Here is a 235825-nt window from a genome sequence, read left to right as displayed (position 1 = left end):
AAATATGGTAATATTTCTTCAGGGAGTGCAGTTAGTTACGGTGTGGGCTCCATGCTTGGCTTGTCAGACCATCACAAAGGGGCGGGGCTTAGTGAAAGGTCAATTTGGCGGCTCTCTTAGACTTTCAAATTGTTGTTGGACCGAATGGATGAAATCTTGATAGTGAGACGAGTCATTTTGCAGGGGTTGTGACACTACAAAAAACTCTACTGATTTACAGATGTTTCTTTTGCCATGTAAGTCAATGCGAAAACATCTATTTTTGGGTCATATGGCATCACCTGACAGTGTATTTATACTGTTATGCCATTACGAAAATTGGCTTCAAAGCCCGGCGCACTTCCTGGTGGCCTGGTCTAACGGCATTTCAAGAGCAGTGATTGACAGCTGCATTAGAGACTCCTCAACTCTGACTGATTGTTTTTTCTTAACATGGAGCAATGGAGTAGGCAGAGGATTATATTTTTTTTTTCTCCACAGATTATCTGCTTGATTTAGGGCTGTGTGAATGTAGTGACAGTTTCAGCAAATGCTTTCATAAAAGTTACCAAGTACAGGACCAGTATCAAATACCAACACTACAAGTGCCTTGTAAAATTAAAAAATGCACATTGCAAGTGCCCAGAACAGTGTTATCTATCATCTCAGAGAAATTCTAATCATGTGCAGACACTGTAATAAGCAGCCAGGAAAGCCTTACTGTGAGTTAGAGAAACATCAGTGTGATTTCATAAGTGGGAGGAAGAGAAGTTGACACATTGTGTAGCTTTGAGGATTTGTCAAGAGCAATATCCTGCTCTGGTGTGATGTACACAAGCCAAAAAGACTTAACTGGAGAGCAGCATCATTAGTGGAGCTTTGTTTCTTTGTGTCCAATAACAACAATCGCAACAAAGAAGTATCAACGCCCTGCCCTATCATTCATGAGAAATACTGCCAGAAATGTTTGATGTGATTACAAAGACAATATCTGACAGTGAAAAACAAAACTGGACAGTTTCTTTCCAAGTGGTTAGCTTTTACAGAGGTCCTTTCTTCAGGAGGGTAGAGGTCTCAGTTAACATGTTGCAACTCTGGACACTGCTTCAAACTCAACTTCAGTCTGTACTCTGTTCAGACAGTGGCGCTTAGTCTGTTCTCAAAAGGAAACTACTTAGTTTCCTGCAGCTTTTTTCAGACCTGCAACTGTGACAAAGTGTAAACCATCACAAACAAATGTGGTAAGCTAAGGGCTGGTCAAAAAAGACACCACAGAGGAGACAAAGACATCTTGGTTCCATCTCTTGATTCATATGGCTATTGTCTTAATAATTGTGTGTCACTGTAAGACATGGGTAGGTAATGAGATAATGGGCCCTGGGGCACAAATATGCAAAGGGCCCCACCAACTTTCTTATACAGGAGCAAGATACACAGACATTGTGAAGGTTTTTTTGTTGTTACTGTTTTGCCTCTCTTTGCAGTTGTTATGCATCTTTTTGTTGCGTTGTTTCTCTTTGTAGTTGCTTTGTGACTCTTTGAGGTCATTTAATGTTTTTTTGTAGATATTTTGTATCTCTGAGGTCATTTTTTGCATCTTGTAGTCTTTTTGTGTCTCTTTGAGGTCATTTTATGTCTTTGTAGTTGCTTTGTGATTCTTTCTTTTTTTTGTAGATATTTTGTGTCTCTGAGGTCATTTTATGTCTCTTTGTAGTTGCTTTGTGTCTCTGAGGTCATTTTATGTCTCTTTGTAGTTGCTTTGTGACTCTTTGAGGTCATTTTATGTCTTTTTGTAGTTGCTTTGTGATTCTTTCTTTTTTTGTAGCTATCTTGTGTCTCTGAGGTCATTTTATGTCTCTTTGTAGTTGCTTTGTGACTCTTTGAGGTCATTTTATGTCTTTTTGTAGTCTTTTTGTGTCTCTTTGAGGTCATTTTATGTCTTTTTGTAGTTGCTTTGTGATTCTTTCTTTTTTTGTAGATATTTTGTGTCTCTGAGGTCATTTTATGTCTCTTTGTAGTTGCTATGTGTCTCTGAGGTCATTTTATGTCTCTTTGTAGTTGCTTTGTGACTCTTTGAAGTCATTTTATGTCTTTTTGTAGTCTTTTTGTGTCTCTTTGAGGTCATTTTATGTCTTTTTGTAGTTGCTTTGTGATTCTTTCTTTTTTTGTAGATATCTTGTGTCTCTGAGGTCATTTTATGTCTCTTTGTAGTTGCTTTGTGACTCTTTGAGGTCATTTTATGTCTTTTTGTAGTCTTTTTGTGTCTCTTTGAGGTCATTTTATGTCTTTTTGTAGTTGCTTTGTGATTCTTTCTTTTTTTGTAGATATTTTGTGTCTCTGAGGTCATTTTATGTCTCTTTGTAGTTGCTTTGTGACTCTGAGGTCATTTTATGTCTTTTTGTAGTCTTTTTGTGTCTCTGAAGTCATTTTATGTCTTTTTGTAGTCTTTTTGTATATATTTGAGGTCATTTTATGTCTTTTATAGTCTTTTTGTGTCTCTTTGAGGTCATTTAGTTGCATTGTGACACTTTGAGGTCATTTTATGTCTTTTTGTAGTCTTTTTGTGTCTCTTTGAGGTCATTTTATGTCTTTCTGTAGTCTTTTTTTTTTTATTTTAATTTTTTTTTAATTTAATTTAATTTTTTTAATTTTATATGCTTTATTAATCCCCGAGGGGAAATTCAATTTTTGTGTCTCTTTGAGGTCATTTAGTTACTTCGTGACACTTTGAGGTCATTTTATGTTTTCTTGTAGATATTTTGTGTCTCTTTGATGTCATTTTATGTCTTTTTGTAGTCTTTTTGTGTATCTTTGTAGTCATTTTGTGTCCCTTTGTGGTTGTTTTGTCTCTTTTCGTAGTTATAGTGTATCTCTTTGCAATGCCTTTGCATCTCTTTGTGGTTATTCTGAGTCTCTCCCTGGCCAGTACCTGTTAATATGTGTGATATATTGCAGGTGAAGGCTAAGGGGCCCCTGACAGTTTGGGCCTATGGGCCTGTGCCTGGTAGGCCTATTCAGTAATCCATCCATGCATTAGAGGTCATGTTCATTCATTTATATGTGGCTGTGTGCGGACCACATTGCAAATGAAAGGACCACTTACTCAACATCTGAGCCAGGAGGATTGCTCCTATTAAAATTTCTGCATATAATGTTAAAATTATTCAATTTGTAGATTTATCACTGCACTGATCATAGATCTCTATCAAATGTACATGAAGATGGATCAATCAATATCAAGTGATGGCCGTAGAGGTCAGATAAATTGCTCAACTGACTAATTAAACGCATTAAACACTCTGCATTTTGTTCCCACTGTTTTTGCCTGTTGACCTAAAACACTCACTTCTAGTGCTCACATCATATGACGACTGCCACACAATCTCTACCTCTTCCTTTAAACACATGCAAACTGGCGTCTCACTTCACGCTCATTCCTCTCACTTCCTGTCTCTCTGTCACACATGATCACTGTTACCAAACAAGCTTTAACCCTCACCTTGTTCTTGCAGCACTGAAATTATAGCACGTAACAATGTGAATTCTTCCTGCTCGTAAACATATACTGTAAGTACGTGAGGACACTGGTGCTGAAAGGGGGCATTTAGGTTTTCAAGCTCACAGCTGGTGAGCCACTGAGCTCACCAGGGTGACTCTTGCAGCTGAAAGGTTGCATGCACATGTCACATCGTATCACACTACACTGCGTCTCCGTCAGTGCACTCAGGACACATCTGCCTCACTAACCAGATTGCAAAAAAAGTAGTTCAGCAAGCCAAAGAAGCTCTTCCTCCATGGAATTTGGTAGCTTTTGTGTAACTAACCCTGTAACCTTTCTTACTTCCTTGTATGGTTTTTATTCTCTAGCTGATGCTTTACAGGAAGAACTTGTTTTTCTGAAATAGGAAATTAATACGTGTGAATAATTTATTTAAACATTTATTTCCGGAGCTGCATACCTTGCAGTGTAGAGGAAGCTTTGAAGCAACATCTACAACACATTTAAGGGAGATAAAAACAGTTAAAGTCATAAATAATGTTGTAATGTTTATGTATACTCAGAAGTGTCTTGGATAGATGGGGTTGTGTTTGAGGAATATGGCCTCATGGCGTCGGTTTTTCTAAAATCCAGACGACTTGACTGCCTGCAGGCTAGTTTCAACTTCACCTTGTTCCTCTTTTTCAGTTCAGTTTGTTTGTGTTTTGCACACACTGTCATGGTTTTCAAGACTGTTGGTGTGTACGATCAGTTGTTTTGCAGTTTTTGTGACCAATACACATTTGGCTGGAGATGACTGCTGATTGCCAGACTATTTTTGTTGTTTGCTTGTTGTCTTTCTAATCAGGTGTTTGTGATTGTGATGGAGATATCTGGGTTTAAATGTTCCTGCGTGGAGAATTTACATTATTTTGTCAGCTTCCTGTTTATTTTTTTGCTATCCATCTAATGCTGTTCTTGTTATATCACTTAGTAAACGGTCATCCGCCTGATGCTTTTTAACTGTTCTCAGAATTTTTTCAGTGCATCCAGTCTTTCCTCAATCTGTTTTATCTACTTCTGCTTTCGTCAGGGAGTACTGTGTTTCGCATAATTACCCACAATCCCTTGTGGCTGCCACCCTTGCCCTGTAATTTTGTAGAGCTGACACCATAAATGCAAGGTGCATTCTCTACTAAGTTGGGGTTTGCTGTTCATAACTCTAACTAAAGGTTAACAGCCCTCAGAGAATACGAAACAGGTCAGGTAACTCTTTGTATTTACTCTGCTTTTGTATTTGCTCTGTTGATGAGGTCTCAAATAGCTTTTCCACAGATTCCTATGAAAATCTGCACACAGATAAATATTTGTGTGACTCTGTTAAGTGATCAGATTTTTAGCCACATAGATGGATACCCCCCCCCCCCCCCCCAAGCCACAAATCTCAAGTATAGCACAAGGCACGTTTCTGGGAGTTTCTTTGTCACACATAGCAACCATTATGGTGTGTCGCTGGATTGGCCGGCTCACACCCTCAGCTTTTGTGTCTACCTATCACACAATAGCAGCACTGCTTTTTTCCCACCGTGGGCATGATAATGAAGACAAAGATGAATTGTCCCTTTCTGGGTTCAGTCTGAAATAGGAACATAAAGACGCTGAACCTCCCTATACACATGAATGAACATTTTTTTCGTCCCAGCTTCAGCTTTTCAGCACACCTACGGTGAATTGTGAAAAAGGAGTACGCTTCCTCATATAAATTGATACACATCTTTACTATAACTGAGCTGTGTTTATTATAATTTTAGATATATTTTGGCAGTATAAGATGTTTTTGTTTATTGTCTGTAACATTCAATATTGTTCATCTTCCTTTGTGATTACTGCCAGTGACAAAACAGCACACACCCATATGGTTTCATTAGGATTTGTCTTAAATGGACACTTAAACAAACATTTTAATTATTTATATTAAGTCTTACTTTATATTTTCTGGAAATAGAAGTATCCCTATGGCCACAAATGTAACAAAAAACAACAAAAATCAACATAACAGTAACTAAAAAGTCAAGCAGTGCTCAATGTAAGCTTTTTCTTAAAGATATGCTATGCAGGGTTTCCTAAAAGGACAATGTAAAGACACATTTAGATGAAATCCCTCTCAGTCATCACTTGGTACCCATTAGAAGTTTGTATATGCCTCTGCGGAGACTCTGCCGTCTGCCTGTATTTTCTTATTTTCCTCCTTATTTATGGGCGTGTATCCCCACAGTGATCAGGTGCCAGACCGTAAGCATCAGGCATCCAAGAGACACAGCGCTGATAAAAAAAACAAATATGGCAAGGCAAATGCCAAATGTGACTGAATCTGGGGTCCGCTTTTAACTTCAGTTTTGCTGGCAAGCATACGTAGAAACAGTTCTCGACAATCCTGCAGAGTATACCTTTAAAGAATCTCTTAAATAATTCAGGAAATGTTTTTGCCATTTTAACTGGTGGCATACACAACCGTGAACTTCTGGCCGGCTGTAACGAGCGAGCTGGGACCGTGATTTATTTACTATAATGCATTAAGTGTTCCATTAAACCACAACATATTGGCTAAGGTAAACATTGCTCAACCTTTACAATGAGCAGCATGCTTCAGCTTCAACTTCATACTTCCTGAAAAAAGGCAAAGCTATGTCTAAACATTAAAAACATGCTTGGGCAGGTAGACATTTTCCTCAGATAGTGTCAAGAATGTTTCACTTCAGGTAACAGCTATTTCCAAATAGTAAATCTACAACACTTTATTTTGATAGATGAAAATGTCTCAACAACAACATTCCATCTTAATTGATAACACATCGAGATAAAACCCTTAGGACTGCTGGGCTTTTTTTAGATCAGTGTAAAGAGATGGAAGAACACAATGTTTTGCCAAAAGACGTAAATAAATGAAATGCTCTACAGTATGTAGTAGAAACGGAGGCTCAAACTCTGAAATCACTACTACTTGCACAGATTTAGTGATCCTAGTAAACAATTGCTCACTTAATCGAATGAATTTAGACCTCTGAACAACACTGCAGTCTCTCTGATCATGTGTAAACGTGTGGAAAGCTAAAATCTCCTGTCTGCTACCATGGAAACAGAGCGCAAGAAAGATGGACTGGGCATGCAGGTTTTAGGCTGAACATAAGGAAGGAGCAGAGACACAGAGACAAGTTTCATTGTGCTGCAGCTGTGAGATCCTGTCACGTCTTCCTGCATGTGGAAACAATAACATGTAGGAACAAGCATTGTTTTTGCCCCTAAAGCATTTCCTGTTAAAAAAAAAAAAAAGACAATGTGAGGGAATTTGCTGCTGTTATCTAAGCGTCAACCTCCGGGGCTAAAAAATGAAGTCAACGCTCAAGTGGCTAAAACTGCAGTTCCTCGAACAGCAACTTGAGGCTGGCTCCAGAAGCCAGTCAATCCTCATAGACCCCCATGTTAAAATGCCCGAATGCTCCATCACAGTAGCTATTTTATACGGTCTATGCTAATATCAAGAGGTGTCTTTGTGGGTTGTAAATTACAAGTTTAATCATGATAGAAAATTGTATCGCATCTTTGAACATTCAGTCATTCATTTTCTGTAACCACTCATCCTGTTGGGGTCGCAGGGGGCCTGGAGCCTCTCTCAGCTAACATTGGGTGAGAGGCAGAGTACACCCTGGACAGATCGTCCAACACGTAGAGACAGACAACCATTCACACTCACATTCACACCTACAGTCACTTTAGAGTCACCAGTTAACCCACACTGCATGTCTTTGGACTGTGGGAGGAAGCCGGAGTACCCAGGGAGAACATTCAAACTCCGCACAGGGACTCCAGGAACCCTCTTGCTGTGAGGCAACAATGCTAACCACTGCGCCACCAATGACAATATATGCTGATATCACAAAGTCTGATGCGATTTCAGTTTGGTTTAACTCAGGTCATATCCACACAAAGATGGAGCCGATTTCGTTTTTTAAAAGTTTTCCATAAACACGGAATCATCTCAAGATATGTGTACGTAAACATGAAACCACTGAAAACGCTGTAGTATATTTGCAAGGCCTGTAAGTGACGCTGCAATGCTGCCACAAAGTACACCAAAAACAGAGAATAAGAAATTGAGCATGCGCATAAAACTCGTGTGATGTAAATAAACACGAAGAAGAAGATGGTGGAAAATACAAATGCCAGAGGAGCCCACTTTGTATGGACTGACGACGAGGGAGAGCTGCTACTTAGGGTCACACTTGATTACAAAACTAGCACAAACACAACCACTGCATAGTCAGCCATTGTGGTTGTGGCGCGTTTACACCTAGCGCATACGGGTTAAGGGAGAGGTGGGGTTATGGCGTCATCGCTTCAGAAAAGAGGTGTACTGTGTTGTAAATACGGAAATGCGAAGGTGGTGTCTTCAGATTTTTTCACTCTGGGACCCAGTTTCAAAAGTTGGCGTATTTGGGCTCCTAAAACGCTGGTTCCGTGTTTACGAAAGGTCTATACGATAAAAAAAACCCTTTGTGGATACACCTAATCTTGTCTCCGTGTGGACATGGCCTCAGGGACCTGTGATCAATATGAGATGATATCAGTAAATATCCTTATTGTCTTTTTCTCACTAGGCTGCTAGCACTGAAAGTTTCGGAGGGAGGTGTGCTTGGACGAGAATGGTAACACAGATGTGCCATGGAAATATCAAAATAAAGGCAATATGGATCAGTGTTTTCACTTTGCATGAATACTGTTGGATTATTGATCACTAAATTGATACTGTATTTGTTTTAAAAATTAGATACTGATTGCAGTACGCCAAATTTCCAGTAACCAAACTTGTGAAAATGTCTTTAAATGTGAGAAGGACTTGACCATCCTTTCTTCTCACATTCTGACTCATTTCTTATAACTTTAAAGGATTGTTTGAATACTTCTCGAAACAGACCCAGCTTCGTCACACACAAAAATAGAAAATTAAAACACTGTATTCAACCCAGACTGTACAGATTAACATCAGTCACATGCAGTGCATTACGTCTAATTTGAAACATAGCAACAGTCTTTCATAAATGTCCGACCAAAACATGAGGTGAAGTGGTAAAGGGGTTTACCATCAAACCTTCCTTATACTATGTTTTACAGCCATTAAGATACATTGTGATGTAGGATCCTGAAATATAGCTGCACTTAATAGTACATTTGTTTTTACGCTTTACCATCCTGCATGTCACACTACAAATCAATTAAGCTATTTCTCAGCCACTCAGGCAAAAATAACACTACAGCATGGTTGTTAATATATACTGTATAAAGCCCCTTGGGGAGCAGCATTCCCAGTGCTGTTTCAGTCTCAAAGCACATTACGCATGTAGCCATAGGCAGTCTCAGAGGCATCTGTGTTCTTCGTAATGGGCTGCAGTCAGTCCGCGCCACAGCCGGTCCAGAGGGTGCCCGTCACAACACTGGCAGATGGCCTCTTGGTGCCTCAAGCCAAGTTCACCACAATCAGCCCTTAGTGTCATTTCACTGTCATTTGCATCCCTTTTTCACGGACAGTTATCAGGTCTTGACGGAGGAGACCTACATAAGCAGCATCAGTAAAAACAGGGTTACTCAATACAGCACGTGTACATATTTATGCTCTGGGATCACGTTTGATCTTTCCAACATGTCTTCCCTTGTAGTGTCCATGGGCAAATGACGCTGAACCCTTTAGCTGCATTTACGTAGCAATGTTGTCACATTAAATCATCCTAAGGCTATATAATTCTATCATTTATCAGTTTAACAAAGTGTGGACAGAGTGTAACAGGAGATAGCAGTGTCTTGTAATGTGTATTATTGGCTACTGTTTTCCCCAAAGCACACATTGTTATAGGACACTGAGGAGCTGTTGTGTGGCAAAACTGCACATAAGAATGGGAGAGGACTTGAGGGGGAGGGGGCGGCACTGGCATCACAGATGTGTGTAAGAGTATAAATAAATTTTGTGGCCTTTTGCTGTTTCTTAAAAGGGCAAAGCGAAAAAAACTACCATGACCTTTTTCCCATAATAAAAATGACCTTGGAAATGCGACCTTACGGGAAAGAGGATGAATTTGTGCCAGTCCCTCGGCAGAGCCTATTGTTGTTGTTACAGCACAGCTGTTATAGTCTATGGACATTAGTGTTACGTAATCTCACCCCCCTCGTGAAATACAGCTGTTTCCCTGTGCAGCAGAATGAGGTAGAACAGGTTCTCTTTTTTTCCCGTCTTCTGTAAATAGATGGTTAATTATACTTTTTTTCAGTGACAGCCTCCAAACAGTGCAGCCTCGTCACTGCAGTAGTTTACACATTCAGTGAGGTCACCAAGGGCTGAGGCACTTACTAAGTGTTTCTCACTCCACACTGCAGTATGTTATGATCACAGTGGGCACATTTGTTTTAATCTAGTTATTAAAAATCCTTTTCTTTTTTCTTTTCTTTTTTTTTTACATTTACTCAACTTTTTCTCGTCTGCATTTTTTAATATAAACTTCACATCAAAAAGCAGAGGCTGTACTCATGTACTCAAAACATCTGTCCGATCACCCAGCAGCTAAAGCTACAGTGCTTTCAACAATCAGCCTCAACGTAGCTCAGGATCAGTGTGTACATGTCGTCTGTGATTACAGCATAGGGCAATAGGGGACCCACACTTGTCAGCAGACAGGTAAACCTCACTGTAATGCATTTTTTCTAACATAACCTACCATAACTTTATGCTGTGTTATTCCCAACATTTATTTTAAAGCAATTCTGAATTCGGCAGCTATTGATCTATTACAGCAACATAGTCAAACTGTGAAATTGAGACACAACACTAATCCAAAATCCAACACCTTAGGCTCATTTGACGAGATGGGACTTGCCTAGTCGGGCAGGGGAGATTCTCACAGCTGCTGTGGCTACAGCTGGAGGCAGAGTGGGGAGGATGTAGTCCCCCTCAGGCTTGGTTGTGCAGCTGCAGGGAAGGAACTTTTGCGTGCACCGTACAGGTTTAGACAGGACTGCAAGGGTGGTCCTTTTAAGGTAAGGGTGGGTTGCGGAACCTTTACGAATTTTGATATTTTCCCTAAGCATGTTGCATGGATAGCTTTGCCTCTGGAATCAAAATAGAAGCTTCGTGAAGCAGCCCTAAGATTTGATCAGTCATTCCAGGATGGGAAAGACAGTAGCTACAAAAGCTTAACTTTGTATGTAATGAAAATGTTAGTTGTTCTGAAAGAATTTTACCTTACATAGGGAATTACAGTTGGTACATCCTTTGTTCTGAAGCCTGGATTTTCTCTCTTAACTCTTACGTGCACAAGCACCTGAGACCAGAACTTAAAATTCTTTCAGGATACATGCCATTTTAACTCAAATATTCCACTGCCTTAGCTGTGGGAGTGCAGTTTGGGAAAAAAAAATGGAGTGAGCTGTTCATGCATTAGCAGCAGAGTGTCAGTGCTTTTTAGGTCAGTTGGTAACTTCACTGTGCTGGCACTAAAGACAGATGCAACGCCTACAAAGTGCTCCCATGCTGTCGCAGCTAGCTGAGATTAAAAGACAAATTCATTATCAGTTTGTGACTCAAAAGTGGTTGAAAACACACCAGGCAGCTATAAAAAGTGCGGCTCACCACACTAATTAGTTTTCTGCAGCCAGGAAATGTGTACACGTGTTCAGGCGGAAGAACTATGCAACTTTTAGTTTGGCTACACTTTGCCGCAAAATTAAATGGCCTCTCTCCATGACATTGCCACTGCTTAGTGTGTTTTGGCGCTATAGCCCAGGATGGGTAGTATAAAAAAAAAGAAAAATCCCATAGTGTAAAACCACACAAGGACATATTCACATCAGTTTACATTTTTTATTTTGCATATTTAACAAACTTGTGCATTCCAGATTTTGATACAAAACACACTGCTTGCCACGTGGACATTCACAAGTGGCCAGAGTAGGGTTACAAATCAACGTGCAAGTCCCTCGGCTGTTTCATGACACGTCTGCTCTTAAAGACACCACACTGGAGATGCTTCCACAGCAACAGATGACCAGGAACCCACGCTGACATCAGGCCGCACTCTTACTGTACAGGGGGTGGGGGCGGGGCATCAAAGCGAGTGAGGGGTGCAGTGATTTTTACAGTCATCGTTTTGTCAATTAGTAAGTACCTCAACTTTGAGTACATGTTGGAATAGGCTGAATAAAAAGGCAAGACTTGTGGAATGTACAGTGCACAGAAGGACCGCTCTTCATTTGTCCGACTTCTCCTGTTCGATGGCTGCAACAGAAGGAAAAGTTTGCAACATTAGCTCCAAATATTAACAGCAACTAAATGTTCAGGATCAAGGTCATTAGGTAGAGCACATACTTTCTTTGGTTGGCAGTGTGTTCTTCTCCTGGGTTTCAGTCTTCTTCAGCTTGGACTTGTCAAAGGCTGTGACCTCTGAGATGTCAGGTTTGTCAGCCATGTCTGCGAAGGCTCTAAAAACAGGAGACCATGAATTTCATTCAATTGGGTTCAATCAGAACACACCTGGGCATGTAGACAGCTAGTTAGGGTCAGAATTAAAAAGATCTTGAAGGGCCATTTACACGATCTGCCGCATGTAGAGACAATTGTGGTTAATGACAATGCAGTTCAGTCACAATACAGTCGCATGTGCTTGTGATGAACAGCGGCTGACTTGAGAAATGCTTTGTGTCAGTTGGTGAGCGTGTGCAGCTGAGGGGCCACCGCCCTCTAATGCAATCTACATGAGCAGACTGGTTGCCTCCAACCACAGCAAACCCCCTCTGACCAATGAAGCAGAGAAAAAAGAAGAAAAAGAAGAAAAAAAAAAAAAAGGGCAGAGCACATGCACTGAACCTAACACACATTATCCAGCTTACTGACACAGCATGCAGTATTTGTTTGGCCTTGTAGACTACATATCAGAAAGCATGTTATGTTATAGCATGTCCTTTAGTTATTCTGTGACATTTCCTTTGATTAAACATGCAACGCTGTATTTTCCGATTAATCCCAGCAGGTTTTAAACACCCCGTGCGCAGCTGACAGTCTGATAATGAGCCAGGACAATGTGAGGCGACGAGGGGAAACCCCACAAACTAATTAAAACACTTAATCGGTAAATCTTGAATAAAACCAGGCTTAAAACAAACATGATGAAATAAACACGCAGACACACTCACCTGTGTTTCAGGCAGAGGATCTGGCAAGATGCACGTCTCGATGGCGCAGGAGCAGAGTGATGGCTGCAGCGTCAATCACACCATAAATACTGCGCAGTATGCAAATATTCCTCTGACGTCACGCCCACTGCTTCCAAAGATTACTTCTGTACAAATATATTGTTTTTCTGCTATAAGACTTAAAAGTATAAAACGCTGGATGTGCTCTAACTGTATTTTACATTCAACCACGTCTGCGCATTTACTTGAAACTAACAGAGACCACCTGAATATGCGAGTGACGTCACTGTATCGGGTTTCTCTTGTCTTTAAAGAAGGATTGTATATCATCACAGCGGTTCCAGGTGTTAGTTCGTGACAAATAGCCGACAAAAATGTGCAGGCTTCAGAGTGATTTACGACTGAGACATGAGTTGACTGGTTTAGGATCAACTTGCACAAAGCGCCATATTGAAACTGTGTCAGGGGGCGACACCTTGTGGTCAAACAACGTCATAACCAGAAAGTGTAAATGGGGAACTGCAGGTGAGAGAGAGAGAGAGAGAGAGAGAGAGAGTTTTTGTTTTGATTCTTTGGTAATTTAGTCTAGAAAAAATAGCAGTGAATACATAAAACGAAGGAGGGTGCATCATATTTTATTCTGACCTTGAATATATTGTCTGGGTTAGATGGAGACCAGATAACAAACTTAAACATTTACATCAAAAATTTACATATTGTAAGGTTTAAAAAATAATTCAATTCAATATCATTCAATATCATTGTTACTCTGTGTAGGCATTATGATGCCAGTTGGTAAAAAATAAAATAAAACACAATAAAATAAAAAATAAAAAAGTTCTTCCCCCCATGCAATAGACCAAATAAACATGATTTCAATAAATTAAGACTTTGGGGTACATTATGTTAAAGCAACAAAATGGTTTAAATTTCAATACACTTATCCAGTACTCATGGAAAATATTCAAAAACCTTTAAGATTAAAATTGCAGGATTAATGCTGGATTCACGCCATTTAAAATGAAAGAGAAATAATTTTTAAAAAATTACTCTTTTCATAAGTTTGTTTGTCTGAGACGACACTGTGGAGCAACCCATAGGAATGAATGTATTAAAGAGTGTCATCAAACTTCACATAAACCAGACTATGACAACTCTCCTCAAATCAAGATAGTGAGTTATATTTCAGTGTCTGATTATTTGTTTTTCATTTAAATGCTTCTTCACTGGTGTGTGTCTTTCCTGACATACTGTGCCTTGCCGCCATTTGTTATGTAGCTGCTGAGCTGATGGCAGCTTGTTTATTTTCTCACTTTAAATTCCTAATTCATCCTCACTCACATCAACTGGGAGCATGTTTTTTACCTTCTTCTTCGTCAAAATAATATTGAATTTATTCTGTCAATGGAAGAAAAGTATGTGTAAAATACAAGCAAACAGTATGCTCTGCAGAGAGGACTCACAGAATGCACTGTTAACTACACAGTTTCATAGCCTGAACTTTATTGAAACTAGTTATGATGATTATTATGCATTTGAACAATATATAAACTTACATACACAATAACAGAAAAATGTCATGGTGGGAATCCATAAACATATGGTGTTACTTCAAGGCAACATATGCATTTTAAGAATTTTCTATAACTTAATTATCAAATAAAGCACATTAAACAATCAAAAATTAAACCACTCATTTATTATTGTGAATCCAGTTGTTTTCAGATTGTAAAATAACAGAAAAAGATGTTTTCAGACCATTTCTGTGGAGAGAGATGCTGGAGCTAAACCATGTGAGGAACGCCCCCCAAAAAGGGAACTTAACATGGCCTTCAGAGAGTCATGTGATAGTGACAATGCAATTAGTTTCCCCGGGGGGGCAACTTTTTAGAGCATTGCAGCATAACTGAGGAAGTATTGTGTGAGTGTAAACAGACAACAATGGGTATGTTACCAAGAGGCAATACGGCACCATAGAGGGTTAATGTCTTTATTTGTCCTCTATTTAGCCCCAGGCAAAGTGATAAAACTGGTCATGGAGCAAAGCAGTGTTGATGTAGAACAATAGTTTTAAAAACAGATATTATTTTCCACGTGTTAAAATCCACAGTTTGAAGTCAGGGTCGGGTTCACTTGCTGCTGAAGTACTTTGAATACGTCTTGTTGTACATCACCTGGTTGTCCACTCTGACCACATTCCTCAAGTTTTGCCAAAACCAGGGCTCTGCGGCAGCTGTTCTGGGCCACTCCACAACACTCTCCCCGCACAGCCTCCTCCTCAGGCGCAGGAAGTGAGAGTGCTGCAGGACGGGCTCCAGCATCAGCAGCACGATCACATCCACGTTTTCATCAAGCAGTCTTTGGTGGGCGAGATATATCGCCAGTTTAAACACCCCAGTCTTAACGTAGCCCTCTGTTAAGACGAACAGGGTCTTGCGACTGTATCGGATGCTCTGAGCAAGGTTTTCCACCAGAGGGACACCAGGGGGCCAGTCCCTCTCCTCCAAACACAGAGGAAGATGCTTCTCTCCTTCTTCTTCTAGTTTCACACGCAGATTCCTCATCACCCACTCAGAGACGTGTGGATCTCTGGTGTCGTAAGTCACAAAGACATCATAAACACCGTCTGATGAGTTCAAGGATCTGTATCCCTTTAGCTTAGCTTTCATATAGTGTAGGACATAGGAGGCATCCCAGTAAAATAAGTGAGAAACTGTTGCCACAAACATAAAAGCAATAATGAAGAGATTTGTTAGAATGTAGCTCAAGAATGCCTCACTGTCATTTACACACTGGTTGATGTCGAAGTAGATCAGAACTTTGTCCTTCTGGTTCGCTGGTGTAGCGCACGTCACCTCTGTGGTCAGTCTAGGAATCTTTAAGTCACTGTTTTCAATCCACAGAATGAATTCTAATGAATCGCAGGTACACTGGAATGGATTTTTCTGCAAGAACAAAGTCTGAAGCTGAGATTCAGGTCTTGGTAGGAAGGTGGATTGATTGATGATGGTCAGTTTGTTGTGGTTAAGGCTAAGGGTCGTAAGGCTCTTTGCACCCTTAAGAAACCCACTGTCCAAGCGGGAAATGTGATTGTGACTCAGGTCAAGAAAAGTCAAAGTGAGGGTGACGTTTGAGTTTATACCTGTCACGTTAGATAAGGAATTGAAGCTCAGGTCTAACATTTGAAGTTGATGGAAAAGCTGGAGTTTGTCCCATTTGAAATCACTAAGCTTGTTGTGACTTATGCGTAGTTTGGTGAGGTTACGTGGCAAATGTTCATAAACCTTGTCTGGAATCTTTGAAATTCTGTTCTGGGATATATCTAAGATTGTCAAATTAGTAAGATGAGTAAAAAGCATTGTATATGAACCATCCCTTTCTTTCCAAAGAGTCCCAAGATAGTTATTTGTAAACTGAAGTTCTGTTAATGATTTGCTGTACATCTGTTTTGTCGTTAACGTGTCAATGGAGTTATGACTCATATTCAGCACCCTCAGAGCAGGCAGATTTCTTGTAAAATTTAAGTTATGCGTTACCCCGAACGCTTTAAAGTAGTGAGGGTTGTTACTGAGGTCTAGCACTTGTAGTTTCTGTAGTTCTTTGAAAGCGTTGCCATAGGCCAGATCAATCTTATTGAATGACAGGTCCAGGTATGTCAGATTAGGCAGCGAGGAGAACTCTGTTCCATTAAGTGCCGCTGAAAATCCATTTCCTGACAGGTTGAGACATGCAATATTTCCATAGCCCTCGAATTGCTTTGGAGAAATGAAGAACAGATTATTCGAGCTGAGGATTAGCACTCGTCCAGATTCAAAGCACTCCTCCTTGATAAGGCCGTGTGACAGCTCATAAACTAAATCTTTCGGATGGGGTCTTATGAGCGGTGCAAAGGAAAGGTCCGACCTCTGATTGTATCCATCACTTTGAAATGGGGGACTTATCCCTGGAATGGGATACAGCCTGTTTTCTGCGAGGTATATCGTTTTCAGGTTCAGGAATTTGCTGAATATGGTGGAATCAGAGTGAATAATGAAATTAGTCCCTAAGTTCAGGGTAGTCAGATTTTTGAGCTTATACAGAGGTTCAAGCGTGCCTGGTCCAATATTCTGGAAGACCAACGCCTCCATATGCAAAGTTCTGAGTGACTCAAGATTTGAAAACTCTTTTGAGAGATTTACTGTCGTAGGGTAGTACTTGAGAGCAAAGTTGAACGAGAGATCCATTCTCTCTAACTTTGGAAGATATTTTAGGTATGTTGACTCTTGAGTGATTTCTTTTAGCAAGAAGTTAAATGACAGGAACAATTGTTTAAGCTTGTTCAGACTCACAAACCAGGAGGGATTCAGGTAGTCCAGTGAGTTTCCTCCCAGGTTCAGTGTCTCGAGCTGTGTTAGATTGTGAAATGCTTCAGGATGGATCGTAAGAGAACCATTTTGGCAAGGAACACAGGGATAGGGAGCATTATGACATCTTTGACAGTTCCCTTGTATTTTTAGGGCTTTTAAATTTTGTAGTCCAAGGAAATCATATTTAGATATGTGCTGTATCATGTTAGAAGCCAGAATTAACACGCTCAGTGATTGGGGTAATCCTTTGGGAACGTGAGTTAAGTTGTTAAAGGACAAGTCCAGAGTGTCCAGTTCGGTCATGACTGCAAAACTGTCCTTCATAATTGTAACAGATCTCCCACAAGGATTCCACGTGTAGCAGTTTCTGGATAACAATAACTTTGTCACGTTTGTTAAGCCAACAAGGCTACTGTTATCCAAAAACATAATCTGGTTATAGCTCAGATCGAGGATTTCCAAGCTAAGAGGGAGGTTGCCGGGAATTTCATTCAGACGGTTGCCGGTCAGACTCAGTTCGTGCAGTTTGGTCAGATTTTTGAAAGTGTTCGCAGCAATGATCACTGCTTTGTTCTTGTTCGCCCAGCTGAGATCGAGTCGAGTCAGACTCGGCAGGGTGGAAAATGAATCAGCTGAAATATTCTTGATTAAATTTTCTGATAAGTCGAGCTCAGTTGCATTGCTGGTTATCCCCAGAGGGACTGCGTTCAGACGACGTCCTCTGCAGTCAAACAGGACCTGAGAGGTATTGTAGGATGTGACATCACAAGGGAACTGTTGAGACATCCATAGAGGTTTGCATGCAGCAGACTGGGTCTCATGGTGGCAACACAGACAGAGCAGCAGCAAGTGCATCCAACATGTGACAGTCTGTAGACAAACAATAGAGTTAGTTAAATGCAGCAACTTTAACTTATAGTCAGTGTCATGTTGTCATGGATAAATGGTGCATCATACAATACATAATGAATTCTGTGTTATATTAACAGAATAAGTTTGGTATTTTTCAACCTGGACTCTTTTTTTTAACCATGTTTTTGTGTCTGAGTGACTAATGGTGATGGCAATTTTTAAAATTGGTCCAGTTTTGAGTGAGAGTGCTACCGGCAAAACAGGCTGCAATGTAATCACTCAAGGCGTGTTTGCACTCTCAGTTGATGTCTAGTCAAAGTGCTTGTTTTTGCCACCAACAAATTCAGATTATTATTCTGAGTGTCTGACAGCATCGTGGACAGGACCCTTCAGAGGTCAATCAGAGGTTGATTGACCAGAAACAACCCTGAAATGGCTGTTGGCAAACTCACCCGACTCCATTTAAATAAACAGTAATTTTATCATTATAAAATGCACATCATTCAAAGTCAGCAGAAACAAATGAAACTCGCAAAAAACATTTTGGTTCATCTTTCCGCTGTTCCATCAATCAACAGCTCTGGTTTCCAGCCCTTAATTCACCCAGGTAAAGTATGTGGGCTCTATACCAGGGTGTCTGCAGGTCCTTAAAAAGTCTTAAAAAGTCTAAATGTATAAATATTAAGCCTTAAAGGGCTTTAAAAAGTCTTTGATTTAAATTTGTGAGATTTTTACTTTATTTGCACTCACCTACTGGCAACATGTAGATGAATCTAATTCACTCAAGTGACCATATTCTTACATAAAACCTTCCTCTGCACTATAAGTACCTTTAAACTCACAATGCTTAAACAAGACAAAGATGATTTGTCCAAAAATCAGTCTTAAATTTGGTTGAAAATGAACTTGAAATGGTCTCAATAAAGTATTTAATGTAAGTGTCTGATATCTGTAGACACCCTGTATAAATGCTAATATTACTGTGAACATAAATTGATGGTGCAAACATGCCTCAAGTGTCTACAGTGTAGCCTGTTTTGCTGGTGCTGGTGCTGAAGCTGGTGCTGGCTGCAGGACAGAAAAATGTGGGGAGATTGGGGCCAAATTGGAGAAAAACAAACTTACCCTTTAAAACACAATCAGAATGGACAATTACAGCAACCAAAATCTGTTCCAGTGTTCACATGTGCACCTAAGGTTTATGTTTAATTGCTGTTCAGAGTGGTACCACTTGTATCCAGAGGGTGGCAGCGTTCTGCAGGTTAAATATCACTCAACTGGAATAACCACCCTGGGTATTTTGAATTATGAATTCTGTTATCTCCTTACAGCCAGGCTATGTAACAGTTGCTCAACAATGGCTATTGAATATTTAAAGGGGAACACCACCTGAATTAAGAATTCAAATGTGTTATTTCCATGGCCTAGGAAAGTTCAATCAGTATTTGTGAACATGAGTTACTATCTCTCAAAGCCAAGTACGTCTCAAACTTTTAATGTCATCAGACAAAGTCTGGAGCTGCTCCACAGACAATGAATGGGAGCCTGATTTTATAGACTCAAAGAATATTTGGTGTCTTTTTTATACCCAAATGAGCTTCATTCAATTGTAGTCTTAGTTCTGAAACAGAAAATGTACCCATACACTCAGAACACTCCCCTGGGTGCTCTCAGTGTCATCTGTAACATATTTCCCAATTAATTGTCACTGGAGCAGCTCTAGACTTTACATCTATGACATCATAAATGTGAGTTTTAGCACACTAGTTTTTGACTTTGGGAGAGAGTTGTTCATGTGTGCTAATATTGTTAAAGGCCAGTGTCTTAGACCATAGGAATAACGAATGAATTTTAAATTATGGGTGTAGTTCCCCTTTGAAGCGACTGCAACAGAAGCACGGGTATAGGGAAAAGTCATAAAGTCATAAAGTGAATTGACTCAGTAATGTCAGAAACGCAACAATATGTGTCTAAACATTATTAACCGCTATAAGCTACTGGTCATACCAGACCAAATACAGCTGTAGCCACAATCCCCCTGAGTATATTGAACTAAACAAAGATGTGTTTTATTGCATATCATTTTTTTTTTAAGTAAGTTATTTCTACCTCCAAAAATTTCCCTTTATTTACATATAGGTAGCTACATGCTCATCAAATGGAAATATTTTTAATGTCTTATGAATTGTTGTAGACAGTTTTAACAAGATGCTAGCCTGACAAGCATGGTATATTTGGAATTTAAAATAAGGTTTTGTGGGTTTGAGCAATGTTTGGCTGCACACTCACAGCACAAGTTTGTAATCACTTGCCCACAGACAGGTCGCTGCTGTTATTCTATAAAAATGAAAGCAAGTACTGATTCTTTGTGCTGATACTGATACTGTTTCTTTGTGAGTAAACCAAGGTTATTATAGTTAACTAAAACTAAACTAAAACTAGGTGTGAAAAAACATTTTAACTAAACTACAAGTAAAATGTTAGAATAAAGCAAAATCTAACAATATTGTGTACTTACAAAACTAACAGAAATGAAAGGAAAATACACAGGAAATGTCTTTAATTTTAGTCTTCGTCAATTTGGTCAAATTTGTCAACTCACAAGCAAGAGGAGGCATTGGTACTCATGTGTTTTAAGACTGGGATGTCTACATGACTGTGAATCAATTACCTTCACAGAGTGTTGTGTTTGTATTGTAACACCTAAACTTCTTAAATCTTGCGCCAGACATATACCCATCATATTATAATAATTAAAACCTAGTGAATCTAATCAAATCAAATCTAAAACTTAACATTTTTAAACAATAACAACTAAACTGAAACAAGCAAACCCACTCTGGAAACTTACTGAAACTTAACTGAACTTAAAACGAAAATTAAAGACAAAATTAAAAATGAAAATTAATGAAAAAATACAAAACTATAGTAACTCTGGAGTAAACTTTAATGCACTGTATTTACTAAAGAACACTACATTATCAAAAATGCACAACAGTTTTCAATGAGTTTTCAGAGTCAAATAAATGTATGTGTATACACAGTTACACCAAGTAGCACTAGTGCCGCAAAGTTCATCAAGGAAGCACAAAATCATTACAGATTATATTACAAATACATCCAGTCAAAAAGCACATGCAGAAATCTGACGAGTAAAACATCTGACTTCCAGCAGATAAATGTAATCTCTGTCGTACATTGAGCAAAAAAATTAAAATATACAGAAAAACTTGTATCAATAAAACTCACCATTGTGCAAGCACTGTTGATTCTTCAATGACAACCTTGAAAAAAGAGATGACTTTTATGGCACTTTGCCTTTGAGTAAAACTGAAAATGGAGTATATGTAAAAAACTGTCTGTGTCTTGAGTGTCAACAAGTCTCCACAAGTCAAAATATCCCCCCACTCAATCTCTGTTTTCTTAATCTTGAAAATACAGCAAACTTTTTTAAAAATCCCCCCCGTTACTGAAGTCCAACGAAAGCAACAAACTGCAACAAACTTCTCAGAACAAGGCTCTGGGACAGAAGTAGCATGTGAATTGAAGAAGTGCATTTCTTTCATTTCCCCTTTTCATATGATGGCAGTTTTGTTGCCATCTCAGACAAAGTGAAAATTAGAATTATCTGTGGAGATGGCAAAGAGTGGCAGCCAGTTCCCCTTTGAGTGACAGTAAACAGGGAATCTAAAATTAGCACACAATAAGCCATTGAAATTACAGTAATATTCTTTTTCTTACATTTAAATGGGTTGCTCAAAGTTCACACATTGTTATTCACATACAGAAGTACATTTAGAGCAGTGCTAAAGGAAGGAGGAACTAAGTATGACAATTCATTGTCATTACAGTGTTTCTTTGAAGAGGTTGTTGTATTGTTTGTGACTCTCAGTTGCTAATACACTTCTTAGGCTGAACCAGAAGTACAACTGGGCTTGAGGGTTTGTTGGCCAATCCAGCACAGAGCGCTTGTACAGTCTCTTCCGTAATCTCAGGTACTTTGAATTGCAAGGTACTTTCTCCAAGAAGATCAATATGATAACGTCATCTTTTTCATCCATTAGCCTCTGGTGGGCCATGTAGAAAGCCGTCTTGAAGTTGCCGCTTTTGAGATACCTGTTGGTGAGAATGAACACGGTCCTCTTGCTGTTGTTGATGCTCCTGGAGAGGTTGTCTATCAGGGGGCATCCGGGAATCCAGTCCCGTTCCTCTAGACACAATGTGAGCTGACGGTCTCCGCTGTCCTCAAGATGAGGGCACATTTCCTTCATCACCCACTCTGACACCGCAGCATCCTCCTTGTCGTATATCACAAAGGCATCATAGGCTGAGCTTTGGGAGTACAGGCGGCCGTAACCTTTGAGCTTTGCCCTGCAGAAGTGGTAGATGTACCAGACGTCCCACAGGAAGAGATGGCTGGAGATTGATAGGGTGAGGAAGCTGAGGACGAGGGTAGTCATGAGGGTGTAGAGGATGATTGACAGGTAGTTGTACTGGCAGGCCAACAGGTCCACCGAGATCACAAGATGACCTTTTTGCGCCTCTGGACTAGCGCAAGTAACATCCGTGGCCAGTTTAGGGATGGTGACTGTGGTGCTGTTGAGCCACTTGATAAACCAAGTGGCGTTGCAAGTGCACAGGAATGGGTTGTTGTGCAGAAGCAGCATGTCCATCTGATCCATGACATCATCTGGAAAGCTAGATTTGACAATGTGTTGTATGTGATTAAAACTAAGATCAAGATATTTTAAGTGGAAAGCATCCTTAAGGAAATCTGGGGTGAGTTCCGCAATCTGGTTTTTCTGTAAAAGAAGCTTTTTGAGAGATTTGGGACAGGTTGTTGACAGCATGGCTGGAACAGTAGTTAAGATGTTGCCACTGAGATCTAAGACCTCCAAAGACTGTATAAGTTGTAGTTTCTTCCAATCAAAGGATCCATCTTTTAGTTTGTTGTTTTTGATGTAGAGCTCAGACAGTTTGTCCGGCAGACCGCTGAACACTCCCGGCGGAATAAAATTGAGGTTGTTATGAGAGATGTCAAGGACAGACAGATTAATTAATTTCTTAAAATAATTGATATACCTGGTGTCCCCGTCTCTCCACAACATATCTAACCGGTTATCTCTGAACTCTAACCTCTCTAGAGATTGACTCTCCAGCTCTGTATTGGTGGAAGTAGAGATCTTGTTGTGGTTCATGCGCAATATCTTGAGCTTTTTCAAATTGCTAGTGAAGTTAAGCATGTGAGTCAAGCCCTCGGACTCAAAGTAATGGTTGTTGTTACTTATATCCAAGACAACTAGATTTTTCAGCTCTTGAAACGCAGTTGAGTAGAGCAGGTCCAGCCGATTCCAGGAGAAGTCTAAATATTTTAAATTAGTCAGATAAGTAAATTCAGAGCCATTAAGGCTTTGGCTCATTGCATTTCCAGACAGATTGAGGCATCTCAGCTCTGTTAGATTTAAAAATCTCGAATGCAAGAAGAATATGTTGTTCCTGCTCACATCCAGGGTTTTTCCAAACTCACTGCATTTCTTGTTGACAAAGGATGTGACAGTTCCAAGTTCTTTGTATTTGTACTTGCAGCTGCGTGCATATTCATCATATCTGAAGTAGTGAATCTCTCTCACTTCCTTATTTCCGTACTGAGCTGCAGCCGACATGGGAGACCAGTGCAAGGGCTCTCCCCCAGAGAAACCAACAGCATCTTGGCTGTCAGAGGGGGAGGATATTTTGTTGTCAGACAGGCTGATTATTTTAAAGCTCTTTAACTCCATCAGAATACTGAGGTTTGCCATTTTAATAAAGTTTGTCCCCAGATCTACAACCTCCAGCTTTGTGAGCTTTATCAAAGGAGCAATGCTCTCTGGCTTCAGCTGCTGAAACACATAGCCCTTTAGTCTGAGAATTCGAAGGGATTTGAGTAAGGAGAAACTGCAGTTCAGCCTCAGCGTTTGAGGGTACCTTTGAAGCTCGTAGTTAAATGAAAGATCCAGTTCTTCCAGTTTGCCCAGGAATTGTGGGAAGATTGTGTATCCTATATCTGTTGCTAAAAAGTTTGACGAGAGATCGAGAACTCTCAGGTCTGACATGTTGATGAACCACTTAGGCAGCACGCATTTCAGGGAGTTGCTGTGCAGGCGGAGCGTCTTTAGTTTTGTCAACATTTTAAAAGCATCCCTGCTGATTTTCATAGGGGAATCATTTGGGCACGGGATGCATGGGAAAGGAGCGTTGTAACATCTAGGACAGTTTCCGCTAATATCTAGAATCTCAAGGTTAGTTAAGTTTTTGAAATCCTCGTCAGTAACTTCTTGGATTTTGTTGTTGTAAAGGTACAATTCCTTCAGACTTGTGGGAAGTTGATGTGGAATAAAGGATAAGTTGTTTGATTTAAGACTCAACAGTTTTAAATTGTTAAGCTGTAAAAATGCATCGTCCTCTATAGTATAGTTATTATCACATGGGTTACGGTAATAGCAGTTTTGACCGAGGTAAAGCACCTCAATATTTCTGATGTCAGAGAGGTTTGCTTTAGAAATGTTATAAATGTGATTCACTTCCAAACTCAGCAGGATCAGATTTGGAGGCAGGCCTTTAGGTATACTAGAGAGCTGATTACCATCTAGATACAGTGCTCGCAGGTTTGTCAGGCTGGTAAAGGTGTTTTCCTCTATTATCACACTCTCATTGCACATGCGGTCCTTGGGCCCAATTTTAATGGGCACACAGTTGCACCTCATGTCAATCTCAGTCAGGTTCTCCAGACCGCGAAAGGAGGTGGAGTTTAATTTAGGAATATGGTTGATGGTGAGCGTCAGGTTGGTAGTGTCTCTGGGGATGCCACGGGGGATGTCTTTGAGGCTCCTCTCTGTGCAGTCTACCGTCACCACGCTCCCGTTGTTGGCCTCGCTGACATCACATGGCAGGGTTTTGGGGTAAGAAACGCTAGCTGTTGATGTGGAGAGGCAACAACACAGGCCCAGGAGCGCCACATAAATCTATACAGAAATACAGGCAGTTCTATGAGAAATGTGTGCAGCTGGAAAGCTGATTATACAATTACTGAGAAAACACATAACACAAGAATCACATGTTAAAATCAACATTTTGAGTAAGGTATGTACAAATGCCACTTCATAATACAACTAGGAACTGATACAAGCTAGCGTTTCATTTTCCACCCCTGCATGTTGTTTACAGTCTTTTTCATCAAAGCCAACCTGCCATTTCACTACTTATAAATACAGTTCTAATGAAATTGGACCAGTTCTAATGAAATACAGTGTAGAAAACAAGATAACTGACACTCGCCTGGTGGAAGAACATCGTTCACGTGAGACGAGGTCCTGCTATGAGTCCTGTTGTCAAGCTGGTTCAGGTACTGAAAGAAGCGTAACATTGATGATCAGCTCGAAGATGATGAGACGAAAGTAACAGGTGGCAGGGTTAGCCCCTCGTCTGTATAATTAGCCAGCATCACTTCCCTATTTTCTCAAACCACACATATCTTCCATCTTTTATAATGTGTGCTTGGTAGCTGTTTACTGATTGCCTTTGTTTCACAATGGTGCAAACATATGGTTTATCCTGAAATGACTGTGAAGAAGTTTCCTTTAGAATAGAAGGGTCAAGGATAATAGTCTGTTGCTCTTATAGAAGAGTGTGACAACACAGCTGGAGGAGTTGTGGGTTATCCGGTGGCCGCTAACAGAAAGAGCTGTTTCATTTCTGATCAGCTTGCAGGGGAAAGTGAAACCGATGCTTGGGTTTTGGTCAACCAGTTTACATGTGAACATGCTATTCTGGCAACAGGCAGAATCCTCTTCCTTAAGCTTGGGCTACTTTGCGGCTCCACGGCTGAGTAACATTCACTCTAACACGTGATCTGTCTACACAGTATTTATGTTTGGTCCTTTATCTGAGAAAAACAATGCAGGAATAGACACTGCAGTTTTATAAAAAGCATCCACCTGGTCAATCCCTTTTAGTTAAACGGCAGGATGACAAAGAAGCTTTTTAGCCATGCTAGCAGCAGGACTCTTAGGATCAGTGTTGGGATTGATGTGTTACTGTAATTCCACCACTTTTTGCAGGAACTAGACATGCAACTAAATACTTTTTCAAATAAATAACGCAATTGAAATGACTGAAATTTATATGGGCTTATTACTTATTACTATTTACTGGACTTTTTTCCCCAGTTAGGATCTAATGTCACCCATAGTGATGAGGGGATCAGGTGAGCAGCGTTCATTCCCTTCCTCGTGTGTGTGTGTGTGTGTTTGATAGCCACAGAGAGAGAAACAGAGGTAGGGAAAGAGAAGGTGGAAGGTGGAAGGTGGACTATTGCACACAATGATTCTGTATGTCATTAGTAATGTTTGCGTTCTGTTATTCAGAATGCTACGGTAGCCACCAGTTGACCAGTGCAGTGCTAGTCACTCAACTTTGCAATGGCTCAGTAAATGGTGGGAATCAATCAGTCAATCAGCATTAAACTGTAACCATAACTGTACACAATAGCCAACAGTACAGGCAATTTGAGTGTGCTTTCCTGGAATTTTCCCTCCTTGAGATCAAGAACAAATTATGTCTGTAGTGATGAGTTGTAGCCTTTGTGCAGGATTTAAAACAGTTAATACCCTCGTGAATTCTGTAGCTTTTGTGTCTTAAAAATGGTGTTGCTAAAAAGTGGCTAAACATCATCACACTGAACACAACTTTGCAGCCTCGTTGGGGTAGGGATGTTAAGTCATGTAGTAGTGTAGTTTGTGCATAGCCTAATGTTAGCTTTTTACTTATAGCGATTGCATTTAGCCTTCACATATCATAAAAGTGGTGTTCATTTGTGGAGATTATCTTGCTGAACAAAATGTGTGAATATCATAAACGTTTGTTTGCCACAGAGCTTATTTTCTGCAATAATCCAAAATGCTTTTTGATGAGGGAACCACAGCGATGCTAACTTCCGCGCCGGCCTCCAAAAACGTCATCACTGGAGCACTCTAAAAGATGGATTGCACTGATGAATAATAATAACTTTGGTGATCATCATTGGACATTTCCATCAGCCTCAGCTGTAGTTTGTGTTCTGTGCTCATTAGCGTAGCATAAGTGTTAGCATGCTAACAAACTGAACTAAGATGGTGAACATGGCAAACAATACCTGCTAAACAGCAACACATTAGCAAACTAATGTTAGCATTTAGCTCAAAGTACAGCCTCACAGAGCTGCTAGCACGGGTGTAGGCTCTCAGATGCATGAGCATCACGCAACATGTGCTTGACTACTCACGCATAACAGTATGCAAACACTCTCTCCTGCCCCCTTAGTGAAATGGGCCATCATCATCATTAATGCAAAAAGCATTACCACCACTCAGGCTTGAGTAAATGGTGAAATCGTGAAATATTAAACACAGTTATAAAACTAAACATGGGTCAAGCAACTTTCCTGTATGAATAATGCAATTTGAGGAGCAAACTTGTGAAATTTAAAAAAGTCCTTCTGTTATTCTGTTTTTAATGCTTCAGAGATCAACTGGAAAGAGTATTAATGATCACGTATTTGCATATACCACAGCAAAATGAAATAAACAATATATCTCGTAGGCTAGTAAATGAGAGGATGGTCATAAACAGAACCACATTTGTGATTATTAAAACACAGACACAAATAATTTGAGAAGAATCTTTAAAAGTTTTAATCTTTTTAATGATGCTGACAAAAAAGAACAGGAAAGTACTCAGTGTTCATGTGTAAAGTATTCATTAAATTAAGGTGAAACCAGCAAATGAAAAAGTCATATGAGTTACTTGTTTGATCACGTCTTGTCCTGTGCAATGATTTGTCTAGAGCGTGTAGTATAGTGTATGCATTTCTCCAACATAATATATATTCGTACAATTTATAAACAAGGTACTAATAAGGTTGTAATAATCTACATGTTAAACCTCTAATATAACCAATAAATCATTAAAATAATCCCTATAATATAATATTAGATAATATACTTCAGAGGAGGGTCATATGCTTCCTTATAGAGGCCTTAATAATCTATTTAAAACTTTATTGATTCATATTTTATTTTTACTTTACATAATAAAATATTGTATACACAAGGCAAGTTTTTTTTCACAGCAGTTCACATTGGTTGTTAAACCCATGTCTCTTATGTATGGCTTTAAAATCAATAATCAGGACAAAATAACAACAGTTTATTTGTTGAGCAGTGTTTTCAGTGAGTGAGTTAGTGCGTTTATAATAGCAGACATGGTGGCAGAGTGATGTGTCAATGCATTCACACTTTGGTCACTGGGGGAGCTTCCTGAAGCTGCCTCCGCAGCTTTCAGCAGACACACATAGTTCATGACGACCTCATCCACCTTGGCTACCACCTCGCGCCGCTCTCTCTCGGTGCTCAGGCCTTCCACGAGTGACATGCAGGCTTGCGTCAGGCAGCAGAGTGTGTGGAAGCTGTGCGTCAGAGTGAGCAGTAACTCCTCTGGGCTGCTGTACTCTGCACTCATCTGACTGCAGGCCCTGCCCAGCACTTTGGCCTGCATGAAAAGCAGCTGGGAGAACGTATCCATGTCAGCCTCATTGACCTCACGATTCTCACCTCTGGACAAGTGGCCGACGCTGGAACGCAACACGCCGACCATCTCTAAGGCATCCTTGCGTGCAAGTGCGAACCCTGTATGAAGGCTGTAGGTTTTTCCCTTCATTGAATTTACACGAGCTAGCCTCGCTTTGAGGCTCATGTCATTCGTAGCTGCAGCCGTGTTGCTCTGCTCAGATTTATGAGCAGCTTTCAAGACTGTGTTTTCCCCGCGACTGAAAGAAACCGAGCTGATAGAGAACAGAGCACGTGAGGGCAACTCTCTATCTTCCTCAACACCATCAGCATTTTTCTTTCTCCGCAGAAAGCAGTGACTGAACGGCCCACGACACCTCCACGTACCCACATCCGGTCTTGGTGCTGTTGACTCTGGCAGCAACAAGGCGGCTCCTTTTTGCAGCCTTCCATCAGATGAATGAGAGGCGACTGAACCCTGGGACAAACTCTTGGGCAGGGTTTTGGCAGAGAATATCCTCTGCACTTTAAGGGGATCTTGAGACTGGAAATTCTGACCACCACTCTTCCTTGTAAGTGTGGCTTTGGTCTTCTCTAACAGTGCTTCTAAGCTCCTGGAACCTGGCATTATGGTGCTCCAGCTCCTCCTGAGCATCCGATCCCTGCGTGGCTTCCTGAGGCTGCTTGTTTTAGGGTCACATGAAGATCCGCTTGAGGGGAAAGCCAGGGCATGTGGGTCGGGCTCGGGTCTGGCCTGTGTTAGCCCGCTGGGCTCTGTGCTACTTCTTAATGATGATGGTGACGTGGTTGTGGTGGTGGTACTGGTCTCATTACAGAGAGCTAAAGATGACTCTTCCCCAACCTTCTTCAGCTGTGTGCAAGCTACACTAGGGGTAGTAGGAAAACAAAGAGAACTGTTAAGCATCTCTCCAACACTACATATTCATCTCAGTGGTTTCACATTTGTAAGTAACAACACTTATATTGTACTTAAATGCACTGTATATACTGCACTGACGATATGCATCTTTGCCTGATTTTTCATTCTTATTAAAAATATCTCTGGATTCCTAATGGGTCAAATAGATGGACAAAAAACAAAAGTGACACAAAGCTGCAGGACTTTTAGACATAAATGAAAGTCTGTTACATTCAAGCCCTTGCCAAATGAGTTCACACAATGCTAATTAAGCCTATTACTGCCAGGAGAAGCTCTCTGTATTACGCAGTATACTGGAGTTGTGGTGTCTGTGGCAACTTTCCCTTGATGGCGCAGTGGAAACGATGCATTTTACATCAACCAGTCAGGGCTAAATGGGGCAAGAATGGGGGAAGAGACCATAGCGACAGAGCTAAGGAGTGATGGGAGCCGTAGCAGAGGAGCGATTAAAGGCAAAATGTTTGCACGGGAGGACTTGAAAGAGCGATGTGGCAAGCTCACCCGCAGGCATACATCATAGACATGCATCAACAGCATTTATGAAATTACTCTCAAAACAAAACTTCCACAAAGCAGGTTTGAGAAATCTCCTAAAATAAGGGCAGGAATGGATTTAAAAGTAGTGGTGCTCAACAAAGTATAAATATATTTTACATGCTAAAGTTGAATGGTCAACATGTTAATAATTACACCTGCTTAACCCATAGACTGTAAAAATGATGGTGGACATGACAGCTCCCTTAAAGTGAAGCCAAAACATCTTGATTCCCCCCTGGTGGCTGGCTGCAGTATAGGTCATAAACCCCGTCCCCTCCATGTCAGTGGATGAGACATGGGCCTTACATCACGCTGATGTATGTTCATGTGTTTGTTTTTTTAACACTGGTTTTAATTGTGCCAGTCAGTGTGCTCGCAATCAGTTGGTCGGATGGATGTATGGGTGGGAACTCAGTGCAGTCGGGATTGTTATTGTGCACACTCTGGCTCCAAATGACATCACCAGCACAATGTCAGCGGCTATAACTGGGTTTGGCTACATTTTTGTACAGTGGGAGTAAGTGGAGATGTGTTGTCCATCTTTTTATACAACCTATGGCTTAACCTCAGAATATTAGCGTCGGCATTGGTATTGAGTCTAAAGCACTGCTGTGCCAAAGTACAGCCTCACAGAGCTGGTACAATAGCATGACTGTAGACTCATGATTTCAAGTAAGACATATTGATGACTAAGTACCACAAGTAAGTGAGAAAATGAACCGACCATTTAAAATATATTCTTAACCTTATTTGCCTGCAATGTTTGACTTTGTTTCATGCTCTCACACAGACACAGATAAGAGAGAGCACCTTTCTGTTTGGTTTTACCTGTGGTTTCTTTTATCTTGGGCATTCGGTGACTGCCATCCCGGGTAATCCCGAACCCGGGTTCGGCACTAGTAGCTGCATGGATCTTCCTCAGCAGGGTGGGGTCCATGGGATGGCCAACCCTCCCCTGACCTTGGGGCCCATAAGCTTTCTCCTCGGCAGTAACATAACTCAGCCCCTTGAGCGAGGACTCTGACAGTACATGCATATTGTCTGTGGCACAAAGGGGAGAATCCATGGGAGTGACGCAGCTGCTGCTGCCTGTGCTACAACCGGCATCTATAGAGGAACACTGTGAGCTCTGCAGAGAATGAACGCCTTCACTCTGTATCGATGACATGCGCTTGCTCACGTGGCATTCGTATAACCTTGTGACGTCTTGCTCTGATGGCGGAATCTTAATTTGCTGCTGCTCATTGTCCTGTGAAGCGCCATCTCCTTCTGCAAGGACGGACCCTTTGGATGGAGATTGGAGATGGGCATTTAACTGTTGACTCCTTTCATCTGAGTCCTGTTTCTCTCCCTTGACTGTCAACCTGTCTGCGTGGGAAGCCTGTGAGTCATTCACACATTCTGGAGAGAGATTTTCTGCCATTTTGTTTGCGGGCACTCTCTGCTGCCATTTTTGATGCCTATCTTTAAAGTGAGTTCGCCCCAGATCAAGTTGATTCATGTAGTAGGAATCTCTCACAGTGAAAGCGTTATACTTCCCAACAAGATGAGGGGGCTCCTCTCTAGCTGGGTCGTGAGAAGTCATGTGAGATCTGTCAGAGGATTCACAGGTCTCTCCCTGGATTCTGCTCTCTGCCTCCCTCTGTTTCCCTCTCTGCCTGCTCATTACCGAGCCTATGTGCATCTTAGTGAAGTATTCACTGACTGATTTAATTTCCATTGTCTCTGGCTCCATCTCACCGCCATCTGAGTGAAAAATCTGGGAGGAGGCGACAGCAGATGACTTTGCCTCCTCATCCTGATGCTCCTGGGGGTTGTACTGCATAGCTCCCGCGCCGCCATCAGTAGACGTACTGGCCTCTGTCTTTTCCTCGTTCACAGTGTGGTACCCTTCTGTCATGGTTGCGTGCATCCTCAGGTGGCTCTCTGAGTGTCTTTGAGCAGTGGCCAGCTCGGAGCTCTCTGTCATCTCAGAGGAATTTGTCTCGTTGCCAGAATCTGAGGACTCAGGACTAAATGCTCGTGATATTTCTACACCTGTGTGCCACAGAAAGACAAACACTTCATTAACAACTTCATCTGAGGCACATGAGTAATATCACAGGTGAGGTAATGAGTCAAATATAGTTCATGGTAATGAGAATGTAATGCAGTGTGTAGGGGAGAAAACGAGTGAATGATTACTGAAGAAAAACACAGACGATAATGAAAATTAGGGCTTTTATAAAATATTGATAAACTTTCAAAGACTTAAAATTAGCATAATATGGATAACTATTAATAATTATTTTTGTCTATATAAGCAACATTTGACATTTTGCAGTGTGCAATCGTGAAAACAAACAAAATGATCCACAAAACAACAACAAATCTCGCCAAACTGAATGTAATGAACACATATGCTGAAATGAATGAAAAAATACTCACACAAATGGAAACATAGAACAAAATGGGCTTTATTGAAAAAAAATCAACAACAACAAATCAAAAGTGAATGGCTGGAACATGTGTGGTGTTAATGAATGAATGTTACAATAGTGTAAGGAGAACCTGTGCTACTCTCTGACTGCGCTGGACTCTGTTCCTCAGATGCAGCGAGGGCCTCGAGTGCCTGTAAGGTGGACACCACTGCATCGTTTAGAGGCTCCCCATGGCCCTCCGCGCCGAGGGTGGGCACTGAATCTATGAGAGACACTGGGATATCATTGCAAGCCCCCTGGGCCCGAGTCCCAGCCCCTTGCTGCTCGTCCTCGTCTGAGCTGTCCCTGAAGCCGGGAGGAGGAGCAGCGATGGCCAGGTTAAGAGAGTGCAGCAGTACGTCATTGTCCTCCTCGTCGTTACCCTCCGGCGGGGGAGGGAGGGAGGTCAAGTCGATGATGTCATCGCTGGACCCTGAGAGTGAGAGTAACATGGGCTTGTCAATGTCACTCATCACCATGTCCTCCTCACAGCTGATGTCGTCCTCGTCCTCTGCGTCATCTGTTGTCTCTGCGTAGCAAATATCGTGCAGCAGCGGCTCCTCGATGCATTCACCAGGACCGAAAATTTTGGTGGAGTACGGATACTCGTCCCCGTCCTCTATGGCATCCATCATCTTATAGTCTTCTTCGAGACGCCTATACATGTGGCTGTGATTGTCTAGAATCTCTGGGCCCTCGTCCATCAGTCTCTGGTAGCCCAGATTTTGGGGGTTTACACTGTCTAAGGGAGGATCTCCAAATATGAAGGAGACCTTTGCACTCCTGGAGGAGTCTTGGGGTTTGGGCCTGGGGAGGTTGAGGTAAGTTTGGGTGCAAGGGATTCTGCAGCACTCTGCTCTCTCTGACATGTGCATTGTGTGCTGGGGCTGGTGGATCTCGGTTATGTAGACTGGCTGGCCTTCCAATCTCCCATGGTCGAGGTATTCGCATTCCTGGTCAGAATACTCTTGGCTGCACCTCTGGTTGTTTCTGTCTTCATATCCTTTATGGGGTGTGCTGTATGTACACTCGATGGCCTGGTAGGTCTGCTTCACTCTTGCTGCATGGCCTGCAAAGAGGAACCAAAAGATGAAAGTGGTTTATTTAAACACAGCACATTCTGATGAGTCATCTTGTGATCATTCCGGACATACTTGTTTCTGTGTTTTTGGCCACGTTGAAGATGGAGCGCCGAGAGTCCACCAGTAATCTGTAGTAGCCAGCAGTCAAACAGGCCAGATTCATTGCATCAACAGACTCCATTAAGAGAGTGATGGGCTGTGAAAGAGGCAGATAAGCAAATGACAATGAGCACGAAATAAATGGGAAAGCAGGGCTGCAGAACGAAGTTAAAATGACTGCGTAGCAGACTTTCTGTTATTTGGGGAAAATTATAGAAAGTCAACAGATGCCTTTATTTTGTAAAAATCTGAGGGTTTGTTAACCTTTACGTCCAGAACGTGTAGTTCCACTCTAACCCTGTTCTCATCTTCTGTGTACATCTCAATGCGGTTGACGTGGCTAAAATCGGCCAGAAGTGCAACCAGGTTTGTTTTGGTGTTAATCACATGGCTGATGCCATATTTGGGCCCCACCAGCAATGTCACTTCCGTGTGCTTCTCGCCTTGCTGTAAAAGGGAAGAGAGAAATAAAACTTTCTGCATGCAAATGAACACTGTGTGAAACGTTATGTTCTTGTGTCACACACTGGCTGCATTTAATGTGAGAGATGGTTTGACTCACAATTAGTGTGGATTTAAACACCCGTCCTCCATACAGCCTCAAATCACTGAGATACTTCAGATAATGGACCTTTGCCTGCAGGGCAGTCAGCTGGAACGGGGAGGGAAAAAGACACATAGGATGAAATATACGATGGAACTATTTAAATAAAGGTATTAACAACAGAATGTAATGTTCAACTGAGTCTTATAAAAAGAGTGCAACATTATCCATTAAAGCAGCCACCACCCAGCATCATTATTTTGGATTACTTCACCAACTTCTCCACTAGGTGGTGGTAAGGAGTCTTTTCAGATTTAGTGAAAGGCAAAGAGAGACAGAGAGATGAAAAGAGGCAAAGGAAAAAAGGTGGCTCACTCTACCTTTTTTCCAGGCGGCACCAGGTTCTGGTTGGTTTTGAGGATGTGAGTGAGAGCTTTTTTGATGTTCTTCTCTTTCATGCTAGACAGCACCGCAGGAGGCAGGAACAACGCCAGACCCCACTCCTTCCTGCGGAGCCACAATTCATAAAGATTAGAGACGGTCACTCGATCACTATGACAAACAGTCAAGTCATCACTCTTGAGCGGTGATCGATATACTTCACCCAGAGGTGGTACATTGATTAACTGACAGGGCACAATCAGAATCATTAACTAACCAGCAGGGATGTATCTTCTGTTACTGCAGTAGAACAATGCTAGCGAGATCATTATTGTTTTATTGTTTGAGAGCATTCTGGACTTATTAATAAAACAACAAATAACTTCACAGTTAGATTTCAGCCTGCATGGCGCAGTGTGAAATCCAATCTTACTTACTCAATATACTTGAGGGAAACTTTCTGGGACTGCTTGGTATTGATGGTTAGAATATACATTTGCAGGGCAGCCAGATGAAGCGCCGTGTCGTATTTCAGCTCTGACCCAAATCTCTCCAATACCACATCATTACAGCTCTGGAGGAGTTGGAGAGGGAGGGCACAGGAGGAGGTTACACTTCAGTTGCACTTCTTATCACGAAATGCAAGACAACAACACACCTACTGCTACCATGTGTTAACTGAGGCCATTAACACAGACTAAAGTCTCAAATAGGCCCTAGGTCTGAGATGTTTTCAGATTAGCATACTGTGATTCTTTAAACTTTCACCATAAATAAAACTGCATATGTTAAAGGGACAGTTCATCCCAGAAACAAAAATACATAGTCTTCCTCTTACTTGTAGTGCTACTTATTACTCCAGATTGTTTTTGTGTGAGCTGCCACGTGTTGGAGATATCAGCTGCAAAAATGTCTGCCTTCTCTCGAATATAATGCAACTCAATGGCACTCAGCTTGTAGTGCTCAAAGTGCCAAAAATATACATTTGAAAAGCTTAACAGCAATGTCTCTTTCCAGAAGGAACTATTTCCTTTCTACCAAACTACATCCACCAATTGTATTACTGCATAGAAGGAGGCGTGCATCTACTGCTAGCACCTAGCCTCACTGAGCTAGCTAATGTTACAGCTCATCTGAGGAGGACGCCATTAATGTTTACATCTTGTGCTGCTCAAAACAAGGTCTGTGGATTATCTTGAGTAAGCGGGTCATGATTCCTGGAAAGAGACATTGCTGTTGAGTTTTTCAAATGTATTTTTTTTGGCACCACAAGCCGAGCACCATCTAGTTCAGTTCAAAGAGAAGGCAGACATCTATACAGCCGATATCTCCAACACTCTGTAACTCGCACCAAAGCAATCTAGACTGATAAACAGCACTACAGGTAAGAGATAAAATATGTTTTTTGATCTGGGGATAAACCGTCCCTTCAAGTGTTATCGGTACCTTCTGATAATCACCTGAACATAGAGGTACTCAAATGCTACTGCGTCTCTCCTAAGCAGGTCCACGGGATCCTTTGGGACAAACGTGATGCGGAAAAAGCACTTCATCTTGTGTGACCCTGGCCTCTGTGTCACCTAGAGCACAAAGTCAGAGGATAACGAGGGTCCCATTAGTGAAGTGTTTGCGTCTGCAAATAGGAACAGTGCATTATGCAACATTTGACATTCACTAACATCATGGAGTCAGTCAGGATTAATACACAATTTGGACAGGGATTCAAGGAATAGTTAGACATTCAGGGACATAAGCTTATTCGGTTTCTTGCCTAGAGTTAGATGGGATGATCGATTCCACTCTCTATCTGTATGTTACAGACATAGCTGGAGCCAGGAGACTCTTAAAGACTGGAAACGGGTAAACAGTTGGCCTGGCTCCATCCAAAGGTAAAGAAATCCACCTACTAGCCCCTCTAAGAATCACTGATTAATATGCTTTATCTCTTCCTTTTAGTTTATATACAAACCAAAATGTAACTACAAGAGCTAGTGGTTTTTTTGATGGACTATTAGAGATGTATTGATCTTCTTTAACCTTGAATCAGTATGTTTCCCAAAATGTCGAACTATTTCTTTAGACATTTTCAAACTAATTTAATTTCCTTTCTCCTATTAAGTAGCGCCAAAGAGAGCCGTGTTACCTGAGTTAGCATCTCCTGCTCATGCAGGAGCATGAGTTTGCTGGCAGACCCCTCAGCTCTTTGCTCCAGCATCAGAGAGAAGTGCTCGATGCTCTTAATGGATAGCTTCTCTTGCAGGGTCAAGATGACGTCCTTTCACACAGACAAAGTCATAGTTAATACAAAATGAGAACCGTGCAGATTCAGCAGCCTGCTCATGCACAGCTCAGTGCCAAACCCATAAATCATTTTCACTGCTCAACACACGCAAAAACACGAACTGAACATACAGCATCAACTGGAACAGGGAAAAAAAAGGAAATGTGAATTGCTGACCAAAAACTCCCTGCTACAGTAGTATTAGGTTCAAAATGCTTTTTGTTTGAATCATTATTTTAGTTCAGATGAGGTCCCGGAGGCCATAATGAAGAGAGGACTTTGCACTTCATAATGCGCGGTGCAACTGTGAATAACATTCAACATTTAAACTGAGCATCACTTCAGATAACGCTACTGAATTTCATAGTGAAGCGAGGTTCTTTCCGGCACCTACCTTAATGGATGTGCTGCTGTCAAATTTAAATGATTTAGTTTGCCCGTTCTCCAGGTACACCTTCAGAACATTTGGCATAAAGAGAAGGGAGTTGTCCTTCACTGTTTCCTGAGGATGGAATAAGAATCTTTTGATTAACAACTCTTGCTTTTTTTAAATTGTAAGATGTTTATACACTGTAGTTAAAGTTTGTGGGGGGGGGGATTCTGTAATTGGAAGACCCCTGGGAGAAAATTATTGCACATTCAAGAACTCAATATGGAAGTAACTCTGAGGGAAATGAAAGAACGAGTTTCCACATTTTGGAGAAATACACTTATTTGCTTTCGTGCTGGAATGAGAGGACTGATACACCCTTTTATCTGTATGGTAATAATGAAGCAACGACCAGGAGACACTGAGCTTATCTCAGCATAGGAACTTGTAGCAGAGCTCTGTGTGTGACAGAATACGCCTACCTGCACCTTTAATGCTCACTAATTGACACATCATATCTCAGGGAAGTTAATACATCCAGACAAGAAATAGTTAGGCACATGTCCCCCTGTTAAACCACAATGTGTCTTTTTTATACACTTATGTACAGGTTTAATTAATCATATAGTTAGTGAGCTTTAAAAGGTGCTCTTAGGCTGATTTTTGTTTTACCGTTGGACAGATCCAGGCAAGCTGTTTCCCCTGCTTCTAGGTTTAAATGCTAAGATAATCTCCTGATTGCAGCCTTGTATTCAGATACAGTACTGTATGAGACTTGCCTCGATACAGACCTTTGAATTCGCTCACTCCACCGAATTGACAGATTGGTCTGGCATGGTGACATGAAACAGCACTATTTGAGTTGAAAAAGCGATCGACCCATTGAACGCCGCAGGGGGAATCAGTACTACAGGCAGGGCTAACACTGTTGTCAAGTTGTGGTTAACGCTTCTTTACCATATCTTCCATCACTGTGTTTTTACTTTACTCATTTTGCTCCATTCTTTAAACCTAACAAAACCAGTATGTTGGCCACACTGGCATACTGTGTCAGTGTGGACATAAGGGGCTGCTCCATTTATTTATTTGAGGTTTTATATCATTCTTTTGCTGTCCAATTGTGTTCCTGAAGTATTCAAACCCGAAATCCGAAAGCTTGTCCTGACAGATTTCTTTCTATTTTTTTTTTTTTTTTGCTACTTAAACCCTTGTAATGCTGTGGACACTATGTTTGTTCGGCTCTGAAAGTCACACAACAACACAAACAAACTAAGCAATCAGGTCGGCGATAGACCAGCAACTCCCATGTGCTGTGAGGTAAAATTACTGTTTCTGTCAATGGAGTCTGGTGGCTTTGAAGAGGGCCATGTAATGGTTTCAGTTCCCCCCATCCACAGCCAACAGACTCCTTTCACAGAAACAGTAATTTTACAGCGCAGAACACACAAGTTACTGGTTACTGCTGCCTTTGATCAGTTAATTAGGTGGTGTTATCGTGTTACTTGTGGAACCAACTAACACAGTGTCCACAGCAGTAGGCTACACTGCTTAATGGCTGTGCCCTAGTACTCCTGTCAGCGCTGTCACCTGTGTCATCGCTTTTTGATAATGGCCATGTGAGAGTTTTCATTTGAAAAACAGAATGGTGGACCTGCCCTTCAAAGAGACATTAGATTGATGCGCAGATGTTAGTCTCTAGTGATTGGTTAGCATAAATCGAGTTCCCCTCTCCCATGGAAATTGGTTAGTTGACAGTCCTCTCAGATATGAGGCAAGTATGAGAGTATGAGATTTTCTCATGGAAAGCAAATTAGCATATTTACCAAAATGCCAGACATGTATGTTTTCACATTTGATTTGATTTCCATGACATTAAAATGGTAGTGAAGGTAATACAAAGTAACACACTGATGCATCTTCTTTAGTAATTGCTCTCTGGTTTTATGTATGATGCTGTCCTTTTCGCTAAGAGGATATGGCTGCCTAATAGTCTCCTTACTTTATGGTTGCTCTTTAGAAAACAAATCAGGGAAGCTCTCAGTAAGAGTGACTCCCCTTCCTCTGTCAGTCATATCCCCATCCTCTTTATTTCATTCCAGAGATGAAAAGAAAAAAAGAGGAGGTCTAGTTCTTGCTCACGCATGTCTCCATTTTGCCATCAGTGATTTCTGATATTTTCCCTCTGCTCTACGCCTGCTTTTAGAGTTCAAGTCGGTCGCTGTCGTCCCGTGTTCAGACCCTTGATGTGCACAGAATGAATCAGTGTCTAGTGTGACTTACGGGGACCTGGCCATTGATGATGACCTCTTCAGCGAAGCGAACTTTAACAGGATTAGTCTTTAACTTGGCCTTTTTGGCTGCGCTGATGAATGCCGATTTGGGTGACTTTTAGAGGGAAAGAAGAAGAAGAAGAAGAAGAAGAAGAAGAAAAAACACAGAGATTTAAAGGACAATCAGTTCCTTTAGAGATGAGTCATGTATTTTCTCAGCTCCACACAATTCAAAGGCATGTTCCCTTCTTGAAACATGACAACCTCCCATTTCGCTGCTCAGTGCTGATACAATAAGGGAGGCTCTGTGAGAGGACACCCTCACCTGCCTCTGTGTTAATGGCTCTCATTTGTGATACGAACATACGACACAAACGTGGGTGTGCGGTCATTTCCACGCAAAGCTCAGCATTTATCAATGTGGATGTGAGCTGTGGCTACGATCAAATCTCATGTCCGGTCTCAGATCATGTACAAAAGTTTGAGTCAGTGTGAACTTCAGCGTAGTGAAGTGAATCTGGCTGAGGTGGAGAATTGTTATTAGACCGTATTCTAACATTTAATTATTTGCGGCCACATATTCAATAACTTAAAAATGTCTAATCGCCATATGGAAGTGCGCCCTCTATCACAAGTTGCCAGTTGCCTGGCTCTGTCGGACTGACTCCAGGCTGACCGAAGGATGGACACCACCAGTGCCTGGCTCTATCTGAAACTTTTCTTTTTTTAAAAATAGCATGAAAAGAAATAAATAAACCCTGCAACAGCGTAATTATTTTAATAGTAGTCTCCTAGGTGATTACATTTTTATCAGTGTCCAGCTCAGACGCATGTCTCCTCAGCCACATCTTATGCCCAAAAATGGAAGCACACCTGATCATGTGAGGCCACGTGCTCCTCTGTCTGGGTCAATTACAAGCTTTTATATGCTCATTATAACAATATCAATATTATATAATATATACACTACACTATTACTATATGTAGGCTTTAGGTTAGTAGATATTATGGATGTTTATATTAAACATTCCAACCTCGAGGGTGATTTTCTACTGCGACGCTGTTGACCGCAGCAGTGATTTCTGTCTATACTGTGTTTTTCTGACTTCCTTTGACGCCACTTTTCAGGCTAAGTAAAAACAAATAAATCCGCACACCAAGTAGCCCAACTAGCTACTTGGTGTGCGGACTTATTTGTTTTTTACTTAGCCAGACATTTCTTTGGTCCTGCACCCACTCCGGTGGACATTGGGATGTGCGTGCCTTTTATACTGTTTTAGCCACATTTCAAGCTGCCAAATAAAACCTCTTGGTTAAATTGGATCTTGGATGTCAGTATTTCCATTTCTAGTTTCTCCTTTTGGCTGTATTATGTGTCTCTATGTTGTAAACCCAGATTATACTGGGGGCATATATGTAAATGGCGTCTGTTTTCAGCTGCCACATTTATCAACATCTGATCATTCCTACGCTTTAATTGGCAAGATAAGAACGTTTCATGAATCACACGCAAACCCTAACACAGATGATTTCTGCGTTTTAACGTACATTGCTTTGTAAGATGGATTGATAAATGAGGGCCATTGACACTGCAGAGTAGCGCCTAGTAAACTAACAAAATGATTAATTGAAATGCACAATGAATTAATTTATTTCAACAGTACATCTTTCAAACACCATAATTACTGTCAAGGGTGTATAGAGAATTATCAGATGGCATTATATATTTTGGAGTAGGTAGGTTTCTGTGCACTCGCACTCATGATGTTGATCTATTTCTGGAATGAATTCAAGCATAATTCACATTTCCACTGACTTATTACTTGAACTGTAAACAAAGGCCGAATATATGCTCCTGGCACTGTGTGTTCACAACCATCTGGCACTCCGTGACTCTAGTAAATGTTGATGTGGCAGGTTCGTCTGAGGTCTTGAGAGGATCTGACGCTACAACATGAGAAGACTTGGAAAGACTGCAGTGATTGGTCTCCCTTTGAGTTAGCGGGGCTGTAACACTCAGCTCAGGCATTACTGATACAGTGCCAGCACAAACATATGGCATGATTAATGACTTGCTTTCATGGAGTCAACAAAATAATCAGCTCCAAACACACAAACAGCCTAATGGAATGTACTCTGTTTCATTCATAGAGGACGGAGAGACTTACTGGGTACGGCTGAACAACGCTCAACAATATGGACTCCTTGCAGCTCCTGTAAGACACACACATGCACACACAAAAAAAAAAAAAAATTTTGATAAAAGATTGGAAAAAAAACCAAAATAACCAATGAAACGTGGTTAAGGGAGATCTGGAAATATTTCAGTTTTCTTCCAGTTATCGTTATTTTTAGGCGGACAGTAGCACGAGGAACATTGTGTCCCGGTGATGCTCCTGGCAGCCCTGTCTTGCCTCCACAGTGCAGACTTTTACTGCAGAGACCGAGCCCATTCAAGGCCACAGGAGCAGTGAAGGAGTGGCCACAGGGGCACTTTTCCCCCCGTGCTAATGTACTGTTTACAGACTGCCGCACAGGTCGTATGAGGACCAAACGCTCACAGCCAGCCACTCAGCTGTGTCAGTGATATTAATTTAATGAGATGCATGAAAAAACATCAACACCAGCATACAGCTAAATTGTGGCGAATGGAGCAGGTGGCCACAATAATATATTTTATCTGTCCAGATGAAATATTTGTTTTTACAGCATTTCAAAATAAAAATACTGGAAAAAAAAGTTGAGAATTTTTTTTTTTGCAAAAATGTCTACAATATGTCCATAAATAGTAAGCTGAGGGAGGGAGTTAAGTTATTTAAATTGTTTGTTAAAATGAAGTAAAGTATTAACCTCCCGTGGAAGTTTCATGTATTATTGTTTTACAGCACTGAATCACAGGTGATTTAATGTGTCTTTTTGACACTAAAATGCATCTCCTGATTTGTGCTTTTCAATCACCTGCTGATTGAGTTGCTTAGATTGGCCCTTTGTCATCATGGTGCACTTCACAATTCTGTATATATTTACAATACATTTGATTGAAACCCTATGACTGCATAGATTTAATTAATAATGTCACTTCAAAAGCCAATTGGCTGCACCATTGATTATTTATATATTCTCACTTTGACATTAAAGTCAAGATGAAATTAAAAAAAAAGGTCTTTTTAGTCTTTTAGGTCACCTCCCCGGACATTTTGTGCACCAATTGACCCTTATTGACCTAATTCCCGCCCCTGGACGCAGACTAACTCAGACTAGGGTCCGACAACAACACAGCTGTGCTCCATTGACTCTAATGCAATCGTTTCAGTTTTCCTCCATTTTCAGGCTGGTTTTGTGGATTTGGAGCTAAATGTTGTGCCTGGGGCACGCCGTGTATTAATGATGCTCATTACCTGGAGAGGTTGGAAAAGATATACGTTTCTTCCCTGTTCCAAAACCAAAATCAAACCCTGAAAAGTGTAGGGTTAGCTAGCTAGCTCCTGAAGATATAGCCTACTGAATGTATACACATGCTGCTTTTGCTCTTTAATGGTTATAACAGTGGAAAAAAGACCAACCCTGCTGTACAGGAACCAGTGAAGGGAAGCAGGGAAACTTTGCTGATATTCAACCAGCTGTGTGTCAACGCAGTGTGTGCAGATGAACGTTGTTTGACTTCCCCTGGAAATCCCTGCTGTCCACCGTTCATCTGCACACACTGTGATGCCACACAGCTGGTTCAATACCAGCAAAGTTTCCCTTTATATTCATTATCTTGTGGGGCAATCAGCAGTGATGTGGTGGTTCACTTTTACACTGTGATCTGTAGCCTATAGTTCGGCTTTAGCTTCTAACTTTCTTTGTCTGTTTAACCTGTTGTTGCTGCTGAGTCAGTTTGACATCCTGGATATATCAAACACAGACTGTAGACCCCTCTGTCTGCTTCTCTCAAAAACATAATATTTTCTCAGGGAGTGCAGTTAGTTACAGTGTGGGCTTCATGCTTACTCCAGCAGCTTGACGATCCATCACATAGGGATGGAGCTTAGCGAAAGGTCAATTAAACAATATGCACCTAAAAAAATTGTTTTTTTACATCTTTTTTTTTCTTATTTTAATGTCTATTTTCTTTCTGTAAAACAAAATATGGCACATGCTTATGTAAGCTAATACCATCCAGTTTCAACCAATAATATGACATCCAACTGTCATTCAATCTGCAACTTTTATCCACAAAGAGCTAAGATTAAGTTAGCTAGCTAGTAACAACATGGTACATCAGTGTGTCATTGTTTCCCCAAAATGCCGTGGTTACAAGCCTACTGGCTAGAATTTAATTACTTGAAGAAAATGGTATCTGTGTCAACTACAGACTATGTGCAAGGCATTTCACACTAAACTACTTTAGCAACTAACTTTACATGGAGCATACAATGTGCTTCGTCTCTCTTCCTGATGGATACAGTAATCCTGTCAGCTAATGCCATCAGGGCCTCACTGTTATAACACACCCACTTTCTTTTCATTTCCAAATCAATGTATCTGAGGTCTAATTCATTCATTCATTAATCTAATTAACTCATTCATTCATCTCTCCCTCATCATCCTCCTGATTCAGAGCTACAGCAGTCAACTGCAGCTCCATATTGCACTAAACTAAGCCCGCCCACGTTTAGCTGTCAAGTCAAATGTGAAGGATTCGATTTAAATCTCTCTTTTAACTGTGCACCAATTAAATATTCCATCTCACTGGGAAACACTTCACTTTACAGAAGCTAAAGATGCTGTAACTGTGACATCTTTTTTCTGTTGATCAGTGTAAAAGAAACCCCATCAAACTCTGCTTTGAATGTTGTGAGTCAATAACACACGAAAACTTCCAAAGAGAGTGAATACTTTTATAAGCACTGTACATTTATCAACAACAGGTTCAACAGCAGGCAAATGGCATCTCACCTGAGTGTGTTGTCATACCTGACAAGGTCAATAACCCTCTCCCTGGGTGCCGAACTGACTGGCTCATCATTTATCATGATGATCTCGTCTCCTGGGATCAGCTTGCCTTCTGATGGACCCCCTGCCAGCACACACCAAACAAGAGTTAAAGTATGAAAAATACTCTGCTATGGTTAAGATTTTGTTTAACATGGTTTTCCCACACAAAAAGTAAATAAATAAATAAATACAATTAAAAAGGAGCCAGATCTACTCTTTCTCCCTCACTGAGAAAATCTGGACCTGGCCTCTGGTTTCTCTGGCACAGCACCACTAGCTCTAGGCTGACCAGTTAAAGAGCAGCGCACATCAAGATGGCTAGTGTTAGCGTTAAAGGAGCTATATGTAAGAAATCTATAGCAAATAGTCATAAAATCATCCTAATATGTCACAGAGACTAAGGAATAATGTTCATATAACATACTGATCTCACCGACAACAATAATATTCGCATTTAATAAAAAAAATTTACACTCCGCAAATCATGTTTATGTTTTGAATTTGTGTTTTGGCCTGTTGCGCCACCCACCGCTGTCTACCAGTCACGCAGTCAGTAGAGTCTCAGCATCAGTTACAGTTACAACTGAGCTACAATGGCTGATGGTGCGACTAAACCCAAACGACCTCGTTATGATTCCCAAAAACGCCAAGACAAAACTCGAGGCAAAGTGAGGGTCTCTATAGGAGATGCCTTTGAACGGTGGAGACGGTTGAAAGCAGAGAAGAATTTGAAATCGGATGTCGAAGTGGCTACTCTTCTCCTCGACAGGTAAGCTTTAGCCAAACTTGGCTAACTAGCATCATAGCTACTGTAGACGAGGATGGACATTTCGAATACTTTCAACTGTTATTCATTTTCGATCATACACTGTAGCCCATGTGCAGGTGGGTTATCGACCTGACTGATTTTTTTGAGAAACAAACGTTAGTAGCACGGCAAGCAGCATTAGCAGTGTCCCGGTACATAGCATTAGCAGCTGGCTCCTCCTCCGCTGTATGCCGCCAGCAGCGTTAGCAGCAGAGAAGCCGGACTTGCTCGAACAGTCCGCTGGAAAACCGAAGATCAAGGATGCGGTAGTCTGAGTGGGCGGAAGTTCGCTGCATAGATCAGCCTCTCATTGGGCGGAACGAGCCACCAGCTGAAGTCCCGTCCTACCACCTCCGGTTGCAGATTTCAACACGTCCTTTGCTAACTTTTGCAGTGTTTGATCTTGCGGGGATGTGGCCATTTTTCTGCCATGGTTCGCGTCCTGTAGGCGATATTTTTGTGGGCGTGTTATACCAAAACCTGTCTCCCCCCGGCAATATTTTTGCAAGCGCACCGTTGCTGTGGCACCGCCCAGAACGATTGTGGTTGGTTGAAAGAAATACAAGCAGCCGGGGCGTTTTTTCTCCAATCTTAAAATGAGAGTCAGCCCAGCCAGACCTTTCTTTTCTTGAGAAAGGTCTGGTGAGCGAGACTAAGGACACGGCGACGCGGCCCTGCCACGGCAGCCGCCCGTGGGCAAACAAATCAGTCTCCAGCGTGCCGCTGTCCAGCAACCTCGAATCTGTAGGGGAGGGGGGGTGGACATGACTCCCGGCAGTATTTTGAATTTGAGTGCAGTAACCGTTTTGGCCACATTCTTACATACGGTGCCTTTAAAGGAAACATCGGTGAGATTCAGCCTAAATGTTTGCAGTGTTTCCTCCTGGATCAGCTATCTTAGAGTGGTGATGAGGATACAGTGCTGGTATGGTTACTTTTAAATTGTAATAGGGTACAGATTACTAGCTACCCTGTTGAAAATGTAAGAAGTAATGTAACTATTTTAATTACTTCATCAGAATAGTCTAACTTATTACATCTGATCACTTACTGATTACTTTACTAACAAATGTTTTAAACTGGGAAATAAAGCTGAAAATATCTGGAAATAGGCTATGCCAAAAATAGACATTCCTGCACGGTGAAAAGATGCAAAGCAACACAATGAACGTTATATTTTACATATTAAATCTTTACTAAAGGAATATATTTGGGTACAACCCCTTTGTAATCACCACCATTTTGATTAGTAACTGGAATTTAATTGCATATTTTTCCCTCAGTAACTGTAACTTATGACACTCACATTTATTTTGTAATTTAATTACACATAACTAGATGCATGTAAGTAGCATATAATGGCTAACAGCTAAGAAATATTAGAACTTTTGCTGATGTTCTTTGACTTAAGTTAAGTCTTAGATACATGCAATGTTAACAACACCTCAAGTTTTAAGAAATGTAACTGTTTCAAGGTACAAATGTGGGACTTAATAGGCAAGTTTTTTGACTGAGTTTTATCAGTTATTGTCAGATTTTTTTCTCGCAACTAAAAAAGTTATTTCCCTCACAATTCAGAAGGATTTCTTTTTTTCTGATTGATAAGAAATCAGGGCCATCTCAATGCATTTACAAGAATCAGAATCAGAAATACTTTATTGATCCCAGAGGGGAAATTGTGATTCGTAACAGTCACTCCTATGTAAAGAATAATTATAAAAAGTAAGAATAAGAGTATGAAGAGTATGAAATAGAAGGATGTAAATACAGAATAATAAAATTCAATAAAATAGAAATAAAAATGTGCATCACGCTACAATGTTAACACTAGCACTGAGACAGTAGGAATAAGATATCTTCACTGTGCTGAGCATGTAAGTGTGTGCATTGTGCTACCTTACACTGTATAAACTAGTGTTACATTCAAAAATCTAAAAAAAGTATTGTGCTATAATGGTTACTACAATATATACATCAATAGAATAAAGGCAGGAATAAGACTTAACATGAGAAGTTTACTTACATCTATGTGCTTTTTATGTTGAATAATTATATACATTCAAGAGGTGTTAGGAATATTGCACAGATGAATAATTGCACCAATTATTGCACGTTAAAAAAAAGTAATAATAATTATATGGTTTGATGTGGAGATGCAAGTGACGGCTAGCTTGACCACAGTCTTTAACTTGGTCCGATCCTGTGCTTCTCGTGGTGTCTGTCGTGCACTGAAATCGGCGAACAGCACATATAATTTTGTTTTTTGTTAGCTTGTTAGCTTGTAGGCTAACTGGCAATGGCTGACACAGCATTAGGTGCTGTGAAACATACGATAATATCTGCTACAGTGGGGTATTTAGTAGACAGTGGATTGAAGTTTTAAGGTTTGGTTTGCATCCAAAAACTGCACACTCTACCATGTTTGCTTTCAAAGCTTTCACTATGCTAATGCTAATGCTCTCTGTACTGAGAAGTCCGCTCTGCACCGGAGGTTTAAGGTTTCTTCACTGGTGTTGTGTTGAAATCTGCTCCCCTGTCAATGTGTATTTCCCATATTATTAGTATATTCCCATAGGCTGTCAAATTTGAAATGTACCTAATGTGGCTTGCTGGCGATTTTAGGGAAGAGCGCAGACATCGCCCCCCTTAGTAGAGAAATGTGAAACACCTCTCTGGTAACAAACTTTGCATAGATACAAGTCAGTTTAGTCAAGGTCAGACAATTTAGGAGACATAAACATAAGAAAAAACACATTTTTTAGTGGAGGGGATCTTTAAGTGGTACAAACTGTCCTCAGCCGTGCCATTAGTCTTGATTTTCTTGCTTTCCTGTCTTGTGGCTCGAGGCTCTAATGAATGCTTACTCATTGAGCACTGTTAAAATCAATGAATCATCAACGTAAACTACAGGCTGACTGGCTCGTCCTCTCTCCTTCCTGGCTACTTTTAAGGAGGATTTCATCTGCTTCGGGGGAATGTGTTGATAATGGCCATGGATCGGATGAGTCACTGTTGTATCAGAGCTCGCTGTACAGCTGGGGCTCCTTACCTGGTGTGACTGAGCGGACCACCACAGGTTTCTCACTGCCTGCCACAAATCCAAAGCCAAGCACTGGGTCTCGTCTCATCTCCACCTTCCGGGGCGCTGGTGGCACAAACTTGTCCCCGTCCAAACGAACCTCCTCCAGGGAGCTGCTCTGGGAGACGTGGCTGTGGTAGGAATAAAAAGGATATTTCCTGTTTTAGTCTGTTATACTGTAAAGCACTGTCTTTTGTATGCAGTTTTGTGTATCAGGGAAAACAGAACATTTTTCACCTTCAAAATATTTTACATCAAAAGAATTTGAAAATGGCATTGCCAATATTTGCTGTATTGCACAGAATATTCCGTTTTTTGCATTTATTCCAAACCCCCCCCCCCCCCAAAACTCAACATTCCTATGAAGCTGTTCAAATGAATAATGTAATTGAATATTCTGCTAATATTCCTGTTTACATGCAGCTATGCATACTGTGATTAACGTGCCCTAACATGTCGTTTATCATTTCAAAATATGGAAAAGTGGAATGGCAGTCGCTTGTGCCAGGATGTTGTCAAATTCCTCCATCTTTCATTTCCTAACCCACCTTCTTGAAAAGATTGGTGTTGTGATATTTGCATATGAATAACTCGTTAGTATCCAAGTCTTTCATAATGTTTAAAAGTAGGTGTGCTTCTCCTTCTGATCAGATGTGGGATTTTCTTTCAGACATGCACCTCTACCTAACAGCCTTGCAAACTGATGGAGAGCTGGTCTTTGTACAATGCAAACTGCATCAAAACCAACAGCTGTGTGACACATATTCCAAATGTGCTGTGTACATGTCCAAAGAATGCTCCTAAAACCCAAATAACAGCGACATATCCCACGTCTTAATCGGAGAACACTTAATTTGGAAAAAGGCCTAATTCAGAATGCTGTTAACATGACCTGTATCAAATTCAGAATATTTTCATACTCCAAATAAACTGGCTTTGGACTGTTGGTTGAACAAATTAAGACATTTGAAGATGTCACCCTATGCTCTGGGCACTTTTGATAGATATTTCTGACAGTTTTCTGACATTTGAAAGACCAAATAATTCATCGTTTAACCAAGAAAATGATGGCACAATGAATTTATAATGAAAATAATTGATAGTTGCAGGTCTAATTTCAAAACATGCATGCTGGTTTAATATAACTAATAAAATAATCATGTTCAAGAGTAAATCTTCTAAAACAAAATGCAAGATATTGTCTTGAAATAAAGATCTAGTGCAATGCTGCAAAAATAGAACACGTAGGTGATGGTAATGAAGCTCCAATGTTTGTATTCTCACATTGCAGATATCAACTGTGTGATTTACCAAGGAGCAGTTACAGGTTTTTGTAGTACTCACACTGTTAGCTGTTATAGAATAGGTGATGAATCTTGGCTTGGCACACCACAGGTATATGATGTGGAGGGTCGTGCTGTTGAAACCTCCCGACTCCCTGAATTTGAGATTTGCTATCTGGATGACTGTGAGAGTCCTGCCATCAATAGCTGGCTGCAAACCAACTGTACAGTTTGTACCATTCTTGATTTTCTTCAGATACCCCGATCAGTGCATTTTTCTTCGTCCTTGGAACACAGTTATTATTCCTTCCCGAGCTCAAAAGACGACGCACAAACTGTATGTAGCTTTTACATATTCTGTGAGCTGAGTTCTTACAGTGTTCCTTCACTTTCTCTGGCTGCTAAAGCAGCAGCAGCAGCTCCGTATGGTGCCAACAATGTTGGTTAATTAAAGCCGTGGGCAGACAGTGTGTAATTCACAGTTATTCTTGACACGTGTACTATTCACCACTAAATACTGACAATTAATCTTTCATGGCAAAAAGACACAGAGAGATCTGTCAATCGCAATCCCAATACTACAAAAAAACATGTTCTACAAGATGTTCAGAGCCGAGTGATTGTCAACTGAGATTTTCAAAGGGGATTCAACAATTCTCTCCCGGAGTCACGAACCAGAAAAAAAAACTTGAGCATGTGATCTGGCATTAGGATGTCAAATGCAGCTGCTTAACAGATAACGAAGAACAACAGGAAGTGGGAAGAACGCTTACACCAGTTTTTTCAACCTTTATTTTCTCTGTGACAATACCAGTCCTGAACTAGAACTGAACCCGACGTCTTTGATGCTTCACCTTCACAGAGAACTAAGACTTAAAATAAAAGACATGTTTCATGTATAAATCAAAAGCTCAGCCCTTAAGTGACCCTATATCCAAAAGAATATGAGACAAAGTAAGATACATATTACAGCCTGTCTGTAATCATTGACTTTACTAGCCAGTTCTAGTAAAATGGGGACTTTATTGTTTGGAGTGGGGTTAAGAGGTCTACAGCACTCAGCGGGGAACAGACTTTCCTGAGCCTTAAAATTAACCACCTAAATCTTATTCTACGGCTTATGTCAAACAGTAAAAACCTAAGCCACTGTCTATTCAAGCTGAGCAAGAGTCTGATGTTTGATAGGCTGACATAATAGGAGGTACAGTAATCTATAGAAGGTAGAACAATAACATCATTTTCCATCTTCCATCAGCTGAAGATACAAATTTTCCTTAGAGCTGTTGCAATGTTTTACCATGAGTATACCAGGGTATTTTCAATACTGTCATCATCATTCACTTCAACCTCTCATACTGAGAGGCTATATTCAGGATGTATTGTATGTAGTGCACAACATTCACCACCAGAGGTCAGTCTGGTGGAACAGGCAGCTGAGCTGAGAAACTACTGCTAGTGGTGGCGATGACGTTACAGGACTGTAAACAGCCAGCCAGTGACAGTAGAGAGAGACCAAAGGGAAAAAACAGAGCATTTTCATATCTTTTTTTTTTTCTTTTTTTGATATTTTTTGGGCATTTTTGCCTTTATAGATAGGACAGTTAGGCGTGAAGGGGAGAGAGAGAGAGAGAGAGAGAGGTGATGACATGCAGCAAAGGGCCACAGACTGGAGTCGAACCCGGGCCGCTGCGGCAACAGCCTTGTACATGGGGCGCCTGCTCTACCACTAATCCACCGATGCCCTGCATTTTCATATCTAACTCAGTAAATTAAGGTTTAATTTCGACCAAAATAGAGCTGGTTATTGCTGGAACAAGGGACTAACAAATTTAACAACTAAGTAGACCAAGTAGTGAGTTTTATTTTGTTTTGTAAAGTCTGAATGAAGTGTTTCTTCTACAATGAGTTAAAAAGGTAATTAAGCCAATAGTTTGGTGAAAGGGGTGAGTTAAGAGGGTGTGGCTAATACCCCTTTACCACCAAATTAACACGTGTGCCTGGGTCAGGTAAACACGGGAATACCCACCAAAAACAGGCAATGGACTCCTTTCCCATTGCTAATAGACCAGAGCTGTGCACATAGCTCTACAGCAGACGAGTATGCCTTTCTGTATGTGCTGTTTTATTTTTTGGTGTGCCACGTTCGACGTCACGGACAGGCTGGAAAACAGGTTAATAAATGATAGAAAGCAGCATGTGGTTAGTCTCAGGCTAATTTGGAGTGATATATAAGTGCTGCTTGGGTAGAGACGGACCGTATTGCGCGGTGGCTCATCATTGCATCTCGCTGGTAAAGGAGCTTAGATTAATTCGTTCATCCAGGTGTTGTGTTTCCATCAATACTGAATGGAGCTGAAGCCGATGAAGTGTGAATTCCTATTACATTAAAAGCCAAATGTTAGCAGGTTTCTGTGCGGTGTGAAAGGGGCTTAAGAGAGTTTGTGTGAATGTAGCGAAGTCGCCGGTCGGGAGGGGTGGTGGTGCCACACAGCAACACTGTCATATACCATACACCCTGGTAACAGGTTAGGTATTAAGGTAGGTATTATCCATATAGAAATAGATGCTTTTCTGATTCTTTGTCTGTTCCGACAGTCACTATGTCAGATATGGCGATTGTGGAGTCATAAAAGCGTGCCGCAACTTGGTGGGTTGCTTAAGTGCCTCTTTCACGCCATCATTTTTCCCTTTTTTTCTCTGTGTGGTAGCATCCCTAAAGGAAATATCTAAAAGGCTGGGGTGCTGTTGTCATCGTTTTTCCACGGCAGCAGATCGCTCTGTGTTTCTACTGGTCCAAGTGATGGTTGTGACAGGAGAAATCGTGACCGACAAAAAGAAAATCAAACATGCCAGACTGTCAGGGTGTCGTGAGGTGTCACAGACGTGGTGTCAGTGGTCTTTAACTATGACACTCTATACGAGACGAAACGATGGATTATCGCATGACACTCATTGTCGTTCACGATCCTCGCCAACACCATACGACACTGCCTTGGGCATAGGCTTAGTGGCCAGACCCTCGACCACAACAACATAAAGAGATGTTCACATTATAGTGAAGTGAAGTGAGTGTGACTTAATTCTTGCTCAGGACGCCTTTATAACACTTTATCTTTAGGCTACATAGCAAATAGTTGTTTGCTGCTATATTTATGTTCTGAATACCCTACTTTTAAAAAGTAACACAAACATCTCAATGAAAAAGCGCATCTGTTTTAACAATACAAAATGTGTCTTTGTGTTCTAAAAGAATCCAGCAGATATTGTGCAAAATCTGACCCGCTGGCACATGGATGGTGGCAGGCGCAGCCAATCTTAATTTAATGGTAATTAAACAAATGCCTCAAAAGTAATGTGCTACTGATTCAATTTAAACGATAGTGCATACGAGCTAACATAATAAGTGCTGCTTGAGTATTATACAGAGGTCACAATACATGTATTTGCAATTAAGATACTATCCTCTTTGTTTCAATTAAAAATTAAACAGCCCCAAGTCTTTCATCGGTGAGTTTGGTAACACATCTGCAATGAGGTGTAATTACAAGATAAAACAGCATCTTCTCTCTGTCCTGAATACAAATGTTGAAATGAGATGCAGTGTTTGAGTTTTTTTTGCAGTTATGTTTGAATTTATAGTGTTGATATACAGTGTTTTTGGACTCACTATTCTTCAAAAGCTTTTATATATTGTAATTAAAAGAGATAAGATTGAAAAACAAACAAATGAACAAACAAATTTTAGTCTTACATAATAAAACGCTGACACTCGGCACACTTAGTCATCCAGCAATTCTACAAAAACATAAAACAGTCTTTGTGCTTTTGTCTGTTGTAGACATCTGTAAAGGAGGCTTTTAAAAGTGGCTACCAAAAAGCTAAAGGTAAAACACATTAACCTTATCACTAGATTCTTTCAAGTGTTTTAACCACTGAATCAAATGTCGGAAATTTGCCACAATAACTCACACATCTCATTCTCACCTCCAACACATACACCAGTGCTGGAATACAACTAAGTACATTTTCTCAAGTACTGCACTTTGCTTGACTCTTTTCTTTTTATGCCATTTCTCTACTTCTACTCCATTACATTTCAGAGGAAAATATTGTACCTTTAACTATGCTGCATTTTTTCTGACAGCTTTAGTTACTAGTTACTTAAATAATTAAGATATTTATATAGAAAACAAACTATCCTATGCTCACTATTTACAAATTAAACAATCACTCAATTAGTATAGAAAATAATTTGCAGATGAATCCATAATTAGAATAGTCAAAGTCTTAATGAGCTCAACCTCAGCCGACTACACCAGTAAAATCCTGCTTTTACATTAATGCATGAGTAATAATGATATAATATAATATAGTATAACAGTCATACCAGCCATTTTTCTGTATTGAGTAATTTTCGTTTTAATAGTTAGAAATACATTTTCCTAATACATACATTATACTTTTTCTCAAGGAACATTTTCAATGCAGACTGATATTAGTACTAGGATCTAAATTCTTCCTCCACCACTCACACACACAGTCATTGCAGAGCAGTATCCTGAAAGCATGGACATGGAAATATAAGGTAAATCAAAATTTCAAAGCTGTTTAAAAACAATTTTCATCCATTTCAGCATCCATTTAAAAATGAATTGATTAATTCATCAAACGAACACAGAAGCCTCTGGTTTCACGGTTGTGTGGTACTGCAGTATGGGCAGGCAGTAGCACGACTAAAAAGGTGGAGCTAATTGAAAATAATGAGCTGAGTTGGCTGTCCCTGAGGTCATCCAGGGAGAAAACACTCACTCAATCATCCTAAAAATAAGAAAACTGGTTTGTGTCAAATAAGTTCGAATATGATAAGTTTCCCTCGGCGGCTTATTTAGAAATTCCCATGGGTAAAAATAACAATTAGCCCTGCGATGTGTCATTATTCCTGTGACATGAAAGCGGCAGATGATTTGTTGTGTCATTAAACAGGGCTGCCTAAAAACACGAGGGTGGGGAAGCACTATTAACATGTACAGACTCAATACATAAATAGATAAATAAACAAATGAAAACTAGGCCTAAGCACAACTTAATTAACTAACAGGCCTGTATATAACATGAATGACATGAATGGCTGATGTGCAATACTGTTATGTGTAGTATGTGTTTTCATGTTGTTATGGTGTATGCTGCATTTCTTCGGGACTATTATTGTAAGGCAGGAATACTTGTGCAGCTCCTGAGTCCAAGATGAATTTCCCAACGTATCGTATCGACTGCATCACATCGTATCGTATCATATCGTATTGTATCGTAATATTCCAAAATTACTGCTTTTGACTTTACTAATGGATATTTTTCCTCACATCATGTCAGTATCATATTATAGGGACCCAGAGGATTTCCACATTATAATGGAGTGTGGGCAAATAGTCATGACACACCTGCATCAGTATTTTCACACCCAGCCTGGCAACATGGCGGCTAGGGATGCACGATTTATCGGCCACACATCAGTATCGGCTGATAATCACTTTTTTTGACAGTTACCAGCCTATTGGCAAATAACATAACAGTGGCCGATGTTTTTTTCTCGGCCGTCACATCAATTTTGCACAGGCTAAAAAGCAGGGCTCAAAACTCCTGAGGACAACAGAGAACGTGTTGCGACAAACGGAGATCTTCCCTGGGATACCTTCAGGATGAAAGGAGGCAATAATCCCTTATTTTTCCCCTGATAATGCTACATTATAAAGAACAAACCTGTGTTGACAGCTGCAGGAGGAGAGCTAGTTAATGTTAGCTGTTAGCAGCCGGTGGCCACAACTAACAGCTGATGGACATTATATATTACTACATTATTACATTATGATGCATTCAAGCTCCCATCGATAAAATGGGCAAAAGTATAACGTTGTCATGATATCATATGTAATCATGTAACATACAGTTGTTTGAATGAGGAATTTGTAGATGTTTTCACAGCAATGTGAAATAAGCCTAGAGAGTAAAGAGGGAATTATGATATTTAAAGTAAAAAGGCTTTTGAAGGAGCTGCTTAAAAAATGTTTTTCATGTGAAAAAAGGTTTTTATTAATGCCTGTATCAAAAATCAGTATGGTTGAATTTGTGTTCATTCAAAGATGATGATAATGAAGGACTAAAACAGTTATTTTTTCTTTGTTTCCCTGGCACAAAAGGGGGAATAAATAACAATGATAACAAAATAACACCAACAACAAAACACTGATATCAGCCAAATTGTTATTTTAAACATTGGTTTCAGCATCGGTTGTTATGCCAGTTGAAGCGAGAGGCCAGCATATCAAACAGATTATTAATTGTTGCATTTAGTAACCGTTTTTACATATTGCTTTTTAATTGTATTATTTAAATGCAACAGGCATTTTCAAAATGAGTTAAATATCTGTTTATAATTAAATATTCAAGTGCATTATTACTTCAGTGGCATAGTGAGGCCTTCATATACAGACACAGACAGCCTTTATCTTTTCTCTGTTTCCCCCTCTCAGTTTTGTTAAATATAATTTATTCTAATTCCTCTTAAAATGACGCACATTGTCCCCATCCTTGTCACCCCAGCATTAAAATTTGTGTCAGTGTTTTGACAGTCATCCTACAACAACTCACAACAGCAATTACTGCGCAGTGAACTCCATCATTTAACGTTTCTGAGGGTCCTCCTAAGACATGTTCAGTTTGGATTTATGTGTCAGTTTTATCTCTTTAAAATGACAAACTCAACAGATTGTGCACAAATCTAAACCATATGGACCTGTGCATTCAGGAAGAGTACTGTCTCCTCCCCTGCACGGCCACCTGCTAAACATGGCTGGATTCCCATTGTGCAGACAGCCATGCATCTAATGGTCCCTAATCATACTCATTAGCTGTAGCTGCACAACGCTCTATACAGCAGTCAGAAGTCAAACTGTGAGCTATACAGTTAACAAGATGAACAAAAAAATGAGTCGCAAGAAACACCGGCCTGACTTTCACAGTACAAAGACTATTTTTACTCCTTTTTCCTTAAAGCCTATTTTGGACAAAGTGGAGTAAGCTCATTACTCTTGTGACTCTTTTTCTGAAAGGCTGCTTTGACACGACTCACAACTTGTTGGTGCTGAGGCTGTTATATTTGTCGTGCTCGGAACGCAACCTTTTTTTTTAAATTATGCAATCACAGTCAGTTTGTATTGGCTTTTTTTTTTTTTTTTTTTGCTGTGTCACTCCTCCTTTTAGGGGAGCTGGCTTCTGTGGATTTTTCTAAACCTCCCAAATGGAAATGCTTTGTCTATTAAATGTGGTTTAATGAAGTCAATTTAAGTACTGATGGAAACACTGTTCATTTCACTTTGACATCTTTGTGTAATTTGAAAAGAACTTGCCATCCTGCTCATGCTTAAGAAGAAAAAGTCTGTCATTTTTTCCCGTGATATTCACCTACTCTGTCGAAGTCACAGCGCTCTCTAAACTACATTACATCTATGTTAAATACCGTGTCTCACAGTGTAAATATTAAATAGCTGATGCTTAATTCATGTGCTCCTGTCACACCGACGAGACATGTGTTCCTCTGAGAAATACAACAATTTGGTATCACCCCGCTCCCCGCGGAGCCTTGACAAACTCAGATGGCCACGGACACTCACAGAAACGGACATTTGATTATTCATGAGTCTTCCTCAAATTTAGAAAGCTAAAGCTGGAGCCAAAACAGCCTCCATGATCTGCCTCATGCAGACACACTCTGCATCAAGCACTTTCACTGCTCCTTACTTCTTATATAACTCCTCTGACATCACGCCTCTCATGCTATAACCCATGTGTGACAAGTGCTCACCTCCTATTCCGTACACCACGCAAACACACAGATATTCTTATGCATTAGTGGGATGCATCCAGGGCATAAATACTACTCTGCACATTGTTGCATAATAATGTTAAATGAGAAGAAGTGACAGAAAATGAAAGGAGCAAACGGTGAGCAAAAACAGAATCTAGTATGCACAGGGGTTCGTGAATGCAGCAATATTTTTAGATCTAGTATGAATGCATATTACACATCGCTGGAAAAGAGCCCAGATGAATCAACACACCAGATAAAAGAAGCAAACACCTACTTGTTACATTAGAGCATGTGCACACAAACATACAAAGAGTCCGGAATTTCTTTTTACCTGCCTGCACAGATATCCACAAGTGCCAATTACGACGGATCAATTACGCTGATGACACTATAGCCCAGCATCCTCTGGGGGAACGTGCAGACCTCTCAGATCAAAACAACTCCCCCTGCACAGGTGAACTTCTTCCTCGGCGGCAGCGTACACACACACGCACACACACACTCTCAAAAGCCCTCTTCTGCATTTGGGAGACTGCATGAGGAGTGTTGTGGGTGTGCGAGAGTGTGAGATAGAGTGAGAGTAGGCAGGGGCAGAGTGTGCGCAGCAGTGGAGGGAACAGAGAATCAGTATTCTGAACGCACAGATGGAGACAGTGTGGAGGCAGTGACGTGGCTGGAATAATCACAGGTTGGCAAAGCGTCTGAAACATCTGGGACAGAGAGAGCTCCCCCTCTGTTTCTTTAAACACAGGGCACTTACTTGATGTAGCAGTCACGCCCCTCTCTATTGGTGCCCATGTCCCATCCATTGGGGGGTCCTTGTGAAGCACTCCAGGTCCCTGAAGGGGGCGGCCAGCCTGAGGATTTGGTCCTGTGGCTGCAGAGGAAGAAAGGGATGAGAACTCAAGCATAGATCGCTAAGGTTATATGATAAATCAGTTAATCTGATTCCAGAAATATTTCAAAATAACATTCGTCGTAGAGATGCTTAACTCATAATAAAAATAAATGAGTTGTGGGCTGATTCAACCCGAGTGATAAGAGAAATGTCTGATTCCAGCGTGATAAACAATGTTCCATAGTCACAGTTCACTCAGTGAATACAAATCAAATTAATTACGTAAGCTCGACACACAGGCGGAGTTGTCATGCCTCACTCTTGTGCTTTGAGAGGCATGAAATTGGTTTTATTTCTAGATGTCAGCACATTCTTTATAAAAGAAGCCCAGGGGAATTTTCTTATAAATTGGCTATTTGATTTGCTCAATGCCAAGATGATTCGATAAACTTTATCAGAGAATAGAACCAGTTACAACCACCTTTCACAAAACAATTAATTTTAGTCTATTGTGTGAAAGATTGTGTGTATCTAAATCCAAATTTCAGCTGATTTCCTGATTCTACCCACCAAACAATTCTCCGTTGCCTTTTCTCCCCCGTGCTACAAGTTGGCAGAGGTATTCACAAGAACTGTAATTGGTTAAAATGTTTTCATGTGTCTTTTTGGCTGCACCACCCCCCCCCCCCCCCCCCCCCCCCCCCCCCCCGTCCTTGTCGTCCCTTTGTCTATGTCTTTGTGTCTGCACACTGGTGATGCTATGAAAGCGGTGGCAGTAAGTTATGTCACTTCAAAGGCTTGTCTGCCGTGTAACAGGGCTCTTCGCATTCATTATTCAAAGCTCCTCTTTCTTTCCCTCTAAATGTTTCCCCAGTTACTGTACCGATGATAATAAATTGTGTGCAGGGTGCTTGTATCTGCATGAGAGAGTGTGTGTGTTAGTTTGGGTGTGCCCATGACTGTCTGCATGGGGCGCACGTGCCCATTTCATGAGGTATGAATAAAATATCGCCAACTCATCAACACGACGTATAAGCTGAGAGAAAGTTTGCGAAATAGTGAAAGAGTTAAGCACTTAGCTGCAAAACAATGCAACCTAAGCTGAAGTGTATTCTGGGGTCACTTCGGCTAATCAACAACACACACCTAAGTGCAACTGGATGCATTAAATCATAACTAATTCATAAAAAAACATGTAGTGCTTTTCTTTTGTGCACTACATTGAACCTACAGTGGTGTGTTTGAGGGATATTAGGGTTTCCACATGGATATGGATTTATTTGACCCATAGTACATTAGCTGGGAGCAGGCCTCCATGGTGTATATTTAGAACACATTTCCTGCAGCTCAAATGATGTGTGTGCACACAACTGGATGCTGTCTGACACTTTTGGAGCCATGCTCACCCCCATTGACGAGTCCTACTTGTGTGTACCCTCCATTTTAGCCTCTGGGATAAAGCTAACAGCCATGTTAACACAAGCTGGGTTTGATGTGGCAGATTTGCACATTTAAGTCAAGAGATGTAACGCATAAAAGGTCACAGAATCGCAGCACATGAATATCATTCTATAATGTTGGTATTTCTGCAGGATTACACCTTTGGCAGTGACATTTTCTCCAAAGGTCTACAACACAATAAAGCTTATTGTACTTACAGTCTCAGACGCTGTGCCTTCGATATATGCTTCTGAACTGAAAAACTGTTCCCCAAAATCCATTTTCTGTCTCGCAGCCAAAATGTCTCTGTATTAACGGCACAGTCATAGATACTGTGATCTTTGATTTCTTTTGTCTGCAGACGGGAGGTGCATTATGCCATTGAGTCGCAGCACTCAGAGCTTACAGAGAGGCTGAAAAGGTTCACCCACTGGTGGACAGTGAAACTGATCTTCCTCGGCTAGCATTAATAAATGATGCCTGCACAGTCACATCGGACTAAGTAATCGAGCGCCAAGTGGGCAAGCCATGCTGCACAATTCATGAACAGTTACCCAAGAGTCAAAGGGAGGACGATTAGAGCAAGAAGCTGGACGCAAATGTAATTTCTCTCAGGACAAATTACACTAAAACGCATTCTTTGTGTATCTGTTTGAATTCTGCTTACTCTAATACGCACTAACGTAATCTGTAGACATAACCAACAAAAGGGAAAATGACTCTGCTACAACAGCAACAAACATCAAGGTTATATCATCTGAGTCAGAGGACTACAACGCAATTTTATCTTTTGTGCATCTATCCACTGTTAAGTTGAACAGTGGCAAGAGTTCGCCACCCAAATTTATCAGTAAGTAAACTTTGGAAGATAATGAGTTTAATTTTATTGTCTGTGAGATGGAGGAAGATCACTTTTCAGCCCTTCATAAAAATTGCATGAACAATGTGATCCTTGCTTTATCACAGTAGTTCACTTTCGCTTTCATCTCTCTGAATACAAGCTAGTTGTGGAAGAAGCTTTCTGGTGTGTTATGCAGGCTGAAATCCCGTTAATGTAGGGAGTAACTATGCATTATGGACAAGCTGCAGCTAAGAAGAGCACATTACAACACAGACACTCAAGTTAGTCTGAATAATTTACATGGACAATCTCCATGAGGGCCGGCTATACGAAACCACATTCTGCTGCCACATGCCCGCCATTACGCATATTGAGAATTAAACAAGTGTAATTTTTTATGAGTGATTCAGAAAGTTATTTCCTCTGAGAAGAGTTTGTGTCAATGGCTCCCTTCTGCACGCAGCGGCAACATTTTTAGGGACATTTACGTACTAATTGACAGAGGGACAAACTCTGCTTCTCCCTATTGGTTCTCACGGCTTTCCCAGCATGCACTGGGCGAGAGACAGGGATTAATTTCAGTTTTCCTTAACATATGCGTTCCTCAATCAAACATTATATTATTCTCTTCCAGTGCAGCCAGTTTAGTGTGTGATTGGATATAGAAACCCAGTCTTATTGGATCTAACAGGATGTCTACAGGTATCAGACCCTTAAATTTGATCTTTTCAAAATTATTGTCAATCAAGTTTAAGACTGATTTTTGGACAAATATTCGTTTAGGTAGGTTTTATGTAGAAACATGAATCTAAATTTTGCCAGCAGGGAAGTGCAAGTATAAACTGAAAAAGACAGTCATGTGTGCAGTGGTAGGGGAGAGCGGTGTACAGCCTAACACACTTTAGTTTTGGCTACATGTTATTAAAACTGTTTGAGGTAGGGATGTCCCGATCACATTTTTTTTGCATCCGATCCGATACCTAGTCCTTTATTTTGAAACCGAGTCTGATACTGAGTCCGATCCGATACTTTGCAAAGCATTAAGAAAGAAAGAAAAAAAAAGAATGCATCCAAGTCGTCCCATAAGGTTTGTTTTTTATATAAATAGTATCCAAAAAGCTTATCGGCAGTTCAGCAGCACAAAATGTAAACAAATTCAATATCTTCTTCTTGTCTTCAACAAACAAAATAGGCCTATATCTTTATACATTGGAAAGCGGAGGCAACATTGAACAACATAGATGAAAAACCTGGCCATTTTTGTTGTTTTGATTCCTCCGATCTTTTATTACCGATTCCGATTTTGTAAAACGTGATCGGAGCCGATACCCGATCCGAGGATTGGGTCGGGACATCCCTAGTTTGAGGTTAATTATTTTTTAGTTTTATTCTAACAACATGCGCATCTCTGCTACAAATGAACAGTTGTTGGTTTTTTCTAGAGCTTACCTTTCTTCTACAATTACACCGAGAAGTTATGGTAGTGAAATCTTACAAGGTACCCCATGGGTGGGGTTAATAGTAACAAGCTGGTAAAAGTCTGTTTAACACAATTAATTCAATACAATTCAATCTATATACTAAAGGTTGATACTGTGTATGGATCTGTGATAGATATCCAAACATCTATCCATCCCTCACCTAACCCCCAATGATTCATGATAGATATTATATATTTTTCTCTTTTCACCCGTGATTGATGATTGATGGATAAATGTATGTAGACACCCATCTCTCCATCTACATCAGGGGAAGGATAGGTATCCATCCATCTGTTAGTCTATCATCGATATTCAATGGTTGGACTGATAGATGTGCATAGATTGGGTAACCTAGACCCACATGTCAAAATATGAGTATTGAATGTATGAATATTGACAAATTTAAAAAAAGAAGTATATCTCATTCAAACTAAGGACATTAGTTCAAACTGAACATAGGCAACTAATAGGCCGCTTAGTTGTAATACTGCGTTACAACTAATGCTGTGTGGAAATTTTATCAAGATTAGCTAACACCTGCTGGGTGTTGGTTACATAGTTCACTATGGTGCTATGTTTTAGGTAAAAAGACAGTTATTAAGATGATATATGGTTGGATCCGGCTCAGTAATCGAAAAACAAGTATGACAAAGACATTCACTTAAATCGTCTGAACACTCTTTGCTACTGAACTCCGCTGAAACATGTCCAATATCTGCAGAATTTAATGGGTCACTGTTTGGGGATACTGTGGTCAAATGGTGGGAAGAACAAATAAATTGACCTTGTGTAACCACTTAAAAAGTTCATGTTACAATTTACCTTGTGTTAGGTTGTGCCCTGCTCTCCCCTAGGTAACATCAGAAATGTGGACTTTCCAGCAGAAGATGGATAAATGAAATTAGATAATGTTTGTAATGACCTGAAGAGACCCTGAATGATGTATTACCAAGCTATTTTGTTATATTTGAGGGACATTCAGCACAGTTTGTGCTACACAAATACACACAGAGACACACAGAGACACTTTGTTAATACAGTGGTAGTTTTAAAGAAACTCTAATTACATCTAAGGAGAAGCTGAGTCGAGCTTTGGCTGATAAAACTCAGCTGCTAGACTGTTAAAATCTTTATGAATTTCTTGAATGCCCTGCACTGCATCCTGTGGATCTAAAATCAGTGATAATCTTTTCACCTATCACTGAACATACACCTCACTCTTCACAATGTCGGATACAAAAACAAAGTATTTTCTTCCTCTCGTGTGACAGGGCGTGAAATATTTCAAGTATGACTTCAGAGACAAGGCGAGGAAGCCATGACGCTGCTTTTTTCTGTGCTCTCAAGTTTAACAGAGACATTTATGCAGAGATAGACCGCTAATGTGATTCTGTTTGGATATGAAATCTGTGGAGAGACAGCAGATGAGATGACCATCTCCTGGGAGGAGGGTGGGGAGCGGAGCGCAGCAGAGAAGTGGCTCAGACAGAGAGGAACCTATCTGATTAAAGGTCTTATTCCTCTACTCCTTTTCAGACTCCATCCTGTTGAGAGCACAAATGCGCAGCCTTTTGTTTCAGAAAACATCTGCCCTCTGCTTGACTCTTCCAACCACCAATCTTTTGGTCACTGTGGCAGCACAGTAGAACACGCTCCGAACTGCTATTTACGTTGTGCACGGCTATTTATACTTAGCTGTTAGTGGTTTAAAAAATATTGCTGACCACGTAGTTACACAAAATCGCTCAATTTCATGCTGCTGTTCTCCACCATTCTGTGCCTTATACATAAAATCAGAGACAGAAACACTGTGCCTTTTTTCCTGATATCTTCCTGATATGCAAGAAACCATTTTCACACCCAAATCACACAGCCTGAGCGACTAGAATTAGTACCAGCACTCACTTGAGAATCAGAGTGTCTATTTTCCCTATTACTCCAACTGAATATTGTATTTCTGTGTTTGTCTTTGGAAGCACTGATATTGTTGCCATGGGCAACGGCACTATCCTGAAGCAGCTCTCTAGTGCCTCTATATAGAAAGGTTTTTTGGTTAGTTAATCTCCTCTGGGTGGGAATAAAACAGCATCTGGGAAACAGGCCACCCACTATGATCCTCCTGCTATTTTACAGTGAGTAAGGGAACCTCACTGAATCTTGTTTACCTGTTAAACTGCAAAACACCATCAAAGAGCCACGACTTGAAACCTTGAAATGTAACCTGCTGCAACATGCTTGCAGAAATGAATGTGCATGATTGCATGTGTGCAAATTTCTCATTAGACGACACCACTTCCTTCAATCTGTTGACATTGAATTGATAGTTTTATTTTAATAAAATAGACACGAAACTAAAGAAAGACACTTTCATTATTATTCCATTATCACTCTGTGTTTTCCCCCGGCTTCCTTTGCTCCTCAGTGCCCTATGTAGAACATCAACCAAATATAGTGATGAACTTACCCCGTGGGCACTGAACTAGACTTGGATTCTCCTCCTTCACCTCATTGTGCTACTCGCTGCTTTTATGCTAAAAGCTCTAAAGGACAGGACAAAATAAATGGTTGCCTGAGACCTCATCCGACAGCCAGCTGGCTCCCATTTCTGACCCTGAGCCATTTCTGATCTACTCTTCCCTGAGAGCTTCTGATGTGAACAGCTAAGAATGACAGATCTTTTGGTCTCTGTGTACCCTGATGAACATTTAGGCTAATCAATCTGTGTCCAGACCAGTGATTTCCTGTGCAAAAAGTTTGCCGTCAAAACATGTCGAACAATGGCGCGCATAATAGATTTTTTTTTTTAGTACAACACAACCAAGGATGAAGTCACGCAGTCCAACTTAATTAGCTTTAACTGCTCTTCCATATTATTCATGTTGAGGCAAAAGCATTTCCACACACACATTTAATGAACACATCTATCATTTACATAAGCATGACTAAAATTAGTTGCATCACACAATACTGAATAATCTAGACCTTTTTTTGGATGCATGCAGTGCAAGCATGCTAAGCAATCACTGTACACACATTTTAGCAACCCTATTGAGTCAGGCCATCACTGTGAGTGGTAATTGTCACTTTCTACATAAATGCGTGATGTTCATGCTCATTATCTCCACAGTGCTGCTGCTGACAAACCATTTATAACACCCACAGGATGTATTAAAAGTGTAAGAGCACTTAGAGCTAAGTTAAGGCAAAGTTCCATATGGAAAGATCAAAATAAGAGCAGCTTTAACAACTTTGGTCAAACGGCTTAAACTTGCTTTTTTGGATACAAATGACAAAGGGCGAGACTTAGCCGTCTTTGAACACAAGAACATCAAACATGTGAAAATGTTTGCTTGATTTGAACACAACAAAGAGTGAAGAAAAATGAAAGCAAGAGCACGCTTTTGTTTCTGACAGCAGACACGTCTGGAGGCGTTGCGAGGCAGGAGCGAGAGACAATGAGGGAAAACGTTCCCTTTCTTGTACGTCTTTAAATACATACAGTGGGTTTCTCTGTAGCCGTAGCAAAACAGCATCCTGCTGACTTAAATACTTGCTGGCAGCTGAGAGGGAGAAAACAAAACAAAAAAATGCCAGTGTAGCAGTGGTAACTCATTATCAGGGGTAGCACTGTGTGGCATTATTAACAGTGACAGGATGCAGTGACGTTGGTGGTCCACTGGGAGCCGCATCATAAATGCTGCTGGGGAGGGATACTAACTGGGAAAACAACGGTCCTATCATCTGATGGAAAATCCCTGCTACCTGCCCGCGTTCCTGCAGTGTGATTTGCATACAGCATAAAAAAATAAACATCAAGGTGTGTTATCATGCCTCAACGCTGCAGCAAATTGCTGTATGTTTTCTTTCTTTCTGTCTTTTCAGAAGAACTAATGTGAGAAACAAAATGCCAGTGCCGTCTGGTGATGACTCATAAGTGAAATGAAATGCACTCAATGTGCATTCTTGTGGCACGTACAGTATCTGATTTGATTATTCTCATTTATGATCAGCTGTTCCCACCACCAGTGGTCTGTAGTGTTTCTGATGGAGCCAAATCCCCTAGGAGGATTACTGTCCACTGGGGCAGATCAACTCAATCTAGCAGACCCATGGGTGCATAAGGTGAGGTGTGTGCCCTGGCAATGAATGAATTCCTCGAGACTATCAGATGAATGTATACTTCACATACTTGCCATCACTTCCTGGAAGACAAACTAACCTTATTTTCAGTTTTCTCAAACTGAAATTTGTCATATAAAGAAAATAAGACTGTAGACTACAATGTGGTATATTTTTTATTTTATTGTAAAAAAAAAAAACTTGACCACTTATGTGAAATGACCATGGATATTTAATGATCCTAATGACCAAAAGCAGATCCTGCTCAGCTGTAAAGAAGGTATATTTACATTATATTACAAAAAAGATGATGGTTGAAAATGACATACAACTCTGCTGTGAATTGTTGGTCGTTACCTGTGGCCCTTTAGCTGAAGTGATTTAAAATCTGAACCCCTCTGAAATCTTTGCAATGTCTCAGAACATGTATGGTTTCATCACCACCACATAAAGCAACAAAGCATGATTACTGTCAGCAATATAAGAAATTTACGAACTTAGATACAGACAGTTTAGATACATGAACCGCAGCAGCTTCAGCATCCACCCCCCACTCCCATCTACCGCACTTGCTCATTCATTTCACATCATACATGACTGCACAACTTGCTCTCTTGAGCAATCAATAACTCAGCATTTTTAATCAGCCCCATTCCACATGTGACTCCCGTGTCACTCTCTTAATTGTGCCTATACGGACATACAAAACACCGCCTACTAGAGAACAAGCAGGCAGATACACGTACGGGCACATACACACAGCAGCATCCATCGGACTCACCCTGACAGCTTTGGCATCTTCACAAAGCTGAACACATCCATATGTGCTGCAGACTGCAGTCAAAGCTACAAATTTACCATCTACTTCACTCCGGCTCCATTGTCCCGCACTGTCTTTGGCAGCGAGGAATAAATAATTCAGAAAAAAAAGTGGAGCTTCCACAAGTCAGGTGGAGAGATTAGTCCTGTTGTCTGGGCTTCTGCATGGCTGAGTGATTGCTGTGTCCTCGCCTCAGCAGCGCAAATCCACAGCCCATGGAAAAGGATCTGGCAGAGCAGCTTCCCCCGGTTACATCCTTCAAAGCATGCCTCTGTTAGCTGCGTTAAGCCACCTTCATTTAATTTCCATCGTGGTGGAATGATGTGCGGGAGCCGCACAGTAACAACAGCTTTAGAGAGAGGCAGGGAGAGCCAGAGCCAGGAGCACAGAGAGGGAGGGAGGGACAGGGGTGGTGGTGGTGGTGATGGTGGTGGGAGATGAGAGTGGAAGCGAGAGGAATGTGAGAGGATGTTGAGTGTGTGTGTGTATGGTAGCAAGGGCCACAAGAATTACTACTAAAGGATGCAGTCAGCTTCTAAGAATTCCCCAAAGGTGAGCCTCATCAATCCTCAACCGTGTGGTGTGTTTCCAGAAAGCAGGGAAAGGTTGACAAGGATGCGAGAGGTGACATGACGGAGACTCACTGCATGATGTGCTCATAATGCGAATGCAAAAGCAGCAGAGGAGCAGCTGGAGGGACAGGAGGACCTAATGTGTCCCCCTCCCCAGCTGAGGTCTCTGCCTCACAGCTGCACATTAGGATGCCCATACTGTACACTGCATTTGTTTTGACCTTTCAGAACAGTTCAGCTGCTAAATGCTTGCTCTCAATGAGGCCATTCATGAGAGGCCTCCAAACATTTTAGCAATCCACCCAACACAAACATACACAGAGCTGATGCAGTGGTGTCAAAAGGAGATCAGGACTGTTAGGTTGCCATATGCAAGAATGGGATTTCATAGTAGATAATAAGAACAGTTTGTGTGATTAATCAAAGTCCAAAGGGGGGAAGATGAGGGCTGTTGTGATTCATAGGGCTTCAAGTAGTCAGCTGCATGTTAATGGATGCTTCAAGCAACTAATTTCTTCTTGTGATATTTTTTAGATCAAAATACATCTCCATAAATTTTCATATCTTTCTCCATCTACTCCGAGATGCAGGGCAATTTCAGTGTGCGTTTCAAAATGCCGGTAAACTGATGAATGAGCAGGAGAGCCGTAAAAATTGACATAATCCTGCACAAGGTAACTCCCCATCTCCAGATGAAGAATTATCCCAAAGACGAAGAATCCCCCGTCATAAATCAAACACCACAGACGAGGCACCTCTGTCGAAAACCACCAAGAGCCAATTAGCCTTGTCTCTGATCCACAGAGGTTTGATACTTCTTCATGTGGCTCAGACAGCTTTGATAAAAAAAAAAAAAGGGGAACATCTCACAGCGATACAGACTATTCGCTCTGTTATCCTGATCTGTGATGTGCCTACAGAAAACACTTGGCTCGACAAAGCTGTTTGAATACAGCTATTTACTGTCAATAACTGTAGCTCTAAAAGTCAATAAACGGTGGAAACAAAAGCAGTGCTCCACTTATTCATTTATGTATTACAGTATAGTCAAAATAATCCAACTTAAAGGGGTTAAGATGACATATTCCCCTGCCTATTTAAATTCAGCGTGAATCCCTGTCGGGGAGCTTGACAGAATAATAAACACTAATCAATAAAGAATGTCAGGTGGTAATGGATAAATAAATACATGGAATACAAATACTAGTTGGGGAATTTCAAGCCTACGATTTGTCACTGCTTCCACACTCAAGTAGCAACCATCCTATATTAAAATGCCACAACTTGTAAGGCTCTGCAGGGTGAGTCAGTGTGCCTTTGCTGAGAGTGATACATGCAATAAAGAATGTTGTCACTTCCACTCAGGCTCAGATTTGTTTGTTGCCGTAGAAAAGATGCAACTAGATGGGTAAAAAGGTGAAGCTCACGATTGTCTGTGACAGATTAGGATGTTTCGCTTATGATCCCTAAACCTGCGAAAAAAGAGGGGTCGGTCCAGTTGTTCCAAAAAAGAAAGTGCTGTGAATCATTGAGTTAATCACGTTCTGAAACACAACAGTTTAGCTGATGATACATCTTCGGAAGGGAACAGGCAGTCTTTTTTTTTGTGTGGAGCACAAGACATCAAGGGTGCACTGATGAGCGAGGAGAACATGTCTGACAATTTGCTTCAAATGCAGCCGCGGTGTCCTGTGGCTGGGGGATTGAGAGACTCAGCGTATTCTGGACAGTTATGTTTGTCCATTTGGGCTTGCGGCCCAGAGGCCAACATGAGTGGCAGAGGATATTAGGGTCAGACAGAAGCGTGATCTAAGGAGACTATGGCTGAAGCTTTGACCGATAAAACCCAGCTGCCCCGCTGATCCCTAACTCTCCTCTCTCGCTCTGAGTCCCTTTTAAAACAGCTGATTTCAGTCATTCTGGCACACTTGGCCACTTAAAGCCCAGCAGTGCTCAAATTTTGCACGTCCTGCCTTTTGGATCACGTTGCTTGCCTTTAAAAAGCTAAAATAAGCCAAGCAGAACCACTTTGCATAAATTGCTAACCATGCTGGATAGCAAGGGCACAAATGTGCGCTCAGTGCTATAAACCAGCAGAACAGTAGATTTTATCAGGGAGTGTGCACAGAATAGGACTGTGAGATCATGTTTTCATGTTGAGTGTTACACAGCAGATTGAGCAGCATTATAGACTTCAGCGTGCAGTACAGTAATGTGACTTTGTAGCTTTTACTGCCCTCTGATCCCAACTTAGCATTAGTGGCCCTCAACCAGATGTGTCAGCGGCCACAAGAGCAAACTACCCTCAGAAACCACACTTAACTGTGTCATCCACAGCATTTTGTTTGGGTGTGTTTGTCAACCTGCATCTGCCTGAGCCACCTCACTACCTTAACTTTGCTGATCTGTTAGTGCGACACTAATTATGCCTGCGCCGCGGCTGATTTATTCAGTGAATTAAACAGCCTTTAGTAGGGAGTTTAAAGATCTGAACGCTATTTTGCCATGAATATTCAGTGGTGTGACTAATTGGGATAAGAAATGAAGTGTTACCTGGCTGAGTTATGCTATGCTTTGAAAAGATTATGGATTTGGTTTGCCAGTTTCACTACATCTGCTGATAAAGTTCAAAGTAATACTGGGAGGCTGTAGCCTATTCTGTGTGGAGTGAATAAAGCAACATAATGGGGATGCTGCCGAGATGCTCGACACCTGCAGGTGTTGTGTGCCTGCGCAGGTTATCAGACATGTTCACGTGGGTCATTGGCAGGTCATGTTTGGTATATTCATTCATCCTCTATCCTGTTCAGAGTCGCCTCTCCCAGCATGTACTGGGCAGGAGGCAGGCTACACCATGGACATTATCCAGTCTATAAACTGTCCACATTTTGTTAAAACTAGTGGGCGTCCGTTCAAAACATGCCTGTTCGGAACAGGCCCATGCTTAAAGGACAACTTCGGTATTTTTCAACCTGGGCTCTATTTCCCCATGTGTATGTGTGCGTATGCGTATGATTCATGGGTACCACTCGTTCTAAAATTGGTTCAGTATTGAGCCGTGAAACGAGCTAAAACGGTAATGGGGGCAAATGCGTCCAGTATAAAAGTGCTTTTTTCACCACTGACCGGTTCAGATCACCAGTGCTATCTCTGTAAATAGCATATGGTAGCGGCCCTGGGGCAGTGGTGAGTGTGAATGAGTGGAGTCAGCTGTCAGTCAGTGTTGGAGCAGAAAGGCGGAAGTTGTCCCCGCTTGGTAATGTAAATGAGTATGTGTGTGTGAAGTGTGTGTTACGCTAGAAGAGTGCTACCCCCTGGAGTGTTACCGGAGTTTTTGGAGTGCTCAAATAAACGGGCCTTTTTCCCGAACGCAAGAACAGGATGTCGCGCAACACCCCGTACAGCTTTCATAGGCTGCCTTTGTCGGGCGGCGAGATGCTGAAGTTGTGGCTAGTTGTGCTACAAATGGATGCTAACACTTCTGTCCAGACACTGTGCCTTGCAGACCATCGGGTCTGCAGTGCTCACTTCTCCCAAGATGACTACTGCCAGCTGAAGAAGAGAAGACATCCAATCCCGAAACACCTCTGTCTCAAGAAAACGGCTGTCCCACGAGTAGAGAGAGCTACAGACACAGTGGAGCAGAGCTCGTGACATCACACAGCCCAGAGGTAAGGGAAAGGCTAAGTTAGCATGCTATTTACAGAGATAGCACTGGCGATCTGAACCGGTCAGTGGCAAAAAAACACACACTTCACACACACATACTTATTTACAATACCGAGCGACAACTTCCGCCTTTCTGCTCCAACACTGACTGACAGCTGACTCCACTCATTCACACTCACCACTGCCCCAGGGCCGCTACCATATGCTATTTACAGAGATAGCACTGGCGATCTGAACCGGTCAGTGGTGAAAAAAAGCACTTTTATACGGGACGCATTTGCCCCCATTACCATTTTAGCTCGTTTCGCGGCTCAATACTGAACCAATTTTAGAACAAGTGGTACCCATGAATCCAGGTTGAAAAATACCTAAGTTGTCCTTTAACCTCCTGTGTTGCTGCTTGCAGGTTTCTCAGGAACCACTCATCCAAACAACTTCACACTCAAAACTGCACTTCCTCTGGTTCTGAGCAATACAGCTGCGATGACAAAGGCACTGTTCACACCTGGTATTAACATGCAATCTTGGGTGATCAGATCATAAGTGGACAGCTCTAAGTACAGCTGTGAATGCACCCAATGCTTTCTCGATGCATCTTGAGACACGACTGCTCTTTGGTGGTAGATTGGGCAAAATTCTTTCAGCAGTGTGTACGCTTATGTGTCCTTAGCCAAGCTGAAGGACTGCCTACTAAGCTGATGTCTTTGCTTATAAACACTTAACTCAAATTCAACTCAAACCTTCTGCCCTGTTAGCATGAGCTAACACAGCAGCAGCAGTTAAAGGGTCCCAACAAACTTGCACCAACACCATAATGGCTCAACATCTAATGATACTAAGATATATTAGCCGTATGATGCTAATAGTTAGCCCTGTCACTGTGTTTGCTGTGTGGACTCTCACCAACTGTCCCTGGTGTGGTACTGGGGAGGAACACAGCAAGCAGAGCAAAAATAGGCTAAGCAAATCAATGCACTGTGCACAGCTCTGAAATTAAATACGATCTGACCCATTTTAAATGTGAATGGCTCTAAGCGTGCATACAGCACGAAAAATGTCCTGCCATTTAAAAACAACATATTTGGTCTTAACATATACTATGGGGAGGACACAGGACACAGCTGTCCATTTGTGATTGGATCACCAAAGACGCATGTTAACACCAGGTCTGAACAGGCCCATAGTTTGGCCCTCAGCAGTGCTCGAGTATACGTTTAAATTGGGTGCAAAAAGCACACGCAAACATTTTATGGCCTCAATGAAGTCAACAAAAAAAAAGACAAAATGTGTTCATTACAAATGTTACAACACATTCGATGTAAAACCTCTGGCCATCTTTATACATCTGTTCTTGAATGTACTGTAGCAAGAGACAGAGAGTGAGCTGTACCCAGCATGCTGTTTGGCGGTGTAATAATTAATAGGGGTCCCCTGTCAATACACTACACAGTGTGTACATAATGCACTACTAATAAACATGTCCTGTAGATCTCAAGAGCTCGCACTCATTACTGCACTTCCTTGGGTCCTCAAAGAATCCTTCTATTTTAGTTAGATTCTTATGAACATGAGTCATTTGACTACTAACTACACCCACGTTCTCCACAGCAGACATTTTGACTTGTCACAGCAGGATACACACAGGTGTTACTAATACTGTTATTTATTGCCCTGTTCCATTTAAGTAACCCAGTAAGCCAAGCCAGTGAGTGATAGGGCTAGGTATCATTTAAAAATCACAATATTAGTAGCAAAACCAGTGCCATTAAAATGATGCCAATACCAACAGAGTACTTATTTGGACACCAATAATGTGAATGTGGTGTGTAGTATAGCCATACTTCGGAACGTTTTGGTGACATCTCGGCAATGAGTTGCCAACTCCGTCAAACACACCATGCTCGACTTAACCACACCGTAGACTGTATGGGTTATAGCTGTTTCTGTGGAGTGTGAACTCCGCATCAGGGACAGTTGTGAGAATCTGCCCGACTGTGCACACACACACACACACACACACACACAGTGAAAGGGCTACTGTAACGCCGCATTTCCGTCAGACCTGGCAACAGAGGGCGTCTAAACACTGCCTATTTATTTCCTATCGAGAACAGGAGACGCAGTTGTGCAGTGCATGGTGGGAGTGTTGCTGCGAGTTTGGAGGGGGGTTGAGGTGTGTTCACCGGTCTTCATTTGCATAAAGCAGACTAGATTTAACTTTATGCAAATGAGTTCGTCCAGCGCGATGCACCTGGCTGACGAAATATGAACCAAGCAGTCAGAATAGGTGATGTAGTTCTGAAATAATCCAAGATTCAGCTGCAGCATTTCCTATTTCTCACCCCAAATATTTTCAGAAATAGATTTGGGTGGCTTGTTTCGACAGAACAACATAGAGTTTATGAGCAGGCAGTCAGGTTGCTCCTGTTTCAAATGGCGAGCATAGATCCAGGACCACCCAAGTCGCACATTATTCCAATCAGGTGCATTCCACGACAGGGTACGTCACCAGCGGCTGATGTTACTAAACTGTTATTAACAGGTTTAACAACAGAGTTGAGCCATTTCGGTGTTGGTTTGAGTTTGCTGGGACCATTTAACATTTTAGTGTTGAATGTTAGCTGCTGCTGCTGCTGTTAGCTTTTGCTAACCGGGCAGACACTGAACTAACCGTTCAGCTCTGTCATGGCAGCAACAGAAAGTTTGCTGATCTGGTGGGGATCAGACCCCCGATGCAAAGAGGATCAAATGCAAAAATTGTTTGACTGGATTTGTTTTGATACTTTTTGGTGCTGGGTTATTTGGGCTGACACCTCAAAGGAATCGATTTCCGATACCCAGGCCTGGTGAGTCAGCGTGCACAATAGCAGCATCCCTAAACTGACACATCTAAATGGAACACAGCCATCATCAGTTATTAATTACAGCTGTGCCTTTCCCACTATGACGTCTTTTGTGTCTGTGAAAGAAGGCCTTAACTATACATTGTTTCAAGCGTGTTGCAGTCACTCAGAAATGGGGACAAGATATAAAAGAAAGAGTTCTTGTAAAAGTTGCAAACACCAATTATTTTGAAGGGGGCTGTGAATCTCAAAGAAAAACCTTGCCAATCCCACAGGAACACACAATACATCATTACTGCGATGCAGCGGTAGAGAATAAGTTGGGTGCCGTTAGTCCGGATCACAACAACAAACACAAAGTCGATTTTCCAAAAGCATTAATTGAGTCAGTCCTTAATCCTCGTCAAAATGATGGATGTTAGGCTGAAGTGAAAAGCTAAATTGTCTCTGTTACCATCAATTACATATATGGTCTTAACAATCAAAACTTCTTGTGCAATAACAACCATCAGCGCGCTCATCCGTAGAGATATGACACTCGATCAGCTCTGACTGAATTATAAAGCAAGCACAGAACACCAATCCACAGCACACTACTCACTGAATGACAGTGAAGATGCCGACTTCATTGTCGTCTGGGTCCATTGCTGATGACAGGTCTTTTAATGCGGTACTTGTTTCTGTTTTTTCCTGTCCAGGCCTTTCAAGCCTCTCTCACTGATGTGCGTTTCCGTCCTTCCTCCTGACTCTAAACTTTCTCCCTGCTTGATTTGGACTTTCCATAGGCAACTGAGCTTGTCTGACTAAGCCGGCGTTCAGTTATGATTACATACAGTTCCCCCTGTCCAAGTGAGTGGCCGGTGCCCTGGGGGAGGAGACCGAGCTTGTCGCCTCTGCCTCGGTAATGAAATAACATCACATTCCGGGCCAGTGCATCAGAAAACACAGAGGGATCAATGCTGAACAGCTGGACTCCAATGGGTTGCTGTGCTGGTTAAGGCCGCCTCAATGAGCAAGGCCCTCGTGGAAAACGTGTTCGGTTTGGATAAAATTCACCTGTGGTGTTTTCAAATTTCATATTTCATATCGTCATGGCAGAAGAGTTAAAACATGTTTGAGTGTTTCCAGCAGCCGAAACAAACATCAGTGTTTTATCTTGATGGTTTTATTTACAACATTTCCGCACACAAATTGCAGTATCTGAAATATTAATCTGATCCCTGTGTGATGCGTTTGGAAATGCCATGTGTTTTATCATCCATGAGAGCTTAAAAATTAAGCTTCAACCATAATCCAAACTCTGCCTGCCAACTGTCACCCTTAACAGAGCCAAACCTAAATCCTATATAAACCACGGAATTAGACCTTAACCTAAATGTTATATAGTAGCATCAGGTATTATTACATTATTCATATTTTAAATGTCTGTCACAGGCATCTATTGTCACATAATGCAGCTTGTCATACTGTATTTCTAATCTAATAAATACAGTATATTTAATAATATTTTTTACAGCATTTTCCTGTAAAGCCATGACATTTCAACATCATGACTGTTCACGCTGGATTATACCATGCAGACTCTCTGATGCATGAATGGCACACACAGTCTTCCATTAGTTATGAACCGAGGCACGTGTCTTTGCCTCTGCAAGCAAATAGAACTGCTTGCATAACACATCCCATGCCATGTACACACAGCAGGCTATGACAACTGAAAGTTCAGCTTCCTATATAACAGCCAATGTTTTTTGTTGCACGATTCTTGCTATTTATAGTACGCACAGTACACATGCTGTTGTTTCAGTAATTTGTGCACCGTGCAAACTGCACACACTGTTTCTCCTCATGCATATACAGTAGCTGTACACGGCCATATGGCCACAGCTGAGCACCGTGTGGGGTTAAAGCAGACAAAAGCAGACTTTTCTGCGAGATAAATACTGCACATGAATCCATCCAATCATGTGGCCCAAAACTCGCCCCTGGGCCACAGCGCGCTGCATCAGTGGCCTGTTTTTCCGTGACACACAGGTCGCACCACTTAGAGTCGGGGACAGGGGGATGTTCTCAGTGCAGTAACCCAGCACTGTGTATGAGACCGAGAACCACATTTAGCATGTTGTCTTGGGGTCAAAACAGTGATGATTTATGATGGTGATGATAGGCGGTGTGTGTTCTGAGACTCATCTGATTTAATGTGCTGCTCACTGGGTGTGGGTGGATGGCTCATTTGTTTCTTTAGAACAATGTGATGCTGCATGCTTCTTTGCAAAATTGCTCTGACAGCCTATATGACGGCAACACGCAGCTCTGACTTTCTGATCAATTAGTAAAGCACACTTAAGGGCAAATGTAACAAAAACATCCCAACGCTCCAAAATAACCAATAAATAATGGCTGAGCCAAACAAAACAAGCCAAAGCGGAAAAATGCAGTCACTTCCACATCCAAAAGACACAAGTTCATTTTCACTCCATCAAAGCAAATATGTGCCTCACATAATAACAGGAAGGAAGTGACTTTTTCATTACTTTATGGAGCTGAACAAACAGTAGATGCAGTCATTTGCATAAAATGATGAGATTCGCTCCATGCAGAACAGGAAAACTCATATTAATATAATAAGAGCTACTGCTTGGCCCTCACAAAAGGTTACGGATGTGTTTGTAAAAGCCGTCAGCTGCATTCATTCCAATAATGTGATTTACACTATTTGGCTACAAATCTGAATTGGGATAATTATCTTTTTTTGCCATCACAGAAGAACGCCAAATAGGTCATTAATCACAATTAATTTAGCAAGCTGCGCAGGCGTTAAAGGAGCTGGACAAAGCCATTGCTCTCATTAAAGCCTGAAAGGTGTTCTTGCAGTTTAAATCAGACATTAACATGAAAGTGCACTATTTATTGAAACTTATTCCGAATATCGTTCATCTCAGTAACAATTAACTGTCAGGAAAACAGAATACTACCAACGCCGGCGGGCATGAAAACAACTCTCCTGATAAGCTGTTAAATATACTCATAGCATAGACAGGAAGTACACAGAAGTCAATTGCAGTCAATGAGATTGCAGGATATCACATTCCTCAAATCAGATAGCTACTCTCGTGTCAACACACTGCAGAAGCTCCTCCCCGCTGGCCCGAGAGGATAGATTTCACAGCATCCAGCAATTATCTGTAATGTGGGAGAAAAATCAATGTGCCCATGGAAAGCTGCTAAGGTCACCAAGCCGACGTTGTCACTTGAATCAGAAGCATTGCGTTGCCGCAGGCTGGGCTCCGAGCCCATCAGCCAGCATCTGTGAGAACACGCATCATTTGTAATGCCATGGATTACGATAATTATTAGCCTGACGATATGGAAGATAATTGGTTTTTGTATGTGATCACGGTAGAATGGAAAATTATTACAGATTTCAGCCATCTATTAATACAGAGGAAAACTATAATTTTACAAGGAAGGGAATCATTTAACAGAAGTATGTTAATTCTATTAGCTTTTATGCCCCAGTTTTAGAACATATATTTCTTTTTACCTGTATTAGTTTTTATACCTCAGTCCTATGCAAACTAAATGTCTTTTCAAATGCTTTTTCATAGCTCTAATGACACATAACCTTTTTCAGCTTGAACTTAAAGGCAGAATTTACAGTCCACAGTGCAGTTATAGATTATAGATTTGTCACATTCCTGTTGGATATAATGCAGATGGGTGGGGGACCAACTTGTTTCAATTCTAACTATTGCAAACTGCTCATCATTGAACATCTCTGCCGTCAATCATTTTGACATTTGTGGGAAAATAAAGAAGTGAAACAGCCACAGACTCACCTCTGCTGCTCTTGGTTTCTCTCCAAACTGCTGCTAACGCAAATTTCATTTTTGCCTGTTTTGTCAAATTCCATGTCTTCTCTCTCTCAGGTAGATACTCACAACTGGAGCTAATGGAGGGCAAGCATCGAGTGCGCCCTCTTTGTGGGTTAGAAGATCCGGGCAGTACTGTAAGGGGAGGGGAGGCCTCCTTGAAACATTGATAGTCTGGTGTAAATTCTATTAACAGCAAGGGGATATTGAGAAGAGTGAAAAATCAATACCTTGTGGCCAGTAATGTTTGAAGGATCAGGCTGAGTGGAAATGTGAGATGGCATGGCCTTGCCCTGACGCAGAGACTGTTTCTGTAAGTGGTTAATCAAGTGCTTGTCTGACATCTAGATTGCATTTTCCTCTCACCATTACTCCCATTTTCCTCTCACCATTACTCCCATTTTTCCCCGCCTTCAGTTTGGAGAAGATGTGCTATCAAATGTGCGATGGTAATCGGAGTAATAGAAGCAGTCACCAATCTGATAGAGCTGCACTCTACTGACGGGATTGGAAATTGTGTTTTGTCTTAACATCTCAGATTTCAAAAGACAAATGCAATGTTTTTCACTTCTGCACCGACTGCATCTCCACCGGGGAGGCACGCACATGAGCCGCAACACATGTTTGAGTCTCAGACTGTACAATCTCCTGAAAATTATGGGATGTCTGTGATGACTCATTGAGTAAATATTTTGCATCTCAGCTGCGTTAAAGTGAGGCCTACCATTTTGTTTTGTTGGGGACCTTAAATATAGAAAAGGAGACATACGGCTGAATGATGCAATCAAGTTGTATCTCCAGCCTACATCACAGCCATTTAAAAAAAAAAAAAAATCAAGTGGAGTCAGAACTCAGCCATTTACTTTGCAGCTTATTAGAGTTGTGTCTGAATATCTGCACACTAATGAAAAAGAAATAGGTGTCATAAACAGGATGGCAAACATTTCCAAAGGCGCCGGTTTGCTCTGTTTTGGTGGCCCACTAGGACAGATTTGCTCCTTAATGTGAATCATTAAAGGTTCATAACACTATGATGCCATGGGCTGCTTGCTCTAAATCTGTGCGTGACAGTTCACCAGCACAGACAAGTGACAGAAACCAGGCACTGCATTTGATCTAGCAAAGTTAAGCTAGGCTCATGATGCAATACTCCTTCATTCACTTTCTTTTTAACCATATTTGCCTATGACATGTTGTATAGTAGCTACACATGAGACTGAAATGGTTGCAGAGTGACTTGTAGAAAGAAAGATCTTTGTTCTGATGGCATTACAAGCTTCATTTTTAATATACAGTGTTGCATCATACAATAAAATGTAATTAAATATGACGCCTGTTCGGTTTTTGTCATAAAAGTGTTGATTAGATTACTATATATTGTAATTGTGGTGCAAGGTTTTTTCTTGCTGTTTCGTCCACAAAATGCAATCTAACACCACAAACCAGGGCCTCAAACATGTTGAATCACTGCATCTGTCACAGTAAGACCACTGAACACAAGTCAAGGTAATATAAGCCTCACAATGGTAGAAATTGCTGCTATTGTATTGGATTACACTGTATTGTTCGGGTATTGCTTTCATTGTGTCTTTAAATCCCGTATAAGGCCCCCAAAATCCCCAGGCGCCCAAAAAGCTGTTGGTTTGTGGCAATAGGATTAATTGTAATACTGTTTGGGAATCTGGGACTATCAGGTGCAGCACTAAACTATATTCACTCACATGAAAAGGGCCTTGAAGTGGGCCCTGCTATATTTGCTGATTTTTAGAAGCTGTCAAAATCGCACACTTTATGATGCATGCACTCACTAATTTAATTTTCGTTTAATCAAATTAACACACAGCAAACCTCGGGCTGTAATATCCTTGCATAGCAATACTGTTCACAGTGCGCAGGGGAGAGACAGGGAAGGGGTTAAACAGGGGTTAATAGGAGCCTAATTTTTTGCTCCAAGGCCCCCAAGCAGCTTAATCTGGTCATGGCAACAGCCCAGGTAAATTCTCCAGATCAGTCATTAGCTCTACATATCTGATTCAGGTGGAGCTCAAGAAGCAATGCAGGTGCACTACTGCCATCTAGTGGCTCAATGCCAAGTGGTCCGTTATTAACAAAAGGAGGATACTTTCTTTCAGCGTATGCCATGACTCACACAATCTTTCAAAGCATGTCAACCACTCACAAAATCAGAGTCAGTGTCTTTCTTTAACAAGGTTGCCATGCATTCTTGAGCATCAAATTCAAGGGCTTTTCAACGGTTTTCAAGGCCGGAATTCAAATATACGGACCCAACATGGCATAGTTTGAAACAGAGATCAAGGTTAACTGCTGTTATGACACTTATTTTTACGAGAGCTGGCTCACAGACTACTATTAAAAAGAGAGAGGCTTAAATGTGGAAACACTTCTTATTGTGCTGTGTTACAGTAAAAGCAGACAATATTAAAAGAAATTAATTTCCTGTTCTTGCCAAAATACATAACCCCAAGCACTTTCAATGACCTTTTTAATTACGCCATTTTGAAAAAACTTTCAAGGCCTTTTCACCCATGAAATTTCACACACTGTAAAGGATTTCAAGAACCCGTGGGGACCTTGCTTCCAAATAACCAATAAGCCCTAAAGCTATTGTTCATAACTGTTATGAAAATAATTTTTTTTGTCATATTTGCTGAAACTGTCACTACATCCACACAAAGTGGAATTCTCGACAGAGTGATTTAAAGGGTTGTCTAAATATTTTTAAGTTCAAGAAGATGTAAAAAAAGAAAGAACAATTAGGCTATATGAGTCGTCTTGTAGAAGCTGTTCCCATGTTGAAGGGGACATTGTGTATCTTCTCTGTTTGATTATTTATTTATTTAAGTATTGGTTAGTAACATAGATCACATGTGTTTTGAGAGAGATTGTTTTCTCCTCCCTGCTCCTTTGTCGGTCATGGAAAAATTTGTTAGAGTTGTTTTGATTGTGACTTTGATTGCATGGACATGAGCGGAACAAATAAGAATAAATGAATCAATGAAAGTATTATGTGCGATAGATAGTCTGTAAAAAAAATCATCATCATCCTCCTACTGCCTCTAATGACATTTGCTAGCATTGACTGCAAGGCACCAAAAACAACTGATGAGAGCTGAGTAGTCTCAGTCACAGCTGTCAATCATGTCAATCACTGCTCATAAACTGCTATCAAACCGTCAAACTAGCCAGCATCAAATATGAATTAAGATTCTGTTACTGCGTTGCTTATTTCTTGTCTCAGATGTCATAAACATATTTTAGTGTACTGTTTAGCTGTAAAATGAGACAGTTTGTCCGGCTGGTGGGCAGTGCTTGGTGTGACTGTTTCCAACATGGCGGCTGGGTTACGAACTTTCTCATTTACAGCATTAACATACACCTGAACAGTACACTAAAATATGTTTCTGAAAATAGGCAAGAAATCAGAAAATGTTTAGCTGTAAAATGAGAAAGTTTGTGACCCAGCAGCCATATTGGAAACAGTCGCACCAAGCACCACTCACCGGATGGACAAACTGTCTCATTTTACAGCTAAACAGTACACTAAAATATGTGTCTGAAAACATTTGGACTGCTGTGTGGATATAGTGGCAGTTACAGCAAATATGACAACAAGCAATTTTTATAAATGTTGCCGATTACAGCTTTAAGTACAATCTCTCATAAAGGACTGAAGGGTAGTTAGTACCCAGTGTTCTGAATGTTCAGAAACGATTTAACGTATTTAATATTTACATTACCTCTCCTTAAAAAACTATTTTCACCTTCTGTAAACAAACACTGTGGTCGTCATATTTTCATAACAGGTATTAGCATCACATAGAGAATCTAGTTGCTCCAGCAGAGGCTGTTTTCCTTTCATCTAATATTCGCTTCCAAATCTAATGGCACTCGAGTATTGACCTAATAAATCACTTGTAAAATTACCTCCCACATATATCCCCAGAAACCTATATGGCTCCAGTGAGACAGCTACCTTAGCAGCATCCCTGCCAGCAGACTGCACATAGTACTGCTCATTATCTTCCTACTGTAAGACTCTGCCTCTTGGAAAGCTGTTAAGATGATCAAGAGAGCAATCATCAACTACATCCAGAAATATGAGTTACATTTAACGTTCCATTAGAGGTATAAATGCAAGTATCCAAAACCAAACACTACTCTGAGAGGTATTCCAAAAGCCCACATATATGACTCTGTGTGGGCCAAATGTACTCTGAAATCCTTTACATGGTGAGTTGATGTAAAATCCCAAGGCTGCACTTACGCCACTGAGAAATGACCTAACGGGAAGTCTGATGAGAATCTGCTCGGAGTCCAACTCCAACCTCGCCACCACCAAATAAGTGGATCAAACGCAAAGCTGCCCTCTTATCACCACTTCCCCTGTCTGTTTGGTAGACTCCCGTATCTGATGAATCCTTATCGTGGCCATACAGTGCTGGTTCACATGTCATGTTATCACACAGGTCCCTTCCCCAGGGCTCCCACAGGAAGAGTCAGTTCCCAGGGCACTACATGCCAAGTATCTCAACTGCCTTACGGTGAGGAAAAAATGCAGTGTGGTCAGGACAGGACTGTGAATTTGGGCATGGTCTGTTTAATGTTTCTGTCATTATGAGGGCCTCATAAGAGTCAACACAAGTGAGCGCCAAATTAGATGGTTTAAAAGGCTAATTTTAGTAGTTTTAGTTGTTTATTTGATGCATTCCAGTCCTGAAAATGTTCTTCTTGAAATTCAGATGCTGTCATTTCTAAATTTATTTTATTTAACCCTTACTTAACCAGGTATGTCCTGTTTAGATCAACAACCTCTTTTCCAAGGGAGACCTGGCCAAGACAGCAACATACGAAAAAGTCACAGCCGAACAACAATGCAAATAAAAACATAAAAAACACACAGCAACGTGCAGAAATATTAGAACACCTGCGCACAATGACAAGACCCAACCGACTCATTCATCCCTGTACTTATGAGTGCTTTAAAGTCAGGCACAGAGATCACTTCACGTAGTTTCAGTAGTCTCTTTTTGAAGGTTATTCCATGTGAGAGGAGCAGAGCACATAAAAGCTCAACAAAACTAAGTCTTGAGATCTCAGACTACAGCTACAGTCAGATCTCTGTTCAAAGTACAAATGTATGAAGGGAGTTTGCCCAGCATGGCTTTATGAATGAACAAATACCAGTGACTGAGCCTACGAAAGCTCAAAGATGGACGACCAGCTCTGGAATAAAGCGTACAGTGATGAGTGAGGACTTGATATGCAGTATCTAACATATGCAATATACTATATGACTATTTACTACTATAAACATGTTAACATCTGTTTAAACACCGACCCAGTTATACCTTAAACCAGAGGTGTCAAACTCATTTTAGTTCAGGGGGCCACATACAGCCTAATTTGATCTCAAGTGGGCCAAACCACTGAAACCACTGCATAATAACCTACAAATATCCACCTGTTCAAATGTCTCTTTCATTCTGTAAACGTTCATCCATTTACCGAGCAAAAGAGGAAGAAAAAATATGTGAAAATCCAACAGCATGTCTCAGTTTTTCCACTTTCAGTCTACTACTACTACTACTACTCACTTTCATTACATCTGACTTTTTTTCCATTAGAGTGGAAGCTACTGAAGAAGCAGGTGAAGTCGCCCCCTGCCTTATAAACTCAAGTTTTGTCAGTGCCTCAGCTGCAGGGTTCCACTAATATTCTTTTTTAAGATAGAAGTCTGATACAGATTCTTTTGTGCTGATGCTCCTGATTGATAATATTTTGCACACTGTTCAATATCTTTAAATATGACCACAGTAATGTTATTTCAGAGAGCTGTATTCTGGTCACAGTGGAAAAGCCAGTGAGGAAGCATTTTACATGAAGTATCTGCTCATTGTTCCTCTGTGCATCAGCATTAGGTGTGCAAAGTCATATGACTGACAACTTAAACTGCTAATGCCATCTAACCAGATTGCAAAAAGCAGCAGCACCATGATATACACAGTACAGCATGCATCTTTGTCACAATATTTACTCCTTAGTGTGTGTCATTTTTAAAGTTTAAGTATTAAATCATTTATTTACAGTGATTAAGATAATGAATGTAGAAAATTATTCAATCACATTTAGATTTAAATTCAAGTTTGCAATGTCTTGTTTCAAGTGTAAATGGATTAAGAATTATGAGTGGTTAAATCTCAGTAGGCTAAATAAATAAATCCAGCCTGCAGCTGTAAACCTAATAGAAAATTTTGTTTGCTCCTAGTGAGTCATTATTTACTGCTTTTTGTTTCATAAACTGCATGAGTCATACTTGAAAGCTGAATTACCTTTGTTTTTACCCTGCCTGGTGTGCATAATAATTCACCTTTTTAATTTAACAGCAGGACTCGCGCGTAAACACGCACACACTGTGCCACACCTACGCATAAATAAAGCGCTTTTGCCCCTCAGGTCTCGGCGCATGCTTCATTGTTTGTTTTGGTGTTTGGGGGGAATTAAAGAGCATTTTGTCGTTATTAAAATCATGAAAGGAGGAAGTACTGAGTCAGAGTGTGTGGGAGGTGGGGGGGGGGGGGGGGGTGAGCAGGGACTCCGCGCGCGGGTTTCATAATCATGGTGACGCGCTGGGGACCCGCTGCAGACGGGGCTGCTCCTTCGTTCCGTTTGGACTCGCAGCAGAGATATGACTCTCTGTAACGCCTCTTTAATCACAGTTTGACCAGCTGAAGGAGATATGGCCGCTCAAGGATTGTTAAGCACTGTTTTCTCATGTTCGCTAAGCCCCAAAACTATTTCCAAGCGGAGGCTGAGGCAGACCAGGAGCTTGGACCCGGCGCTGATGAGACATTATGGCACCGAGGCTGAGGAGACATCGTATAAGGTCAGTGACAGCTTTGAGTTGCAGGTGATTGTAGTTGGTGTCAGATCTGATTGACACCCAGAAACCCCGTGTCACTAAAAAGATGTCCAAATGAACTTGCCTCCTGATTTTTTATCGGGTTACAAACGTCATTGGTGTTCAATTATTTTAATAATGCTTGGATATAATATGATTTTTCTGTCCCAAAACTTGGCTCAAGATGTGTTTAATTTATAACACGTTTCAAATGCTGATTTATTTTGCAATTGCACCTGGAGTCCTGCAATACTTGCAGGAATAAAAGAGAACAGTACTTGCAGCATTATACAAATCCTGCACCCAGATTCCGGAAGTGGCTGGAATCCCCTAAAGGATCATATTAAGTAACAAGTAAACATATTTTGAAACTTTCTACTGCACATATGGCACAAGCAATCATTCTCTTATTTTCTCAAACGGGAAAAAGGGATCAACCGGAAATCCTCGTCTCCCACTATTGCAACATCAACTCCGTGACTAGTCCATGACAAACAAACTAGCTTTATGTGCAGAGCAGTGATGCACTGTTATTTTGCAGCTGCGTCACTGGACACCAAAAATGATTCAACTCATTCCTTTTGGTGAAATGATGTCAATCGGAGCCTTTGCTTGTGCCAGCTTGCTGATGTTTAAATAGGTGTGACTGGAAAACTTTGTCACACGCGGCAAAGTGTCTCCTTACACTCAGCTCCCAAAAATGTTATTTTGTCCCATCATGGCATGACCTTGAAGGTGGAGTTGTGGAAAAGTTATGAAAGAGGCTGAGATGGGTGTCGATTTAATAATTTCCAGCCTGACAATAGCACACATGTGGAAAACAAAAATAATTGATGAAAGAATCCCAAATTATTACATTTGTGCATTTTTAATGTGTAACTAGCCCTTAGAACAGGACCATTACTTCCATATAACTCCTAAGGGGCCTGCATACACACATTTTTATGACCATTCCCCCTTAAAACTGTTTTCTTTAATACTGTTTCCATGTACTTGCCTTTTGATGTTTAAAATGTTATGGATTTATTGATGTATATGTTTCATTAGTAGCCTCAGAGGTGAACATATGACCACCACACCATGTAAATTAGCAGTGAAATAAATGCACAGTCACCTGAGTTATTCCTGCACGTTAAGGTCTGGATGAAAAAAGATTACTGGTGTTGGTCTCCATGTGGATGTGCCTTACTGTGTCATTTAATTAACATAAAGTAGAGGGAAAATACATACACATATTTAAAATCCATTACAATGGCAATTTGCATTTTTTTTTTTTTTGTTAAAGATAAAAAGACTTACAGTACTCGCACTGTCACATGTTCATAATTTGAGCCGCTCTGCACTACTGACTGCTGTGCCTAAATTGGTCCTCATGGTAACACTGTGTGTTTAGTATAATGGAAACGTATTACAGACTTGACACTATAATAGGCCTGTAATGAATACCAGGTATCTGGTCGCTCTTACGGTCCTTGACGAGAAGCCGTATCCAACAGCCAGGGCCCTTAAAAAAATGTAATCACAGTAAATCTGAATGAAGCTGATTAATACTGGAGACAGCTCCGTGTCAGAGAGGATATTTAATGTGATTTATGACTTTGGGGAGTGCTTGCGTGCTGCCTACACCATTACGCTCTGAGAGCTGCACTACTGCCTAGTTTTTGCCAAGCATTGTTAAGTTGGAAAATATTGCCTCCACTGCAGATAACAACCTCAGACACTGTGGAAATTGAGTTGTTATAGATATTCTCATTAGTCACTGATTATTTTTTTACCACTAATAGAGTGCTGCAGGGATGAAGTTTGGAATTCAGCATTGCCCTGGTTCCCTCGACGAAGGACCAATAGGTTTTCCATTTGATTTTGGATCATTGCAGAAAATACGCATTGTGGTTTTGTTCAGCAAGATTATCTTTAGAATTGGACACCACTTTTGTCATTTTTTTAAGTGTAAGTGCAATTGCCAGAGATAAAAAGCTAACACTGGGCTGTAAACAAACTACACCATGATCCCAGGACTTCAAAGTCACCACCATTAAGCTTGTTGTTCGGCATAATGATGTTTAATATCCCCAACACCTTTTATAGCCTCATTTAGTCACTTGCTTGCAACCTTTAAGACACGTCAAAGCTTCAGAATTCACGAGTGACGTATACTTATTTCAGGCATCTAACCAAAAACCCATTGACTTCATGACGAGGGAACCGAAAGTGCTAAAATGCTAACTCATTTTCAGGTTTTAAGGCTCATTCCTACACCACTCTTTGCCTTTTGGGGTCTTGGTAGACAGTACAGCTCTGCTACTTTACTCCTAGTGCGCCGACATACCAGTGAGAAGAACTCCAGCCAGCTGAGCTCAGGTCTGAGGTGTGAGATCCTTCCTGGAGACTCACATGACCAAGCTGTCGGCTTAAACCGACAGTAAGTAAGTGCCTTACTGTATGCAAACCCTCGATCCGAGCCTGTAATGAAAGTCACATTTTCTGGGTGTGCAAATAGCCAACTGGCAGTTCATTCGGGGACAAAAGTATCTAAGATACCGTCGCAACAACATTAGTGAAGTCAGTCAGACAGTGTTTCCCCCTTTGCACAAAACACTGCTGCACCTCCGCCCAATAACAGCCCCAGCTCTGCAAGACTCTCCTTTTATGAGATGTTCTATATGTCTTGTAACTCCGGCTGCCTGGGCCTCTTGTAAAAAGAAGAAGTTACTGTATTTAGTTTCTTGAATCAGAGTGTAAATCCCATCGGCAGGCTATGCCATTCTAAAAATGAGTCTGTAATCAATAGAAATCCATCACTGCAATGCATTTGTACCCTAAATCAAGGTCTGATGTCTGGCCCAGGGTGTGCTCTGTTATATGTCTGTGATGATTCAAATGATCACCGAGCGGTAACTTCTAGTGGCATGACCCTGGCACAAAAACACATCCTCTCCCTTGTTTAAAAAGGAGTGTCACTGTGGTATTTTTGATCTATGTTATACGTGACCTTGTACTTTCCATAGGTTGAACACCACTCTGTTCTATTAGAGGTGTACTCACTCGGGGTCTCGGTAGTGTGAGCTGAGATGGAAAGCAGAGACATCTGGTTTACATGAACAAAGCTTCAACTCTTATTTCTCACAGTAGAACAGCATGACCTGATCCTTGGCTACGGTCCCTCGGGCACATATTTCTTCCCACAGGAGACTGTCCGTTTGCATGGCATGGAACGGAACCTGCTGGCTTCAGACTGTAGCACCGTGGCATCAAGTTTGTACCTGATAAGAGGGCAAATAAATGGTGGGTTAGATACAAACATGGGGGGTAAATCATTGCTTTACATAAATTCAATCAAATAATAACGGACATATATGATCAGCTAAGTAAGTATGTCAAAGAGTAGTCAAAACCTCAAAAGCTATACCTGCACTGCATAACCAAATAAAGTCTTTACATGAGAACACAGTATGTGTCTCCACCCCTGTCAAAAAGTGCTGACATAATATAGAGTAAAGACATATTGCAGTCTGTATTTGTAAACATTTGTATATAATAATAGGCCTATTAATTACATAAGAAGACAATTTTTAGTTGTTTTTCAGACTATTTCTTAGGCTTTTTTTTTGGCATTACACTGCATAGGTGTAGGCTGCAATTATAACATGCATTTCGATGACCTCTATAGCCTATATTTCAACATATTTCTGTATCATGAGGTGGTTCCCTTGATGACTAGATGAATTGTTGATTTGGACAGCCCTGTGCACTCCCAGACTTCTCGGGAATGCTCCCCAAAAGTCTATGAGTCCACAAAGGTGGTGAAGTCCAGACATTCAGGATTCATTTTAACTTCCTGAGACCTGAAATTTTGTTTGGTATGCATTTTCAATTTCTCCTAGCTATTTGGGATTAGTAGGACCTGATAAGTGTAAAAAAATTCCCAATGTCCTTTAACGAGTTGAATGTTCGCAATGTTTTCAAACATCTTCAAAGGAGTTCTTTCTAATTAGCAGTGTCTTAGCTTGTTACTGTCGCTAAACTTGGACAAATTTGTATGGCATATCAAACTACAAACATTATTAATCGGATTGGCTGCAGACTGACTTGGCAGAGATGGCTGCCATCTTGTTTTTACTTATAACCACTAGACGGCACTAGTTTCTAAGTTTCTACGAATGAGGACAGCAAGCCTAGGTTAAGCAGAATGAAGAAGAAGGTCCAGTAAACCCAAATGTAATGTCGGCATATGAGGACACAGGGTCTTAGGAGGATATAAAGATGAATGGCATGAGCAAGCCCCAAAAGTGAAGCCAAAACAACTCAATCTCCCCCTAGTGGCTGGCTGCAGTATAGGTCATAATCCCGACCTCCTCAATGTAAGTGAATGGGGCATGGTCCAAACTAAAAAATCAAGGTGCGTGTCAAATAAAATATTTCCAAAGATGGTTTCTGTCATTTTAGGTAGTTCTTACTATACTGTTTGTTTTTCTCATGAGTTTGTTTCTAATTATTTATTTGATGCTATAAAAAGGTGGGTGTGACGTCATGGTTGACTGCTGTGATTGACCCAGGATACGCTGGATTAAATTTTTGTACAGTGGGAGGAAGTGGAGTCATCCATCTTTATATACAATCTATGATCACAGTCAACAATATAATTTGCTATCAAATAAGAGCCAGATGTTTAAAGGAACACATTGCTTTAGGCCCAAAATACAACAACACGCTGTGGGAGAAAGGACAGAACATTGAGCAGTAAATTTTATTTTATTAGATCGTTATGGATTCTTTTGGTTTGGAGAGAAGTTACAAACAGACATACGAGCTTCAAACTGACTTTTAAAGCAGCCTTAACAATATGCACATCAACATTAATTTTAGGCAGCTTGCAATACCTTTGATTTGCACTGATACATCTGCCACACAAATCACACTATAGAACAGATATGAAAGTGTTTTAGACGCCTCTGAATATCTTGACAGTCAGCACGACTGCCCCACTGCAAGTCAGTTACTGTTTAATATGACTGCTGGATCCTGTCTCTGATCCACATAAGTGCCTTGCATTGGTTACAGTCATGTTAAGGAGTTATTAAAGCTCATTTTATGTTTAATTTTGGGCTGTTATTGTACCTGTCTTTGGATATGAAGACCATGAGAGATATTGGAAAATATTGCCTTTTGGTAAATCCCTTATGTGAAAAAACTAACTTATTAACTGTCACTCAACTCATTTTTTTTTTTTTTTTACTCCACATGAAATCTCGTCTGTGGAACAGGGTGATTTTAAAAGAACCCCAGGCAGTGTGTGATGAAACTGCACAAGTCTTTCAAGAAATAACTTTGTAAGTCACTCTAAAATGTCAGATTAGATATGCAACTATAAAATCCATCTCCATTTGCTCAGGAAGCTGGTAAATTGCAGGAACGTCTAAAGCCTTTAGAGGGAGCCATTTGTCATTCTGTTACAGGAATGCAGTGACCAAATGAGGACATTAATCACTGGGACATAGATTAAGAGTAAATACAAGGCACTGTAGTATCCATACATGTGTGCACTCATCTTGTATCAAGCAAAAGGATGTCATTGACCACTTGCAGACATCTGCACTGGTATATTTTTATTATGATTTTTTGTATTATATGTTGTATTTGTTGCATTTTAAATGTGTTTTGATTGGCTGCTACCTCAGCCAGGTCTCTCTTGTAAAAGAGATTTTCAATCTCAGTGGAACTTCCTGGCTAAATAAAAGTTAAATGAATAAATAAAATAGATAAAAAAAATGTTTAATACTGAACTAGAAATGTTTGTTGTATTAAATTTAAAACTGATAAAACATGACGTGCCCCATGGCTCCTTGAATATATCGGTGGAATAAGTTGATGATGCGGAGAAAAAAAGTTTGAGAGTACTGTGCTGTTGGGTTGTTTAGAAGGAATGTCATCTGCATTCCTCTGAGCATCATGGAGGAGACACTGCCTGCAGGACAAAGAGCTTGGAGGAAACTGAAAACGTATCTCTCTCAAATGAAAGGAAATACACTTTGTTAAATGCAAGAGGAAGTGTATTTTAATTAAAATCCTTTTCTGGAAATGTTTGATTTGGAGACTGAGACAGTGCTGAAAGGAGGGCTCCTTCAATCAAAGTTTAGAAAGACAGACGTGACTCACCAAAATCTGTATACTCTTAAGCATTATACTTTCAGTACCTTAGAGAAGCACTGGAAACAATTTAGACAAACCTGGGACACTAAACCACTCACTTGAAACCCAAGCTTAAAAGTACCAAAATCTTTCTGCAGGCTGATGCAGCTGTTGGTCTTCTCACAAAATGATATGATAATATGATAATAGGATGCAGGCAGCACCTGCCCCAGCTGCTGTGCCAGAGGCTTCCCATGTGCTTTTGATATTTATGAAAACTAATGTAATAGCATAAGAGATAACTAATGTTGAATTTTGATTCATTTGTCTTTCCTTTTCAATTCCTGATCTGTATCACTTTCTTAGGTACACCTGTTTCACTGCTCATTAATGCAAGTAGCTTATCAGCCAATCACGTGGCAGCAACTCAGTGCATTTAGGCATGTGGACATGGTCAAGACGACCTGCTGAAGTTCAAACTGAGCATCAGAATGGGGAAGAAAGGTGATTTAAGTGACTTTGAATGTGCCATGGTTGTTGGTGCCAGACAGGCTGGTCTGAGTATTTCAGTAACTGCTGATCTACTGTCACACACAACCATCTCTAGGGTTTACAGAGGATGGTCTGAAAAAGAGAGAGTGGCAGTCCTCTGGGTGAAAATGCCTTGTTGATGCCAGAGGTCAGAGGAGAATGGCCAGACAGATGCCCTTGTTCACTTGTACCTCAGCAAATGACTAATAAAAGTCTGGGATCTTGAATCATAATCCATCTGTGTTCAATTATCTAAAACATTGAGCTATTAGTATAGGGGAGACCGGGGTTGGTTGTCACCGTGCTTATTTCAACCACACTAAAGTGTGGTGTGATGTGACATTACTATATGTAGATATCAAATAGTTGGCCTGTCATCCTGCTCATTTTTTGCACTGGTCATAGATGAGGAGATATTTTGTAATTCTTATGGGTTAGAGTATTTTTTCCTTTTGGTGTTGTTTTTGTATTAAAAGCTTGTAGGGTTAGAAGTCATTTCAAAATCAATCACCTGTTAAAAATCAAAGGTAATAGCTTTGATTTGAGTCAACTTTTAGCTGACATGTTTGTCAAGAGGTCAGCTGGGGTTGGTTGTCACATGTGTGACAGTTCAGGAAGACAGCATGGGGAACATAATATAGTCCATATGTTCTCTGGTGGTTTTGATTACACGCACGCACACAATGTTGCTTTAGTTCCTCTTTAGAAATCAATGTTGTATCCAAACAGACATAGTACTTCAACCTGGGCATTTTAACAAATGTTCCTGGTCATATTGTGATGGAGATTAAAATATTTCAGTCACACTGTTTCATTTAATGTTATATTAATAATGAATTGTGATGAAACAATGGCTTCAATAAAGACTAGATTTTTTTTTTCATAACTGTAAATTTGTTCATTTTAATTCTCGTTACAGAGGACAAATCAAACAAACAATAACCTGGTTCAAATTCATGGTAACACAAGGAGCATTAATGTGAATGCTACCATTATAGAGGTGGTATTCATTTCAAAATTTATGTCTTTAACCCTTTACAACCTGAGCAAATTGGCCTGATTCCTTTCAAGAAAACACAACAAAGGCAATGAGCAGCTTTACAAGAAATGACCCAAAAAATAGCAAAAAAAATAATTCCTGACAAATAGTTAAAAAAAAGGTGAAAAAAACAAACACAAAAACAAGGAAATGACCTGGAAAAAAAGTTTTTGGTCATTTTCTAATAATTTCCCCTCTCTCTTTCTTTTCTTTTTCAGGGTATTTTTTCCTGTCATGTTTTACTATTTTTAGCCAAGTTCCTCATTGCCTTTTGCACATTTTCGGAAGAAACCAAACCAATTCGCTCAGGTCTCAAAGATTTAAATGCTTGTGAAAGGCGTTTGAATGCAGTGCAAGAAAACTGATGTCTCTGTAGGTGTAAAGGGGTAAAAAACTACAAAGTTAGACTTTTAAAAGTCATTTCCCCCCCTGAAACCCCATTGATAACTATAGGGACATATATTGTGACAACCAACCCCGGTCTCCCCTACTAATGTAAGCTGAAACGTGTATACTGTTTCTGCATCGTCATTGTTGAACATTACTGGTTTCAAGTATTACCGAAGACCCTTTGCAGACTAAAGAGCTCTTAAAGTACATGAGGATGTCTCCACCCAACATCGCCTCCAAAATGGTTTGTGTTCTGTCAGACATGCTGCTTCCTGTTTATCATGTTGCATTCACAACCTCATTCCAGCGCACCAGGAGGCAGACGCATTCAAAGCCACTCTGAGAGAAACATCCAAACAGTTTTGTAAAGTTTCAGTCTCCCTTTCAGCATGACTGAACCCTGTGTGGATGTGATGTGTAACATTACCCAACCTGCAGGTGATAGTGTCCTGTTTACCTCCTCTGAAGGGGTTTCTGTTAACAACTTGCGCGCGGACACTGAGCGCACTGACCCGTCCCTCAACCCCTCCCAATCCATTTATCAGCGGTGTTGCGTCCGTCACCGTGATGTAAATCAGTCTCTGGACTTGTTCCCTTTTTAACTGCACGTTGTCTGAGGTCTAGAGCCAGGCTGCGAGCACGTGGACTGTATTTATGTGGGTGCGTTTTACTCCAAAGGCGAATGGCGTCGGGTAATGTGGCGTTAAGTGGTGGTCTACAAGTGTGAGGGGAGGGGAGACCTCTCGTCCGCGTCTCTGTAATGGGGGATCCCCCTAAGGAGCGGAGCATCGTCTGTCTTGTGAGTAGCTGCTGTTGTTGCAGTGTGAATTTGTTTGCTTGTTGGAGGGTTTCCAGTGTCTCTAATTGTTTACAGAAGTGTGAGAATTAGTTTCAGCCACACAGACACATGAGGACATTATTGAGCTTATTGAAACGCCCTAAAAGGCGTGTAAGAATCACATGTTTAACTTCTAAGTGTTATGCTATGAATGAATATCTGTATTTAATTCAGTGAGTCATGTCTCCCTGTTCAGCTCATCTGGTTTGCACTTTGCCAGAGCCTTCCTGTGTCCCTGCACACTAACATGCATCTTAATGTATTCCCACCTCATGTATAGGATGTGTTATCCCCACTTGCTCTTATTAACCTTGAAAGCAAAAGAAAAAATAGTAGAATACCCTGTTGTACAGTCTGGCGTGTGCTCAGTACATTAGAGCACATTTATTTATTTGGGCTACTTATTTTAAGAATCACAGGAAGTGAGTAATTGCATGACTTTTTGTGTTGTGTTGGTCACGTCCAAGCTTTCAAGGACAGCCCAATTTTATTTTGGTTTTGTCAACACTGTTACACAAATTTGTGAATAGCAACATCTGCAATCAAATGCAGTTTTCGTTAAGAAAAGAAAAAACAGAATTAAGTGTAAAACTCAAAGTGTCAAGGGGCCATGTGGAAAACTTTTCCCACTATCCCCCATTGAATGGCTTCCTGAGTACTGAGGGATATACATCACCTCACTGGACCTTGTTCAAGTGCGGTCGATTAGTGTAATCTGAGTTTTCAATCTGGCTTTATTGTATGAACCACCTTGCAAGTTTCCTCTCATTGTGTTCCAGGGAGCGCTCACAAAAGCGCTGTGTTTCAGCAAGGCCTTGAATCAAAGTTAGAGCACTGCACAACCAAGAAAAAGTGCACCTTTGTGTGTGTTTACAGGCACGGGAGAGGGTTTAGATCAATTATAATGTGATGCATTTCAGTAAGTGTGCGTACTGTATTGCTGGCTTTGTTGTAACAGTGTAGACAGATGAGTACAAACCAAAAAGGAGCATTAAAGGAACAAACATGAGGCGTCTTTCTGTTAAGTCAGATGGATTATGATGTTGTAGAGAGGCAGCCGGGACAAATCATGTATTTTCATTTTAATGTTACAAAGAACTGGCAGACAGTGACTGTTGTAATCGTGAGCTCAGTGCGATAAGAAAGTGACTTCATCCAGCTGTGACAATGACTGTTTCTGTAATCACTGGGCACAACTGTTTTGGCTTGACTTTTTTTTATATATAAAAAAAACATCCACCAGTCAAAGTTCTTCATTATTCATTATTTCTAATTATTGTAAGAAGAAGAAGAAGAAGAAATGGATGAGTGAGTCCCAATTCTGTATCTTAATGATGGCACCCAAAAGTCATGTCTAGACATGATACAATCACACTATTATAAGATAGCTAATGGGGTATTGCATCAAAATGCTGTACTCAACACTTTCAACACTTTCCACAGAAAAAAGTACGCTCACTTTCATTTGAGAACGTCACTTCACTGACAGTGAGAAACTGTGGGAACTCAGCTCACCCATCATCAGATAGGGGGGAAATTTTCCACTCCCATATAGTCACACGAGAGGAATGTCTGGACAAAATGGGTACATGAATGCAATCATGACTGTATTTTGCTGTTGCACTTGTTTCTGAATAATTTCACAGGATTGCGACACAGAGTGTGGCGTACAGTAAACGCTGGTAGTGGCACTGTACTGAATAATCTTGGCTGTAGATGGTGCTTACTGAGGCTTTTGTCCTGATCATGCGTCGCCATGCTTAAATGATGTAACTGAGGCAAAACATGAGAAATAGAGAGAAGGATAACAGAATGTGCCTACTGCTGTGACAGATTTATGCTGCGTGTGCCCTTGGATACAGTTCCCCATCTGACAGACATGTCAGTGTTTCAGTTTATTTAAAGCTGTAATAAGAAGCTGCAGGAATAGAAATAATTTACACATATAAAACGACTCAGGCTCTAAATTAGTAGGGAGTTATTATGTACATCTTTAGTATAGAGTGAGTAGTTTTTGCTTATTGTCTCATGATTAACACACTATTATAAATATATGATGCACAATAAAAGTTCAAAGTAATGTAAGAATGTTTCTGCATTTATAAAGAGTTGTTATTTGTCCAATAAAGGAAAACAGAGGGTATAGTTTTTATTTCCAGTTGTCATCAAAAATGTTCTCATGTTAATCTGAGCTGCTTTCATGGAATTAGTGTCAACACTATGGGTGGGGGAAAAATCGATATAGCCATGTATCGTGATATTTTTATGTAGCAGTATCATATCGTCACACAGTGCTAAATATTGATTATTTAATTAAATATATATATACTTTTTGTAGCCTACTAGACTAATATAATCAATTGCTTTTTAGTTCACTGGATATATTTTGCTGCTACAAAAAAATGGCTGAATTGAGATGAACAGATTTGAAAGCAGATGTTGACAAAGTTTTCATTTGGGGTCAAAAAAAAAGAAAAGAAGGTAATAAAAAAATAATATAATAATAAAAATAATAATAAAAAGGTAATAAATCACAATATATCGCAATATATTGTATCGCGATAACTCAGCATATCGCAATAATATTGTATTGTGACTGAAGTATCGTGATAATATCGTATCATGGATTCTCTGCTGATCCCCCACCTCTTGTCAGCACTGTCAGGAATGTGAAGTTGACATAATGGTGAGATACGTTTTGTGTTTTTTGACAGGGGCGCCATCTTGTTAGGATCATGCTGTGTTACCTTTGCCTGCTAAGGTGGTCAAACAGCTGTATTTGGACAAACTAATCATGATAAACACCATATGACCTGGCAACCCAAGGCTGAATTACAGACCCTGATGCACTACCTCCACTCACATACCTGGACATTGTATACTGTCTTGTTTTAGGACAGACATTTTGGTAATAGAGATAACAGAGCACGTACCTCACAAGATGGCACTCCCATATATGTTTTTTCACGTTCTCCATAAACCATCCCAACATTTCTTAAAGCAGAAGAATTTTAACAAAACGATGTATGAGTTTTTCCAGTGTTCTGATTGAAACAGGCTGTTTGCGGGTTTTGAGCTTATCATATAAAACTGACCTTCCCTGGAGCAGGTTAGCCATACAGCATGGGTTACCATGGTGATGTACCCCATGAGCCAGCTTTGTGATACAGGAAAACCCAAGTTAAACCCAAAGATAGCTGGCTTACTCGCTAATCTAGCTTTGTGGTGCAGGCCCCAGGTCTTCAGCTAAGAGGATATTGGCAGTTGAATTGTAAAAGCCACTTGTCAGTTAAAAATGTTTACTAGTTACAGCCCCTAAATTGTGAGGATTTCCTGCTTTCTTTTGTCTTACAGTGCGTGAGAATAAATTTGGTATGTGAAAGGATCCAGTGTGTAGGATTTAGTGGCGTCTCACAATGAGGTTGCAAAACTGAAACCTCTCCTGTGTGCTAAGCCTGTAAGAGAACTGTGGTGGCCGACGTGCAAAGTCAGTGTCTCTTTGTAGAGTAAGAGTTTGGTTTGTCCGTTCTGGGCTACTGTAGAACAACATGGCGTCAAGGGGTAAGGACCCAATTTGTATGTAGATATAAATGGCTCATTGTAAATTACAAAAACACAACAATTCTTATTTTCAGGTGGTCATAAACTAATGAAAGCATATTTATGGATATTATATACAATTTCTGCCAGTAGATGCTCCTAAATTCTACCCGCCGGACCTTTAAACCGGTGTTTGATTGTTGGTTAGACAAAAGAAGCAGTTTGGAATATGCCATCTTGGGCTTAAGAAAATTAGGTATTTTGAGACACTTTGCTGCCAAATGATTGATCTGTTAAACAAAAAAGTAATTGCCAGATTAATTGATAAAAAGCCTAATTGTTAAGTTAAGACCTACAGTTGAATACAATTTAACTGGACTGAAAAGTAGCCATACTGTATATTATATATTCACAAAAATAGACAAAAAATCTGCTGTAGAGTTACATTATGTATATATTGCTGTAAATTTGTGCAAACAACTTTTAATGAGCTTATTGTCTTGTCTGTAATGCATCGTGTCTGCCTCCAAATCATATTTTTGTGCAGTAATGGTTATTCTCTTGCTCACAGTCCTAATAGTAGACAGTTGTTCCCAATCTACTGCTGATTATTTCCCACTTGGTTCCCCAATACAAATGGGGTACAGGTGCCTGACCACTGCTTTTGTACAGTAAACATTTTGCCAAATATTTTGTCATATTTATACTGTACTTTGTCATACTGTATGTGTACCAGAAAATAGTATACCACTGTAGCACAGTCCTAATTCTCATTTAATGGGAGTGAGCCACTTTAGTGTAAGCCTTATCCTGATAATGAGTTACTAAGCCTCTTTAGAACATGGCTCATATGATTGGCTTGACCGTACTGGATCAAAGCACTGTAATCTCCAGCATGGAGATGCTCAAAGGTTGAGGATTTCAGATCAGATTATTTGCCCCATCATTACTACAGTACTAAATCTTCAGAATGGCTCATCTGTAGCAATGTTTGCCAATAAAGTGTTTGTGAAGAAATGTCTGGATTTAGATTGATGGTAAATTATTCATAAATCAGTGGAGTGTGCACCCAAATAATATGCATAGTCATGTGCTTTGAGTGCAGCGGGGACAGAATTAAGATGAGATATTTTACATTATGGTAAAGTGTGCTTGCATTATTTATAAGCATATATTCGCTACTAAAATAGGATAATCTGCATAATCAGTGTTCTTGCTGCTTTCCCTGGTGATACAACCAGCACAACTGTGGGACACAGAAGTCCTTCAGGCTGTATTACGAATCTTAACAAGTCACAATTATCGCTTCTACAATCAGAAAAACGCATTTTTGTTGGTTTACATACAGATGAGCAGAAGCAACGGCATCTGCCTGTTCATATGAACAGAGGGTGTGTGGAGGGTTGGTCATGAATTTAGAAGGTGACAGCAATGATAAATGTATCTGATGTGTGTGTGTGTGTGTGTGTGTGTGTGTCCTCAGGGTGACTTCACCTGGAACAGCGTGTCAGGACGTAGTGTTGGCCTGAAGCCCGTCCCTCTGCAAAGCCTCTCAGAGCTGGAGAGGGTTCATCTCCAAGAAGTGGCCTTCAGGAGATTGCTTCGGGATCGCGACCTGGGCTGCCACATCACCATCCCTAAATGTATTAAAACACACACCCACCCACACTAATCGTCCTCTTCCTTATTTTCACCAATTGGCTTATCAGTCCAAAACATAAGCATGGTCGTCTGAAACACATGCACACCGGCAAAATGGAGGACAGTGTTTTTCATTCCATCTATTTTGCATGCAAACAAATATTTTCCTTTTTGTCTAATGATTGTGAAATGCTCATTATTGATTGCCATAAACTCTTGCAGTTTGATTAATTTTATTGTCTATCTTAAAGCTGCAGTTGGTAACTTTTTTATAATGAGTAACTTTTTTGTGCTGAAACTGTCACTATTCACACAGCACTACATACGATGGATAATCTGTGTAAAAAAAAATCATATTCCTCTGCCTCCTCGTAGTGCATCTAATTGCGTTTGCAAGAATCCACCGCACATTAATGAAAACAACTTATCAGAGCCGAGGAGTCTCTAAAGTGGGATTTATACCTCTGCGTCGAATCGATACCGTACCTACAGCGTGGGCTCTAGCCTGATGTGCACTTCCCTAGAAATGTAACTGGCAGCAACACAGACCTTCTGTCTGTTTTTGTAAGCTGAAACCATTTCCTTCAGTGGAAACAAAGCTTTTATTTACTTTAATTTCACAGATAAGAAACAATAAACTGTGAAGACAATAAAGCCTCCACAAAATAGCATTTTAAGTCTTGTGTGTGATTTATCCTGGCTTCATATGAGCTGAGGAAATCTCTGCTCGTTGCTAGGCTAATTTATACAATGTAAAATGCCATAGGCTTGTGCTAATAATGTTAGCATGTTATATTTGTTTGGAAAACGTGTTTAGTATAAGACAGTTGTTTTGTCGGTGAACCCTGTGAGCTGTTACGGAGCCGAATCTTGTAACGTTGCCTTACTTTAATGTTGCTGTTGTCCTTGGCTTCATATAAGTAGAGGAAAAGTCAGCTAGCTGTTAGGCTAATTTATAATATGTAAAATACCATAGGCTTGTGCTAAAAACATTAGCATGTTGTATTTGTGGGGAAAAGACAAATGCTTTTGCTGTGAATGCTGTGAGTTATAGTGAAGCCAGTTTGTGTGCTTGTGTTTGAAATAGTCTCTATTAAGTCGTGTTTAAAGTGTGTTTTGAGTCAACTAAACTTTAAAGCACTTCACAGAAACCCCGCCACCGACTAGTGTTTTTGAGGTGTAACTGCAGAGTGACACAGACACACCACCGCACAAGTATAGATCCTCACAATGGCGTAGGCTCTGCATAGAGCTGACACACAAGTTCAGTCATGTCAGATCTGCCTAATTAGACAGTTTAACTGCAGTTTACAAGCAGTGATTGACATGGTTGAAAGCTGTGTTAGAGAAAGTTAACAACTGTAGCTTTAGACATACTGTAACAGGCTGTGTAATCGCAGACCACTGTTTTTCTAACTGGGTTATTTTAGTAGATAGTCTCTTACTTTGGTTTTGCAGTTTTTTCTAACCTTGTAGTCTACTCCTATTGGATACTTTGTTCACATCTAACACAAGTGGCACTCTCAAAGGAAATGAATGCTTGAAATATATGATGTCTATGACAGTGAAAGAGCAGTTGTACACCTGTGTAGTGGTTATGAATCAAGATCAAATTCTATACTGTGTCCTCACCAGTGTCTGAAATTTGCAAGGGCCACGGGCCATTTGACCTGCAATTTATCCAAGAATGCCCCCAAAAGCCATGTTCCGGGGGCCAAAATTGCCCCCAAGTTTTCGAAACAACTATATGTATTTATATTTTTAACAGTATTACAATCTGACATTAAAGTATAATTTTATTTTCATTCAATTAATTTACCGTCACGTCTACAACTCATTTTCCAGACATAATCAATGAGATTGCACTGATTACGTGAGAGTAATCTGACAGAGAAGGGGAGGGGGCTTTGCTGTACCATAAGTATAGATTAACCATTTCTTGGGTGATCTGTGTCTACACAATGACAAATTAATGAAAAATTAAGGTAGAATGAATGTTAAATTTTAAATTAACTTAATTCCAGGATTGCATCTAAGGAATTTATAGTAATTTGGCCTTTTTAACAGTAAAAGTAACTGTAATGTGCTGAAACATTAGTACTGCTATCAGTAGATTAATGGTTAAATCATCACATTTAAACTGGTTGAATTATAGGAAATCTGAGTGATATTTTGCAACCATAACTTTATTTTTAATTTTAATTTTTATTTAATTTTATATACTTTATTAATCCCCGAGGGGAAATTCAATTTATGTAACCCATTATTTATTTCATTTATAGTGGTTTCTACTGAAGAGTGAAGACACTATCTTAGTTGGTTTTGCTTTTCATGTGCTTATTGTTAGAACATAATTACAATTTTTTGATGGCCCCCAAACATTTTGAAAATGCCCCCATTTTTTAGACCGTGGGGGCCAAAATTGCCCCCAAAATATTTTGTTAATTTCATACCCTGGTCCTCACAGTTTATGAGCAGTTTGTGTTCGTTTATTGGCTCTTTTACTGTGTTACCATTTAGAAAATGAGCCTAAGAATATAAAGAGAAGTGAGCAAAAGCAGGAGCATATTAACCCTGGTTCCTTATTTAACTTTAACACCTCTGCCTCTTTTCAGATGGCCATAAGTACAAGAAGTCACTTCGGCGGAAGTTGGATTCATTATCTAAAGAGAAGAGTAAAGACAAAGGTAATGAGGATGTAGTGATAGTCTGTACTTTGGAGGGAGTGTTAGTGCTCTCCCTTGCAAATTGCCTTTAGATAAGAATTTCTAACTCCCTCAGTTATATTATTGTGACTCTTTCCAAACCAGTGAAGATAAACAGTTCTTTTTTAGTTCTGTGGGAGAGCCGCTGTCATTTCATTCCCTTCCAGTTTCTAATCTAGTCCGCCTCTGACACTTGAAAAGATACTCTTTGATCCTTTTGGCTGAAGCTGTATAGACTCACTGAAGCAGGCATTCTCAGCTGTTTATACCCGTGAAGCGCCGAGTGATCAGAATCTACAGTACAGTAAAGAAGTCTCAGAGGGAGCTGTGATCTTCAACCGCTGCGCCACCCCGCCTGCTGCAACAATCTGGCACCAAAGCAATGTTCTCTGTCAGTCCGGCAGTCGAAGGAAATAACAAAAACAATCTTAAGTGGTGGCTCATTCATTACAGCCTATCCTCCGGCATGGCCAGCCCCTTCTTTCCTCTTTTCCCCTTTTGTTTACAAAGGCACTTCAGAAAGTATGTGCACTCCAACTCCAATATTGAGTGCGTACTGCCGAACACTGTTCTAGGCATTTTGCTTGTCACATTTATTTCCAGCAGCCTTTATTTAAAAGATAAAATCTGAATATAAAGAATGAGTTTAAAAGCAGTTTCAGGCGCTTGCTGCAGAAAATAGAAGCTCCAAAGGTTAACATGTATGATATGTTGAAATGACTGACACATCTTAAATCGAATTCAACATCTCTTAGTTGATTTGGAGCCAGCAGCATGGACTTTAAGTCTCCCTGTCTTGCCCTTCCCCCCGCACACAGAGACGATGCCCCAGGTGTTTGGCATACCGCTGTCGCAGGTCATTTCCAACGACCGCACACACAAGCAGCGGCACGATCCCCCGCGGGAGGAGCACAGTGACCCCACTGAATTGATGCTATCCTTCCTCCACTTCAACTCCAGCTTCAAAAGGGGCAACAAGGAGCTCTCCAGCAGCAACTCGTCCCTCAGCTCCACTTCTGAGACGCCTAATGAATCACCTCTGCACAGCACGCCAGAGGCAGCCCCACGGACACGCAGGAGGGTAGGCTTGTCTGTCGATAAAGCTTACACGCTGTCATAGAGCGGAAGGAAATTTGTCTGATTGCACTTGCACACTACATTTCTCTGGGAATTTGTAACCTTTTTGGATATTCACTCAGTAGGTAGCCATTAAATAACAGCACTGTACGGTTGTCACCCGTCTGCTTGACAGGGCGGAGTATCTGTGGATTGCATCACTGATCTTGATGATAACCAGTCCCGGCTCTTGGAGGCCCTTCAGCTCTCTCTGCCAGAGGAGGCAGCTGGCAAGAGGAAGAAGTGCCACGACAAGAAGCTCAGCCTTAACCCTATCTACAGGCAGGTGCCCAGGGTAGTGGATCTCTGCTGCCAGCACCTGGAAAAATACGGTACACATAATCAAAATTGAAAGTAAAGTAACATAGTGTGTGGCATGTAGTATGTGGTATGTCTAGCTCATCCCTGTGGTGAGTTGTGAGTCAGTAACAAATCTGGTTAATAATTACCCAGTGAATCATACAATTTGAATGTCTTCAAGGCTGAATATTAGTCACAATAATCATCTTTATCTTTGCCTACAGGTCTGCAGACGGTTGGAATTTTCCGTATTGGGAGCTCCAAGAAGCGAGTTCGACAGGTACAAGTTCAGCTGGTTCAATTTAACACACCTTTACACCTTAATACAGGGTTCCCACACAGTATGGTAAAGTATTGACCTTGATTTAAGTAATTTCCAGGTCAATAAAGAGAGCATGGAAAAATATTTGCGTTTATAGACTTTTTCTGTTTTCTAAAATATAAAATTCAGAATGTCTTAAAATAAATTGATCATACAAGCAGTGTTTTTCACTGCGTTTGGAGCAGCCAGCGCAGCTACAATGTTCACCTCTGGGTGAAGGAGTGTGGGTCAAAGTTAGCTTGATGTCGTCGAAAGCAAGGCAAGAAGTATGGTGTGTGAGTGAACGCACACTTTTATGCAGATGCCTTTTAATGGCACCAAATTAGTTTGAAAGAAAATGCAGCAATAACCGCATATTAAGGTTTTGTGAACATTTCTGAGTTATGCAGTGATGTAATTATCAGAAAAGTTAACAGGCTATCGTTTATGGGTGAGGCAGGGGTCGGGCCCAGATTAGATCATGTGAAAATACCTGGGGGCCAGCTGCTTCTCGCATCATATGGGTTATTTTTTTATATATATAATCTAAGTTTTTATTGGTTTAAAAAGGCTCAGTACATGGCATACAGATATTATTTTCTGGGCATACAAGAATACAAGGCACATATTTTTTGCAATATGGAAGTGGACTCCTGTACATAAAGAAAAATTAACAAATAAGTCCAGAAGGAAAGAGAAGGGAGGTTAGTTTTTAAAACATCAAATACAACTGTTTCGCCTTTAAGTGAAAACGTAATTGACTTTCCCTTACTCCTGAAAGCGGCGACCCTTGATGTAGACTTAACGCCTCTTTGTTGTGTCCTTGTCTGCACCCCAGCAGGAAATATTTGGTATGAAGTCATTGTTCATTTGCTTGTTTGTAGTCTGTTTATGAAAGCACATTAGTTCCGCCTGCGTAGCTCCTACTTGGTGCATGTCTACAAACAGTTTGATCGTCCTGCCATCATGAGGTGAATTAAAATATTTCAAAGTGATCTTGCTTGATTAACCAATATTGTGTTAATCATATTGTATAACTTGTAAGACAAAACAGAGGGCTGTTTAAAAAGTGGTCTATGGGCTGGACTTTGGGGGTGACTGCCGTGAGGAAATCATACCTTTGGCTACATTCATCACAGTTACCATGGAGACAGTGAGACAGGGAATAAACAAGGCTGCACAGATGCTGTGAAAATGTGGGGGGAACGAGTATAGGCTGGTTAGTTGACATCCTCTTTGAGCAGAGGTGAACTCAAATACGCTCTATGCCTGAGAAGTCTGGCAATTTGAGTCTGGAAATGTATGAGTTTAAAATGTGGAATGTGCAGGAAGCCTGGGAGTAAACTGTATCATGAGCAACATTTTTGCTGTAATTAATATCCCAGTTTTTCATCCAGCTTCGCAGGGAGTTTGACCAGGGATGGGAGGTGCATTTAAACGAGGAGCACAGTATTCACGACGTAGCTGCACTGCTAAAAGAGTTCCTCAGAGGCATGCCTGACCCACTGCTAACAAAAGAACTCTACACCGCCTTCATCAACACAACATGTGAGGAGCACACACAAATATACACATGCAAAGCATAAAATAACATGTCACTAGCTTGTGGTGAGAATGGTTGGTCATATTTGGGCTTTTTTTTCCTGCAGTGCTGGATTATTCAGACCAAGAGAGCGCCATCCAGCTCCTGATATTTCTGCTTCCTCCATGTAACAGCGACACGCTGCAGCGCCTTCTCTGCTTATTGTCCACAGTGGCTGCACATGCTGAAGACAGCCTGGACAATGACGGACAGGAGGTGAAGAAACTGTACATAGGCTGTTTTGGGGCCTGACTAGATGAGATTTACACACACATGAGGTAGCAGAAGACAAGAATAGCTGCAATGATTGGTTGATTATTCTGTTAGTGGATAGACAGATATTTATTGGCATCCATTTTGATAATTGAACAATAATTTTAGTCATTTTTTAAAGAAAAGTCAAACATTGGCTAGTTTCATGCTTCTTAAATGTGAGAATTTGATGTTATTCTTTGTCATACATGATAATAAACAGAATAGCTTTGGACTTTTGGACTGTTAGTCTGATAAAACATGCCAGACAGTTGCCAGACGTCTGTGGACCAGCTCTGTTGTCAGCACGTCACACATTTTGACACTTGTTGACTCCACCCGCAAGTGCAAAAAAAGTGTTTGTAAAATGGGCAGCCGTCACCAAAAACGAGTAAATAAACTGTTCACAAGTCTAATGTGATTGTGATGAATCCCAGCTGCCATCTGAAGGCAGTCAGACAGATGTTTGTTACACCTGCAGCCTCTAATTTGAAGAAAGTGATGTGCCAAAGTGCAGCGCATTATCCGTGATGATCCATTGTGGGTATCTTGATTAAATGATGCACGACCAGCTCTATCCACATGACGCTGACGCTATGATTCCCCATTCATCATACTGTTTTTTAACATTGCAAGAAGTGTAAGTAAATTGCAGCATAGTTGGAAACATATTTGCACCTACACACCTACACATTTCCTCCTCCATGAAGTCAGCCTGAGCCCAGAGTCCCTTACAGTGTAATGATCATCTTCTCATATTAATCCTAGTTTTTCGACCACTAATTGTCCCAATAGAGATAAATTGTCTCCCAGAGATTTGAAACCTGTTATTCTTGGCCTTGGTCCTACAGCATACATACTCCAACAGTGTTCAAGAAGTCTGTTTGGTCTCTTTGAAGAAAAGAAAGCAGAGCCAGCCTTATTGATGGTGGCAGGGCTGTGTGAGGTGCACATTCCCAACATTGCCAGGGTGCCAAGGAGGGTCTGTGTATAAAAAGCGCCTTAATACCATAATTACTCTATGCATCTAAGAGTTTTCAGTCTTGTGTGGAAGCACACGGGCAGATGAAAAGAAAACCAAGGGTAATTTAGCACCATTGTTACTTTTCACATAAATCATTTCAGTCTGGAAAACATTTCTTTGAATGAAAGTCTCATATTTTATCATGTAGAAGAGCTGATGGCACTCTTACATTGTTGTTATCTTGAGGGGATCATGCCTTTGGTCATGTGTGTGTGCATGTGTGTGTATCCTTCTGTCAGCAGCTAATCTTGCAAACTACTGTACCATTCCACGTAATAATGTGTGTGCACATTTATGAATGTATCTTCAAGAACCTCTCTTGGTTGCGGTGATTCACAATAGTTGGTAAACTTGTTTTATTGACTGTTTTATATCATCATGAACTGCTGATGCCGCACTTCTTGCAACTGGCCAGCAGGGGGTGCAAGGTTGCCAGAAATCAGCTCAGCTAAAAACAATAAGCCTTACCATGTGTTGCAGGCCACATTATGTCCTTCATTGTAGCTCAAAAACTGACATCCATGGAGAAGTTTGTTCTCATTTTGAACTTGAGCATCTGCAGATTAAATCCAGTAATGAATGATATGGTATCTATATTACAAATACAAAAATGAATGGAAGACTGTCTGAAAAATTAATTCTGTCCTCTGTTTTTTGTTTCAGATGACAGGAAACAAGATGACACCACTCAATTTAGCGACCATCTTTGGACCCAACCTCTTGCACAAACAAAAAAACTCAGACAAAGAGTTTGCAGTTCAGAGTTTTGCCCGTGCAGAGGAAAGCTCAGCCATCATCAGCGTGGTCCAACGGCTGATCACTTCATATGAAACGCTATTTATGGTAAGCCATCCTTAACTGTAAACTGAAAGGCATTTAAACAGTTGAAGCCAGCCCTGGGCTTAATCAAACAATCTCAAGGTCTCAGTAAGGTCTCCTTTTGGGGGCGATTCTTCAGCTTAGTAGAGAGGAGCCACCTAATGAAATGTAAACATTAGCTTTACAGGCTCTGAGAAAGACTGAACTTTTACAGGCACCTATAAAACAAAGTAGTGTCACAGTAAAACACAAATGCATGCAATTAGGTTTTTTTTCCCTCCTGAACCTTGTGGAGAATACTCTTTTTAGTGCGTGGCAAATGAGAAGCCTCGCTGGAGGGGTTAATAAGTGTCATTTCAGCTTCTGTTTGGTTTATAGACAGCGATTGGGAGCGAGGGCAAAATGCTCATCTGTATAATGTTCCCTGCTTTTCACCAGATACTCAAGCGCAGATGCACTTAATTGGAGGATTTGAAAATGATCTGTTAAGAAAGCCAGAGGGCAAAAAAAAAAGCCCATTAGACATTTGCTCTGCATCATTAGTTCTGCTTTTCTCAACTGCCGTTAATTATTTTTGCCTCATACCATACAAACAACATGTTGTCTCTGTAGCTCTTTGCATTACAGACACTGTGTAAATACAGGCAACGTAAAAAATATTGGTGTAAAAGAGCAATTCACTGAATGGGGTATGGAGCAGTGTGCACAGTGATGTCATTGTTTGGTTATTTCAAGTGTGATTAATCGTTAAGGCAGAGTGAAATTAATGTAACAAATGCATAGTGTTATCCAACTGTTATGAGCTTCATTACAACCGTGTTTTGATTCTCGCAGGTCCCTGCAGACCTGCAGAATGAGGTGCTGATGAGCGTGCAAGAAACTGATCCTGATGTTGTGGATTACTTGCTGCGGAGGAAGGCCTCTCAGTCCTCGTAAGCTTCCCCCTTTTGTCCCATTGTTTGCGTGCGTGCTGTCCCTCAGGCCAAGCCTCCGAAGGGTCACAATGAAGAATACGTTTTCGTAGTATTTATATGCATTATCGTGTGTTCTTTGTTTCTGCAGCGAGCCAGACCTTCTCAGAGGAGGAGAGTCCTTCCCCCTGACCGACAGATGCTTATCCAATGACTCCATCAAAGTATCTAGCGGAGAGGTGTCTCCCTATGACAATAACTCCCCTGTCCTGTCAGAGCGACTACTGTGTAAATATCCAGAGGATGGCAGCCCGCCCTCAGACGGGATCACCAGACTGTCTGGGTCGTACAAACGCAGCAGCCATTCTAAAGACGGGTCTGGCAGCACCTCTCCCACACTTTCTACAGATAAAGGTGAACTAAATGCATCATTGCAACATATACTTTAGTATTATAATTAATATAATTCAAAAAGATTTTTCGACAATTTGTAAAATATTTGCTTTATTGCTGATGTTTAGATGAGAGGATTGATACCACTCACACATCTGTATGTTAAGTAAAGTTAGCTTAGCATAGCATAAAATCAAAAGTCACAAAAAAAAACGTTTATAATACATATGTATTATAAACATTTGCATATATGTACATATACATTATAATTGTTTGCATATTTTATTAACTTTGTCTACACAGACAGGCCAGCTGTTTTCCCCTCTAGCTAAGCTAAGCTAAGCTAAGCTAAGATAAGCTAAGCTAACTGGCTGCTTCATATTTACCATACAGACATGAGAGTGGTACCAGTCTCATCTAAATCTTGGCTTGAACTTTATCAAGAAAATTTCCAAAAATGTTTAACTATTTCTTGAAATTGTGTCAGTTGTGGTCTTAAAGGGACAGTGCACCCCAAAATCAAAATACATATTTTTCTTATTTTCTTATTTGTAGTCCTATTTGTTACTCTAGATTGTTTTGGTGTGAGTTGGCGAGTGTTGGTGATACCAGCCATAGAGATGTCTGCCTTCTCTCAAATATAACAAAACATTAATAGCATCCTCATGGGCTGAGCTGTAACGTCAGTTAGGAAAGTGGTACAAGGTGAGCTAGCAGAAGATGCTCGCTTCCTTGGTGCGTTGACAGGTGTAGCTCAGTAGATAGAAAATAGTTCCTACATGGAACTGCTTACAACAATATCTCTGGGTCATCTTGAATAACCAGGCCATGGTTTCTGGAAAGAAACATTGCTGTTAAGTTTTTCAAGTTTAATTCAGAGAATTTTCAGAGAAGGCAGACATGTCTGCGGGCGATATCGCTAACTCACACCAAAACAATCTAGACTGATGAACAGCTCTACAAGTAAGAGGGAAAGTATAACTGTCCCTTCAAAGACACTAAAATATCACAAGTGCAGTGTCTCTTGTTCTTGGTATAATGTGATTTTAAAAAAGATAAAAGACCCATTATTTGTCAAAACTTGAAAATCAGTAGCTCCCATGAGGCTCTAACAGTGCCTCTGTGGTTGAGACATAAGATATGATCATGATGGGTCCTAACATAACAGTGCCAAATCTAAGTCTTTAAAAATCTTTTTTATCTTTGTTAAAATGGCATGGTGCCCACATTTTACAAGTGCTAACAGTGATAGATAGTCATTCATCTTAGACTATGGTTGAAAAAAGTACAATTTAACATCATGTTATAGACTTTGAAAACAGACGAGAGAGACCTGACTGCATTAAGTCAAGAGTAGGGGAAGAGAAGCTTCCTTTAAAATGATTTTATATTGATATATTGCTTGATTAAACCAAAGTAAGTAATCCTCTTGGTGCTTCTGTTCCTGTTAGAGGCCTCCGCTGATCATTTCTGGGACACCTGGCATGAACTGTTCAACAAGGAGTTCACTGGCCACCGTATCACTGGTAATAAAACCCCCTGTACATGTTGCTGCAGATGGCCTTGAGATATGTAATGAATGCTCGATGCTAATTAGTAGTTTCTCCCAGGCTCCCTCGGAGACGTGTCGGAATGTGAGTCATATGGATCGTCGGAGGGGCTGAGCAGTCACCAAGGTAACAACAAGCTGCCCATCAGACCAACACAAACCTCATTGGGTGTGCTGGGATTCAAGCCACACCTCCCGGTGACTCGCAGCAGCAGTGGTCCTAATGACCAGAGAGGACAGAGACAGCCTCAATCATCATTACATCAGGGACTCGGCAGCCAATCAGGTGCACTTAGCTCGGACAACTTAGCAGAAAGGACAGGACACCCTGCGTGTCCGTTACTAAAGGTCAGGACAGACGATTTGTCTCCCCTTCACTACTCTGGACAGCTGAGGGAGACCCATATTTCTTACTCCACGCCCTCCCTCTTTACGTATCAGCCTGACCCCCAAACCCCACAGCAGCCCCAGCAAAGCCCCGCCCCCCAGACTGTAGATACAGCAGATGCCTCCGGGCCTGGACAAAAAAAGGACCCTGGTACACCAAACTGGCAGACGGAGAGGTGGCATATATGGAATATACTGTCAAAAGAAAATGCAGACGCACTGCCTGAAACCCTGGTGTGATGCACCCTTTCACTTTGTTGAACTGAAGACAACTTTAAGAGAAAGGGGACGTTCTCCTGTCGCATCACCAGTCACTGAAATGCTACTGTCTGTATATGCAGTAATGTGTCCCACTGATAGACTGATGGAACGTTACACCATTATCTTGAACGTGCTGTTATTTTGCAGACGTGTCTAATTGTATAGATACTAGTTTTGTTGCATATATATATATACATATATATATATATAATGTATTATAAAATATAATTTTGTACATTCTGTTTTTAATGTGTTGTAGTCATTCCCACATGAAGATTATTTGCAACACAACCATGAAAAGCTATTGTAGTATTTAGACTTGAATGGCATAATTAGACTTGAATGATATCTGCTTATTTTGAAGCCATGGATGTATTTTCGCCTTTAATTGATAGGACAGACAAGGAGTGGACTGGAGTCGAACCCGGCCGCTGCTGCAACAGCCTTGTACATGGGGCGCCTGCTCTACCACTAAGCCACCGACGCCCCAGAAGCCATGGATGTTTTCAGTGTTGAATGTAAAATGTGTGTTGTAATATTGTTTTAGTACCTTGATATCTACTGTAGCTGCAGCAACACTTTGTTTTGTTACAGGCTCCATTTATAATATACTAATTAATGCAGACGATGTCCATATTCGCACTCATGTATGTCTGCAGTGTCACCCATTACACACACATCAATCTTTGCACCTTCAGGTGGGCATTGTGTAAATGACTTTAAGTGCATTTAGATTCATTTCTACACTACTTGTTGCCATTACTTGTAGTTTTAGCAGCATTGTGTAATGATATCTATACTCTTTTGAAGTGGCCATAGCTTACAAATTTAAAATATATTACTACCAATGTAGAAAATGAATGTAAAAGTCATAGGGGTGCATATTGTACTCCTGTAAGGAGTCATGCTTTCTGGTGCTACGTCTAACTTGACCCTTTCCCTTAGGAGTTCAGTTAGGAATCAGCATGGAGTTAAAATTTAATGGTTAATTAATTATTATTAAATTAATTATTTAATTATACTTATAACTTACTTGTAGTTAATTACAAGTACGTATAAACCAGTGATTCTGTGCTTACAGCATACAGGCCAAATCTAGCCCATGATACGGTGCCAGATAGCCCACCGACCATTATCTAATTCACAATGAAAATAAATTGATTTATAATGTTTTGATTGTTTGATTTGGGTTTTTTTTTTTGTGCTTTGGAATACACATAAGGTGCCCGAGAACATCAGAACGGCAAACAAGAAGTGTTAGGGGAGGATCCCATGGACCCCTGAACCCCCTGACAGAGTTCCAGATTAATTATTTATATGTTAATTATTAATGTTTGTTTACTAACTGGTCCCTGGACTTCTGTCATTTTGCAAAAGCAGCCCCCGAGTAAAGCAAATGTCCCTGATTTGACCTGTAATCCAGAAGACAATGAAACAGTTACCCAAACTGGCCACAAGAGGGAAGCATAAGACCAGGGAATGTTTTCCTATCTCCTCTTTGAGCTGTAATCCTTGAGCACTGTGGCTACACAGTGGGTTCTAATGACTCATTACGCATTGAGCAGCTATTATCTAAGTTTCGTTCCTATTAGACACCTTTCCCCACCATGATAGGGATGCCGGTGATTATGTGTTGTGGATGATGGCTTTTTATATGTTCGTAAAGATCTAATTTTACACTCTTATCTTGTATCGCTATCCTGGAAGAGTGCATTTTCTCTTATCAGCTGCAATCTTGCTTTATGCGAATGAAAATAAGAGATCTGAGCTGAGACAATAACAGTTACATTTACCACTAAATAAACTTTCAAAGTACTGGAATTGCAAGGAGTAAGTATGTCATTATGTGGAAAATGGCTGCCGTTGAAGTCTGGTACAGATTACAGATAGTATATAAAACTCTGGGAACGCATATTTGAGGGTACAGTGGTATATTTAGTTGGCTTAAAGTGATGGAAACTATTGAGATTACTGAAATTGTGTAATTTATGTTATAAATTTGTGTTTTAAAGTGAGTAATCTCATTGTGTTGTGACAATAAACGTCCTCGCCCTGATAATAAACTCTTCCCGCGTTAAGCAAAGCCTGGGGATTTCCTCAACACCAAGATTTGTGGTTAAACTTTCTAGGCCATATCTGTCTCCACAGCTGTGTGAGCCAAGCTGCATTTGGCCACCGCACAATCCCATTCTGACGAGACCAAAGAGACAGAACAGGATGTCTGGATGTGTTTTACACAGAATCACAACCGTTTGCCTACACTTTTGCATCTGCACCACAAATGTAGCCTTAACACTATTCCATTCAATGTCCTAACCACTAACAGGCCGTGCACGGGGAAAAAAAACAGCCCGGAGATGCTTTTTCTCTTTCGTCTTCTTCATTTGTGACCTGCCTCCCCAAAGCAAACAATCCAGATCAAATATTTAATTTCACATCTTATCTTTGCAGCACTGATGGATGTAAGTTGATCCTCTGGCAGAGAGCTGCAACTGCTCCCAACAGGGGGTCCATCCTGTCTGAGTCCGTTCACTGGCATCAGGAGCAGCTGCGGGGAGGACAGAGGAAGGTCACAACCAAAACGAGGCTGAATGTCCAGAAACAAGAGAGCCCTGCCCCTGGTGTTTCAAGGTTGAGATGGATACACAAATCTCCACAAAGGAAAAATATAGAGCTCAGTGGAGCTTATTAAGGTGTTGGTTATGGCTCAAAACACGGTGAAGTCAAACAAAGCCTCGGTTAGGACTATCTTTATTTTTCAAGACTATTTGAATAAGAATTTCACTTCTGGAAAGAAAGTCTTTCCATAAAGCTCTTTTGAAATTGGTGCTTACATGACCAGAGAAAACAAAAGAAAGGGGTTGTGGCATTTTCTTTTGCTCAGGAGGAAGAAAACCTACAACTACCAGAATGCATTGCACGGTGTAATGTGATGTGATCTAATTTGAGCTTGGCTGTTTTTCTACAAGAAACAATATGGCAGCTGGCTGGTGATAAACAATCTCAAATTTTAGCAAAACTGTAAGCTAAAATATGTTTCTGAAAACATATAAGGTCAGAAACAAGCAATGCAGTAACAGAGTCTTGCTTCATATTTCATCAGCACTGCTTAGTTTTATCAGTTTGATCTCAGTTTTTTCAGCCTTCATTTTTACAATACAGGAAGCAGTATGGCATCCACTTCCTGTTCACAAACTCTTGCATTGCAAATAAACAGTGCACTAAAATGTTAAGCAACAAATGGGCAATGCAGTAACAAATCAGCACTGCCTAGTTTTACACTTTGATCAAAGTTTGGTCTGAGTTTAAGAGACACATAGACAGGGGTTGGGATCTTGATCTGCTATTCAGTGGATGTCCTTAAACAGATACAGCTTCGGAGGCAGGACCCCGTTGATTCCTATAAAAGTTGCTCAGTGGTGCATGAAGCCAAAAAAGCTCTATTTCCGCTGAATGAAAACACCCAGATGATCTGCGCTATTTTTTTGCATCATTAGACCCACAGAGTAGCGCTACTTTTTCTAGCCCAGCTGGCAACTTACAATTTAGTGCTCCACTATCTTGAATGGTGAAAAAATAATTCAGTCTTGCAGCTCTTCTAGACTTCCCAAATGTTACAGGACTGAGTGGATTCAGAAGGAGTCATTTGATGGGGGTTGTGACACTCAGAAAGTTGTATCTACTGATTCACAGATGTCTCTTTCTCACTGTAAGTCTATGGGGAAAGGTTTTTCTGGGCCCAGTGGCATCGCATGACAGACTCGGGAGTTGTAATACTACTGTTTGGTGACTACAAAAATTGGCTTCAAAGCCTGTAACACTTCTGGGGGCCTGGTGGAGATGTGCTGACCATCTTTATATACAGTTTAGGTGGTGGCGGGCACATAAAAATCTGGAAGTAAGATCTCTAGTTCAAGCAAAAGCCCTAGAGCCAGCAAGAGAGAGATGAGCAGAGAGGTCTGGGCGCTGGTAAGATGGAGGGAAGTTCACCGAAGTTTATTTACACATACTACTTGCCTTGTTATGATACAAAGCTGGTAGTATTCTTTTAATGCTGCTTTGTACTGAATGCTTTTCAGTAATTTGCTTTTAACTGAACTTTATAACACAATGAAGGAGTGCGCCTTTTAATCAAACACAATTCTTACCATCAATCACTGCTGCATCAAATTTAAGTTAATGTGCTGCATTTACATTTTAAAATGTTGAAACAAGACGCTATTCTGTGCTGATTTATGATTCCACTTGTCCCCCATTGTGTCTGAAAATGTACTACTGAAGCCTTTAGTAGTGAAGGACAGCATAGGGCAACGACAGTATGTGACAGTAATGAGTCAACACAATGCCCATCATGCCACTAATGGAAAAAATGTGCAACACAATAGTCAGCAGACTGTTAATGAATGCAAGAGTGACACAGGACCAAAATGTCAATAACCGTGGCTTATAGGAGTCATGGTCATGACTGGGTAATGAAGTTTATTTCAAGAAAAAAGTAATGTTCAAGATTAAAGGATTAGTGGTGATTGCATTAAGCCTCTCGGCTTAGTCCAGTTCAACACTTTATGAACAAAATGGGAAGTTTTAGATACCGAGTGTTTCGCTGATAAGACAAGTTTAAGCAAGTTGGTGCAATTTTTGACTGGATTTGCATTCCGAGCAACACTTCCTCTCTCGTCTTCAGAGGGGGGCGTTTGAAGTAGCGCTTTCTAGTTAGATTTCTTTAATTTTTAATTTAATTTCAAGGCTTTCCGAATCGATTTATTTATATCTGTTTGCAGATTACCAGGCCAGTATACTGAGAAACATTTGCTCCTTTCGCTTGTTTTCTATCTCAGTGAAGCAACACCAGAGCTGCCCCGAAAGCTCATTTCATTTACCCCATCTGCTCTGCCTCATGCTCCAATTGGGATAAATTTGATAAATATTTCTCATTTTGGGACAAGGCGCACATTGTACCCCAAAACACATTAAACATGTTGAACTCGTTCATTTTGATGTTTGTCTGCAGTGTACACGTAAGCTATGAGACACAGAACGTTAGTGGGTGCACATGTGGTTGTGCTGTCCTAAATACACCGTGGCTTTCGGTGCGATTATTGCCAGAAATGTTTTCCCCCCTCTCTCCTTGAGTCCACACAATACAGCGCAGCAATTCAGTTGGGATGCAGGGTGTGTATCGGAGGGGGACAGGGGATCAAGTTGGTTCAACTTTAATGTGTCAGTTCTTTGGCAGGCCGGGCTGTGAATGATTCGCTGTTTAACTTGTGTTAGCAGCACACTTCAGGGCCGTCAGCCACCAGAAGGGAGTTTTCAACAGGCACTTTGGTTCAGCCTTCAAACTTGCGCAACAGAGAATTATGTGGCTGAAAAAATGACTCCCAACACCAGGAATTAAAGAATCCAGATGTTTTCCTCCAAAGCTCGCTGATATCAAGCCTGTTTTATGGGACAGCTATGAACACATACTGATTCTATCTGATATCATCATTATCTTTTTTATCTAGCAGTCACTTAGCATATTAGATATCTGTGAAGTATGTGTTATCTGTTGTGTTTGGATTACAGTGTCAAGTTTAAGTGTGCCCATCTTGCAGCTGATAAGACAAAGCACCATCACGTGAAATGAGTTTCATATTACAGGACATATCAGACAAAAGGGTGGAGGCAAATAACATAAATATAAATGCCTGTGCTGCTCTCTGTTCTGTTTATATGTTTTCTAGCAAAATACAAGCGATCGTTAACAGAAAATATTCAAGTTCTTGGAGGGAAACTCGGCTTGCTGTAGGCTACACGTGTTAAAATTCCATGTAATTCCCCTATGTGCTCTGGTTGTGAGAGAAGCTGCTGCTCAGAAGACACGTAGCATTAAATCAAGCCTCAGACATATAATCATGTTTTTTGTGCTTCAAAGAAAGTGCCAGCAGTTAATAATTAAGCAGAGAATCGACCTGGGTAATTATCCCGGAGCAACTTCAAAAATGAAACAGTTTTAAGACTTAAGATGCAAACACACAAACACTTTGGCAATATGGCTGCGTTCCCGTGAGAGTAGAAAAGACTTTAATCAGCACCTGTAAGATTTCACACTATTGTCCTGATGGAGACAGCGAGCAGCAGTGGAGGATCTCTCTCTAAACCTTTTACCCACCGTGTCCTCCAGTTTTCTGCTGGCGCATTTTTCCTTCTAGCTGTCTTGGTTTTGACCTTTTGGTTTTATGTTTTCGGAAACAAGCTGATTTAGCAGATTCCCATAAGGTGCTGTGTCATACTTGCCATTTTTTTCAGTCTCTTTGGTTTTTATCCTGCTTTACTTACCCCACACTTTCCACACTACAAACACATATGATACAGACATGCATTGGACTGATATGAAGGTCATTAAGGAGAAATATGGCTCTGTTTACAGCCAGCAATCGTGATTGAATCTCAAGTTGAAAGCTCTAATTACAGGTGTCAGTGCACCCAAAGTGTCCCTAATGCATCTTGAGATCTGATCATAGGGAGCATATTCGGAAGTGGTCTGGGCCACATATGGCCACATTCTTTCAGCAGTGTGTAAGCTCATGTGTCCTGTGCTGCACCAAAGCACCGCTTACTCAACTGCTGGCCAGCCAGTGTTGGGGAGCAGCAAACTACACTAATACACTACTAATTAAACTAGTAGTTTAACTACATTTTGCAGTAGCCTGCTGGTCGTTCAACTACATTCATGTTTGCATATTGATTTAAGTCAATATGTGTTGTTGTATTTTTTTGCCATTTTTGTTTAGTTAACTACTGAAACTACAAACATATTTGGGCCATGAAAAATGAATGATTTTCTTTTTTTTCCCCCCAATGGCAGCCTTGCTGTACTTGAAGTAGTGCTTTCAAAGTTGCTTCCCCATCTCTGAGTTCTCTGTCCGCCCGTACCATCTGAAAGCTGGCGATGGTCACATTTGCATCCGGAATATATCAGTGCAGCCGTGTCTTCTTCGGAAATGATGCATGTGTTTATTTGTGTATAGAGTGAGTAAATAAGATTGGATCACAAGTGGTCACCCGAGACATGTGTTACTGTAAAAATGTATATTACTCATTCTTTCAAAAGTAATATTATTACTTTATTTATTACCTATCACCAACAGCAAAATTTGTAATTGTGAATCTCCTCAAAATTCAGACCTCTCATGAGTGCGTGTGTGTGAATGTCAGGGTTATTACCATAGAGCTAAAGCTAGATAACTTGCATTTTTTACTTTCTACCTGTGGTCATCTGTTGCTTGATTCTGGTACTTCCCCGAGGCTCTGTCTCAAATACTTAAAGTCAATTTGTGGAGCAACATTTCATCCAGCCACAAGGTTCATTAGCTCTTTGTAGCCTGTAGCTGTCCACGATGATCTTAACTTTGTCAGCGTGCTCATATATACACTGTGGTTTCTCACATGTAGCCTATGTAATTCACTGTATATCCCTCTGTCTCCTTTATGTCAGAACACACTGACAACACAAAAAACATTCATGCTTTTTAAAGGCAATGAAGAGCAATTGAACTCATCGTTGGAGTTAATTGAACCGTAGCTCAACAGTTTGAAGGGACAGTCAAAACCAAGCATTAGATTTTAGTTTTAAATTTAATTCTGGAGTAATAATCAACCATCCAATTTAAAAAAAAATGAATAGAAGTTCATTCCAGGTTTAAGGAGCACAGGATTTAAAAGCTGTCTTTTACTTTTATTGAGTGTAAGCTGTTAATGAACACTGACTTTCCAGTGTAACAGAGGGTTCAAGTATCAAGGCAACTTATTAATACAAAAACACATACCTCTTTTTATAGAGAAGGTCAAACTTGAGAGCAAAGCGGCGAACATTGAGACTGAGCACAGCATCAAAGGGGCTTCGCATAAATAATCACGAATCACAAAGTGTTTTGGTTTATTGATTTCATCATTATTTGAATTTGAATGGAAATCCTCATTGCATTTTTGGCACTGAAAGCATGAAATTAATTTTAACAGAATCGAGCGCATGCTTCAGATTTATAAGTGGCTTGTGAATAGTGCTGTGGCCTTCTGGGATCTTTCCAAAGCTTTCTTTCTGTCTTTTTGTTCCCAGAAGGCCAAAGTGGATGCCGACAGTCTTCTCTGTAGTCGCGGCAGCACATTTGTTGTGATCTTCAAAGCAAATGAACAGAAAATGTTCCATTGTTCCAACAATCTTGGCAGCGACAGCCTCAATTCTGTGTGTTATCTGGATAAAACAAAATGTCATATGCGAAGAAGAGATGCACAACACTGTTTGTATCTGCCTATATTGCCCTTATCTAATATTATTTCATTAGAAAAAATATTTCCCATAATTACTTTCTACTTTTTAGACTCTTGGTCCAGGATTTTACGCTGTATATTGACAGTAAATATGCCAAATCTGTGCACACCCAAACTTTCAGTCTGACTGATGAGACGTCTGCCGTCTGAGCTTGATGTTGGGGGTTAGCTTGGCTGGAAATTTGCTGAAGTCATCAAACTCCATGTAGTCAAATGAATCATGCAGTAAAGGTGTAATCATCCCGCCATAACAGGTGTGTAAAAAAGTCCCTCTAATCCCCAACTTTTCCCCCCCCTTCCTGATATGAAGTCATAGCCCAGCATCTTGAAAGCCGAGGCAAACTGGCTCTGAATAAAAAAAGAGCAGCTGCATGCGGATGCCACCTTTTCCCTTGAATAATTTAGACTGTACGAAGGCTCAAAATACAATCCAAACTACTCCTGAAGTAGATGAATGAAACATGAATCAAGGGGAAAAAGAGATGAGTTTGACATTTAATAGAGGTTGGAATCCAAATAGAGACATGGCAGTTATGTGGGAAATGTTTTAACTATTCGGCAATCACAGGGTCTAGCGACCTTAACAACCAAAAGCGCCAGTTTTGGCTGAGAAAAAATGTTTGAGCTTTGTTTTGGAAGGTAACTTAATAACCCTATCAAACCTAATAAGTCTAAAGTAGGCTTTTAATGATAATTCGATACTTTAACTTCGTGGCATTGATGGTTCAAGCAAATAAATCTATCCACGCACTTTTAAATTCTCTAGTTTCCTCTGAGACTTGTCCTTCTTTGGATTTGGAATCTATAACTAGCCTAGCTAATGAGTTTTAAGACTAGCCACTGATATTACGGTTCAGCAAAATTTATACGAAAAGGCGCCCGGCCACGCAGATTTTAGTTCAATCAGGAGAGACGGAAGAATGAAGTTAAGATAATATTTAATACAGAATATGAGCACATGGATTAACAGATGATTTGTGCTGATTAAGATTTAATATAATTCTTTGGCGCTTGGACACTAGAGGGAGATATTTGTGATTGAGGGACATCTGAGCAGCAGCAGGATAAATCCCCCCATGGAGTCCAGACACTGGTGTTGGAGGTGGCTGATGACTCTTGAGGCTGATGGCTGATGAGGCATACGAGGCTGATGAATCTGGGTTGAAATAGGGGGGTGGATGGAGCGCATGACTACAGCAGAGAACGAATCATATTTACAATAAGGAGCAGTAAGATGATAGACTGACAGAGAGGGTGTGTCACTGTGCTGTTGGTTGATTGTGAATCAGCCGATGACTCACTTGACAGACCCAGACCATGACACCTAGAAATAGTGAGTGAGCATAGGTGCGCGGAGTGAATGCTCGGCTATCAGTACACCCCCAACACTGAGGTAATGCTGACAGAAAGTGCAACACTATTTAAGGGTTTGGTTTCTCGATAAGCGGTTTTCAGCCTGGAATTTAGCTGCCTTGTATTTAGACATCTGCCATAATTGCTACCAGTGCGGTTCACTCTGCTTTGTCCCCCAGTGATAAGTTTTAAGGCTTCTGCCACACACAGCAAAACACTGACTACATTCAAAAGGATTCCTGTGCTTTGACTGGGGTGAACAAGGTGAGAGGCACTTGAACCTGTCTGTGATCTGTTCACCTCGTGGAGAACTTCTCATGAAGTGGTGAAGTGTATTTTGCTTTAGCTCACAATGTTGGACTCTAAGCTCACCTGCACACCTTCGGCAGCATTCTTTCTGGATCCACACACCAGACTAACACTCAAGTGCTGGTCAGGGACATCACAAATTGAACACATGAGACCACATTGTGTAGCAGTTCAATAAAAAGTTCACATTTGATGTTCACTTGTTCAGTTACCTGATTTAATATAATAAAATCACCTGCTTTCATGAAATATATATATAATCAGAGATGACTTCTGGCTGTGCAGAGCAGGTGTTTATTCAGTGTAGGCAGCATCCTTTGTAGGAAGTTTTCCCAAGAGCTTTGGCACTTGATGTATGAGTTCATTGGGTGCCTCCTTCAGTATTCTTTTTTATGCCTCCTCACTGGTGACAGCAGTGGCTCGAGGCAACATGTTTTCAAGTTGCTGGCATGTCTGTGACTCTTGTGAGGGCGATATATCAAGAATGCCTCGAGGAAATTTCTCCAAATTTGGCACAAACGTCCACCCTGATTCAACGATGAACGAATTAGATTTTGGTAGTCAAAGGTATTGTGACCTTTGTTTGCCATAATTCAAGAATGCATATGCTAATTATGTGTCTGATAGGATAAAATGATGAAGTGATGACATTTTATATCCGAATGACATCATAATGTCCTGCAAAAAAAAAATTCACACTATAACTGAGGAACAGAGGGAGAAACATTTGGTCAGATACCAATTAGTGACACTAATCTTGGCTGTCCACTTTGAGACTGTACTAATCTTCTGTGCTGTCGGGTTGAAGATGTGTGTGAAGCATCCACGTTTTAGAATTTGTAGCTTCTTTGCAGCAGCCTCCATATTTGAAGAATTGTCAGCTGTCATGGCTACATATGAGTCTGGACAGACATGGATGTAAACTGCAATGTGACTCATTGGCAGAGGCAGTCAACCACAAGGCACTGATTCTAGTTTTAAATAAAGTGGCGTTTGTTGATTTCTGATTCATTTTCCAACTTTGTTTTGACTGTGTGTCCCCAAATATTGCTCGGCCAGACCCGATCTCACAAGGATTTTCTCCAGCAATTTTTTGATGTGTTGACCATAGTATCCTCACAGCACAGTTTTTGTTACATGTAGACATTACAAATGTTCATACTCAGTGATTTGATTTCATTAGGAGTTGAAAAGGGGAAATTCCTCACTGTAAGGTTAGGCCTCGCTGAAATTCTTGCTAACCTTGACTTTTTTCTCTCACTTGAGGGATGTACACCCAATTCCTCAAATATGATCTCATTATTGCAAGTGTGGAATTGTGTTTTCAGACTGACTCATCTATCTCACAGGATGAATTCTCATTAGGGTGGAGAAAACCAATTCTCTCTTGCTTAATAGCGAGTTTTTTCCCCCCCCTTTGCTGCTTTCTGCCTGCTGGCTGCTGTGGATCCTTTTGCCTGAGCCTCCTTTCTCTCCGCTTGGTAACTCTATGGAGCCGCCTGCAGTGACCAAGAAAAGCCCTTTATCCCTATTATCTGACGCTGACTTACAGTATATCAGAACCAGGTCCAGACACACACTCTTTCACCAGTATTTTCTGTCTCTAACCTGCAGAAAATCCGGAAAGCTACTCATTACCAGTATGGCAGTGCCAGTGATACTGGTGCAAGAAAATTTCACAACTTTTTGTCTGCTTTTTATGCTAATGCACGGAGATAATGAATGTCTTGCTTTATTATTCCACTCAATGCCAGCCTGTGCAAGGGTTAAGTACTCTTCTCGGGAGATTTCCATGCTCCTGTGTGAACCTGTAGAACAGATGAGAAGCAGCGTGTATGTCAGTGAGGTATGTGTGAGTACACACCCCAACGAAGGGGAGTGTACGTGCAGACAGGACACCTTCAACCTCCTGTCTCCTGTCTGTTTTACCTCAGGGGAAGTACCAGCTGCCTAAAAGACAAACTCTGTATTAGCCTAGTATTTATTCACCAGGGAGAGACTCATACCGTCGCAGCCATGGGGAAGCAGGTAAGATCTGATAAAAAAAAACACTTAGTGGCATCGGGTTAAGGCAGTTTAATGAGGGCTAGGTTGTAAATTTTGTCTCTGCTGCCCAGAGTAGCAATGCTAATCATATCAGACTGAGCAGTGGGGCACTTGAGGGAAGTACCAGCACTTTTGTGTTGAGTCAGAAAAACCGATGGCCTGAGACTTTCTGCATAAAGTCTCTGCTATATTCCTCTTGCAGTAGATGTAAAATAATTTACAGCATTGCACATCAATCACTGCACGTTATCTCTAAAACTTGGATGCTGATTTCTCCCATGTGAATCAACACACTGCGGTCTGCACAGTCAGGAATATATTAGATACACACATGCATGGATGCACAAGAGTGAACAACCAGGTTTGCGTGAGAAACACACATTGAGAAACACTGCTTATGTGTTTCTCAATGAGAATTCTAATTTAGAGGTGAGCCAGATAAAAACAAGTTCAGTCTTGTGTGCACATGCATCACATCTGCTGACAGTTGAAAACACTGATATCAGCTCCCTCATAAAACAACGGCTGGCAAATTACTGAACTGGCAAAAATAAATGTAACATTTCCTGTGCACAGGGAAGGATTTGTTGTCTTGTTTTTGTTGTCCAAGATTTTTCAGTTTCATGTATTTTCACAAGAAAGCTTATGGTTTTTCAACTTTTGTTTTGGTGAGAGCTGAAGCAATGGCATGTTGTTATAAGAGAGAACAGAATGCGTAATTGTGCCAAATAACTGTGGATAGGGAACTCTGGTGAATTCATTTTGGTTTTCAGTACTTCCCTCTCATGCAAGCATCTGGTTCTGCTATTGCTTTTGAAACGCTCTCCTTCCCTCTGTTTTAAGAGAGTCAAAGTAAAGCATTCTTTCTTCGTATCAATCTCTTGTGCCTTTGGTATTGAACTCATCCAAGAATCCTTTTTTCGGATCACGAAGCGAAAGACAGCTCATTTCGAATGTACTATTATTTCCTTCAGTGCTTCGAATGTGTGGTGATCTATCTTTCACATCTTGCACTCGCTCCCATTACAAAGCTCTGCTTCTTCGATCTTTATGCCAGATGATAAACAAAACTGTCTCCGTCAGGTCAGCAGTGCCAGCTCCACCAGCAGCTGTGAGTTCTCTGGGCCTGCTTGTTGTGACAGGGAGGGAGCCAATGCTGGTTCAGTCTCATTGTCAGAGCCAATGAGTGTGGATGGAAATAGGGTACTTGTATATGAGTGTGTGTGTGTGTGTGTGTGTGTGTGTGTGTGTGGACTCACTGCCTCAAGAATATTCTTTTATCAGCGATACCACTGCGGGAAAAGTAAATGTTTAATCCATTTTTAAACTCCGGAGAATGTGCGTCACGGGCCAAGATAGGAGGAATGTGTCCCAGTCTGTCTTGAAGGAATGTTTTGTTGACATGTAGATGAAGTGAGGATATTTAGTAGGGCCACGCTGAGCCAAGGCTCACAGCACAGGCAAAAATCTGATCACTCTGACTGCCTCTTAACCTGAAGAGCATTTGTAAGACAGCAGAGACAGACCTCTTGAATCTATCAGGTTTAAACACTTGCTATCAGTGATAGTGCTAACTGCAACAGTGACAGCACTTGCAAAATTGTCTTCTCCTGTGCAGATAGTGTTTTGAAAGCATCTCTTGGCCCGGATGCAGCTGACCCAAATCCGAACAGCTGGGCTTCTGCCTTTGGCTCTGACTGTCTCATTGGACACATGAACACGGCACAGCACAGCAGATGTTCAAACCTCCTTCAGCATTTCTTGGTGTAGGAGTGTATTGTGTAGTGACTCAGTCCCTCTGACTGCAGGATGACAGCACAGTTGTTAAAGTAAAGCTTTATATGTCCTATATAAGATTAGCAGTGTTTTTAAAGGCATAGTGTGTAGGATTTATGGCCATATGTTGGAAGAAATGGAATAATAAGTATGTTTTCTTTAGTGCATAATCACCTGAAAATAAGAATTGTTGTGTTTTTGTACCTTAAAATGAGCCGTATATCTATGTAGGGAATGGGTCATCGTCTATGGTGTCCACCATGTTGCACTGCTGCCTAGAACACACAAATCAGTCATTGGCTCTAGAAAGGGCCATTCATGTTTTCTCATCTTGCAACAAGAGCATTGGAAAACACAGTTTTGTATTTTGTCAGTGTTTTTAGTTTAAATTAACAAGACTGTTTGTTTCAGAGAGGAACAGACCTCTGCAAATAATTCAGCTTCTGGTAAAATTCTTCTGAACGTCTCAACTTAAGCAGGATTTATACCCGTGCATCAGCTCTATGCAGAGGCTACGCCGTAGCCTATGCATGTAGCCTACGCAGCTGTGAGCATTTATACTTGTGCGGTGGTGTGTCTGTGTCACTCTGCAGTTACACCTCCAAAACACTAGTTGGCGGTGGGGTTTCTGTGAAGTGCTGTAAAATTTAGTTCATTCAAAACACACCCAAAACACACATTAAACACACATTAAACATGGCTTGTACACAAATCGGCTTCACTATAACTCGCAGCATTCACAGACAAAGCACTTGTCTTTGTCTGGACACATTTTCCCCACAAATAGAACATGCTGATGTTTTTAGCACAAGCCTACGGCATTTTACATTGTATTAATTAGCCTAGTGGCTAGCAGACTTTTCCTCTACTCATATGAAGCCAGGGACAACAGCAACATTTAACAAAGGTAACGTTACAAAATTTGGCTCCATTACAACTGACAAGGTTCACCGACAAAACAACTATCTTAAGGTCCATTTATGCTCAACGTTAAATACGGATACGGACGGAGCCTTCTGTCCGTGCTCCGTGTTCATTTCGTCCGTATTTCTGCACGTTTCCATAAAGCTTACGGATACAGGCCAAACGGCGCAGTACCACCGGAAACCGTGGGGGCAGTGTTGCTGTCACTACCCGATATGTAGCTCTAGTGAGACACGAAGAAGAAATAACAATGGCGGTTATTGAATGCCCCAGGGGACATCCTAAAGTACTAGAAATGATGCTCGTCGTCAATTTCTCCCATTGGCAGTACTAGAGACTTTGTCTTTTATGCAAGAGGTACATTATCAATTTCTCCTCCAGAGACGCCATGTTTGTTTTTGAGTTTGTTGTTGTCATAAACTTTTGACTCTGGGCCGCCCTCTGGTGGATATATTGGTTAACATCCATACCAACGTAAAGGACGCATGGAAGTATGTGGGCAGTGACGGCAACATCGTTTGAAACGGATGTATACATTTTCGTGCATAAAGGGAGCATAAATGGGCCTTTATACTAAGCACATTTCCAAACAAATACAACATGCTAACGTTATTAGCACAAGACTATGGCATTTTACATTGTATAAATTAGCCTTGCATTAAGCAGAGATTTCCTCTACTCATATGAAGCCAGGATAAATTACACACAAGACTTGAAATGCTATTTTTGTGGAGGCTTTATTGTCCCCACAATTTATTGTATGCTTATCTGACAGACATGGTTTCAGCTTACAAAAATAGGCAGGAGGTCTGCGTCGCTGTGACTTAGTTATCAGATAAAATAGGTGAACACATATTAGCAGGTGCTGGGCTAGTGGCCCAGCTGTGACGTATCCAACAATACAGGAGTGACACTGATTTGTAACATGAAACTGTTTTATTTTGAGTTTTTACTAGTTGTAATCACTTGGTCTGTTTGTTTTGGAGAGGAAGATAATTTAGCTCCCAGTAAAAACCTCCTGAACAATGAACACTTTCGTAATTCTCACTGGGGGAAGTTTCAGTTGTAAGGAATCCTCACCACTAGATGCCACTTAATCCCCCTAAATCTTACACACTGTCCCTTTAAACGCTAGTGCTACCTGTAAAAAAAAAAAAGACTATATATTTGGGATATTGGGGTTTGGGGTTTAGGTTTGTAGATGGTAGATGGGAGAATGATCGAGTGCTTCACTTGCACTGTCTCTGATAAGATAAGTCCAGTGTTGTTGATGAAGGTAGATTCTTGATAAAGACGTGTCACTAGTTTTCTCCAGTAGATTCCTCAGAAGCTGGAAGCAATTACAGACTTCTCCAAGCAGCAAAGAATGTAGCAGGCGTTCACCGCACCCTTTCAGAGGGATTCATTTTTTCAGGAAAAAAATAAAAGCCAAGGCTTTCAGGCAACAGGGCTGTGGTGTGGACTAAACATAACACATGACCTTACTTTCCCAAAAGCTCCTTCACTGTTTGATTTCAATGGGAAAACACCAGACAGGGCAGTATTTCATTGTCTTGCTTTTAACCACATAGTATAACTGTTTTTCTTGGTGGCTAATGTTTTAAAGTTTCCTTTGGCCTTTTTTTTCTCCCTTAAAGTTTTGTGAAAATCTTTATATTGTAACTTTATTTTTGTTCAGTTAAAGGAGGTAGTAAAGCGGTACTATAACTTAGGGTGTGAAACAAATAGTTAATTGCCAAGCATGTGTCTTTAAAGGGACAGTTCACCCCAAAATCAAAAACACATATTTTTCCTCTTCTACTGCTGTAGATCATTTTGATGTGAGCCAAGTGCCATCTAGTTCCATTATATTCAAGAGACGACAGACATCTATGGCTGATATCTCCAAGTGAACTGTCTATTTTAGGCATTGTTTCTTAACAAGCAAAGCTAAGTAGTTTTTCACCAATGGCATCCCTGAACCATCAAAATGTACATCAACATTTAGAAAACCTCAAGGTGAAATAATAACAGTGATGGATTTGCTTAAGTGCCTCACTTAAGTACAAATCTAAAGCACTTGTACTTGAGTATTTCCATACCATGCAACATTAGTACTTTTCGCTCTTCTGCATTTGTCTGACAGCTTCAGTTACCTTTTGATTATAGATTTTCATCACCTTCTTGTCCAGTAACATCCATGTAACCCCAGATGTGTTGGTATTTTGTGATAAACTTGAAGTTTATTTTTGTGTTGAGAAAATTCTGCTATGTCTTAAGCTTAATAAATCCTTAAAAAGCCCTCTTGGATCAGCTGGAAAACGCATCATCACAAAGCTGCAAACAGAGCTGTTTTTCTGACACCATGAAAAGCTGACTTTTTAGAGATATGTGGTTCTTGCAAGACAGTGATGTTACAAACATATGATCTCACAGAATGTAATGTATTGTTGCAAATTAAATTATCTAACTGTAACCTCCCGAGACTCTGCGTCCTCATATGAGGACATTACATTTTGGGCTTCCTCTACCTTATATTTAATTCTGCTTAACTTAGACCTGTTGTCCTTGTTTGTGGACACTTTTGTGCTCGGACTGCCGCTGATCCCGACACAAAAGTGGACAAAGTACAAAACCTGACCAAATTTTATGGTTGGAACTGGTTTATTTGGGCTAGGTAACGTTTGTAGTTTGATATGGCATACAAATTTGACTACAGTAACAAGCTAAAATGCTGCTTGTTGAGGATACTGGGACTAAATTATTGTATTATCCCAGCATTTCACATACGTAGGTCAGCTAGGTGTGAGAGACTGTTCCTACAGGCAAAAAGGACATTCACAGACTGGAGTACAGAGCAGGGGAAATTTCATACAGAGTTACAAAACAAACAAATCACAAGGATTTTAGATATGTTGCATTGTTTGCAATTTTGTTTTTGCACCGCCATGTTCAGACATTGAAATGACCAGTTTTGAACAGTTTTAGACCTGAACAGTGACCTCTAATCCATACAGTTACAACACATTAAACGATTCTTGCATTTTTTGTAATTTTGTTTTTGCAAAATACAGTTATATACAGTTACAGTTATATTATAAAATCAACCCATTGTCCCCATATGAGGACATCTTCCCCCCCCCCAAAACTACTTCCTGTTTATCAGGTCCTACATTACCAAATAGCTCGGAGAAATTAAAAATGCGCAACAAACAAAAGCTGGGGTCTCGGGAATTTAAGGTTATAAAAATGAGCACAGTCGTAAACATCTACAGTGAGATGCAACATATGCAACTCCAAAAACATAATAAATCTCTGAAAGAAGCCATTTACGTTTTTTTTACCTTTAGTACATTTTGCTGATAATTCTTACGTAAATGGTTTTAAATGCAGGAGTTTTACTTGTAGAGGAGTGTATTCACAGTACTTTCACTTCAGTAAAGGGTCTGAATACCTCTTTCATCACTGAATCAAAGTCTTTCATACTAAATTCAATCCTAGTTTTTATTTGTTTGCTAAACCATATTAGAGAAGAGGCTGATAATTGATTCTGTCGTTGGCAAAACCATAAATGCAGCACCGATATAATCGCAACATGCTCAGAGGAAAAGAATCAATTCCAGGTCAATGCTCACGGCAGTCCTATATGTTAAGCCACACTTAATGCATGTAGACATCGGCTGGAGTGATGTGCACAGCAGATATTTTATACACGTCAGCATGCCTGTGTGATAGATAGCATTAACAATTAACAGGGTGCGATTTTTCTCTTAAACTGCACCACATAACACGTCTGCTGAAAGTTTAAAGATAAATTGCAGGAAGTGTTAATTGGCTTGGCGTTCATTTATTTGCTTGATGTTTGGATTGATTGTGTGTTGCTTAGTTATGGGCTGCATGCCTTGGGGATGAAAGCAATTAAAATCTTGAACCTTTGCCATGCTGAGGACAGACTACGCTTTCATCTTATTGTTTACTGGCAAAGCGAGGAGTGGCTGTTTTGGACCGTCCTAGTTAGGAAAACAATCATAGCTGCTTAGATCAACGTTCAAAAAGACAATATTGATGCCAACGCATGTGCTAACTCAATTAGGCGCATGCTTTAATTAGAGTGGTTTCTGAGGGCTTAATAGCAAACATAACATGATAAAGATATTCGGCTTTGTGTTGCCTTGTATGTGGTCTGTGATCTGATGAGTGCCATTTAGCGAGCGGCACAACACAACATTTATTGTGAGGATGTATGGAGCTGTGTATTAAATGCAACCATGCAGCAGAGCCCTGGAGACTGATCCCATCTGTTCAGGGCCTGGTGGTGTAGTCAGAAACTCATCAAAATGTGCTCCCCAAAGGTTCATGCAACCCCCCCTTTTGTCTCTCCATTTGCTACATCTTTGTCTTTTTGCTGAGAGGGTGGGGAGCCAGGGGCAAGAGCTCAACCCCAGAGTGGAAAGGGGGGGTTGATGGACCCGAGCATTAATGGAGACAATATCCATGAAATGACCCAGTGGAAGTGACGCTTCCTGGGCATGCTTTACGCTCGCATGAGCATACGGCTGGAGCTGGGGCAGGGTGGGGAGCAACTGAGGGAGGGAGTGTGGAAGGAGACAAGCCAGGATGCTACTGTATGTTTTGTTTAGTCTCTCATCCATGTGCTACTGAACCAGCATGCCGGGCTGCTAGAGGGAGTTGCATCTTCTTGCTGCATTTTAGAGGATCACACTGGACAATTGCACGTAAGTCAAGCGAACTGCCTTTTGTTTTGGGTGCTGAATTGAATGGGAAAGTTGTGGTGATTTGCTTTTGTGAGCAATCCTGCTGGAGTTGTTTTGACCACTGTCCTCCTGCTGATGAAATGTGACTCTTGTGCAGCATGAAAGTGTTACCTTATGTTCTCTTTTCTGTAAAAGGTGTAGACATCTTAGGCTTCCAGTGTTTCTTTGTTCAGTGCAAATTGAGTTTGCACTTGCTCACTGCTGAGCTCCAAGGTGAAGCATAACCTTCTAACATGATGACGTAGCGTACAAATGTCTCCTCCCTGAGAGAAATCCTGTTTCTATTTTACCCATCAAAGTTTACGTAACGTCAGGTTTCGCAGCCTATTTTGTTCCAACTTCTTATCTGCTCCTTCAGGAAGGCTTTTTTTTTGTCCCTTTTCAGGTCTTTGTCCAATTAATACAGCTTGATGTGCCAAACGCCACCAAGAGAACTGCCTCAGGCAGCAAATGGCCTTATTTAGTGGGGATGAATATTCATTTGTTTTGAATAATTATTCTGACAGTGCTGTTACTTATTGATAAGAAAATATATGTACAGCATATTTCAGCATATTTTTCTGGGAATAATTTTACTAAGATTACACCAAGAACATCTGCATCTTGATTGCCACTTATACAAGTACATAAACAAACAATATAATTATCATTGTCAGCTTCCTGACCTCTGGACTGGATTAAATTGTGTCTGTGTTATGAATTGGTTAAGATGGGACAGTCAATTTGTCTTTTGTCAAAGTTGATACATTATGACAAAGCAGATGTAACATGTTTGCCTTTAAACAGCATATCACATTTCTTTTGATTTGTGGAAGTTAAATTGATAATGAGGCACATAAATACACAAAAATAAATGTTTTGCTGTCCAGTTTCCGCACTGAAAGCCACAGAAACTGTGTGTGTTTGCCTGGATCATGGATCAGGTTGAATTTCCAGTGGGTGAAGTGGGAACAGTTGCTTAAACCGCAGCCCAGACAATTCCTCTTTCTTTTTTGGAATGGTTAAAACAGAAACAGACATTTTTCCACTTAATGTTTATTGCAGTTCAGAAAGGGGGCGTGACTTTGGATTGACCCTGGAGTGGCAAAAACCATTTTCACCTTTAAAAAGCACTGGCCTCAAATGTCAGTGGGACTCCACAGTCCATGTAAATGTCATGAGTTTTATGGCATTTTATTGCACTGAAATGAATCTTAGTGTGAGAGCGGGATGTAGCGAAGTCATTATTTCACAGGCAATTTATGGATACGTAGCTGTGTGTGGCCTTGGGCAGTGGCAATAACACTGTCTTGTAGATTTTCTTGCTGTTGTAAATTACAAGAGAGCTGGTGCTCATCTGAGGACTGATGCGAGAATAATGCAGCATTGCCATGTCTGTGTTTTACATAGGAAATGGATGTGTGCTGTGCTGTTTACAAATCCATTAGTGTGTGGGTAATGGGTACAGAATGAATGGAAGTCATGCCCAATTTATCTATTGTCTCTCCTTGCTTGCCAGACTGAGAGTTTAGTGGTGGTCACTGGGAGCAGAGTGACCCCTCTCAGGTATTGTTTGCCCGCTAACAGTGTCTTTACACATTTCTCCTCCTTACAAACTGCAGCAGACTTCAGACTGGCATGGGATGTTGGAAGGAACTGAAGAGTGACAGACAGCAGTAGGCTTGACTGAGAAACAAACAAGCTGTGAAGAGAGAGCTGAAGGTTTGCCAATGAAAAGATTAGAGTGGCATTTGGCTCCGGCGCCAAGATGCATCGTTGCTCTCGCCACACCGCCATGGCAACGGAAGCTTTATGCTTTCCTCCCAGTCCCCCTACTGTGTGTGTCCAGACTGTACCGAAGAGTCATTTAAAGATCTCGTGATTCTTCATGTCGACCCTAACATTTAGATAGATAGTCGTGTTCAACATAAATGCCACTTTCATTAATTCAGCTGTGTTAAATAGACATTTCCTATGTCAGCTTTGATTACTCACCCTTTTCCATAGCTTTATTTTCTTTTGAATGACATGTAAATGAGCGAGCCGCATAAAAAGTCTATTATAAATGTGCATGCAACCTCAGCTGAGCATCTCTCCAAGGCCCATCCATCCCAGTGCTCCCATTTGTCATGCAGGGCACCTCTGTTCCCCGGTGTCCAATCAGGAGTGCCTCCTTGGCTGCTAAAGGCGCCCACCCCCCCCACACCTCATCATCAGTTGTGATTGACAGCCTCCCACAGGAAGGAGGGGGGTTATTTACCTCCTTATGTTCTCATGGGACTAAGTTAATGATCCCAGCCAACAAAATAATACAAAGAAGGAAAAAGCCTGAGAAGTCGGCGCCTGGTTGAACCATTTGGAGCAGTTTCGGCTTCCTTTAGAGAGGATTAGAGAAGAAGGGGTTGTGTGAGGAGAATTTCAGAGATAGCGGTGAGACAGACGAAGCAGCAGAGCCCAGACAGAGAGTAGGAGCTAAAGTGAGGCTTCTGAGGAAAGCCGGTGTTTTTAGAAAAATTTCTTCCTGGGCTTTATTTCTGTATTCATCTGTCACCCGGACTATGGACTGTCTGGTTGACTGACTAACAGACTGCGAGGTAAGGGATCATCTGTATTTCAATGGGAGACACTTTAAAGGTCCCCTTAAGGTCTCTGTCTGACTTTAAAGTGAGGCTTTGGGAAACTTTTGGTGTGCTAAAATAAACATGCTTTGCAGTATTGTGCAAGTTTTTGTCTGTAGGTTGTTGAAATTATTCTTGGATTTAAAGAAAGAGCACAATGAAAACAAAATATCAGTTGTGATTCTGCAGCTAAAGTCGGTTTCTTCCTTATGAATTTTCTTTGCAACTAAATTTAATGATTTTTTTAGGCTTCTTTGCACATACTGCTGCAACTTTAGCATTTGCATTGGGTCTCACAAGATGTTAATAGGTTACTACAAGTCATTATCTGCCTCAACATACCTTCAAATCTAAGTTTTATTTCATTGTTCTCATGTTTCTTTAATACTTTATTGAACCCTACAGGCTATCCTGAAACACAAGGAGTCCTGGCAGGGGCTTTGGGTTTCAACTAATCCAAATCAATCCATGCCTTATGCTATGTGGTTTTACCACATAGCATAAACATTTGCTTTACACTGAGATACTGTATCAAAAACACTGTCTTGATGTCGCTGACAAGGTCGTTTGAGGTAATAGCCTCTAACTAAATACCTCAAACCTCACGTTTAAACAGTGAACATGGGCTCAAATCCAGAACTGAGAGACTGATCAAACTTTATGTGATTAGCAACGCTGTTTGGATGCCAGGGGTGTCAGTCAGCACATGTTTGTGTTGGGAACCTTTTCCACATAGCCAAAGAACGCTTAACAGACGCCAACAATGTGAGATGACTTTCAACAGCTCCTAAGTCAACTGTTGCAAAACCACAAAACATTCCTGCGTGTTTCCATTTCAGTGAATGTATTCACATGGAGAAACAAGAGGGTTGTGATTGCTTTAAGAAATAAGGTCGCTGAATGAATGTAGTGCCCAACTAAATGTGGTGTGCTTGATAGCCATCTGTGCTAATAAGCGTGACAACTGCCAGCAGAATATGGCTGTGTGAGAAAAACACTCGATTGTCTGTTAATGTACTGCTCATCCATGTTAGCGCTGGCACTGGGACTCAGACACAAAGTGTCACTGTCCTTCCTGGAAAGTATAATCATCATTGATTACTGTGTTTGCTTCTGCACCATTTCATTTGGCTGAATATGGAATCTTGCCTTAAGCGTGAAACACATTTCCAGCTCTGGCAGTCCAGATTTTGCCTGAACACGGTTGATATTACTTGTACATGTCATCATGCCCATTATGCAAAAATCAAGAGACAGTGTCTTATTAATGCACCGAATGTTGTTTTTCTGGTGTGCAGCTTCAGCTATTTGGATGATGTTTAGCTGAGGATGACAAAAAAAGCTTTGTTGAGAGTTATGGCAACACTCCATGCACTGATAGCCTCCAGTGATAGACCAAACCAGCAGAAGTCCTGCCCCTTTTGTGTGATTGGCCATTGCAACAATTTGCAGCCCACTGTGTGCACATGGGATAGGTACAGTCCTCAGTGAGAGGAGTGAAAAGGGTGGAAAGTTTCGATCCTCCTACTGGGTTTCTGTGGGCTTAGAGGATAGGGTTAGAGGGTCAGAAACTCACAGAGCGCAGGAGAGACGAGTCACTCTCCTCAAAGTTCACACTGCTGCACTGGATCAGCTTTGGCAGAGCCCAAATATCAACAGTGACTGACTTTAAAGGTGGCTCTTTCCTCTCTTGGATGTAATCATGTGGCGGGTAAGTCAGAAGGTCATTCTTAACTCAGACTGCATTATATGTTACTGCGCCTCTGTGTTGTGCTACCAAAACATTGAGTCATCATATGTTTCCAAGCCTCCGGGCAGAGCTCTGTGCAACTGCTGAGGTTGTTTGGCCTTGTTGTGTTCACAGATTCCTTCATGTTTTGAACTGTGGATAATACTTGAGGGATAAGAAGACTAAGTGAGAAGGCCGAGGGGAATTTTGTGATTAAAAAGCGTCAAAGAGAGTGGGAGTAGCTGAAGTAGGTTTCCAGTGTCAAAGCAGCTATTCAGTGTAGACTTTCTGTAAGTGTATGCGTCTGCACAGGCTCTATCTAAAAGAACTTAATATAATTTGCAAGAGCGATCACTTGAGTGTACCTTTTAATATTATTTCTGGAACGCCTTCTCCTTTTCTCAGTCATCTCAAAAGTTTTTTATTACCTTTGCTCAAACAGAGAGATCCTCAGCAGCACCAAGGGAGATAAACCCAGCCTTTCATCCATAATCTGGTGGCCTCATGACCTACAGAATACCTTTTACTCCGCTGATAAGATAAAATATACTGACTTTTCTCCCCCTGCTACATGCACATATGCTCTGGCAATACATCTGGACACAGTTTGTGACAGGCCTACATGCATGGGAGTCGTTTTACACGAAGCTAATGAAGAATAAAACTGGGGCATTGCTGTTGGGTCTGTGGTTTCCCTTATTAATTAGTAACTTATCTTGTTCCTGTGAGGAGGAATGTTAGACATCTTCCCACCAGAGTGCGCCGCCTTTGATCACGAGTGTGACAAATAGATATCAAGCTGTCACCATGGCAACTCATGTGGAGGTCTTTATGCGGAGCAGTTGCATTGGTTTAAGTGCAGGGTGAGATAAGATTCACTGAAGGGAAGATCTGTGAATATTAATGGTTACTACTGTTGATATAATTGTTGTTGTCAAGAAGAGATGAGATGAGATATGATATGATAAAATAAGATAATTCTTTATGAGTCACACATTATTGCAGCAGCAAAGGGGATAGTGCAAACCAAGAAACAACAACAACAAAAAAAACACCCAAAAAAAGCATAATATGACAAATAGATGGCCGAATGATTGATTGTAAATGATAAAACAACAATAAATAATGAATAATTATTTATAAAAATAAATTATAAATAATCCAAAATAAATAAATATAATAAATAATTCTAAATAATAACTATTATTATGTTATTATTATTATTATTATTATTATTATTATTATTATTATTATTATTATTATCATTATTATTATTGTGGCAACTAGTTTGCTTGCAGAATTGATAGAATTGGAAATAAAAAATGAACACAGTGTAGTGCAATTAGACTAAATTATTCTTAATAAAAAGCATTTTTATAATATTTTAAATGTATAGTATTATATTAATAATAATAATAATAATAATAATAATAATAATAATAATAATAATGATTGTAGAATTAGAAGAAAAATAAACATGGTATAGTCTAATTTGATTTTTATGAAAAAAAATAGCAATGTTTTTTAGTTATAGTACATTAATATCATTATTATTATTATTATTATTATTATTAGACCTGCACAGTGCCACCATGTAATTTAGGCATATTTTTATTGTAAGAAATGTCTTTGTAAGGAAAGATAATAATAGATTTTTTGCTGTAATTTATAAATCAGCCACATGATGTCGCTCTTTGAATGCCTTCCCCTGCAACAAAACATCCGTCTTGCTGTGTGTCGTTTACAAATCGCCTCTCCACACACGAGGTAAGACGGATAACTTTGCTAAGAGCTGGTTTGTGTTGTCTTGATGTTAATGAACTACTTTCCCACCTTAGTTCTGCGCTCAGTGAGACATTTCTCCTGTTTGGACTCAGTGAGCAGCAGGCTGTAGACGCATACTTGGAAAGTCACATTCAACCAAAGTTCCTGTGGTTGTGGAAAGGATACAGTGTTTTCCCGCCGATGCCACCTGCCAAGCCGCGGAGAGGAAATGAGGGTTTGGTGCAACTTTGTGATGCTGACCAGGATGACCTGTGCAGCAGCACAGACAGTGAGCACACAGAGAAATTAAAGACAGGGGGAAAAATAACTTGTTCTGCCGACCTTTAGACCTCTATTTCAACTTCTCAGTCTGTATGAAACTCATTAGCTCCAAACATTATGTGCATTATAGATTTTTAGTGCCATTTCCTCATCTAGGGCTTCATTATAAAACACCCTGCTCACTCGTGGAGGCAGCTTGAGCCTCTTAATGGAAAGTAGATTTGAGTCATCTTTTACTTTCATAACAATTTTATGTCTGCTAACATCAGTTTGCCAGATGAGTGCACATGTGACAGCGTTTGACAGATGAGTTCTAAATACAGTAGCCTAAATGTTTTTGTAATTAACTCGCCCTCCACAAATATCGGTGATAATGGATGTTGGTCAGGGCCAGACTTCATGCAGCTAATCTCAGTAATGTGTGCAGCTGCAGATCAGGTAGATTTGTCAGTCTAATCAGCTGGCTTCTGCTGCCACAGCTGTAAATCACATTAGGCTTGAGTGGGCCGCTGCTGAGTTGGCTGCTTTAGGGAGCAGCAACAGGCCACACATTGGTCACAGCCACGCTGTGAAGACAGGATTACAGATAAATATGTTAGGTGTCTGCCCCAGGAAAGAAGACAAAGAGCAATCACACTCGCTCAGTCGCTGAATAGGCTACATGGTTCAGAGCCATCATTAAAGGTGATAAAAGACCATAACCAAAAGGATTAGAAAGTGCTTGAGCAGGAAATTGTCTTCCTATCTGAGACGATGTAATTGTTTCATCTCTAAATGAGCCATTACTTCCTAATCAAATAAAACTCCAAATGTTAAGTCGGTGCTCAAGTTCATCATTTGACAAAGCGCCACACAGTTAGGAGCATATGTCTCACACCTGTCATATGTGCCACTATTGAGCATTAAGCGTCTTTTAGCATAATACTACGACAAACTGCAGTTGAATGTAAATGCAATTTGTATTCCAAAAGTAGGACATTTACACAGATTAGTCCTCTAACTATTTGCCCATAGCAACCATGGCTGTTAAAGTATGAACATACTGTATCATATTGGTTTATGAGGTGTTGGCTGGTAGTGTTTTTACCTTGTGGTTCTGTGTGTGTCACCCATAGACTGTATAAATAATGGACGTAGCTACTGTGACGTTACCCATGGGTTTGTGGACTCCTGTTTTAAATCCCCAAATTAGACATTTTGCCTGTTGCCATCTTGGTTATTTGGAGCTAGAAGTGACCGTAATTGGATGAAAGGGTGGATGTGACTGTGAAGCCGAGGACGCTATCGGAAGACAGCCTGAGACTCAAAGTGGTCCGCCCTCAATTTTTTGTAACTTCAAGCCTCAATAAAATGTAAATTTGTGAGTTATAAAAAACGCAGCCCCCTTGCAGTTGTTGTGAAAGGGGAAATTAGCTACAGAGACCAACACCGTTTTTTGTGCCAGCCTGTAAACAACGTTTATTTCTGCTGTAAATTTGGGCATTTTAAAATGGGGGTCTATGGGTATAGCCTGGAAATCCAGACCCAAATCTAGAAAGATTTAGGATCTGGCTATGAGTAATGAAAATGGCCCAACTCGAGGGGCGGCACCAAGCATGCATTTGTAAATATCACTGCATGCAATTGGATAACACTACGACCAATCAGAACAATACACGAGGTGACGTATGCGCTTAGCTACCAATGGAGCTAACTGGTGGATTAGACTCTTGCCGTATCCGGTCGGCAAAACAGCAAAAACGTCCTTCTTGCAAAGGAGAGACTCGAGCGCCGTCTTCTGTTTCTCTTTTAGAGAAAAAGTCAAGTCTAACTCGTTCATTGTAGCGGCCAAAGCCGTTTCAAACAGCTGGTGTTCATCCGTAGCCATCTTGCAATGTTTACTGACTGATTCCGGACTTTGTTGTCGCAACGCTTTCGTCATCTGTTTAGCTCGCCTCTGGCCCGCCTATATCAGATACACCGATGTGATTGGTGCAGCTGAGCATCATTACTGATTGCCAGAGTGACTTGCTGAGCAAATTCAAATTGTGCTCTCGTGAGAACTCTGGATTTCCAGGGTACTATGGGCTAGCCTCAAGTGGCCGTTCAAAGAACTACAACTTTTGGCACTTATGTGTTGGCTTCAACTTTCATCCTCTGAGGTTGCAGCTGGGGTCACCAATGTGGTCCAGGTGACACCAATTGCAGTGGGCGCTAACACAGAAGTGGTTTTGAGTACTTTGCCAGGTGTTTTGCCACGTTCCATTTACCAAGGAAGTTGGAGGTCGGAGCTTTGAATGAGTTCACTTCCGGGTTGACCGCATTCCAGTACAAGTCAGAAAACTAAGATGTTGTTAGCAATATGAGTTCTAGCCAATTTAGCCATTGTTAGCAATACCAGTTGATAACTTTACATTCTGCTGTATTTTGCGCACACTGTACAAACACAGAAGCAACATTTTCACATAGAGGTTGAACAGGACTGTGTGTACGACTGTTTAAATGAGACACAAGTCAGACAGAAGTGCTGATAAACAGTATATTACTGCAACTTTAACTATTGTTGATGCGTGGAGCAGTTATATTGGTTTTGAGGTGGGGGTTGGTGAGGTTTCTTAGACTTTCTGAGTCGGAAATTTGACTTCCCAGTGCTAATGGAAGGCACAATTTATATGTCTGTCTGTCTGTAGATAGGTTTGGTCAACACGATAGCATCACATTCGTCCAAGTTGTAGTCAGAAAACTTGATAGATGTGTAGTTGAGATCAAAATAAAGGTCAAGTTCAAAGATGAGTGTGCTTCAAGCAAGGAGGCCAGAAGTAGGGGGTAGGAAGTTGGAAAGCCCCTGGACCACATTCGTTTTAAGTCTTTGATTGCTGTACCACGTCTTGATTGATCCCATCGCGACATGGTCGTAAGTGAGTTTTTTTATAGACTATCTTTCATATGGGATTCTTGATAATATATACACCGTAATGTAACTTTCAAGAATCAGAATCACCTTTACTGGCCAAGTGTGTGTACATATACAGGGCATTTTGTCATTGCTGTCTATGTACTTACACAGAAATAGACATCAGCTAAGAGCAAGGACAACTAAGATGAATGTGACCAGTAAGTGAGAGCTAAAAGCTGAACAAATAAACAAAAACAGAAAAAGTACTGAGAGCAAAACACTAAGGGTTCAATCCTCTGCACCATCTTGTCTTTAAGGCTGCGTCTGCACTAATGTGACTGTGGCCTCTGAATGCAAGAACAGTCATATATGCCACAGTATATCAATAAAATGTCTATCGGTATTGAGGTATGCTCGAAGCAGCCATCCTAATACACTGGTTATGTGTGTACACTGTGTTTAAATGTAAAGGATGAGCAAGCAGAGGAGGGGAAGAAAAACCAGGAGTTTTATGTTTTTAAATAACAAACTTCTTAAATCTGGATCCCCTCAAGTCCTCTTGCTGATCTTACAAAACTAAATTCCATCCCAGCTGGAGACCATATTATAGAAGAAACCTGGGGAATGCCTGTCACATTCCCATGTGCATCTCCCGAGCAGTGTAGCTCCACACCCATCGCTTTGTCTGAACTTTAGCTTGTCTTTAATATTTACAGTGTATCTGTCTCTCAGAGAGGATGGCCACTCTGGGGACTCCTTTTGAATGACAGGAGAATTCAAATGGAGCACAGCGGGGGTGTGTCTGGCAATACAGGCACATGGTAAGCAGATGGTACCTCGGTGATTCCCACATGGGGGCCAACTGGGACCGACTCGTACGTCGCAGATGATGTTTTGTAGTGTCTGTCTTCATTTGTAGTCCTTTCTGTCACAGAGGATGCTCAGTGACTTTCATTTGCTGCTGTCAGGAAGTTGAGCGGTGATTTTATAAAGCAGACGTAGTTTCACTTTACTGTTATTTTAACATCTAAAGAGCTATGTGGTTTTCTGGATTGTGGCACTCATGAAGCGTAATACATATAACAAGCCACCAGAGACACAGAAATTCTTTTAATCCACGTCATTTTGCTTTTGGGACGCTGAGAGAGTCGCAGACCTCTGTCCCACGTTACAGATGATACCTGCTGCCCCTCAGGCTGCCTCTCAGTTGTGTTTGTGTCTTCAGCCTTTCTCTTTGAGTCCCTGGTGGCATAGCCAAGAAAAGTTCCAATCCACAGCATTGTGCTGTGAGAAGCTGGAGGGGATGGTCACATAAGGAAACCTGAAACTGATCCTGACGCTTTGAATTTCTGAATGGGCAGGGCTGAGAGGACACTAACCTGCCTGTGAGGGCATGGGCTGGGGCTCGGCACAACCCCGTGCCTCCGCTCTTTCTCTCTCTCTCTCTCCCACACTCTTGCTGTTGTCTGCTCTCTCTCTCTTCTTCCAGTGCTGGCCAGCGCTCCAGCTGTAGGTGGAGCTGGCTTTCCTGGAATTGTCGGGCAACTTTTCCTGTTGTGCTTTCTACCTCTTGCTCAATCTCTTGCTTAATGACATCTCTGCTGCAGGATTACTGGGGCTGTGAAGACTTGTGCCGTACGGATGCCCGTCTCTACAGCATGCTGGGGTTTATTTCCGGTGCATTTGGTGTCTTAGATATGTTTTTATGATTTAGATCAGAAGTTTCCCTTCAGCAGAAATGTCTCGGCATTGCAAAGTGGGGCGAAATCCATCGGTGGGTAAAGTAAACTGTGTATGAATGGGAGAGCTTTCAGGAGTGCGTAATGTACTCGGGGCCGTAATGCAGTTTATGGTGGCTCTTTGCCACAGTGTTGTCTTACAGGCTTTTTGTAACTTGAGGATATTTTATATCACAAGCGATGACATCAGAGGATTAGCTTTTTGCATTGTGTTTGCCATACAAAGCTCTGTATTCATTTTGTATTGAGGACAGCCTGGTTGAAATAACAACTTAACCTGTTTGACGAGTACAGTAACTGCTAAAAATGCTGTGATGTTGTCTCGTGTGTTCAAGTAAAGGCAAGTCAAACAAATTGATAAAGTATTGGACAAGTGTTTCAGAAGTTTCGTGTGCCACAGTTTGCTTACTCTGCGGACATTAGTTCAGTTTTAGCTCCTTATAAATGCACGAATTAATTATTGACTGCAAACAGTGTCTGAATTTTTAAAGAGAATATGTCAGTGAATGATAAAACACCAACTTTCAAACAATGTCTATGTCAAAAGGCTTGATGTTTAGCATGTTTTGTTGAAGACTGAAGGGTTTGCACAGTGAAGAGGTTGTGTTTGATCCTAACTTCTAGACACCTGCATTCGCCGCGTTGTCTTTAAAGAACAAAATAGCAAAGAAACAAAGGCCCACAGATGCATCACAGTCACAAGAGACAAGTGCAACAATCGCCTCTTGTTTTGTACAGTGCAGCGGGATAGCTGCGTGTCTGTGAAGATTTGAATAGAATGGAAAGAACAAACCCAGGTCTGTGGCTCAGAGGTAATTGCTGTATCCTCACAACTTCAAAAGGCTACTTGTGCCCGACTGTCCTGATAATGAGCTTTTGCCTTCTTCACACATAATGAGTGGAGGTAGAGAGTTCACATAGAGAGGGACGCTGTGAGCACAGTGTGTCCACTCGCAGCTGGGGTGTCTGACTGGCCGGGAACAAAGGCTTAGTGTCTGTGATAGTGTGGAGCCCCAGCCATCAGCAAGCAGGCCAATACACTTCTGCTTGGCTGAGCTGTCAGTCCTCGCTGGCCCGCTGGCCTGCGGACTACAGTATAGAGAGGAACACATGGGGATAGGCTAGACTATTCCTGTGCCAAATTAAAATGAGCCGCTGCTGCATTCTTGAAGTCGTAAGTTCAGCCAAATAGACCATACAGACGTCTGATATATGTGTAACATGCAGACACATGTTTCTGTTGGAGTGCTTGCTTGTTTTATTGTTTGCTTCATTTCCATAATCAGATATCTCTCACAAATATTTGCACACAGCAATATTTATATTCATGTTTTCATGTTCAGTTTGCAGTGGAAAACTCAAGATTTGGAATAATTTTGTGCTTATTATCATAAGTACTTATAATAACAAGAGACAGAATATGTGTGGTCTTTTTTATTTATTTATTTATTTTTCAAGTTCATGTCAAAACCTTAACAAGGATTATTTTCATTATCATATAATCTGTTAATTATTTTTTTGATTAATTGTTCGGCCCATAGAATCTCAGTAAAAGTTGAAAAATGAAAAAAAAAAAATTCAATTTACTATCACAAAAGATAAATTAAAGTTGGAACTGTTCACAACTGACAAGCTGAAACCAAAGAATGTTTGGTGTTCTTTCTTCAAAACATAACCTTGATCATTATAATAGCTGCAGATTGAAGGCATCCCATTACCTCCTATTCAAAGAGTGTTCCCAACCTCCCACATTGTAACTGTTTTCACAGCTTTCACCCTTTTCTAATTCACGTCTGTGTCATCTTTACAGATAGCTCATCAGCTTCCCTGGATTTCGCTGACGACCTCATTTAGTTTCGCCTGAAGATGGAAACACTGGAGTCGGAACTGACCTGCCCAATCTGTCTGGAGCTCTTTGAGGACCCGCTGCTCTTGCCCTGTGCTCACAGCCTTTGTTTCAACTGTGCCCATCGCATCCTGGTCTCACACTGCACGCCCAGCGAGCCAATTCAGTCCATCAGCGCCTTTCAGTGTCCAACCTGTCGCTATGTCATCACCCTCAACCAGAGGGGCCTAGAGGGACTCAAACGCAACGTTACCTTACAGAATATCATTGACCGTTACCAGAAGGCTTCTCTAAGCGGACCTAATTCTCCTAACGAGACTCGGCGTGAGCGAGCCGCCCCCGACAGCAAAGCCATGACTTCTCCCGGTGACCGGGTGCAGTGCCAGTTCTGTGAGCAGGACCCTCCGCAGGACGCAGTGAAGACCTGCGTCACCTGTGAGGTGTCGTACTGCGATGAATGTCTCAAGGCCACCCACCCTAACAAGAAGCCTTTCACGGGCCACCGTCTAATCGAGCCCTTACTGGACTCCCATCTGCGTGGGCTCATGTGTCTGGAGCATGAGGACGAGAAGGTCAACATGTACTGTGTGACAGATGAACAGTTGATCTGTGCATTGTGTAAGCTGGTTGGCCGACACCGGGACCATCACGTGGCGGCCCTCAGTGACCGGTATGACAAACTCAAGGTAAGAAATGATTTGTAGTTCGAGGAATGCTTTGAGATTTATGATGCACTGAAGCAAACTGTCCCTACTGATCGTAGTCCCACAGAATTCCAACCTGAGTCTGATATTTTTCTCAAAATCTCTTTTTATCTTCTACAGTATGACATGTACACAAGCCAATATGAATTTTAAAGCCAACAATTGAATGGATTTTAGTGATGTCGAAATGTGCACAAACACCTAGATAAATGTGTCTATCAGCAAATTACAAAAAGTTGCAGTTATTATGTTTTTGGTATTAACTTGTTGTATTATCGGAAACAAACACCTTGAACTGTAACACTGGTCATTATTTGTTTTGTACTGAAACTTAGCTGAACCATTATTTTGTAGAATTGGGTTTCAGTTGCTGGTTCCGTTTTTATCCAGTCCAAATTAATTTGATACTGGATTTGGATTTGATAAAATGCGATCGAACCCAAACTATTAGTTTGTTTAAAATGTACTAAATCACACCTCTCCGTCAAGATAAAATATCCGAATAATGTACATGATCTTCTATTTGATAAATGTATTATTCCTTGCAACAAGTAAGTTAATACTGCATAATGTTCCGGAAAGTGAGATGCACATCTGTTAATAACTGTAAATCAAATGTAAAGCAAACGTCATCTTTTAGCAGATCTTGAGTGGTACTGTAAACTTTCTACGATAAACAATATGAAATAACTCATGCTTTCTCACGCAATTAGACTTTACAATAATGAGTGCACCCAATGATATTCTGAGTTTTTCTTATTGTCAACAAATCCCATGAAAAGACCAAAACCAACCACAATTGATCCTTCTAGCCTGTGCCTGATATAGCTTATTCATCTGTGCCATAGACCTCCATTGTTTGCCAAAAACACAAAAAAGAGCCACACCATTGCACTGTGTGACATGCTCCCTCATGATGATGAACATGGGCACTTTATTTTAGGTCAGTCCACTCTGCTGTTAATACTCAGGACTAGTGTAACAGATCTGTGGCGGAGACGAAGACACGATTTTTTTGTCTGGACTCTATTTTCCCATGTTTCTGTGTCTAATTGAGTAATGGGAACAGCGATTTTTGAAACTGGACCAGTATTGAGCGAGAGGGCTGCAGCCAGCTGTCATGAAACAGGCTGCAGTCTAACCACTCAGGGCATGTTCGTATTGTCAGTTTAGGTCCATTAAAAGTGCTTGTTTTTGCCACTGACAGGCTCAGATTAGCATGCTAAGTGTCTGACAACAGTTAGACGTGAAAATAATAAGAAAGGAACGAGAGGAAGGTCGCACATCAGAAGCAGTGGGGAAAAACAGTGTGTATACAGTCAGCATGTTTTCACAGGAATTCAATGTTTACTTCACCCAAACCAGAGTTGCTGTTTGTTGGAAGAGTGGAAAGATGAAGACGTTTTTGTATATTTTATTTTGTTTCCGTTAACTTCGAAGGAAGTTTGTTATACGATGATAAAATTACTGTTTATTTAAAGGGAGTCTGGTGGATGTAGCGATAGTGATTTTGGAGCTGTTTTGGGTGAAATAAAAGGATCTTACTCTTGAACAAAAAGGTCTATCTCTGTAGGGATCCTCTCCTTTTGTGAGACACTGCCAGTGGCAAAGACAAGCACTTTAAGTGGACGTAAACTGAGGGCACCAGTGCCCTGAGTGGTTACACTGCAGCCTGTTTCATTGCTGCCAGCTGCACCTGTGTCACTCATACTGGACCAATTTAAAAAACTGTTGTTCCCATTAGTCACTTGGACACAAAAACGAGGGAAAATAGGCTCCAGGTTGAAAAATACCAGTTACCCTTTAAGAAGGGCATCTTGACTTCTTTAAAAATGAAACTATATTATTCATGACTTGTTCTTTACTCATTCAGTATGGGCTTGGGGCGTGATTTGGTCTTTTCACGGAATTTGTTCACAAAAAGCAAAATATTACAAGCCCTATTCTTTGACAAATGCATCATAAGCCTGAGAAAAATAGATGAAGTAAGCTGGAGGTTGTCCCTCTTTTCTTAACTTGAATTACACTCAGTGCAAGAGACTGCTTTCACAGTTTTTTAGGTTAAGTGGAACAGCTCACTTTAGGCAGATGGGCTGATATCAATAAGGCATGAGAAGATGCTGTTAGCTGGAGCATATAAAAAGATGGCTCTGCATTCCTTTCATTTTGAACATGGATCAGCTTCTATCATAAGAGTGAGAATTTAGCTTAGCGGGTCACTGCTTTATCATCACAGTGTCTATCGTGTCTCCAGTGACCTCGGGGGATCATTTTATAGTCCACAACAGGGCAATCATGCAGCAGGGATATATTGTGAATTGACATGGAAGTAGCATAGCTTTGACCTGCTGTATGTGACTAAATTTAAGCAAGATGAACTCTCTCAAATCATCGAAATATTTACTGTTTTAGTTTAGGACTCTTCAGCTCAACCATACTGAGCTTTCACTCCTGTCAGAGTTCGTCCTAGTGTGTATCCTGAGAATTGCATGGCATCCACTGCATGAAATAAAAATGAGGGTCTGCTTTGTTTTCACCAACACTCACAGTGCCCATGCATGACTCACAAAAGGGGGGGGTTTTACTGTAACACAAGTAACACTCGAAACCCTTTTGTCTGCCCGTTCCTTTCTTTCACAATGCTTGCCTTGGTTTCAGTGGAACTGCGATGCAAGCAGTCTGTTGCAACATTTTTTTGGCAACATAGGTCACAAGGACCAGTCTTAACCTGTCTCCTTTGTCTGATCATGCTGTCATTGTGCAGAAATCGCCTGGCCGCTTTCTCAGTGTGGTGGGCCGTGGTCATTCACACCAGGAGGCAGACCAGGTGATCAGCATCATTTCTTTAATTCCACATTCAGGGACAGGTTGATTTTATGGAGGAAAAACTCTTGAGTGTTGCTTTTCAAGGGGCTTTATCCTTTGAAAAGCAACAAAATCGCAACTGGTCAGCCACTTAGTAATGCAGCTTTGGTGGTTATTATGTGAAAATTGTAGTAAATTTTGTGTTTTCATTTTTTAGTGAAGAAGTGGTTAAATACAGTGGGGTGTTAGGACTTAAAGTAGAGTCCTTTATCCTTTATCTCCTTAAAGACTTACCGGCTATGATCTGTTTTCTCAGCTCTGTAATATCCCCAGCTGCTTGATGTAATTACGGGCTATATTCCTACCAATTCATGTTTTTATTTGTCTTTGTATCTTGTTGACCTCATATTACATGCACTCAGCCGCATTGTTAGAAGCCTCCAGTGACACAAGAGGAAACAGCAATTCCCATCTTAGAGAGAGATTGTTTTTTTTTTTTGCTCGTGGCACGCAGAGACAGGACCCAGGTGCCGTGCAGCTGAGCTTGTTCATAGTTGCTGGTTCTCCCAAACACGTTTACAGCCACAGCGCCTCACATTTCTCAGAAATTCCCAGGGATGTTGTGACATTGGCGTGAGTGTGTGTGTGTATGTGTGTGCAAGCATGTATAATGCAGTAATTCCTTCAGCCTGGTTTTTCGCATTATGTGACATGATCCAGGTCTGGTGTTATTGCTGTTATTTTCTGTCCGTCATACATTGTTTATGTCAATTTATTCCCACTTAGGGTCAGAGGAGTGGCTGGAGGATATCCCAACATGCAGTGGGGGAAATTGAGAATAGTTTGGCCACTGCATGTTCAAGAAAAACCTCAGGCTGTCTGTTACATTTATACATTTCATAGCATAGTGTGTATGCCACTTTATAAATAGGTATTAAGAAACATACAGTAAACAAACATTACAGTATGATGGTTATTTAACCACAGTCTGTGATTTTATTGTGACTGAAAGATGGGGAACCACAACCTAAATTCAGGTTTGGAACCCACTTTCACTTTCACTTCCACTTTGACTTACAAGGCTTTAAATAGTCTCCTTTCACAGCAAACATTTTGACTTGTTATTGTAGGTAATACACAGGAGTTACTTATAATATTAACAATGACTCCATATCCCAGTGAGAAGTGAGAGTGTGACACAATAGGAGAACCTAATAAACTGATAATGGAAGTTCACCAAGATCAATTTATTGTGTGTTTTATATTGCAATCTGCGACAAAATCCACTGTATATCCCATCCCTACTCACCAGCCACTTCATTAGGTACACTTGTACTATCCTATGTGATCCATTGCAACAACTCCGCCATAAATTCTGCCTTACAAAGATAATAATTATATGTTAAATGTTCAGTTTTGATTGACACTGTCAGAGCGATATTAAATGGCAAATGGACCTGCACTTGTATAGTGCCTTTTTAGTCCTCTGAAGTGCTTTTACACTACATTACATTTACCCATTCAGATAGACATTCACACACTGGTGGCTGAGGCTACCACACATGGTGCCACCTGCTACTCAGTAATCATTCACATGCGCTCACACACCGATGGAGCAGCCATCGGGAGCAATTTGGGGCTCAGTATCTCACCCAAGGATACGTTGGCATGTGGACTGGAGGAGCCGGGGATCGAGCTGCAGATGTTTCGATTGGCGGACGACCTGCTCTGCCTCTGTGTCACAGCTGCCTTTCATTAAAGAGGTTGTGGTGGAGTGCATTATATTTAGCAATGCATTTATATTTATGTCCACCCATTTACGCACATGAGAGGGGCAGAATATGAGAAACACCTTTAAATATAATGCAGTCCAGTATAACACCTTAACACCTTAAAAATGAAGATAAATACAGTTATTACCTTTCTGACAGTGTGAACAAAACTGAAAAAGTATAACCTTTGTAGAAATAGAATTCATGCCAGAGTCGTTGTATTGGATCACATTAGATAATAATAATAATAAACTTTATTTGTATAGCACTTTTCAAAGCACAGTTACAAAGTCCTTTATGAGACAAATAAAACAGTATACACCATGAAGATAAAAACACCAGTAACTAACGTAACAAACATTGAATATAAGATATGACCAGATAAATCAGAGTGTGTAACAAAAATAAATGAATAATAAAATTGATAAAGGAAGGATATAAACTAGATAATGAAAAATTTAAGTTCGTCGGATAGGGAGTTCCAGATAGTCAAAGTGCACCTATGTGTCCAGTATATCCCTATAATATTCTTTCCATAGAAAATACTAATTGGGCCTCTAATGAAGTGCATTTAGTAGTGTTAAGTTAACAGTTACTAGATAATAGTGGAAATGTGTACACTAGTATATGCTCCTATGTGCCTCTGAATCAATGAGAGCCCTCCAACAAAGTAAAAACCTCAGATGTAACGCGGCCGCTGGTGTTCACAGGATGAAGTGACAAACTTTGACAATGGATATAATTTCTAATGTTGACACAGGATAAAACCCCCAAGTCCTGTCAGTGACCTGTCAGGACTTTGACAGGAAGGAAGAGAGACTGGCCAAAGTAAAGGTGTGGGACCAGAAGCATTCACACACAAGAGGAAGCTGCTATTCTTTCCTCTCATCAGCTTTAAATGACTCTAGGAAAGAGACCTCCATTAGAGCGAGCTGTCTAAACACATGAAGGGTATTAATGTTGCAGGAGAAGCCGTATTTTTGAGAAATACAGTACACCGAAATGTCTCTCGCACTTTTCCACCTTTTCCATTTGCTCTCCCTCTCTCTGTTTGGCTTCATGTGAGAACTTGTCATATACACAGCAAAATTGTTGGGGGAGAGTTTTAAGTGTATACATTTGGCTATATTCAACAGCAGTTTGATTAATATGTTATGTTTCATGCGTCCATTTTAAAAGTTTGAACTCACCTGTACCATCAGCTCAGCATCTGGAAAGGCTTTCATCACCTTCTCTTTCATGTAAATAAATCATAGTTTTGAGAGTGGTAAAATAAAGCTGCTGCTATTTTAGTACACGGTGACACACCCACCTTATGAAATCACAATGAGACGTCTTCTGACCTGAAAGAGGTCTACTCACGATTTGCTCCTTTCTTGAAAGTTTCTTCTCTGCTTTTGAGTATTTGCATTATGTTGTTTTTCATCAAGGGAAATCAAGCATGATGCTCACATATGAAACCTTTGCTGATTGATTAAATACTAAATCCATGTTGGACTCTTTACCATTTACAATGTAAATTTCACAGACAACAGTTTAGTGATTTTCAAGACTTTAAATAGTAGATTAAAGGCTGCAACCCAGTCGCCAGAATAAATGTTGGCATTGTACATTTCTGCAAACCATGGATATGATACATTTGTACGTTTCATATGTATCAGTTGAAACTCTACATGTCGATAGGTTTTAGTTTTCAATTTTATTAGTAGTGACAACACTGTGGTTAGCTTGTGGTTTCATTTAGGCACAAAAACCAAAGGTTAGGGTTAGGATGTTTTAGCCTAATTTACCAGGTTTGGCCTCCACAAACGCAGCTGGAAATGTCTTGATGTCTTGTGAAAAAATCCTGGTTTTTACATCACAAACATGGCTGAAAATATCCCTATGCTTTAACCTACCAGGTTTTGTCAACACAATACAAGCTGGCAATGTCCCAACGTCTCGTTAGAAAATACCCGGTTCATGCCACAAACATGGCTGGAGATGTCCCAATTTCTCCTAAAATACCTGGTTCGGTTGCCACCAACATGGCTAGAAATGTCCTGACATATCGCTTAAAAAAATACCAGTCTCTTTGCCATAAACATGGCTGGAAATGCCCCAATGTCTCCGTAAAATATACCTGGTTTGGTTGCCACCAACATGGCTAGAAATGTCCTGACATATCGCAAAAAAACAAATAGCATTTTTTTGCCATAAACATGGCTGGAAATGTCCTGACATCTTGTTAGAATACCAGGTTTTGTCCCTACAAAAACATCTGGAAATGTCCCAACATCTCACAAAAAAATACCAGGTTATGTCACCACAAACATTGCGGGAAATGCCCCAATGTCTCCATAAAAAATACCTGGTTTTGTTGCCACCAGCATGGCTGGAAATGTCCTTACATCCTGTTAAAAATACAATTTCTTGCCATAAACATGACTGCAAATATCCTATCTTGTTGAACTACCAGGTCAGGTTTTGTCACCACAAAAATGTCAGGAAATGTCCCAATGTCACGTTAAAAAATACCTGGTTTTGTCACCTCAAACATGGCTGGAAATGTCCTGACATCTTGTTAGAATATACTGGGTTTGTCGCCACAAATCCAGTCAGAAATGTCCAAACATCTGATTAAAAAATAGCAGGCACGTCACCACGAAAATGGTTGGAATTGTCCCAGCATCTTGTTAAAAAAGACCTGGTTTTGTTACCACAATCACAGCTGGAAATGTCCCAATGTCAAGTTAAAAAAATACCTGGTTTTATAGCCACAATCACAGCTGGAAATGTCCCAGTGTCACGTTAAAAAATACTGAGAATGTCACCACAAAAAAAGGCTGAAAATGTCCCAACATCTAATTAAAAAATGCTTGGTTTTGCCGCCACAGTCACAGCTGGAGATGTGCCGAGATCTCATGAAAACCACCTGCTTTTGTTTGTTGGTCCTGAACAATGGTTTGCTGGTGTCTGCTGCTTGGCGCTGTCTACCATCCCTGCCTCATCCTGATGAACTCAGCTCATATTCATGCAATCTGAGCTACGTCAGTTTAGAAATGTTGATATGATACGCCTGAAATGTACAAATGTAACATATCCTTGGTTTGAGGAAACGTACAATGCCAACATTTCATTCTGGCTACTAGATTGACACAAGCTTCCTACAGTGTCAAACAAAACTAACACTTAAGACTTTGTTATTGACTCCTGTCAGTCAATTTTTAAGTTGCAGCATTTTCCACACCTCTGTTTTTGGATTTTGGTGGGACTACACTGTTGTCTTTATTACACTCATTGACAGCACAATGTAAATATGCATTAATCTTCCATTTAAGAGGAATAATACTTTCCTTCTGAAGATGTTTTTTACTTCTACCACAGTACACAGTCATCATGCTACCCAATTACAGTAAGAGATTAAGCTTGAAACATAAGCCTTTGATCTGAGTCAGTGATTAACACAGCCGGGGTTTAGTTGTCCAAATCACTGGCAGATGCTCCGCTAAGCTCCGTGGCCTCAGCAGGCAGTATGATGGGATCTCTGGCACATAGGGAGGACTGCGGGGCTGTACGCTGATCGGAGCCCAAATGTGGCCAGTCGTGTCCAGCGGCAGCCTTGTGTGTCCCCTCCTGTGTCCATTACACCCCAGCCAGATACAGTCCTTATGTTCCCATTCACCTAACTCTCCTCCAAGATTTATTCAGCTGCTTACAGTTTGATGAGGGGGACAGTGTGTAATGAAATACTCATTTTCAATTTTGTTTTGCAGCAAGCTTTGGATTCCAACCTCAGCAGTCTAATCAAGAGGACCAGTGAGTTGGAAAGTCTGATGGGCAAACTTATCCAAACCTGCCAACATGTGGAGGTGAGGGCTGTTTATCTGTTCGCTTTCAGGTGCGGGCGCCTTGCTTCTGTGGCACATCATGGGCAGCAACTCATTAAATTATTAGCACAGTGATGAAGTACTGTATCTGAGAGTGGCTTTTCATCAGGTCAACAAGGTTAAGTGCTCATTAGTGTATAGATCAATAATTCCTGTAATGTACATGCCGCTTGCTGCAGATTGAGTATTTTCAGAGCGAGTGTAGGCCAAATATGTATGCAAGGGTTAGGAGATTAACATATAAAGTCGATATCATATGTGTCCTCAAAATAAAGCATGGGCATGGTTTATTGTGTTGTGTACATGTTAAGTACGATAGCTGTGATCATGCATGTGTTTGGGATAAAAAGATAAACGGCACACTTTGTCTTGCCCAACATAATGTGGTTTCCCTATCACATGGGCCTCGCCTAAAATGAATTGTCCTGTTAATAATGTATTTAAAAATGATTTAATCAAATGCAGTTGTACAGCAAAACATTTTGTCAGAGCAAATGAATTACAAATAGGCTTCCGCTATTGGCTGTCTCTTATCTGCACTCCTGTCCCGTTTAGGTAAATGCGACGCGACAAGAGAACAAGCTGCTGGAGGAGTGTGACCTGCTGATTAATATCATACAGCAGCGAAGACAAGTCATTGCGACCAAGATAAAGGAGGGAAAGGTACTGTTTATCACCTTTTGTGTCTTGATAACCTTTGTTGTTTGCTAGCTTACGACTCAACATGTTCTTTATTAGAATACGGCAACAACAAATCACTGTTGTTGGGTAAACACTCTTCAAGGTGTTATTTTTAATTGGAAACGGTCACTTTTGAAAGAATCAGTGACACATTTTTCTTCTTACAAATAAAATGTTTAATCCAAAAGCAATAAATAAAGTAGAGTACCTTAAAGGGACGATTCACCCCAAAATCAAACATACATATTTTTGCTCTTACCTTTAATGGTTTCTATTATTCTACATCGTTTTGGTGTGAGTTGTGTAATTGTTGTGGAGATGGCTGCCTTATCTTGAATATGATGTAACTAGATGCCACTCAACTTGTGGCACTCAAAGCACAAAAAAAATACATTTTAAGAACTTGACAGCAATGTCTCTTTCCAGAAATCATGACCCGGTCACTCAAGATAATCCACAGACCTTGTTGTGAGCAGTTTCACGTAGGAACTATTTCCTTTCTACCGAACTATGTAAATGCAAATATCAATGCCATCCTGCTTGGCTCAGCTGTAACATTCACTAGCTCAGTGGTGCCAGGTGAGCTAGCAGTAGATGCATGCTTCCTTTACCGATATGGCCGATATCTCCAACAGTTGGCAACTCACACCAAAACAATCTAGACCAGTGGTTCCCAATTGGTCAAGCTAGAGGGTCAAGATTTCTCCTTAGTCATTAGTTCAAGGTCCACACAGTTTAGTGTCATACTTGTGTTCGACCATGTCGTTGAGCTATTTTGCTGTCTCTGTCAAGCAGCCGTCCATTAGTCACTCACTCCACAGCAGGAAACGCCAGTAAAAGCTGTAAAAGCTCTGTGCTGGAAATTCACCATACTTGAAAATAAAGTGTGTTTTTTACAAACTTGACACGTTTGCGAGTCTCCTGCGGTCCATTCATAATGGACCTGTGACCCACTTTTGGGCCACAACCCACCAGGTGGGAACCACTGATCTAGACTGACACACAGCACTACAGATAACAGTCCCTCCAGAAAATCACGAACTTGCAATTGCAATAATTAACGCAAATTCAACGAAAATCTGCAGTATTTGCGGGGAAAGAGAATTTTTCAAAAGTCCCGTGATTTTTCCACGTTTTTCTGAACTTTCTGGCTGACCAGAAGTCATTGCTCATGCAGCATCATTTGAAACGTCATCAGACTCGTCATCAAATTGCGCTAATGGCATTGCGGTGTGGAGAAACGCTCTGTATTGACATAAGAATTTGCACTGTTTAAATGCATACAATATGTGTTGAATGTACTAAAATGTGATGTTTACAGAAGATGTAGCTTACATGTTGTTTTACAGTCACATTGTGTGGTTGGAGAGCTGCAATATTCACTCAGGATTTTTTGCAACATTATTGGAGTCCATGTTGTGAAACTAATTAAATAAAACTAAAGAAGAGAACTATAAAAAACATTTGCAGCTATTTTTGTAGTATTCAGTATGATTATTATAGCAAGTGTGTACATGACTTATTTTTGTAGGTAGTAGTAATCAATTTTTTTTTCTCCTTTCGTCATTTGCCGCAATTTCCCGCAAAAGATCACTTAAAGATTTTTGACAAAATTGGCCACGAGATCCTGGAGGGACTGAGATAAGAGCAAAAATATGTACTTTTGATTTTGGGGTGAACTGTCCCTTTAAGAGTTTTGCTGTTGCAGCCTACTTCGTCTGATATGAACAGTTGCTTATTACGGTGGTTAATGTTAGCAAACTTCTGTGCACACTGTAACTGACATCACTGAGGTCATTTCACTAACTTCATTCCTCTTCCCTACTTGTGCTACTGATACACTACATTTTACTGTGTCCCCTATTAGCCCTGCTTTGTGTCTCTCATGTATATTCGAGCCACAGAGCTAAGCATCCAATTTCCCTCAAGATAAATACCTGGAGGTCTTTGAAACACACAGCTCATGTAATGACACTCACTGCTGTTCTGAAGGTGTTTGTGCTTTTTGGTTATTTCTTCCTGCCTTTGTTACCCTTGGTAACCTAAGCATGAAATTTCAGAGAAAGCTTTCTGACATCTCAGCTTATTTAAAATCGCTCTTCCTCTTCTTGACCTTAAAGCTCAGACAGGGTAACATGTCCTCAGATCTATTTTGATAAATTCTTTTTATGTGCTTTGTATACTTATAACAAGGTACTTGAACTGAGATGCTCCCCAGACTGCAGAGTTAATGCTGTATTTTGTCTTCAGCTCCAGCCCTCAGCTCTGGAGTATTTCTGGCACAGAGTCCATACATTTAATATGCTTATGCTGTGCCTCTTGAATCGTTTCCCTTCCTTTTCCCATGTTAGATGCCATTTGAGAGACAGTGGCATGCTGTGCCATGCTCAGTGTCAAAGTAAGATGAGCCCTGCTTCCTCTGATGGCCCTCTCTGGAGGAGGACTCTTTCCTTCCTCACCCCGTGCCTCGTGTCAGGTTCTGAGGACGCTTTCTACCACTAAGCCAAAGAGACATAGATGTGGGATAGGAGGGTCTTGTTGCTATGGCAGTGGTATGGGGGATGTTTTGTAAATGCACTTCTTGTGCCAGGGTAGCTTGTAAAACAGGTTGGAGCTCAAAGTCTTGTGGGTTTTACACAACTGAAAAATCAAGTTGTCACGGGTGTAAATCAGATTTTCTCCTGTAGGGCTTTTTAATTGGCGATGTAAAATCAAATCTAGCATCTGGCAGGTTGGTGCCTCATAGTGGTACAGTGGTGGGTTATTTAACATCCTTTTCATTGATCAACATGTCCTTTTTTTCTGCCCAGACTGTGCGGCTGAGGAAACTAGCCCAGCAGATAGCCAGCTGCAAGCAGTGCATCGAGCGGTCCTCCTCTCTCATCGCTCAGGCCGACCAAACTCTGAAGGAGACGGACCACGCTCGCTTCCTCCAGACGGCAAAAAGCACCTGCGATAGGTGAGGTAGCAAGGACAACCCACATTATTAACAGATCATATATATGGCGTATTGAACTGTGAATAATGTACTTTTTGTTACAGAGTTTCCATGGCAACGGCTTCCTCTCAGATCCTGTTACCGGAAATTAACCTGAATGACACCTTTGATACTTTTGCTTTGGACTTCACAAGGGAGAAGAAAATGCTAGAAAGCTTGGATTACCTCACAGGTGAGTGGAGTCAAGTAAGCACACGTTATAAATTTATTTTTTTTGGGGGGGGGGGGCAAAACCAAATTAATGTTATAGCTATTATGAAGAGTCCAGGGAAGTACAGAGAGCAAACAAGCGCTCCTCACTATGGTGGCGTCTAACTAATTTGTGCATGTTTGAATGCGAGCTGTCCTTACATCTTCAACTTTTACCTTTATTTTCTATCAGGGTTGTCAATGGTCAACAGTTAATTGGTTAACTGCCGAGAGTTATTGACCGGTTATGCATGTCAGTCTGTTTTGGTTCATTTCTTACTCGTCAGTTTACTGTATTGCACAACAGCTGGGTCTGAAGGGAGCTAGCAAGCAGTGTCACTCATTTGGCGATTACCACAAGTAACACCGTCCAGACCCAACAGCTTTGCTATGGAAACATGCTAGCCACCCTCTGGTTTCCCCTTAGGTCGCCCAGGTAAGTAAGCGGCTCCCACCTGACCTGGGTGGTGTGCGACACAGAGCGGCCAGGCTAATGTTAGCTATCCAGTATCCAGGAAGTGCGCTGGGCTTTGAAGCCAATTTGCCTAGTGGCCAAACAGTGGTACTGCAATTTCTAGAGTCCGTCACCATGTCCGTCACCTGATGCCATTAAGCCCAAAAAGACTTTATCCCATAGACTTACATTGGGAAAAAGATGTCTATGAATTAGTGGATACAATTTTTTTTGTGCGTCACAACCCCTGCAAAATGACTAATTCCACTGTCAAGATTTAATCCATTTGGTCTGATAGCAATCTTGTTTAGTGGACTACATTGCACTTGAAGTATGCCCGTTCACTTAAGTTTTAACAGGTCTGACGCTACTATGCGCCCCGGCTGTATCTAGGCTAATGGCTAACTTGCTAACTATTATTTTTATGTCACTAGTCACTTGAAACAAATTTAGGACAATAGGAGTCAGGTTGAAATAAACCAAAATTTCCCTTTAATACATCTAAGGTTTACGCACTGTTTGTCAGCAAAGCCAACACAGCTTAAAATAAAGGGCAAAACATGAACATCACAAAACACTGTAAAATTTTACCACCTATAAATTGCAAAAATAGTTGGAAGCCGACTGTTTTTAAGAGGATGTGGCACGCTCCGTCTTTAAGCATAGCTTGCTGGGAGAGGGGCTGAATAATGCTCCAAAGCGTGAATGTGAATGGCTGAAATTCAGCTTTTGGTTTTGGTGTGCCACCCCAAGATTTCCAGTGGCCCCATCTGGCCACCCCTGTAAAACAAATGTCTGGGGTCACCCTGGCATGACTGTTAAACTGAATCACTGGCAGCTCTGTGTGTAGTAGAAGTGATTATTTTTAACCATGGAAAACTTTTAATGTTGACATTATATGCCAAAGTTTGTCATCAATTAGTGTAGATAATTTACAAAAACGACAACCTCTCCTGCTGTCACTGTCAGCAGGCAGCAGCAGACACTGCAACTTGCCACAGCAGTAACGTTGGCACCACAAGATGGCACAAAGCAGTCGCTGGATGTGTGCACACCCTGCCAGATGAGTTTAGTGACATTTCAGTGATTGGGTGGTTTCACTCACACAGAAACTAGATGATTTGTTGGGTTTCTGTTATGCAAACAGTGCATTTAAAACTACCCTCACCTTATCCTTCAATTATAGATTTATACAGTTTAAAGGCTTTGGCATGGATAGAAGCTGGGACTTATATTTCAACTGTGTCCCTTTTAGTGACAGAAAAAGGAAAAGCTCCCAAATGTTAGGCTACAGTTGGGGTTTATTTTCTGCCGAAATGGAACAGGTTTGATTGTTTATGCTCCGCGCCCATTGTGCAGCGTAAATTTAACTCTGCATGGGGGCTGGTGCTGTAATAGCTGGGAGAACTGCAGCCCAGCTTAATTACACTTGTCAGAATAAAAAGACACAAATGGATAGTGCTATTTACCACCACTGGTCTCCGCCATCGTGTTCCAAGGTCTGTTGTTAATGTTGTTGTGTGCAGAATGGAGTCCACTCAGCTTCCATTACTGTCTCAGAAAAGCATTTTGTCTTTTTGTTTTCTGATTGCAGCACCAAATCCACCAGTAATCCGCGAGGAATTATGTACAGCGTCGTACGACACGATCACAGTTCACTGGACATCAGATGATGAATTCTCTGTTGTATCATATGAACTTCAGTACGCCATCTTCACCAGCCAATCTAATGTTGTCAGTAAGTTTATACGCAGCTCTCTGGTGGGAATGCAGTATAATGTCTGTGGTGGAAACATGACAATGATGGAGGGATTTAAAAGGGATTTCACTCAAGGACTTGAAATTGTTTGGGGGCTACGTTACAATATCCAAACATAATATTGTATTGTATTGTAGCAGCAGGAGAGGAGAGCTGTCCTGGCTCTTACGGGTAATGAGATGTTACCAAAATATACTGTAATTTTTGCAGTTTCTAGGAAGGATTTGGGGGGAAAAAAATAACAGCTCAGTCAGACTGGATTTACATCCAGATGCACATCATAAGCTAGATGTTATCTTAGGTTGAAATGAGCAGCAGACTGTTTGAATTGATTGCTCTAACAAGGTCACAACATGCTCAATCAAGCAATTTATTCTCATCTGCCTCAGTGCTCAAGCACACTTGGACGAGTGGTAATGCAACTACATATGATGAGTAAAAATAGCAGCTATAGCTTGAAACACGGCATGTACTGTCCAACTGATTTCAAACACTGAATGAGGCAACAGCTCAACAGCAGTTTTCCTGATGAATTGCTTTGTTCTTTGTCAGTGATTCTCTGTTTCTCTGGGCTGCAGGTTTGTGTAACTCTGCTGACAGCTGGATGATTGTACCAAACATTAAGCAGAATCACTACACCGTGCACGGGCTCCAGTGTGGCACCAAGTACATCTTTATAGTGAAGGCCATAAACCAGGCTGGAAACCGCAGCAGCGAACCAGGGAAACTCAAAACCAACAGTATGTCAAGAATGTTTTCTATAATTCATTTTCCATGAGAGTTGTAATGCATACCGCAAACTAGCATTTTTTCCCCCCTTTCTTTAAGGTCAACCATTCAAGCTGGACGCAAAGTCAGCTCACCGGAAGCTGAGGATTTCCCATGACAACTTGACAGTGGAGAGGGACGAAACGTCGTCCAAGAAGAGCCACAGCCAGGACCGCTTCTCCAGCCACAGCAGCTACGGTGTCACAGGAAATGTCTACATCGACAGCGGTCGCCATTACTGGGAAGCTCTGATTGGAGGAAGCACATGGTAAAAACATTTAACTGTTTTCAGCCATGGTAGAGGAGAACTTTTACTCCACTCAATTTTGTACAGATATTCATGGATCCCACAGGATGAATCCTAATGACTTTTGTAACTCTCTGACTTTCCCCTAGTGCTACCACATTTGTAGATCTGGGTGAAATGTCTCAGTATCTGAAGTATTTCTCTGAAATCTGGTTCAAAGTCAGACATTTATTTTCCCCACAAAATGAATTTCAGCAACTTGGGGGATCCCTTGAATTAAGACAAAATCTAAATTTGTCTCATATGTCTGATTTATGACCAAATACCTGCAAAAATAATGACATTTCCATCAGCCTCAGATGTACTCAGTGTGTTTAGGGCAAATTCGTAAATGTTGACAAGCTTACACATGCTTAATCATAGACTGTATATAAAGATAGACAACACGTCTCCACTTCCTCCCACTGTGCAAAAATGGAGCCAAAATATCTGGGATACAGCCTCTGCCATCTTGATGTCATTGTTGATGTCATTGAGTGCTAGAGTCTGTGCAGCAGCGATCTACTCAATATCGAGTTTTCAAGCCACACACCCGTCTGACCAGTCACAAGCATACCAATTGGCACACACAGCTGTCAATCATGATATCAGACCCCATTTTTATATCCTCAAATAAGTAATTATGACCAAACTTACAAAAAAAAACTATGAACATACATTAGTGTGATAAGAACTACCTAAAATGATGGAAACCATCTTTAGTATTATTATTATTTATTTGACGTGTTTTTTGTTTAGTTTTTAGTTTGGCTAATGTCCCATCTGCTAACATAGAGGGGGTGGGGTTATAGATATTTTGGCCTCACTTTTGGAGAGCTGTCATGTTGTCCATCTTTATATACAGTCTATGTGCTAAACTAAGATGGTAAACATTGTAAACAGCACACCTGCTAAACATCAGTATGTTAACATTTGCTTTGTGACTACTTTAACATGCTGACCATAGCATTTAGCTCAGGGGTATCAAACATGCGGCCCATGGGCCAGAGCCAGCACATAAAACAGTCCATTCACCACTAGATGACTTTGCACACCTAATATTGATGCACTTGTGAAGACACAAGAGGTGTCAGGTTCATTTAAAATACTGCTTTGGATATTTTCCACCCTGACCAGAATACAGCTCTCTGAAAAACAATCAATACTTATTGTGGTCACATTTAAAGATATTGAATACGGTGCAAAATTATGTCAATCAGCAGCTTCAGTACAAAACAATCCATATCAGACTTCTGTCTTAAAACAATGCTGGTTGAACTCTAATGATAAGTCACTCCCAAAATTTGAGATTTGTAAATAGTTTGTAAGGCAGATGTTAACTTAACCTACGTTCTCAGTAGTTTCCATTTTAGTCTGGAGTGGTGATGCCAGCCTTACTGCACAGGAGTGGAAATGTATGGGAAAATGTGCATGTAATGACAGTGAGTAGTAGACTGACTGAATGTGGAATAAAGTGCACTTATTTTTCTTCAGACATCTCAGGCTGTCCATTGTCTGTCTTGTAAATGGATGAACATTTTCAGAATGTACCTATATATGCTAGAAGAATGGGAAAAATTGGGAGGTTTTGTTATTTTGCAGTGGTTTTACTGGTCCGGCCTACTTGAGATCAAATTGGGCCCTATGTGACCATTGTACTACAATGAGTTTGCAGCTAATGTTTCGGCTTTACAATGCTAGAAATTGTTGTTTGTATGAAATCTCACTGTGCTATTTTCCAATGGGCATACAGGTTTGCAGTGGGCATCGCATACAAGTCAGCACCAAAACACGAGTGGGTTGGAAAGAACTCTGCCTCCTGGGTACTGTCCCGATGCAATAACTCTTGGGTGGTGCGTCACAACAGCAAGGAAATGCCCATCGAGCCCTCCCCCCACCTGCGTCGTCTCGGAGTATTGTTGGACTATGACTCCGGGTCTCTGTCTTTCTACGATGCCGTCGGCTCTCAGCACTTGCACACATTCGATATTGCCTTCGCTCAGCCAGTCTGCCCCGTGTTCAACGTGTGGAACAGGTGTTTAACGGTCCTCACAGGACTGCCCATCCCAGATCACTTAGAGGGGACGGACTACAACAACTGACAAAACCTGTCCTGCTGGATTTCCTTTGTGTACCCAAAAAGAGACCAGGCTGCCTGCGCCTCATTGACTGTGATGCCCGCACACTGTTGACAAAGTAAAAACAGTAACCCAACGAGATGCACTTGATAGCACAGGTGTACTTTCCTAATCAAGCCTTTGTTGAAATTAATTGGAATTATTTAAGATTTATAAGCATCTGTAGATGTATTTCTTTGCTTTGCACATATGTACATTACACTGCTGGATGGTTTTAAGGGTTTGCTTATAGTTTGAAATTCATTTTCAAATAGGCTTCCGTTTTTTTAAAATTCATATTACATACTTTTACATTCATGTGTTCAGGATGATGATAAACCTTTAGGTGCAAGTGAAAAGCAGACTCTCTGACTGTAATGTTTCTGGAAGGTTGTATAACTGGCTTTTTTAAATGTCATGTTTTTGAAAGATGTTTTAAACCATAGCACTTTGAGAAGTTGTCACTATAAAATGTATTTCTAAGCCACCTGTACCCTAATGCAATGTCTCCTTGTCATGGTTCTGTCAGGAACAAAGCACTTAAATAGATCAGATAACAAAAATGAACAACAGTTTCACGCTAATGTGAAAATCAGTCATTTCGGCAACTTTCAAATATTTATTATCTGCAGATGTGCAAGTGCAGTTAAGCATTATGAGATCATTCATCACAATTTTCACATTTAAGTTTGACAAGACATAATAAAAGTGACTTAACTGGATTACGTGTGTGATTTGTCCTCCTCGTTTTGCCGCGCGCTAAAATATGTGTCTCGGTATGATGATAATTTAATTGTTTACGCTTGTTGTTTACACTCATTTGTACTTGATCTCTCATTAAAGCTCGAACAAGTTCCCACAACACCCCAGAGAAAAGAAAACACCACCGCTACCCGAGAGAAAAGTGTCAGTCTTGCTTTACGGGACGCACTGCGACCCGCACTGAGCCAAAATACAACTTTTGACAAGATATGCTCTGACATCGCTTTTTGTTCTGGAGTAGCGTGGCTTGAATTCTGCAGCATCCCCTTTCAACTAAAGTAGACAGGAGGAAAAAAGAAAAAAAAAAAAAATCTGAACTCTGTGTGACCTCCCCATGAGATACCCTGCAGACAAAGCTGTAATACGTGAACACTACCTCCTCCATGTCAGGATTTGGTTATATTTTGAGATGTGTATATTTTTGTTTGTTAAGAAATACCTGAAGCCATTTGTATAATCACAATTGATCGCTGCATAGTTCTGGTTTGTCAACAATTTTAGCTCTTAAAGTGAGAAAAACTTATTTTCAGAATGATTTAAATTACAAATTTGTCAGTTACATAAAGAAAATATTTTGTAAAAAGATTAAAAGTTTGTGTGCATAAATTAATTTAAAGCCAAGTTGATTAAAAATGCCTCAAGACCACAGCATCATAGTGACAAACAAAATTACAAACCTATTTGGTACCAGTTTATCACATACAGAGAATTGTGTAGAAAAGACATTGAATAAAAATGTTTTTCTCAAGACAATGAACCAATGATGTGAGGTGTTTGCAATGATTTCATCACTCAGTATCCTCAAACAAACAAAAAAACAAACCCAGTGTCTGCTTTTTCTATGAGATAGCAAAAAACCTGTGGTTAAGAACATATCTAAATAAAGGCATTGTTTTTCTGTGCTTTGTCTTCTACATGCCTAAACAAAGACAAGCATGGTAGAGTTGGCAGACAGTAAAGTTAAGGCTTTTCTATGTGGGGGGATAAGACAAACCGTCTTTGCACGTGCAACTGCAACACTTACAAAAAGTCTGATCAAGTGCTTTTCTCTGAATGAGTGCTTGGAGAAAAGAAACCAATTTGCAGACATAATGAACAAGGTCTGACAAATCTCAATTTGAAGGATTAAAAATGTGCCCCGGGGCTCCACCTGCTGGATTTGTATTTTCTGTGATAAATGGTTGTGCTGCTAGAGGCCATATCTGTCCCACCCAGAAAGTCCATCTATCACATTGGTCTTTTTGCTTTTGTGGTGTTAGCTCTGTAATAATGATATAGTGGGCTTCAGATAAGATAAAATAAGAGATATGAGAGACTTTATACTCATTTATCTGTATACAGCGCAGTGCAGTACCTAGAGCGGTGGTTCTCAAACTGTGCCGCGGGCCCCCTTTGGGGGGGCATCGAGCCGCTGCAGGTGGGGCATGAATAACCAGAGGCAAAAAAATGGAGTGAAACAAAGTTGGATGAGTATGAATTACTGTAGGGGAAATAAACAAGAGTTTGCTGATGCTATCATGCTGACTTTATTTCATTAAAATTCAACATGAGTCCTTTTTTATTGGCTGCCTCCTGTTAGGGACTGATAAAAAATTGTGGGGTTGGGGGGCCATGATCTTTTTTTCAGCACCTGAAGGGGGGGCATGAAAGAAAAGGTTTGAGAACCACTGACATAGAGGAACGAGACTGTGTTTCTGTGGTCCCTGCTGCAGAAGAACAGGACTAAAGTGATGCAACATTCTGTCATCCAGCCCAGGTGATAGGGGAGACCAGGTATGGTTGTAACAACTGGATGGTTGTAACAGCACCACTTTCACCAAGAGGAGATGACTTGTGAGTCGTTTAATACATTTATTGTATGATCGCTTCCCTCCTGACCTTGCATGTGAAATTTCATAGCCGTGTGAAGAAATGTGCAGATTTAACAGCCAAAGCATTGATTTTAAGGCATGAAAACTATTTTTTGGACCAAGTCTGCACTTTGATTCATGCTGACACTGTTGAAATTAGAATTATTTTTTAAATCAGAGGGTAGTGTCTAAGGTAAATTCATCTCAGCTCATTTCAAATCACAAGGCTGTTACAGCTAGCTAAACACTGGCTGGCAGGATGTTTTAAAGGTGTTACAACTGATCCGAATGACAACTTAACACATTTTCTTAATCAGTCTCAGTCCTTTTTTTTTAGCATGCCAGGAGAGGAGGTGAGAAAAATGACAGGGGCTTGCTTGCAGACATATTAAAGTCAGCATTAGATGAGGTGAGGCAGGGAAAGATAGTGAGGTCTGTCCACAAAGAATACTCTTATCTTACTTATTTACCTAGCTTTATGTGTATTTACAGAATTGTGTAATAATGAAATTTTTTTTTACTGTTATTGTCAAAACCTGACCTCTGGCAGTGGGGCAGGTTGTGACAGTGGAACTCCTCTCTGACATGATTTAATGAATTCTGTGTTGTAGTTGGAGAAGTTAGAACATTAGTATTTGTAGCAGACAAATAAGGGTACTTTGTGTCAAAATTTGAGAGCTGTAACAATAAATTAATACATGAAAATAGATAAATAATTAAAAAAATAAAATTACTTAAATGAAAAAATTCAGCCACTTATAGGTGCTGATAAAAAGTGTTACAACCATACCTGGTCTCACCTACCTGAGGCAATTTTACCTCAAGGAAATACAGAATAATTAGAAACTTGTTCTGGACCAATCAAATTATATTTATGTGAAGTGAATAACTTACCAAGATCCTATTATACAAAGTCATAATGAATAAAGATAAAACATAATAAAACTATTTAGTTCCAACATGTATCTAACTTTTATTTATTTATTACAGTTTAAACTAGCTAAATATATTTAATCATGTATTGTTTATTACAAAATGACTGAAGTGAATTTGATCTGAATGTGCTACAACCAAAATAATTAACAGTAATAATAATCATAGAAAAGAAATGAAAATAACAGACACACATTAGTCAATTCAACATGAGACTTGAGCATATAAAAACAAAAATATAAAATAAGATAAAATAAAATGAAATGAAATAAAATAAGATAAAATAAAAATAAATTGAAATAAGATAAAACAAAATTTGAAAAAATAAGATAAAATTAAATAAAAATTCTAATTAAAACAAAATAAAACATAACATAAGACAAAATAAAATAAAAAAAACTAAAATAAGATGAAATAAAATAAAAATAAAATTAGATAAAATAAAATAAAATAAAGTAAAATACAAATAGTGGGAAAACAAAACAAACTGTAGCAAAAACTGTAGACCCAAGAGTAAAAACAAAACAAAACGTTCAGCAGTCTCTGTCATGTTTTGGGGCAGACAAACACTACTAATAAAGGTATTCATATTAAAATATCCATAAGTAAGTGAACCTATTTTTGAGACGTGACACATCAGCCACTTCCCTAAGCCCCGCCCACGCTCCCGGAACAGGAAGTACCTCCGTGTTGCTGTTGCTGACGTTGGTGCTGTGCTAAGTGACGATGGCGTCCACCGACCAGTCCCTCCTGGACATTACAGATAAAGAAACCAGGGAAAAACTATCGTTATGGGATCGCCGCACCGACGCAACGGCTCCTCTCACGGAGAAACAAATGGACGCCGTGCTGGAGATCCGAGCCTCGGCTGAGACGCTCGCTATCCCGTCAGAGGTGAGCTGTGACTCCGGAGCCAGCTAGCTAGCTAACAAGGATGCTAACTTACTTTCTAAACGTCAGTTCGGTTAACTAACACCTGAAGTTGCCTTTTTATGAACCTAGCTCGTCTCTCTGTCGCATACACATGTTATTAAAGCCCCTATATCAGTGAATGTTAGCTTGTCGGCTAACTAGCAGGCTGCACTTGCACTCCGCCACGTCAAGCCGTCCAGCTAGCTTCATATAGAGGCTTGGTGGGTATGTTTTGAACCTGAGAGCCTTGCTTTATTTTGCAGCTGCCCATTGAGGACTTGTGCAGCCTTTCGTCGCGGTCCTTGCAGTCCCCCTTCACAGCGACTGTGCCCGAGTCTACAGAGGACGTCCTGCTGAAGGGTTTCCAGATGCTTGACATGGAGAATGACAGGATAGAAACAGCACAGCAGGTGACTGTCTCTGCCAGCAGTAAACATTACTGTAGCCAATCAGACATGCTTTATTATAATGAGATGCATGGTATTAACACACTGTCATTTTGTGTTGCAGTTTTTTGCTTGGTTTGCCAAGTTACAGGGAAACATGGACCAGGATGAGAGTGCAAAATACAGGTAAAAGTGCTTCACCACTATGGTGTCATACTGAATGTGTTAGCTTTATGCTTGTTAAGAGGAGGGCAGGCTGAGAGTAATGCTGCCTATGAGGGTTAATAAGAAACAAACTTATACAAGTCAAATCATTGTCATTTGCAGGTGATAGCAACATTTCATGAACTCAGTGTTCTTTACATTATAATGCTTTACCATCACACACATCCAAAAACTCACATCCAATCCACATATCACAAATTAGCCTGGTCTCAGTCTCTCAATTGTGCTTGTATCTCTGATTGCTTCTTGTAATTCAGTCTGATTGTCAGGCTAGGTAATACACCACAGACACAGACATACAGTGACTAATCTTGAGCCAACAGAAAAGTTTGATGTTTGCTTTTCAAGTTGCCACAGTTATGACAGATCTCAGACCCAAAATTAACAAAAGCAAAGCAGAAATCTGTTGCTATGCTTATCTATGGCTGAACTTTTTGTGGCCACACCCCAATTAGTGATGCTACAGCTGGTGTTTTGCCTTTGACACCTGGGGAACATTCAGTCCGAAAACAGAGTGCAGTGTTAAGCTGCATTTTCAAGGTCGAACGACATGTTTACTCAAAAAGGTGTCCAGTGGGTTGAGGTTTTTTCTCTTGTTTGGTGGTTGTCCAATTAGCACAGAGCTTTACATATCATACACTTGCTTTTTGTTTTTTCTTACTCTTGCTTGGCAATATAAGTGTATATTTCCAATGCCAATAAAGCCCCTTTGAATTAAACTGAGTTAAGCACCACTGTATAAACACAACAGGGTGTTAACGCACCACTCTGTCCGTTTAAATAAACTTTTTGCGACGTTTTGTTGATCCTAAGAGCAGCCCTTTTGGCACACACCTGCTGTGACATCTCTGTTAAAGATTTGGTCAGAAGTGCAACAAGAACACATCAATTTTCTGCTCAGTGTGAAAACATTGCCCAATTGCTCTGCAAACCAGTGGGTAGCCTTACTGCATCGTGTTGTCTTTGGGTGAGCACACACATTAGATAATGTGTCTGCTTTCTCCTTCAGGAAAACCAGAAATGACCTAAACTGCTACCAGGAGCAATGCGATGCTATCCTGAAAGATGTCAGTGCGGCTCTGGAGCACCTGGACTCCCTTCAGAAACAGTATCTGTTTGTGTCCAATAAGACTGGCACCCTGCACGAGGCCTGCGAACAGCTGCTGAAAGAGCAGGTAAGCTGTTTTATCCATGATAAGTGGATCACTGAGACTTAATCAGTAGAGTATGTTTAAGTTGTAATGTCACTGAATATATATTTTCTACAGTCCTGAACAGGCTGAATATTTGGTATTTGCAAACATGAACGTCACTCCCAGACCCAGAAACTGCAGAGTCAGCTGTCTGTATGATCTGAAATCTGGAGCTGTTCTGAATTGTATAAAAACAACTGTAGTAACACCCTGAGGTGTCAGCGGAGATGACTGCAAATACCGCACACTGTCTTGTTCAGAACAGCATCACATAAATAAAAGGTTGTCAGAAAATAAGATTGCTAGCAAACATCCTGCAGGTCAAGAAACAAAAAAAAATCAGTCTGCTGCTCTTCCTTTCTGTGACATATTTAATATCTTAGCGCTGCCGTTTCGTTCTTCTTTTCCCCTCGCAGATAGCTGCTTATGTTCACAAATATATGTAGATTGGACCATTCAAGGAAGTTGAGCTGAACTGAACTTGAACTGAACTGAAATTAAACTGTCATGTCGCATTGTGTCAACTGGGGTTTGTTGTTTTCTCTCTTTGCAGTCGGAGCTTGTTGACCTGGCGGAGAGCATACAGCAGAAACTGTCGTACTTCAATGAGTTAGAAAACATTAACACGGTAGGTTTTCTATATCTTCAGTTATTTGATAATATGCTCATTAATTAATTGCTGATTAGATTTTAACCTAATTATTATTAAAGATCAGCAGTTACATCCCAGATTAAAAGACCTTGGATGTCAGCTACATTTCCTACTTAATTATTCCTAAAAAGTTTGATAAAATGTGCTCATTAAATTTAGTATAATCTCCTAAACCGTTTTGAATATTGAAGTAAAATCTGTTAAACTGGTTTTAGAGATTTCGCTTTGGCCTCGTTCCAAAGTAAAAACAACACATTTCTGGCAGCGATGACTTTGCCAAATGAAAAAAAAAGGTTTGAGTGTAATGCTAAAGAGATTATAATTGTTTATGTTTGGAATTACTCCGAACCTTGCTTTTCTTTGTCTTTGCAGAAACTGAACTCACCAACCTTGTCTGTAAATAGTGAAGGCTTTATTCCAATGCTGTCAAAATTGGATGACTGCATTGAATATGTTTCTTCACATGTAAGTAGCTCGCGCTCCCCACAAAATTTCAGCTCTGTGTGCAGATCTCATTTGACTAGAATATGTGCATATTTACACCAGTGGTATATTTTAAACCAAGACATTCACAGTGTAATCTTGACTTGTTTTAACTGTATGATGGATGCATTGCGGCATATGATATGTGATCACAGTTAAAGCTGTCTAACACTTGCTCATCTCTGTCTGTTGCAGCCCAATTTCAAGGACTATCCAGTTTATTTGGCCAAGTTTAAACAATGTCTTTCTAAAGCTATGCATTTCATGAAGATCCACATCGTGAACACTATGCAGAATCTCACAAGCCAGCTAACAAAAAGGGTAAGGAAAAGTCACATTGTTTTACTCCTACACAGTCAACAATGATGTATAGAGACATTTGCCTAGCCCAGTATCAATACTTAATTTCTTTGTCATGTTAATTTGCTTTATTTAATCACAGTTACTTAATATAAAGATACAGATGATGCATATGTGATATAAGATGATTCACAGTCAATCAAGGTAAAAAACAAACCTAAAGGGCGGGTGGGGGCACCTATTGGCATCTATTTCTTGAAAATCAGAACCTTTGTGTTTTCATCAACTTAGAAACAGCCATTTATATCTACATATGGAGCAGGTCCTCCTCCATGGAGTCCACCGTGTTGCTCTACAGTAGCCCAGAACGGACAAATCAAACACTGGATAGGGCCATTTGTGTTTCTGTATTATTGTGTCAGCCACCATAGTTGGCACATGGGACAAGTTTTTGTTGGTTGCAGTCTGTAGCCTCACTGCTAGATGCAGGGTTTCCCACACATTCATTTATTGATGGTGCCTCGCAATGATAACACCATCTGCTAGTCTACCACTTATTTATTTTCTATTTTTGGAGCTGGATTGTTCAACAGGAGCACAGTTGGAATATATATCCTGAACGGTATATGGTATATATATTCCAGTTATTCATTGCATCACACTCTTGGAGCAAAGAGCATAGTCTGGGCTCAGGCGGAGCAGCACAACGCCTGGTGCACAGAAAGTGAAACTTAACTCTTCCTTGCACTCGGTCTAAAAGTCTGCATTCACTTGCCTCTGCAGTAGCTGCTCCTCTCACCCATCGATCTGATTTGATCAGCTCAGCTCTGCTCAAATATCTGTCCCTCGACAAAAACTCAACAAACTGTCGCATAGGAATAAAAATAACTGATGGAGAGTCGCGTCTGTGCTGCGTTCACAGACCTGCGCAAACCTGTTGAGGTTTTCTGGAGAGGTGTTATACAGAATTATACAGAAGAAGACGCACTTTCATCTTCTTTTGCTCAGGACGTTATTTTCCCTCACGATCATATAAGGCAGCAGTCTCTGTCACGAGTGAAGGTCACCCTGTAAACTCTGGTCTTTCTGGGCTCTTCTGGTTGTGTAGAATAAGCCTGGGTGCCACCCTAAAACCTGTTACTTTCAGCCTAGACTCTGCTTTAGTCAGGGCTGGTAGCACAGGAGGTTTGTCCCTTAAATACTTGATTGAAAATTTCATGTTTCCCCCAGGATCCAATGGGCCTGACCAACGCAGACAATGCCTTTACACTTTACTATGTTAAGTACAGAGCTGCTGCACCTAAAGTCAGAGTGAGTATCATGTTTTTATTACCCACCGACATTATGCATGGATCATCTCCTGTAATAAAAAAAAGACATCCTCTTCTTCTTTCAGTCACTGATTGAACAGATAGAACAGCGGGCAGAGAAGATTCCAGAGTGAGTATTAGCATTTCTCCTGAATAAAGCAACAGCAATTTCCTATATAGTTGTTTTCTACAGTTCTCGTGCTAAATTAAATTCTCTTCTTATACGGATGCGAGCAGATACCATCAGCTCCTAGACGAGATCCATCAGTGCTACCTTGACCAGAGAGAGCTGCTCCTCAGTCCCAGCATCACATCCACCATTACTGACCTGACCAACCAAAACAGCAAAGACCACTGTGCTCTGGTAAGGCATGACTTGTTCAAAGCAGAACTGCCCTTTAGATAGAGTAAGGTGACATTTGAGCTTGCAAAGAATGCACAGTATGGTCCCTCTGGGATATTTTCTGGAGTGTGTGGTGCAGACACAAAGCTGTGCACATGATGAATGAGACTGTGCACAGCAGGCGTCCAAAGCTTACTCTTGTTTTGTTTCACAAGTGAATTACTGTGCAGAGTGTTGTTTGTATACTCTGCGTTAGCTCATCTATAAAGCAGCGACTGTTGCGCTGCATTCCTCTACTGTTTAAAAATTTAACTGACCTTAAGGTTGGTGCAATAATTCACGGGTAAAATATTTTTATTCTAATTTGATACTTAAGAGATCATTTTGGCACCCGGACAGACTATGTATTTTGACGCTGTTGTGGCATTTAAAAACACTTCACTAATTGGCTTGATGGGGAAGCTATAATTAAAGGTCAGAATTTCAAACAACAAACGTCATAACATCCGCGCCACCTGTCCGAGATTTTTCTTTTAATGAAACTTGAAAGGTTATGCATCTTGTTAATGATTGCTGTAATAGGTGCCTGGATCATTTATGTGGGAGGATGTGTTTGCTTATTTGAAGTGGAGCCAAAGCAAAGTATTGGAAGGCACTGCAGCAGGTGATCGTGATGTGTGTCTTTGTGCAGGTTCGCAGCGGCTGTGCCTTTATGGTACACGTCTGCCAGGATGAACACCAACTGTACAAAGAGTTCTTCTCTAAACCGACGCCTAAACTAGAGTGAGTAGCACCTGCCTCGTTGGTAACGTGATTGATGAACACACAGAGAGCCATTGTCATGTAGCACACACACACACGCAGGCAGGAAGTGTTTGTTTAAGGCGTGACGCTTCAAAATGCAACGAGTTTTGCTTGACATTTTTCAGTGTTTGAAATACCAATTTACACAGCATGGGTAGACACTTTGTATGACTATTTAAGAGCAGAAACGTTTTAACAGTTTGCATAATTATTTTTAGTCATCACTTTATTCCTTAACTTGAAGGAAAAAGTCAACATTTGAAATGAGCTTGAAGTGTAATTTTAGACTTCTCTCAGTTGTACAGAGCAATTAAATGGTGTTTAATCTCTGACAGCGAGCTGCTGGAGAAGTTATGTTTGTCCCTGTATGATGTCCTCCGGCCTCTAATCATCCACATCATCCACCTGGAAACCCTGTCTGAGCTCTGCAGCATCCTCAAGAATGAGATGCTGGAGGACCATGTTCATAACAATGGTAGGTTGATGCTTTTGTTCTCCTCAAAGCCTCTCACTTGTCACATGGGGTGTTAAATGTTGAGTTACAAAGATACAGCTCAGCTGGAGTTTTGAAAGTGATATAATATCGTAGAAAAGTTTGGACATTGCAACTTTTTGCAGAGGTTGTTGAAGTGCTCTTTGGAATAAAGAGTCATCTGAATTATTTGCCTGAAATCACTGCATGTGTAAAACACGTACAAAAACCCAAGTGTTTAACAGGGGTCACGTACCAGACTACCTCTTGGTCTAGGGACCAGTTGCCCCGCAGCAAGTGGAGACTCCAGGAGGTTACTGCTCCCAAGAAATAGTCTGGCAGAACTCTCAGGAAAACAGCGATTTGTAGTTTTGACTTTTAAGTGTTTGTATGGATTAAACAAATGAGATGCAACATGTTAAAGGTGCAGTGTGTGTAGGATTTAGAGACAGCTATTGGTAAAATGGTATAAAAGTTTTCTAACTCTGGAACTAAGAAATGTGTTTTTGTTACCTTAGAATGAGCCGTTAATTTCCCCATAGTCAAGAATAGTAGAATAAAACACTAACTCTAGATTGGACCATTCATGTTTTTGCGGTTTTGCTTCAGCCTCTGTAGTTCTCCTTCACGCTTGGCACATAGTAGAAGTTTGACTTCTGCATCCTTACCACTAGATGCCACTAAATCCTACATATTAGACCTTTAATTAGTGAGTTTTACAGGTGCTGGTAGAACCCTGTTTTCAGTCTTTGTGCTAAGCTGGCATATGTATATAAATATGTAGCTGCTGGCACTAGCTACATATTTACCGTACAGACTTGAGAACGGTAGCAATTTTTTCATCAAAGTCTCTCTATCTGAGATAATCATCTTTAGTGGGTTGGTATTTGAGAACAAAAACTCCAGTGTTTGAAACATAAAGACTTCCTGGTATGGTACATTACTTTCTGCTTTCCACCTCTCATTCACCCGTTCTGATTTCCAATTCAGAATACATCATCATCTATATACAACTTTATACCTAAGGTGGAAGGTAGATTAGTTCCCTATAAGCCTCGCTTCCACTACGCAATTCCAGCTGCCACTGGGTACGATTTCCTGGGAAAATAAAGGCTCGATTTGCAGGACAAAGGAAATGCATCAACTGTTGTGCATCCAAAACAGGAAGAGGATGGCACTTTTGTTTCCCCCCGTGTTAATGTAATTTCTCTTCAGTCACTATCCCAGAAATGGCGAACACTGGGACAACTGAAGTAACTTTGGAAACCGTGGTAGATGCTAGGCTGTAAGGAAAACAGAAAATGAGCCAGTTGTTTTTACGACAGTGGTGGCATAACTAGTGGAGGAAAAGTTGAAAATGTGTCTGTTTCCATTTTAAAACTTTATAGGACTGTTGTGATTTTGATCTAGATTCAGCTGTTAACTGACCTCTGATCTTTTGTGAAGCTTCTCAGCTGGGGGCCTTTGATGCAGTGGTGAAGCAGATGCTGGAGGATGTCCAGGAGAGGCTGGTCTACAGGACTCACATTTACATCCAGACTGACATCACAGGCTACAAGCCAGCTCCGGGGGATCTGGCTTATCCCGAAAAACTGGAGATGATGGAGGTAAATCTTGTGTGCTTTTTACCCTCAACCAGTTGTAATCAGTTTAGCTTCTACTTCTTCTTCTCTGAATTAAAGTAAATGTAAGCATTGTAAGCACTGTAAAGTCCTCTGGCTTGTGAACGCATGTATTTTAAATATGCCTTTGAGTCTTCACTAATGTTTTAGAGCTTTTTAATGTGCTGTGTGTTCACTGTTTCCTCCCAGCATACTTCCCATTGAAGCAAAGGAAGTTTTGCAAGTTTAATTTTCTGTTAATTCAGCCTTGAAAAACCTGTTGTTGAAGCAAATTGCAAAAGAGAAGAATCTAACACTTTCCATCTTTTAACTCTTGCCAATAGAGGATTGCTCAGAGCTTGAAGGAGGAGCAGATGAAGCAGATGTCTCAAGAGTCCATGTTTTCTGATGTTCAGCTTGAGGATCCTGATGGTAGAAGAAACAGTAATGCTGGTCTGTGTTCCCAGATTGTGACATTAGCTTTTTTTATTTATTTATTTTTTTTACAACTTTTGGTGTTGTTGTTGCCTGATGGCTCTTCTTCCTTTGTACAATTCATGCAGGGAATGTAGAGGCATCACGCCTACAGACATCGGTCTCTCCTGCTGATCTGCACGGCATGTGGTACCCTACTGTCAGACGAACGCTGGTTTGTCTGTCCAAGCTCTACAGATGCATAGATGTGAGCCTTCCGTTTTTTATTTGTCGCTAATTTATACTCTTCTAAAATGTGGCAGGATGTGTGATATGTAGTTTTTCCTACTCTTGCGATTCTCACTGTGACTTGGTCCTTTTCCAGAGAGCAGTCTTCCAGGGTTTATCTCAAGAAGCCTTATCTGCCTGCATCCAGTCCCTGCTTAAAGCTTCAGATATCATCCTTAAAAACAAGGTTGGCACACATGGTTAAGAGCAGAGTATGGTTTTGTGTCTTGACTGAACTTTTCAGGTTTTTTATTATTTTAAAAATAGCTGGAAATGTGCCTTTCTTTTGACATAGTAAATAAGATCAGTTCCCTCTGAGATAAAATGTGCTCTGTTATTCAAATTCCTTCCGGCTACAGGATCCTTAACTAAAGCAGCTGGGATGTAATTTAAAGTTTATTTTAATGGGTGCTTTATTATGCTCCACAGAGTGTTCAGCAGACCATCCTTTATTTATGGGCTTCTCTCACCTTCAAATTTGCTGTCTATCTGTGCTAACTGGCCCGTTTCAACCTAACACTTCAAATTAAAGCAGCAGCATCAATCTCAGAGGACGTGTTCGCACCCCGTGTTGATGATGTCTTTTTCCAATGTTTTAGTCGCTAGCTGAGCAATAAATGGTTTCAGCTGCCTTTTTTTGTCACAGTTATACGTCCCTTTCCAGCTATGGTTAATCAGCAGTTATCAATTAGACATATTCCCTTATCGTCTCCAAGCTTGTGCTTTTTATGTTCTCTGTAGCTTGGGTAGTCAGCAGATGCCCTTTTGTGTTGGCAGCCTGCAGTGTGGATTTAACAGTGTGGTATCACTTTCCGTAGACGCAAATAGACGGGCAACTTTTCCTGATCAAGCACCTGCTGATAGTGCGTGAACAGATTGCCCCATTTCACACCGATTTTGCCATCAAGGAAATCTCACTGGACCTGAAGAAAACGCGAGGTAAGATAATTAAAGGTGGAGGGAACATTGGTGTTCAGCTCCATAAAGCCAGTCATTACATTCTCATGCTCATTAAGCAACTTGTGCCTATCACATGCACCGGTGGCAACAATTAATGTGGAAATTACAGTGTAATCCAACACCATAATGTACATTAACCGATGGCTCACAGGGCAGATTCGCTCCTCCTATCGCCATCATCTCAGTCAAGGTCATATTAAATTTATAGCACTAGAGGGCACTCTAATTCTACACCAGCTCAGATTTAATCTCTCTGCTTTGTGTGAAGATGCTGCCTTCAAAATCCTGAACCCTAAGGCTGTTCCCAAATTCTTCCGACTTAACAGTCACAACGCCATACTTGAATTCCTGTTGGAGGTAGTGTTTTTTTTATTTTTTTTTTATTTTTTATTTTTTTGTGCCTGTTTTATTAAACCTACCATACACTTTATGCACTTTGATAGCACCCTGCCTAAGGGAAGTGCCACTTGATAGTGCTAAACCCTTCGTCTCTGTGGCCCCCAGGGAACACCAGAGATAAAGGAGCACTACATTGACTCTAAGAAGGATGTGGACCGACACCTGAAGTTCAGCTGTGAGCAGTTCATCCAGCAGCAGACTCAGATCTTTGTGGGGAACCTTGAGGAGTTTCTCACCAAGGTAACTGTTAGAGCAGTTAGAAGGCAGACTTTGCCTGAGGCAGCGACGGCTCATCCTGACCTTCAGTTTTTTTTTTCCAGCTTTTAAAAACCTTTTTTTAAAAATCAATTGCTTATTCACTGATCACCGAAGGTCTCGGTACGTTACCGACAACTGAAGATAAAATGGATGTTTTTCATCTGGGGTATTTAATTCTATTGCGAGACATTAGTGCGGGTGTATATGCATGTGTTTTGATATTTCATTGTGTTCTGAAATCTTTCATTGCAATGCAATTGTGCTGCAATAATTTGCTGCCAGTCTTGTTTTTACCACCCGCCTCACTCAGTTTTTCGATTATAATTTAAGTAAATACTACTCTTTGTCTAATTCAGGACTGGGTTGAATTGGCCAATTTTGCATCACAGCGTCTTTGTGTTTGTTTGTACGGCTTATAGTAACACCAGCTCAAATTAAGTCTTTTCAAACTCTAATGTTTTGACTGCGTCCGCACTCAGGTCGCAGCTCTTAAAACTATGGCTATCCAAGGTGGTCCCACGTACAGCCTGTCTCAGCAACCTTGGGCGCAGCCAGGTAAGATTTGTCTCAGGAAACGCCACTGGCATCACACTGTAATTCATCAAAACTTGTATAGCGCATGCTAGAGGGCATGTCAATGTTTTGTTTTTTTGTTTTTTCTTAGCTTTTTCTCAGTTCTTTTTTTTTTTCTTTTTTCAGCAAAGATCAACGATGTAGTGATGGCTACCTACCGGGTGATGAAGAGCAAGCTGCCAAGCACTTTACAGAGCATGTCCTTGTACTTAGCCAATAGAGACACGGAGTTCATCCTTTTCAAGCCTGTCCGGGTGGGTGGCAGAAATGCAAGGATGTAGCATGTGCCGCATGAGTCGGGTTTCTTCGCAAGCCATTGTTAAAGCAAGAATTCTTTCCCACAGTGTTTACAAAGTGGGGATACCATACATTTGCACTCAAAGGTCAAATCAGTAATTTTCTGTAACAATACAAATTAGAGGTTAGTCACATATATCACTGAGGAGTGCATATCTGTTCCTCTGAAATTATAGGTTTATTGTGCAGCAGTGTGTGCTTGCATAACCATGTAAACAAACCTCTCCCAGCATCAGAAATCATTAATGACTTAGATTTATTCATTAGCAACGCTTAGTCACTGTAGTAAAAAGCTTGTCAGTCAGTTTTCGGAGAGGTATAGATATCAACCTGTGTTCAAATATAGTCTCGGGCTGACCTCCTTGTTTAAATTTGCCTCTGAAATTGTGCCTTTAACTATAAATTATCAGTGTGATTGAACTCTAATAGAGAAATCTTTGTGCTGCCTGTGTACTGTTCATCAAGGTGCCAGGTGAAGCTGAATAAGAGGGAAACAAAATTCTGCCGTTGACATGGAAACAAGATAGTGAGGGGACATAGGCCAGATGGAAATGTAGTATTAATTTCCCTCCAGCACTCAGTAATAGGATGGCTTTTTTTCCCACAGAATAACATCCAGCAGGTATTCCAAAGACTGCATGCCTTGCTTCAGGAGGAATACAGCGGAGAAGACCTTCAAATCATCGCGTGTCCATCGATGGAGCAGGTAAAGTTCTGTGGAATTAGCACTGCCCGAAGGCGCCTGACATAGTTTTTTATAATATGGCTGCAACATCCAAAAATTGCTGAGAGCAACAATTCAAGTGGAGAAACGTAAGATAACGTATGCCAAGCTAAGTCACGGTGAGCACTCATCTTTTTTTACGGCTCTCTTTCAGATTAACCTGCTGCTGTCTGTGAATAAGTAATGTCCAAGTTCAGTGTGGCAGTGCTTGTGAAACACCCTCTGGATAGCAATGGGATGTTGCAACTTCGACCATGACCAGGAGCTGCGAGGCTGAGTATGCGAGATGACCGGCTGCACCTGAGCTGCAAGCTTGACCGGGAGCACTGAACTGACCGCGAAGTAAAGAAATCCTGCACAAGGCCAAAGATTCTCCAATGGAGGCTCAAGTAGCTACAAGTATGTTGAGGTTCAGGTATTCATCTGAGGTAGTCCGTAACAAACTGAGAAGTGGAGGGTATTATTTTGGGTACTGACTTGATCACGTTGTTTGACTTAAATTGAAGGTGGTGTCGTGGTTAGGGTTGTTTTCATGTAGGAGAAATCCATTTTGACAAGGGTGGATTTGTGATCACAGTTGCATCTCTCTTAACACCAAATTGTTTTGAATAAAAATAATTTGCACACTATGTGAGGGCGGGGGCGGCGGGTGAATTGTATTAAGACAAGGACACTTTTGGGTGTGCAAATAGAGGCACTAAAGGGTTGTTCATCAGCCAGGTAGCTAATGGCCAGTGAGGGGGCTTGCATTCAGATGACTAGAATCCCTCGATAGGTTTGGAAGGATAATAAGAGAAGAAAATGCTGCAAAATATTCTATTCCTCTATTTTAAAAATGTAACAGCCTTTGCAACATTCAGTAGAACTCTGTGGTGGCCTGATGTGCTGCAGGATGCTCAGGTCCAATTAGGGCTGGGTATCATTAAAAAGAATTACATCACCAATACCGGTACCCTTGAAGCTATACCGATACCCTCATCTGATACCTTTTTTTACTTCATTCGATGCCCATCTTGTGAATGGAGGCATTCAACTGCAAAAAATGCCACCACCACTCCTCCCCATCCACATTAGGGATGCACCAATGAGTTGGCCGAACATCGTCATCAGCCGACGTTCGTCTTGTTGACTCCCATTGACTTCTCGGCAAATAAGATGACATTCACTGACGGCAGTAGCCGATGTTTCTCTGTTGTGTCACATCGATTTTGCGAAGGCTAAAAAGCTCAATGACTAACAGCGACTCGGAACAATGGAAAACGTGTTGGGGACGAACCGAGATCTTCCCAGGGACGCCATTAGGACGAAAGAACGTAGTTAACTTGCTCTCGAAGTGTCACGGGATGCACTCTAATGCCACATAGTGAACAAGTTCATCTTGAAATCAGCGAAAGCACAACTAGTTAACCTTGTTTGCCGGAACTAACCGCCAGTGGTGGTTGACTTGAGTCACACTATGATGCATTCAAGGTCATACAGTAAGAATGAGTATTGGGCGAAGGTAAATTATGAGGTTGTCATGATGTGTTCAGTGCAGCCTTATAAAATGTATATTTTGGCTACAAACTTGAATAAATACAGTTGTTGGAATGAGTAATTTGTTGATGTTTTCACAGCAATCTGAAATAGATATTAGAGAGTGAATTATATATAAAATAATAGCCTATAGTTTGATAATGTTAAAGGTTATATTAAAGGTTGTTTCATACGTTTGTACGATTGATTTCGTGCTCAGTTAAAGACAGTGCAATGAAGGGCTGAAAGACCCTAAAACAGTTCAGTTATTTTTCTGTAATGAAGATTTCTTTGTTTCCCTAGAACAAAAGGAGGAATAAATAACAAAAATAAAATGAACAAAAGCAACAAAAAAAGCATCAGTATTAGTATCGGCTGTTGGTCAAATTGTTATTTTAAACATTGCTGTCAGTCCAGAATTTCAGTCTGTGCATCCCTAATCCATGTGATTTGTACACAAATACATTTTGAAAGTCTTAAAATTATTATAATATATATTTACAGCCATACTTTCAAATAAGTTGGTGGCTACGAAACCTACAAAACCATACAAGTAGTCTTGTTACATCTTGGTACAAAAAGGATCAAATGCAGGTACCATTTGGTACTGGGTTATTTCAGTCTATAGTTTTGGTATTGATTGGTATTGATATTGAGGTTTTGATACCCAGCCCTAGGTCCAACAGGTTTCAGCTCTGATCATAGCAAAAATCCACTCAGCTGTTCTTAACTTGCCAGATGTTTTCTTAAAGATTCTTCCACATTCTTCTCGTGAATGTTTTTGTTATTCTCTTGCAAATATGTAAAAACAATACAATGAAATCTTATGTTTTATACTTTTCCTTTTATACATAGGTTGATTGCAACTAATATGCTTTTACTCTGGCAAAATAATGGACCGTCGACCTTGGCAGTTTTGCACTGTATGCTGTAAGATTTATGGGTGTGTTTTTTAGTGGTCTGTCGCAGAGTAACAAAAGTAACAGGACACCGGCAATGTGACATTTGCTTTGATGTGTCTCATGTATAATGATGTGTACAGTTAAGCTATTTATGAACATTCTGATTAAAAAAAAAAAGTCAATGATGTTCTTTGTTTTTTATTGCGAGAAAGCACTTTGTCATTGAATTCAAATTCTCCGGACGTCACAGCATGAGTCACTTCACAGAAATGAGAAACTGCCACTCAAGGACATCGTCGGCTTTAGGGGGTCTTCTTGGCAGACCGTTGCTGTTTCATTGGCAGCCGCCGTCTTTCCATCTGTGTGATGAGCCTTTGCTGGGGCTTGACCTTCCGTGGACTGACAGTCTTTTGATAGGTGATGAGGGACTGGATGTTCTGGAGCAGGACATTGATCTCTGCACTCTTCTGCTGCACATAGCTCTGAAGCATGTCAGGCCCCGGCAGCGTTAGGCTTTTGCCTTGATTCGGCTGCGACAGCAAGGAAATATAAAATAAAGCAGAATGAATTATTTGGCCTCAAATTGGATCCACTTTCCCATCCCTTGTATTTCTGTTTTTGCTACAATATTAATACCACAAGCCACAATAACTTACTTTCAATTTGGCCCCTACATTAAGCCATACACAGCGCTCACCAGAGTTGAAAGTGAGGCAGATGTGCTCTTGGGATTGGATGCGGATGTTGAGGTTAGGGCCCAGTGTCAGGCTGAGGGGCTGGTGGGGCGGAGCATGAGTGTGATTCCTATTTCCCAGCCAGCTGCAGTGTTACTTCAATTCTCCTGTGCCATTGCAGTAGGTGCCTTCCCATGGAGTCAGATTCACCCTAATAAAGACGAGCAGCATGTGAACAATAAGCCCTTAAGGGGATTTATTCTCTCACCCAGACAGGTCATTTCTGTCTGCTGCCAAATTTGCCAATAACTAAAATAAACTTGAATTGCTTCTGCAGAGAGCTGGAGATAATGAAACCCGATTTTATTTCCACGGTATAATGCTAATTTTGTCTTAGTTATATTTATGAAATGAGATATTAAAAAACGTGAAATAACTAATCATACCAAATACAGCCATTGTTGTGATAACAGGTACTCTGTCCTCTGCTGGTGAAAACTGCCTGAATCTGAGGCTGCAGATGTTTGTCCTCCAGGACCATCACACAGCACCAGTCTGCTGACTGTGCAGCACACACAAGAACTGCAAGCCTTCCTGATGGATAGCTTTTAAACATGATTAAGGTGAACAATCAAATATTAAAGAGGCACTTGACGTGGCATCAAGGGGTTTTTAAGGTCGGTGGTTAAAATAAGCTTAAGAGAGTTTCACATTTTGCACCACGGCATAAAATACATCAGCAAATACCTCACTCGTGAATCTCAAAGATTTTACATGTCTTAAAAAGGGCGGTTGCTAACAAGTGGCTAAATCAGGCCGGACAAGTAGTGCACTAACAGTGTAGTTTGCTTACAGCCTATAACGTTACATTTACTTCTGGCAATTGAATTTAGGCTTCAACAATCATAAAAGTAGTGTTCATTTGTGAAGATTATCTTGCTGAACAAAACATGCAAGTATCATAAACTTCTGTTTGCCAAAGAGCTTATTTTCTGCAATTATCCAAAATCAAATGGGACGATTTAATTGGCTTTTTGTCAAGGAAACCAGGGCAACGCTAACATCCAGGTTGGCCTATAAAAAATGTGATTCCTGCAGCACTCTGTTTTGTTTTACAGGAAGAAAACATGATTGAATTTTGATATAAGATACAAAGAAATGGATTTTGTTTGTGTTTTTTGTCATATTAATTAATAGGTGCACAGTATGACTGGGGATGTGATCTAAAAGGGTTAAAAAGAAGAAGTATGTATGATATAATTTAAGTAAATTGTTAGTTAGATTCACTGTAAAGGATACCACACCTGCCCGGTTCCATCTGGGAAAACCACAGTAAATGTTTACCATTGTTGTAGTGGTTGACAAGTGGTGTCATCCTCTGTTGAGCCAAACAGATGTATTAATTTGTGTAAGCTTCAATGCTCTCAGCTGTAGTCATAGTAGGGGATTGAACAGTGGTTTCAACATATGATAATGCCTTCTGTGCAGCAAGTCCAAGCATCGTCCAGGAGTCGATTGTGTGGGGTGTGAGAAACTTGTCCGTGTCCTGTAACGTAGTTAAAGGTGTTATGCCATGGATGAACAAGAGGGACAGATAAGTAAATTGAATCTGCGTGAAATATCTGTCTGTGGTAGACGGTATGTGTGTGTGTAGTGTGTGTAACCTGCTTTAGGGGTCTGATGTTCGGCACCGTCAAATTCCCAACCTTTCAACCTGTGGTGTATCATGGAAAATGTAGCATCAGAGATTCAATGGCATAGAAATTTAATTTGAAAACCATTTAATGGTGGAAGCCTATAATGGACGAGAGCGATCCTGACCTTTGATCTCTCCGCATCGCCGGGTCCCTATCAGTCACGGTTTCTTTAGTGATAACCGCTGCACCCTTCAGCAACATCTCTGATGAATTCCATGCCTTCTCGCAGCAGAAAAACTGACACAAAGAGAGGGAAAAAAAGCTTGTGTGAATGTAGAAATGCTACAAAATTCAAAATTCATATTCCTTTTTACTTTTATCTATGGAACCAAATAATAGCCTAATAAAAAAATCTATCTATACTGAATACTAAATGTAAACAATTAATTACCACATGATTTTATTCGCACTGAAATATTTTGTTTTTAAAGATAGGTCATGTCAAGTGATTCTTGAAAAAAATGGATTTCATTAAGTCTGTTTTATTTATATAGTGCCGAATCATCAGGACACAGTACCATACCCTTTGATTTAATACTGCCGAGACCCAACAATTCTCCCATGAGCAAGCATTTGGTGGTGGTGGTGAGGAAAACTTTCTTTCAAGAGGCAGAAACCTCAAACAGGAAGTTCACAAATTCAGACAGAAAGTTCTTCAAGTTGCTGAATGAGTCAAGTTGTGATCTAACAATCTAAATTAAGTCAAATAATCAGGTTGCTCAATTGGAGACACAAATTTCAGACAAAAATACACACAAGTTAAATAAAAATTACTTTAAAGTACTGCTAAGGAGACTTTTCTTCCTGCGTCTTATAGGCAGGTCCGATGCTCAGATCACACAGTACGACTGAGATTAGGGTCGGGCTGATTGATACCAAAAATATTGATACTACAGATACAAAGTTTTTGTTTTGAAGATCGATTCAAGCACTACCAGGATCAATAAGGATCAGTTTCTCTCTTGTACGTTGTACCCATTTGTATTTCAAGAGTAAAACAGTGTGTAAACATTTTGCCGTTGTCTTGAACACATCTAGTGCATGTACTCTTTGCTCCTCCACTGCTGTTGTAGTGTTGTGTACCTTACAACAACATGCATAAGCAACATATGAATCACGCACTTGCAGAGCACAACCTGACTGGTTTAATCCGACAAATAATCACAGTCACGGCAGAGCGAAAGAGGAAAAAAACACAAGAAAGAGAACATGGAGCTGCAGCAGAGACGAAGGGAGGTGGAGGGAGATGCCTCCACTTCTAGGCGCCTGACACAGAGACAGAGTTCACTGGCAAAGTCGTTTCAGAGAAGCTCAGGCAATAAATATCCGGGTATATTGTAGAGAAATTAACATTTCAGTCAAATTGGATCCTCAGCAATGGTTAATGTTAGATTTTAAAATTGAAATTGGTCATCATTAGCTGTTACTTTAGCAGAGTATTAACCTCATAAGTCATGACACAGTGCTCTCCCCTACATGAAAGTTCACAAATTCACAGTTATTCAAGTTCTTCACTACATAAAAGCACATGAGCTACTTTTAATAATAAAAAGTATGAGTTTCAGTATCGATATCAGCAATTCCGGCCCTGTATGACTTGGTGTCAGATCAAAAGCAGATTTTGTGTTATCGCCCACCCCTTACTGAACATCTGATCCATTCAGGCTTGATTACTAATCCTCTAACTTGAGCCGCTGATTGGACATCTTCAGTCGACAGCCATGCTAGCATCTCCAAACACAGCTGGGCCGATACTCAGGCCCAGCTGTGTTTGGAGCTAAATGCTAACATCAGGAAGCCTTCTCCTAGAAAGCCTCTTCTAGGTTAAGTTTAGGAAAAAGATTGTGGTTTGGGTTAAACTGAGAAGATGCCATTAACTGCCATTAAGGTCTTTCTGTTGGAACGCCCTGAAGGTAAACTTCTTGTGCATGCAGTCCAAACCAAAGTCGCTATCCCTTGAGTCATGCTGTTAGCGCGGCTAAAAAATTACCACCTAGAAATGTCAGAGATGGAAATTCAGCCCACTTAAATTCTGATTGTCTTTGTTGCAAAACAGTTAATGACATAATATGTAGGATTTTCTGAAGACACAATATATGGACTCATAGTCGTATTCCCTTTCAACCCTCGCTAATGACCCACTCTCAGTGTGTGGCGGCGTATCTGTCTGCAGAGACTCTGCCCTCTGCCTGGGTTTTCTTAAGGAAACTATAAAAAACACATTTTATGGTTTCCTTGGATTTTCTTGTTTTCTGCGCCCGAGTGGTTTATGGGTATGAACCCCCACAGCACTCAGGTGAGGTTTGGGGCTTTAAAAAGGTGGCAAGCGTGTTCCAGACTGTAAGCAGCACGCACTCAAGAGATACAGCGCTGAAAAAATGCAAATATAGGGAGGCAAAACACCAAACAAGAGTGAATCTGGGGTTGATTTTGACTGTTACGAGTCTAAATCCTGCATTATATACCTTTCAATGCTCCACTTTGCTTATAAGATTCAAATTATCATGGCTATGTTATTTGCTTCCATAATCCTCTCAAGTCCAAGCTACACACGCTGACACTTTAGTGTAACTCCTCACTTAGCAAAATGAGCAAAGTCACACTTTTTTCCTTTCCATCAGTTTTTATTTAACACAAGCGTGTCACCATATCAACAGCCGTGTTAGCTGCACACTCGCTTTCTCACCTTTTCTCGGTCAACACTGTTGGCTATCTGATCAGCGGTCACTGGGGGTTTCTTCAGCTGCTGGCAGCGCTCGCAGCAAATGTTCAACACAGTCTGTAGCGACTCCTCTGATGAGTCTGATCCACTTGAGGATGAGATCTGAAAACAGTGTTGGCGTAGACACTTTTTTTTTTTTAAACATATTTTCTTTCCCAAAAAGACACTGTCACAAATACATAGTATCCAAATATTCCAGTTAATGAGGTACTCAAAAAGCATGTAGCAGTCTGGCATTTTTTGAAACAAGCCACAGCAGTGACAGGCAAGTTTTGATACGAGACAAACACAGACTAATTGCATGTTCCATAAATGAATTCATATTTATACGAGAAGGGGAAAAGGAGCAGTTTAAAAGTGGCATTTTCCTCCATACCTTGTCCAGATTAGTTAAAGACTCCTCAGTTTCTCCTTGGCAGGCTGCAGGAGTTTGGGGAGTTTCCTCGCTGAGCGAATCCAACACTTCATTATCTGGGGATATCTCCAACTCAGACTTCATGTTTTTAGGAACGCTCTGAGGAGAAAAAACAAAGACACTTCATAATTTATTAACTTCTTTGAGGTCTTTAACTTGCGCTTCATGAATAAATCAAAACCATATCTCTGGATACCATGTCATATCATCTTTCACAAGATAAAACTTACACTGTGACAAGGATAGACAAGGCTATGGAAACTTCAGTATGTCTTTGGCAACAGTAAAATTAAATCTAAAACACAAAAAAGACCTCATATGCTAACTGCATCTATTCACCATTTGTCTGAAGTCTCTCTACAAAGTGCATTTCAAATGTTAGTTTAATGACATAAAGAGTCAAGTTCAGGGAAATCTCTACTACTGAGTGTCCTAGCAAAGCTTTTACTTTGTCAAGGACATCATCATTACAGCTGGGAAAGAGCGGGGTTTAAAGCAAGAATACCTCATTGAGAGTTCGTCGACCATCTCCTGGGTATTTACCCCACCTTAACACACTCATCCGCTCAGATGTCAACCCCAGATTCTCGTAAGGATCTTTTGATATTTCTCGGTTTGAGTATTTATAGTCTGCAAATGCAAAAAGAAAATAAAACATCTCAGACGTTCCTGCCCATTTACCAACCAAGGTCAGAAACTCATAATTAGCATGAAGAGTGTGAAGAAACTCTACCTTGACTGCGCTCTCCCTTGTGTCTCCAGTCAGTCTGTGTGCCAAGGCTGATTCTGGTGACAACTCTCCCGTCAAACGCATGGATCGTCAGATATTCAGGTGAGCCTACACTGGAACCATGCAGGAGCCTCATTACAGAAACTTTCTAGGTCTGAAATCCTATCTTATCTCAGTTTAGGATGACATCTAGGATTTTTTGATACCACAGAAACATGTTTCCTTACTGTATTTAGAAAAAAAAAATCTCATCTTAGGAGACGAGTTTAACTGATTTTTTTATTATTGTGTTATGCAAACAATTATGCTCAGCCCGCATAGGCTTAGAAGACACGACAAAATCAAAATAAGCCGGGATCAGAGTCCAGCATATATATTTTCAAACATTAAAAAGAAAGAAAATGCAAAATGGAGCAAAGCAATAAAAGCATCCTACAGATCAAGTTCAAGGATTACTCACAAAGGCATTTTCTGTGTTGAGAAATCAAAATAAATGCGGTTTAAACACACTTTCTTGCTTTATTTTCCAGGTTTTTGTGACAGTATTGGCAAACTTAAAAACATCACAATCAAACAACCAGTCTAGCTTTTGGTCGCCTGAACACCAGAACATGTCAGGGTTTAAATGAGCCATTTCATAGAACATTAACTCTCCTAAATCATTATATTGTACAGTATAAAAGAACGATTAATAAGGAAGGCATAGACCCTGTCCTAAATTCAACTGCCAAAAATGGCAGCAACACTGTTGTTGGGTTTGTATGGCAATGACAGTTTGAACTACTGTCCTTCATTAAATGAGATATTCTTTGTATTTTTAATTTGCCAGGTATCTTAGTGACACACACTTCCACAGTCTTATCAATATTCATAAATCTAATACTCCTATTTTGACATGTGGTTCAAGGTTACCTAATCTATGTACATCTATCAGTCCAACCACTGAGTATCGATGATAGACTATCAGATGGATGGATACCTATCCTTCCCCTGATGTAGATGGAGAGATCTACCAGTGGCGGCTGCTGGTCTTTCAAACAGGGGAAGCTCACTTTAAGTTTACATCATAAAATTTGTCATATTGTAGGGAGGCAGTAACTTATAAAAGGAACATTTAATTGAAGCCGTTTTGAGGCTCCGCGTCCACTGTGCTGACATGAGAATGTATGAAAGGGAAGTCACGTTTGAAAACTGGTGATAAACAGCTGACGTTTGAACATCATAGTCATGATGTTAACCGCACCCTAGCGCACATTTAATGCAATGTAAATTCTTATTTTAATGTAAATTCAATAGCGCATATTTGACCATTTCTTCTATGAAATTTTAGGGGAAGTTCAGCCGCCCTTGTTTTAGAGCAATTGCCCCTGGTATCTACATACATCTATCTATTAATCTATGATAGATGAAAAGAGAACAATATATAATATCCACTCATACTATGTATATCCATCCATGTGTATAAGAATAAAACAACTCTCACCTACTCAGAGCTAAAAATGAACCCCTGTCTTTTATGTTTATTCCAGCAAGTTAGGTAGCCAGTGGCAAATGAGAATTGTCAATGTTATGGCTTGTCCATCTTGAGTATCCTACTGGTACATTCTCATTAATCTCATTAAAGATACAGGCTGTCTGTGTGCACTCTAGATAGAGTCATGACAGGACGGGTGCCGGTTGAAGAATCAAATTTACAGCTATAGTTCGGATTTCTTAAGGTAAGATAGGAGGTCTGAGATAGGACAGGACTCTGCCACAAGTTTAGGAATTGCTTCTGCAATACAAAGATTTCCTTGCAGTAAGGATATTTTTCTGTAGCCTAATAATGCCCCAGTTCTTTATTATGAGCCGAGGAGGTGGATGCAATAGCTCAAGCACCTACACAATACAACCACCTTGCAATGAAACTAACTACTGTATGGGAAGCATAATGTTTTCTTTTTCCAGATTGAATCAGATAGTTGCTGATTTATCTTTACGTTTGAAGCAGGCCTGAAGTGGATACATATACAACATTTCTTTCATCATACTTAAAAAGGTGAGACAGTATCACATGTAAGCAAAACTTCTGTTTTCTGTCCCGGCTCTCCACTGGTTGCTGCTGCTGCTTAGCCGTTAATGATGCTGTGACTAAAGTCAATTTGTGGCATTTCATTCCAAACCTCTGTTTGTTTACGAGTCCAGGGTTTGTTGCCGAATCCATCTCTGTTGATTTGCCTGGAGAGTCAACTGTTTGAATCCACGTCCCCTTGATATCCTTGACTCGCTGTGAAACACAGGTGAGCAGACAAACCACAAATAAATGAATTAAAGAGGAAAAAAAGCATCGTGAATCAGATACAGAAATGTTTGTTGCTAGTGTGCCATAGCAACTGCAGAACAATAAGCAACTGTTTCTATGGTAGAATCATTAACAGAAATGGGAGAGAAAAGAAGAGAAAACTGCACTGAGGTTCTTCAAAATACGCCTCTTCTTTTATTTGATCTCTTTTCTTTTACAGTTCTCACCGTCACCCAAACATTCAGTTGTTCAAGATAAGATAAGCCTTTTATAGAGATTCAGGTGCTCCAGCAGTTCAAGGTCAGACATAAGTACAGTTGAATAGAGAAAAATAAATAGGCTAATTAGAAGTCTATCAAATAAAAATTAGAACAGAAACTATATAAGCGCAGCTCAAAATAACAAGGCCAGCTGTATACAGTGCCCACGACCAGTGTTGCACTTAAACTAATAATGCAACACTGTCTCAAGTGAAGTGACATTGTGGTGTGATTGTCTGTTTTCATAACATTACACTGCTTATGTTTTTAATGTTTTTAAGGATCACTTCTATCATACACTAATAATGGGCTTACAATTTCTTTTTTTATGTCTTGAAAAGAAATTATTATCATGCTGATTAACTATCATACTGAATTATCGCACTGATGCAAGTGTAAATAAATCTGACTTTGAGACAAAGTAGGAGAAAAGGAGAAAACGCGAATATTAATATCTCTGGAGCGTGTTCACCATCTGCTATTGCTGAACAAATCTTAAGTGTAAATCAGCCACGTATCCACATCCAGTTGCCATATGAGCTCAATAATTTAGAGGTCTGGGAATAACACTAATTAACAGTCTTCAGTGGGCCATATATAGCCACTAGATAATGGAAATAAATCATTACAGTAGTCTGCAATTGAGCCGGAACGCTAGACTAGTTACAGTAGATTCAAAGAATGTTATCATCAGGTATAAGTGAATCAAAAATGCATGCTAAAACATTGATGTGCTGCTTTTCATTTTACATGCACTGTAGGTAACTTTTGACATGGCATGAATATGGTGAGTTAAAAGCCTGTGTGATGTACACCATGATGTGTCTGTTACATTTTAATAAGAGATGCTACAAACATGGTTTATTTATCACAAACCTGGGGACATATCTCTCTGTCTCTTACAGCCTTTACATCGTCTTGATTGTTTACTAAATGACACCATAAAAGCCCCAAATGATCATTTATTATTATTATTATTATTATTATTGTTATTATTCATACATTTTCTAAAGATATCAGTGTTAATATGGTTATCCGCAAGTCTTTTGGCCGAGATAATTGTGTCGTGAAATTTTGATATCATGCCAGCCCTAGAAGAGAAAAAAAGTCTATCAGGTATTTGGGTTGTTCAGAGAATTATTACATTTATTAAAATATGCATACAATATAAAAAGATATTACAATATATGGAAAGAATAGCACCCCTTAAAATCTGTATATTCAACACATTCTCACTCCGACCTCTTCACATATCATGTTTGGTCATGGACTTTCCATGTCCAGATCATAGACTGTTAAAGGTCCGGTTACGACATGAAAGGTACCCTGGGTACGTTGGATGTTAACGTTCTGAGACGCCGTGTCAAGTTCTGCCTGTTACATGCATTGTTTTCTTTTAAAATACATCTCCGTTTTCACAGGAAATTTACCGTTTACATACAGTCTCTTTCAAAATTAACTGCAAATTTATTTATTTTTTGCCTTCAACAACTAAAGCACGTGGTTAGGTTTAGAAAAAAAGAACAGGGTTTGGCTTTAGAATCTTACGGGACACAAACACGACTCTTCTGGGTGAAAGTCTATGTTTGTTGAACCCATCCACCAACCCTTCCACCCTCCCTACTCAGACTTTTGTCACTTTAACTTTTGTTCATGCTCTGTCATGTTTACCCCTGATGCTGACAAACGCCATTAAATGCTTATCGTGCCGACAGTAAAGGATGGCTTTTTCGTCAGTGTCTGACACTGCAAGTCATTGCTCAAGTGCCAGATTTTGACAAATTCGAAGTGAGACCAGGTTGGTGAATTGGGAAGATTTACATCATAAAGCATTGTTGTTTAATACAAGTGATTTACCAGTTATAAATACATTACGCTGTGTTTACTTTCTTAAAAAAAAATTCAAATATAATATACAGAATCTGAACATGAAGTTTAAAAATCCGTTTTACTCAAGGGATCCAAAGAAAGCCTTTCATTTTGCTTGAAAAAACTTGCAGTACTTACAGTATGTATATGTGGGGACATCATATAGAGTGCTGTAGGGATGATGTCTATGTGTAGGCCAACATAGAAGTTGCCCTGGTTCCCTCGACAAAAAGCCAGTAGGACTTTTCCATTGGATTTTGGTTTTATTGCAGAAAATGAGCTCTGTGGCAAACAAAGGTTTATGATACTTACACATTTTGTTCAGCAGCTGTAAATATATTCACCAGAGGTAAAAAACTAATGTTAGGCTATAAATAAACTGTACCACGATCACATGACTTAAACATCGCCACCACAACAAGGCTGTAAAACCATGTTGGGCGTGATGATGTTCCGTAATCTAGCCACTTGTTAGTAACCGTCTTTTTTTAAGAACGTTAAGTCTTCAATATTTATGAGTGGGATATTTACTGATGTTTTTTATGTTGTATGCAAAAACATGAAAGTCTCTTAAGCTTGCATTAAACACAGACCTAGTTTCGGGCATCTAACCAAAAACCCATTCAAAAAAACTAATGATTTCGAGACAAGGGAACTGGAAGTGCTAAAATGCTAAGTCATATCCGAGTTTTAGGGCTCATTCTTGCAGTACTCTATTAGGTTTGGTATTCGGAACATGTCTGACTGAACATTTAAAAGACAGTAACATAACATGCAGGCATGCAGATGAACACTTATTTGGTAGCTGGATTCAGTAAATGCTAAGGAAACATTAGTTAGGTGCGATGAAAAGTGGTTTTTCAACTTGGAGGATGGAGACAAGGAGGAGAGGGTTAAATGTAAAAATATGTGTGTTTGTGGTTTATTGTCTGTTTCCTGTTGTTGCTGACCGGTTTGTGCACTTAAGACAGTACAGATTGCATTTTTCTATTTGGAAAATCAAGGTCAAGAACCTCTGCAAAGTTTCCTCCAATGCTGAAGGTCTTGGTCTCACTGTTAAGAGAGACATTTAATTGGATTTGGCATAGCTATTCTCTTTCACTAAACAACCTTGGCATCTTCCCTTAAGAGTTTTTATTCTCTCCAAACCAACTGACTCAATCTTCTACAAATCTTTGTCTGTAGAGCTCAAGCTTTAAAGTCTGAATGTAACCGTGAGTGAATATAATCACCAGATACTCAAGAGGTTCTAAATAATAAAAGGCTATAAACTGTAACACCACCATAAATGATATCAGCTTTTGCCAATTCTGTATTTCTCTCTTAATTTACATCGGCCTTTATCTTTTCGGGTGACTTCTTCTTTTCCATTTGTCTGCTAAGCCGCTGCGTCTGGGCAATGAAACAGTAATGTGGCTTAATGTTGCTCAGGCTTGCAGAGCGGTGGGACATGCAGGTCTGCATCTGGCCAAGGAGAGAGTAAATCTCTGAGCTCTTCGTTTGGATATATCTCTCCAGAACGTCTTGCCCCGGCTTGTCACGGCTCTCTGGATAAATGAGCTGCATTAAAAGAAAAATAACAAGTTGTCGTCCTTAAAAACAAAACAAAAAAAACTGTGCAGACATTACAAATCACTGATAACTGTTTATTGGCTGCATAGATTTTGACATGGAGGCTCCTATATGTTTCATGTGTAAGTTAAGAAAGACAGTAAATCACTGTATGGGCATTTATAGTGCGATTATCATGACTTACCTTCAGCTTTGACCCCACATTGAAGTGCACGTTGTTTTGCTGGTGTGCAAAGGTGATGTACATGTGTTCTTGTGAGTGTATGCGCACACTGATGTGTGGGCCCAGGGCAAAGGTTAGAGGCTTGAAGAGAAGGTTACGTACATGCGGGTCACGATACAACCAATTCCAGCGCCTCCTCAAAGCTCCTGTCTCACTGAAGAGGAGACCTCCAACAGGGGTCAGATTCAACCTTCAGACACACCACAGAGATTAGCAACACACACATCCTGACCTGTAGCATGAGGGCAGCAGGTTAATCAAAAAAGTATTTCTGGTCAAAAAGTAATTTAAGAAACCGAAGAGGTCTTAACTGTTTGGTGTCCAGGATACAAAAGATGGAGTTGGAGGAGACTGGGTCATCTAATAATATTTATATTTGATTCCTATTGACTGAACAAATTAAGGTTATAGTTTGACATTTTAGGAATACACTACCACTTTCATATTTGTCCATTAAATATACTATGCAGCCGGAAGTTAGCTTAGCTAGCATAAAGACTGGAAATAGTGGGAAACAGCTTGTCTGTGCCTAAAGCTCTGAACGTGACAAAATACACCTACCAGCACCTCTAAAGCTCACAAATTAATATGCTGTATCTTGTTTGATTAAGCCAGACAAAAAATGGAGCCCAAAAATGGCAATTTGATGTTTTATGGGGGGGTTATGTGCCAGATCTTTTTTTTTCCCAGGACCAGTAACATCCTGGAATCTCTGATACCCTGGCAACTGCTCCTAGTTCAGAAATAGTCTGCCACATAACCTCCCACAAATTGACATTTTTATCAAGCCACAAACCTCTGGAGCTGAAAAATGAAGCCAATGCAGAAGTGCCAGAAACTGCAGTTCCTTAAATGGCCACTTGGGTCTGGCTCCCAAAGTGAGTCAATCCACACTGAACCCCATGTTAAAATATCCCAAATTTACAGCTGAAATAAACATTCTTTACAGCCTGGTAAAAAAATGGTTTGGGTCTTTATAGCTTTATAAAGGGAGAGTTTTCTTGGGGCTGTCAGCTGTCGGTGAATGTCTGCCACCCTGGTATTAGCAGTGTGTCCTGCACAGTTAACACTAGTCGGCTTTTTTTGGCTGTGTCAGCATGTGGAACCTCCGTTGCAGAAGGCAGAGCCCGTATGTGAATGACATCACTCGGATTGGCAGTTCAGCTGAGTGCACAAGAAAAGAAACGGAAGTGAGGAACGTAAACAAACAGCTAAAGTCAAGATGAAGTAGGATCAAAACAAGCTTGTCCAATCAGGTAAGATTTTTTGTTGTTGTTTTAGCCATTGAGGTCTTCAGCAGAAATGGTTCATAATTGTAATATTGTTCACTAGCACACTGGTAAAATCTTTTTTCTTTCAGCATGTGTTGGTATTGTGTTAACTGGCTAACTAGCGTCTTGAATCCGTCCTGTTGGTTGCCTGGTTTTCCTTTTTTGAACGATGAATACAGACTATCACGGCCTGCTGGTATGGAGAGTTATTTCCTCTCACATGGACTCGGAATGGACGTGCAAGTTGGTTGTTGGCTGTAGTCTTTTCGGAGTGTTCAAGTGCAACTGTTTGGCCAAGACATGGGCGACGTGAGGTGACACAACAGTAGGCCTTTTTCGCCACTAGTTCTTTGATGTCAGTCTGGTGTGTCTGGGGCTTTCTGTCAGATCCAATTCTCACTCCTCCACAGCTCCACTGGCCGTCTAAACATGATCATTTCTAGCTCCAATTTTCCAAGATGGCGATAGCCGAAACTCAAGAATGGGTGATGCCATGGTGGCTATATACATTAGTTTAATACACTTTGGTTTTTATAAGGATTGCACAAACAAGATGTTACTACTGAAGTGCTGGCAGGCAAATTTAGCTACTTTCACACGTTTCCAGTCTTTATGCTAAGCTAACCAGCTCCTGGTTGTACCTTTGTATACACTGTGCAGATTCCAGAGTGGTATCAGCTTTTCATCAAACTCTCTGCCATTAAGTGTAGAAGCATATTTCCCAAAATGTGGAGCCATTCTTTTAAGGCCTTATTTTAATAAGAGCATTGTTTAAATGATTTTAATAGCAGTTATTACAGCGTAACAATTACCACATCATTCCACTGGGATGATAGCATGTGGCGTGGCCTTTATTTGTGAAAAAGCCTTTGATGCTTGGCGCCACGTCCTTGTCCTCCAAGATTATGTAAGTGAAGTCAGCAGCTTCTGAGGAGGATATTATAATGGCTGCTTTCCCAGAAGGATAACTTTGTCTGTTAAGGAACATTAACACTGTGCAAACCTTTTATCAAAGGGAACAAATGTGTGCCCTCTCATTAAGTTCTCTGACCTAGTCCTTGATCTTCCACTTCGTGCACTTCTTAAAAAAGATACAAAACATTACCCGTTCCATCTGGACATAAAGTGAGGAAACTTTTCCCACCTTTGTAGAACTTGTGAACGATTTTCTTGAGCTGTGAGGCAAAATAGTCAAGTTATTTATTACATTTAGGTAATGAAACACTAATTGTGGCTTAGGGAATGTCACCGTAGCAGCAATGTCATTTTGAGAGCATACTACATTCAAACATACCTTTGGCTCACCGTCTGTCTCTTCTTGTAGAATAAACAAGTCAGTCGTATTTTTGATATCTATCTGAGGGATGTTAGGCTCATCACTGATGCAGGGAATCTCTTCTGACAGCCTGTAGGTGGTCTTATGTTTGATCTCAATACAACCTGAGCAGAAAAAGGAGAATATCCATTTATTGATATTTTCTCAATGAGGAACATGAAAGACTGCGCATCTCATATCTTCATCATTTGTACTAATTTGTCTAGACCAAGGCCCCGGGTTGCATACTTACCTAATTCCATATTCAAGTTGTCTTTTTTGGGTTTTCTCTTGAGCTGCAAGAGTCTCAACCTACATTAGAAATTGAAATTATTTTTCGCCCAAGTGGGAGAAATGTACTATACAATGCCAGAGCCTGAAGGGCATGAGATACAAACTCAGATGACACCTCATATTTCAGGCTGCTAAGAGAAATGGAGCTCTTTTGTGGCATGCAATATAGCACAATCAATATCAACATATATGCAACACAATGCAGTTACATGTATGTTCTTAGCAGCCTTCCACGCAAACATATAGAATTAATGCAGAAGGCAACAGGGCATGTTACTCACCTCTCACTCACCCTCTCTTTAACAGCCTCGCTCTCCTCCTCACTCATGGCAGGGGCATGCGGGTTCATATCAATCTTCCTATCTAACTCCTTCTGTGCCAATTTTCTCTTTCTCTCCCATTATAAGCTCCCTCATTTGTTTAGCTTGCTCGCAACAAAGACGCTGAATAAAAAGAAAATTTACAACAATACACATTTCTTTTTCTTCTTACTTGCAGTGTTCCTCGGCTGTGAACCTGTTCCCACCACAAATGGAGATGATTTTGTCAAGGTTATCTCATCATTATTTCTGATGAATTTATTTTCAATTTGCCGTCGGAGGTAAACCAGCTACACTCACCCTCTCAAAGTCTGTTTCATTTTCCAGCAGTTCACTGTGCACGAAGGGCTGACAGAGCTGCTGGCAATAGTCGCACTGAGCAAGAAGCACATCCTGTTTAGATTCAACCTCTGGAACCTACGGTGAAAAACACACTCACAATCACCTCTCCACCTCTGATATTATAGCCTCCACTCACTGCTATTACTGTGGGAAAATGAAAAAGGCCATCACTGTCATTTCCAGGCACTATGGGCAATATAGAGATACAGGACTACAGTCAACGGTACCTTTTCAACACGAGGAGTTTGTTTTGGCTCTGGTTTGTATGCTACGAGACGCGACGGACCCACACAAAGTATTTTATGCTCCGTCTCTGGCATCTTTATATCCTCTGGCTCCTAATGTGAATACAAGAAACCAAGACTTGAACAGACTGCTGGGTGCAAGCTCGATACAGCCTTGCAAATTTGTCTTGAGGAGCTTTTCAATCAGTATGTTGCACATATTGTGATGCCCTTGTAGAGATACATTTTTTATTTTGAGGTGGTCGTAGAAGTACTCTGATCTTTTACTCAAAAGCAGGGGTTACGAATGATATTCACTCTTGTTATTGTAGAAAAGTCGTTTTGTTGTATCAAGGCTGCCAACTTCTCAATTCAGTTTGGAGTGAGATGATAAAATTACTAAAGATGTTAAAGGGTTATAGTCGGTGTCATCCTGAACAGGACTGATATTCATATTATATATATTCATATTAGCTCTTGTTCTTAAATACAACAAATATACTTCTACTACTACTACTACTAACAACAACAACAACAACAATTTTGTGTTACAATGTATTTTCAGGAGATTTTCCTTTAACTTTCTTCAAAAGTCCAAGAGTCATGGCCATTCTGAACAGGACTACATTGAAAATTCCAGCAAACCTCTGAAGAAAAAACATGTACTTATTCACTTTATAAGACTTTAAAAATGAAGGCATGTTCAAGGTGTTACAATATCATTTGAGCTGACCGTCCCTGTACTTTAAATGTACAGTTAAAGTACTTCAAAATGTTTATGCTCATTGTCAGGAACATTTTGAGCAGCTTCGCAGCAAACCTAAAAGTTGAAAGGAAAGCAGAGAAAAAGTGTTCATTGTGTTCATTTGTTATCCAAGTATCAGAGGATGTGAGGGGTTGCAGTATAGAAGCTGCACCCAGCCGGGGCTAACAGTTATCCTACATAAATGCACAACTATTTAATAGAATTAAAGCTGCAACTATTAATCAACTGACTGAAAATTAAAAGGCTACTATTCTGATAATCAATTGATGGTTTAAGTCATCTTTTAAAATTAAAAATGCCCCAAAAAATGTGATATTAACAGGTTTTAGAATGCGCTGCTTTTCTTGGATGTAGCCTACACTATAATAAATTTAATATTTTGGGGTGTGTAAATGTTGGTTCAAGGACAAAACAAGGCCATAGCATATTGTAACAGTTTTGGTGTTTTCTAACGTTTTGTAGACCAAGTGATTAATTGAGAAAATAATCCAGGTATAGGGCCTAGATTAACTGCTAGCCTGAACATAATCGTTAGCTTCAGCTAAATGCTAACATGTTTGTGTAATGGATCCTCCAGTGAGTACTGCTGTGTTCACTGAGGGACTTTTACCTTCAGTGAGAAGGTGTGGCTTTTCTGATGTTTCTGACTGCAGAGCCTCTTTCAACTTAAAGGGGTAGTGCACCCAAAAATGAAAATTCAGCCATTATCTACTCACCCATTATGTCGAGGCACACATGAGCGCGGTGCACAGAGAGGCAGTTAGAGCTACAGGCTACAATGAGGCTAAAAAAAGAGTTCAACTTTTTATGTCGGGGCTTCAGGACACTTGGATCACTACGGATGAGCAGTTTGGAGATATTTTGTGATTTCAGTTATGTGTTTTTGGACGTTTGAATCTGGGGCGCTGTAAGCCTCCATTAGGTGGAGTTGTGTTGCTACCCCCTCTCCCCTTGGATCTCCGCAAGTGATGTGAGGACTCTAAAACTTCACTTGAGCCTCCATCGGCATGAGGGTGAGTAGATAATGGGTGAATTTTCATTTTTGAGTGCACTATCCCTTTAACATATTGAAAACTCAGAGGAGCACAATGGGACAGAGAGATGATACCTAGACCTTTTTGTTTGCTATTGATTCTACAAGAGGGCTATTTAATGACTGTGGCCTAATAATGCTTGTTGTACAGTGTCCATGGCTTTTTATTTATTGTCAGTCATTTAGTCAAGTGAGGCCTCACTGAGAAAGGAAGATGTATATTTTTAATTGATGATCAGTTGTATATGCGTAGGTTGCAAAGTACCGTCTCAATGAATGAAAATGTGCAGTAACTCAGAGTAGCTTTTCTAGTTGTCTTTCCATCATTGACTAAAAGTAGCAATGCCACAGTGGAAAAATAGAAATATTAAAATTTTTATAAAGTACCCTACCAAAGTATTACCACTGGAATATATCTAAAGTACCAAAACTAAAAGTACTCATTATGCAGAATGGCTCATTTCAGAACAATGTGTATGATGATGATGGATCCACTTATAAGCATCACTCTAATGTTAATTTGAACTAATTTTCTGATTGTATTCTGCCAGGTACCTCAATCTTTAATAATACATCATTTGTTCCTTGATTATATTATGTATTAATTATCTGAATCTACAAAGTGACTTGTAATTAAAGCCTTTAAATAAATATCTAGGAGTGAAATGTAATATTTGCACAATGTTTTTAAGTATAAAGTAGCATACAATGGAATTACTACAGTAAAGTACAAGTGCTTCAAAATTAAATTTTAGTTCAGTACTTCTGCGACCACATTTTGTGCCGTATGAACAAAAGTGACTTCACTTGACTATGCAAAGCTATGACTAAGCCCACGTTTTGGCAAGAGCAGGTTACCTCTGAATAATCAGCAACAGTGTCCACGCTCACCACCTCTGTCTGCAACAACTGGGGATCTTCAGTTTCCTTTTGAACTGCACAAGAGAGAAATAATTGGGAATTTGACAGATGTCTGAGTCATGAGAGGCAAGAGGGGGCAGGAACAGGTGACCCCTTCGCACCCAAACTGATGACATGGCTTACCTTGACAGCTGAAAGAGAGGCTCTGCTCCACCCACTCCCAATCTGTCTGGGTCTGAGCGCTCGCCAAAGTAATGAATCTTCCATCCAGCGTGAGTACCTCCATGAACTCTGGTGAGACCAGGCTGCACAGAACAGAGACAGAAGACTAAGGATGCTTCACCACGATGACTCTATTCATCTTATAGCTACAGTAATTGATTTTTGTCCTCTTGAGGGCAGAGAAACCTCTCAACAAGCTACAGAAAGACACATATTATCATCTCATAAAGTTGTTTTGCCAGTTGCTTCTCTATGCATTCAGCAGACATGGGGCAACATTAGCAACAATTTTGAGTCATTTGAAATTATATTTCTGGCCACTTGATGAATGTAAGTCCAATATCCTTTCAGTTCTGCTGTGCTCCTTTCAGCTCTTAAGAAAAAATCTAGCTGGTATTTGTTGACCATTTTCACCAGCTTTATTTGGTGCTGGCTTGGTAGCATACAGTGTTTGGTATAGCCATGGGCCCCTAGGCACAGATATGCAAAGGGCCCCACCACCTTACCAACATAGGAGGAAGAAAAACAGACATTGTGGTGGTTTTGTGTCTCTTTGGGGTAATTTTTCTATCTTTTCTGTCCTATTTAATCTCACTGTGTTCACTTTGAGTCTCCTCCTAGTTGGTATATGTTAATTTGACATTTTGCAAGTGATCACCAGGAGCCCCCTGACACTCAGGGCCCCTGCTGTGCTGGTGGACCCATTCAGTAATCCATCCGTGGGTGTAGCTGCCTGTCTGAGAGACTATAGCTGAGGGAGATCCATTTAGAGCACCTTTAAGACCTCATTGTCACCCTGATATAATAATATAATAATAATAAACTTGATTTATGTAGCACTTTTCTTAACAATGTTACAAAGTGCTTTACAGAAGAAAATAAAACCAGACGAGGCAGATAAAATGAGGGACTAAGGCCAAAGGACATGAACATAGAGGAGGTAAAGACAATAAAATGGATACGACTAAATATATAGGTATAAAAACAGTATAAGTAAAAACATATATCAAGCATTTCCATAAACTGGTGGCCAGTTCTGGGAGTGTACCACTCACCTACTGCATGCAGGGATAGAAATTATGGGTTGCAATTTTTGTCAGTGTCATAACCCATCCTCAGTTTTTTGAGACTGAATGATATCCACATCTTAGTCCACCTTTATCCAGCTGTAATAAACCCAACCATCCATGTATTCAAAAGAAACTGCACTCACATCCAAGCGGACGTAGTAATGGTGGCTTTAGGGAGCACTACACATGCATCAGATAGCAGTGGCAGTGCTTTACTCATTTTTTTTTTTGCAGGCTGAAAAGGTTTTTAACCACTCTGACCAGCCTGACCAGTAAAATGTCATTATATGACCATAAAAGGACAGCATAGTGGAGCAACGGTTAAGCATCACAAAGTGGTTTCTGATCAATTTTACAGCATATCGAATCAAAAAGTAACAAAAATACCACAGGAGATGTAAGTGTAACAATGCAGGTCAATGATAGGGTCACTAAAAAAGACACTAAATCCTTAAGGGAGTGTTATATGAATGTTATTGTTGTGTGCTGTAAATTAAAAATGTTCCTTACAGCTCCTTTTTTATAGGCGATGATGTGCTGAAGCATCTTGCTTCTCTCCGATGGCCTATGTGGAAAAGACAGCTGTAAAAACAGAGAGTACATATACAGCCTGGCTGGTTGTCATACTTTTTTCAAATCCAACTCACTTTTCTTAATCGGTTGTTCTTGTGGAAGCATGCCAGCACAAAGTTTCCCAAGGTCATTTGCCGCTAGCGGAGCACAGATTTGAGCGTTCAAAAGGGAGCTGGAGTAGTTGTCGGGTATGATGTTAACAACGGGATCTTTCTGGTCGTCACATGTCTCATGCTCCTCCAGGCTCTTCAGGTTGTCATAAAGCTGTCGAGGGGAGAAGTCACCTTCTTTGGGACTCAGGAGATGCAGAGGCAGAATCTCTCTGGTAGGATGGAGACTGACTCATATTTTAAAAAAACAAAAAACGTGATATGTCATCTGAAGGAAAATCTCTAGAGGACCCTCTCTGAATATTGCACGGTTTCATTTGTATCATTTTTTTGTTATTGTTCAAGTGCAGTTGCCCAGCAGTAGTTTTGCATCAAACTCATGTACATCCAAAATGTCATATAGTCGCAGTAGACAGTTTTTCTGTTCCCATCACATTCACTAATGATGACTTCTAAGTTTAGTGATAGAGTCTCTGTGGCTTCAAGCGAAACAAAAAAAGTCCCCTTTCTTCACTAAAATAGACATTTTACATTTAGATCAGCCCAGTCGCCAGAATAAAATGTTGGCATAATATGTTTCTGCAAACCAGGGATATGATACATTTGTAAGTTTCATGCGTATCATATCAACATTCCTAAAGTGGTGTAGTTCAGATCACATGTATATAAGCTGAGTTTCCTATCAGGAAGAGGATGGGATGGTGAGAGGTGTGAGACTTGGCACAACGGCTGCCATGCTACAGAGTAATGTTCGAGAGCAGTGACATTTGCAGCCATGTTTGTGGCAACAACACTGTATTTTTTAACGAGATGTCTGGACATTTCCAGCCGCGTTTGTGAATAAGACTCACCTTTACTGGGCAAAGATGTGTGCACATACAAGGAATTTGACCCGCGCTCATTTCTCCAGCAGCTGCTTATTGCACTGAAGTCCCATTTCTTTGAAAAATACACACTGCTGACAATTAGACAACCCATCCCTAGAAAAAATGTTTGCATTGTTCATCTCTGTAAACCATGGATATGCACATTTGTACATTATTTTGTAACAGCTATGTTGCAACTTTTTGTTTCTCAACAATACTGTGGTGATGGCGTGGTTAGATTTAGGCACAAAAAAACACTTGAAAAGGTCATGTTTTGGCATAAAACACCGTTGTTTGGTAGCACAAAAGCCGCTGGAAAAGCAGGGACGGGCTGGTGAAACACACCCAGGTTCAGTGGCTTAAACACCACTGGGAATAAACACAATGGGTTGGTCCATTATTGGTGGCTCAAATGTTTCTGGGAAACAAAAACTAACTGCAAAGAATGTATATTTTTGAATTAACGGAACTTCGGAGCAACGGGCGTTTTGTCTTTGGGATAATGGGCTGTAACGGGCTGAAATGGGCTTTCAGTCCAATGGGGCATTTTTCAGGGGCTTTGGAATTTTTGGGTTGTGTGAACAATGGCATGGCACTTTAGGAACAAGGACAACAAAGCTGGACAAACAAAGGTAAAACAAGGCAACCCAATTGGGAATTTTAAGCCAAAACATATTGTTTCCTAGCCTAAACAAAACCACACATTAACCACAGCATAAAATTGAAAATTGAAATGTAAAAAAAGAAACATAAAGTTTCAACATATATGAAAGAAGCTACAAATTAAACATATCTGTGGTTTGCAGAGACGTACAGTGCCAACATTTGTTCTGGCAGTTGGGTGGTTAATATTATGTGTGGAAGTTTTATGTCAAACAAGATAACGACCAACTTTTTAGAGTGGGAAACAACGGTAACATAATATCCCTCCTGAAGCCTATAAAATGATCTCACTCTGTGATAACAGACAGTACACTTCAATGCCATCCTTTCATTGAGGATGATGCATCAAGGGAAGTAATTACAGTCACTACTGACAGATCGATGACTAATGCTGACAACAATACCTTAGTCTATAAAACCCTGATTTCCCTCTGCAGGGTTTTTACATTTATAGCAGGCGCTGCAACACAGTAGTAGTATAGCAGTGCTTTGTGTTGAATATACAGCCCATTCTTCAGGTATTAGAGACTCATTTCATGCAGAGTTTACGTGCATGCATCTGAAGGTAAGCTGGCATAATTCAGTGTGTCATATTGTATCAGTGCTGTTTTCTTTTTTTATTGTTGCCTTTTGATCAGTGAATTAAATGAATCCTTTACCTCACCTAAATGCTTTGATGCAAATCTCAAGGCTGAGATGCTGCACTAATTATTTTCACTCTCATTTTCACTCCAGTGCCGGCGAAAACATTTCAGGGCCTTTTGAGGAAATCATCAACAATGTGGACCATTGCTCTCGTTCTTTGTTTGGGAAATATTCTCATCGGAGGAGAGGCCAGTGATCAGCATTCAGAGCCGTTCCCTGTAATTGAACTCTCTCAAACGGCCTCCCCTGGTCTTTTAATACTGGAAAAACAGAAATCCAACAGCTCAATTCATCCACCCCAAGTAGCCAGACCAAAAACCCCACACCCTCCTATGTGCCTGGAGTCAGCTGGAATCAGAGCTGCCTTCAAATATGTCCATACGGTGGTGTCTGTTGTTGTTTTTGTCGTTGGAATACTGGGAAATTCGGCCTTACTGAAAATCATATATGTAAACAAATGCATGAGAAGTGGCCCAAACATTCTCATTGCGAGTCTTGCTCTGGGGGATCTAATCCACATTGTGATAGACATTCCAATCAACGCATACAGGGTGAGTTGTTCACCTTGCGCTGTGTTACAATTACAATGAGAAAACACTGTTGCACGCTATCCTGTTCTCTGCTCTTTTTATCCATTTTTAAAACTTCAATCTCACCTTGAATTGATTGTGGGTGGGTTTTTTCTTTCTCACTGAAAATGTTCTGTTGTTTTTTTCCCTTCAGCTCATGGCAGAAGATTGGCCGTTCGGTTTGGTGCTGTGCAAACTCGTCCCCTTCATACAGAAAACCTCTGTCGGAATTACTGTGTTGAGCTTATGTGCTTTGAGTGTTGACAGGTACGGAGATAAGCAGCACTGTCCTGTGCCCTACAAGAAAACACTGTTTGCTGGCTGCTATCTGTATTTCATCATGCAGATAGATTTGTTTAGTATTAGCCCTTGAAATGTTCTTTAACTGAAAAAAAAAGTATTATTATTTCAGACAAAAAGTCCCCCAAGCCATAACATTTTCCCATTGATTTTGCAGATACCGGGCTGTAGTATCCTGGAATCGAATCAAAGGCATTGGGGTTTCATTGTGGACAGCAATCGAAATAACTCTGATATGGGTTATTTCTATCCTGCTGGCTGTGCCCGAAGTTGTCGGCTTTGATATGATAACAATGGACTATAAAGACAAGCATCTGAGAATATGTCTGCTTCATCCCATGCAAACCTCGTCATTCATGCAGGTACTGTAATAGTCACCGGCCAATGTAACAGGATAAAACAAACAGATCAACATGTGTTTGATTTCTCTTTTAATTAATACCTAACATACAGCAATAGTTCTAAGTGTTGGAACTGCTCTCGTGTTATTACTCAAAACTTCATCCAACAGATGCCCACACATTCTTGTAGACATCCGTGGAAACCTATAGATGTGTCTGTCAGATATTGTTTTGTACATGCCATAACGTGGCAACCGGGCATCATCGTGTCATCCGCTGCACCGACTGACTGTGGGCTTCTGTCATGTTTAATCAACAGTTTTATAAATCAGTAAAGGACTGGTGGCTCTTTGGATTCTACTTTTGCATGCCACTGGCTTGGACTGCCGTCTTTTACACGCTGATGACCAGGAAAATGCTGCGAAACACTGAGAATACATTAAGCGACTACACCAAGCAGGTAATTGGTTTTAAAGGAATACTTCACCCACAAAATGATAATTTGTGTATCAATTAGTCAGCCTGTGTTATGCTGAATTTGTGAGGAAAAGTTAGTTTTTCTTGCATGCCTCTACGGTGAACAAAGAATCCCAACACAGAAAATTCTTGATGAATTTCAGTAGAAGGGGCCACGTTTATACACAGCAAAACTACATCAAAACATTGTCTTAGAAACTCTTACACATCTCGTGCACTATCACCCAAGTCTCATTTATCCAGTTGTATGCTGAGCACTCCCCAAACACATGCATTTTCACTAAAACCTCACTATTTAAAACGCTTATGCATCAACAGGCACACATATGAATCAGTAGCACACCTGGGAGAGCACGTGCATTTTGACTCTGCACGGTGGAATGACTGAGCGGAGTGTAATTGCACGCGCTAGCCCAGGCATGCAGCTCTGATGCATAGGTGTTTTGAATAGTAAGATGTTAGCTGTAGTGTTGGGGAAATGGGGCTTGGATTATACTGCAGGAGTTGTGTGAGAGTTTGTAAATGGATGTTTTGAGATAGTTTTGCTTCTGTTATATTCGTTAAGAAGTTTCTGGATTCTTTGTTCACTGTTAAGGCATGCAAGAAAAACTGTTTTCTAATTGAATTCAGTGTAATACAGGCATACAAATGATCATTTTGTTACTTGAAGCACAACTTTTTTTTGCACCTTTCTCATATTCTGGTGCAACATCATCTCTAACATTGATCAAATCTCTTCTTTTTAAGAGACGAGAAGTTGCAAAGACCGTCTTCTGCCTGGTGATTGTGTTTGCTCTTTGCTGGTTGCCACTCTACCTGAGCCGAATCTTGAAATTAACCATATATGATGAAAAAGACCCGAATAGGTGTCAGCTACTGAGGTGAGCATTAAGAATTTAGCACCCTTTCTTTCATTGTTTAGCACCTGGTCTGTGCCCTTTGTCTCACAAATATCTATCATCCTTTCCCAGTGTCTTTCTTATCCTGGACTATTTTGGCATTAATATGGCATCACTCAACTCGTGCATCAACCCCATTGCTTTGTACATCGTCAGCAAGAGATTTAAAAAATGTTTCAAGGTAAGACACTATCATGCGCTTTGTTTTTTTTCCCCCTAGTTTTTCCTAAGTAGGGCACAATTCACTTTTAGACAAATCTAGTGGGGGTGAACGCATTGTGATCCTTATTGGATGAGCTATCATATGTGTCATCAAGGACATATGGAGTCATGTCTGTAAAATGGCCAGACCGGAGCGAGCAATGACCCGAGGGGGTAATAAGTGAAAATGGTCTGGAAAAACATCGTCTGAAGAAGAAGACAAAAAAAAAAAAAAAAAAAATAGACACTTGGCAATCTACCAGACAGTTTGTCACTGAATCAGAGCGATGTGTTATGAGGAAGAAGAAAACATGGCTTCAAGGCAATTTTCAAGGGAAAATTTCTTTAAAAGCCTTTATTGTATTACTAGCTCAGAAGGACATGTCTAAAACATACTTTGATTTGTTTGGGCTGTCACTGAGTTTGTGTGCACCACAGTGCATGAAGAACTACTCTCCCCCTGCAATAATGTCTTTATATCGCATTTATTTATTTATTTTACACTTTATTGAATGCATTTTCCCTTTTTAATATATCCCTTCTTTAATTAAAAGACAATCCAGACTCGAGATTGCTCTCAACAAATGTCTCTACACAGAGAAATAAAGCAGAACAGCTTTCTGTTATATCCTCTCTGAATTCGGCACTGAAGCAACAAGGCTTTTACTGTAGGTCATTATTCAAAAACATACAAATGCATCCCACTCAGATTACACTCCACACACAGATAAACCTCATAATGTGCCGTTTTCATCACGTAAAGCTGATGGTAAATGTTTGTTGTTCTCTGACCAAATGTCTTTTGTGTGTGCGTGTGGTCCGTCAGGCATGTCTGTGCAGTTGGTGTCTACCTCTTCAAGCTGTTACCCATGACGAGGTGCAGTCTGTTTTGAAGTCCAGAACGCAGGATCAAGTCTCAGAGCAGAGCAGCAACATCAAAGCTCACAAGCAGACTTCCACACCTCCACCCGAGTAGGAGAACACCTCGCTGTGTTAACAAAACTCGGTGAAAATACTTTGTGAGTTCTTTAGTCTTGCTTTATTAAATATATATATGGCTATCAAAGCTGATACCAAAGCAGCTGTACTGGTAGCTCAGCAACCATGACATGTCGTCCTAATGATATAAAATACCTTGTGAATAACATGAAGTGCTGTCTTTTGTACTGCTGTCGTCAGTTGAACATCTGCTTTGGTATGAGCAACCTGGAGTCAGACTATTCAGACTATTTGCCCTCGGGGCTTGACTCACTCCCAACCATTACATCAGATTTTACCTAGTACCTATCCTGTATCATGCATCACCGTTCTCAAATCACTGTTTTGGGCACGATGTTAACCTGGCAGCCATCAACAGAAATCTTGTCACAGCTTACCGCCTGCATATGTATTATTCTGATTCTGTTTCTGGATTCTGGAAAGACACTGTGCCATATGAAATCAAGCAAATGGGAATTCAGAATTATTACACTGGGGTTTTATGGGGTACGGTGTATTATTAGCACATAAAATGCATGTTTTCATCTCTGTTAAGTTTCTTGTACACAAAGAGTTTATAGCACTGCTTTCGTTCTTGAACCTTGAGAAACAAATCAAATTGGTGCCACAAGTAGATTCTGTCTCTGCCACTGAATGACTGATTGATGGTGGCCTATTTTTAATGCATTGTTAAATGTGTAATGCATGGAGACACTTTATAAAAGACCTGAGAGTGGGGAAGAAGGAAAACGAAGATGACAGAATGAGGTCAGGAGGAGAGAGGGATGGGAGGGGGGTGTTGGGGGGGTGGGTGGGGGGGTAGAGATGAGCACCTGATAGGTCTTCCTGTCACAGGACAAGGCAAGCACAAATAGAGCGCTGTTCTCCCAGCTAATGCTGTATCAGTCTGCAAAACTGTCTTCATACCCAGCGCCGGAATGCCTATTAAAAGTTTATCTTGTCTAAGTAAAGAGCACAGCCCTCAACTGTTTGAAGATTCAGTTGTTTGTTTGAATAAAAGCATGTGAATGCTTGGGATGTTTGTGATGCTTACAAAGACATGTAATAGGAACAAGACCTTGTGATATTTTCTAAAGCTAATTAAACTTTTCAAAAAGTACTGGGTGTAATTATAGTAACAAATATTTTTTCAAGCACATGTGACATTAAAAAATATCTTATTTACTGCACATACAACTCAAAAGGTCTTTTAACCTTCGATCACTGAAGAGCCTGTTAACGTCCCAGTGACCTCGTTTTTCTTTTTTCTACGTTATCGCTCTGCTCTTAAAAGTTCTGTATGTGGGTTTTCTTTACATGTATTAATTGTTTTTTTAATCGAAAATGAGGGAACAGATTGTAACGTAACTTAAAAACTGAGAACTACCTTGATTTTCTTGAAGGACTTTCTTGAAGGATTCGGGTCGAATTTCTTGGACAATCCAAAGGATGTGATAAATCTTCAATAAGAAATCCTTTTCTGGCAGGAAGCCCTCAAAGCAAACTTCTCCCAACAGCTTGCTGCATCTTTCTTCAGCTCTGCTACAGTGCTACAGTGTACAACAGTAGCTAAAGTTAGCGTAGCAAAGGTGTCCACCAGCGTCAATGAATGGACTGGCACTCCACAAATGCTGTGTTTCCATTATGCATTTTGCAGAGGCAGCTCAGAGGTGGGCCTTCACTTACATCGCTGAATTCGAGTTGTTACATCAGCTGGGTCCATTTCCGGAGCTGCCATCAGCGTTCGGCTGGGAGTGGCGGCAAGTGACGGGGAAGTACCACAGGGTTTGCTAGCTGATTCTCGTCTCATTTGTGGTCTGATAAACAGTGAATTGATCAAATTTAGTGTAACATATCATAAACTCAGAGCCCATGGTGCTAAAAAAAATCCCTGAGGAAACACTGACGTGAAATATATTGTGATATTGCAGTTTTAGCAGGCTAATGTTAGCGTTCATTGGCTTGCCTTATGCAGGCAAATGGCTAGTTAGCAAATGAAGCACAATAATATTTCTATTTCTAATTCATCCAGCCTCCCGGGCCTGGTTTGCAAATGACTTCATGCAGCTACAAAGCAACTAACACCAGATCCATGCAGCTAAGCTAAGTTACAGCTAACTGGGCGGCTAACAACTATAAGCTGGGTTTAGCCTAGCTAGATGTAAAGCTATGCTGCATGGATCTGTTGGTTGCTTTGTAATGTCAGCTGATAAAGTAATTTGCAAACGACAAGCTAGTTACTATCATGAAATTAATGGTCCAAATGAAATCTGGGAGCATAAAGTAGCCTATATCAATCTTGTGTGTGTCACCATTGTGGCTGAAGCAGGTCATGGCTAAGGAGGATGCTGACTGCAGTTCCCTTAACAGCCTCAGAGAGGTGTCACTACCAAGGACTTTCTGAAAGTTACATACAGAACCTTTAAATGTTACGGAGCCCCATTGGGAAAAGGTCTTGAGGCACACCCAGTCATTAATTGGATCTGTGATTCCCCCCCTCTGAAGAGTGGTGTCTGGGATCTATGCCAATCCAACAGATGCATTTGTAGGAGAACTTCCAATAGTTAGAAAATGGGAGAAATTTTGAACCTCTGAGGAAAACACAATTGATTGGGATGCAGTTTGAAACAATATTTTTTAAATGTTCAAAGAACCCAAACCTTCAGTCAATCCATTTCAGCATATGGCATAAGACATATTAGACCCCTCAGAGGAATACATCGCTGAAGCTACTCTTCACCCTTCTTGCTCTTTCTGCCAGCCTGAAAAAATTAGAACTTCCTTACACTATGTGAAAAAGTGTATGAATTTTGGGTTAAAGCAACAGAATTGGGCATGAAATCCCTACAGACCCAGCTGTTCTGTTAGTAAATGATGATTCTAAATTCAACTTGTTTGAAAGGCAGAGGGAAAAATCTGGCTTGCTGACTTAACCACAACCAAGAAAACGATAGCCCGACGCTGGCTCCCTCCTCACTCGCTCAGCATTCGGCAGTGGTTAGCTTCTTTTCGTGATATAGTGCTGCTTGAACTATCCACAGCAAGGATCAACAAAGCAAAGTCCTCAACTCTCAGCTTTTTTGGAGAGATGCAGCATCATAGATTTCCAACCTTAATAATCTCAGTGCCTCAGGAATCAGTGATCCACTAGCAAAGTGTGATGTGTTTAATTTGAATAGAGACTGTAAGGGGTTGAAGGGGTGTTCGGGAGGGCGTTGTGTGGGTGGGTGTGGGTGGGAGAGGGACTGTTCACACCATTTGATAGCTACTCTGTATCAGTAATATACCTGTATTGAATGAATAGTGTCAATAAAACACTGATCACAAAAAAACCCACACTCCATTTTTCAATTAAGGATTTTGATAAATGCAGTTAAACTTTTATAATTTAAAATGAAACCACATATACAAAAATAGCAATTTGGTTTTCTATCTACACTTTTTCATACGAGCACCATTGTGCAAAGTGTTTGCTGCTCTAATAGCTCTTGGCACATCAAATAGAGAGCACAAGGAAACACTGGTTCCACATCACATCACATCACACCAGCAGGCTGCCATCTTTATGTACCTAATCGATTATCTTTGCTTTCCTCCACACACAAACGCTAGATTGAGCAAACGACAGTAAGAATCAGGTTTAGGGTTTGTTATTATGACAGATTAGCAAGAATTAATGTAATCCTTTCAAATATTCGTGTGTACATATATCAAAACTGTATATTTAGCCACGAATCAAATCATTTCAAAGTTGTACTATAAAGGCAAATTTGAGCCATCTGACTCGGAATGTGTTTGTGATTAGAGATGCCAAAAATATGTTTCAAGAGAACAGAGAGAGTAACATGCGTGCTTTCCAGCCCACACAGTCATATTGCCTGCTGCGCCGCACACTTGTGCACCTCTCTCTGTTCTGACATAAGAGAGACAGTGTCTCTGTGTCTCTCAGGCTTTGACTGTTGGATACAGCTTTGTTGGACAGGATATGGGAGTTCAATATGCTCATTTGCGCTCACGCCAATTTGCACTTTTGTTTGATCTCGCACAACAGGGTCCATTTATGTATATGTAGGTACATATTTTTGAATCTGTCCAGTTTGGCCCTCCTATTACTTCTCATTTTGTGTTTCTTTTAGACTCTTTTTTTTAAAAAAAATTCCATTATTTTTTTTTATACAGCACGTTAGATGGCTTTAATTTTATTTGTACAGTTAAATGACTTAATGGAAATCCAAGGTTTGCATACCGCAGCAGCAGACTTCATCAGACGCCTCTGTCAAATACTAATTTGAGTCAAATGCTGTCAAATGCTCCAGTCTCCTTAGTTAATGTAAATGCCAGCAGATAATCAACAAATGGTGCTGCGTTATCATATCCCCAGCAGTAAAAGCTCACAGCTGCCAGATGACACTGACACAATCATGCTCCGGTATCCAGAGAAGGGTGACGTCAGTGTCAACATCGGCGAGAGAGCGGGGTGTCTGAGACCTTCTTTAGTAATCTCTGTGCACACAAGGCTCAGATAGGGCTCCCCACGGTGCTGCCCAGACTCCCCAGACTGTGGATTTAATTAAACAGTGTGAAATTAATTAATCAGTGGGGTGGCAGGTAAAAGGACTTCTCACTGGAACTGCTCACACAACCAAGACAAGCATTTCATGTGCGCTGACAGTTATTAATTTGCAGTATGTTTTATTATAGTTTTTCTATATAGAGATGCTGAAATTCTGGGAGATTAAAAAGCTTGGCATGGGAAAAAAGTCATGCAAATTATCAAAATAACAGCTCCCGAAAATCAAAGTGTAAACCTGTGTTTGATCTGTTCTATCAATTAATTAAAAATTTCAGTTCTGTATAATAATGTGGTGCAAATTAGATGGAAATGAGATAAAATATTCATTTAGTTATCTGGGGAATCTGCCTGGAGGGCTTTTTAGTCTTCAGTCTGGCTCAAAATGCTGTCCATATGGCAATTATGTACAGTAGTGTTGCAGGAGGATTGGTCTGATGCCTACTGGCAGAGAGGAGCCTGCCTGTGACAAACTGCTGCTAGGATCTGATGTGAGTTGAGGGAGATAATGAGGCTGTTGTAAGCCTTAAGTATAGAGCCTGCCCCCGGGGTGGCATATCTAAGGGCTCAGGCTCCCTCATTGTTGCACGTGCTGCTGAGGATTAAAAACACATTTACTTTTTTCCTCATAAACTTTGTCAGTACTTCCCACAACTCTTTGGACAACTTCTGCTTTCATGTGGCAAGCCTCTTGACATTGCTTTGTGGAGGAGCCGTTTTTTTTTTTTTTTCCCTTACAGTTTGTAGATGTGAAGTCTTGATTTGATTCTGCTTTGAGCTATCTATAGCTCTTTTTAAGCACCCCACCAGAGGACGTGTACGTTCTGGGGTACATCCTACGGTGACTGAAGTCTTCACAAATGCTGTATTTTGATAGAAATTCTTTTAATATTGATCCCATCAGGCATGGCATGGCTTTTTAAATTAAATTTAACCGTCAGAGTAAAAAAAAAAAAAAAACACACATGCTGATATGGGTGAGGAAGTGTAATTTACACAGGAAGTGCAATTTGTAAATTTACAATTTACAAATTGCTATTTTTGTATATGTGGTTACATTTACATTACTGAGGGAGCCCATGCCTGCTGTGTTGTAAAGATAACTGTCCACCTCTCGTGAGGAACTCTTGACATTCACTGCAGGCTGGATGCCTCCACCTCACTAACTGTCACATATACAGTGTGTCCCCAAGAAAACAATGGTGCAAATTCCAGCACTGTGTCCAATTTAGACCTACACCACACTACAGGTTCTCTATTTGAGTGTAACAAGGACACCATGCAACCAAGTGCAATACACAGGAAAAAAAATCCCTGCAGTGTGTGCAGAGTAATTGAGTCACTCGGGAGAATTGCTATAATGTTTCATAAAGTGTTATTCAAGGAATGCAGGTACGTCTATAGACAATATTTACAGTCTTAACTCAGTGAAATAAACAAGACAGACTTCCTTACACAATAGCAGCAGGCATTTAATTAATGGCCATTAGGGGCTTGCATACTAAGCAGGAGGGTGAGAGAGAGATACAGAGAGGGAGATACAGAGAGAGGGAGAGGGAGTCAAGCGGACACTCCAGCCAATGGCAAGGAAACTTCAGAGAGACCTGCAAATGGCAGGCAGAGTCAGACTACTGGGCAGAGCTGCAAGTGGTCACTCAACCATGGGATTAAAAAGCATTTAAGCCTTGTACCAGCACCTCCTCCTCCTTCTCCTCACCCAGCCATGTTATTTCTGGCCATTCAGGAGAAAAGAAAAGACAAATGTTGGGTGCCTGGGTTGTTATTGCCGGTGCAAAACTGCAGGGTTACAGGTTCTTCACGACGCCAGCATCTATAAATGTATTGCAGTGCTTTCTTGCAGAAAAACATAATGAGCTAGCCTAAAAGGGTTTCTGTGTTCTGGTTAAGGTGCAAAATGGACTGTCACTACTGTTTATTTCATTCATGTCTGGGTGTAATGGAAAAACATGCAATCAAATGTAGGACACGTTTACCAGAGTGGTTCACTTCACACTTCTATTCACACTTCTAATGCCTCTTGGGCAACAACGGGCAAATTTATGACAGGCTATTGACGTATTTATGGACAGCTCTAGTGACTGCATGAGCTTGATTAGCACAAATCCATGCCGCAAAATAAAACAGCAGCTAAGGTACCCCAAATGTGTTGTGGTGAGTGTTGGTGCCAAGAGGATGTTGGTGAAAAAAGCTTTTGATTCAGTGGTCACCAGAGTACCACAGACCCCTGCCTGACTGTGCTTGTTTTGATGGGCAATGATGAAAGCACAGGTGGATGCGAGAAAGCTCCCCTCCCTCGGCCGCGGCGGACTCCTCTTCTGTGGTTTCCTATTAGCACAAGAGTGGAGGTTTGCAGTCTGGCTGCTGGGCACAGTGGGTCAGTGCTCACAAAGCTCTGTTTGTTCCCTGGCCTGCAGGGCTCCCAGGGTAAGCTTGGCTCCAGAGGGGAGACAAACAAAAAGACACCACTGTCTCACACACTGAAGCTGCTCTCCAACACATTCGTCTTTTCTACTCAATGGGGGTACATTTCTCTTCTTAGGAGAGGAATGGCAAAAGGAAACACGTTTTTTAAAAAAAAAACAAAAAAAAAACAGGGCCTCAGGATAACAAAACTGCTGTTGTTCTGAGCTATGTATTTTTTCTCAGTTTAAATGCCATTTTGAGTTGTTGCTTGTGGTGATATGTTTTTTTTTTTTTGCTTTTTTTTTTTTGCTTTTTTGCTTTGTGTTTTTCATCTCCTTTTGTCTAGCTTAGACTCAGAGCTCTTTGTCTTGTGTTGCTGTATCAACAAATTCTGAGTGAAACCCAAGGAAACCGCCGACAGCAACAGGCACATAACACATCGTATTTAAATTTCAGCTGCAGTTACTAACTTTAGAGATTACAGCAGAGTCCCGTTGAACCACAGACGGTGTGGTGAAGATACAAAAAAAAGGCACCTCAATTAATTCATAATTTCAAGGTATCTCTTACGTCCACATATGCACTGTCTGTCTGTGATTTCTAAAGATGAAATATTGTGCAGGGTGCTTTTACAGCTGCTGTCAGGTCAGACATTCACTGTTGTGCTGCAATCTGCAGTCCAAGTATAACTCCATTATTGAGGGGACTTTAAAATGGGAGCTATGTGACACACAGCGGGATGATTTAGTTTAATGACCATGGCAGTGACAGTGCTGTGATGGAAATTGGACTCCCCCTGCAAATTTACATCACTTGAGGGTACTTGGGGCTCTTTTAGCGGCTGCACTCCAGAGCACGAGCCATCAGGAGGTCCTGGATATGTCATGCTTGTCACCTTCCTTTAAGTGCATCTGCAGACGTGGGAGAGGGATTAATATTATATAGCCTACGGAAGCACAGAGGCCGTCTTATCAGCACTGCAGATGTGATAAGCACCTCTACCCCCATGAAAACCAGGAAAGATCTCCAAGCAAAGAGACAAGCATCTCTTTGTGTTGTTTGCTCACACTGCTTCAGAGTTTCAATGCAGCTTTAGTGGCAGATATGGTGCAATTTCACATCTGTTGTAATTTGATGTGCCTGGATCACCCTCTGTGAAATCGTCTTGATCGCAACATGGCTCCTTTCAATTATTTAGAAAGTTGGCATATGGCTTTAGAGATCGTAATCTGATTTCTTTTGATTTTGAGGTATTCAGAATAGCCTACACCACAAGCCCCAATAACAGCTGTGCAAAAAAGCCTGTCTCTATGATCATGTTATTTGGTAGCTTAGCATCCACACTCCTCTCTTTTCACAGAAAAAAAATAAAATATAGATTTATTTATTTATTTATTTAATAAAAACGTCACTTTTATGGAAATATTTTCCATCATTGCCATGACACTCATCTCACATTAGTTCACACCAATGCAGATGTCAGTGTGCACAAATTGCATTGCCCTCAAACTGATTCTGAGCTGTGAATGGAAGTTATGGCAACCATTGCTGTCACTTCAGTTTTATCAGAAAAGCACCCAGTGGAACCATGGAAACAAGATGTGACACAAAAAAACATCGACATCAAAGCCAGCATATACTGTAATTAGAATTTATTGAAGCCTACTCAGTCAGAAAAGGTACATGATCTGCTGAGCCTCTGGATTCAGTCCCATACCTTCCATTAAACATAGTACAGCGCATTAAGCTTTGGTATTACATGATGCAAAAATGAATGTGTTCATTTGTGAGTCTGTTGCTGCAAATAGGAAAATGGCATTTATGTATTCCAGGTTTACTGTATGTAAAGAAGTAGCCTACAAAGGGAAATGACCTGTTAAATATTTCATCTGGATGAGAATTATAGTATAATATCCATAGTATATTAGGGGTCTAAGAACATACTGATACACTTGAATATCAGGACATTATATTTTGAAATACTACTGTATATCAAATCTGAAAAACACTATCAATTTTTAATTGCTACAATTTTTTAGTTCCTTAATTTCTTTACCTTAAGGATCCTGCAAGCACTTTAATACATTTATTTATTTATATTTTTCTAATGTAGGCAAATGTTAAAGCAATATTTTACTGCTGGAAAGAAGGTCTTTTAAAAAAAATGGCTTTCTATGCAGTAGAAAGATGCAAATTCCTTTGAAATTGGTGCGTGCGACCAGAGAAAACTGAGGAAAAGGAATATGGCATTTGCTTTTACTCAAGAGGCAAAAAACCTATGATTACCAGAATGCACTGCACCCACAGGCAACAAATAGAGTCCACCAGGGATGATGTTAAATAATCTCAAATATCAGTTAAACAGTAAGTAAATATGTTTCTGAAAACATTTTAGCTGAGAAATAGGCAACACAGTAACTGAATCTTGGTTCATATTTTATCAGCACTGCTTAGTTTTACTGTTTGATCAATACAGGAATCAGTATGGTGGCCACTTCCTGATCACATATTCTTACGTAACAGCCAAACATTCCACTGAAATATGTTTCTGAGGATATTTTAAGCGAAAAATAGGCAACACAGCAACCGAATTTTGGTTGATATTTGCTGCTTAGTTTTACCATTTGGTCTGAGTTTCAGAGTAACAAGTGGGTGTCTCTCTTGAGCCACTTCTATACTCTTTGTGTCTGTGGTGGCCATGGATGTATACACTGGCATATAAAACTCCCAAAAACGGAAGTACAATCTGTATTATTTTGGTTCCAGCTAGCAACGTGGAGAGGAGCACAGAGATCTGGATGCAAATTTAATTAATGAGAATAAGATGGTGAAGGAATGGCCCACCTTACTCTGCCTTACCCTGACATTCTTCCCCTAACCTTTACCAATCCCACTTCTATTGCCTAAATGTAACAAATCCAACCACCAAAGGCAAAAAGTACTAGCCAGTCATAGGGAGAGTAGGGCAGGTCATTCCTTCACCATCCTACGATTTGCAAATTTGCTATCTGGGCACTGGTAAGATACTCAGACACTCAGTTCCCACATTGGTATGATACAAAGCTGGTTGAAATTCTTTTGCTCTGATTCCACAAAAAGTAGTGCTATGATGTTGAATGTTGCAGGGACTGATAAATGCAAGTACAGATCCCACTGTTCATATGGTGGTCTGTTTTTTATACTATGTTTTCCAAAAACAGATTTATATGTTGCAATATATTGAATTGTAACCCCTGTATCGTGATACATGCAGCCCTATAGTATAGTGTAGGTATTATAGTATAGATAATCACACATCATGATCTGCATTTCATGCTAACAGCTTTCTGAATGTATTTACAGTCAAACTCAGGAAATAAATATCTGCATGAACAACTGCGTAGAAGCAGAAAGTTTAGAGACCTCAGGGGTCTTTGGAGAAAAAACAGAAGAGGATATGTTATCTCACAAGTGTAGCGTGATTTCTTACACAACACCTAAAATGCGTGCCACCCACCAGCGACAGGGCATAATGACTCTGCAAGCTACCTGGCATCCTCTGTAGTTGTAGGGCCAGGGCCAGTAGCCACGCAGAGGCTCGCATATTCTCTGACAGTGAGTGTAGCTGCGTTGGCATTCTGAGCAGCAGATCCCCTGGTGGTCTAACATGGTGTCAAAGGTCAGGGCTCCTTCCTCTCCGGCCGCTCCGCTGCGCTGCAGTTTTGAAACAATGTTAATATGAAGAGCAATCTTTTTTTTTCTTTTTCTTTTTTTTATCTATACTCATTTGCAATTCAGATGTTTTCAAAAACTTCCCATCCCCCTGATCATGTGACTTCACTTCTCTTAGGCGGCATGAATTTTTATAACCGATGGGAATTTTCACTTCAGTTCATAAGTTCATCAACTTGGAATTGCAGCTGTTACCCCAGTGACCTGTAATCATAGCCACTAATATGATACCTACTCAACAGCAGTGGCAGTATATCAGCTGGCAGAGGCACTTAATCCAGGTTAACACATTCCCACACTATGCACTTCTATTTCTGTGAAAATACATTTTTTAACAAGGCTGGCATCTTGTGCCTGCTGTAGTGCAGTCATCTGAAAAAGTGTTGACAAAACAGAGAAACTTCAGTTCCTAATGTTACTTTAAGGGTTGCTCCGGGGCTCAGCATGTGCCTCTTGATAGTTAATCAAAAATTCAGCAGTTCTGGAATCTTGTTTATCATAAACAGTGTTGTTGATGAAGTTGCTACTCACATGATAGGGGTTTTCGGGATTGTATGCTGACCCCGCAGCAGACTGCGCCCCCTCCTCTTCCTTCACGACTCTGGAGGTGTCGTCTTCTGCGTGACTCACCGGGTCCTTCTCCTCTGCAGCTGCCTCAAACTCCTCTATGTTAAACTGCCGTTTGGCTCGCTGTGCGTCTCTCTTTCTCCTCTCCCCATCTGTTCCAGCAGCCACGAGAGGCAAGAGTATTGGGTCAACATCCACAAGACGCCATACATGTCCTCAGAGCTCAATCCTACATAGCTGGAGCTGTCTCAGTTGTCCTGAATAATTAAATTAGCAGCAGTGATTTCAAGCAGTCTTGCATATTTCAAGATCATTCTTTTTTAATACAAGACCGGAGCCTTTTTTGGTGTACTCTAAATGTAGACTATGTTCGAGATGTTTCAAGTGCTTCACCAACTTCTGAGACAAGGCTGTGCATTTTACAAGTGTGTCAGCAGAAAAGCAGGGCACTCGCAACCATGCTTTGAATAAACTGTGAAAAGAATGTACAATAATCCAAATGGAATAGACCATTCTCTGTGATAACAGGCCGGTTTTATAGACTTGGAGGGATGGAGGGAATCAGTGCTTACAGCAATAGATAGAAAGAAGAGAAAGAGGGTAACCTTTAGGATAGATTGGTTGGAGCCAGTAAATGGGAAGTTCCCCGCAAAGACCCAGAATTTTATCACTCAGAAAGCTGGTGTCCTTCATCGGCTGCTCCGCAGAAACCCATATGACGAACCTCTCATCAAACCTCACTGGAATGTCTTCATCTGTCTGGCAAGAAGAAAAAGATAATGCCCTTGAATTACTAAAGATCGTAAAAGAAATGAGCAGAAGCGACGCTTGCTTTAAAGTCATTTCGTTTTCTCTTTCCAATTTGCAACGTTCTGTATCAAGTAGTGTACATATACCAGGTCAAACATCAGCGACTCTTTGTTGTGAGCTCCCATGTGGGGAAGGCTGGCTTTGATTTGGGATTTTATATAGCACTTGTCTCCTCCAAAGAAGCGGATTCCGGTTATTCCCTGCACCAAATCACAGAGATGCCATGTTTACACTCACAGCTTTGCTACTTTGCTAAGCACACAGAAAGTCTCAGCTGAACTACCTCAGGAAGAGAGAACAAGGACAAACTCACTCACAATTTGAAAGTCATGAATCTCCACAGCTTCCTCAGCTCCACTCCCGGTTTTAAATCTCTGCAGGTTGTTGTCTGAATCAATTTCCACGGAGCCCTGCCTCACCTCCCCATTGATGTTCATGCTGTAACGAACATTATAAACCTGGCAACATTCAAGGTGGAACGTTAAAGTGACTGATTAGTCAAGTTATGTAAATCACACTGTAGCAAACACAATAGATGCCGAAAAACAAGCTTCATGCAATCCCCCTGCACAGTAATTATATGTGTTGCTTCTCTTACAGAAATCCCGTGTATTTTAAGCACAGGGAGAGCTGAGCAAAGCACCACAGGAGATGCTGTTACAGACCTTGATGGGAATGTTTGCCCTACAGGTGAGCTCAATAGGACACATGAACATTATGCTATTTTATATAAGATGGAGTAGAGCAACAGGAACAATTCATGTTGTTTGTAAGTAAATTAAAGATGCAACTGCGCAGTCTTGCACTGATGATTACTGATAGGGTATCTCAGTCATTACCATAAATACCTTTTGTACAATAATGCCTATGATAGAAACATTTGTATCATCAGAGGATCTACTTTGGATCCATTTCCCACTAAAAGCATCCCAAAGCATCCTTGCATTCGCTATCTGTGATTGAAGGAGCACTGTAATAACTACAGCATAATCCTCAGTCGACACTTACATTTTTATCGCTGACTTTCCACAGGTAGAGAGCAGCCACGGATGCACACAACATCAACACTGCACCAACAATAAGAGCCACGGCTCCAAATCTCAGGAGGCGACTGCCCGCAGCACAGGCCGGCGTGCTGCTTTGCTCCTTCACGGAGTTCAGAAGATGCAAAGTCAGTAAATGACACTAAACAACAACAACTAATGCTCCTGGAAACCTTAAGAGTTTATGGAGTCTGGAGTTTTATTTACATGTCATGGATGTCAATTATATTTCTAATCAAAAAGTTATTATTAAGCCTGTCTTACCGGAGGCGTGCAGTGTTCAAAACAGCCAGATCCATGAGTGGTATTTTGGATTTTTTCCACAGTCTCTCTCATGATGTCCTCTATAATTCCCCCTCTCTAATACTGATGCTTCTCTTTGGAGGATCAGGTTATCCACCAGGAGGCTTTCTGACATTTGAGTGTGAATGACGCACAGTCAATATAAATTCTTTGAGCTAAATTCTTCGTCTGAATGTTACCTGTAGGGTCCAGTTCGCCTAAAGCAAAGTGGCCATCATGTGGTACCAAATTAAATACAGGCATTGATGTAATAGGTGGTAGAAAGACTGTTAACTGCTCTGTCAACATGCTTACAAATAAGTGAGTTACACTGAAGGTCTTTCATTTAATCACCCACCTCTTTCAATTATGCTGCAAATGTATTTAAATACTACAAATCTGCTCCACTTTCTCTCTGGTTACAGGTGTGTAAAGCACAGATTGCACTCGTCACTAGTCAAACTTGTATGCAGAAGCGAGTCCTCTTAGGTCTTTATATTCCTACATTATGCTACAAGACAGCACTGATTTGCAATGCCACGCGCAATCAGAGGCACACACGCAGACGTAACCTTTGCTTAATTATTAATTTTCAGATTCTGACAATGGGAGAAAGGTAGTTTTGTGGTCAAGGTTACTCGTTCCTTATCACAACTTGAAAAGAAGACACACAGTAAGAAAAGAGATTCAAATGTGCAGTGCTGCTGTTGCTTGGAAACAGATTGAACCACATTTTTGGATAATTGGTAAGCTGGGAGGCAATCAGAAAAGGTGAGGAGATTCTTTGACCTTCGAAAAAATATGTAATTGTGGGAGCATTTGATCAGCAATGCAGTATTTACATGCAAATTGAGGCAGCCCAGTAACTGCATTATGTTCTATGAAAAGAATATGACATTGGCTTATGCTTTCTGTCAATTTAACTGTGATCGTTGGAGGACCACATTTTATTTATTGCAGCTTATAAGCCCTGAAGGCAAATGAAATGCATTCAGTTGGCTAATTGAGGTTATTCTGTGTGCTTTTCTGAATATTTCCTCGGGACAATAGGTTGTACTCTTCCTATAAGATTACACTGGAGTCCTGTAAGACCAGATACAGCTCTTACTGTCTTACAACAGCAAAACAATTTAGCTTTTAACCATTTTATTTGTGCAACAATGTGACAAAATCTACCACAAACATGGTAATCTTTCATATTGATTGTTTTCCACAGCAGAAAGGCCCCTTTCAGCCCAAATGTCCATAGGTCATGCCCCTTAAATAGTAACACATGCTCTTGAAAATTCATAATAAAAGTCTTTTTTACATTGAATCATTATGAAAAATATATTATTAATGTACAAAATCTTGCATATTACACATGATACAATGAACAGTCGTATATGAGCCAAAAGACACATGACATACTACAAAACACTGCAACAATATGCAACATAGAGTCAATTAAGATAAAAGCACTGTACAGTATAAAGACAGGATCCCTTTTTGGTGACTTTTTTTGTGATCTTTAAGAGTTTGTGTACTCTGGAATTGACACCTCGTCTGTTTCCTGTATTCTGGCCGGCGTCGGAGGGCCGACGAGTATGTAATCAAATTCCTGATGTTGGACTTTTTCGTATACGCTTTGCAGACCATTGGTTTTGGGTAAGAGAGCTGGGTAGTAGTTTTCCCTTCCGGTGTTCCGGGGAAGTGAAGCTGTCTTGTTGAATGTTGACAGATGCGGTCCGCAGGCCATGCTCGTGTTGGGCCTTGTAGCCGAAGGGCTCCAGCATCGGTCCGAGTGTCCCAGCACTTTGCACTCGCTTGTACATGCCCAGAGACCTGTGGAAAAATGCAGTGCTGTCAGAGTGTAATACGATGCATTTGCTGGCTTACCCAGTTGAGGGTGTTTTGGTGTTGAAAGACCTCAGTGAGCTGAGGTAACATCTATCATCATGTGTCCAGTGTAGCAAAAACCACATTGCTGTAACTGGGTACAGTCTGGTACATGGCTTAGATTGAAATATATACGAAGGAAAAGGGAATACATGTCACAACACTGCTTTGATTTCACCTTTACATCCTCTCATTTGATTTAATTTGCATCCTGTCATTGAACTGAATTGAAATTTCACCCAGAGGTGGGAGGCTAAAACCCACCCCCCACTTAATTTCTTATTTATTTTTTCAGTCAAATTGAACATAAGCAAATAATGATCTAAAGATCTACTGTAAGATCTGATTACATCCTCAGAAGGTCAAAGCCATCCAAGGCACAGTACCAAAATAAAGAAGGGGGGGGGGGACCACTAGGAGCTGGCCCAGGGCCCCAAAAGTGCTAGGTCTGGCCCTGTTTATTATTATTTCCTAGTGTTTTTCTGACACTCACTGTTTGTTGGTGGCGATTCCTTTTTGTGCACATCTCCACTTATGTCAGAATCACTGTCATTGAAGTCGCTGTCCCCTTTGCCACTGTCCTTGCCGCTGATGTGAGGATCTCTCGCTGAGATGGTCGTGAATGAATTACCCTTCCATATTGTTATTGGTCTGACAGTCTCTTTCCCATATCCCGGCAGCGTGGAGTAACCCTGCTAGGACACAAACACGTTCAACACAGATTGTGAGTCTGTGATTCAAAAGGCGAACAAAGTTGGCGCAAACTTTCAACATCTCTGCAAAATAATGACTTACCTTCAATTTACCCTCCATCACCCTGCTGTTTGACTCAAAGATGCCTGCTGTCTGCCTGCCATCCTCACAGCCGGTCTCTGTTGTGTTGCTGCTGGCCAACGGAGGTTTCTCTGGAAATGGATGGGCATCAAACACTTTCCCTTTGTGGTTGGCAATCAATGAATCAACATGACCACTTTCCACTTTCTCCACATTTGGTATGTCTTCTTTTTCATCATACCCTCCCTCCCTTGTCTCTTTTTTCCGGCGGCTGCAAATGGTTGTGATGAGAATGATAGCCAGCAGGAGGAGAGAGCAGCTCCCTGCCAGGACAATGATTATGGCAATGGACATGTCCCATTCAAAGAGCTCCTCGCTGCCATTTTGAGCCAAAGAAGGCATACTGGGTAGAGTTCCTTCTATGAAGCTGAAGTGTATAATGGCTGTGGATGTGAGCGCAGGGGATCCATTGTCACTGACCGACACTGTGACTTTGACATTGTCTGTGAGATCATACGTCAGCTGTCTGCTCACGTGCACCTTCCCTGTGTCTTTGTTGATAGAGAAACCCAGGTGTCCCCCCTCGGTGATTTTATAGGACAGCTGTGCATTTATGCCTTCATCAGCATCTGTGGCCTTTATCTGGGTTACCACATAACCTGCAGGTGCATCTTTGGGCAGGAAAACCTCAGCAGATCCTTTGAAAAGGGGTGGCTCGGTGATAGAAGGTTGGTTGTCATTCTGATCAACTATTTTTAGTCTGATGACAGCTGTGCTCTGCAGCTGTGGTGACCCCCCGTCACTCGCTTGGATGTGTATGTCTAGCAGTTTCATCACTTCATAATTAAAACTCCTCAGTGCATATATGGAGCCAGACACTGCATTGAGAGACACAAAGGTGTTCACTGGGGAGCCCATGATAACACTGTCCACAAGTCTGTAAGTGATTTTGCCATTTATGCCCAGATCCGCGTCGCTGGCCTCAACTGTGGTGATGTAAGCGCCCGGGGCGTTGTTTTCCACCACTGAAACTTCATAGACAGCTTTGGTAAAGTGAGGGGCGTTGTCGTTCTCGTCGCTGAGTCTAATGGTGTACTGGGTGATCTTTCTCAGCGGAGGTGACCCAAAATCCTCAGCCATGACCGTCAAGTTATACTCACTAATCCTCTCTCTGTCTAGGACCGCAGCTGTAACTATCATGTAGCTGTCCTCGTAAGCCTGCCGGAGTTTAAAGTGGTCGTGGCCGTACAGTGTGCAGTGGACCTGGCTGTTCACACCCGAGTCTCTGTCCAAGGTGCTGATCAGCGCCACCAGACTGTCCTTGTCTGCCGCCTCGCTGATGTATGCAATGCCCGTCGTGATGGAGGTCATCGGGGTGATGCTAATTTCTGGGGCATTGTCATTAATGTCTGTGACGTGAATTATGATTTTGCACACGGAGGGGGTCGGGTTGGGTCCCAGATCGGTCGCCTGCACATCTAGCTCATATGTGCTTTTGTCCTCAAAATCCACAGGGCTCCTGAGCGTCAGGCGACCTGATTTATTATCCACTTGGAAAAGTTCTCGGATCTCATGAGAAACCTGTTTCCCGAACCCGTAGACGACCTCTCCGTTCAGACCCTCATCAGCATCAACTGCGTTTAAGTCCAGTATCACAGCGCCCACCGGTGCGTCCTCTGGTAAACTGACTGAGAAACTATTCTGGTCAAAAACAGGACTATTGTCATTAAAGTCAGTCACTTTAATAGTTATTTTTGTTGACCCTGATCTGTAAGGGTTCCCTCCGTCTGTGGCAACCAGCTCCACAGTGTATGATGACTGAGTCTCCCTGTCTAGCTCTTTCATTAGCACCAATTCCGCATATTTAACCCCATCGGCTCTCAGGAGCACATCAATGGTGAAGTGACTGTTGACAGAAATTTGATAGCTTTGGATGTAGTTTGACCCCACATCTGCGTCTGCAGCCGGGTCCAAAGGGATGCGGGAGCCCACTGCTGCGTTCTCGGAGATCTCCACTATAGATTCCTTGTTTGGAAACTCCGGAGAGTTGTCATTAATGTCCTTTATTTCCACCTCGGCGTGAATCAATTTGTAGCGGTCTTTAGAGAAATTTACCACGTCAAAAGTGATGAGACACTGTAGAGTGTGTCTGCAGATTCTCTCCCTGTCAATTCGTTCCCCGACAGTGAGTTCCCCGTCGCTTTCTCTCACCCTGATGAATGAATCATTGAATTGTTTCATCATCCTGAAATTGGTCTTGGAGGAATGAGACAGACTCAAGGACATGTCCTTGGCAAGGTTTCCGATGACTGTACCTGGTGCGTCCTCCTCATTGGTCTGGTATCGAATAGTATTTCCCTCGGACTGAGCCAGTGAGGCAAATAAAAACTGATGGATGGAGAATATAAAAATCCACCGGTGCCAATAAGTTAGACATTTGCCCCGTATCATCTTCGTAGTAATCTTTCCCTCGGTAAGCAGCCTCATTGTGTGCTGAACAGATGAGACCAGTTCACCTCTGGAGTGAGCTCTCCATACAGCCTCCCGCTTTTATGAACTGAACTGTGCTGGAAGTGAAAGTTACTCGCTCCGCGCGCGCAGCCAGTCAGATACGCTTGTTGCCTCGCCTTCAACACAGCTCAAAATTCTGCAGTGGCGGGGTTTATACAGCTCCTCATGCTAATGAGACGAAGTGTGACCAATCCCTCGCTTTAGAATTAAAAATACCCCCTTATGAAAAAAAAAGAGGAGAAGCTCTAAGCCTGCTTTGGAGAGTGTACACTGAGGGAAGTTGCAAAATAGAAGAAAAGGGCACACAGATATGGCAATGCTTGGAGATAGTCCCTGCTCTGTTTATCGTCTTTTTACAGCCATTACAGACTGATGGTTTTATTTAGCAAAAGCCTATTTCTTCTTCTTTTGATGTTTACTCCATTGTCTATTGGCACGAGTAGGTGTGCGCACTGCAAAGGCCAGCTCAATTGTTTTTTTGTTGTTTTTTTGGTGAGCTGAGCAATGTTTTGTTCAGGGAGGGTGCAGCTTGATTACTGAAAGCATCCACATTCCCTCCAAAGAAGCAGTGATGCCACATCGATCACTTGATACAGCAATAGTTGATTTTACTTAAAAACATGGTCTGTATTATCTCACTTTGTAGCCTGCATGTAAAAACAACTAATAAATAAAGGGATTCTGTCAAGAGTCTCCCTGAGAAAATGTTCTCCTATATGAGATCAAGAGGTTGTTTATCTTTTCAATCACACTTTAGACCATACATCTTTCCTCTCTCCTGGTTTATGGGATTTGTAAGCTACTTATGCAGGCTTATCTCCTGGGTTTTGACTATAAAACCTCCCACTCTGAAAACATAATGTCCAACTGCTTTGAATTTCAAATCACATTAGATTCTGAACGCTGTGATGAGGATTTAGTTTCGCACCTTTACATGTTAGCAGGAACACTACAGGTATGTGGACAGCCCTGTATGTGTTATAGTTTTGTGCACTTTGGATTCAGGGCTATTTCGGCTCTTCACTTCCAGGTGAGGGGAATCTTAAAGGAGAACACCACTTTATTAAGAATCCTGATATGTTATTTCCACGGCCCAGGAAGGTTCAATCAAGATTTGTGAACATGAGCTACTCGCTCTCAAAGGCAGAAACCAGAGAAGTAAGTCCCAAACTTGTGATGTCATCAAGTATAAATGCTGTGTCTCAAATCGCGTACTTCTGTACTTACACACTATTTTGAGTACATAAGTGCGTTCACACTGAGAAGTATGGAAAAATGCAGTACGCTGTGAGTACCCAGATGGCGCACTCAAAACGGTCATGAAGTTGAGTGTGGAACTATGGACACTTCTCGCCCTCAATGGTCGCCATCTTGGCTACGTAGCGGAAGGGGAGGGACCACTTTTCAAACTGGAAATGGCGGCCGAGGACTGTGCGACCGTGAACGTCGCTGCATTGTACAAATACATGTTTTGTGCACTAAGCATCACTATACTGTTGTTGGGTATAAGCCAGCAGTATGTTTATTGGGTTAATTTAGCAATCTGTAATGATTTGGTACCGCGAACGATAACGAGAATGCTAATGCTAGTTTGCTAACTAGCTAATTTGCGGTCGTCATTTCCAGTGAGTGCACAACGGCCGTGTTTGGTTTGAGACAACACTACCCTGTTGAAATTTGCGCACTATGCCAATGAGTACATAGTGCACACAGTATACTACATAGAAGTACTCAAACGGATGTGATATGAGACACACCAAAAGTCTGGAGCTGCTCCATAGACAGTGAATGGGAGCCTGCAGTTGATTACCATTATGGAGATACGTAAAACTGGCAAACTTATTGATATCTGCTGTCATTTTCAGCCTTACCTATAACGTTTAAAAATATAAAGTTAAACACAGTGGTCTGACCTATCTGACGTTTCTACTGTGCTCATTTTACATACTTTTTTGCTGTGCTAGCATCTTTGACAAACCAAAACTATCGGCACAGATGCTAAGCAATGTACAGCTGTGGACAGGGCTGCAGCAAAACGTACTTTAGCCACCTATAAAAATCAATATTGGTGTATGTGTATGCTATATTAGAATATTTGCTCTGCTTACCTTACTCACGAACCAATCATGGCAGCGGTAGACCAGCAGCTCTGCTAAATCTGAGTCTGGTGGCTTTGATATAATGACTTCAATTCCCTGTGAAAAATGCTGTCTGACAGCAAGCTAAAGCAGTGAAAATATTCTAACATAGCATACACTCATAGTGATAGTGATATTTTTTTTGGTGGGCCTTTTTAGGTGGCTAAAAACTCACCAATTGAGGTAGTGTTTGCTCCATGGCGTTTGATTGTATGTTTGTGACGCAAGAACTTTCTACTCGGAAGTTATTGTAACATTGTGATTCGGTCTAGTCATTGTCTATGGGGCAGTTCCAGACGTTATACTTGATGACATCACAAATTTGAGTTTTAGCAGTCTAGTTTTTGGATTTGGGAAAGTTTTTCATGTTTGCTAATATTGTTGGACTGTCTTAGACCACAAGAGTGACATGCATGAAGTCTGAAAATGGGCGTAGTTCCCCTTTAACATACAATGACACATCATACAACAATATTCAATACTATAGTGTGCTTCCAACTTTCTGACAGAGACTTCCTGTTTCAATGTGACAAAGTCCATACAGAAATGGTTTTCAGAGTTTAATAAGGATCCCTGAACTCAGCCCCATTCAAAAGCTCTAGGTTACATTGGATAACAACTGCTAGCAAAGTCTTATCACACAACATCAGTGTTGGAACTCACTAATTTATTTATCTATTCCTTCATTTATTCTCAGGGACAGCTCACATTGGTCACCATCACTGTAAATGTGCCAGTGTTAGCCAAAAGGCTAATATTCAACTGTTGCCCCCTGGCCTGATGTTCAATTGGCCATGAAAACAAGTATATAAAAGAACCAGAGAAAGCAAAACATGAACAGAAAAACAGGATAAAAAGCTTAGAGAAGCGGGGCTGCATCGTGCAAAGTGGGGCATGGAAAAAGCAGGCAATTAATACAAAACAGTGTTTAATAGACGATCAGCACAAGCACTTAAAACATAACATACAATCACATTACATGACATGATACACATAAAACCAAAGGGAAAAGGCTCCTGTGGCTGAGAAGGAGCAAATCTCTGCAGCCAGGTTCCAAAATCTCATCATGTCCACATACTTTTGGCCATGTAGTGAACTCTATGGACTTACATGTTCTTATGTGGCAAAGCTGGACCACCACTGTACCAAATCGGTGCTTCTCTGACTCATTGGACTACTGTTTTGGAATACAACACATGTTCCCATTTTGTTGTATCTTGGCACTGGTGCATGTCAACAAAAATTTCAAAACTGCTACCTGGAATTTGTGGTGTGAACTAAATCTAAGCACTGATAGTGAAAATAAATCTTTGCCAAGGATCTGACTTAGTTTCCACCAAATCTGTGTGCATGCCCATCACTTCTTTTCAGATGTTCTGTCCAACCTCTAGTGGAGCTTATCAGATTTGATAGAGTGATTTTTTCCCCTCCAGTATAATTATATGTTTTTGCACTTCTTTGTTGTGCTGCTGTGGAGACTACATAGGATTATCAAGACACCCGGAGTATAACTGTTCTACTCACCCAGCATCTGGATCGAAGTCACTATTTACTTCCAACTCCTCCATCTACCGTATATCTTAATGTGGCGTGGAGGAGTTGACAGTTTGTGTGTATTTTGCTCGGAACGATTTGTTAGTCAGCCATTGAGTCCACAGCGTGCCGCGGTTGAAGCACTAACAATAATCCGAAAGACAACGCTAACAATATAGCAATAATGATCTGAAACATTGTGAAAAGCCCGCAGAGACACATTGAAAGAGAAAAGGGCTGCAGTTAACAACAAAGGTAGGTGGGCAATTTTACAGTGCGAGCTTTCCAACTAATGGACAGCACAACTGTGACAGATTGTTTCTTGAAGCAGAGACTATCACATTTGCAAGGCAACTCTATTTAGACCGTGTTTTGGAAAAAGGCAATATATTAAAATTGCTCTACATACATACAATGATTGATTCTTCTCACCATTTAATCAGATTTACACCAAGGCTGCCAACATTTCTTGAAACATATAGTGAAATTATTCACTGAAAAAATGGACCTAAGCAAGCTGCCTGATTTTAAAATGAATTATTTGCATATTTGTTCTGCATTTTCACTGGAGTGCTGTGTAACTAGCGTGCAGAGGTTAAAATATGTTGACAGGGAATGTGAAACTTCCTACAAGCTTGAGTCTAGCAACTTCATATTTGAAAAAAAAAAAAAAAAAACTCGAGAAATGTACAGTACATTCATTCAGGCCTGCAACTGAAATGCATGAAATTTGCTGTCACCTGTTTTTGTCTCATCCTCAAATCAGTTTCTTCCAATGCCGCATAGCGCTAGGTATATTTTTAAGCACCCAGCATATAATACAGTCAGTCTGGAGTTAAAATATTCATTCTTCCTGTCACTGGCTTTGTGTTTCTGTGAGGGTCCCAGTTCTCACCCGGGTCCATGTGTGATGTTTTCCTTAACTTATGCTGTCATTAGGAGGCTAAATTTGGAGGTGCTCCACTGAGGATTAAATTGAGGAAAAATGGCAGAGTGAACTGCACACTCAGAGGGATTTCATGAGAATACTGCTTTCAACAAAAGCTGCAAATATCAGTATTTTAATAGTAACAATGAATCAAATGACCATGTGCAATGTAGAAGGTGTTGCATGTAGTGACAAGACAGGGAATGTACCAGCTGACTCTTCAGTCCCATCAGCTTTATGCAGTGTTTTGTTGTTTCCAGCAGCAGCAGGTGGCTATTTAGAGCAAAAGCAAACAGCAGAGAGACACAGTTAGCAATAAGCTGGTGAACATGGCGGAGCATTTAACAGCTTAAGTTACAGATATTCTCTTTGGGAGATGGTGGAGACCAAAACAGAGCTGAAAGGAAAGTGAATATTGTACTTACATTCATCAGGTGGACACAAACATGACTCAAAATGAAGGCTAAAGCTGCTGCATATCTGCTGGATGTGTACTGTAAGTAGGCATGGGCGGATTATGAGATATTGGGCTCCTGGGGACAGACGTGCAGAGGTCCCACCACCTCTTCTACATAGCAGCAAGAAAAACAGACTCTGTGGTGGTTTTGCCTCTTTTCTGTTGTTGTTTTGAGTCCCTAGTCAGGTCAGTTCCTCTTGAGGTAATTCTCTTTAGGTTGTTTTGCATCTCTTTGAGGTAATTTTGTGGAAATTTTGGCCATTTTGTTTCTCTTTGAGATAATTTTGTGTCGATTTTGGTCATTATATTCCTCTTCGAGATAATTTTATGTTGATTTTGGCCGTTTTGTTTCTCTTCAAGGTAATTTTGTGACGATTTTGGTTGTTTTGTGTCGATTTTGGTCGTTTTGTTTGTCTTCGAGATAATTTTCTGTCGATTTTGGTCATTTTATTTTTCTTTGAGGTCATTTTGTGTCAAATTTGGTCATTTTGTTTCTCTTCGAGGTAATTTTGTGTCAATTTTGGTCGTTTTGTTTTTCTTCGAGGTTGTTTTGTGTCGATGTTGGCCATTTTGTTTCTCTTCGAGATAATTTTATGTTGATTTTGGCTGTTTTGTTTCTCTTCGGGGTAATAGTGTCTCTATGCAGTCATTTTGTATCTCCTTGAAGGCATTTTGGTTCTCTTCATCATAATTTTGTGTCTTTATTGGTTGTTTGGCCCCTTTTTGTAGTTATTTTGTGTTTCTTTGCAGTTCCTTTGCATCTCTCTGTGGTCTTTTTGTGTTTCTTTGTAGTCATTTTCTTTCTCTTTGTGGTCTGTTTGTGTCTGTTTGTAGTCATTTTAAGGCTTGCTGATCAGTACGTGTTAATTTGAGTGTCATTTTACAGGTGAAGATCAGGGGGGACCCTAGCACTAGGCTGGTGCCTGGTAAGCCTGTTCAGTAATCCATCCAGGCAAGTGTTTGCTAATATGTAATCAGCTTTGTGAGGTGATAATATGTCATTGTTGTGTTTTCAGTTTTTTACACAGCCCAAGTAAAAAAAAGATAACCTCAGCTCTCCTATTGACTTTATTTTGCATTTACATTGCAGCAGAGAGTTGGTTTACCATTATCTTTATCGAAATAATGAATATAGAAGATATTTTTGCATGTCTATGATAACACACCAAGGTCTAGTCATGCCCAGACAAATTAATACAGCTGATAGTGTAGATGAGACCCAGTGCTGAAGTGGCAAAACAGGAGCATAATGTATTTCTAATGCAGAAAAGAAATGAGTGGAAACCATTGAGGACGGTTCATTAAACAGTTTGATAAACACTTGTTTTTTTTTCTTTCAGCGTAATTTACAGCCACATGTTACGTAGGCTGATTTTTACTTTAATGAGAACAGAGGTGATCATAGATTCAGTGTGGGCGATTCTCTTTGGGATTACATTAAACCAGGTCAAATGGCTGTTGTGATAGATGGATTATTATACTACAATGCAGCGTTAGTTTGAACTGGGACGCGGAGGAGTTTATGTGAATTTCTGATAAGTAAATGGTTGTTTATGGTTGAGAAGGTTATTTAGCAGATGGTTGCTTTCATTGTGGTGTGCAAATTCCACAGTTGGCAGTAGCTCTATTGACATATTACATTCAATTGTATTGTGTTGCGATTGAGAAACATAAAATATATTGAATGTTTTTGCAGCGATGGATTTTCTGCTCATTATGACCTGCCAGAGATTCAAGCTGCGTGCATGTCTGACTTTCAGATAGGCAGTGCTCTAGTGTTAAAAATGAAAATAGCAGAGAGCAGAATTTGATACTTTAAAAAAAGCAACCCAAACTATATTCTAATACATGAGCTCAAGGTCACTTCCACAATGCTGCATCCCAGGCTCTGAATTCAAGCTGCATTTCGTATTAATATTTGATTTTATATCTTTGTAGCAATTTCTGTATCTGTTTTTTATTCAGGGTGAAAGCAACCAACTGTCAAACCCATCAGTCATAAAAAATGTCTGCATGATGCTGATGGAAAATCGTGATAGCATTTTCATGATTAATGTTATATAATTGTGTCGAGTGTCGCTATTTCCATGAAAGTTACTGGCAAATTATTCACAGCCTCAAACAGATTTGCCAACAGAGCAAAGGAAGCAAGCGGCAAACGGAAAATGTATGAGAGGAAAAAAAACTGTTGCAGGGAAAGATATTTCAAATTTACTGTTGGCCCACAGACACAATTCCATATTTAATGGGATTGTAAATGCATTCAGTTTCAAGGGATGCCTTTGCATTTTAAGTTCTCTAATCACTCTGGTCCATAATGTGCCTGAAGAAATGCCATGATAGTCTGCATTTGTGGAAGACACTTAGCCTCGCATTCTTTTACAAAGATTAGAAATCAGAGGCAAATTATACTGTGGTACAGCTCAGCTCAGCCGAATATTGCTCTAGCGGGAGATCGCTTGACTTAAAAAACTCAATATTCTATGTCTCTGAGAAGCCAGACTCTCCTCCGTCTCTGTATGTCTGTCTCCCTCTCTCTTTCACACTCTTTGTGTTTCTATGCATGTTCAAGTTGACCTTAAAATGTGGCATTCAAGTTACATTTTAGTTGAAGTGGGCTTTCTGACACATCAGCAAAAGCTATTAGTGCATACTTTTACGTAAGCAAATTGTATACTTAATTGTATGTTACAGATCAATAAAGTGTACTTTCTGCTTAGGAGGAACTGTTAAAGGCATGGTTTGACATTTTGGGAAATGTGTTTATTTGCTGAAAGATAAAATTAACACTTTAACAAGGACTGAATCAGTGCTAGGCTTAGCATATTTGGTCGTTTTGTTTCTCTTTGAGGTAATTTTGTGTAAATTTTGGTCGTTTTGTTTCTTTTTGTGGTAATTTTGTGTAAATTTTGGTCATTTTGTCTCTTTTTGTGGTAATTTTGTGTAAATTTTGGGGGTTTTGTTTCTTTTTGTGATAATTTTGTGTCAATTTTGGTCATTTTGCTTCTTTTTGTGGTAATTTTGTGTCGATTTTGGTCATTTTGTCTCTTTTTGTGGTAATTTTGTGTCAATTTTGGCCGTTTTGTTTCTCATTGTGGTAATTTTGTGTTGATTTTGGTCATTTTGTTTCTTTTTGTAGTAATTTTGTGTCAATTTTGGTCATTTTGTCTCTTTTTGTGGTAATTTTGTGTTGATTTTGGTCGTTTTGTTTTTTCTTCAAGGTAATTGTGCTGGACAGTGCTGGACCTAGCACATTTGGGGCCCTGGGCACCCCCACACACCCCAACCCCCATGCGTTAAAATTATTATCATTAATATATAAAGAGCTAATGGGAAATAAGTACAAACTTAGCTAATGGACAATATTAATAAATAAACAATAAAGAATATGGTATGTGCAAATTAAAAAGAAATCTTCTTTTTCTTTTTGGTATTGCGTCCTAGATGGCTCTCACCTTTTCACTTTCTCACTCTAATGCTGTCCACATACAGTCCACTCCACTCTACCCATCAATGCTCTTGCACATTGTGACTTAGATGATCACTTACTGATGGTAAATGGACTGCACTTGTATAGCCCCTCTCTAGTCTTCCAACCACTCAAAGCGCTTTAACACTACCTGTCACGTTCACCCATTCACACATACATACACACACACTGGTGGCCGTGCTATTGTACTTCAGTATGCAGACTGAAGGAGCCAGGTATCAAAATGCCAATCTTCCACGCGCTCTTCCACTGAACCACAGCAGCCCCTGATGTAATGAAGACATGAAGGTGAACTGCATTGCCTGGACTAGATGTGGTGTCCCTTATACAGACCAGCTGTTGGCATTAGATCTTTGGAACATTTTTACCTAATGTGGCACCCCCCTCAGGGTGTTGCCCTAGCAGGTTGCCCTACATTACCTATAGGAAGATCAGCTATTGGAGAGAGCGCAACAATTCTCAGGCTTTGCTCACATATAACAGAGGATGTAGTGCTGCAGGAACGCACCAGAACAATGCTTTATCTTTTTTTTTTTCTCTATAAGAGGAAATAAAATATTCACAGTTCACATAATCCGGTTGAAATTCATACAGGTCTACATTTTTTAAGCCTTTGGAGATCTGATCATCACTATAGTGTATGTCATGGAAGAGAACCTATAAAACGAATGACACAAAGGAACATGCAAGAAAGAATTCCACCTTAAAAGTCGCCAGTAGCTGCAGGTGGTAGCCTTTGAACAGCACAGTGAATTAAATCATTTGTTCCCAGACTAGTTGTCAACTGCTAACTCGTCTAGATGACAAGGCAGCATCCTTTTATTTCATACTTATAGTTGACTAATGTATAGAAGCTTGCTTCTGTCGGAACAGTGGTTACATAACCTTCAAAATGAGCCTGTGCATGCATGAGCGTGCCTTATAGGTACTCTCAAGTGCACAGACAAAGAGCATTACACCCCAGCATGTAATGTTACATATTGCAGAGGAAGCTAAATTTTACTTTAAAATGCTTTGATTACTTTATGTTAAAGCGACACTTACCTTTCTGGAAATGTTATGCTTTTCTTTGTTTAGGTTAAAATGCTATTAATAAGCTAATGGCACACTAAAATGTAAGTGAATTCCACCAGAGATAAAAAAACCCCTCATAATTATACCATTCTCATATGGTTCTAAGAAAAACCAATCATTGCATTCGGCCGAGCGTCCTGTCTGTCTTCCCCACGTAGAGGCCTCCGACTGACGTAACCGCTCACGTAACATCAGCTTCATCCTGAGCTAAAAAGGGACGAGATGGTCGCAGAGTTTCTGCTGGACAGGTATTTTTAGTTTGCCTCTAATGTAACACAGGCTATAACGTTATCTATGACAACACAGCATCCAGTTGCTAACGGTTAGCCTACTGTCTTGTTTGTTGCAGGTCACCAGTACTATCTAACGTTAGCGTTTATGTTAAACTCATCAGTCATCACTGACTCCGGATAAGTTTCAAAACCCATGGGTTGTGTTTGACTGTGCAGGACAGTTAACGTTATGTTTAGTTTGCTTCTAATATAACATTATATAATGTTATTATATAATGTTATATATGACAACACAGCATCCAGTTGCTAATGGCTAACGTTAGCCTACTGTAGTGTAGCCTCTGAAACATTAACGTTATCTTCCTTGTGCGTTTGCACTTACTAGAAACGTTAACGCTACTATCTAACGTTAGCACTGTATGCTAAAACTCATCAGTCATCACTGACTCCTTTTGAGTTTTAAAACTCCGGGGTTTCGTTTGACTGTCTTGGTTTTAACGTTACACTCGCTCTCCTCTTCCGTCTATCTCACGTTACCTTGCCAACGCCTATGTCTATTATAGACGTAGCAAGTAGTGATGGGATTTCTCGTTCACTTGTGAGAGCCGGTTCTTTGGCTCTCATTCACTTTGAAGAGCCGGTTCAAAGATGCAGTTCGTTCGTTCGTTTCTTTCGCTGTGTGTGTGTGTGTGTGTGGAGGGCGGGTGTTAGTGGGTTCAACGACGAATCGCATTGCTGATTTATCGCATCACATGATCTGGATATTGTAACGTGGACCCAGAATAGACC

At 40.6% G+C, this 235825-nt stretch overlaps 10 protein-coding genes and 1 pseudogene across 27 annotated transcripts; 4 read left to right on the top strand and 7 right to left on the bottom strand.

The window, feature by feature from the left end:
- Positions 1-11346: 11346 nt before the first annotated feature.
- tmsb4x (thymosin beta 4 X-linked) lies at positions 11347-12849 on the bottom strand. The gene is made up of 3 exons (XM_033616420.2): positions 12689-12849; positions 11865-11977; positions 11347-11774 (listed from the first exon to the last, which is right to left on the bottom strand). Exons 2-3 carry the CDS (start codon positions 11962-11964, stop codon positions 11746-11748), a joined length of 129 nt encoding a protein of 42 aa, XP_033472311.1. The 5' UTR covers positions 11965-11977; positions 12689-12849; the 3' UTR covers positions 11347-11745.
- Positions 12850-14367: 1518 nt separating this feature from the next.
- On the bottom strand, positions 14368-25334 carry LOC117249639 (toll-like receptor 7). Of its 3 annotated transcripts, XR_013493275.1 has the most exons (3): positions 25195-25314; positions 21136-24887; positions 17961-18479 (listed from the first exon to the last, which is right to left on the bottom strand). XR_013493275.1 is itself a non-coding variant. In XM_033615402.2 (2 exons), the coding sequence occupies exons 1-2, from the start codon at positions 21136-21138 to the stop codon at positions 14818-14820; spliced, it is 3090 nt and encodes a 1029-aa protein (XP_033471293.2). In that variant the 5' UTR covers positions 21139-21729; the 3' UTR covers positions 14368-14817. The 3 variants fall into 3 exon arrangements, 2 of the variants coding, with proteins under 2 accessions (XP_033471293.2, XP_033471283.1); XM_033615402.2 differs by lacking the exons at positions 17961-18479; positions 25195-25314 and adding an exon at positions 14368-17904 and having other exon boundaries at positions 21136-21729; XM_033615392.2 differs by lacking the exon at positions 17961-18479 and having other exon boundaries at positions 20816-24887; positions 25201-25334.
- Positions 25335-27569: 2235 nt separating this feature from the next.
- LOC117251217 (FERM and PDZ domain-containing protein 4) lies at positions 27570-74854 on the bottom strand. 8 transcript variants are annotated; one of them, XM_078174529.1, is made up of 17 exons: positions 74668-74854; positions 58204-58320; positions 48267-48427; positions 44371-44491; positions 41598-41643; positions 39440-39544; positions 37184-37291; positions 36652-36783; positions 35969-36088; positions 34946-35082; positions 34508-34634; positions 34146-34235; positions 33848-34030; positions 33557-33680; positions 32494-33471; positions 30772-31980; positions 27570-29348 (listed from the first exon to the last, which is right to left on the bottom strand). In XM_078174529.1, the coding sequence occupies exons 1-17, from the start codon at positions 74709-74711 to the stop codon at positions 28108-28110; spliced, it is 5043 nt and encodes a 1680-aa protein (XP_078030655.1). In that variant the 5' UTR covers positions 74712-74854; the 3' UTR covers positions 27570-28107. The 8 variants fall into 8 exon arrangements, with proteins under 8 accessions (XP_078030655.1, XP_033473184.1, XP_078030659.1 ...); XM_033617293.2 differs by having other exon boundaries at positions 44389-44491; XM_078174533.1 differs by having other exon boundaries at positions 27570-29353; positions 74668-74853.
- Positions 74855-84583: 9729 nt separating this feature from the next.
- On the top strand, positions 84584-110805 carry LOC117251219 (rho GTPase-activating protein 6). Of its 2 annotated transcripts, none has more exons than XM_033617299.2 (13): positions 84584-84842; positions 98808-98967; positions 101581-101652; positions 102489-102751; positions 102923-103118; positions 103311-103366; positions 104785-104935; positions 105037-105185; positions 106909-107088; positions 107899-107996; positions 108127-108389; positions 109820-109894; positions 109979-110805. In XM_033617299.2, exons 1-13 carry the CDS (start codon positions 84696-84698, stop codon positions 110542-110544), a joined length of 2376 nt encoding a protein of 791 aa, XP_033473190.2. In that variant the 5' UTR covers positions 84584-84695; the 3' UTR covers positions 110545-110805. The 2 variants fall into 2 exon arrangements, with proteins under 2 accessions (XP_033473190.2, XP_033473191.2); XM_033617300.2 differs by lacking the exon at positions 84584-84842 and adding an exon at positions 93432-93745.
- Positions 110806-122429: 11624 nt separating this feature from the next.
- On the top strand, positions 122430-161996 carry mid1 (midline 1). 7 transcript variants are annotated; one of them, XM_033617139.2, is made up of 11 exons: positions 122430-122568; positions 142837-143558; positions 146341-146403; positions 151909-152004; positions 152578-152685; positions 155514-155662; positions 155746-155873; positions 157939-158082; positions 158682-158843; positions 158932-159139; positions 160911-161996. In XM_033617139.2, the coding sequence occupies exons 2-11, from the start codon at positions 142893-142895 to the stop codon at positions 161257-161259; spliced, it is 2073 nt and encodes a 690-aa protein (XP_033473030.1). In that variant the 5' UTR covers positions 122430-122568; positions 142837-142892; the 3' UTR covers positions 161260-161996. The 7 variants fall into 7 exon arrangements, with proteins under 7 accessions (XP_033473030.1, XP_033473026.1, XP_033473027.1 ...); XM_033617135.2 differs by lacking the exon at positions 122430-122568 and adding an exon at positions 129883-130001; XM_033617136.2 differs by lacking the exon at positions 122430-122568 and adding an exon at positions 132455-132613.
- Positions 161997-165498: 3502 nt separating this feature from the next.
- Positions 165499-180015, top strand: cog3 (component of oligomeric golgi complex 3). The gene is made up of 23 exons (XM_033617133.2): positions 165499-165713; positions 165995-166141; positions 166242-166303; positions 167352-167517; positions 168089-168163; positions 168560-168652; positions 168866-168991; positions 170201-170281; positions 170367-170410; positions 170518-170644; positions 171315-171406; positions 171763-171902; positions 173346-173506; positions 173845-173953; positions 174064-174182; positions 174300-174389; positions 175021-175141; positions 175431-175519; positions 175667-175801; positions 176299-176374; positions 176519-176646; positions 177297-177395; positions 177568-180015. Exons 1-23 carry the CDS (start codon positions 165546-165548, stop codon positions 177595-177597), a joined length of 2478 nt encoding a protein of 825 aa, XP_033473024.1. The 5' UTR covers positions 165499-165545; the 3' UTR covers positions 177598-180015.
- Positions 180016-180091: 76 nt separating this feature from the next.
- LOC144458312 (uncharacterized) lies at positions 180092-186204 on the bottom strand (annotated as a pseudogene).
- Positions 186205-191801: 5597 nt separating this feature from the next.
- Positions 191802-195502, bottom strand: LOC117250830 (glutamate-rich protein 6-like). The gene is made up of 4 exons (XM_078174168.1): positions 195435-195502; positions 194357-194518; positions 192235-192463; positions 191802-192038 (listed from the first exon to the last, which is right to left on the bottom strand). Exons 1-4 carry the CDS (start codon positions 195500-195502, stop codon positions 191802-191804), a joined length of 696 nt encoding a protein of 231 aa, XP_078030294.1.
- Positions 195503-202953: 7451 nt separating this feature from the next.
- Positions 202954-206874, top strand: ednrbb (endothelin receptor type Bb). Its single transcript, XM_033616826.2, has 7 exons — positions 202954-203399; positions 203572-203684; positions 203875-204079; positions 204378-204518; positions 205283-205416; positions 205507-205615; positions 206462-206874. The coding sequence occupies exons 1-7, from the start codon at positions 202983-202985 to the stop codon at positions 206609-206611; spliced, it is 1269 nt and encodes a 422-aa protein (XP_033472717.1). The 5' UTR covers positions 202954-202982; the 3' UTR covers positions 206612-206874.
- Positions 206875-215310: 8436 nt separating this feature from the next.
- On the bottom strand, positions 215311-220087 carry LOC117251654 (leukocyte cell-derived chemotaxin 1-like). The gene is made up of 7 exons (XM_033618143.1): positions 220003-220087; positions 219704-219841; positions 219013-219153; positions 218782-218895; positions 218491-218644; positions 217850-218037; positions 215311-217300 (listed from the first exon to the last, which is right to left on the bottom strand). Exons 1-7 carry the CDS (start codon positions 220072-220074, stop codon positions 217073-217075), a joined length of 1035 nt encoding a protein of 344 aa, XP_033474034.1. The 5' UTR covers positions 220075-220087; the 3' UTR covers positions 215311-217072.
- A 1062-nt stretch (positions 220088-221149) lies between these two features.
- Positions 221150-225308, bottom strand: pcdh8.2 (protocadherin 8, tandem duplication 2). 2 transcript variants are annotated; one of them, XM_033616560.2, is made up of 3 exons: positions 222694-225308; positions 222392-222590; positions 221150-221844 (listed from the first exon to the last, which is right to left on the bottom strand). In XM_033616560.2, exons 1-3 carry the CDS (start codon positions 225157-225159, stop codon positions 221531-221533), a joined length of 2979 nt encoding a protein of 992 aa, XP_033472451.1. In that variant the 5' UTR covers positions 225160-225308; the 3' UTR covers positions 221150-221530. The 2 variants fall into 2 exon arrangements, with proteins under 2 accessions (XP_033472451.1, XP_033472444.1); XM_033616553.2 differs by having other exon boundaries at positions 222392-222593; positions 222694-225302.
- Between the last annotated feature and the right edge of the window lie 10517 nt (positions 225309-235825).

Source organism: Epinephelus lanceolatus, chromosome 14 (assembly GCF_041903045.1).
Source record: "Epinephelus lanceolatus isolate andai-2023 chromosome 14, ASM4190304v1, whole genome shotgun sequence".
NCBI classification, from domain to species: domain Eukaryota; kingdom Metazoa; phylum Chordata; class Actinopteri; order Perciformes; family Serranidae; genus Epinephelus; species Epinephelus lanceolatus.
The sequence above is the reverse complement of the archived record's forward strand: the minus strand, read 5'-3'. Positions and strand labels throughout refer to the sequence as shown.

Coding starts and splice junctions, on each gene's coding strand:
- tmsb4x (XM_033616420.2), bottom strand. CDS start 11,964: ATGGCTGACAAACCTGACATCTCAGAGGTCACAGCCTTTGACAAGTCC. Junction 11,775..11,864: donor CACACTGCCAACCAAAGAAA/GTATGTGCTCTA, acceptor CTTCTGTTGCAG/CCATCGAACAGGAGAAGTCG.
- LOC117251217 (XM_078174529.1), bottom strand. CDS start 74,711: ATGGACCCAGACGACAATGAAGTCGGCATCTTCACTGTCATTCA. Junction 58,321..74,667: donor GGCATCTTCACTGTCATTCA/GTGAGTAGTGTG, acceptor CTTCCTCTGCAG/CCACAGGACCAAATCCTCAG. Junction 33,472..33,556: donor GGCCAAAAACACAGAAACAA/GTATGTCCGGAA, acceptor TCCTCTTTGCAG/GCCATGCAGCAAGAGTGAAG.
- LOC117251219 (XM_033617299.2), top strand. CDS start 84,696: ATGGCCGCTCAAGGATTGTTAAGCACTGTTTTCTCATGTTCGCTAAGC. Junction 98,968..101,580: donor CCACATCACCATCCCTAAAT/GTATTAAAACAC, acceptor GCCTCTTTTCAG/ATGGCCATAAGTACAAGAAG. Junction 105,186..106,908: donor TGGACAATGACGGACAGGAG/GTGAAGAAACTG, acceptor TTTTTGTTTCAG/ATGACAGGAAACAAGATGAC.
- mid1 (XM_033617139.2), top strand. CDS start 142,893: ATGGAAACACTGGAGTCGGAACTGACCTGCCCAATCTGTCTGGAGCTC. Junction 152,686..155,513: donor CCAAGATAAAGGAGGGAAAG/GTACTGTTTATC, acceptor TTTTCTGCCCAG/ACTGTGCGGCTGAGGAAACT. Junction 158,844..158,931: donor AGGGAAACTCAAAACCAACA/GTATGTCAAGAA, acceptor CCTTTCTTTAAG/GTCAACCATTCAAGCTGGAC.
- cog3 (XM_033617133.2), top strand. CDS start 165,546: ATGGCGTCCACCGACCAGTCCCTCCTGGACATTACAGATAAAGAAACC. Junction 168,164..168,559: donor AGTTAGAAAACATTAACACG/GTAGGTTTTCTA, acceptor TTGTCTTTGCAG/AAACTGAACTCACCAACCTT. Junction 170,282..170,366: donor CTGCTGCACCTAAAGTCAGA/GTGAGTATCATG, acceptor TTCTTCTTTCAG/TCACTGATTGAACAGATAGA.
- LOC117250830 (XM_078174168.1), bottom strand. CDS start 195,502: ATGAACCCGCATGCCCCTGCCATGAGTGAGGAGGAGAGCGAGGCTGTT. Junction 192,464..194,356: donor CATCCCAGTGGAATGATGTG/GTAATTGTTACG, acceptor GTGTGTCTGAAG/GTTGAATCTGACCCCTGTTG. Junction 192,039..192,234: donor ATGTGGGGTCAAAGCTGAAG/GTAAGTCATGAT, acceptor CTTTTAATGCAG/CTCATTTATCCAGAGAGCCG.
- ednrbb (XM_033616826.2), top strand. CDS start 202,983: ATGTGGACCATTGCTCTCGTTCTTTGTTTGGGAAATATTCTCATCGGA. Junction 203,400..203,571: donor TTCCAATCAACGCATACAGG/GTGAGTTGTTCA, acceptor TTTTCCCTTCAG/CTCATGGCAGAAGATTGGCC. Junction 205,616..206,461: donor GATTTAAAAAATGTTTCAAG/GTAAGACACTAT, acceptor GTGGTCCGTCAG/GCATGTCTGTGCAGTTGGTG.
- LOC117251654 (XM_033618143.1), bottom strand. CDS start 220,074: ATGAGAGAGACTGTGGAAAAAATCCAAAATACCACTCATGGATCTGGC. Junction 219,842..220,002: donor TTGAACACTGCACGCCTCCG/GTAAGACAGGCT, acceptor AACTCCGTGAAG/GAGCAAAGCAGCACGCCGGC. Junction 219,154..219,703: donor GGAAAGTCAGCGATAAAAAT/GTAAGTGTCGAC, acceptor GAATGTTGCCAG/GTTTATAATGTTCGTTACAG.
- pcdh8.2 (XM_033616553.2), bottom strand. CDS start 225,159: ATGAGGCTGCTTACCGAGGGAAAGATTACTACGAAGATGATACGGGGC. Junction 222,594..222,693: donor TGATGGAGGGTAAATTGAAG/GTAAGTCATTAT, acceptor TTTGTGTCCTAG/CAGGGTTACTCCACGCTGCC. Junction 221,845..222,391: donor GGAATCGCCACCAACAAACA/GTGAGTGTCAGA, acceptor ATTTTTCCACAG/GTCTCTGGGCATGTACAAGC.